The 278,810-nt window shown below is 38.8% G+C and overlaps 6 protein-coding genes across 19 annotated transcripts; 3 read left to right on the plus strand and 3 right to left on the minus strand.

Moving 5' to 3' along the window:
* Positions 1–2,121: 2,121 nt before the first annotated feature.
* Positions 2,122–32,072, minus strand: POLK (DNA polymerase kappa). Of its 5 annotated transcripts, XM_068177239.1 has the most exons (16): positions 31,921–32,070; positions 25,707–25,885; positions 23,180–23,299; positions 17,446–17,598; positions 16,943–17,074; positions 15,091–15,244; positions 12,870–13,085; positions 11,054–11,178; positions 10,708–10,874; positions 8,661–8,693; positions 6,769–6,865; positions 5,343–5,514; positions 4,325–4,525; positions 3,569–4,294; positions 2,392–2,443; positions 2,122–2,240 (listed from the first exon to the last, which is right to left on the minus strand). In XM_068177239.1, exons 2-16 carry the CDS (start codon positions 25,842–25,844, stop codon positions 2,156–2,158), a joined length of 2,571 nt encoding a protein of 856 aa, XP_068033340.1. In that variant the 5' UTR covers positions 25,845–25,885; positions 31,921–32,070; the 3' UTR covers positions 2,122–2,155. The 5 variants fall into 5 exon arrangements, with proteins under 5 accessions (XP_068033340.1, XP_068033336.1, XP_068033338.1 ...); XM_068177235.1 differs by having other exon boundaries at positions 3,569–4,525; positions 31,921–32,071; XM_068177237.1 differs by lacking the exon at positions 31,921–32,070 and adding an exon at positions 31,547–31,610 and having other exon boundaries at positions 3,569–4,525.
* Positions 32,073–32,224: 152 nt separating this feature from the next.
* Positions 32,225–116,724, plus strand: CERT1 (ceramide transporter 1). Of its 6 annotated transcripts, none has more exons than XM_068177241.1 (18): positions 32,225–32,620; positions 35,993–36,127; positions 58,411–58,527; positions 85,541–85,648; positions 86,445–86,583; positions 87,543–87,626; positions 93,011–93,168; positions 99,130–99,222; positions 101,927–102,013; positions 102,979–103,071; positions 103,652–103,729; positions 107,873–107,968; positions 108,653–108,785; positions 108,913–108,983; positions 110,270–110,398; positions 111,157–111,286; positions 112,527–112,663; positions 113,781–116,724. In XM_068177241.1, exons 1-17 carry the CDS (start codon positions 32,525–32,527, stop codon positions 112,652–112,654), a joined length of 1,875 nt encoding a protein of 624 aa, XP_068033342.1. In that variant the 5' UTR covers positions 32,225–32,524; the 3' UTR covers positions 112,655–112,663; positions 113,781–116,724. The 6 variants fall into 6 exon arrangements, with proteins under 6 accessions (XP_068033342.1, XP_068033344.1, XP_068033345.1 ...); XM_068177242.1 differs by lacking the exon at positions 32,225–32,620 and adding an exon at positions 33,546–33,596; XM_068177243.1 differs by lacking the exon at positions 103,652–103,729.
* A 2,547-nt stretch (positions 116,725–119,271) lies between these two features.
* Positions 119,272–120,246, minus strand: MED18 (mediator complex subunit 18). Its single transcript, XM_068177251.1, has 2 exons — positions 120,111–120,246; positions 119,272–119,949 (listed from the first exon to the last, which is right to left on the minus strand). Exons 1-2 carry the CDS (start codon positions 120,181–120,183, stop codon positions 119,396–119,398), a joined length of 627 nt encoding a protein of 208 aa, XP_068033352.1. The 5' UTR covers positions 120,184–120,246; the 3' UTR covers positions 119,272–119,395.
* An 11,079-nt stretch (positions 120,247–131,325) lies between these two features.
* On the minus strand, positions 131,326–148,914 carry HMGCR (3-hydroxy-3-methylglutaryl-CoA reductase). 2 transcript variants are annotated; one of them, XM_068176694.1, is made up of 20 exons: positions 148,817–148,914; positions 145,421–145,616; positions 144,966–145,077; positions 144,347–144,434; positions 144,176–144,260; positions 142,549–142,654; positions 141,465–141,571; positions 141,151–141,267; positions 140,530–140,681; positions 139,434–139,678; positions 139,118–139,290; positions 138,471–138,665; positions 137,274–137,432; positions 136,929–137,086; positions 135,679–135,784; positions 134,594–134,764; positions 132,350–132,490; positions 132,088–132,246; positions 131,630–131,784; positions 131,326–131,480 (listed from the first exon to the last, which is right to left on the minus strand). In XM_068176694.1, the coding sequence occupies exons 2-20, from the start codon at positions 145,583–145,585 to the stop codon at positions 131,426–131,428; spliced, it is 2,649 nt and encodes an 882-aa protein (XP_068032795.1). In that variant the 5' UTR covers positions 145,586–145,616; positions 148,817–148,914; the 3' UTR covers positions 131,326–131,425. The 2 variants fall into 2 exon arrangements, with proteins under 2 accessions (XP_068032795.1, XP_068032794.1); XM_068176693.1 differs by lacking the exon at positions 148,817–148,914 and adding an exon at positions 148,349–148,448.
* A 2,972-nt stretch (positions 148,915–151,886) lies between these two features.
* ANKRD31 (ankyrin repeat domain 31) lies at positions 151,887–215,889 on the plus strand. The gene is given in 27 exon segments (XM_068177173.1): positions 151,887–151,996; positions 152,680–152,735; positions 154,414–154,493; positions 157,806–157,852; positions 158,466–158,560; positions 159,574–159,614; positions 162,971–163,633; positions 166,805–166,944; positions 167,362–167,489; positions 170,504–170,683; positions 173,633–173,775; positions 176,209–176,353; positions 177,829–177,890; positions 180,574–180,736; positions 184,192–184,377; positions 185,039–185,181; positions 187,749–187,908; positions 188,334–188,416; positions 189,187–189,271; positions 191,354–191,450; positions 195,298–196,348; positions 199,639–199,779; positions 200,381–200,477; positions 203,597–203,633; positions 203,635–203,721; positions 203,723–203,766; positions 214,293–215,889. Coding segments are annotated over 27 exon segments (4,443 nt in total). The 3' UTR covers positions 214,472–215,889.
* A 16,708-nt stretch (positions 215,890–232,597) lies between these two features.
* Positions 232,598–246,450, plus strand: GCNT4 (glucosaminyl (N-acetyl) transferase 4). 4 transcript variants are annotated; one of them, XM_068177500.1, is made up of 3 exons: positions 232,634–232,845; positions 234,056–234,131; positions 242,822–246,450. In XM_068177500.1, exons 2-3 carry the CDS (start codon positions 234,124–234,126, stop codon positions 244,188–244,190), a joined length of 1,377 nt encoding a protein of 458 aa, XP_068033601.1. In that variant the 5' UTR covers positions 232,634–232,845; positions 234,056–234,123; the 3' UTR covers positions 244,191–246,450. The 4 variants fall into 4 exon arrangements, with proteins under 4 accessions (XP_068033600.1, XP_068033601.1, XP_068033599.1 ...); XM_068177499.1 differs by lacking the exon at positions 234,056–234,131 and having other exon boundaries at positions 232,598–232,845; XM_068177498.1 differs by lacking the exons at positions 232,634–232,845; positions 234,056–234,131 and adding an exon at positions 240,189–240,286.
* The last annotated feature ends 32,360 nt before the right edge of the window (positions 246,451–278,810 follow it).

Raw genomic sequence — 278,810 nt, forward strand, 5'->3', positions numbered from 1 at the left:
GACCTCCATTATGACTTTGGTCTTTGGTATTTCCTTTACACATAGACAATGATTTTTCCACAACAGGGCATGATCTTTTTAAGTGAGTACACTGACTTTTACTTAAAAAAAAACTTTTGATATTTCTATTTCAAAATAAATATAGGAAAAGTAGTTCCAAGAAAGCAGAACCACCAGTATTCAGCCTCACACAATTGTAGACACATTGGAATTCCTCCACTGTAATATTTTCTTAAATTAAATTCCATAATCACATTAATTTCCAAGATGACTAACACCATACCTGTCCATAACAAAATTAATCTAAAAGACTCAAGAGTTTGTAAATTTAACTAATTTGGATACAAAAACTATTTGCTCAGATTCTGCTTACCTTAGATAAAGAGATTTCACAGTTCTTATCTCCTTTCTGGTACAGAGAGGCTGTGATGTAAAAAAATCTTTAAAATTGATACACCAGTCTGATACGGCAATTTCACCAACTGTACTTCCAGTATGTGAATGTAACTCAGCTGAAAGAAAAAAAACAACCCTGGGAAATTAAGCTCAGTCCCATGCTGGAGCAGGTGGATGTCTGAGAGGGGCCTGTGACCTCATGGGAAGCCCACAGTGGAGGAAGGACCTGCAGACCTGTGGAGAGAGGAGCCCACGCTGCAGCAGCTTTCTTGGCAGGACTCGTGACACTGTAGGAGACCCACACTGGAGCAGCCTGTCTGTGGAGGACTGCACCCCATGGAAGAGTGACCCACGCTGCAGCACTTCACAGAGAGCGTTGCCCATGGGATGGACTCATGTTGGAGAAGTTAGAACTGTCTCCCATGGGAGGGACCCCATATGTTGGAGCAGAGGAAAGATTCCTCTCCATGAGCAGGAATAATGTGTGAGGAGCGGATCATAACCTCCATTCCCTGTCTCTGTGTGCCACTGGGGGAGGAGGTAGAGCTGGGAAGGAGAGACGGTTGTGGGAAAGGTGTTAAGGTCTTATTTTACTTCTCATCCTGCTCTAATTTTTTTTAGTGATAAATTCAATTCATATCTCTAATTAGAGCCTGCTTAGCCCATGATGGTATTTCATGAGTGATCTCTCGGGTTCCTTATCTCAACCCATGGACCCTTCATTATATTTTCTCTCCCCTGCCCAGCTGCAGAGGTGAGTGCAACAGCAGCTTTGGTGGCTGCCTGGCATCCAGTTAGGGTCAACACACAATAGAATTGTAGTAAGTAATTTACAATCACACTATGAGTTTTATTTTCACATTAATACTGACACATCCACAACCTTTTCATGACACTAGGATAACTCTCTGACACTCCCCTTTTAAACAAATGCCAAGGCAACTTTTGAGGCTAAGCCAACTAACTTTATTTTTTTCAAGCACCTAAGAGTAGCTTACTTTTTGCTATGCAATGCTTATGTAAAAATAGATGTTTTAAAGATATACACACAATGACGAGGTAATACTTAGATTCTACACGTTATTGAATCAAAGATACAAACTAAAAAAGGAAGAGGTGTTCACTTTCTAAACAGCAGTTGGCAGACTTATGCTCCCTCAGTTGCTTTTATGTCTTTCGTAATAAAAGTTCCCATGTCTGTCAACAGAACAGAACAATATTTGCACTTACATTCCTCTTTCCACATATGCACTCATAGTATACACTTTATTCAGAAATACAAAATAATTTAAAAGAGAAAGATAGCTAAACAATAAGAAGGTTCATTATCTTGTATTTGCACATAATTATTATTGTACCATGAAACCTTTTATTTAAAGTAAATAAAAAATTTTATTTTTACAATAGAGAAGATGGAAGTTCAGGTGTGGGAAGAGGGCCTTCAGCAAGTACAGTGGGGCACCCTAGCTAATGATTCCTGTGTATTCTAGGGAGCTAAATCAAAGTGCTAGCAAATTCTGATTCTTGGAAACAAGGGGAAAAAAGTATTATTCCCCAAAGAAAATAAAATAAAGGAAAAGAAAAGAAAAAACCACTTCATTTTACCTCTTCTTCTATCTCAAACATCATGTTGCTGTTACACAGATATGGAATGGTTCCAAAATGACAGGTACCTGAATCCAGTCTACTGCCAATGCTAAATTAACTTGCAGTAATAAAACTCTATGAAATGCTTCATATAGAACATGTTGCTACACAATCATTTAAAAAACATTTTGATTGTATGTTTGGAATTGCTTGACTTGGCTTTTTTTGATACTGGCAGTGAAGTTGTTAGTCCAGACCTAGGGTTAAAGAACAGGGGAGGGAAAAAAAAGCCAGTAAGAGGTTAAAATACACAATGCATACCAACACAGGTTTTACAACTCTGAATATTTTTCTAGACTTCATTATTTTAAAACAAGTTGCATACTCAAATTTCCAAAAAACACTTACCTTTTCGTTCCTTGTGATTGATTTGTGCATTGCTGTCCTTTGCTTAAACCTCCTTAAAAGTAATTGAAAACAACCAAAATTAGTTACTTCAATAAAGAATGCTTCAGAAATTACATACACGGAAGAACTTTTTTTAAAATTTAATCTATCTCAAGAAGCAGTTAACATTTTATTATCTGCAACTTGAATACTGTAGTTTATATTACCATTTTTAAAAAAGAAAACCAAAAAGCCTTTATATTATTGAATTATAAGGGATTACTTTGAATCTTGTAACAGTTTTCAGAAATATTTCAGCATAACGTAGTTGATTTTCAAGGTGGTAGTTAAAAATCATGGTTTTAATTTTTTTATCCTGCAGGGGGCAAAAAAGAAACTTCACCTAAAGTAAGTCTTCCGTTTAAATTAAAGCATGTTTGCACATGTAATAGCAATATCACTTAGAAAATTTTCTTGTGAAATATTCTTATTTTAAGTCTTAATTGTTTTCTGAAAATTCTAATGCACTAGCATTTTAATTTCCTTTTATAAGGTTCTCAAAATAGATTAGGGACTACTTTAAGCAGATACTTTACTACCTGCACATGCACTCTAATCTGGCCGAAGATGAACTCTTTGTCAAAAAGAGAAACTACTTCAGAAAACATGAATGATACTGCTGTGGCATGTTACAGGTGAAGTTACGTGACGTATTTTATTAGCTATAAAACAGAATTGGAAGTTTCTTCCTTTAGGCTCTAGTTCTCATCTCTGTTTCTGCCAGCACATGACATAATGAAGCCACTCTGTTAACTGAATCTGAAACAATAAAGGTTGAAGATGTTTTCATTGATCTTCACTTTAATCTCAGTGGCCTCACAAACACCTTTCTGAATATGGTTGGGTGTAACCAAAACACAATTTCCAGAAACGAGCAGTAATTCCTGTGTCACCTTTGTGGCAAATGGGAGGGCACTGACAAACTAACATCACATTCGTAAATCTAGTCTGTCATGAAAATCAATTTGATATTTTTTAAATAAAAATGTTCACTCCTATATAGGCCTTACTTTAATAAGCTTTTTGAGAAAAAAAAATTCAAAGTCCCAAAAAGTCCGAAGTGCACCATTGCCAAAGTATCTTAATTGCAAAAGCAGACAATTTGAATAATTAAACATATACTAATGCATATACTTACCAGAGAAAATGTTTGAGTTTTCCATATTGTAAGTCTTAGTAGGTAAATCCTCTTTTTCTGTCAGCTCCTGGATAAGGCCTTTATTTAAGCAGACATCAACATGTCTGTTAAATGACATAAGATTGGTGGTTTTCTGTTCTGAATTACAAACTGGACAAACAAGAACACTGTCTTCTTTGGCTTCAAAGAAACAGGATGAACTAGCTCCTTCTGTATCTTCAGTCTTGTCAAAACGGTCTTCATTGTCTTGTGATATTAGTTTGGGGAAGAAACGCTGTTTCATACATATGTTTCTAGCAATGTCACTGAGATTGCTAGGCTGTTGTTCTCTGGGAGATTTATCAGGTATTACCTGACCAAATCTTTCTGTGTTATTGTCAGTAGAGTTGTCAGATACACTTGCAGACAGGTCTGTTCCTGATAATTGACCTGTTTTATTTTTTTGACATTTATCAACCCACTCATTTTTAAATTGTTGAAAAAAGTTAGATGTATTTTCTCTTAAACTGTCATTCTTGGATATTTCCACAGTATCTTTAACACACATCCCACTGAGGCACTCATCAATGTGTCTGTTAAGTTCTTCCAAATTATTGTTGCTTTGCTTCTCAAAGCAAACAGGACAGGTGAAGATCTTACAAACGTTAGAATCCTGTAAATCTGCGACTTTCTTTGTTTCTTCCACAAAATTTGCTGATGATTTATCATCATGAAAGAGCTGCTTACCTCTACTTTCATTTGGAGAAATATTCTCACTGTTTAGTTGTCTTGCTGCTCGCTTTTGATCAAAGAAACTCCCTCTATGAGCTTCTGAATTTTTTGTGAAATACTCTTGGTTGGACTTCTCTGGCTGAAACCTAAGGAAACCAATTTCTTTTCCTGATTTTAAGAAACTTGTAATGCTTTTTTGTTGGTATTTCTTTTCTTCTTCAGTTAGAAATCCTGATACTCGTATACCTAATGATGAAAAAGAAACTTATAATAACAATTCTATGAAACTTGATACTAACTCCAAATTAACAACTTTTGAGGTATACATTCACTCAATAATGGCAAAATTTATCTCTAAAAAGATGCTAGACTACTTCCAAACGCATTACAATGTCAATACAATTTTATCAGACCCAAGCACTAGTCCAACAATATTGTTTAGTACTATGAAGTTTTAACTCATTGCATTATAACACAGAGTTATAAATACTGTTACAGAGAATTCAGTCTGAAAATTTTGCATGAACTTTACCCATCAAAACATATTTTTCTTCAGCACTTTCTAGTATCTTAGACAAGTAAACCTTTAATACTGCTCAATGCTTCAAGCAGAACGCAAAAGCTCCTGAAACACGTCTCAGGGTGAAAACACAGAGTTTACCGTCATCAGAAATGTTCGCGTCTCCTGCAGAACCCTGCACTTTCAGATCTGTAAGCATTTCTGTTGTTGTGGTGCAAAGCAGATTCAAAAGCTCATTTAAAGCAGCAGAATTAAGTGCTGCTATGACTCAAGTTTCTACTGTCATGATGATGTGATAGCTGTTGCATAAAAAAGTACCACCTCAATTAGTAAAACGTCCTAAGTCACCATTCAGCACTCATTAGTAAAACTTCCTAAATTACTCACTCAGCACAGATCTGTTCACTTTGCAAAAATTACTAGGGTAATAGAAAAAGGATTAATGCATTAACACCAGTTTTACTTAAAAGTATGGTGTGTTATTTCAAAACTCTATCAGATTTCCTAACTCTGAAAAGGAAGAATGAATTTGAAATATCTTACCCATAAGTCTTATCCGTAGAGGGTGAGGAGCAACACTATCAATTTCTGTTCCTAACAAATCTTTAGCAACAGTAAATATTTCCTCCTCAGTAGAAACGGAAGACAGCACAGTCAAAGCTCTTGTTTTAACTTCGAAGTTCACATTCTTAAGCTTCAATGTAACAGTTTTACCCTAGAAAAAAATACAATTAAAAAAAGGTTTAAAATGTCATCTATGGCACAGAAAAAAATATTTTGTAGCATCTATATAAGAGCTCCTAAGCCATAGTCAAGTGTGTTTATAGTTACTGTGTGCTTATCTGTGCACAGCAAGGGGTACTCCCAAGAATTTGTCTGCAAGATTCTGTACTTGCCCCTAAATTCTGTACTTGGCCTTAAACTTCTGCCGAAGTCAAATTCTCTGAACTGGGTCATTTGACTGCAGTTCTCAGCAGACCATCTGCCACTAGTGCATGGTCAGTTGAGTTCAAATTTTAGCTACAGATGCAACTTTTACCGCATCTAAAAAAATTATTTCCTCATATGGAAATTTTCAGTGCCAGATATCCTAACTATGAAGAACACAAAAGTGATACCCCATTATAGATTCATAGAAAAATTACTTCCTCCTGCACAGTACTATCACAGCCACAGACAGTATTTGTGTTTGGCACTGGTATTTCCCTGGCAGCACCTCCCAAACAATTTGTGTGATTTATAATGTCCATCCAAATATAAGTAACTAGCACTCTCTTAGGTGCTTTTGTAAGCTTATCCCTTCATCCTCCTTAGCTGATCACATCCCTTTCAACATGTCATCTTTTGAGACAATCTTTTATGGCTGAAGAAGATTAGCAACAATTATTTTAGGTCTTAAATATAATCCCTTGCATTACCATAAGACCTTCAAAGAAAATATTTATTCTTTCCAAGTAAAAAACAGGTATCTGGGAGAAGGAATAAAGGGATTGTTTCTACTATTGATACCATTGAATGGTCTGAATAACTTGTCAGCAAGTTCGGCACATGTCAAGTTCTTAAACTAAAAAATGGGCTATTGACTAGATCCTGTATGTATACAGGAGATAAACAGTGTTTTAAATACATTAGTATTCCACAATTGACCAAAGTATGGCTAATGGACAATCAGCTCTATTATTCCCTTAGAAACATTGCTTTTAGCATGAAATGTTTACAAGCCAAACAATTTCATTAATTTTTCATATTTCAATACTCCATTTAACTTTTATCCTACACATATTGCTAGATGGCCACTTGCACAACAAAATGCTGCCTAAGTCAGCCTAAACATCTGAAAATTAAAGAATGAAGACTTCTGAAGATAGATTACATGGTATGATGCTGCTGAAAGCATTTATTCTAAAGCTGCATAGAACTATTGGAGTGCAAAGCATCTTTTTGCAAGTAACCTGAATAACATAAATACCTTAAGTCCCTCTTTCTGTAACTCTTGAGCAAGGTCTCTGCAGAGCTCTCGACACAAACTGTACTGGTCTTCTGCTGTGTTTATTTCACTGAATGTTCTAAGACAAAAATATGATCTTTTTCAGTATGAATCCGATAGTATGTTCAGTGTCTGCAATCTGAAAGTATTTTTATACAGTTAAACAATACTATAATCAATCAATGTTCAGTGTCTGCAATCTGAAAGTATTTTTATACAGTTAAACAATACTATAATCAAAAGAATGTTATATAGATTAAAATTCTTACTTCAAGGCACAATGATTATTAATAGGAATATTTTGTTTGCAAAATGTTTGAAAGGCCCTTCAAATAATGAAATAATTTGGCTTCAATTTTTCATGCACTATTTGAAAATGATTCAAATTTAATGTCATTAATGCTTAAATATTTGCAAGACAGAATACTAATAGTAAGTGAATTGATAGAGCCAGCCAAGTTATTTGCATTTAATCTCATTTGTACACACTGTATAACATCAGAAGAAAGCCAGAAGCTGGAAGTAAACATCAGAGCCAAATATCAGAAATAAATAATGCAGATGCTAAGAAAAAGATGCCAACTAGGATAATTATGTCTAGTCTCAGAGGAGGAAAAGCTATCTTTTTGCCAAAAATGTTGCCAACTGCCTTTGCTAGAGCTTCTTGGGATGGAAATTACAGTGTTATCTTTTTGTTGTACATTTGCTTTTCAGCAATAACATCACAGGAAAAGCAACCTTCAGTTGTTTCAAGAGAAATGGAAAGCAAAACTTACAGACAGCACATGCTTTGGAAAAGTCTCACAGACAGATTGTTCCATGTCAAGCTTTACATTTATAAATGTAAGGTCAATAAAATTATAGTGGATTTTGCATCTCTAAGTTATAGTCAGCTTTACCTGATTGTACTGAAAAGATATCCTCTATTATGATTCACGTTCCCCTAAGAATGTTTGCATGCTGTCAAACTAATTGGATGAGTATTTCACTGTGGGTCCCATACCGCTATCCAAGGAGTAACTCATACTGTTTAGACAATACTGCAGTAATTGAGAAGTTGTACAAGTCCAAGGCTTGAAAGGGACAGGATAGAGAGAATGCTATTTCAGGCTTGTGTTTTCCCCCATATAAACTAGTTTCATGATCTCAGAAGCCTGTAGACATTTCTGGTCTAAAACTGTTCCCTTTGAGGAAAAAAAGAAAGGAAGAAAGCAATACAGAAAGATACCATAAATATGTCCAAAATATCTGATTGCAAGGCAGCACAACACTAAAGCCATAAATTTTTCAGCTGTAATGGTACCAAAATCATATTGGGCTTATTTAAGCTGCTCACAGCTATTAAGCCACAAAATGACAGGACTAAGCATTTTTTCTTACCACCTTTTCTAAGAAAACACATGATGATAGGGATATTTATTACAGTGCTTTATAGATTCTCCTGACAGAACTCATTTTTTAAAAATTAACTACCTTCTTAAGGAACTTTACTCTCGTAAAAACTTAAGTTAGGAAATTCATGTGACTGCAGACTACTACACTGATATTGACATTAAGCTTAAACAGATAAAAAAATGTTAAGCCCTTTTACATTTCCACCTTATCTTATGGTTTAAAGATCACTTTGAGGCATTAAAGGCACTAGCAGAATTGGATGATAAGAGACTACTCAAACTGACAAATATGCCTCCATGGAGTTCTGGAGACAAGGACAAAAAATAATGCAAGCTTGAATCTGATTTAGTGAGCTTGTTGTATATGTGCATGTTTAAATAAATACACAATAAAATTATATGACTAATAAAAATATACATTACTTGGTATTTAGTGTTTCCAATTGTTAATGTAATTTTTACAATATTAAAGAAGCATACCTTTCAGTGCTCATACTTTTTCTTTCTCCATCCCTTTAAAAAGAAAAAAGGTTATTATACTTTCTTGATGTAGAAATGTTATCTTTTCAATAAATTCAGAGTCAACCAATCATGCTCAAATAACTAACAGCAGTCTTTTCTATAAAGTCTGGATGTTAACTTTTTCTACAAATCTTGTACATCAAGTTTAAGCAAGTGTAAAAAGGACAATTAAAAATACTATAGATTAAGTAAAGACATAGATCAGACATAGATGTCTTTAAAAAAAAAAAAGTTTAAAAAACCAACCAAACAAAAAATTCCCTCAGAACTCACCTATTATATCAGAGGGAGTCTGATTCAGAAAGAAAACAAACTACAAATCCTATGCTGTATCAGCTATAACTGTGAAGCACAGTTAATAGAATCCCATACATACATGTATATTTGAGTATTTCCTTTATCTGAGGAAATAATTTGCTTTCAGTCTAAAAGATTGTTCAGTTTAAAGTTGATGTGTTAAAGCTTTTTTTTGTTTGTTGCTTTCTTTCTTCTCAGTTTTAATTGAGAATCCTTTAACAACTCTTCTGCATATAAGGAGATACCTCAGAGCAATTTGAGGTCATTCTTCTGTTTTTAAATATTGGAAATAACAAATTTGGTATTGCCAGATTTTCTTAAGAGAAGGTAGTCAGATACAATAACTATAAGATGAACTATTTCCTGAATACCCAGGTTTTGATATATTAAGTGCTTGCTTTCTCTACACTAAAATCACAGAAATCAAGTTGGTGCTGACCAAAAAAAGAAAAAAAATTCATAGACATTAAAACCATTAAAACTCCTAACCTTTGAAATGCTCATTTTTTTTTCAAAATTTACTGGGAGATATCTCAGGCTGCAAAACACTTAGCTAGGGTAAATAAGAAGAAAGAGTGTAATGATTATTAAAAGACTATCCAAGGTCTGTTTATATATTAACAGAAAAATATTTTGAAAACTGTGTTTTATCTTTTATCAAGTCACCTTCACTAAGTCAGTCTTACTGCATATTTTCAAAAATATTTTTATACTCTGAATAGAAAAAAAAACCAACACAAAAATTTGTGCTATCACATTACTGGGCTTCAAACTGCTAACTGCATCGATTATTTTGTAGGCAAATGAAGAAAAGGGAAGATTATTGTCAGAGAAGTTACAGATATAATACAGAATAGGTCTTTCGGAAGTGCATAAGACACTCTGGAACTTCTAATAAAATCAAATAATTATCAAGCTACTTTAAAATAGAATTTCACTGCTGTGGAAAGGAATATCTTTTAAAAAAGAATTAATACTTAATTAAGGCTCTTAATTAAAACAAACAGTAAAATGCTATGTTTTCTGTCTTTTTAAAGAACATGTTTGCCTCCAGGGCAGGCTTAGAAATGACAAATATTGTTGAAAAGATATGTGCTCTGCTAAGCCTGAATTCTCCCATCCTAAAAAGGAGGCTAAAAGCCATTAAAGCACAGTCAACCTTAAAAGAACATATATTAAGAAGGATATAATAATCTTCAGTTCTATTCCACCAAATTCACATGTTGATATTACAGATACATAATCCTGAAAAGAGACACAGAAACTTCCCTGACAATTCACCACCACAGAAGATCAAATACCTTTGTGATTTTCATTATCATCCAATAATCATAAACACCAATGAATGTTCATTGTTTTTGAAGAAAAAGGAGTGTACAACTCTTCTCAGGACATCTCAGTTATGTTCAACTATTTTGATAATTATAATTATACTTTGATTTCTTGACATACACTTATGTACAACTTTCCTGACAAGATTTTTTTGATTTCATATTTAGATATGGCTCTATAAACCTTTGTTTTCTCATGTTTGGCTACTACATCTTAGACATAAATATAATAACAGGCATCAGACATTTAAAAAAATATATTAAACAAGCGTATTTCCATAATATTTGCCAATTAAATAATATACTCAGTATGTAACATGCACAAGGAAACATTCAGAAAAATGTTAACACAGAAGGAAGAAACCCCCATGGCTTACTTTTCCAAATGTGTTGAGCCCAAACCAAGGGAAATATCCAAGAAATTACGCCAAGATACCTCCGAAAAAAGAAGAGAAAGCAGCGCCCTCTGCTTGTAAAGTTCTGAGCAAGTCACAATTCCAAGGGCTTTTAACATCTTCTCTGTTACTTTTCCAATACCTGGCACCTAGAAAAGAGTATGTAAATTATAGTGAAAAATTTCCACTTGTAGATCCGTTACTAAGAAAATTTGAATCACACACCACATGGAAGTTTACCTAGAAAATTCTATCTTTTCAGTAAAAATCTTGCTTCTAGAACATAAAAACATTACATGACAATAGTAAATGTCCTTGTGTCTCTTACCTTTCTAATGGGCAAATCTTCTAAGAAGCCTAGCACTGCTAGTCTCTCAGGAGAAATTCTGTATTGGCCGTTAGGTTTATTACGATCACTGCACATTTTTGCTAACATTGTATTTGGTGCTATTCCTTAAAAACAAACAAAAAACATGGTAATTTAAGAAAACATAAGATAAAGTTCAATTTCAACTATCCAATATTTATAAACCAAAGAGTAGCCTTTACACTTGGCAAAGACTAAAATGAGGAAAAGAATTATGATTACTGATAACCACATTTGATATAATTCTGCAAATAAATTCTGTGACCATCTTTAAAGAACATAACACATGCAATACATAAAATAAAATAAACTGTACTTCCTATTTTTGGATAGTCAGAGTAACACAACAAGCACTAGTAAGTCAAGAGGGGTTAAATACCAAGTCCTTAAAAATAACATCAGTTACATGAGTCAACATTTATAGGATGGTGATTATGGGAAGAAAGATAATGCTTACAATGGTAGTTACAGTGAACTCTTAAGTAAGGAGACCTTTCTTCCTTGTATTTCAGCAAAAAGACTTTTTGAGAGAATTTAACAAATTCTATTATTTTGTGGACTACCACTGGAATGTAGTCATTTATAAATTTATGTATATTTCACAGACACCAGAAGAATTAGGAGGGATGGCTCTATTCTATCAAAGTAACTGTTTCTACAAAGTAACTCTGGAATTTGTTTAGCAAAAGAAAGAATAACTTTGTCCTACAGCCCTAGAAGTCTAAGTTTACATTTGCCCACTGATATAACACATTATTCAAGATGACAGAAATAACTCTACTTATTATTCATTACCAGTATTTTTTCAGTTACCCTTCTAATTACTTTTAATTTTTGGGCTTAAGAGCCTGTTTGCACATGTAAAAGCTATGCCTGTTTTCTACACACTATCTTATCCTTAAGAAGACAAAACTTCAGTAAACAAAACTGTTATTCTGCTATTAATCATGAAATAACATACATGGGAGGGGGTTTCATCCTGCTTCTTCTTACTAGCTGTTTATCCACCTCTGTTCACATTCCACACTTTCCTGACCCTCTGCAGCTGCTCCATAAAGCTCACCATTGCCTGATGCCTCACTGACCTGGTTCATAAAGCAGTTTGGATGGCATCCAAACTAAGTGATTAGAGACATACACTGGTTTTAGTCAATCAAAATAGCTGAGATTTAAAAGTGAGTTGTCTGAAGTCAAGACAAAGAACTTGACTGATAAATATTAAAAAGCTATTGAATAGTTCATTAACTTCAACATATATTTACTTCTCTAGGACTAACATTTTAATGAATTTTGGTATTGTTTTAAGCAAGGAACAGTTTAAAGTTAGAAACACTCATCAGTACACATCTGCTATTCAAATTAAAAGCAGTACAGAAATCAGTGGTAGATTTCACTATGACACACTGTCTGACAAAAACAATTCGCGTGATGCACAGGATACAGAATAACCATCTGTGCTAAGATTAGCTCAAGTGCACTGGTCATTCTTCCTCACTGCTTACTCTTATTTCAAGTAGAAAGAAGCAAAAAGATGACATAACTGTTTCAATGATTTAAAAAAGAGCAAAATGAAAATAAACAGTAGTGATTTGGATATTCATGACATCTCAGAATAATTGGAAGTCACATTCTTTGCAGACCTTCAAAGACAGCATAATTTTTTGTTGCAGAAGAAGGGTGTGGCAAGGGTAAATTCTTAATTAATGCCCTCTGAGATGAAAATAGAAGACATTATGGAAATACAAAGATTAATTATTATTCCTATGTATCTGGATACCTGCACTAGCAGTCAGTTGAGTTTTCTGCTCAATCCTAAAGCGAATTTCCTTCACAACTTCCTCTGCAGAAGTTCCAAAGACAACTGAGTTTTCCACTGACAGACCTCTTTGTTCAAGGTTGACATCCATCAGAGATGTATTGTCTTCAAACAGTACTGGTGAAGAAGAGACTTCACCTTCGTTATATTTGGCAGACATATTTATGCAATCTTTATCTAAGACAGAAACACAAACAATTATTATGTTCATATAGACTGATTTCCTTCTTCAGTGGCTTCAGTGTTCATAAGCAGTTTTATTTCTTTCTATCTTTATTTACAGAAAGCAGTTGCATTGTTTTTTGTTTAAAGATTGGAGAGATGTAACTGCTTTGTTTTTGCTATGATTTGAGCTTGGCTGAGATTGAAGGAATTGGCTAGTAGACTGGACATAACTTCCAGAAAAACAAAAGGTTTAATGGCCTGTTGCTGTAGCAAAACCATTGAGATTTTATCATTATTTTTATTTTATATCAGATTGAAGGCCAGATGCTCTCTTCCACAGAATTTTTTTCAATATTCACCAAATAAAATTAGGGTTCTGGAATATCTAGTTCTAGAATGATCAGCATGGTGAGCTTCTCATTTTCAACTGCAGTTATAGTAGGACAAATAATGTCAGCAGCCCTTTATCTGACTCTGCAAACATTACTATTACAGTTTCACACTCTGAGCATTTGTTTGTGTTTCAGAGGAACAAAGGTATCACACAAGTGTGAAGAAGCACATGACTACATATCAGTGACATTGATTTTGTAAAGACTATACCAGTTTGTTGCTTTCTATTTTATTAATGCTTTTCTGTAGTAGTGTATGCTTGATTATCCTCTTAATGACTGTTACAAATTTTGAATACAGGTAGTATAAATATTCCAGTTTGTGCATCATTCAACCACTTGTATGACTGCTTCTTTTCTATTATTCCCAAGTGGATATACAAGTGAAATCCAGTAATATCTTGAACATTCCTAAAATCCTGTTGTGCTCCTGCTACTTATTTCCAAAATTATCAAGCTGAATTGTAATGCAGACCTCAACCACACCATCTCGTTTAGAAAATCTAGCATCACTTTTCCAACATTTTATTAATATTAAAATAAAATAAATTCTACAAGTCCAAGTCATTAGCAGTGTACATTTTGTTCACAAGTGAGCAGTAGAGAAAGTTAATCTGTAAACTAACTAAACTGGATGTAGAGAATATATGGGAAGACAAATTATGGAAGCACTGAAGTATCTACACTTTCAGTGGGTGCAGCTTATCTGAAGCTTATAAGCACATGACTGGCAACCCCTGCTCCCAACCCCCTGTAATGTGGTCAGCATGTCTTATGCCATTTCATAAGGCAAGCAGCCATTCTCTGCTGCCATGTTCACTCTGCTCCTTGCCCTCCTTGCATGTCCCAACCCCCAGCCAACCCCAGTGCTGTGGATGACCCTGTTGCAGCACTGGGAAGCTGCAGGTCCCAGAGCAGTGTCTGCCTGCACCTCCCAGAGCACTGCCTGCCTGCAGCTCCAGAGCACTGACTGCAGCCCCCAGCACTGCCTGCAGCCCCCCAGAGCACTGCCTGCTTACAGCCCCCCAGCACTGCCTGCCTGCAGCTCCAGAGCACTGACTGCAGCCCCCAGCACTGCCTGCAGCCCCCCAGAGCACTGCCTGCAGCCCCCCAGAGCACTGCCTGCTTACAGCCCCCCAGCACTGCCTGCCTGCAGCCCCAGAGCCATCTCTCTGTCACCTTTGACAGGTCCTGAGGAGGATCTGGGACCAGAGCTGTCAGTGGACAGTGAGACCTGGGACATGCCAATGGCCAGGGATACCTCTGCCTTCATCTGCTTCCACTGAGATTGAGGGAGTGACTCATGTTCTTTTATATGATTTTTGAGTCTAGATTATGATTGTTATATCAATACAGCAAACTGTGTGCTATTCACCCATTCCAGGTCATATTGTATCATAAATTCTTTATTTTGCTACCTATAGATTGCACTACACTGATTCTGCTTATAGAAGTCCTGTGCCATTCAAATGGTAAATTCTGTACTATTGTAACAGAGTAATCCTACTAAGGAAAATAAAGCTTAAATTCTAACTGTAATTTAATGCTTTCATGGTTCTCCTTAAGATCTCTAAAAGAAACACTCAGTGTCAGGTGACCTCATGAAAAGTGAGTACTTTGCTTACCTATTCCTGTAGTGCTTTCTGTATTAAAAAAGAACCTTCTTCTATCTTCAGGCCAGTTCAGCCTTTTCTCCAAGTGCTCTGTTATGTTCAAGTAGGCTTCATCTAGGCCCATAGGCATAAAATTGGGATCATATTCTGCCAGTATTTCTCTAACCTTGATAAACATATAGTAAAAGTTAAAAGTCATGTGCTGTAAGAGCAGATCTTGACACAAAACTGGGATGTGAACAAATGTACTCTGAAACTTCCAGATGATCAATAAATACTAAAGATGCTGACAATACAAATTATTTATTGATATCGTAAAATTACAGCAATTCTTCTCCAAGTAGTGAGATATTAATAGTAAGTGAGAACTAAACAGATTTTGAGCAGTGTATTTAACAGCAAAGGGCACTAAGATAAGTGTATAAGGACTGCACAGCCACAGGTTCACTGACACTGTAACAGTGACTGACAGTAACCATCTGAATACAACTCTGAGGACCTGGAAACTCAGCAAAGTGGATAAACTGATGCAGTTTCTCTGCTCAGCGTGTCAGATATCACATATACAAAGGTTAAAGAAACCCACCAGCAACAACAAAATTCTAAGTTTTAAATTACATTGAACTGAAGTTACGGAAAATATTTCAGAGCAGTGGTTAATGCCACAGGCAAAACCTGTTGGGAAAACCTTAGTTATAAATCCATTTTCCTAGAAGAAAACATAATAAAATAAAGAGTCAAAATAAAAGCTCTACCTTCTCTCCTCTCTCTTTTTTTTAAACCTGGAAGAAAATCTGACTGTGTTATGTTTTTTGCTATGTTTTTTTCCTATCAGTTTGAGTCAAGTTCTTAGGATTACAACATTTGTCCACATGCACTTCATCTTTCTGAAACTGAATGAAGATAGGATTCACTATGAACTTTAAAAGACAAAATGAAATAAATTTAAATATTTTCAATCCAAATCCCAAGAGAAAAACATAACTAAAAATCCAGACCAAGCCAAATCTCTAATACTTTAATACTTTACCCTATCAAACAAATGAAATATGCATTGTGAAATATACATCATGAAATCCAAGATCCTTAAGTTCAAGCCCATTCTGAAATATGGCATATTTATATATGCCTTTTTTCTTTTTTTCAGAAGTGAAAAAAAATCAACTAATATCTTACTTTATGTTTGTATATTTGTTGCTTCATAAAAATAAAGAAGGCCTGATACAATTTTTATAAAGTCAGGAGACTTGTGTCATGCACTAGTTTGATTTAAAATGTACAAAAGACCTCTTATCCTTTTCTTAAACAGGCTTTTATCTATCATAACTATTTCCTCTGGCACTAAGTGAAACTACTTCCATTAATGCAAAACATTATTTCTTTTCTCCATATTTCTTTTGCTCTATGAAGTCCCTTTTTCTTAAAAAAAAAAAATCAATCTGCATTTATAAGTCACTAATGCTCTTTTGCTTTTCTCTCCAGTAATTCATATTCAAAAGTATGATTATGCATTGCATGAAATTATCATCTCCATGTCTCCTATGTACTTGCAACTTCCTAGTAACTACATTCCATTCCATTCCATGATTTTTAACTTTTAAGAATAATAAAACTCAAATGGTTTTCAAAACTTCTATCAGCAACACTATTAACTTCAGCAGAATTGACTGATTGGGTAAGTGCAATCCTTTTTCATCTCCTTGTCCAAAAGTACCAATATTTTGTTAGACCTACGTTTAAAGCTGCATTACTGAAGAATTTAATATTTAAATTATCACTTTTCATACTATCTAGAACTGATGTTATTGACACAGTCTAAAAACAAGTACACTCACTTTTGGTTAGAGATCACTTTCAGACTTACCTCTTTACTCACTTTGCCGTATTTTTCAAAGTTTAGTGGTACTATGGTTAGATGGGGACATAGCCTTTTAGCAATAAATCCAGGCATGGCTGCACGCACCCCAAATCTCCTAGCATGGTAATTTGAGGTAGACTTAAGAGAGATTAAGTAAGTTTAGTGTTCAGTAATACAACTTTTCTTTAAGTTTAGAATTAAATAATAAAGTTCTAATCACTTATCTCCATACAGAAAAGACTGACAAAGCCAAGAGTTTATACACATTTTCACTCCCCCTCCTCCTGCCTTTCAATCTGCTTATATATTTTAAATTTTAATTAGTACACTTTTTACTGAAAAATCCAGCTTACACGGTCAAGTCTAAGAATTGCTGTTTCCTTTATTATTTTGGGGTTTTCCACACTTCATATGAAACAGTGTAATTATATTTCTGCTATTGTTTTATGGTTTATTAGGCTTAAGATTCATGCAATTGATTTCTGTATTAGTTTAACATTCAGCCTTACCAACATACTCATTGATCCCACTGCTATAGGTTTTTCTTTCAGCTCTGGATTGTCTCTCATTTCCACAGCTGCATAGAAGGCATCCATGTCAATGTGTACAATTGTACTGCTGAGGTCACGTTTCTGTTCCAGTTCTATGACAAGTTTGTCCACCTGAACAGAATAAACCAGTAACTGAAATACTACTAACCTGGCAGAAGTGCAACAGAATAGATGATCCTAAAACTCAGATGAATCTTGCATACAGTTAGAGAAAAAAACCTCAACAAATCCAATCCCCACCAAACCAGTACCAACAAAAAAAAACCCAACAAAGATTTGGGGGGAACTTGCTCTCAGAGAGAATGCTGCTGCAGCAATTGGTGCAAAAAAAACCCACCCCAAAACTCAGTGGAAAAAACCACAGCTGTTCTGGTTTAGCCCTAGCTAGCAATTAAGCTCCTGCAGCCACTCAATCATGGTGGAAGAGTCTGAAGAATAAAAGTGAGAAAACCCATGGGTTGAAACAAAGACAATTTATCGCAGAAAGCAAAAGCTGTGCATGCAAGCAAATCAAAATAAGGAATTCATTCACTGCTTCCCATGGGCAGGCAGATGTTCAGCCATTTCCAGGAAAAACAGCTTAATCATATGTAGGAGTTACTTGGGCAGACAAATGCCATAGCTTCAAAAGTCTGTCCTTCATTCATCTACACCCCACTTTAAAGGCTGAGCCGGATGCTACATGGTCTGGAATATCCCTATGGTCAGTTGGCGTCAGCTGTCCTGGCTGTGTCCCCTCACAGCCCTTGTGCACCCCCAGCCTCCTCACTGGTGGGGTGGTGAGAGGAGCAGAAAAGGCCTTGGCTCTGTGCAAGCGTTGCTCAGCAATGGCTAAGCATCAACACTGCTTTCAGCAGAAAACCAAAATACTGCCCCATAACAGCTGCTGTAAAGAAAATTAACTCTATCCCAGTCAAAATCAGAAGAAAACTCCATTCACCAGACAACAAAACTCCACATAACATGACAAAAAGATATATTTAATTAAAACAAACTTTGTAAGACCCTTGAGTATGAAGTTTTACTTAAAGCACTTAATTTTAGAAATGCAAGTTATTTAAAAAATGAAAACGTGTCATTAAAGAATTTCCAACATTCCTAAATAAAGCTATCACACTTCAAAAAATTGGCCTAGAATGGTGAAGAGAAGATCTGCAGCTGACAGGACACATCCATCTATTTTGTCTTGCCAGAAATAAGGTCTCAAACACCCATGTTCAACTACTACAAAGTAAGCTACTGTCAATCCCTCAATAAAATCCCTTAATTAAAGTCAATAAAAGTGCTCAATTTTTGTCACAGGAACCCATACCATATAAGGTTAGATTGCTAGGAAAAGTGCAAGTTATTTACAGAATAGCCTATACACGAAGTGTGTTTCACTCCAAATGTTAAAGACTTATGTCTGTGTGAGCAGTACTGCTTCATCAGCTCCAAGGTGTTTTGAGGCAGATTGCTCTACGAAGTACTTTGACTGTGCTTAAATTGCTTGTGTTTTTACCAAAACACAAGATTCATGTGCTTGCTCCAGAAATACTGTTGACCTATGAATGAGGTATGAGTGTGCTGTCATGAAAACTTCTGAAATATTTGACACGGGATTTTTATGATGGCTATGTTGGCATCAGCATCATGCATCATTCTAGAAGTAAGAGAAAATACAAGGAAAAAACCCCAAAAGAATGTGCTATCAAAATAAGATTACCTAACCATACTGATGGCTGGGCAACCTCAATCTACACAACAAAAGGCTGCTACTGCTAGCAAGAAGTCCAGATAGGCTTCACAACAAGATAACACAGCAAGAAATGCAATTAGCAAAAAGGAACCAAAGTTTCACTTTGCTTGCTGGCACAAGGACACACACACTCTTTTGACATCAGGGTACCAGTACAGAAATGTCTCTCGACTGACTATAATGCATTTATGGTCCTGGAGAGGAATGTTTACATGCAATTTGCATGGTTCTTCTATTTTTTACTTCCCTCAACAGAACTGCTTAATAAAAAAACATAAGAACCGTTTTTGAGCTCAAAACACTTGAACCAAGGCAAGTGAGCTTGGAATGCTCTATTTAAATTGCTGATTAATGATTTACAAAGCCTTTTCTTTGTTTTTTTCCAAGTTACCATGAGGGATGAAATTCTAGACCAGAGCTTTAAACTAGGCTACCCAAACAGAAGAGCACAGTATGTTCTCTGATGCTGAGAAAACTAGTTCAGACAAATTAAAAGCACAAGGGGGAAGCCATTCAAAGAAACAAACAAAAACCAACCAACCAAACAAAAGTGGGGTATTTATATTATTTCCATTATATTACTAATTAAAAAGGATTCATGTCACAATTCATCAAAAGCATTCTTATTTTAAATTCTACTTTACAGATAATTTTCAGGTTCATCTCAAATTTAAATTTTTTAATTAATACTATCAAGTGCTGCTCTAGGAGCATAATTTCTGTATTTCAGTTTATCACATTTATAACAAACTTCTGTTTTGCTTTTTCTCCCTAAATACATTGCTAACATCATACTTACTGATTAGTTAACATACAGATCTAATGAATGAAGCAAAATTACATTAAACTAGTAAGAAATAAAAAAAAAAAAAACTCTTCGAAAGAAACTGATACAAGTAATATGCCAAAATAAAACACAATCAAATCTACTCAGAATTCTTGGCACCTACAAAACCTCTCCTTAAAATTTGTGGAGTAATTCCTTACATGCAAGCCAGGCTGACAAGTTTTTAAAAGCTGTTTTCAATAAACTTTTGTACAGTAGAGGTACTTTATTATATATACTTCTAAGCTAGATTAAAAAAAAAAAAAAAAACAAAAACAAAAAACCACCAAACAACCAAAAAGTACAAATGATAATCAGAAGTTTAATTTTCCTTATAATCACTTACAGGTAATTTGAAGAGTAATTTCTCATTTTTTTCTTATCCCACAGTAGAATATATAAGTTTTCAAAGCAAGACAGAAAAGTCAATAAAAGCAAGACAATGGTAACTATTTACAGAATAAACATCTGGGATAAACCAAACAAAGATTAAAAAAAACAGCAAACATCAGTACAGCACTTTCCAAGTCTGGTAGCAGCCGCACACTTTTTATTTTATTACAAATTACTGTTGAACCTCAAGGAGTTCCCACATTCTAATGGCAAAAACAACAGTATTGTGTTGCAGACTTTACATTTTATTCATATTACTGTTCCCACCATGTAACCAGGATTTTGTCCAAAAGTCCAGGACGTGGAGACATTTTTGTTTGGTTTTACCTTAAATCAACTGCCAGCTTAGGAAACCATACCTGAGCCTCTAACCACCCTACAAACAAGACTTCATTTGCAGATGAGAACATGCAGTGTTCATAGAGGTAGATATACAGATACTTGTCTAATTCCAGAATACTTCCCACTTAAAATTTTAGCAGAACAGGTTCTCTTATCAGAAGGCAGTACTAAAAAGAAGAATTAAAAACTCAATAGATAAGAACAATAGGGAAGATGATAATAAGAACTGACTATATCCATACCTGTATGGAGCTGATTAAACAAGACACAGCAATTATTAAGAAAACAAAACAAGACAAAGATTTGCAAAGCAGAAGGTGGAGGCCTGGGGAGATGTAGCTGGCAGGTAAGAAACAGAAAAAGGACAAGGTATTTAGAATATCAAATAGAGAAGACTGGCTTCAAGTCCACAAATTTCAATGAGATCTCTGGGACAAGGACTGTTTTGTAAAGCGGACTGATGGTGATCTGTGGATGTGGGACAAGAAAGGAAAATTCAGGATATGACAAATTAAAAGAAAGCAGAGGAGAGAGGAAAATGGTCAGAATTTGTGCTGGGAGAATGAGGGCAAAAACAAACCAGAATTTATGTGCATACAGAGAACAGAACAAAAATCCAATGCTTCACGATGTTTTTACAGCATCAAAGATCTCAAACTAGCCAGCAAAAAAGTGTGCCTACTCTACTCCTCTAATGACATTTCTCATGCAGTATGACAGCTGACTTGACAGTTTATCTATTGGAAATAAAGATGACTGCTATTTCAGCAAGCAGCATAAAGATTTCAAGCACAGATTTTGAAACTCAGGTCCCAGTAAAACACATATGAAAGAATTTATCTTCTTAAGTTTCTTTTCTCCTGTATAGAAACCAGTTTTCATAAGAAACATTAAAAGATTATAAAATTATATTGCAATATCAAGGAATCAATTTCTGAAAAAGACAACATGAAGGTAGACAAAGCAACACATTTTTTTTGTTCCCACAAAGTGCGCTATATATTCTCTCATTACATAACTATATAATAATATTATTCATAAAATTTGTGCTATTCATGTAATTCATTCTTTAAGAAAGACTATTCTCTGTAAAATAAATAGTGCTCTGGTGAAGGTAGGATGGAAAAAGAAGCATTTTTTCTGTAATTATATTACTTAAAAGCTACCTTAGTTAACTGATAAAACTTGGACAAGTGGAGTCATAACTAATCCATGTTAAAGATTCATTAAAAACAATTGTGATAAAGAGGCTTACAACAAACTTTTCAAAGGTACTCAGAATGGCGAACTTTTCTTGGAACAAATTTGAAACACTGGCATCTAAAGTATGGAAGTGATTTGCAAACCTGAAATGAACAAAAAAGGTTGCACACCAAAAAGAGCTCAACCTCTAATCCTCACAATGGCACTGAAAATTAAAGGATGTGTTTAATCTTCATGTGCTTCAGCTCTCCATCTACGAACAAAAAAAATATCAGTCTACTTTTCTGGAATATTGCAAGAATTAAGAATTCACAGTATGTGGTGTCCAACATAAAAACACTGTTAGAGAATCAGTAATTTGGCATTCAAAGCTGGATTAGACTAGAGTTCAACAAATAAAGCTTGGGGCCACCCATCGAACATAAAGGACAACAGTAAATATTGAATAATTTGCCCCTCAGTGACCACAATCCGCTATGCGCAGAGAATAAAATAGGAATCCTGTCAAGGAAAACTAGCAAGCAATCATGTAAAGACTGAATCACAGCACAAATGAAAATGGAAAGGAATTCAGCTCCTACAAACAATTTTAATTCTGTTGTGCCTAGTAATGTTTGGTGTGCAACCTTGCTTTTAACATTTCATACACTGTAATGCTTTGAAGACTACTATCTACCATTAGCATTTGAAAAGAAAAATAGCCTCTTCATCTGTCTAGTTCAAAAAACTTGCATTTCTTGTGACTGCTTGCCATGATGATTTTCATTAATTAGCTTAAAAAAGGCATATTATTGACAACTCTGATCTTTCTCAATCCATTGCAGGCCACTGAACACAAATATACGTAAATTCTAAACTCAGTAGTGATATGATACTTATTAGCAAAGTATTTAAGAAACCTTTACATAAATCATAATGACATAACTTCAAACTCATGAGACTTCGAAACATATGAATTGTTTCATTTTACACATTTAGAGAACATTTCAAAGTAATTTTACAAACCATTCTTCTAGCAAGTTTATATTAAGATGACACCATCAAAATATTGTGTGCTTTTCCTTGTACATCTAACATCAAAGGATAGTTTAACATTGTACCTATCGGCAGAATTTAATGCAATAAGCCAGAACACACCAAAATGTTTATGATCCAACATTTACTCCCGTAAGTCTTTAGAAAATTAGTACCTGCATCTGTGCTTTCAAGAGCTGTTGTGCTGTAATCTTCTCTTTTAGCCGCATCATTTTTTCAATTCGTTGGTTAACTTGTTGATCTTTCTTAAGTTCATTTTCATAAAATTTAGAACCCTGAAAGAAAAAAAAAAAAAAAAATCACAGAAAACCTATGTTTTTCTTTTTGTCTTTACTTTGTCTTTAAGCAACCACATTTGATCTTTAAATACAGAAAACATAAAACACAGAGATGATTTCTAATGCATGCTTTGGATTTTCATATAAAAGTACACAAAAAAGACCGGTGGTTCTTTACATCTCTTCAAATGACACACATTTCTCTTGCACAAAGGAGTTTAAGGAGTTATTTATAGACTTTTGTATTTTATTTAGTCTAACACTTAACAATAAAAATTTTGAAAGAGTAGATAAAAGTCAAACTATTCTTTGCAACACCTCCAAGGTGTGGAGTACAAAACTCTAATAACAATTTATTTTAGCATATTTTCAGACTTCCACATAGCTTAATAAATATGGAAATATATAATGACGTTGTATAAGTCATTCACTCGTAATGTTGAGTATTTTGTTGGCCATTTAATCTTAAAGGACACTGCAGAATCAGCAGCTATTTAGAAGAGGATGATGAAAACCAAATGAGTATAAAAAAGCGCTGTTGCTCTCACATATGCAATTGTCCCTTCAAAAAAAGGCACGAATACAAGGAGATGTAATAAAAATACAATAATCATGTACAGAATGTATAATGTGACTTTCACTCCTGACTCAGAACAAAGAAAGGAGGGCATATAATGAAGTTGAAAAGATAAAAACTCAAAACTAGAAAATAAAATATTTTTCTTGCAACATGTCTTAGCTTATAAGTGAAATAATATCTGCAAAAAAAGCCTTTTGTTGAACTACTTGGTAAAATCAGCAAAAATGAACACATCTTTAGGTCAAAGTGTCTGACCACCAAAATGTCACTGATACCAAGAATTCAGCCATAGCCATGTCAGATTCAAGCATTTATATAAAAGCAAAAAATAACCACTTTCATAATAATTATAAAAAAGATGACGGCAGAGCTGTAGTATGCCATGTTTCATTAGAAGAAATATCTAATTAGAAAAAATTAGGGTGTGTTTTCTTTGAATGTCAGATATGCCTTTTATCTTTTCTCCCCTATGCCATCAAATATGACTTGCTGAGACTCACTGAAAGAAAGGAGTACCAAAATGTTGGTGTGGAAAGCAACACAATTCTTGAGATTATTAGTAAGTTTTAAATTTTTTTCCCATTTCTTGCAGTGTTTCACAGTTGAAATGCCATAAGCCTTCTTGCAGTACAGCTGTGGGTAGTGTCTGTAGGTGTCATTTTAAAGATTATAGAAAAGCTTAAGGAAAAGAATCAATGCTTCTTTCCAAATTTCTTGGTATGTATCTGGCAATTAGAAACTCTTGCACTTTTTTGACAGAAATAAATTCTAGTAGTTAGATGCCTATATGTCAGTTTTAAAAGCCTATTTTACAGTTTACTCTATTTCATACCAGGAAATGAAACAGTAATTGCTATAACAAAATAATTTATGTAAATATCATTATCTAGGATATGTCTGACAAAGCCCTGCTTTCAAGAAAGAGTGAACACAATATATAGAAGAAACAACTTATCAATAACAAGCTTGATAGCATATAAAGTAACATCAGTGTGAAACTGTAAGCAAAAAGAGGAAAAACCTTGCATAAGAACTGTTTGCAGCATGTTTTCTCTCTCTCTCTCCTCCTTTCTCCCTCTACCCCACCACTGCAGATCACTACAGAGCAATACCAGTCAATACAGAATGGATGAGGAAAACATCAAAACACATAATCTCAGGCCATGGTGACACCAAATAAAATACACACTTGTGCAAGGAAAAGTAAGAAAACCCTGAGTTTCTCAGATTGTTATCCCCATATTGTTCTATTGGAACTCTCCAATAACAACTAGGATGACAAATATTTCAATGGTTTGAAAGAATTGTGAGGGCCTCTGTGGATCTTTAGTATAATGCTGCACACTACTGGCCACTCTCTTGAATACTGAGAAGACAGTCACAAAGACAGGCAGTAAAAACCAGATTATAGAAAAACATGATTACATCAAATTCATCAGGTAAAGGAAGGTGACCAAAAGAAGTAAATCTGCATTGCTGATTAATGATGGGGTGGACAAAAGGAATGGAAAGGGGGAGAAAAAGAGGAAGCTGTAGCCTTCACAATTACATCTGGAAAATGCTGTAGTATTTATGTACTGCTTTGGACAAAAAGGGAGCAATTAAGCATATACTCAGTTGTCCTCTCCCATGTCCTTGTGGATGAATCCAACTATACTCTAAAGTACACTAAACTATTGCCCCTCTCCTTCCTCCCCACATATAAATTTCTTCTAAGATAAAACTATGTACACATGTGAGGGATAAAACTTTGAGAAGGGAGGTAGAGGGCCTTAAAATACTGGACCACAAATAAAGCATCAGGAAAAAAGTAACCAAACCAACCTTGGTAGCTTCCATGATGATTTTATTGATTTTCTCCTTATCCAAACCCTGCATTCCAGCTTTGTTATCATTAAGGCCCATTCTAAGTAGAACTCCATCATTGCAAGAGCTGTTAGAAACTTTTTTCATGTCATCCATTGTATTTCTTGAAAACCAGTACCTGTTTTATGACTTAATATCTGAAAAAAAGTAATCAAATATTTATGTTTCAACTGAACAATAATTAGATTTTGTAATTAGTTTTATTTATCATAAATATGAAGACTTATATTCCTACAAAGTGACTGACTTGTCACACATACCACATCAAACTACCTATAATTCTATCAGTGTTTGGAGACAGTAAGAATCTCTTATTATTAAATTAAAACCATTTTCCTTTAAAACGTACAGAAATTGAGCACAAACCAGCCTCAGGTAAAGGCTAGTACCTTTATATGAAGTGGATTATATACCTTCATATGAATGGACGTTCACTATACCTTACATAGGAACATGACATTTGTGCCTGAACATTATCCTGTCAGATGAAACATTACCACCTTAAACACAAAATACTGCTCACTATTACATTAAAAGAAAAAAAAAAATTGCAATATCTTTAAATGGAAGAAAACCACCACTCATTTTGTCATCATCCCTGCTTGAGTCAACCTGTAGAATCCTTTCCAGTAATTTCTAGCTCAAATTCAGAACCTTGTTTGCGTCAAAAGTCATATTTTAAAAACAGATGGCTTCAATTAAAAATTTTGAATAAAACCCTAATTCAGGATAAAATTGGTGTTTTTTTTGTTTTTGTTTTTTTTTTTTTTTTTTTTTTGCCATTAATGTGTTGAGCCATGGTATCCAACCAGTGGAACTTACCAAGCCCTTACTACTCAACTACAGTCATCTGTAATTTCTTACACATGCAGATACTTCTGGTATGTGATCTTCTGACATCTTCCCTTGTTCTTTATGAAAAAGAATTGCTGAATCCGCAAAAGGCTCTTATTATACAGTGAACTGTTTAGTTATTACTTGCCATCAGATGTTTCCAGCAATGGGGCATCCACCACTTCCCTGGGCAACCTGTCCCAGGGTTTCACCACCCTCACTTGTGGTAGTCTGTGTTTCTATGTTTCATGTGTTTTTACAATTGTTTAGTTAGTTATGTAATGCTAATCAGTTCAGGTGGTTCGTTCCATGCACGCCTATTCTTGTCCCTCACAGTTGGTTTCTCCCAAGTTGTTTCCCCCAAAGCTTCCCGCCTTTTGCCTGTCCCTCAACCTGCCAATCTCCCTGCTCCTCCCCAGTTATCCTTATATAGTTATGCCAATCTGAGTTGCACAACCCACCTCCTATGTGAATCTGTATTCCCCCCTCTCCCCAGTTTTTTCGAGAATGTTCTCTGTCAGTTACCTTTACCCTACAGGTGATTTGTCTCTGAAACCTTGTCCCTCCCTTGTTTATTCCCCATTGGCTATTATGAGCTCTACACTCCTCCCCAAATTTTCCCTCATTGGTTGTTCTTAGCGTACTCCCACGTATGCCCACACTCTTTATGTGTTACTGCCAAGGTTTGGTTAGCTGACACTTGTCCCTGGTCTCCATCAGGAGCAAAGTTTGCTTGGCACAACACACAAGTATCTTCTCCCTTGTTTTTTCGCTTTGGGATTCCTCATCGTTCCTACAGGCAGCTTAACCCACACAGCTTCCTGCACCACTACCAGCTGGTCTTGCCCAGGACTCTCCAGTGGCCACGCCTGTGGCTCTCCCCGGCCACCAAAGGAGATTTCCTAGCTGGTGTCATACCCTCTCTGTGGCAGCCACAGAGACTGTCCTTCTAACTATCTGCTCAACTCCTCTTAGCCACATGGGGTTTGATTTTTACTAGAGGCTTCGCTTCTGAATAGCCCTGACAAGATGCCTGTCAGCTCTAATCCTGTAGTGATTTACAAGAAAAGCAGTGGCAGAAGGAACTGCACAACAATGTTGCCAGCATTTAATACATATACACTTAACATACATGGTGTTAACTACATAGATTTCTAGCTAGTCTGTTCAAAACCACTGTTTTCTCTCTCTCAAGATATAACACAAACAAGTTCCTCAGAAAAAAGAATCTTCCAATAAAGATGTTGTAACTTTACAAATAAGCCAGAGCATATGATAAATTAATACTGAACAGAAAACTGGACCAAAATTCATGGAAGTAAAAATTGCAAGTGCTCAAGATGACACATATGAGACTACTTTTACAGCAGCAGATCACTCAGCATTTTACAAAAACTTAGATCCCGTACAAACACCCGGAATTAGCCCTGAAAAAGAAAGGTCCTAGAATTAAGTCTTCTGTATAGTCACTGACTTTAAGATGCAATAAATTACAGGCAAATCCATATTTTTAAACATTAAATAATTTACACTTAAACAGTTAATAGAGACTGCTTCTGACAATGTTCAAAAATAAATGTCAAAATATTTTATGCCAATCACCAAGCTCTCTGAATAATTCTTTGCTTACGTGAAGAGTGACACAAGTAAAACAACTGGAATACTCACACCCTATCAATTCTCTGTAGGCAAGATGCAAAGCAATTCTGTTCTAAAATCTGTTTTCAGTTTCTCTGTCAAAAAATCCTCATGTCTTTAGAACATCTAAGTTTATTTGAAGGGTAAAGAACCATGGTATCTTTTTCTGCCTCTGTTCAGTATTTTAAAGGACCTTTTCAATTCAAAGATTTATCTCAAGGCTTTAACTAAGTTTTCCTTGTGCCTCTAGACTACAGAAAACAACGGTTTTAGTAGTTTAATCCATAAAGAAAATAATGAAGGAACTGAACATTCATCAGTGAAAACTACACTACAGGTAGTGTAGTTATCTGCAACCTGGCTTCTATCGACATATTTAGTGCCAACAGATTCATATATGGTTTATTTTACTTTTTTTTTTTTTTTTTTACTTTGAAATAAAAGCCTAATACAGTTATTCACTGAGAGCAAAACTGTTTTAGGATAAAGTGTCTGAATCATTAATATTTCTGAGCCTATGCTATTAGGCAATATGCTGTGGCATAACGAAGCTCCTTTAAGTATCCTCCTAAGAAAAATAGTCTTAAATTTCACAACAAACATAATGGTAAGCATGAACACACTAGAAAGTGATGGAGATTCTGTTCTAAAAACATAAAATGAACACCCTAAAATAGAAGGTGTGGGAGTGTAAAAAAGACACATAAAAAGGGAGAAGAAAAAAATAAAGGTATTTATAAAGTTACCCACTTGATAGTGCTTATTATCATTGACATTCCAAGCAGCAAAACTCAATACCCCTGATTTTTGTACTACAAGTAGTATACACAACAGTACTACAGAACACTGTACTGCTGTTCTAAAAAAGGTGAGAATTATTTCCACTTAAAACAGTAGTTTGCAAACTTCTTGCAATCTCTAAGACTCAAGAAGGGGTACAGACTGAGTACAGGGACACTTGCTATTAAAGAACAAACACAGCAATAAATCCCAAAATACAGGTTAAGTAGAAAAGGTATAGAAGGAGCTAAAGAGAAGCGAGTGCATCTGGATACCAGTATGATTTTCTACATTTCCGATGCTTTGGTTTGCATCCTAGATTGGTCTTGGCACAGGCAAACCTGATTCTTTTCAAATGATTACATAACAGGAAGACTGCTCTTCCAGAGCACACCTGGTAAATCATAATCGTTAATGTAGTGCCGTCCAAGGGATCAAACTACTACAGTCTGAAAAAAACACCATTCAAAACGTGTATAAGAAGAACTTCAAGTCCTTAGTACTAAACATTTCCTTTACAAATCTACTCCCACTGCACCCATGGTTGCTGAAAAGGGTATGGCCTTATCTCAGTAACAGACAGTATGTTAAGCTTCTAAAAAACGGTCAGAATATTGTAAAGAAAGGGTAATTTACATAAGGTATTCACAATTGCAATACAGCTTTTGGAAGAACGTAAGCTGGTGACACTGTTGAAAAACAAGATACACTGGGAGCATGTGGCAGATGTAAACAAAAATCTATTACCTAGCACAGCCAATGCATTCTATGAAAAGCTGAAAATGCAAACCTTTAAGCATTCAGTATTTTTTCACTTAAAGTTTGTAAAATGCTAGCCACAATTAATAAACAAAACAAATACTCTCTAAAAAGAATGGGCATGTTTGTTGAACAACCTGAAGAATTATCTACCCAATGCATTTTTAGTATATAACACTTGATTGATTCAATGTTCTGGAGGGGGAAAAGAAAAAGCAAGCTTCCTCTGTAACTAAATGAATAGTTTCAGACCAAAAGCATGACAGTAAATGTCTGTGTACATGCTACTGCCACTGCTAAAAGGACTTCCTCAGATATGTCTCTTCAGCTCCTGAAAAGAAGTTCATTCATAATTTAACTGGGAAAACACAACTAGCTGTACAGGTAAAGCCAACTAATTTCAGCAACATATTGCAGAGAAGAAGTACAAGTTATTCTCATACATATCAATACTTACAAAGCCTGCTTGACAAATACAGTACATTGAAACCGACGCCAAGGATAAAAAAATGCACTTGGTTTCTTCCTAAACACGTAGTGAATCAAAAAACGTTGTTTTTTGGCAAATTGTCTAAAGTAGCACTCAGAGTAGACTTCTGTAAAAGTTTTTTCCTGTACATTGCAGTGATTACACAAATATTTAGATGTCTATGACCATTTTTTATTTCTAATAAATTAGGACAATGATGCTGCCTTTGGAATCATCCTCAGTTTTGCATTCATTATAAATATCTGTATCTGTGAAAAATGCATATTTTATGATTGGCTTTTTGCAAATATTAAATGGAATGCTGTATGCATTATGTTATATTGATTAGAAGTGCTGCATTAACATTTTAATAGTACGGTAAATGTAGTTTTGTAGTTAAAATAGAAACTATGTATGTGGGGTTGTTTTAAAAAGAATTAAATACTTGCTTCGAGATAACAGTCACAGAACAACTAAATCTTCCAGAGAAGAGAAATTTATGGTTTTCTTATCAGAAGAAGCTAATTTCTTCAGGCCTTGTTCAGGCTCGAAGACGCCATGGGGATTAAAAGGAGTTGACATATTCCAGACAGAGTTTCTTATTTTAAATAGAATGTATGCATAACCATGAAGTAGTATGAATATGCAACAGTATATGGTTTTTAAGGGTTATTCCTTTGTTCACCAAACATGCTTGTCAGGGCTTAAGTGCCCAGGAGCATCTGGACATCCGTAATTCTTTGCTTTTACTGTCTTGTAATTATCCCAACTCTCAATTTTTACTACTCTAATTGTATTACTATTTTTACAACCATTTTATTATTATTAAACTTCTAAAATTTTAAAAACCAAGTGATACTTTTAGCTGCTATATATTGAGAATGCATATAAGTAGATGTGTCAATGTTCTTTCAAAAAAAAAAAAAAAAAACCCTCAATGGAAACTTTCAAACAGCCTAATAAGGGAAAATTGCACAATGATTTGTCATAAGGAAGAAGTCAGAGAAAACAGAATTGTGCACCATTGCTCTTACAACAGTAATAGTGTATTTCCCAACCCAAAATTTCTTCAATCGACATTCTTTAACACAGTTTTCCCCCGCCCAAGAAATCAGGAGAAAGGAGATGAGTTAGTACAACCCTTAAGTCTTTCCCAAACCACTATATTCGCTGTTCGCAAGCCATGAAGTGACGGGTACAATAGGGTGGGGGTTTTTTTTTCCCCATTCTACAAATATATATCTCCACCCATAAACATCGACGAAAACACGTATTTCAGAATAAGTCTGAGGGGAAAAAAAAAAAATAAAAAAATCACTGTTTCTTTCCCTGAACTACGAAAGCAGTTCAATAAATGGAAGGCAGGGCACGCGTAGTACCGGGCAGCCGAGGCGGAACGCCGACCCATCCCTCTGCCCACCCCACGCCTTTGCGCGCCGCCGGGGAAGCAGAACCCGGACGGATCCGAACGGCTCACCGGCCCCTCTCGTTTCACTCAGAGCCGGCACCATCTCCCGCCCCTTCCCGCCGCCTCCACCATATTTGATGAGGGAAAAATTTGGCGCTCAACCCCCTCAACTGTCCTCCCGAGTCCCGCCGGTTTGAGGCGAGGAAGAGAGGCTACATCTCCTCGCCCTTGAAGGCAAGCAGAGCCGGAGAGACGCTTCGCCTCGCTAAAGATAAAACGTATACCTCTGCACAAAAGACAAAGCAAATATCGGCCCGGGCAGCACCGTCGCCCTCGGTACCGGAGTTCCCCTCAGCCGGGGGCACTGAGGCGATACCCGCCGGCGCCGGCACCGGCACAGGAACGACGAAACCAAGATGGCGGCCGCGCTTCGTCGGAGTAAGACTACATCTCCCAGCACATCCTGCGGCACGAGAGAGGGGTAAATGGCGCTCAGACTCACGGCCGTGCGGGGCAGGACTACAGCTCCCGCGGGGCGCCGTGCTTATCGATGGTGGCATTGAGCGCCCGCCTCCCCTAAGATGGCGGCGGCGGCGGGAGCGCGCTGAGCGGGTGCCCGGTAGGCGGACGCGCGCTCGCCCCTCCTCCCCTCGCTGTCCCGGTGTTGTGGCTCTGGCCGCGGGCGGGGTCTGAGGGGCCGCGGCGAGGGGATCCCGGGGCTCCGAGCCTGGTTGCCGCCCTGTCGCTGGCAGGGGCGGACAGCGCTCGGCAGCGGCACCCGCTCGAGCAGAGCCCGGCGCTCCGGTCCCTTCGGCAGAAGAAGGCTGCTGTGGGCGGGGGCCGCTCCGGCTCTTTTCCAGCTCGGCGGTGGCTGCGGCTCCGGTCTCCATGTCGGACAACCAGAGCTGGAATTCCTCCGGCTCCGAGGAGGACCCTGAGACCGAGCTCGGACTGCCTGTTGAGCTCTGCGGGGTGCTCAGCAAGGTAAGCCGCCTCTAGCCCATTCCTGCGCCCTGCCGCCCCCCATCCTCCTCGCTGTCAGGCCCGACCGCCCCGGGGGCTCGGGCCGAGGGGCCCGGTGGCGGGTGGGGCCGGGCGGCTCCACGGGCGGCGAAGGCACGGCCGGGGCACCGCCACCTGACGGCGGAGCCGCTGCCAGTAGAGCCGCGGCGGCGCAGGGCGCCCCCTCCGTCGGCCCCGCCGCCCCCTGCGGCCGGGGGGAGCCTTTCTTCGAGCAGAGTCGCGGTGCCCGCCGCCCCCCGAGCCCGCCGGCCGCACGCCTCGGGGCTCCGGCAGCCGCGCAGCGAGGGCGTCTCCCCCGCGCCTCGGGCTCCGGCCGGAGAGGCGCCGGGCCTGGGTGTCGCGGCTACCCGGGAGCTCCCGGAGACGCACGCAGCCAGCTGTGTCTCGTCGGGAGCAGGCACGGCTTTGAGTGCAAGTACCAAAACAGGGCATTGAAATACTCCTGCGGCAAGAGATAACGGGAGGAGCGGAAAAGGAAAATGGCTATACGGCTTATTTCCCTTTTTGAAAATAACCATAGTTATTTTCTCTTTTATCGCTGAAAAGAAGGTGGCTTCCGAGCATGTGTCGGTTTATACTGGAACATTTTATTTTTCAGAAGTACTTTAGAGTCGCATATTGAATTACTTAGTCTTCAAACGGATATTTTATTTTTTTATTACAGAAAGTATATTCAGAATAACGTTGAAATATCTGTAAGATTAAAGCACTATGTTTTGAATTTTTTTTCTTGTCCTACGCAATAAGGCCAGGCACAAGCCAACGTAGGAGGCACGGGATATAGAGATCTTAAACTGCCCTGAATTCGTAGAAAACAGCCATGACTGAGTTCGCACTTTTGCGAGGGACTTTGTAAACTCCTTCCAGCCTGGAAATATTTCTAACCCCAGAGATAAGAGGAATGGTTAGGAGAAGAGAAGGATCTCTGCTGTCATTTGTAGGCTCTTGCCTAATAGTGGATGGGGGAAGGAGGGTATGAGATGGATGTGACATAGTGTTAGAGCAGTTACAGTAAGAGATTTTTGTTTGGCATACTTTTGCTGTTTTGTTTATGTTTTTTTCACAGCAAAGTTTTTCTTGGGTAAGATGCTTCCGTCGTTAGAAGGGAAGTAATTTGTGGGATGTAATTAATTTTTATGTTAGCAAATTAAATACAAAGTCCAGGTGTTCTTTCTCAGTGGTGTAGCAGGTGAAGCCATAGCTTCAGACATTCTAGCTGAGGTATGTGCAAACTTTTTACTTTTCTGGATGATTATGCTGAGTGTTGCAGAGAGTGTCTTTCCCATGAGGACCTGGAATTTAATCTGAATAGTGAAGTATGGTGAAACCCATCTCATTGAATGTGTTTGAGGCGTAAGGTTACCTTTTGTTAGTTGATACCTCAGTAATTATTAAGGTAAACTAATTAAAATGGAATGGTAGCATACTGAACTTTCTACTAAGGAAATAGCTATTTTTAATAACTTACTGTGTATAATTAAGTTCTAAAATCGTAGAAGTAGGCTGCAGTTCACTGTGTGAGTAGTAGTTTTTGTAGTTCTTGCCTTCAGTAAAGGGAAAAGCTGTGAAGGTAATGGAGGAATCTGGTAAGAGAAACTTATTAGAAGTATATCCTGTTGGTCATTTGAAATGTTTTGCAACCATAGGCTTTTTTCCACTGTATTTCCTGCTAATGATTTTAAGGTGGATACAAAGAAAGAACTTCAGTGGAAGAGGCTTTCAGGAAGCATAAGAATCTAGATGCTTGGAAAAAAAACTGGTGTTTTCTCTGCCAAGACCTCGTGCCTACCTAAGTACACTTTAAGAAGTCTCTTAATTCATGGCACATTTGGATTGCAACAGCAGATGCAAGATTCACTGCTATATATGTTTCTGTTAACTTTTTCAGAGAAGGAAAGGTCATTTTCTTTGCTTTTTTTTTTCCCCAAGATAACTTTGGACTCTGCCTTGCACATCCTGGGAGGAGTTGGGAACATGAGAGATAGGAAAAGAGGAAGGCAGGAAATAATACACCTCTGACTGCTTGTGCTACCACTTCATGCGCTAAGCACACTTGAGGCTTTCTTTAAGTAGTGCTGTATTTAGCAATTAAATGTATTAAGAGAAGAAAAAGGCCTTTATATTTTAAGAGCAAATCAAGGTCTTGCCTACATTTGAAAATTGTTAAGAATTTCTTAGCTATAATTTTTTTTTCTTTAGACCTCATCATCTTATTGCTAAAGTTAATATGTAATTATGGAGTATGTGTTAATTAATGTATGTAGTATGAAGTGGGAACGAGACTGTTAGTTGACCTTTCCCCCTCATTGTTTAGACTACAAAATAATGAATGATGGATAGACTTAAATGTTAGCCAGAGTTTTTCATCAAAGAACATTTGTCAAAATCAAAAAAATGCTTTCATGATAAGATTTATTTCAATGCTTTTGTTTCTGTTTTTATCAAATGTATGATAAAAACATACATTTTTGCACCATGATTGATTAATAAATATTAGTGTACCATCAGAATTATAAGGTAGTCCTGATGTTCTATTAGTGTCAGATGATTCTGTGAATTTCATATGATTCTACATAGTGCAGTCAGAAAAAATGTTGCAAATGTAAGAATAGTAATCAGAACTTTTGGTCACTTCTTACTGGATGTCTCTAGAATTAATCTGGAATTTGTTCCCAGAATATTGTTTTTATTCAGTATGTGAATGTGGAGTCCCTAGAAAAATCTGAATAGCAAAAACATGATTGGATGTCTGCTGATAACCAAGTATCATCTTAGTGACAGTAGTTAGAATTAAAACCTAAAGCAGTGTCTATGGGCAATACTAAATCAATAAAGCACTGAGTCCCCTAGGCATTGCAATAGTTATTTACTGGGATAGTGGTATGTTTGTATTTATATAATTTTATATCATATTTTATATAAAATAAACTATTCCATGTTCCATCCACTTAAGTCTTTTGGCCTAGCTCCAGATTTTAAATCAAGTGCCTAAACTCACCTTAGTCATTAATGTTTGATTTCTTTCTCCCCCTCCCCTGTTTTCTTCAATTTGTGTCAGTATGTTTATTGCCTTTATTGTGACTGGCCTTGGCAGTGCAGTTGGAGTCCAGACATCTGTTGTCTTATTGATGCTTCAAAACTACTGCTTTTTGGTTGTTTTGGGAGTTTGTAAAATTATTCTAGGAGCTCTGAGGAGAAAAGTAGTTTTCATTTAGGAAGTACTTGTAAAGATAAGTTGCCTTTTTCTTCAGGTGCTCAAAAGCCTAGAAAATATCCATCATTCTTTTATTCTCGTCTTTCCATCGGCTGATCTCTGGAAAATTTTTTTTTCAGTGGACCAACTACATTCATGGATGGCAGGATCGATGGGTAGTTCTGAAAAGCAACACACTCAGTTATTACAAGTCTGAGGATGAAACGGAGTATGGCTGCAGAGGTTCAATCTGTCTGAGCAAGGCTGAGATTACAGTAAGTGCAGTTTTATTATTGGCATCATTCATGTTTTGAGGTGCTATATATTTGTGTCTGGTGAAAGCAAACATGGGTATGGCAAATTCTTTAAGATCATCTACTTATGACAGTGGCATCAGTTGAACACTGTGGAGCAGGGCAAAGAATTCCAAATGCTAAACCAAACTCTTTTAATTTGTGGCTTCGGCAAGCAACTTTTCATTCCTTACATTAGAGGGTTTTGTGGGTGGATAGACTGTCTGCCTGTGAAGGGTGCAAAGTTTTTTTCATGGGTCAATTTAAGACCCCAGACCATCTTCCCAGAGGAGGTACCATCCTTCACAGTCTTTACTCTACAAAGAGGGTAGTGTTTCTCTGACTGTAGTTCTTGACTTTCTGAACACAACTCTGTAGGTTTCTAAAAGCAAATGTTCTTCTCTGTGCTTCTTTCTCTGAACAAATTAGTGTGTGGCTGTTTCTGTCAAATGCTAAAAGAAGGTTTGGAATAGACTGGTAAGAATAAAGAGCCTATATATAAATGAGCATAAGTGTTATGAGGAGTGGGTGAGGGGGCTGAGGTTGCTTAGGCTGGAAAAGAGGAGGCTGAGGGGGGACCTTATGGCCCTCTTAAACTATCTGAAAGGAGGTTGTAGCAAGTTGTATGTCAGTCTCTTCTTCCAGGTAGGAAGTGGACAATTGAGAGTAAATGCTCTCAGGTTGTCTCAGGGGAAGTTTAGATTACACAGTAAAAATGCTTCACAGAAGATGCTGCAAAACATTGAAAGAGGATGACCAGGGTAGCGGTGGAGTTACCATCCCTGCAAGTGTCAAAAAAAAGTGTGGATATGCCACTTGATGGCATGGTTTAATGGTGAATATGGTGGTGCTGGGTTGATGGTTGGACTTGATAACATTAGAGGTTTTTCCCAACCTTTATGACTCCATGAAAAGTTAAAATAAATAATTGGCCTTAGAAAATAAAGAAAAAAAATCTGCTTTTTTGACTTTCAGAATTACGATACACACAATGACTAATGGTAGTCAAAAAACATGCTGTAGTCTTTCTGCAATACCGTTAAATAGTCTATCCAGTTATGTGATTTAGAGTATAAATAGCTGGACTTTCACATAGCACACAAATTCCTAAAGTAGCCGTGTTAAACCTTAGCATGTATGTTCACAAATTCCTAAAGTACTAGTGTTAAATATTAGCATGTAGGTTCTTATTCCACCAAATATGTGAAATTTTTTCAAGTTAAATTAAGAATGAAGAATGAGAAGTATTCTTCCTTATTGATAATCAGCTTACAAAGAGAATTTTATTTAACACCTCTTGGTTAAAAAAAAAGGACTGGATTGATTACATCAACCAGATGTATTTTGGAGAGAAGTTTGTGAAGTGAAGGAGGTTTTTACATTTAGATGTCTGGCAAGTATTGTAGTAGTCCAAAATTTTAAACAGATTGTGTAATGTGTTTTATTTTTTTGAACTGTTTGAGCTTCTAGAACTTCTTCAAGGTGTGGCTTAATCAGGAATTGATTGTACACGACAGTCTCTAGGAGTTCTCACTGAGGTGTATCTTTGGCAGTCTGTTGAGCCTATGATCAGAACTTGCAAAAATCTCTCAAGAGGCGAGAGCTTAGCATGCCAGCCAGGCAGAGACAGGAAGGTGCTGGCAAGGACGTAGTCAAACAGCATCTGCAGGCATGCTGTACAGCACATATCAGCAGCCTGAATTACAGCTGTGGTGGTGGAGCGAGAAGTTATTGGGATACCACCATTGCTGCTGGAATGTTTTGGTACATTGCAGTTTACGAAGGGAAGCTGGAAAGCATGTCTTCAGACTAGGATGTATTTAACACTGGAATTTCTTACAGGTACCTTTTTTCTTTCTGGCGCTTGTTAGATCTGGTAACTTGGAGTTGAATTGATGCATCTGTTTTTAAGTTCTTGAACTTCTTGAATACATGGAGAAAGAGTTAAAAACATCCACAATTCTAAAGGTTAATCGGATATTGTAGTTCCATTTTTGTTCAGGCTCGTGCTTTGTGAATGATATTTGACAGTTCAGTTGGTAGATGTATTCCTGAGAGCTAGTAAGTTCCAGTTAGTTATATCTAGCTGCAATTAAAGTTATTGTTGTGGAAATTGTAGAAGTTGAGGAATACTATTGGATCATTTCGTGTCTCTAGAATATAGAAATATACTTTTGAAACTGTCTTGTAATTTTTCTCTGTTTTTCAGAGCTTGTACTTTGAAGCCAGAGTTTTAGCATTGATGCTTCTGTTGCTTCTGCAACACTGATAATTGTTTAGTAGCAAATTGAATATTGTATTTTTTTAACTTAAGTTTTCAATTGAAAATTGATTATGCTCAAAGATAAATGTGTAAGATAGTCTTCCTGAGGTACATAGTTGATCTTTACTTCTGTATCCTCATAACATCTTCAGTACCTGTAAGCTTTCCAGCATGTATTTAAATGCATAGGAAAACACCAATAGCTGATAAAATAAGTGTTGAAATGATAATGTGTGGAAACTACCTTTGCTCTCAGTGGAACTTACTATTTACTGAATGATTGGTAATTAATTTGGTAAGGAGGGGATGTCAGGTTTCTTACTGTCTTAATTCAGTTGCACTGATTCGATATAGTTGAGATCTTAATCTTTAATATTTTTAAGCAGTCTTTCACTACACTCTAAGTTCAGTTTCCCTTGATCTTGCTGATCCAGAGTCAGATGCATTAACTACTTCTATCTTAACCTGTTGTATTTCAGTTAAGTTTTCTGTAGTATTAGATGGTGTTGATAACTGTAATGTTCCCTTCTAGGAAAGGGTAGCTGGATCTTCATAAAGCTTTCTTGTAGGCACTTGGATTAGATATGCATGCTTGAATCCAATGGGGAATGTAATGATTTTTTGTGCATAATTAATTCTACTCTTACTATAGAATGAGCACATTTTGTTAATATATAAGCATAAATTTGGAAGATTGCTGTCTCTGAGTGGTATTACTGTACTTCCAGCAATAAGGATGAGTCCAATTATAAGTCATAGTATTAATTCAGACATGATATTGTATGCTGAAGCCCACAGTTGCTTCTGCTCTTGTTATAGCATTTGTATTGCACTGGGTAGGGATTGATAGATAATTTTACAGGAATATTTTGTAAGACACTCATCTCTTCCCTTTATTTGATGAAAGAATGCTAGTTAAATTTATGCTTATTAGCACAGCTTTTTTTGTGTGTTTCAAGTACAGAATTATATTGTCATATGTCCAGAATAGGTATGGCCGTGTGACAGTAACCTTCCATTGAATGAAAACTATGGGATCTGGTTAGACTACTGGGACTGAAAAGAGCTGATTTCTCTGGAATAGAGGAATAAAGGACGAATATTTATTGTATACTCAATGGATTACATCAAGTAATGAACTGGCCATATGAATTAAGCTTAGGGAAGGATGATGAAAGTCAGTATATGATGCTAGGTGACTTGCTTTTATCCACATAAGATAAAACATCTCAAAGGTGTTTAATTGGTTTATAACAGGCTGGAGGCTGAAATTGAAGATGAAAGTTCTGCTGTGTGGTCGGTGGATGAAATTATGCATATTATAAAAAATTCATATATGGACAAACTTAAGCTTTGTTATATTAATCTATCCTGTGCATACTAAATTACTGCTGTAGATGGTTGTCAGTGCCAGTTGGTCTTTATTAAGAATTCCCTTCTTTATCTTAAAGCTATGTAGTTCATTCATTCGTGAAGTCAAACTTCCAGTGGGGAATTCTGTGTACAAGGTTAAGAATGGATGTTCATGGCAGTTGTGTATATGTGGATCCCTGGGGTGTGGTTTTGGAGTTGAAAGGTCTAGGGTCTGTTATTAAAAGAACAAAAAGAAAATGCCCTGTAGATCTGGAAGTCCAACTTTCAGGCAGCCTGGTCCTTAACCTTGTACTGTCTCTGCTTTGATTGCTGTGTCTGTTCTTACAGTGCCATCACCACCGTTGTACAGAGTGACTTGCACTAATTCATGTAGTCACAGCATGATAAATCAAGAATAACATTATATGCTCTACCCCCACTTCAGGCAATCTAAGACGTAGGCCAACGTTAATTTGATCATGATAAGAATTTATATTAATAGATTCTCAAATCTCTTTATACGGTTCTTAATATCAAAGTGTTTATCTGATGAATTCTAGAGGATTTTGCCTGGTCAGAGTAGCTCTTCTTCATGGATCTATATGGAGGATATTAAAAAATGTTTAGAGAAATGTAATGCTTGGTAAGATTTTAAGATGGCTTAAACTCAGCTATGTGTGAACTTTGTATTTTTTGTCCCAAGAGGTGACTACCTACACAGGAAGAGTTCCAGAAGCTTATGTTCCAACTTAAAACTTCAGTTTTTCTACTGATAGAATCTGTATTTGCCATGTTGCTTTAATCCAGTATTGATATTCATCTTCTTTCCTGTGTATATTATTTCTGTAGAAAAGCCTTTTGGTTTTAGTTGCTTAAACCAGATGCAACAATTGTGATGCAATGATTTTCCTTGGCTTTGGTTATACTGCAATGATGTATATGCATACCAAAACTTTTATGGAAACTTGCTATTGGTTTCTAGTTTGGGGTTTTTGAAGTACTTTGTGTTTTTATTGTGCTGTAAAGAGGTAAGTAGACAGCTCTGTGGAAATACCTGAACTAGAACTGCGCAATAAATTCAGTTTGCATAGTGGAGATAATTTCAAGTAAACACATTTGTTGGGGATTTTTTTCTTCCAGAAACAGCAATTGGAAAGCACAGTTGCTTAATGAAGGCAGTAATGACATTTTATATTAATATAAAATTACAAGCCAGCCATTTAGCTTTAGAATGAACTTCTAAAAGGTGTGGGGGTTGAGCATCTATTGTGATATCTGGAGCTCAGGAAAAGCAAGAAGATAGAAAATGGAAGTCTGTCTGAGGGACAGCTTAGTGAGTTGTCTTAGCTTTTTTCCTTCCTAAATAGTAGCAAATTGTTGTTGTAAAGAATTTCATAAATATTCATTTTATAAATTAGGACAGATGTAAATGTGTTACTTTCAGTTTACAAAATTAACAAGAACATTGTACATGAAAGAGCTAAACTGGCAGTTTTCAATTATAAATTTCTCATTTCCTTATATATAGTCTTAAGAGAGACTGACATGTTTGTATCCAGTAATCAACCACTAAAAATAAAAATCTTGCTCCACTTTTTAAAGATATGGTTAGTTGAAGAGCCACCTTTACTCAGTCTAGTAGTATTTCTGTTTTATTTATAGAGTGATACTGACCATTGTTAATGGGCACTTGTGAGAGGAAGTACAGACTGACATTTTTTAAAATAGATTGGCTGGTTAACAGAAAATGCTTCATGAGCTCATTAATTAAAACACATTTCCACAGAAACCTCAAACCCTACAAATCTCTAAGTTTTATAATAAAGATATGTATTTTTAACTGAAGGAGATGTCAGTGCTAGAGAAATGTTCTTAGTAGCATGAAGAGTCATGTCTTGCAAAACAGACTTTCAAAATGTGATCTTGACATTAATATATCAATGTGTTTCTTTTACACTTTTTACAATGTGAAATCTAACAGTATTTTTGACTTAGTTGATGTGATAGTGTATAGAAGTGGTATAGAGGAAGTAAAGTTTGGATTTACTTTTTTTTCTACCTACTACATCAAAATTTGATCTTGCTAAGGTACCTGCTTATGATAAAAGAATGCTGTAATTGCAGTTTGTATCTACTGTTAGGTTTGCTTAAGTTTGTTGCTAGTTAAGTTGAATGGGAACTGATAGGTTTTAGTTTGTGGAAGTTTTTATTAAAAAGGCTAAGCCATAAGCCCATGCCCTGGGCAGAAACACTAGCAGTAAATTTGTAGTAATTACTAATTGCTTGGGTAAATATTGTTTCCAACTGTCTGAGGCTGCAAAACAATCTCATGTAGCATGACATGATGGGCATTTAATTGAATAATTAATTTTCTGTAATTTGATAAAATGCCTTCTCAGCCTTAGTTGCTACTAAAAAAATGACCTGAGTAAACTAAGACTTATAATACAAGCCCTACCTAGGTCGGGGTTTATTTAGGTCTTTGGCTTTGGTGTGTGTCTCAATCAAGTAGTTAAATCAAGACTGGTGGGAGATTTTGGCTAAATGGGAAATGGACATTCTAAATAGTGGTGAATGTGTTTAGGAATACTTACTCGTATGTGAAAGGCCTAAGGTGATTTTGTTTTGGAGAGGAAAATGCCAAAGAGCAACAGGATAGGGAAGAAGGGAAAGGGAGTAAATGCCTAGGAGATAATGACACTGGGCTGCTGCTGGTGTGGTACGTGGAAATTCCTTGAAGTACAGGATTTTCCTGGACAATTAGTTTTGGCACTCACATCCTATGTACAAATTTGTGTATGTCTCTGGGTTATCTGAACCATACATTGATGAGTTGATGTGAAATGAAAATGTGTGTGTATATCAAACTTTTATAAAGGGCTAATATCCTGGTCCAGCAAAAAAGAATTATTTGGCATGGTGGAGAAATGAATGATTTCTTCTGTAGTGTGTATTGAAGAAATTAAGTCAGAAATGGAAAAATACACATCCAGATCAGCTCAGTGAGGCTGTTATTGGTACTATGATGCAGGTTCTAAAATTATTAATATGTTAAAAAAATCTACAATAATTATTGCTATACGTTACTTACTATACAGTAGCCATTATCATCTTGTATTCAAAGCAGTCACTTATATCTGACTTGCATCCTAAATTATCTGTAGCTATGCAGTACCATGGAGCCACTACCGTATTTCTAGCCTGATATCTTTGTTCTTGATGGTCCTAGTTGCTAAGGTGAAGGTAACCTAATTGGAGAACTCCTCAGTGAGGCATGGGGAGGGTTGGATGAAAGGACAGGTATAGAACTGAAGCATGCATCTTTTGCCAAAACACACACAGGTCCAAATTAGGATCTTTTGTAAGCATCTTTTAATATATGTTTGGGGCACTGCGATTCTGGAGAGATGGTCCTTCTCCAGGCTGCAGCCTGGTGGCTTCCTTGCCCTGTTGCTCAGCTGTTTGGGTTTTTTCCTTTTAAGTAGCCACTGCTATTGAGAACAAAAACAGCCTTCCCAGCTGTGGAGGTTGTATGTTTTCACTAAATGGTACTTGACGATTTAAGGAATTGTTTATGGTTCTGGGGCTGTGGCTTTTCATCTGTGTCCATAGTTTCAGGGTCTTTGATATCTCATGCTTAAATTTTGTATCATAATAAGAGACACCTGGTTCCAAGGTGTAGTTGATAAGAGCCAGTTTTCATAACAAGTTAATGAGATCAGCTCAGGACTGGGAATTGCATAGTTAGCATAAGTCCTGTTGCTAATAATGTTCATACTGCATTTATAGAAATGCTTATACAGTTGTACTATGTTAAGTTGCTTATGTTTGGATTCAAACCAAGCTAAACTTAAGTCTTAGTGTGGTGCTTCCACAGGTACATCAGGTACATCATTCTAGCTGGAATGCCACTGATTTCTTAGAACCAGAATTTCCATTCCCATCACCATGAATCTACGTCCAGAATGTTCTTCTCTATCTGTCAGCTCAATGCAGTGCAGTGAACCACTTAGGGTAGAGTACCTTCTCTGGATATTGACTCATTAATTTCTTGTGAAATTCATATTGTTCTCTTGCCACTGATGTATGTGAGAGTGCTCCTGTGCCACACTGCAGTACACTGTGTGAGGTACAACTAAATTAATCAATGTATTAATACTTAGGCATGCAGCAGTGTGAATGTGATTCCTGCTCCTACATTTGTCCAATAAAATTAGCCTTTAAAAAAAGTGGCTCAGACAGTGTTTTCTGCATTTTCTGAAGTTTATACAAAATTGCTTGGCTTCGTTCCTGATTAATAATTCTAGTTTCTTGCTGTATATTATGTGGTTCCTAAGAAGTTTAACATGGTAATCTGTAATCAATTCTACCTTGATGTTTTTCTATAGTATAATTCTCTTGGGGTTTTTTTCTGTGGCTGATGCATGTTGTTGGTGGATAATGCGAATATTTTGTTCCAACTGGAAACCTGAGGAGTATCATAGGAATTTGTTTGCAGGGGATTCACTTAGACTTGGTTCTCACCAAAGCAATAACATGTAAGTTTCCATTTCCATAATTTATAATTAGCTCTAAAGGTAAGTTTTATGAGTTAGACCAAGTTTAAAGTTCTTCAGACTATGTTTAAACAGGACAGGCCCATTAGTTATATCATGATTTCTCTGTGTGTGTCCCTAAATCTGTCAATACCAATTTGCTAATCCATGGAGCTTTTACATGTATCTGTAGTCACTAGTAGATCACTTAAGGTGACAGCTGCAAGCACACGCTGTTTACAAGTATTTCAGCCTTGCCCTCTTTCTTCTAGTAACACAGTGCCATTCCATGTCTTTGACTAATTTTTAGCTGACATTTCAAGTACATGTTTGTTATACTCTAGGTCTTGCTATTAAGTAATTGTTTTTTCAGTAGGCGCTTGAGAATAGCAGTTTCAGGGGTATGTTTACATATAAACCAAGACAGCATGACTACCTACTAATTCCAGTTCATTAACATAGAAATATTTTATAAAATACTAATCTAAAAAATCATATACTGTAAGATACTGTCCTGTAGGATAGATTAATTCCTCACAAATAAATATGAAAATTGTTTTTATATGATCACTTTCTGCATCTGAATCTATTCAGCAAGTGTGCAGAAAACCAGATTGACCAGGTTTACACCTGAGATCTGTAATTTCAAATTTTAAGTGTGGTTTCAGTGCTAAAGTAACATGCAATGTATACTTGATCCAGACTTAAAAGGACAGTTCTCCCATGAGGGAGCTTCTTTGCAACAGATCAAACCAAGCTAATTTTAAATTTGCATGCTATGCTAACAAGCTAATTTTAAATTCTGCTTACATGCTTCTGCTTTCACTGGCCTCTACTTTAGCTAGGTTTTGAAAAGATAAGATCATTATTTAAAAGAAAATTTAGTGTTTAAAGGCATTTTGAGAAGAAAATATCCTGGCTCAAGGCCTGAAGTGGAATATTTGGGTAGTAGCAAATAATGTAAAAACATTTAATAGGCTTTTGTATTTTTAAGCCTATTTTCTTTATTATGAGTTTTTTTTTCCTACATGTGCAAATATGCCATTATGAGAATGCTTTCTTTTTAATGTGCTAATGAGCAAGAAGTTAGATATCCCATATTTTTCCCCTAAAGGTTTATCACTTTCAATAGGCATAGAACTACCTTATTTACTTGCTTGTTTGTAGTAAGGTTTTCCTGTACTGTGGTAAAAAAAATGCAGTACAAATAAATGTAAAAAGAATACAGCTGGTCAATATAACTAAAACCTGGGTTCTTAGTGCTTAGCAACAAGGAAAGGCAAGACATTGTAGTCCAGTGTTTCTATGAGGTGTTGACTGGATTTTAGAACTAAGAAAGGGAAACCAGAAGTTCATGTTGTGACTCTTGGTAGACCTTAATTCGCCAGATTTGTGGATCTACTTGGCTTTTCTCAAGGGGCAAATATTGCAAATACAAAAAATTAGAACTTGTAATGTCTTCTGGGACTTCAGTACATTATTAATATAATGTATTATAAGCAATGAAGTATAATGCTTTTCCTTAAGTTGTTCCTTCCTGGGACTTAGATCCAGGATAGTTACTGATATTAAAAAAGTCCTTGCAAAATTAATTACTTCAATGTTTGTAGTTCTAAAGCCAAGTGTCTTCAAAAATAAGTCATAGTGACAGAAGGATCTTGATGAGCTTTTATGATTGCACTGAGTGGATCATAAAAGATGATCCACTTTTTTGGATGAGGTCCATCCATAAAAGTTATGGGGTTGGGGGCTGGGGTCTGCCATGCAGCCTCTGTGAGGAGACTTCTGGTTGTCCTGCACAGAACATGGTCAGCTTCAGTGGACACAGTGCAGGGTACAGCTGACCCTCACAGCCACTGTGTGACATCTCAAGGTAAACGGAGTTAAATAGCAAAAATGCTGCTCAGCAGTGGGTAAGAAAGAGAGGAGTGAGGAAAATGTGTGAGAAACAGCTGGCTGGGCAGGAAGACATGCTCCAGCCACAGAATGAGATCCCCTGCAGCCTGTAGAGGAGAGCGTTGTGCAGGCATTTTTGGTGTAACCTGTGCAGAGAATCACACCAGACCACATGACCACACTGCAACCTGTTTAGAACCCAACCGTGGCTGCGGGATATGTCTTAAGAGGGGGTGCAGCCTCCAGAGAGCCCATGCTGTAACAGGTTTGGCCTGAAGAATTGCAGTGATGGATACAATCCTTGCTGGAGCATGTGAAAGCATAAGGAAGGAGTGGCAGAATTAAAGTGTTAGACCATAGCCCTCATTCCCAATCCTCCTGTACTTCTCTTACTTCTCACCATCCAGCTCTACTTTGCAATAAATTAAGTCAGTTTTCCCTAAGGCAAATCTGTTAGACCATGCTGGCAGTAGGTAAGTGGTCTCTCTGTCTTTATCTTGACCCATGAGCTTTTCAGTGACTCTGGAGAGAAATACACTCACTTGAAAAATATTGCTATTTAGTATTTAACGAGGCACAAATGACAATATTTTGACTGATCTTGTCCAGTAAAATCCTAACCATGCATAATATTATTTGGTGAAACACATATTGTGATTCAGCTGATAGGATATTTCCATTGATGACTTGAAGTAATATTCACCATGTAGAATACAACTTTAAAATCATGTGAGTGGTACTTAATTTCTGTTGTAGATGTCAGTGAACCCAATGGGAAGAATGATGATGTCTGACTTATTTCAGAAGGCTGAATGAATTATTTTTTATAATGATGCTATGATACATTAATATACTATATAAAAGAGGATACTAAAAATTACATGCTACTCTCTCTAACTATCATATCTAACTACTCCCAACTCGTGACCCTGTTCTCCAGAGTCCAGACACAGGTGGATCCGATTGGCCATCAGGCCCAAACAATCCACCGTGATCCAACCAGGCATTCGCTCTAGGTAAACAATCTCCAAACACATTCCACAAGAGAAAAACAAGGAGCAGAAATAGAAACTGTTTTCTCTTTCACTTCTCTCTGTGCACCTTTATAAAAATCCTGAGAGAGAGAAATGTGCTTGCCACATATCACCGTTTTAGTATAAATTAAAAAAAAAATTAAAAATAAAAAAAAACTGCATCTGCAAGTCTTCTGCAGGACCCTGCAAAAGAGAGCAAACACATCTCAAGAGGTCCCCTTATCAATTTGCTAGCTATCAATCAAAAGCCAAATCAAATACTGATGTGGAATGTTCAGAGATCCTTTACCTGCAAATCATCTATCAAATCTCTAAAACAAACCTTACAATACAAAAACCCAAACAACAAGGAAAAGAATGCTCAAAGTTCAAAGTCCAAACAGCTGATTCTCAGGAGAAGGTGTCCATTGTCTGGAAACGTTTATCTTGACATCCTCAAAAGTCCTTCTCATTGCTGAAACAGAGAACTGCTGAATCCTGAAACAAAACAACTGAAGAAAGTCCAAATAACCATTAAAAAACCCATAAAGAAAAACCAAACGTGACATCATATAGTTATCAAACACCAAAACACTGAATGTCATCCCAGAGACTTCAACAACCGATAAAACCAACTCTGGGCTGATCATCAACCATGCAAACATACCTTTCTTGTGTAAAAACCCATCACCAAATAAAAAAGAAAAAAAAAACCTGAAAAATCTCTGAAATGCCATGGCCAAAACTCTTAAATCGACCACTTTTTTCTTGTTCTCTTGTCAACCACCTCTATTTAATTAATCTTAAATCTAACTTCACTGATTTTTTTTTTTGTCCGAACTCTTGGGATCAGAAGAATGCCCAGCAAGTAGCAGGCTTTAAGACCCTGCGCAGCTGGCGGCCCCGGTCCATGCGGGCGGAGCCAAGATCCCAAACCCGGCCGTGGGGGGCGCGGGGCCCTGCGGCCAGGGGGCTGGACCGATTGGCCCCAGCCCGGCCGGCGTGGCGGGATCTTCATCTTCACAGCCCGCCCCCACCACGCGGCCAGCATCACGGCAATTCCTGCAGCATTTTGTTCATCCCGCACCTCAAACGAGAGCAGGACACAAGAACTGCCCCAGGGCTCAGCAGAGAAGGTGCTTTCCCCAGAGAAATGTTGATTCTCAGGACTTGCGGCACGGCTGGGCCGGTACGCAGCTCCCTGACCCCTGGCAGCAGCACCCCCAACGCTCTCCGGGCACAAGACCAGCGGCAGCATTCCCAGAACTCATCCTCCCCGCCCCCCAAACGGGAGCGGGAGGGGCGAGGGGCCTCGAGCTCCCGCGGGAATCCCCCACCCAAGCAAGAACTGGACCAAGAAAAACTGTTCCCCAGAAAGGCACTAGACTTCATAACCTCCACTTTCGCGGCAGCTGCAAAGAGCTGCCGAGGAGCGCCAGCACCAGGGAACAGGCCGGGAGGGGACCCCGGGCTGATTGGAGGCGGCGGGGTCCGCTCCAGCGCGGCCCCAGGCTGCTGCTGCTCGCTGCTGCTGCTGGTGGCAGCGCCTGGGGACCCGGCGAAAGCCGCGGGAGGCGGCGGGGCAGCCGGGAGCGGCGGGGCCGGCGCGGGCGTCATGGCTGATGTCGGCGGCGGAGCCGGCGCGGGGAGGTTCTCGGCCTCGGCTGCCGATGGCTCCATCGCCGGCTGCGGCGCCGGGGGGCTGGCTTCCAGCGCGGGAGGACCGGCTGCCGGTGCGGGGAGCGCGGCCGCCGCCGCGGCAGCGATGACGGGCGGTGCCGGAGGCGCGGCCGCCGACTCCGAGGCAGGGGCGGGCGCGGCGAGCGGGGCCGGCGCGGGAGCCGGCGGGGGAGCCGGCGCGGGCGGTGTCTCCGCCCCTGCCGAAGTGGCTTCAGGCGGGCTCTCAGCGGCGGGTGAGTCTCCCAGCTCCGAATGGGCAGGAGGAGGAGGAGGAGGAGGAGGAGGCGGCACGGCTGCGGGCGGGCGGAGCGGCGAGGGAGGCGGTGTCTCCGCGTCCGCCGGGGTCGGGAGCGGGCCCGCCCCCTCCGATGGGACGAGAGGGGGCTCACACGCTGCAGGAGCAGGAGGTGGAGGAGGCGGTGAAAAAACCTCCCTCTGCGCAGAAGCAGAAGAAAACTTCTGAGCCACGGACAAAGGCTCTGCCCCCCTCCTTTCGCGGGGGGACACCTGCCGCAAAGACTGGACTATCGAAAAAGGGGTCCATTTCTGGACTGTCGGAAGAAGCTCGGAATAAACTCTCATGTATCGAAACGCTCGGAGATCTCACATGATGCTTTGCCTGATGAGGAAATACAGGGATCTCCAAGCTGCTGGATTCAGGGAAAAACCCAGATCCCTGAAAAAAACACATATTGCAGACACTATATGTAGACACATGTAGTGTCTACATATTCAAGAAACTCCAATAAATCATCCTCAGGGATATAAATTCCATAGACCTTAGCCAAATCTCTCCAGACGGCAAATATACGGCCATGTACACAATACAAACCAGTGTCTATATCTTCAGACATTTCTTCCCAAAGTTAAAGTCCACCCCAGGTCAGGGCAGTATTATAATCAAAAATCAGTACCTTTTCAAAGGCAGGCAGAGGTGTCCGGTTACGGCAACTGCTCGGGGCTGCACCTGGTCCTGTAGAGAGGGTTTCCACGGCGTCTTACTTCCCCTATCCCTCGCAGGGACGTCGGACATGCCTTTTCAAGAGGGTTCACCTCCTTTCCCGTGTAAAATCACGGTTGTGGACCGATGCAGGTCCTGGTACTTAATTCAATGTTCGGCGTCACCACTTGTTGTAGATGTCGGCAAACCCAGTGGGAAGAATGATGATGTCTGAGTTATTTCAGAAGGCTGAATGAATTATTTTTTATAATGATGCTATGATACATTAATATACTATATAAAAGAGGATACTAAAAACTACATGCTACTCTCTCTAACTATCATATCTAACTACTCCCAACTCGTGACCCTGTTCTCCAGAGTCCAGACACAGGTGGATCCGATTGGCCATCAGGCCCAAACAATCCACCGTGATCCAACCAGGCATTCGCTCTAGGTAAACAATCTCCAAACACATTCCACAAGAGAAAAACAAGGAGCAGAAATAGAAATTGTTTTCTCTTTCACTTCTCTTTTTGCACCTTTATAAAAATCCTGAGAGAGAGAGAAATGTGCTTGCCACAAATTTAAATACCTTTCTGTTCACAGTTTTTTCAAAAGTTACATGTTTTCAACCATTTTACATTTTGGAAGCAGGGGACAAGTTCTTCACATTTTGGCTCTCTCAAGAATTAAATACTTTAGAAAAATAGTTTTAAGATGTGCACTTTTTCAAACTTATCTGAGATTTTTCAAATGAAAAATCTTTTAATTTAAAGCTTTTTTCTAGTTAACTAATGGCAGCCTTTGCCAGTTCCAAACTGGTTTTACATGGGTGCTGAAATACAGTTTTCATGTCTGCTTTTAGAACTAATTTCTTCAGTCACACAGCACAGATCTTAAAGTAGACTTTTTGTTTTTAGGGTTTTGTTAGCATCTCAACATAGGTACATGTACCATGTGTTCATATAGCTTTTTTTTCCTGGTATCAAATAGGTTCATTTTTTCCTTTATTCTCATAGTCAAAGTATGTACTTCAGTGTTAGCCTGAATTCCCAGTAACTGCAATGTTTTTCTTGCTTTGATACATGCTGCTTAATGAGAATCATGGAATGATTTTTTAGTTTTCCTTATTTAATGTTGTTACCTGCTACATTGCACTGCTTTCCCTTTTTCTATTCTATCACGTTGACTAATTTTTAAGGTGCTCATTATCTTATTTCTATAGCTCATCATATCTTGTGCTGTCTCTTTTTTTAACATTGGATACTGGTGGTGTCCATTGCATCCTAAATTATCACATGCATATCTCTCCCTGTGACCAGTTTACCAATGTGAGTTTTCCTTGCTTATGGGTGAATACAGTGCTCTTTTGAACTTCTGGCTGTTTCAAAAGAAGTACCATGTTACAGGTACAATTTATTTTATTCTGATCATGGCTTGTGCCCCCTGTCCTTTCTTGTCCTATCCATATTATCCTGGAGTGATCTTCTGAATTTCCTGTTGAAAACTTGAGAGGATAGAGGTGGTTTTGGCATTTGAGTGAATACATCCACGTCCAGAACATATTGAATGATCTGTGAAAACAAATAAGCAAATCTATAGGTTGATGGTAACTGCTCTGAACATTTGGGTTTTTGGTGGAGGAAATGGTAGTTTGTTCAGGTACTTTGTAACTGGAGGATTTCAGGAAGTTGAAGAACAGTGCAAAAAGGATGCTTTTTCCTGATGTCGTGGGAATTGTAAAAAGCTAACCAGTAGATAAATTGTACCTTGCATGGTAGGACAGTGACGCTGTTTACATGGGAAAAGTTGTGTGTTCAGCTCTCTTGAGCTGGAAAAGTTGGTTATGAATAGTTATAGTCTGGCTTGTATCTCATTTTCCAGGGTATAACTTTTCATGTCTACTCTTATAAGAAATATTTAAGTTTAAACTGGTGAAGTTTGCGATCTTAAAAAAGATTTACAGGCCTATTAACATGAAGATGCTTGCAGATAGACGTCAGAGTTGCAGTGTGGTGTTTCAGGACTTCCTCAGCAGATGAAGCAAAGAGCAGAAGGCACCAAGCTGTATTCCAAGTGGAAAAGAAGTGATTAAGTGATTGCTGGGTGGTTTGTCCCAATGCATGTGCTACATAAAAAAAAAAAAAAAACCAAAAAAAAAAAACCCACAAAAAAACCAAACAAAAAAAAAAAAAACCTGCAGGCATGAGATACAGCATTTGCATCAGTGAAATATATGCAAAATACTTAACGTCAGTTTTACTTGATAAGGCTCTTTTTTTGTTTCTTAAAAGCTGAGTATTTGATTTTAATGGCTTCAGGTACTCTGATATAAGGCATATATCTGTAGGCTGTTTTTCAAAGAAAAAACCTGAAGTTTGATTACCAGAACTTGAATTTGTTTGCTCAGTTTTCAGTTAAGTATATTCTGATTGACACCACACTCAAACCCACTCAGAAGAAAGAATGTGAAGTTCTCTTAACTTGCTTTGAGTTACACTAAAAGAAGCAAAGGGGGAATATCAGGTTTCATGTTTTAGTTTAGGCTAGATGACAGCCTCTTTTGAATTTATGCTAGTGACATTCACGTCTGAGATCTAAGGAACTGTAGTTTTCATTTTCTGTAGGCCTCTGTTGTTTGTCTTGTGTCCTAATTCCCAGTTTGGGATTTTCTTAATAGGAAAAACCTTCAAAATTTTAAAATAATCTCATCTAAGGCAAGTTCTGGTTCAGCAATGAGAATAGTGGCAGAAGCACACTTTAGTAAGAGTAATATGCTGGCTTGAGTTGTATCTGCGATGAACTACCCTGGCTTTCCTCTGTAAGAAAAGGACAGAATGCCATTAACACCATTTGGAGTAATGAGAGAGGTTAAGCAAAAGACTTTTTTCAGTCGAGGTTTGAGTTTGGGATTTTTTTTCTGATATGGAGTACTCTTGAAGATTATAAAGTATATAAAAAGACTTAATCTTTCCTGTGTAATTTGCCTTAAGCACCTGAGCCAGTATTTTTCAAGCAGATACTGCTCTGAAGCTTGTTTTATGAATACCTCAGGCTTGACAGCTGTATAGCAGGAAGGATTTTGTGGCAGTGCAATCAGCTATGACTCATGAGGCCTGAGCTGGCTACCGACTTCCTCAGTAACTGTAGCCAAGTGAGTGTTTTTTCATGTAAACTCTACTTGCCCAAAAATGTTCAGAATTTATGAGCTAGTGTCCATTGGTATTGGGAAGATCTAGGTTGCTTGAATACTTGGAATTGCCTTTGTTTCTGCAGGATTCTCTGCAGCTGCCTTGGAAAAAAGCTTATGAGTCATACAGAAAGGGTGTTTGTGGATCCTGGAGGCCTATTTCTTGTAGCCTTTTCTTAAATGGAATTATGATATAGCTGTGGGGGCTTTTTGTTGGTTTTGTTTATTTTTTAATGTGGGCTCTTGAAGGCTCCCTTGGCATACACAGAGATTACCTCTGCCACAGACACTTAAAACTCAGCTTTGAAAACACTGTAAATGTTTTCAGGTGCCCCCATTCAGTGTCTTGATCTGAGCTTTACTCCCCAGTGCTCTCTCAATTTATGTTTGTTGCTTCAGACTGCTGTGGGTTGGGAAAAAGCAGCTGAAGTTCTCCAAGGTGCTTTAAATCCTGAGGATCCTGAATTCCTACTTGCTTCCTGTTCCCTGCATAACATTCCTCTTTCTTGCCCTATCTTTGTTGTGAAAGGTCATTAGGACATATCCTGGCCTCAGCTTATGTCCTTAGCTTGTTACAGATGAAAATCCCTGTTTATCCTTCAAGGTCCTGTCATGTGATGCTAAGAAGTGTACCATTTTAAAACAGCTTCTGAGTGTAAAAAAGGGAAAAGCAACATGAGACTAGAAACAGTGAACCTCAGACAGAAATGAGACCTAAATGAAATGAGTTGCAGTCTACAGGAAAAAAAGTGAAGAGAAATGGGAAAACTTCCAGGAAGCATAAAGGAATCAAACTAGTCTTATGAGAATGTTAGAAGAATAAAGGACAGACCTGGGAAGTTGTGAATAACACTTTGTGGTCTTTGCTAGATGCAGGTACAGAAAATAATACAAGCAGTTATAGCCAGAGGTAAACCAAGGAAGTTTATCTGTAGCTCGGAGGGAGGAGAATGTAACAGGTGCTGCCTATTACATACAGTTACATGCAGAGTATGTAAAGTAACATACAGAAGTCTGCCAAGTTATCAGTGAAAATGAAATAAGAACTCCTTACTGGTGGAGAAGGGGGTTAATCGACAACAACCTGATTTGCTCTATGTTAAGAAAAGAGCACATCACATGATTCAGGTGATTTGTCTTTTGTGTTCAGTTAATTCAGGGTTCTTCCAATGAAGCATGTTTTCCAAAAAACCAAAAAAAACCACAAAAAAAAAAATCAGAGGAGAAGGATGGTAAACAATTATTTCAGTTGCCAAAAATATGGAAAATAGGCAAATAATACATACTATTAAATTAGGTAAACAGCAGATCATGTATCACCTCCTAATTTCCTTTTGAAGCATATTTAACCTTGTTAGTGGTTATTTCTTTTCTTTAAGCAACTTGATCTAACAGGATCACCTGATCAGCTGTACTTTTTTATAGCATGGAACTGCACGGTGAGCTGAGTATAACCCTAAACCTGATTTACAGAATCACAGAATATGCTGAGTTGGAAGGGATACACTAGGATCATTGAGTCGAGCTGCTGGTCCTGTGCAGGACAGCTTCAAGAGTCCCACCTTGTGCCTGAGGGCATTGTCCAAACACTTCTTGAACTCTGTTAGGCTTGGTGTTGTGACCACTTCCCTGGGGAGCCTCTTCCAGTGCTCAGCGACTTTCTGGGTGAAAAACTTACTCTCCCTATCAAAACTAAACCTCCCCTCACTCAGCTTTGTGCCACCTCCTCAGGTCTTATCACTGGTCATGAGAGTGAAGAGATCAGTGCCTGCCCCACTACTTGTAAGGATGTCGAAGACCCACAGTGAATTCTCCCCTCAGTCTCCTCCAGGCTGAAATGACCAAGTGACCTCAGCCTTTCATAAGGCTTCCCTTTCAGACCCTTCACCATCTTTGTGGCCCTCCTTTGGATGCTGTCTAGCAGCTTTATGTCTTTCTTATATTTCTATGCCTGAACCTGTACACCGTGCTCAAGATGAGGTCACCTCAGTGCAGAGCACAGTGGAACAATCCCTTCCTTTGACTGAGTGGTAAATTATATATATATATATATATATATATATATGTATGTGTGTGTGTATATATACACACACACACACACATATATATATATAGATAACTTAGTCTTTTAACTACACATAATCCAGAATTATGTACACAGTAAATGGTGGAGAAAGGTGTTTAAAGTATTCTCTAGACCTCAGAAAAAACATCTTTCCTTGTCTTCACAACAAGGTATTAATTTTCAAACATATTAGAAGCTGTTTTGGAAAGAAGGGGAGTACAGAAACCTGTCTTTGAAAATAAGAGAGCTAATAGTCTTAAGTTGCATTAGAAGATGTTTGGGTTAGATAGGAGATTTGGGGGAAGGCAAGGGTGATGGTGAACTGAAGTAAGTGCACCATATGGAAGTGTGAGATTAGTAGCACTGCAGGCTTTTAAGATGAATTTTGGGAAGTCTTTCTATTCACATACAATATAATTGCCTGTAACTCTTCCCAAAAGACTTCAAGAACGAGAGATCAAGCTGAGGAGTGGTATCATGTCAGGAAAAAACCTTGATAGCTAATCTTTCTAGATTTTATGTTTGGGTGATTTTTTGGAATATCTTTGGTTGTTGTAGATCATCACATGACTAAATGAGGGTCTGTCAGAAGAGTGGCTGGGAACAGGCATATAAGCATGACACGTTGCCTTGACAAGTTTGTTGTTCTAAAGCAGATAAACTTCTTTCACATATATAATAATAATAATACTAGTAATAGAAGATTCAGCTTGAAGAAGAGGGATCTGGACTGGAAGACTTGTATTGTCCTGTGTTGGGTCTGTATGGCAAGTTTTGGTTGTGGCGGCTACAGATGTGGCTTCTCTGTGCAGATGCCGAAGTAGCCTCTATATCTCACAGACCCAGCTCTATCTGGATCCAAGATGGACCTACCAAAACTGAGTTCATCAGAGATGATGGTATATTGCGTCTGTGATAACATACCTAAGAAAGTGTAAAAACTGCTGTACAACATGTATTGAGAGAGAGGGCTGAGAGTATTTGAGAGCGACAGCTCTGCAGACACAGACATCCGTGAGGAAGGAAGGGGAGCACATGAACAAGTGCTGGAGTATAAATTTCCCTGCAGCCTGTAGGGGAGACCATGGTAAAGCAGATTGTCTCCCTGCACCCATGAGCATCCATGGGGTGTGGGAAACCCATGCTGGACCAGCCCTCTAGCAGGACCTGTGGCCTCATGGAGACAGGAGCCCATGTTGTAGCAGGTTTGCTGGCAGGACTTGTGGCCCCCTGGGAGACCCATGCTAGAGCAGACTGTGTCTGAAGGACTGTGCCCTGTGGAAAGGACCCACACTGGAGCACTTAAGGAAGAGCTGCAGCCCCTGGAAAGGACACATGTTGGAGAAGATCACAGAGGTCTCTGTGCCATGAGAAAGTTCTTACACTGAAAAGGGAAAGAACATGAGGAAGGAGTGACAGAAAATGTTTGAACTGACTGCAACTCCCATTTCCTGTTGCCCTGCAGTGCTTGGATGGATGAAGTAGAGGAAAAAGGTAGTGGAGTGGAGCCTGGTAAGGATGAGTGGGATGCCTTTAAAGTTTTTATTATCCTACTCTGATTTGACTGGTAATAAATTAAACTACTTTCCCTGAGTCAAGTCTGTTTCGCCTTTGGCAGTAACTGGTGAGTGATCTCCCTGTCCTTATCTCAATTCATGACTCTTTCATCATAATCTCTCTCCCCTATCTGGCTGAGGACGGTAGTGACTAAGACTTTGGTGGGCACCTGGCATCCAGCCAGGGTCAAACAACCTCTTATCACTTTTTACACCCTTTTGTCTGGTTCAGTGAAGGCAAGGGAGTGTATAGAACCAGTTTTGAAAGTTGGTTGAATTTAATTAACTTGAGATGGTCAGGTATTAGGTAATTTGTAGCTATTGTTGTTTGACTTGATTTTCAGTTCTTACAGTTACTGGAAATTTTTCCTATGGGAAGTTTAAATTTCTTTAACATTGAACACTCAGATGCCTGACAAAGTATATGAAGCTTTAAGCTTACACTTTGGTTTTTTTATGTACTTTTGTTAAACTCTTTCTAGTTCATTTTTTTATTTGTAATTTCTATTCTGTTACACTTTTCTTCTTCCTTAGTATATTAAAAAGAGAAAAAGAGAAAGGTGTTTGTTTGTTTATGTGTAAGTAGCTTCTGGTTTCCAAATTACTTGAAAAAAAAATCTCACTAACACTTGAATGGTGTGCATGACAACAAATGAGACTTACTTCTAGGTTTTCTTTTGTGGAGTGTATAGTCAGTGATTAACAGTTTTTTAGTTTGCAAGATAAATGTATTGGCAGTATGTTCCTTGTGTTCTAAAGAATATTCCTAACACTTGTCTTCAGCATCTGAAGCAATATTTGTGGTGCTTCAGACTGTGTCACTAGCCTTTATCCTGGAGCCTGTTAGCCTCCTGCAGTTATTTTCATATATATTTTTTCTTGGTATTCAATTTCAAAAAGGTGTTCAGCTACGTCTGTATTACATGTCTTTGAAAATGGCTTTCAAAGATGAAGGGTGTGAGGGAATATTGGGCTCAGTTGGATGTTTGCTGAGGAGTAACTTTGAATTGACAATGTCAGGGTACAAGGCAGATTAGATCATTGGTTTTTTTTCCCTGTACTTTCCTTAACAGCTTCATTGTTGCATTAGTAAAAGCTTACTAGTACTTAAGGCATGTGAACTGAAAGTTAGATACAGTTGAGTGGAGATGTGTGAAAGGATTGCATGTGGCTTCCAATTATCTGTGAAATATTCATGGTGAAAATAGTTGAGGCAGAACATGTTACAGCTTGTAAGTTCCAGCTCTGACTTGTTATTTAGATATAGTCTGCTTTTATGATTCTATCCTGGTATTTCTTTGCTACAATACTGGTAGCAGTAATGTTACAGAGTTCTTGTCCTGTTTTGAAATTAAAATATATATATATGTAGGAATATTTTCTGGTATGGTAGATATTTTGCTGAAGGATTTGAAATTAAAATATATATATATGTAGGAATGTTTTCCGGTATGGTAGATATTTTGCTGAAGGATTTGTTTCAAAGTATTTGAAAATATGGAACTTACTATGTATGGAATTTATTTATGAAAAAAATTTTTAATAAGAATATATTACACAAGCTTTCCTGTTTCAGAAGACCAGCATCTTTCCTTATGACAGTATATATTCATTATTTGAGAAAGCTACACAATACAGAATTTAGAATCTAGGATGAGTTGAAGACAATGTAGACGATTTTCTAATTAGTGTTTGAGTGTCAAAATAATCTGTGAGGTAATGTTGATCATGTTGCTAATTTTAGCTACTCTTACACTCTCTTCTGTCACAGCCCCATGACTTTGATGAATGCAGATTTGATATCAGCGTGAATGATAGTGTTTGGTACCTCCGGGCTCAGGATCCAGACCACAGACAACAATGGGTAGATGCAATAGAACAACATAAGGTATGTAATTATCTATTTTCTAATTTCCATTCTCATTCCCTCATTAGATCAAGCATAGTGCTTGCAGAGAGTTTAAGCTTCCCTGTTCAGTCATTAAAATACTCATGGTCTTTATGGCAGGTAAAAGCTCAAGATTGAAGCTCTGTGTTAAATATGTTTCAAAGGAATTTACTTGTTCTTCACAGATAAGACTTTACTGGGGGCTAACAACTGTGAGCCTTTCTTGAGCTCTCTAGCTTGAAACAAAAAAAGCTTTTATTATGTTTGAGTGATGTTTTCAAGGTTTTGTCCATCTTCTCACTGATTATTGAATTGCTTCTTATGTATGTTGTTAGTCTTAGAGTCAGTTCTCTAGGTTATCATTCTGGTTTTGGGCTCCTTTTTTCATCATTTGACCACTTTTATTGTATTTGACTTTTGTCTCTTTGTCTTTTAAGGCGTTATTCTTCGTATTTTGGTTCAGCTTTTTTGATCTGTTCTGTATATCTTCCAATGAACTCAATTAATTTCATTTAAAAAATACCAGACCTTCAAGCCCTTTAGGTCAGGTAGAAGGTACACAAAACGTGCATTATATTTTCAGGTACAAGATAGGTACTGTCCCAAGGTGTAGCATTAAACTACAATACCTAGCCCAATGCAGCCTTTCAATCTGGGTTACACAGGTATTGCAGGAATACAATTTGAAATAGATATCCAAGTAGGTATGAATTTTTACCTTGAGCTTCTTTAAGTGGTGTTTGTATAGGTACTGTGTATAATTAAGAGATTTTACCTTTTATTGGCCATTCCTTGCAATAAGCAGTACATATTCTTAAATTTAAAGTGCTGCCTTTGGATAATGCTTTTCTAGAAAAAAAATCATCTCAATTGGACTATTCATCCCTTCGTAGCTTGGCATTTTGCCTTCATTTTGATACAGAGGTAATATTAAAGCATAAGAAATTAAGTTGCAAAACCAGGATTCTTTCCTGTAGTCTAATGAAAAAATTTAAAATTAATAGTGGTGTGTCCTTGAGACAACAATACCGCGATTTATTCCTAGTGCAATACCTGAGAGAAATTTCTTGTGAGGATACACTGAAGTTACTGGACTGCACATCTGTAGAACTGGCATTTCAGAAACTGGTAGGCTTGGAGGGTCTTCAGATGTGGTTTAGTGTAGTCATGGAAATTGTTAGCCCTAGGCTAAAATTTAGACTAAGTTTCATGAATGATTTAGCTGGGGAAATGCAGAACTTTAACCTGAAGCTGGATAAGCCGAAATGCAGTCTGTGTCATTAAATGCTATCCTCTAGGAATGAGTGATGAAAAAACCCAGATCCTGTCTTAAACTCTGCCCATCACTACCTCAAACCTTTTTCATGCTATTTTTCTATTCCCTTTTGTAAGGCTCATCTTAACTGTTGCTGCGTTCTGAGCTGCAACTTTACGGTATCCCCAACTCATAATACAAGATTATTGAATGGTAAAAGTTTAGAGTTTGCCATTTGAAGTGTTGATTTGGCATTGTTTCTCTGTACTACTTAAAAAAAAATCTTGTGTTCTTCAACACTGATTTTTTTATCTGCATTAGTACTCAGCCCCTATCAGGAGGTATCTGTTTATTTTGCTTTGTCTGTCTGGTATTATTGATAAGCTTTTATTGGTAAGCTTAAATTGCCTTATTCAACCTCCTTTTTAGATCATGAATGAATATTGAGGGGTACAAATTCTAGCATTCCTAAAGTGATCTCTCTTTATAAGGAAGCCTGATTAATTGTACAGTTTTTCAGCTTTAAAAAATAACCCTTTAACATAATTTAAGTTTGGACAGTTCAGACTTCCATTCTTTGCAAGAATTTGGTAGTTATTTAAATAAATAAATTGTACCAGATCTCTGCCTTTATGTTTGAAGAACGAAGGGTTGATTATTTACACTACTCATTTTTTTCTAGTATTTAGAATTAGTATAGAAACAGGGATAAGAGAGTGTTTTTCATTATTTAATGAAGTTACTTTACAGTTTATTTTTTAAAGAATGAGGGTGTTCTGGAATATTGTAAAAACAGAAGAAAAGTATGTCTACAAGTAGGAAGTGGTGATCAGTCCTTCTGTATATGCTGAACTGACAAGAAAGAGTTCAGTTTGCATCTTGCTATCCTAAGGTAATAACACTGGACTTGACTGTTTTGAATCTTACAGCTTTTCCAGTATGTGTAGTTTGCAGTTTCATGGCTATTTGACATTTCTCGGTTTCTTTCATACTTCTTTTTACTCTCTAGTGTTAACAGTATTTAAGGCAAATAGCAGTTGTTTTCATTCTTAAATGGACTTGAAAATACTATGGCACATGACTTCTAAATAAGCTATTGAAACATTTAATATGTTAAAGTAATAAATTATTTTCCATACATATTTACAGTACATATTTTTATTTTAAAACATTTCTTTTGTATTATACAACTAAATATCAAGAATATCATTATCAAAACATAGCAAGGAAAAGAGCAGAAGTTACTGCAGTCTTGTAATAATAGCTTAGACTCAAGTTGAAAGTATATAATGAAATATCAGAGTTACTAACGTCTTCTTTCCAGTGCAATATTCTGTTGTCTTCATAAAAGAGTAGGAGTTTTGTGTGATAAACGTAGGTGTACAGGTGCATCTGTTGCTTCTAATGATTTTAGAAAAATAAACAGTAATCTAATGACCAGAAACCTTGGAAATCTTGACCAGCACTTGGAAATGTGCTGTGTTTACATAAATAGGTGTTTGGTAGAATTAAATACAACACAGAAGTGTCCAAATCCAGTCTTCAGTCTGATAATTATTAGTGCTTCTTAAAGAATATGTCTCCAAATGTCTTGTTTCTGTACTTTCATTGAGGGGTTAGTGCTATAACCTATAATTTTTAATACAGGTTTGTATGGAAAATATTTAAGAAACAGTACATTTATCCAATATAACTTTGATAGGATCTGAAAGAAAGTATTTTTATGGAATCTGGAAATCAATCCCATATTTCGTTCAAATTTGTATGAACAACACGTATGTGAACCTTGGAGTAACTCTTCATTCATCCTTTAATTCACTTCAGCTCATGGTTGACTGGGAGTAGGGGAAGATGGGCAGAATATCTCATTGCACTGAAAAGTTCAGATTTCTGTCAGCTTACTCTGACATTTTCTGAAGGAGCTTTCTGGTCAGGTTACCAGACCTCATGCAAAAGTTCCTTCTGGGTAAAAAACATTTTTGTTTGAGAAACAGGTTCTTCAAATGGCACGTAATAATTTGAGTAAAATCAGGAGAGGAAATTATTTCCTGTACTGAACAGTCATTTTTCTTAACATCAGTCTATCGCTGCATAAAGTACTTTTTTGTTTGTTTTTGAAGTTCTTAGTTGTTTACTGAGTGGGTAGGTAGTTCTGGTAGGCTGCTTAAGCTATTTGCTAACAAAAGTGTGTTTGTGAGACTTAATGGAGCATGTCACAAGGTTGTTGATCTTCAGAGTAAGAAAAATAGACAGAAATTTTGACTGTGTTTCATTGTGCTCCAAACAAAGAGAACACTGATTTAAAATTAACTTTATATTAAATAGGAGTATAAGCAGACATAGAAAAACTTCATGCTTAGCAAAACCAATGAGTAGCTGATGGCTGAGAAATGTAAAATAGCTTATGTTCAGGCATAAAAATCATTAGAATTTTCAGAGGGGTTTATAATTGTACTTTTCTTTTTATATTGAGGTTCCTGAATCCTTACCACAGTAAGTGTTTCAAGTATAGCTCAAAATGTTTATTCATTGTCCTGAACTGGAGGAGGGATAAATCTAAAACTACTATCAAGCCATCAGTGAGGCAAATGAGGAAGTAGTTCATGTGTAACCAGGAGTCCATCCTACTCAAATGTTTCATTAGATGTATTGATCAGGCATTTCTCTGGTGTCAAAACATTGATGGTACTTGAGCACCACAGTGCTGATCTGTTTGGAAAGTTACTCTTTTCTTAATAATAATTTGAAAGACTGCCTCCTCCATGTCTCTCCCATGGTTTCAAAATGGAATTTGGAATTTCTAACCTAATACTAGATAAACTGGCTTAAATGTTGTTAGTTCAGTGCTGTGAGAAAATGAGAGTGAATTGCTGTTTGTTGTGAAAAACATCTGTATAAGTAAACTTATTTTGAGCAAATTAACTCCTGAGATCAAGATAATGATTTCTTGTAATGTTAATCTACCACCCGAGTTGAGAACTTCATAAGAATTTATTTAGAAATTAATACATTATGAGAAATTTGCATCAGTTTAGGTTTGTCCCATTTTGTTCCATCATAGTTTTTATTTTCTGCCCATAGACTCTTAATGTCTTTATTATTGACTTCATGACTCTTCAGCAATATAAATGGATAGTTTTTTTTGGTCTTGTATTTGCAAAATATTTTGTTTGTCAAATTGAAATAAGTCTTCTTAAACTTCTTACAGTATCTGATTTTGCTGTTTCAGACTGGAAAATGTAATTTTTCAGAGGAGTACCTAGGTACCAAGCAAATTGCCATGTAGGGACTAGGTAGGCTTTCTTTTTAATTTTGAAGTGGTGATGTACAAGGTGTTTATATCTAGAGTAGGAGGCATGAATCTCAAAGTTTGACTGTGAAAGGCATCAGGTGTCTATTTTCCAAACCTAATTGACATGTCCTTTTTTTGGGGATGAAGGGACCTATCCCCCTTAAATGAAAGTGACCTGTCTCCCTCAGTAAAAATATTCTGTGAAGGAGTGGCTACTGCTTTGTTGTTTTCACTCTTGTTTAGAAACTGTGGAAGGAGTTAGCTGGTTAGAACAGGGTTATACAGAAATATCAAGAAGAGTAAAACTTATATCTCCTGTTTTTAGCGTTTTCTCCTTGAATGGGGAGAAGACATGGCAACCTGGGGGTCAGAGATAATTTAGCTTTTAAGTAATTCTAATTTGTACAATTTTTGTTTTGTATACTACAACTTGTCTCTTAAAATACCAGTTGTCAAACCAAGTAAGATGCTTTAGATACCATTTTTGCATTGTTTAAGTGCAGATCTAGTTTAAATGGTCGGAAAAGCTGAAAACACTGCATTTGACAATCAGATAAATTCAAATTTAAGAAAAAGTTAAGTAATTATTAAAGCAGTTGATTAATTTTGTTTCTTTAACACTGATACATTTTCAAACAAGTAACCTAGAACTGAGATATTTAGTTGTAAGTTGGTTATTTTCTGACTGTCAATCTAAGTTCATAAGTCAGTTTAGAAAACTGCAGAGCAAACTTTAAACAGCATAGTTTTGATTGCAGTCAATAAGGGCACTTTATGATATTGTTGTGGGAAAATTCAAAACCCAAAAACATCATCAGCCTGAAATTTTCAGAAAACTGTTATTAACTACATGAAATGGAGCTTCTTTCTTTTCAAGTAACCTAAAAAGCAGTTACCTTATCTATAAAGTGTTAAGAATCATTAATTTAATTTTTATGGTAATTTTCCTGTTTTGTTTTCCCTTGTCAATGTACTGTTCTAAAAGAATTACTGAATGTGCTGTTACACATGGAAAAATATTGCTAGAACAGAAATGGTGATGTTGAAGCAGAAGCCAGGTAAGAGGACAAGGGGTAGAAGTGGGCTTTTGCTATTCTAACATGACTGCAAAACCATTCAAAAGCAAAAGTCCCAATGGATGAAATCAGAGCACCAGAAGATTTTGCACTTGAGAAGCATCTTAGTAACAGAGTAACCTGCAGAGTACCTACCCAGAGCTAACAGATCCCCCCTCTGCCTGCTGTAATCGTTCCTGTTCTGAATGGTTGAGCTAGTTGCTTAAATTCCTTGGTAATACAAATCAGCTTCTGGACTGAGGTGAAGGACTTCAGGTAAAATATTGCAGTATTTATAAATTAAAATTGCTTTCTATCCTTGTGTTAGTTCTATTATGAACTTAAGTATAAGAGGTTATGCATGAGTAACTTTTATTAAACTCAGAGGAAGCCTTAAATTTCACTTCAGACTTGACTATAAGCATCCAGAGTTTCTCACTTCCTAGTTTTTGTTCTGTAACTGGAATGTGTCACCTTCAGACTGAGATCCAAGTACATCCAAGTTCCTTCAACCTACAATGCCTTAAGAAATTTCACATTAACCATACTTAAAGTCAAGCTTTTGTTTGAATACTGTATGTAAATATTGATCTATGAGATTATTTTTATTTAGCTATTATAGGATAACATTGAAAAATTCAAATAGAGGTAACTTTCTCGTAGTAATATTTTACTAGCAGTGGATGCCAGAGCAAAAAAATTAGTCAGGTCAGAAACCAGTATTAGAGTTTCAATTCATAAAATAATGAGCTCGGGTTATCAACAAGAAGGGGAGAGTACAGAAAAGGTAGCACATGTTTAACTTGTCCACAGGCTTTCAGCAATTTTAAGTGGAGCTGTAACATTCTGTGAAAACAGGGTAGTTTTCTCCTTTTTTGCACATCTCTAACCCTGCCCTAGAATGGGTTTAATATACGGATAATGGCAATAAAGACATGCCAATAAATCACTCCAAATCTGTTGCCAGTCTGGGCTGAAATTAGTAAGATAATTTAAAATGAATGGTATATGCAGAGAAATGATACAGAAATATTTTCACTCAGCATACTAATGGAAGAAACTTTTAAAATAGGTACTAAATGAGAAGTATACATTTCTGCCATCATTAAATGGTTTTGTGCATTAAATTTAATGTTCCTATTTTCTGGCAGACCATTGAGGAGCTACTAGACCAAGTAGTTTAGATGTTTGTGTAGACTGTATTTAAGTGCATATTGAAGTCCTGCAAATAGTCTTCAGAAGTCTATTTTGATATTGCAACCTTTATGAATACATTTCTTTCATCAGCTTACTATATTATTGACAACTAGTCACTGTCAATTTCTAGCAATGGTATATATTCTGATGAGTGAATGTTAATTATAAATGCAGTCTTGTTCATTATTTTAAAATAAAAACTTTGTAGTAGTGTGACTTCAGGTACATCATATAGCAGGGAGCAACAGGAAGAGTGTCTGTTGCCATTTCTCCTTCTACTTCCTCACCTGAAATTTGGCTGTTTCAATAATGTGTAGTGTTTAAAGTATGTGCTTCCTCAGCATTTATTGCTGAGGTCTGAAAAGAACTGTGGTTCCCTAATGTTTTAATTTTTTAGCATTTCATACTAATAAAAGTTCCTCTGGCCATACTTCTACCTGTACCCATTCACAAGTAAGACTGACATAAGTGGAAGCAACAGTGCAGATGAAGGAAAGCGTGGGATATATGGGAGTAGATATATATTGTTCAACTTTGGTTTTATTTATCAAGTTCATAAAGAGGATTGTAGGAGTGTGATGATTAGACCTCCTTTTGCCTATGTTGGTATCCATGTCCTTCACGTAGGAAAAAGTTTCTTAAGTAATCTTGATGTCAGCTATTGTTTCTTATTAAGCTGATTTGGATTTCCTTGTTCTTTTGTCTGGTGCTCTGCAGCATGCAACAAACTCTAAATATTTCTGTTTGACACTGATATGGATTATATAACACACACTCTTACTGGTTTTGTGGTAATGCATTTTGCTTCAGAAGCTAGTGACACACTCTCCCACTGTGGCATTGTGAGGCTCTGGCTTGCAGCAGTAGTGCAGTTTGCCTGAGGAGGCTGAGGACAGCATTCAGACACCTATATTATTAACCTGTAAAAAACTGTTTTAAAAGCCTGTTTACCTGTTAAAAAGACTGAAATGTTTAGGCAAGTCACTGATGAGTGGCAGAGGCATTCTTAAAGGTGTTAAAAAAGTACCCTGTACTATCTTGAAACTAAAAAGTTACGAGCTGTTGCTCAAGCTTATGCAGGAGCATAGATGTGGTTTTGTTGCTGTTTCTGTCAATGTTATGTGTTGATCTTAAATATGTAACTTAAGTTCTTGTGTATTCAAATTTGACATCTCCCAGCAAAGCTGAATTTTAAGTGTTTGCAAAACTACTCCTTGGTAACTAAATCACAAAATATGTTCAAGCAGAGGCTTCTGAACTTGACAGTTATAAGCTTACTTATTTTGGATTTTGACCAGAACCTTAGGTAGAGTGGGAAATACATAGGAGAAGGATGTAGCTGTCTCCAATCTGAGCACCCTGTTTTACTTTACAAATTCATTTGTCCTTCATTTGTGAATACTGTCTTTTTCTTTTTGGTCTTCAGTGACATCTGAGTGGTACAGAGATGAGCAAAGAAATAAACTGAAGTAGTGTCCTGAAGGAAGACTTAAAAAGTTAATTGTAATTTTTCCCCTAATGTGATCTAAAGTAATCCTTACTAGGTGCTATGTTTCACTATAGGTTAGATTGAGAAGTTTTATAACAATAAGGGTTTGTGGAATCATTTTAGTCTGTTTCTGCCATCAAAGGGATTTCTTGCCATTCTCATAAAATACGAGTTCTCCTTTATTAAGTAGTCTTACAGTAAATCTAGAGAGATTATTCCATTAATTTTTGAAACATTTAATGTTTCTTGTCTTTTTCTGCTAGAACAGTTCCCCATGCCTTAATTGTTGTTCACGTGGATGTCTTTTACAGGTTTCTGATACTTGCCATGGCTGTCTTCCAAACTCAGTCTTCATCTTTCTGTGAAGTATAGCACCAAAATAGAGCTCAGTATTCCCACTAGGATCCTGTATGTGTTGTATAGAATGTAGGATTATTTTGTGGATCTTGTATGCTACCATTTTACAACACCACGAGTTTAACTTACTCAGCTTGCAAACCACTAAATGTGATTCATCTCTAGAACTATCTGCAGATTGTTACCTGTCCTGTGTGTGTACAGTACAGTACAGTATTTCCCATAACCAAGTAGACTTTGAACTCCATTTTTCTCATGTGTACATAAGTGTTAAGTTTGTGTTGCTCTTCTGTCAACTTCAGTCTTTCCAGCTCAGCTACCTTGGGTAATAATTATTGTGCTGTGTGGGTTTGGTTCCCTTCCTTAAGTGATTGTGCTTCTTCTAGTACTTTGTAAAGTATGGGGACTGTCTACATGAAGAAACTGCTGATTAATCTAACCTATCTCAGTTCACAACTGAGCTTGCCTGTTACTCTGTTGGGAGCTGATTAGCTGAATCTGAAGCTGTACATATTATGCACTTAAGATAATTAAATTTTTTTTTATCCATGAAAGCTGTGATCACCTATACATTCCTCATTAAAAAGTGTTCTCTCCCATCTCTTCAGAGCATTAACAGATAGTCTTCACAGTCTTATTAGAGGTCTGGAGCTCTCCTCTCAAGCCTCTGCCCCCAAAAGGTAGTGAACTTACTTGAGATGGCTTACTCCTATCTTTCCCTTAAATTAGCTAAATATACTAATTGATTCAAGATTCAAATGCACAGAAAGGTTAAAATAAATTTTTGATCACTGCTTAGCCAGGCTGATGAACCAGGGTATTCTGAAATAGCTAATGAATGCCTGAAAATTACAGTTCAAATTGCAGATTAGCAGAGTGTTGCCTTTTGGGTGCAATACTGTGTGAAGAAAAATACTTGTAAAAGTGCTAACTCAGTATCAAATAATGTGAAAGGCTTGTGACACTACTGCTCCACTAAGCTGTTGAGTATGTCAGTCAACATTTTTGCAGTGCTGTTTAATGAAGAGTGATGTACATGGCTAAAGTATACTTGGTCTCAATACTAATGTTTGGTCTTGAGGTGACCAGAGCTCTAGAAGTGTCAACTTGCAGCTGGCTGTGCAGTAAATAATCAGTTTCATTGCTATAAACAAGTGGGATTCCAGTATTAAACTGAGAAGTGTTATTAATTCACTTTGTAAATCATTTGGATAGTGTATATTTTCATTTAATAGAAGTAAGGGGAATGTCAAGGTTTGTCACCAGCAGAATGACATGCAGTTATCTCTAGGAGTCTGAGTTCTCCATGGCAAACTGGTAGCATGTTTTACGAGTCTCCCTGAAAACAGTATTGTTCATTGAGAGAGACCTATGTCAAGCTTGACTTTGGTGATAAATGCCCCTTCAAATTCGGGTAAGCTCGTAGTATCAAGAACAGAAAGTGGAAAGCTGCATTGTAAATGTAGTGAGTGGTTAAACAGTTAAAAGTTGTCACTTGCCAATACTGTATGCTATTTACTCAGAATTACTACTCATCACCTCAAAAAATACTGTGCATCAACAGCTTAATAGAAAAATCTTGGGTACTCTGTATGTCTCAGCCTACCACAGGTGGTCTTTTTTAGCTTTCTCAAAGAACTTTTTAAGAGGTGGCTTTTCTTCAGTGAGCTTTCATTACAGTGAAACTCAATGAGGTGGTATTAATAGATGATAGTTGATCCCCTTGCTGTAGGGAAGAGCATTCGACCACGTGTGAGGTGCTCAAGTACCAATGAGACATGGTAACATTGAACATTTGGCTCTTTTGAGAGCCACACACACCACCACTATAGAGGGAAACTCCTGAAAAAGAGAGTAACTCCAGAACCTAACATGACTCAAAAGAGTTGGAGGAATTCTTTTGGAAACACATCATGGCTTGGGGCACCTGCTCTTTTAATTTGATGTCCTTGCCCTTTATCAGAACCTCTTAAGGTAATTCTTCCAGTATAATTTTCACTGTAGGTCAGCAAAAAGATCCTTTTTTTCCTCTCACAAGAGATCAAGCATGAAAATATGCATATGCTGTTTTTTTAATGTTGTCTATGTATAGACCGACTGCAGAGGAAAAAGTCATGCTCTTGAGCATATCTATTTCATATTTCAGATATGAGTATCTGAGAAAGAAGGGGTTTAATATGTAACTGCTACTGTTTAAATATTCCATATTGCTTGGTATGAACCTAGGCATCAGAAAACTGGGGGAATGGAGAGTCAAATAGAGAAAAGTGCCCATCTTTCTACAGGATTTGTGTATTACGGTAAAATTGCTCGTTTAAACAAACAGATACACGAGGATGCTCAGCTGATAAGAATTACTTGCCCTGATGTATGGTATGATGGTGGTACTGAAGTTTTGTATGAAGTTACGCTTTCAGGGAAAGATTAGGTGGGTTATTCAAGTTATTATTCCTTTGCTGTCAAGAACAGAGTTCTTTCTTTAAATTGAATTAAATATTCATTAAATTTCAATGAGGGAAACTAAGCTTGGGTATGTCTTGTACATTCCATTATTTTAGCACTGGTATCAGCAATAACTCTGATACATATGCTAGTGCATGTCATTTGATGTTGCTAAATTTGCTAAGTGCACTTCTTGCTGAAAACTGTGTATTTCCTGAAAGAAGACTAGGGGAATGCCAGTGAATCAGCAGTTTCAGTTGACTACACAAGCATGTTTGCTGCAGCAAACCTAAATGTTTTCACTTCCAAATTGTTGAAACTTCCCTTTCAGGACTGAAAACAATAGTTCTTTGTCTGTCTTGGCACCCTTTTGCTATTCTTAGGCCCAAGATTGAAGAGCAGCTGTTAAATTGCAGCTTTATTAATAAGTAGTTACAGTACTGTCTAAAGCTGGACTAAAGCTTTGTCCATTCCAGCCCAACACACTTGATTAATTATAAACAAAGCAAATTGTTTCACTTTGACCAACCCAGTCTTCTTTGCCTGTGTGTTTCAGTTACGTTTCATAACAATTGCTTTGGCTTTGAAAATAGATACTATAATTCTCTAAAGAATGCATCCTTGTGAGGTGTAGGCCTGAGTACGTAATTGGACATGCTCTGACCAGGAGGTGGTACTGGAGATCTTGCATCCTAGTCATTCTGATTCTATGGTAAAAAGGTTAACTGCTTCTTATATAGCAGTTAACTGTTCCTTTCTTGTGTTACAGTATTTTCTGCTTCCAGCAAAGTAATTCCTCTGTGTTGAAACAGTTCTTTTTTAACAAGATGAAGTTTTTTTGCCTCAGTTTGCTGGTTCTCAGACTTTTAGGTGTAAATAAAAGGTTTGGTTAAATTCTGTCTCCTTCAAGTTTTGCTTTATTCTTGTGCAGTTCAAAAAGTGCAGCATCTACTTATTTCAATTCTTGTTTCTACCTGTCTCCAAATATGCTAAGCAAAGTTAAGCAGAAAACGTATAATTCATGTGCTTAGTGATATTTAGTGGATTTGAGGAAATCTGTTAGGTAAACCTGCCAATTTTGCAAAGTACGAAGAAAGGGCAAAGATAATAGCTACTTAGACTATAGCTCCCATAATCTAATCAAACATTACACACAGAATCACTCGGTTGGAAGAGACTTCAAGATCACTGAGTCTAACCCATGCCCTAACATCTCAACTTGACCATGGCACTAAGTGCCATATCCAGTCTTTTTTTAACACATCCAGGGGTGGTGACTCCACCATCTCCCTGGGCAGACCATTGCAACACTTGATCACTCTTTCCATAAAGAATATCCAACCTGTATTTCCTTTGGCAAAGCTTGAGACTGTGTCCTCTTGTTATGTCAGTTGCTGCCTGGAGAAAGAGACCAACCCCTGCCTGGTTACAACCGCCTTCCAGGGAGTTGTAGGGAGTGATAAGGTCACATCTGAGTCTCCTTTTCTCCAGGCTAAACAAGATGGAGAAAAGGAGAGTCAGCTTCTCCCCAGCTCCCTCAGCAGTTCCTCACAGGGTTCGTGTTCCAAGCCCCTCACCAGCCTCGTTGCCTCTTCTGGACGCGCTCAAGCGTCTCAAAGTCCTTCCCAAACTGAGAGCCCAGAACTGGACACAGCACTCAAGGTGTGGCCTTACCAGTGCCAAGTACAGGAGAAGAATGACCTCCCTGATCCTGCTGACCACACCATTCCTGACACAGGCCCGGATGCCCTTGGCCTTCTTGGCCACCAGGGCACACTGCTGGCTCACGTCCAGTCGGCTGTCACCAGTACCCCCAGGTCCCTTTCCAGCCACACCGTCCCCAGCCTATAACATTGCAGGGGGTTATTGTGATCAAAATGCAGGACTCAGCACTTGGACTTATTAAATGTCATCTTATTGGACTCGGCCCATCCATCCAACCGTTCCAGGTCTCTCTGCAGAGCCCTCCTACCTTCCAACACAAGCTCCCAGCTTAGGGTCATCTGCAAATTTACTAATGAAAGACTCAATCCCCTCCTCCATGTTGTCAATAAAGATATTGAACAGAACTGGTCCCAGCACAGACCCCAGAGGGACACCACTGGTGACTGGCCCCAGCTGGATGCAGCACCGCTTACCACCACTCTCTGGGCCCAGCTATCCAGCCAGTTCCTGACCCAGCAAAGAGTGCTCCTGTCCAAGCCATGGGCTGCCAGCTTTTCCAGCAGTGTGCTGCGGGAGACAGTGCCAAAGGCCTTGCTGAAGCCCAGGTACACAACATCCACAGCCTTTCCTGCATCCACAAGGTGGGTCACCTGATCATAAAAGGAGATCAGGTTGATCAAACACGACCTTCCCCTCCTAAACCTGTGCTGGCTGGGTCTGATACCCTGGCCATCCTGTAAGTTCTGTGTGATGAGACTCAGTATCAACTGTTCCATAACCTTACCAGGTACTGAGGTCAGGATAACTAGCCTATACCTACCAGGGTCCTCCTTCCCACCCTTTTTGTGAATGGGTGTCACACTGGCCAGCTTCCAGTCCTCTGGAACCTCACCAGTGAGCCAGGACTGTTGGTAAATGATGGAGAGTGGCTTCAGAAGCTCATCTGCCAGCTCTTTCATCACCCTGGGATGGATCCCATCTGGTCCCATGGATTTATGAACATCCAAACGGCTCAGCAGTTCTCTGGCTTCCCTGGATAACAGGGGGACCATTCTGCTCCCTGATACCATCTACCAGCCCAGGAGAACAGTTGTCCTGGGGACAAGCCATCTTCTCACTAAAAACTGAGGCAAAGAAGACATTAAGCACTTCTGCCTTCTCCTCATCTGCAGTTCCCTCCCTCATCCAATAAAGAGCAAAGGTTGGTCTTACCCTTCCTTTTGCCATTAATATATTTATAAAAACATTTTTTATTATCCTTTTACAAAAGTTTCCAAATTAAGTTTGAACTGAGTTTTGGCTTGCCTAGTGTTTTTCCTACATGCCCTAGCAACTCCCTTGAATACTTCCTGAAAGATCTGATGTTCCTCCTGATTTCACCAAGTATCAAGAACTCTGTAATTGATACTTGATCACTATGCCCCAAGTGGCCTCCAACACCACATCTCCCACCAGCCCATCTCTATTGGAGAGCAACGGTATAACATAGTTCCTCCCCTGGTGGGCTCACTCACCAGCTGTGACAAAAAGTTGTCCTCCGCTTAACTCTAAAAGCTTCCTGAACTGCCTCTTTTCTGTGGTATTAAGTTCCCAGCAGATGTCTGGTAGGTTAAAGTCACCTACAAGAGCAAGGGCTGGTGATCCTGAAACATTCTCACTCTGCTTATAAAACAAGTTGTTCACCTCTTCTTCCTGGTTGGGTGGATGATAACAGACTCCCAGTAGGATGTCAGCCTTGTTTGCCTTCCCCTTAATTCTTACCCATAGGCATTCAACTTCATCTTCATTAGTTTCAATACCCATGGCATCAAAAGCCTCCCTAATATAAAGGGCTATCACCCCACCTCTTCTCCCTTTCCTGTCTCTCCTGAAGAGCCTGCAGCCATCCAGTGCAGCACTCCAGCTATGTGAGTTGTCCCACCACATTTCCATTATGATGACTACATCATAGCTTTGTTGTTGCACCATGGCTTCCAGCTCTTCTTGTTAGTTACCCATGCTGCGTCCATTAGTGCATGTGCACCTCAGCTGGGCTGCTGATTTCACCCCTAACTCAGGCTTACCACCCTTGGACCTGCTTCCAGAGAGCCCAGCTGCATCCCCTTCCCCCTTCAAACCTAGTTTAAAGCCTGCTTAATGAATTCTGCCAGTTAATGAGCTAAAATTCTTCTACCCTTAACAGAGAGATGCAGCCCATCCAGTCCCAGCAGGCCAGGTGCTGAAAAAGTTGGCCCATGATCAAAGAACCCAAAATTCTGTTGATGACACCAAACCTTGAGCCACCTCTTTAAAATGTGAGCTCTCTTATTCCTTTCATAATTTTTGTCTGCTGCCAAAGGGACTGAGCAGAACACTACCTGTGCTCCTGCCCTATCACCGCTTTACCCAGTGCTCTAAAGTCCCTTTTTATTGACCTGACACTCCTCTTTTCAGTCTCACTGCTGCCAGCCTAGAGTATCAGCAGTGGGCAATAATCAGAGGGCTGAATCAGCCCAGGAAGTCTCTCAGTGATATTTTGTACCTGGGCCCCAGGGAGGCAGCAGACCTCTGTGCTGGACGGGTCCAGTCCACATGTCGGGCTCTCTGTTCCCCTCAGAAGGGAGTCACCCACTACAACTACCCTTCTTTTATTTTTAATGTCAGAGGTGGTGATCCCTCTGATAGATGAAGTGTAATTGGGAGGCCCACTGGGCAGATAATTTTCTTCTGTATCATCTGTCTTACCCTCTGGGTTCAGGGCTTCATACCTATTCTGAAGTGGCACCTGGGTAGGTGATGGGGGTCGAGAGAAACTTCTCTTATCTCCCCGAGTAGGAACCCATTTCCATTCCCCTTCATCCACCAGGTGTCTTCCTATTGCCTGACAGTGGGATGCATGGGAATCCTCTGACTCCTGGTGGGCCTTCTTCAAGGATGGAAGGGCAGAACTCAGCCAGTCTGTTTCCCTTTCACTTTCCCTAATACTCATTAGTCTTTCAACTTCCTCTCTAAGCTCACCAACCAGCAAAAGGAGATAATTTACCAGTTCACACTGCAGGCAGGCTTCTTCTGCAATGCCCCCTGGTACCACTGATAAATTCAAATACTCCACACAGGAATGGGTCTGGACAGATGCATCCTTTTTGGAGGGTTCCATTTAATTACATACACTTGTAGTAACTGCAGGTTTTGACCGTGTAAAAACCATTACTAACAAAAACCCAAAACCAACTAACCAACAGAAACACAATAAACGCCAAACTAAAAACCCCACTAGAAAGAGGAAACCTGCAACCCTGCCTGCATGAACTGCCAGGTGAGCTGCTGCGCCACACCCCTGTTTGCCCACTCCTGTTCACCTCCCTCCCTAAACTTCTTTTAATCACCCCGCCTCTCGCCGGGAGGAAAACTCTGCCCTAAGCCTGTGTGGCTAACGAGAATGAGGAACCGACCTGCTCAGTGCTCTTTTAATCACCCAATACATAGGACTTAAGGTTTGTGCAAGTATATCTAATTGATCCTCAGAAGGTGACTGGACTGGTTTGTGTTTTAATTCTTGAAAAGAGGCCATCATGCTGACTGGACACATCTTCAACAGATGGATAGTGTTGAGCTGACAGTACTAGTCATATGTAGTCTCCCTCAGATACCTACCTGAGTAGACAGAACCTGGAGTAAAAAACATGCTCCATTTTGGGTTTGAACTAGGTTATATGGGAAGAAAGTCTGAAACATGTGGATCAGAGGCTGCATTTAGGATAAAGACTTGTGTTACACTTGACTGGAAAGGTTCTTTGCCCTCTTTATTGACTGATACTGTCTTGATATAAGAGCCTTGTGTTAAACATCAAATATGCTGTGCTGTTTTTCTTAACTGTTCTCAACTGTGAGGCAGATTTGAGTCGGGAGTGCTTTTGGATGTAGATGCAATAGCTTCACTTTCTTCATTTTTATGGCTGCTGCTTTTTCAGTGCCTGAATTGGAGTATACGCAGATCTGTCAGAATTGAAAATCTGGTGACAGAATTTGTATTTTGTCATTGCCACACAGAATGCTCAGGAAACACCTTACCTACCTTTAGGTGTGGGAGTTTCTCTCCCCTCACTTCACAAGGGGATAAAGTCAGCTTTTAGTATGTTGCAGTTCAAAGCAGTCAACAGCAAGAATACGGCCATTCTCCAGAAGTCTTAATGTCACCCATATGTACACTGGGATCTCTGCAGGCAATAGCGTCAGTTTCAGTTTGCCAGCTCTTAACACATGTGCAGCTTTCTCACAATGAATTATTCAGGGGTACACTTCTGTGAGAGAATCAACAATAGGATTGGACTTCAGCAGTATGTAGACAATATGAGTCTACAAAATAATTGATAATGTAGATGCTGAATGTGTTTCTGCAGTTGCCTGGGTTTTTATAGTACAATGGGCAATTAAGGCAGAAGTTCTTGCAGAAAGGGCTCTACAAAAGCCCTTTTTGTACAGCTTGTACAAAACAGACATGCTGTCATGAAATAAGATAATTTACTTACTATAGAAGACAAGTTAAAATAGGCACTAAACTGCTTTTTTTATTATACTATTCTCTAGCTAATGCTTATAGCAGGGAGGTTTTTGTGTTGGTACAAGCTCTGTTTTGGCACCCTTTATCTTGTTTATACTTTTTAGCCCTCTGGAAAGCAAAGACCAAAATGATGTCCCAAAACATAGTGGATAGCCGGATAAGGACCAACAGTGTTACAGTTCTGTGTAGAACTCATGATAACATTTATCTTCAAAGTCCTGAACATTTTAGGGCCTAGATCCTTTGATTTGCTTTCCTCTAATGTACTAGAAGCAGCCTTTTGTGAGCTGTTTTCCAAACAGTTTCCAGATTTTCCTTCAAGGGCAGGGTAGGTCAGCTTATTGTAGAGACCTGTGCTGTGTTTGAAGTTGTTTTTCCTATTACACAGAGGGTGTTTGATTTCAGCAAATAAAAGCAGTCTGTTTCTTTTTGCATCAGTGATAACGTGGAGGTTGTTTTTGTATTGGTAAGTGAGTTTAATATCTTTACTGATATGTTTGTTTATATTGTATGAAATATATTGTAACTTAAATATTAATATTTTAGTTTTCAAAGATGAGTTTTCTGAAAGTTGCATTTCATAAAAAGGTTTTACAAACTCCCAAATAAGCCTGTATAAAATTAAGTATTATGAATACAGTAAATAACTTATTTCAGATTAAATATGTCTGTATCATTACTTTATTACTTTAAATGGGTTTGGTAGGTTTTAACTAAAACTTTGTTTCTTCTAATGCTTCTCAAAGTGAGCATATGTACAGGGAAAACTAGTTTGGTGAGGGCCTACTTAATTTATAACCTGTATATGAAGAAATCCTGTGCCTATTCGTCTGGCTGGTAAATAAAAGTGATTTTAATGATGAACTGTGTGTTTGCAGACTAATGACAGAACAGCTGAATGTAAAGAAAAATCTTCTACTTGGGCATGATGTTTGAGACACGTGCCAAATTTTCTCTCAGTCGAGTATTAAACCTTTTTTAAAGCTAAATTATATTGAGCCTAACTGCTTCTTGTCAGATGAAGTTCTAAAAATCTGAGCCAGAACATCTGTCAGATTGATTTGGTACTATGTCTTTGGACAGTTTTAACTGAAAATGAATGTGTTCTTAGTTGGTTCACTGTTTTGAACTGGCTGAGAAGTCTGACTTCAGAATAATTTCTTTAATCTCTATTACTTTATCCTCTCTTAAGCAATGTGTTTCAAATGTAATAATAAAGGCTAAAGGTAAAACTGCTCTGGTTTTAATTGTCTACCAAGAAAAAGAGGTGTATGCCCAGGGAAGCAGAAACAGGGTAAGGGTTACTATTGGTGGAAGACCACTAGTAACCTCCAGCAGTGTCTGTTTCCTTTTCGCTATTTCCCTCAAGTGGTCACACACGATACTGACATGGGGAGATTAAACAGATGAACTGGTACTAACCCAAAAGTAATACGAGTGTGTGGCAATTTAATTTTCCCAGTCCTGAGCTGTTAGACCACAGAGTACTGTGAAACCCTGTGACAGAAGGACATACTCTCATGTTTTGGTGATTCACCAAGATTTTGGAAATTATCTGAATTTTTATCCTTTTAGATATCCAAACATGTCTTTTACATTAAACATACAAAGATTTTAAGTGAGATAAACTCATAATCAGAGTTTGCTTATAAAGTTTTTTGATATGACATCTGCTTTATATGTATATCTTTGCCCTTCTGTATCTGTGGCTAGGTCTTACATCTATACATTAGAAGTATTCAGATAATCTATGCCTTTAGCATTATGTTGGACTTGTTCTTAACTCATAAACTAAAATGAGATTTATAGAATCATGTGGTTTTATTCTTTAAAACAATATTATTTTTTTCTTGGTAAAACAATGTTTTCATGTAACTTTTTTAGGTCTTGGTAAGCCATTGTATATCAAGTATTTCATAGAATTGCTAAGATTGAAAAAGACCTTTAATATTTCCACATTCAGTTGTCAACCCAGCACCACCACCGTGTTCACCACTAAACCATGTTATCAAATGCCATATCCACACATTTTTTTAACACTTTCAGGTATGGTGACTCCACCACTTCTCTGAGCAGTATATTCCAGTGCCTTACAACCCTTTCCATGAAAAAATTTTCATAATGTCTAAACTAAACCTCCCTTGCTGCAACTTGAGGCCATTTCCACTTGTCCTGACACTTGCTACTTAGAATAAGAGACTGACACTCATCTCACTACAGCCTCCTTTCTCTAGAGAGTGATGAGGTCTCCTCTGAGCCTCCTTTTTTCCAGGCTAAGCTACCCCAACTCCCTCAGCCACTCCTCATCAGACTTGTGTTCCAGACCCTTCACCAGCTTCATTTGACTTAAGATCTTGCAAATGTTGCTTCCTGTGTAGGCTGCAGCAGGCACCTCAGGAAGAGTACAAGGATGTTGGTAAGACATGTAGAGAAAAAGTCAGGGGAAACCTTAGCTAGAACTCAGTCTGGTCACTGTTGTATAAGTTAAGATGTTTTTCCAAATGCATTAACAACAAAAGGAGGGCCAAGGAAAATATCCATCCTTCAGTGGGCATGTGGATGGGGAGCACTGTTACCGAGGATGAGGAAAAGACTGAGGTACTTAATACTTTCTTTGCCTTAGTCTTTAACAGAGAAATCAAATATCCTCAGGGCAAGCAGCCCCCCGAGCTGCTAAACAGGAATGGGGATCAGAATAGAATTCCTGTAACTCAGGAGAAGTGACCTCCCATGTCACTTAGCTACTCACAAGTCTATGGGGCCAAATGAGATTTACCCAAGAGGACTGAGGGAGCTGATGAAATACTTTCCAAGCCACTCTGCATCACTTACGATCAATCCTAGTTTAACCAGGGACACCCCAGATAACTGGACATTTGCATGTGTGGTACCCATCTACAAGAAGGGTCAGAAGCAGGATCTGGGGAACTACAGCCTGTCAGCCTGACTTTGGTGACCTCAGTGTTGGGGGAGGTTATGGAACAGAGTATCTTGAGTGTGATGACTGGCCCATACAGGACAGCCAGGGCATCAGACCCAGTCAGCATGGATTTGTGAAAGGCAGGTGCTGCCTGACCAACCTGATCTCCTTTTATGACAGGGTGACCTGCTTAGTGGATGAGGGAAAGGCTGCGGATGTTTTCTGTCTAGACTTCAATAAAGCCTTTGACACCATTTCTGATACCATTATCCTAGAGAAACTGTCAGCCCATGGCTTAGACAAGTGCACTGTTCATTGGGTAAAAAGCCAGCTGGACAGTCAAGACCAGAGAGCAGCAGTGGATGGAATTACATCCAGCTGGTGCCGGCCAGTCACCTGTGCTGTTCCCCAGAGCTCAGCATTGGGTCCAGTTCTGTGTTGTGTCCTCACAGACAATCTGGATCAGGGGATCAAGAGCACCCTCAGTTTGCAGGTGACAAGTTGGGTGGGAGTGTTGATCTCCCACACAGTGGAGAGTAGGAAGGCTCTGCAGGTTGGACATGGGGAAGAATTTTTTCACTGAAAGGGTGATCAGATATTGGAATGGGCTGCCCAGGAAAATAATGGAGCCTCTGGAGGTGTACAGTAAAAGTCTGTATGTGGCACTTAGTGTTGTGGTCTATTTGGCATGGTGGTGTTGGGTCAAAGGTTGGACTCAATGATTTAGGAAGTCTTTTCCAATTGTAATGATTCTGATTATTTTCTGCCTGTCATGCAGAATGGTAAAGTTTGTCCTTAGATAATTATGCCTTCAGAAATACAATACTTTATATCCAGTATGTTCATCTGTTGTTTGAAAGTAAAATTACCTTTGGACAGAATTATTACCTAGATAGTTTGAGCTTAATATATGGAATCTTTATGTTGTCAAGTTGATGTATGATTAGAAATGCATGTAAAGCTCCCACAGATGGCAAAGTGCTGTTGCTTAAAGAGCTTTTAAACCAGACTGGAATTTGTTTTTTAACAAATATGGTTTTGACTCAATAGTAGTACTGGTTTTTATGAATCTTCAACCCTGGACAACTTGAACAATCTGAAGCTGTATCAGGAATATGACAAAAAGTTGCATGTCTTGGAGTCCCTAATTTCATATACCTTTCTTGGTTCTGATGTGTAACACGTCTGAGCCTCTGTTGTTTTTGAAGGAAGTGGGTGTTGAGAGCTGACAAGGGCTACAGCAAGAAGGAAATAAAAGTAGGTAATAGGTTTTGAAAGTGAAGAAAATTGTGTTAGTTTTAATGCAAGACAAGAAATGTATTAAAAGTAAACCCTTTTTTCCCCCACTTTTTCCCAAATTACTGTTAGGAGATGGCAATTTAAACAGCATGTGTTTGCATGTATTTCCTTAGGGTGTGAGATAGTTTTCCTTGAATTCTTTGTCAAATATGTTACGGAATTGAACAATCCCAACTTTTTTATCCTCCAGTGCTTCCTATATATTACATTATGCCAGCCATTTGATAGAGATATATATTCTGATGGCTAAATGTTTAAAGATTAGAGGGAAAAACAATCCGTTTCTGAATTTAGCAATGCCAGGGTAACTGCTAATTGCACTAGATGAACAAGGGACTCTGTGGGTTTTGCATTTGTTTTGGCAGTTTTTTTCCTTATTGATAAGAAGCATAGATAGCTAAGACTGTATATCTGCTGATAGGTATGTTCTATGTGTCTGTAAAGCTAGAGCCTTGCCTGCACCTGTACTTTGAATCCTAGTGTTTCTTGTTAGGAAAATGTTTGTTCTGATTAAGCAAAGTGTAGGCCTCTCAAGTCCATATCCAAAACTGGCTCAGGCTTGCAGCAAGTACCTCTTCACAAAGGTGAATAAACCCCCATTTCTATTTAACTATGCTCTTTGGAAATTTCATTGTGGTCTTTAGCCCAAGATTCTTCACCGTAATACTGATGGTGGATACGTTTTTCTTATTTTACAGAGGTGATATCATTGTAATACTTAACTATCTTCAGTTAAAAATTAAACCAAATCAACAATTGGAGTACGATGCAGTCACTCCTTCCCTGCCGTTTTGAAGGATACGTAAGATTGCCTAAATGCCTGTTAACTTTGAATACGGTGTGTGCCTTAGTCTCCTTGCTCTGTCCCCCTGTTGAGACAGGCTGGGTTATCCCTACGTGCTCAGTCCCTGCAAGGCACGGGCTTTCCCTCCACCTAGTGGATGCTCCATGGGAGAGCTGGTTCTCAAACTCCTGCAGCAGCTTATCCTACTGCACATCTGCCTGGCTCATCTGCCTTAGTTAGCACTTAATCCTGGCAATACTCCCTTTTGAATTTTATACATTGTGATGATGTAATAACATTTAATATTTAATATAATTATTTTGCAATTTTGTATAACTGCTAAAAAGACCGATGTGACTACTGCTTTCACTTGGGATCATAACTGTTCTTTTTTTTAAAGGCACAGTTGCACAAGTGCTAGCCTTAAACCAAGATCAGACAATATGTAATGGAATTAATTCATTCTTTAAAACCCAGTAGCTTTCAGAGCATGACAACAAGTAACAGCACTTCCTTTAGTGCATTGGGAACTGATGCCAAAACATCAGTGCTTTTTCGGATGGTGTCTAATAGAATGTAATTTATTAATTCTTGTATTAAATACAGACCTTACCTGTCCCTTTCCTGACAGCCCAGATTCACAGAAGGGATAAATGTAGCCTCTCCCAGACTTGCTTATATTCCCATGACCCAGGAGTACAAGCTGCTTTAGTTTTATTACTAAGTACACTAAATGTTGCAGTTGTTGTCAGCTTGGGTTTTGGTACTTTCGCTCAGTGAAGAGTTTTATTTTTATATGTGTTTTTCAACTTGGAATTCCTGGGGATTCCTCCTGTGCACATAACCTGGGTGTTTACTTTGGAATTGCAATGTATGTCGCTGCTGGAGGAAAGTTAGGTCTACATGTCTTTCCTTGTTTTTGCAGTTGCAAAAAAAGGTCAGATTAGAAGCTCTTTCCTTTTAAACAGTCATCTGCACTTGGCTTGGGAGGGCTGTGGGTGGGGAATCACTATCACTAATCCAGCTGCTCTGACCTGGATTGTGGAATTTCTGTCTCTGCCTTCCTGCTAACTACCACCTTAGTTTTGCAACCTTAAGTTTCCATTGTCAGCAGCTTCAGAACAATTGAAAAATCAGACCTACAGTCACAAGATATTTATATATTTTTTTTTTTCAGTCCACAGGAATGCAATGAATCCTGTATTGCTCAAAGTGTAGTGTCTGTTGTATTCTTACTGTCTGCAGTAATTTCCTAGGGTAGCCCTGCCTTGGCTCATCCTTGCACTAACCCATCTTTCTGAAGCATTTGCAGCAAGTGTAAAAATTGCCTTTGGAACATAGTTGTTTTACAGAGCTTATCTGCATTTTCCACCAAGCCTTTCATAGTACCTTTCAGCTCTTTTGTGTTACTACCTTTTCTAGCTTCTGTTTTTTTTCATAAGATATTGTGGCTTGATCTCTTGGTTGTTTGAGTGGAATTTGAGTGTATTTTTACAAACACTGTAGAGAATGAGATTAGAATCACTGTGTCCTAATACCTGTTCCGTCATCTTCTGAGTGAGCTGTATGCCTTAGAGGGAGGAGCTGCCTGCTGGGTGTGTTATGTAAAATAATAAATGATTTATAATGCTAACTTAATATATCTGCTTGGTGAACAGACATACATTGAAGCACTTCACAGGTGCAAACTGAGACATAATCAAAAGAATTCCTTGAAGACATGTGAGAATAATTTGATTTTTTAAGTGGGAGAACTTTGCTGTGAATCTGTGCTTTATTCAAGGGTATTATTTACCACTTAAGTATCCGTGCGAGCAGCAAGAGAGATCTGCAATAGGATTCTGCAACTACTTAGCTTTTTTTATTGAAAGCAGCTTTTCTGACGTACTGCCTTGTTGCTGATACTAGCATCTGCTCCAGGATCACATGAAGCTTTGGATCATGTGGCTCTTTCCTCTTATCTGTTGTAACAAAAGGATTAATGGATTTTGTGCATTGGCTTAGAAAGCTGAAGGTGTTGCATTTACTATCAAATGCCAATTTTATTGAAGCTTTGAAGCTGTGATGTATGCATGGAATTTCAAAGAAGTGCATATTTTCACCAAGCATGGCAATTTGGCATTAGTGCTTGATAGTATGAATTGATACGACTTCTAGAAGTAATTTTGTTTTCAAGCAGAGACTGTTGATTTCTATCATATGAACTCTATTGGCTTTTCCACTTTTTATCTTGGGAAATTAAAATTCATATAAACAGAAGAAACTTTGTCTACATTCCTTTTCTCAATGTAAATTATTATTTCTGCAGTGATTAGATAACGATGATCTGCTTTGCAAGACATAAATGCGGCAGTGACCTGCTCTCGTTTAGATGTTGCGGTAGTGGAATGGTGGGGCTTTGCATGATTCATGCTTTCTTTGTTTGTGTTCATCTGCCTACATGTGTCTCCTGTGAGCAGGATGGCTTGTCTGTGCATCAGTTAAAAATGAGTACTTATTTTCTGGTTCATGTGAAAAATAAGTATTCTTAGTGTAATTTTATTTTTTTTCCTCTTGGCTATTTGAACACAATTGTCTGACACAGTTTTGTGAACGTGGTCTTTAAATGTACATGCTTTTGATTCATGATGTGTGCTGTTCTTGCTGAACTTGCCTGCTGAACTTGCTTCTTGATAACAAATAGTTAATAACGTTGCACCTTTTTATTGGTAGACTTTGCAAGCTGATAGCTGTATCCATATAATTGTGTATGCTGTTACATGTACGATTCTGTAGCGTGGATACATTATTTAGGGGAAATAATCACAAGCATAAATGAAAGGAACAAATATTCTGCTTAAAAGTTACCTTAAAAAAATCAAGCTTACATATTGATGTGGAAAGAAGGGTTGAGTTTTTTCTTTCACCTTCAGTTTTTATTTCTTGAGCTAAATTAGCTGAGCATTGACTGTATGCATAATATTGGAAGAGAAGGATTTAATTCAGATGTAGAATATAAGGTATCAGATTTTCTACTTAAAAGTTTACGAGTATTCTTGGAAGTTCTAAAGTAGGACTATATAGGTGTGGCTTTGACTAAATCTGAAGTAAAGAAATCCAGAAATGTCACTTCCTAAGTTTAAAGCAAGGTCTTGCATAGGTGTGTCTTTCTCACTTTAAGGACAAAATCAGAAAACACTTCCTATCCTTAGTTAAAATACTGTAACCTCAATGAAGTGGATATTTTGTCTACATTTTAAAATTGATATCCTATTAAAATGAAGTTTTATCATTTTTCTTAGTGTGTACAAGTTACAGAGAAAAATTGAATAAATTTTCACTGTCAAACTGACTATAATAAAAACATATTGTATCATCTTAAGATTTGTGGCATATGCTTAAATAAATATTGAAGGTACTGATTAAACAGTGAAGCCTTTTTCTATTTGTGTTTAAAGGAAATTCTAAAAGAAATGTTTCATAGTATTGGATGATTCTTCCTTTCAGGTTTATGCTTATTAAATGTTTTTGAAACAAAGCAGTCGTATGCCCAAAATCTTACTTGTAACTCAGACATACATTGTTCCACTTTGCCCAAATTCTTAATTGACGCTTCAAAGAGCTATTTACCTTTCCCTGCTTTTTAACTTATCCACACTCTCCTGCCTTCTCAAAGCCTATACAGCTCCTAATTTTTCCATAAAATGTACAATAACTGGAATTTCATAATTGCTTTTTGTTTGCTCTATACCATTCGTTTTGTCTCCCCTCTCCCTGCCCCACTGGAGTATTGGTGCTACTGCAGAATTTATTTCTGTCAAAAGTCCTTCACTGTTGTCTCTGTGTACTGGATCAAACTCATCTACTAACAGTATTTCATATATTATTCTGAATCATCTGTTTATTTCTTATATTCTCTATCAGGATTTTTTATCTCCTTTGCCATGCACATCGTTTACATTAACATTTAGAGAAATTTATTTTTCTTCAGTTCCTCAGTATCTCTTTCTGTTTGACTTCTAAGGAAATTTGTCAAACTTTATTTTTGATCTTATAAATGTTATTCTAATCAAGATGTTTTTCTTTTTTCATTGTTTAGTTAGTTATTATTATTGTATCCTCCCTCTTAGTGTCTTACCTTGTTTTATCTAGACTTTTGTTCTCATTAAATATTAATTTCAGTCTAATATAAATAATTTTGCTGAAGAAGCCTGAAACAGGAAAAAAACTTGATAGAAGTAATTGTCTGATTTTCTTTGATTTCTATTTTGTTGCTTTTAAAAAGAAAATGGTACTATTTGTATAATTGGATGGATTGACTGAAGCTGATTGTCTTGGGACTGAACCTGTTTAATCCCCCAGTTAATTGTAGAGTAATGTAAGTTTTTTTAATAAGCTGTGTGAAAGTTACTTCTTAGGAATTGCATAAACCAAAATAATGAAACACTGTTCCTTTTTTAAACCATTAAATACATATGTTGCTGTGTCCTTTTGGGGACACATAATTCATTTAGGTGACAAATTACTTTACAAATCGATTTGATACTAAAAAATAAGTTTATAGTAATTTCACAGATACTGCATCAATATCTTAGATGCAGGCACAGTTTGAGTTATTTAAACATCTGCAAAAAACCAAATGGGTGGGGTTCAGAGAAAATTACATTAGTCTTGTTTTGATTATTTCTGTTTAAGCAAAAGCCTCAGCACTCTAGTTTTTTGTGTGGTTTGATTTTTAGACTGAATCTGGCTATGGATCAGAGTCAAGTTTGCGTCGTCATGGCTCAATGGTGTCTCTTGTCTCTGGAGCAAGTGGATACTCTGCAACATCCACCTCTTCATTCAAGGTTGGTGCAAAAAGTTTTCCTAGTATTCATGCATAAATACCTTGCATCTGGAAAAGAAGTAACATATGAAGACTCATTCACATAATTATAGAAAAACCACAAAATGTTTAGTTTAAATGTCAGTAGTCCATCATACAGATGGTACGGGAAGCTCTCTTATGCCTCTCATGCAATCATCCCTTTTAAATTGTGGTGTCATCTTCTGTGGCAAGAAAATCAAACTTGTGAGTGTGTTCATTAACTTTTTCTAGTTTACTTACCAGAATATCCTGGGCTCCAACTGAAAACAAACACTATTTCTGTAGCTTAATAAGTGTGATATAGCCCTGCCTGACAAATTATGGCTTTCCTTATGTCATGCATATGAGTATTCAGTATATTAACTGAGTGTGCTGTACTTCTGGGAAAGCAGAAGAGGAACAACACAAGAAAAGGGAATAAGGATTGGAACGAAGATCTTAAGCTGGAGGTGACTGCTTTCAGGCAAATATGTATAAAGCTAGTAGCATGCAAGTTCACATTTTTAATAATGTTTTGTGGAGTGCTCTGAAGTAGCAGGTGCAGTCAAGAGAAAACATTGAGACGAGTAGCAAAAGAGTAAGGAATACTCGGATATGGTTTTTTCTGACATTAACAGTATTTCATAATTGCTGATACCTAAAATGCCCTTAGTGTACTTCAGTTTCTTCTTCATAGCTGCAGAAATATATTTTTTAAAATTAAATTATAGCTATACTGCATCAAGCTATTGTTGAGTATGTAGAAACATTTCAGGCTTTTTCGTTTGTGTTTTCAGAAGGGGCATAGCTTACGTGAGAAGCTTGCAGAAATGGAAACCTTCAGAGACATCTTATGTAGACAAGTTGATACTTTACAGAAATACTTTGATGCTTGTGCAGATGCAGTTTCCAAAGATGAACTCCAGAGGGATAAAGGTAACACTGTAGCTGAAAACTCTTGCCTCCATAGAATGTAGCTTGTTACCGAGTAAACCTGTTGATATTGTTATAATGCAATTTAATGTCTTGTGAATAAAATATGTATCCTAAATTTAGTTTAGTAAAGGTTCAATCATTTGCATAAATGCCTAAATATATTAATTATTTTTACTTTGAAATTCAGATTTGCTTTAAAATCTGCTTGATGTTAACCTGTAGCTGTCAACTGTACAAAAGCCATGCTCTTTTTTGTTTTGTTTTAGAATACCAATTGCTAACTCTCATGAATTCAATTTATTGCTGTCTCTTACCTGTTATTTTGAAAAAGAAATGGGATATTAGTTTTGATAGAAACAATACACTGTTTTTAAAAGTCAAAAGTGCTACATTAAGTAATGCTTCTAAGGGATATTGGCTGGAAATAGAGCACTGAATGCGCACTTGAGACCATGCTAGACTACAATGATATGTCTGCATATCTCTGAATTGCTTATACCAGAGCACAGCTTGTCACTATATCCTGCACTCTACTAAGGCATTTATATTCATCCCTGTGTTTGTTCTGGCAGTGTGAAACTTTCTGCAGCAATAAAACACCAGAGAAGTGCAATTCCACTTTTTTTTAAACTTTCCATTGTAGAAGATTAGACAGGTACTGAATCATGGCTCCTGCTTATCCACTTGTAACACCAAAGTATGTTGCACTCACCAGAGAATTGAATGCTAAACTTCAATGCTGAGCAATGTTAGATTCTGCTGTTAACTGACATTCACACTGGTAGTGGTCTTGGGTCAAAAAAATAAAACAAAACAAACTCAAAAGGGAGGGAGGAGTCATGACTGCTGTTATAGGAAAAAGTGCTGGCTGACCATGAAGACAGTCTTTATCCTTTCTTGCACACCAAAGAACTAGAAAAGCTTTTTCACTCCCATAATACATTCTCTCTCAAATCTAGTGGTAGAAGATGATGAAGACGATTTCCCTACAGTACGTCCTGATGGAGATTTTGTACATAGCAGTAACAGCAGTAAAGAAAAACGTAAGTGTGTCCCAATTTTGTCAGTGATGAAAATTAGAATGAATGGTATGGTGATATGTCTGATACAAGACAGGTGTATTATGCTCTTTCCTAAGCAGAAAATAGCAAGAATAGCTATTTAAGTGTATGTGAATGGAAGTTATTAGTCACGTTATAATTCTTTAGCAATTTCTAGTGATTCTCTGAGTTATTCTTAATTCACACAAATATTAATGCAAGTTTGTCAAGCTGGAATTTCCTATTCTGTGTCTAAAATAATTGTTGCTACAACATTCTGTTGAAACAGCTGCATTATTCAAATATTAAGAACTGAGATTTTTAACAGGTTATTGCAAGTGTTACCTGCTTTAGGAGTTTGGTGGAATTCAGTGCTTTTCCACTTAGGGATGTCCCCCTGTGGTTTCACAAGTACTATGGCTATCAAATGGTTAAGACAACACTGTTACTGATTCTCATTTATCATGATTTTAGAGCTTTTTTTCTGTCCTTTTCATTGTTATAATGAACAGAATACTGATTTTTATTGTTATCATAAATGAACTAGTTATTTTACTCGCTGTACCCATGCCACAGATGTGAAGAACTCATGCAAGTCTTGCTGTTCGAGAAATCTGATAGTTCTGGCCTGGAGGAAGTTGTGTATACATTTAAATTGTATTTGCATTTTTCTTAGACTTTCTCATGTTTTCTGACTGAAATATTCTAGTGTTTACATGCTCTACTTGTTGGCAATTCAGTTAGTCCTAAGGTATTTCTTAGAGTTGATTCACAAAGCTTTGAAGTTGCACCTCCAGTTTCAAGTGTGATGGAATCTCCCAAAGTACTTACCAGAAATATTTTTTGAAATGTAAATACTTTCATGGAGAACCTAGAAAATATATGGCAAAATAAGCCTTTTCTGTGTATTCTGTTTTCTTTTTAATTGGCTGTTGTTCCCATGTATCACATACTTCCTTCTTATATTTAAGTGGATATTCTTGAGTTTGGATATGCTTTTTCTAAAGCATATCCAAAACTGTTATGATGGAAGAGGAAAGGAGAGGGACTGGAAGGAGCTTTTCAGATTACTTCCAGAATTCATCATATAAGTAGATTTTTCTACTGAAGATTAATTGTAATGCTGATTTCAGAGGCTAAGTAGCATAACACAGAAGGTTTGAAGCAAATGTAAGCAGGTGTATTGTTCCACTAACCCTGATGTCTGTATGAAACTGTACTTTTTTTTCTTTTGGAGAACTGTTACGTTAGATTTCAGAAAACTGAAAAAGCCTTCTTTGACAAATGCTAAGAGTTTAATTTTACTGCATGATTCATTTCGGAATAGATGTGTTTGTCAAACTCAATTTTTGTACAGTCATGTAGGAGTTTCAGTCTAATTTACCTGTAGAAAATTTTTTCATATCTGTGTTGTTCTGGTGCATCTGCAATATATATGCATATACTGTGGGGAATGTCATTAGGAAAGTCTGCATTTTTAATGCAGCTGGTCATCAAGCTTTTGGGAACTTACATGCTAAGAAATTGATACTTGGTTTTATGGATACCTGTATAAACTCATTCACTATAGGTCACTACAGAAAATAATTCTGCAACCCCTTGCATTTTGCACAACTTCTAATTCCACTTGAGTCCTGTATTCCATTAAATTTACTTTCCATCAATTATTTCTATGAAAATACTTATTCCCATTTCAGTTTTTCTATGCCTCAGTCTGATTTCTAGTGGCTAAATTAATTAAATATTTAGTAGGTGAGTGCTGCAAAGCTTGATTAGAAATGAATAATTAGACTCTCTGTCTTAAAGTGGAATTATAAGTGATATGGTGGATGTAGTAGAGGTCTCAGGCAACCATGCTCATGTATTGGGCACAAAAAAAAAGGTCAGACATAACTGGCAATGAAAGATTTATCTTGAACTTCACCTTTTTAAAAGCTTAGCTTCAGAGCAGCTGTTAAGATTTGGTTTCTCAGATTTCAGGTTTTCTTGCAGTTTCTATCTTGTCCTGGAAGGACTCTAACAATCTTCTTAACTGTAGCTTACAAGTGGTTGCCTGTTCATTCTGAGATGGTTCTTCACTCAGTGGTTCAGGAAGTGAGGCATAGGTTCAACCTCTTAATTCAGCTTACGGTGATATGATGGAGTGTTTAAGCCTGCTGTTCAAACTACTAGTGCACCAATCTAAAGCTCAAATTGTTAGATTTAAGACTGACTTAAGGGGCCATATTCATACTGACCTATCTAAGTATGGACATTTGTGTACTGCTCTGAAGGTGATTTGGATAGGGAGGCTTTCTCTTTTCTGTGTTCTATGGGATCTTTAGGTGAAGAGGTAGGTAGAGGACTATGAAGTTTAAATATACTGGCCACTTTCCAATTACAATATCTAGTAAATGGAATTGTAATAATTTATATAAAACACCAAGATATGGTATCTGGCTGATGCATATTTGCCCATTGAGATCTTATATTCAGGAATAGAGTCTTGATTTCTAAGTGTTTCCATTCATCCCCTCAGGAAAGAGAATGTATTTATATTTAAATTTTCTAAGAATAGGAAGAAGTAACCTACTTAAGGAACCACCTTGAATATGGAAGATGTCTTTTGTACTGGAGCTATAAAGATGGAAATGGTACAAAGGCTGAAGGAGAGAAAATTGTAAATTACAGCAGAGATTTATGTTGGATTTTTGTGCTTTGAATGGAGGAAGAATATTTGCTAAAATACTGCTGAAAAACTGGGGTTGTTCTTAGAGGAAAACTAATCATGCTGATCCTGTTGCAATTCACAGAAGGTAACAGAATTAGGCCTCAAGAAATGGATCACGGACACAAATGTTTTTCACTTAGAATTACTTTAGTGATATAATATGTTAAGGGAGCATAAAATGGAAAAAAATGTAAGAACATCTTTCTACTTACTCTCTTTAGAATACTTTACTGTTTCTCTGGAAAACAGATTTGATCAAACAGTGGGAAGGTGTTATGAGCAGAATCTTGGGAATAAGAAGGGAAACACCTATCCTAACAGACACAGAGGTCAAGGAGAGAAAAGAGCTAAAGAGCTATTGAAAGTTAAAGAATGGTATGAAGAATTCCTTGTATGAAACAAAAGAGAAAGCAAGTCAGAAATAGAGCATAGATGGGATAATGAAAAAATGAACTGCTTGGAAGATGTTGAAATTGAAGTTAGAGTGGGAGACAAAATTATCTTGCTTTTTTCAGTTGACGGCATTCAGTTTAATAACCAGAGAGCAGTTGCAACAGTAAGAACCCTTTCCTATTAGTCTTTACCTTTAAACACACATCTCCAAATGCCTGATTTAATTTTGAAATAATCAATATGTAGCTGACATGAAAAAAAGTGTAGAAAAGGAATCAGAAATATGTTTGGTCTCTCCAAATAGAATATCTTCTCACAAGTACTTGTAAAATGCTGAAGCTCAGTGGTCCCTGAAGTGAGGGTTAAAATCATCTCCCAACATGCTTCAGAAAGACAGATATTTCCTGTGATTAGGAATTAATCAAAATACTTGGTATCCATCATAAGGAACCTGTTGAGTGACCATCTCTTTAAAGAACTAAGTTTTACATCCTTCTGCAAGATGTTAATTTTTACCCATAATGGTCATGACTGAAAAACTTTGGGCACTGACTTTAGGTCTGCATCTCTGCATCTGTCACACCTACTCTGAGACTAGTCATTAAGAAATGGCTTAGAACTGTATGGAAGTGTTAATGAGATGTGGCTGAGACCTAGAAAGGGACAAAAGTTCTCTCTTTTCCAGAAAATTAAGCTGTGTAGCTATATTTCCCTTAAATTCTACTGCAGATATTTCTGAAATTATTTATATAGTGTTGCAGCTAGTGGCAGTTTCTTCAGCATGTCTACATATTTCCTAAGTGAGAGAGAAAAATCACATCTGCGAGCATTATAGCTGTGCTGTTAAGCCTGCATGTGAACATAGCCTACACCAACAGGAGGAATTATTAGTGTGAAACCATCTTTTTCAGTTTTGAAGTATTATGTGCAAAGTTCTTGTATAATTTTAATTATTTTCAGTGGAAACAGTGCATCACCTCCTTGCCACTGTCAGTCTCAGCCCCCTCTGTGTTCCCTCTCCAGCTTTTGGGGAGGGAGAGCTGCTTTGCTCATTATCGTTTCTTAAACAGTTTTTTTTGTTCTCTTGCCTTTCTTTTTTTTTTTTTTTTCCCTTCAGCCTTCATCATTTTTACCTTTTAGGGAATGTTCCTGATTAAAAAAAAAAAAGACAAAAAAAAAAAAAGTTGTATTCTACCATAGTATGTGTGCTTCTTCAGGTATTTGAAGTTGTGTGTAATCTGTAATTACTTTTTTGAAAAAGAGTTTCATTCCTTCTGACAGGGGGGCATAAAAATCCTCTAGAGACTTAAACCACTGCCGAAGACTATGTGATGATTACTTTCTGTTCCCTAAGTGCAGACACTGTGCTCTGTCATTACAGAATGGAAGTGCTTGAAAGTTCTGCTTTGCTCTTGCAGACAAATAAACTTACTCAAAAATTAATTTTACTTTTTAAACTGTAAAAGTGATATGTTGACAAACTGAGACGGGAGAAAAGAAATTATGTCAGTCCAGGTGATAAGTCATGAGATTGCTCTTTGGCACTAGCAGGAGTTACTTGAACTTGATGGGTTCAGTCAGCTTCAACTTGAGTGTTACTTCTGCTTTGTAATATTTTCTGACATTCATGTGCAGAGCTTGATATGTTATTATGTCAACCTACGTACCAGTGTGACATATAATAGGTACTTTTTTGCACAAATTTTAAACTACTTGTTTAAATAGCCTGAGCAACAGATGGCCTGGTTGACGGAATGAGCAGTTCTTGGAACTGTAAAACTCACAGTACTTGGAAAATTCAGCACATTTTATGCTTTTATCTTACACCTTTTTACTTCTGTAAAATCTGTAATTATATGCTTAAAAGAACCTTGAATTAGACATTTTGGATTTGATGACATTTTTAAATTGTTCCTTTCTTAGTGCTGAGTCTGATAGGTTTTAAGGTTGCTCTGTGTTAATTAGGCCCCATTTCAAGCTGTCAAACTGCTATTGTTACAAACTATTACCACTCCCTCCACCCACATGATTTGCTGAGTGCAGAGTAATACAGCATTACAAGCAGGCTTGAAATACAGTGTAGCAAGATGAAGCTGCAAGGATCTGTTTTGCCTTTTGAATATTTTTCTTTATCCTGTGGGTAACTGTGGACATTATTATCACTTTAGATTTTTGTTTTTAATTAATTTTGTAGCCAGTCTGTTGTCTTCAAATATAACACATGCATGTGAAGTGCTTGTTTGATTAAGGGCAGCTATCAGTGATCTTATATATGTGTTTTTAGTGTTTCCATATGTGACACCCAAAGGCATTAATGGCATAGACTTTAAAGGAGAAGCTATAACATTCAAGGCAACTACTGCTGGAATCCTTGCTACACTCTCTCATTGCATTGAACTCATGGTAAAACGTGAAGAAAGCTGGCAAAAAAGGCTAGATAAGGTAAGATAATTTTCCTTTTACTTTTGTTGAAAAAAAACTTTCTTTAGCTTGAAATAGAAATTTCAAATAAGCTGTTACTAACTTCTGTACTCAAACAACTGGTTTTATTTTTATGTACAGCATTTATTAATTTCAGGTGCTTAAATTATTAACCCTATAAATCAGGTGCTTAAATTATTAACCCTATAAAATGTTAAGGAGCCTTGTTCTGAGTGGTGATACAGTAGCTGTTTGCATCATGGTCTTTTTTTCACAGCACTTATTCAGATAGTAGTCCTATATTCTTTATATCTGTAAAGAACCTGAAATTATCCCATAGTAGTAAGTGTATTGCTTACAGCCCTCTGACATAGACCTAATTGTCTGTGCATGCAAAATGATGTGTAAGTGTCTGAAATGTTTTAGTATGAGAAGAGGTGGTGACAGCATTGGAGAGAACAACCAGTTCTAACTTTATATGTCTCCTCAAGATAAAATTATTTCACTGTCCTCTAGGATATTGGTGAGATTAAGTTATACTTTATACTAATCAGTTAAATCTTCTGTGTCATGTGAGAATATATGTTATTCTAGGCAGTGATAGTTCATTCTGAACCTGCTCAACCAGTGTAACATCTCTAAAGGAGCAGTGTCTTCTTGTCTGAGATCTGGTGTTGGAGGTATGGCAGGTTGGACTTCAGGCTTTAATTTCTAGAATTTTGCCATTGCTGGCTGGTGTACACTGTAGCTTCCTGTTCTCCTTCCATGTTTAGATGTGGAATATACCATACATCAAATCTTACTCTAATTAGTGATAGACTATTCAAAGAATGAACATATCCAGACAAAATATATCCATATTTGAATCCTTGACTCTGTCTTCTGTATTTTTTGTGCATATGTCAAAGGCCTGACCCTGTGTCACTGTATTGTGACTTCCGTCAACAATTCTTTACTGGCTCAGCTGAGCATTGGAAGAATTATGGTAGGTCCAAGACTTGAAGCTTGTTTGTAGGATCATAGAGGAGTTCAGGTTGGATAGAGACTTCAAGAGCGTTCTCCTGCTCTAACCTTCATCTTAAAGTAAGGACAGTTTGAGTCAGACAGTTTGAGTCAGGGCATTATCAAGGCTGTAGACAGCCCAGCTCTTCTAAGCAGGTCTGCTCCTCACCTGTTGTTAGAGTGAAAGAGTTTTGCCTTATATACAGTTGGAGTAACTTTTATTTGAGTATCTGATGCTTATTTTTCAGCCTTCTCCTGTAAACTGTGAGGAGACTGGCTCAGTTTCTTTGTTAGTTTATTGAACATATTGGAAGGCTACTGTTAGATGCCACAGCAAAAGCCTTCCCTGTGCTGGACAAACACTCTTCATTTGTGTTGATGAGACTTTCCTCAGAGCATGTTTTCCTTGCCAGTAGTTCAGTATATTTTAATAAAGAATAATATGTTAAAATGTAATTTGAAAATATTTAGGTTTGGGTTTTGTCACTTTTTTTGTTGTCTTGTGACCTAGCTTTAAAGCACTTGTTGACGATGCAAGTGGTTAGCAAATTCAAGCCTAAATTTCACTTGGGGTCTCATGGAACTAATATCTCATACAACATGACTAAGTACCTTTTAAAGGGGCTCACAAACTTCTTTCAACTTCTTTTCCTGGGACTTAAAAGGAGCAAAAGCTCCTGAAACCTTAGCGTTTTCAACTTGCTCTGCTTTGGCAGACTTGAAACTTTCAAAATGGCCCATTTGTCAATGATATTTTCTGGGATTTAGAGGACAATCATGGTATTAAGTACCTTAATTAGTATATAAAGTAATTACTTTGTATCGCTGTCTTTGCTCACCTTGTGGAAGAGGAGATTTTTTCTTGAATGAAATAACTAGACTTGTGGTGGGATAGCCTTGGCAGAGAGTGAAATGCTCACCACCTCTTTAGCAGGATTAGAGGGAAAAGTAGAATGAGAAAGCTTGTGTGTCAAGAGAAAGACAGGAAGATTGCTCCCTGGATTTTATCACAGCAGAACATTCTTGACATGTGGAAAATCAACGTGTTGCTGACTTAAAACAATGGGAAGTTAATGGGAGACAGAAGAACAGCAGAATACATTTTCTTGCCCCTTTTCCCGAGGTCATCTTCATTCCTTCCCTGTAGGCTCCTCCACCTAGAATCGTAAAATCATTAAGGTTGGAAAAGACCTCAAATCTTATCAAGTCCAATGGTTAACCTAACCCTTCCAGGTCCACCAGTAAACCATGTTCCTGATTGCCACATCTACACCTTTTTTAACATTGCCAGGGTCAGTGATACCAGCACTTGCCAGAGCAGGGCAGTCTGTCCCAATGCTTCTCTGCCCTTTCAGTGGAGAACTTCCTCCTAATATCCAGTCTAGCCCTCCCCTGCTGCAGCTTGAGACTCTTTCCTCTTCTGCTCCTGCTTGTTACCTGGGAGAAAAGACCAAGCCCACCTGGCTACAGCCTCCTTTCAGGCAGTTGTAGAGAGCCATGACATTGTCCTTGAGCCTCCTTTTTTTCCAGACTAGACACCCCCAGCTCCCTCAGCCACTCCTCACAGGAGTTGTGCTTCAGACCCTTCATTAGCTCCATTGCTCTTCTTTTGACATCATCTTGACATCCTTGCTGAAGTGAGGGTCCCAAAACTCAGCACAGGATTTGAGGTGTGGCCTCATCCGTTCTGAATACAGGGGGACAATCCTTGCCCTGCTCCTGCTAGCCACACTACTGTTGATCCAGGCCAGGATGCCGTTGGCCTTCTTGGCCACCTGGGCACACCCTGGCTCACGTCCAGCCACTGTCACCAGCACCCCCAGGTCCTTTCCAGCCACTCTGCCCCAGCCTGTGGCGCTGCCTGGGGTTGTTGTGACCCAAGGGCAGGACCCAGCACTGGTCCTTGTTGAACCTCACACCACTGGCCTCGGCCCATGATCCAGCCTGTCCAGATCCCTCTGCAGAGCCTTCCTGCCCTCCAGCAGATCAGCACTCCCACCCAGCTTTGTGTCACTTGCAAACCGCCTGAGAGTGCACTCAATCCCCTTGTCCTGATCAGCTGTAAAGATATGAACCATGACTTGCCCAAATATTGAGCCGTGCCAACAGCACTGGTGACCAGCCACCAGCTGGATATAATCCATTCACCACCACTATTTGGGCCCAGCCATCCAGACAGATGTTTCTTAACTAGCGAAGAGTATACTCAGCCAAACCATGGGCTGCCATTTCCTCCAGGATAATGCTGTGGGAAATAGTGTCAAAGGCTTTACTGAAGTCTAGACAGATGACATTCACAGCCTTTCCCTCATCCACTAAGTAGGTCACCCTGTCATGGAAGCTCAGGTTGGTAAGGCAGGACCTGCCTTTCACAAACCCCTGCTGGCTGGGCTGATTGTCCAGTACGTGCTGTGTGCTCTCACTTGAGGTAGTATGTTCCATAACTTTACTGCCTGCTAGCAGCAGACAGTGCAGGGTGAGGAATGGAGCGTTTGTAATTAGTCCAAAACTTCATCTTTGCTATTTCTTCCACCTCATACTTTTTCCCAGCTCTAATTCGAGTAGCTCTAGTGCCTCCATTGGTGACAGCCCTATGGGAAAAAAAAAAATCTGTTGCTATGTGGATCCTTCATGGGATGTGGTTACTTCAGGAACACCCCTGCAGTTTGGACCTAATATATTCTCTGCCCTGGAGCTGCACCTCCTCATCTTCATGGTCTGGGCATCTCCTGTGTGATTTCTCACTTTTTCTTCCAATACTTCTCTCCACAGAGTGTTTTTTACTCCTTTTCTTTTACCCTTAGAGAAGTGTCACATACGTGGTGGATAGGCTAAGCCGTGTGTTGCAGTGAGTCTGTTTTGGAGCTGGCAAGAGCCACCTGTGTCTGCCACAAGGCAGCCCCCAGTCTCCTCCCGCAAATGCTACCCGTGTGAGCAGCACCTTGATGCCTACACCCTTAATTACAGCAATTGACTGTATTCAGACCTCTGCTACCATTATTCCACAGTGGTAGAGCTGCTTTTGGTTTAGTTTTTATCTTTTCATTTTAGTGCTTAAACATCACTTTTTAATAGTAACTTCTATAACTATGGGCCTGATCAAAAGACATTGCTTTTCATATGATAGATGATAGATGTGGGATAATAATGGTATAGATCTTTCTACTTTCAGTTTTCTTGAATCTGTCTGTAAATGTCTCTAAAAAGGAAATAAATATTGTGAGATGATAGAAGTATAGATTCTATGGTTAATTTTCTTTCACTACCAGAATAGTGAAATGTCCAGAATGAAATGGATGTGAAACATGTAGTATTATCTAAAGTTATTGTAGTTACAGCTTTTCTTTCCACCTTTTATACTTAGCTCTTAGGATCTTGAGCTTGACTTTTTGTTACCAGTGCAGTATATAATACATTGAATGTATTTTAAAACAGACTTTTCTTAAAATGTATACACATTATATACACAAAGGATTTTGTCATTAGTATCTGACCCACTGTTCTACTTGCGACAAAGTCTTTGTGATAATGTTTTTCTTGATGTCTTGACTGCTGCAGCATTTTTCTTTTCTTGTTTCTTCCTTCTCTAATATTATTGCCAAGGGAAGCTGGCAAATTTGGACAGTCATGTTTTGACACATGTGAATTGTAACTAATTTGCAGATTAAATTACAGAAAGTGTGGGGATTTGGGGTGAGTGGGAGGAGTTATATTTTAGGTGGGGTCTGTTTTGTTTTTCATTCCAAGTCTGGTAAAATTTCTGTACTTTTCTCAGTGACTTATACTCAAGTCATGCTTTATGTATCTTCAGGACTTTCCAGTTCCTTTCAAAAAGGATAAACATGCAAAATTTTGTGAAATCTGTTAGCAGGTACTGCCTCTTGATTGTTTCAGAAGGGGAAAGCCTTTAGTCACAGTTAAGGACAATATTGTCTCCATCAAAGTGCTTTTTTTTCTTTCTTCCATTCTTCCTTTCTTTCTTCCTTCCTTTCTTCCTTTCTTTCTTTCTTTCTTCCTTTCTTTTGTTAGTGTGTGTGGAAAGCTATACTACCTTGTTCTACATCAAAAGTATTGCCTAACTGGAAAATGTGTTCAAGGGAATGTTACCAGCAAATTCCCAGTTAGTAAACTCAGCTTTTCAGTATTGATTTAGGGTTTTCCACTGAATCTTTACATTTCGATTTGGGTTGCTGAATAATTATACCCATATCTGCAAGAAGTGTATGATGTCCACCTGTTAGACGTAACTTGTTTCATCTGAAGTGATTTTGAAAGGGGATAGAGAAACATCTTGCAAAAAAGCTGATTTTTGCAAGAATTTCAGAAGTGTTTATAGTTTTTTCATGGAAAATATTTGGCTGTATGCAGAATTTGTAAAGGCAATATTAGACTTAGTCTGATTTTGGCATTACAATTGTTTTATTCAAAATAGGCAATGATATAATCACTATCAGGTTTGTACTTAGACTGGCTCCTATTACAGTCACAACCTGTTACAGGAGAAGGCTATCAAATTGCACTCTGTATGGAGTCCACAAAATTATTCACATTGCCCTAATTATAGATACAAACTTGTTAGTGTATCACTACATTCAGCATGTTAGCTTTTTGCCAGTTTTAGTTTTTACCCTTTGTTATACCTGCCCAAGTATCTGTGCCAAGGAAGTTTATATGAAATGTCAGATACAAAGTATGACTCTGAATGAAGAGGGAACAACTGTGCTTAAACTAGAAACCAGTTTTTGCTTGCTGGTCTGGTTTCTTCCACATGACTTAGAAGGTATCCTCAAGGTAGCTAGTTCCCCAAACTTTTTATTATATATGCATGTATATTGGCACATAGAATGCATACATGCAAATAAATCAGAAACTCATCAGCTTTGCAGTTGCTGCTTGGAAAAAACACTACCCTGGCCATTCCATTTATTGGCATGTTGACAATTCATTTTTGCTGCATCAAATGGTCATGTAATTTTACAGGAGACAGAGAAAAGGAGAAGAATTGAAGACGCATACAAAAATGCTGTGACAGAACTGAAGAAAAAGTCCCACTTTGGGGGGCCAGACTATGAGGTATGAATTCTACTTTAGAAAATTTTTATAGCACTATGACTTTTTCTAGTGGGTTGACCCTGGTTACCAGATGCCCACTAAGCCACTCTACTACTCCCCTCAGGTGGACGGGGAGAGAGAATATATTGAAAGTCTTGTGGGCTGAGATACAGACAGGGAAAGGTTACTCACCAAATGCTGACAGAGGCAAAACAGACTCAGCTTGGGGAAATACCGCTTAATTACTAATCAGAACTTAAAACCACACTTCCCCTACCCCGCTCTTCTTCCTAGGTTTAACTTCACATCCAAATTTTCTGCCTTCTATCCCTCAGCTGTGCAGAGAGAAGAGGAACGGGGGTTGTGGTCAGTTCCTCTCACATTGTCTCTGCCCCTCTTACCTCATCATAGGGAGCACTCATTACACTCTTACCCTTCTCCAGTGTGGGATTCCATCCCACAGGAGACAGTTCTCCATGAACTCTTCCAACATGAGTCCTTCCCATGGACTGCAGTTCTTCATGAACTGCTCTGCATGAGTCTTCCCCACAGGATGCAGTCCTTCTAGGAACAAGCTGTTCCAGCATGGGTTCACAGTCCTGCCAGTAAACTTGCTCCAGCATGAGCTTCCCTCCATGGGGCCACAGGTCCTGCTGGAAGCCTATTCTTACGTGGGCTTCCCACAGGATCACATCATTCTTTGGACATCCACCTGCTCCAGTGTGGGCTCCTCAGTGGGCTACAGGTGGATCTCTGCTCCTCCATGGACCTTCCATGGGCTGCAGGGGAGCAGCTGCTTCACTGTAGTCTTCACCAGTGGCTGCAGGGAAATCTCAGCATGTGGAGCACCTCCTACCCCTCCTTCACCCCTCCTTGATCTGGTACCTACTGAGCTCTTTCTCTCACATACTCTAACTCCACTCTTCTCCAGCTGCAGTTTTTTTCCCCCTTGTTAAATACATTATCCCAGAGGTGCTACCATAGTCACTGTTGGGCATGGCCTTGGGCAGTGGCAACAGCAGGTCCATCCTAGAGCCAGCTCATACTGTCTCAGTTGGACGTGGGGGAAGCTTCTATCAGATTCCCACAGAAGCCACCCCTGTAGCCACTTCAGCTACCAAAACCTTACTACAGTAACACAATACACTTTTAAAATTGGGTTGTTTCCTAAAGAGGCAAAGTGAAGTTTCACAAGCCAGTGCAAGCGTAATTTACAAGTGTGTTCATGCCAAATTTACTTTTTCACCTTGGAAACTGAAACTGCATGAAGAATCTCAGTCCTTAATTTCTTGAGTGGAAGTATATCCTAACCTTTGATATTTTGCTTTTGTCTGAAGTATGTCTCTTACAGATATTTCTGTTGGTTTTTTCTTACTTTCTCGTACATTTGATACCACTTATATGTAATTGTAATTTACCTTTTTATTTGTTCAGCTGTAGAGATAAGTAAAAAAAAAAAAAAAAAAAAAAAAAACAAAACAACTCTGACAGCAGAGACTGTCCTAGAAGATGACATTTAATTTTAACTGATTTTTAATCTGTCACTGCCACTTGAAATACTATGTTTTCAAATTCATATTTTAAGTTCCTTGCTTCTGTTAAATTGCATTTCATCAGCATTCTCCTCAGTGATATATTTAGTTCTATCCTAAGATGCATAAACCGACCTTTGAAAAGTAATAATGGTTTAGGTTGGAAGGGACATTAAAGATTATCTAGTTCCAATATTCCTGCCATGGGCAGGGACTCATCCCAGTAGACCAGGTTGCTTAATGCCCCATCCAGCCTGGCCTTGAACACTTCCACAGATGAGGCATCCACACTTACGTAAGCTAGTTCACCTGTAATACAGTAAGCTTGACCCTTTCATGTACATTAATGAAACATGTTTCTACTTTCAAGTCATAGCCTGAGAAATAGCAGTAGTACTGCACAGATCTTTAAGATACTTGACATTAGATTAATTATTGTCACTGAGACATTCACTGTAAAAGAATTAAATAAATAGGAAGTTGAACTTTGTCTACTTGGTTATTAACCCAGCTGCTTCTTCCAGGTGTCACTGCTGATACACAATTTTGGGTTGTTTTTTTTTTTTTTTTAATTTGCAGGACTAGGTTGTTTTACAATACAGTAAAAGCAGTAAACCTGATTTTATTAAATTACCATTTTTAATTAGTAGACTAGAGTTTTCAGTCCTTGACTTACCTGTACCTGCTGTTTAGTGTAAAACTGTTGTTTCCAAGAATGTTCTATAGAGATCCCCAAAATTCGGTCTTCCCTTGTTCTATTTTTGAACACAGGTGAATATCCGTGCCTTTAGGCACTGAAATACTTGTAAGGAGTCTAACTACATGGTTATGTTAATAGATGTATTTTACTGACACTGTAAACATTTTCAAGAGAAGACATTTATTAATTAAGTCCTAAATTTGGAGTCAAAGCATACTGACACTATTACTCACTTTCCTGGGGTTTTTTCTTCTTTAGGTAACTATCATTAAATTGTTGTCAGAGGAAGACACTTCCTTTAACAAGTAAAGATTTTCAGAGAACTTGTAATCTCAGAATATTGGTGAAAATATTTGAGATCTGTAGAAGAAATTTGCTCCCATCAGTTACATATAAAATATAAATATGTATTTCTAATGTTAAATTGAAGCGGAACTTTTATGTCTCCAGGATTTTTAACTAGTTTTTTTTTTTTTTTTTTTCTTATGCTAAGGAGGGTCCTAATAGTCTGATTAATGAAGAAGAATTCTTTGATGCTGTTGAAGCTGCTCTTGACAGACAGGATAAAATGGAAGAACAGGTACTAAAACTTGAAAAATGTGTTAATGATGAGCACTTCCTGAGAGACTTCTGTGTTTTACAGTCTGTCCTGAGGTGTATCTCTTGAAGCTCCAGTTAGTTTATTCTGACACTGATCAGGAAATTCCCCTTACTATTTTTACATTAAAATATTGTTGCTTAATGCTAATTTTGAGAAAGTAACTTCATAGCTTGTCTAGAAAAAAATAGTATAAATGCTAAGTTTATTGAATGTCTCTAGTTTCTAATTCCTAAATAAATGTCTTGTATGAAAATTATATATATGTGATTATAGATAATCACATATAAGAATGTTAAGATAAAATATCAAATACCACTGTCTCTCAAAATATCAGCTGTCTCTCAAAATCTAATAATTGAGCCTAAGTTTCTTTTTACTTCAGTGATACGTGGAATAGGAAAGACATTGTTCTGCCTGGCTACTTCACTAACTCATTTTTTTAATACAATTCAGTGACAAGTATCAAAAAGGGATAAGGTGCATTCTAGAAAATAGAGTATGAGAAAGTATAGTAGCATATAAAACGAGAGGGAATAACAAAGTCTTGCATCCTTTGTCATAAAAGACTTTATGCTTAGGAATGTAGTGAATAACAATGACTTGAGAATGAAATTACTTTCTAGTGGACCTGTATTTTCCAACAGAGTTTACCCTATGTTGGGATCTCTTAGCAAAGAATAAAGGTTTTGAATGACTATAATAGTACTACATGGATCTTTAATGCTGCCAGTGTGTTTTCCTTAGCTTAGAAATACACCTTGAAGTTTAGATTAATTCAGTCTTCAGGCCCACTCACTGAGAATTCCAGTGGGATGACAGCTTCATGCCTGTCATGGACAGCATTCGTTGTTGTAGTGACTATATAGATTGAGCATGACTCACTTTTGTTTCACAGTCCACCCTGTAGCAGCTGACTAATAATAATTAAACCTATGTTGTTGCAGTCCCAAAGCGAAAAGGTTAGATTACACTGGCCAACATCCTTACCTTCTGGAGATGCATATTCTGCTGTGGGGACTCATCGATTTGTGCAAACGGTAAGATATTTATCCTGATCTTCTCAGAATAATGGGCTGGTCTGTGCTGTTTCTATGTAATATTTTGTATGGGTAGCTGAGATTTTTTTCTGTGTTTCTAGTAACTTCCAGTGGCCTACTCATTTTTGAAAAAAAAGTAGCTGGAGCTGAAGAAGGACTGCTTTTGTCTTGGCTCAAAAATACTGATTTAAGAACCTGTTTAGAATATTCTTTATTTGTATCAGGCTTGTCAGGCAGAAAAAAATTAAATATCCCAATTGGCTAACTTCAGTATTTTCAAGATACCTTCACCCAGATTCATTGAATTTATTTTATTTTTAAAAAATAATAATCCAGTTGGTTGTATCAGGATTGGTTGACTTGTTTTTGAATGTTACTGGAAACACTATGCTCCTGTCAGGGCTACACTGGGAGCATAATATATAACAGGTGCATGAAATCAGCATTTGCTGCTGTGCTTGCTGCTTATGGTGCTTTTGTTTTCCTTTTCTTCATTATCTTGTGCTTGCAAGTTGGTACTGAACGCTCTGTTGTGCCTTTGTTCTGATTACTTGGTTTTTTCTTTGTCTGTCTCTGGTAGCCCTATAGTCGCTCTTCCTCCATGTCTTCCATTGATCTAGTCAGTGCCTCTGATGATGTTCACAGATTCAGCGCCCAGGTACTGTATTGATGTGTCAAGTGGGGGTTGCATATCTTTGCTTTATATCATCCTTTTCTCTAGAACCTGGGTTTTTTTCGTTTTTTGGTTTTTTGTTATGTCAATCACTGCTTGCTTTAAACTAGTACATTGAGACAAACAAAGGAGTTCTCTATTCCTGTACTAAATGGTTGTCTTTCTTTACATCCAGCTTGCATGCATACCACTTGTGCAGAGGCCCAAATCTTGTGAAACTATTTGGTTTACTTCAATAGCTTTAATAAAAAGGTCTATATTTTGAAAATTTTGTATCTCTAGTTGTAATGAAAGTAGAATAACGTGCTTTACAGAGGCTAGAGATGGTCTTTGCTTCAGATTGAATAGTTTTCTTGCTTTTAAATCAAAGGTTTGATTTTTGTCTGAAGTGTTAATTTGTAATGATATTAATACATTGAGTCTTATGGTTCACTATTGCCATTTTTTACCTCTATGACTAGTTTGATTACCAGAAGGCTATTAAACATGTTGACCAACAAGACTGGGTATGAGAAATCAAATTGAAGTGTTCATGTATATTCACTTGTCCTTCAAAAATTAAGTCTGACATCCTGAATATGTCAGTGTTGCCATAATGATATATTCCAGTAAGGTACAAAATTACTTCAGGTACTGACTAGGAAGGTGATAGTTTAGAGTAGAATTAGATGAGCATTTGCTTTTTAATCTCCGAAACAGTAGTTCAGATATGTTATTCATGCTATTTCTTTCCTTCTGTGGTCTGTATGTGATGGTGAATATGGAGCTTCCTTCTGGGATCAGCTCTTTGACAGGTTTTTTAAAAGCTCCAACCAATCTTTTTTTTTTTTTTTTTCCCAAACAAATGGAATTTATTTTTGTTTTTAACAGAGCCTGGAATTTTATTACCTGCAGACCTTACTACCAGCTCCATGAGCAGAACCACCACTTAAGGACTTGACTAGTGGACTAAAATTCCAAGACCTTTTGCAGTCAGTTTATTTCTGAAATCTGAACATACTGCAAGGGAAAAAGTATGCAATGACTATTGCACAACAGTGATAGGCTCATCGCTGGTACTCCAGTAGCTGAGTTAGTTTTCTAAGTTGTTTTTTCTTTGGGAAGAGGGGTAATAAAGTGAGGGGATAATAAAGTAAGGGAGTAATAAGTAATAGAAAGCAAGTTTGATTGCCAAGACAGGAACTAGTACTCTGTCAGGTTGTGGGTGCAGGGATCATTCAGAATAAGGGGAACTCATATTTTCCAAGATATGCAGGTGTCCCCATTTTCACCTGTTTTATGCCTGTGATAATATTTCTGTATTCATATGATAAGCCTGAGTTGTAGAGCACCACTGTGACTGCAGAACTGATCACTTACAAACACACCTGAGGTGGACCAGATCCTTATCACAATAATGCAAATTGTGGTTAAGTATCAGGATCAAATGGACTGGAGTAAAGTTGCTCTTTTTTCCTGCTGCACAGTTTATACTATGTGAAAGTTACTATGGAGTGCCTCCTAATTCAGTTTCAAGCTAATGGACTCACTACAGAAAGTATGAATATCCCCACATGCAGTTCCAGCCTCCAAGTATTTTCCCTAAAACAAATTTTTGCCAGACTAACAAGTCACTCCACCTACTGTACTCTGGAGTTTCAGTTCTACTGAACAAGACAACAGAGAGTATGATGAGAATAGCAGACCTTTTCATTCTACCTGCTATGGACTTTATTAAAAATCTATTAAAAATTGGCCTTTGTTCCCAGGCTGACAGTTTGCTTTAGGAAGGCAAATTAGTATCCTGGTTCTTAATAATTGTGATTTTTTTTCCTACACTTCCTGTGAATGAAGGGAATGTTGGTATTAGTAAAAGGTCAAGTAGTTATTTGCAGCCCTGTTTTTAAGACTGAGAAGTGTAAACATGTATTCTGATGGGAGCTGTTTCTTCGGTGTGTCTCTAGAAAGGCATTGTTGTCTCTACAAGCTGAGTGGGAGTTCAGATCACTTTTAAAGATCTGTCAGCTTTATAATAGGTTCTGAGTTGTTCTTAGGCCATTTAAAGGGAAAAATTTGCCACTCAAAGTTCAGGTGAAGGCTGTGTGGCATACAGGTTGCAAATATTTTTGCAGACCGTTCTTGTAGCCAGCTAGGAACTCAGAGGTAAGAGGGAGCCTTTCAGGTGGGAGAGAATCTTTGGATCTTGACTGTGCCTCTGAAATTGGTGCAAGTTTGTCAGATGGTGACCAGTTGCATAGACTAAATACAGTTTGTACAGACAATGTGCACAAGCAGGATGTATAAATACTGCATTTCCTGGTGAAACAGGAGTCTGTTTAGATTGCATTCCTGTGGATACCTCCTTCTCTTCTTTCCTTGATAGTTCCTTCATCCCTTTGCATCTAGCACGTAAAGCAAAAAGAATCAAAAGACAAAAGTAAATGTATAAAGTGTAGCTTTTTCCTTAATAAATTAAGAGATGGGATAGAAGATACGTAAGGGCCTGAAGGTATGGGAAGTAGGTGCTGACAGCATAGCAAGAATTCCTTTCTTAAAGCAGTGTGACCTAGTACTAAATAATTGAATATTTAAATAGCCCACATTCTTACCTGGTTTGTATTGTACTGTCATCTTTTCACTTTTGTAGGAAGCCTGCTAGTAACTGGCAGCAAATTTGGCTTATCTAGAAGCTGAAACATAAGTTTTGGTGGTGCTTTTTGTTCACTGAAGTTCAGAACCAAAGCACCCAAAAACTGGATTGATAACTTTGCCTTGTCTAGAGAAATCTATGCTTAGTTAAACTAAGAAAAGTTAGGATTTCCATTCTAGAGTTTTATTTGATTCAGAGTACCCTTTTTCTTTCTGGCCTTAATTGTATTGCCTGTTGAGTACATAGCACAAACAAAATTACTGCCTTAAATTAAAAGTAAATAACATGTTTCAATTCTGTATCATATAAAAAAAGATGATTAATATTATTTTTGCTTTTTACTTGTTTTCATACTTCCTGAAATATGTTTTCCCTATTTTACTGCACACTAGGCTTCATATTTTTGTAAGATGTGCAAAAGCACCTTGGGGTTCAGACTGTTAATTTTGTGATTGTGCACTTCTTCAGCTAATCTTTGTGTTGGTCACATAACTAATTTTATTTGTAGCGCTTTTCCTTTTGGAGAAAAAAAAAAGTTATTTCTAGTAGTTCAGGAAAATGCTGTGAATCATGTGGACTTGCTTTCTGTGACAGGTTTTAGCAGTTGTCTATCTTTTGGGTGGAAAAAAGTTATTAAAGTGTTTCAAATATTTGAAACATTACACAGCAATGGATACCCTATGATTTTGCTTCTGGTTTTATTTGGGGCATTAGGAAAAGGGTGGGGAACCAAAGAAACAGAATAACATATTAGATCTAAAATAAACATCATCTTCCTGTCCCAGTACCCATTTTCATGCAAAATGTATGGAATAAAAAATGAGATATTCACATAGCTTGATAAAAATATAGCAAATATTTGGCTGTAAAAAACGGCACAGCTTCTAGCAAAATAAGTTTTAAATGAGCATTTTGTATTTATAGAATCTCTGTACCATCATAATCCTTTGAGTGTAGGCATTTCTGTTTTTTTCCCTAGCTGTCAACTGTGCGAAGATGCCTCTGAAACAGAGGAGGCAGGCTTTGCTTGTGATTCTTTTCTTCACTGCTCTTCCAATATGACTTTTGATGTGCATTTGCTTTTTAGAGCTTGTCAGTTTTCCTCCCTAATCCCCTGCCTTTGTTGAGCTTTTAAATGCTCTTCAGTGAATATCTTACAGTCTATTGCAATTCCATTTAGAGATACTTGCAGTTCCTATCTGCTGAAATAAAGAAATGTTTTAGGTAGAAGTGATGAGGTTTGACAGTTTAAAGGCATAAAGGCAGGCTAGGAAGTAGCCACAAAGGGGGAAGTTGGAATTTGAATCAAGATTTTGGCTTTTGTTTCTGAAGGCCAGCGTTATTTGTTTGTTCCTGATCTAACAGAGAACTCTCTCATTCAAATTCAGCTCCTGCACAGGAATTGAAGTATTAACTTGTGACTTCCAGTGCTGTACAGTATCTCCCCAAAAACATGGAAGGAATGAGTTAAAAATTACTGTTTTTTTTTTCTTTTACAGGTGGAAGAGATGGTACAAAATCACATGACATATTCCTTGCAAGATGTAGGAGGAGATGCCAATTGGCAGCTAGTGGTAGAAGAAGGAGAAATGAAGGTAAATGTTTCAGGTTTGGTTAATTCATATAAGATGATACACTGTGAAGACAGATACTTCCAATGTACATTTGGCAGTGTTATCTTTACTGCTGGACTCAATGATTTTAAGGGTCTTTGCCAATCTAAATCATTCTATGATTTTTGAAAATATTATCAATCAGCAAGTTATGCTGTTGTAACTTCTCTCTGGGAATAGCACTGTTTAGTTTGGGACTAGGGTCCATGAGAACTGTGTCTTCTAATCTATTTATTCATACAAAATACTGTGTAACTCTTGCAATAGATTCATCTTTACAAATTCCTTTCTCATTCTCTCCTACTTAAAGCTTGGTATCAAAATAATGTGTAAATTCTATGTACAAAAATAACAAGAGTAACAAGCTACAGTGTTGGCTGCTCCCCCATGATTATAAATCCATGTCAATAGTAATAAATAAGCTAGCTTAATCATTTTTGGAGTAGAAACCTTAAAGTACTGGTATTTTAATGTGAATTACCACATAAGAATGTCTTCAATGGATGTTACCAGAGAACACTTTCATGGCAGATTATTCGCATGATAAGCTTCTAGGTAAGTGGTTTGTTAGTTCAGGTTTTTTTAGACTGATTAAATGTAAACAATAAAACATTAACAGTTTCAACAGCTTCTGCTCTACATATCTTTCTTTGTGTTTGGCTCTAGGTATACAGACGAGAAGTAGAAGAGAATGGAATAGTTCTAGATCCTTTGAAAGCAACCCATGCTGTTAAAGGGGTAACAGGACATGAAGTTTGCCACTACTTCTGGAATGTTGATGTCCGTAATGACTGGGAAAGTAAGGCATTGGTTCTTCAGCTTTGAAGGTTTATCAGCAAGAATAGTATTTATAGCATTGTTATATTTTCTGTGACTGTTCACTGATGTATTTCTTTTCCTTCCCCCCCGCCCCCCTCCCCTTTTAGCAACAATTGAAAATTTCCATGTCGTGGAAAATTTAGCTGATAATGCAATCATCATTTACCAGACACATAAGGTAATAATACTTCATTTGCATACCTTACCAAGACATCTGAAGCATGCATGTTCCAGTATTCTGAATACTTGGTCTAACAACTTAAAATACTGTTCTGGACAATATTCCAGAACAAGTTCTCTATTAAACTGCAACTTCCGTTAATTTTTCAAACTTTCCTTGAGACCATAATTGGTTATGCGTGTGTCTGATAGAGCCTGCTTTTAATGTCATGATTATATCACTGCCAGCAAGGCCAGAGTCATCCAAAGCAAACAGAAGCAATAAATCACCACTGACTACAAGGAAGAAACCTACACCACTGTAACACATGTGGTTTTTTTTTTCAAAAATGCAGGTTACTGTTCACCACAATTAGTTGACATACCACCTCATAATGCAAGTCTTTTTAATCATTGGTACAACATTTTTTCTTGTACCTTAATTGTTTTTTCCCCCAAAATGGTTTTGATGTCAATTTATAAAAATGATAATTTGAATTACAACTGAAATGTAAAGATCTGAAAAATTTATAGGAATAAAATTTACCTACTCATCCTTAGTCTTGTATGTTTCCAAACATTAGTATATTCAAATGTTAAAACAAAGGTTTTTCTCTGACAGTTTTACCAGTAGTGCAGTTACATTAAAACTTCTTTAATAGAGGACTCACCATTTTGAGTAAGACATTTGTGTCATCTGTATTGGTTGTGGTAAAAGCCAGAACTTTTTTCTCCTACTGAATGTAAGGAAAATAAGTTCTGTATATTTTCTTATTTTGTCACACATTTAATTTCTGAAACTTTCTCTTGGATAGTATCAGTTTGCTATATCTGTCTTACTGAAGTAGTAGCTTTTTGAGGTAATAATTTTTTTTAAATACATCCCTCCTCTCTCTTCTCTGGAGACATAAGTAAATACAGATGCATCCCTATACACCTAACCATTAGTTCAGTTTGTAGCTTGCAAGTATTAACTAAAACACAAATTTGAGTATCAGGATACAAGAGGGTAACTTCTTATTCCTACTTTTTTAATGGAAAAATTCATTGCAGTTTAGTGCTCTGCATTTCAAAGGCCTTAAAGTTTTGCCTTAATTTTTTTCATATGAAGTGTAGCCAACCTGAAATTTCTGTTCCCTATTTACAACAGCTATGTTCTCTTTCAGTTTTCAGAATGAAATTACTAATTTGAAGATACTTCAACTTAATAATATAACTGCCCTGATTTGCCTTGCTTGGTTTTTAATTTTACCTAAGGCTAGTAGTTAAACCTGGAAAAGCTTATGTTCAGGTATTTCTCTGCAGAGAGTGTGGCCAGCGTCTCAAAGGGATGTGCTGTATTTGTCTGCCATCAGAAAGATACCAGCATTCAGTGAAAATGATCCGGAAACATGGATTGTGTGCAATTTCTCTGTAGAACATGACAGTGCTCCTGTAAGTATTATTTTGATTCCGTGAAGTTCTGTAGTTTTTCTGTTCTGTGGTAATGCATTTGCAGTGCTAGTGTGAGGGAGATGGAGGGTTTTTACAAAAAATACAGTTTATTTAAACCAGGTGGTGAAATGACTTGATGAAGGCATTCCTAGCCAAAAGCTTTCTTGCCTTATCTCTCATTTGCATGATCTAAGGTGTTAACAGCAGAATGGAAGCAAAATTTCTGGAGATGTGAAAACGTTTTAAAGAATTGAGGTCATTTTGTATGGAATCAAATCAATATCTCTTCAGCATTGTCAAATATAAGAGTAGATTTGTATAATTACAGATAGGGTTAAGTCTCCACTTTACACAGTTTTGCCTTGGTTCTACGAGATAATAGCAATTATTTTTATGTTTTCCTTTGATTGCTATTCCATACCATGCTTTCAAGGGAAAAGCTAACTGATATTTGTAAGTGCTGATACATTATTCTTGAAATGTTTCTATACTGAGTTGTCACAACAGTTGAAGTAATTAACTTATAATTTGTTAAGCAAGCAGAAAATTAAGATTCAGACATTTTAGATCCTTTCCCTAACCACCACGTATCTTTAATTTTACACACTTTCATATTACATCCATGTAAGTGCTAGAAAGCAGACTTTCAGAAATACAGCTTCTAGAGTGTCTTAGACTTCATGATGAAAAGATGTTCATGCTCAACTATGCTGAAACAAATTTAGTTTAAAGCTTACAATGTTTCATATTTTTGGCAGCTGAACAATCGCTGTGTCCGTGCCAAAATAAATATTGCAATGATTTGTCAGACTTTAGTAAGCCCACCAGAGGGCAACAAGGAAATAAGCAGGGACAACATTCTGTGCAAGATTACATATGTAGCTAATGGTAAGTATAAAATTTTTCAGTATGACATTCATGATAGATTTTAATTTTGGGGAGTTGAATACTGGCACAAAATTTAAAAAAAAGGCTTGATGCCTCTTCCCTTTTCTATTATTTCTATCTATAGCATCACCTTTGTGTTCATCATGTTCAAAAGATGTCAGATTAAGGTGCTACATGAACCGGTGAATGGGATCATTCATTATGTGGTACTCTGGGAAGAATAAATGGAAAAGCTGTGTAGCTCAGTCCTAAGTATATAACCTTGGGGTGGAGGAAGGTGGGCAGAAATGTCTGCAACTGGAATGAGCTGGCATAGCTTTTAGTTTCAGTAATGGTATGTTGGGTCTTTTCATATGCTACTGTAATTTTTTTTTCTCCCAATTCATCTCATTAGGCTGAAAAGCTGCCGATACTAAAGATAGAGCTCTTATCCCCTGACGCCAAGAAGGAGTAAATTCATTTTGTATGAAGATGCTTACAAGCTGTATAATTTAGTCTACATTTCTTAACTTTTTTTTAGCTGATAGATCATTGGTATTGACTGAAAAATTGTCAAAGCTAAATTGTATTGTTGCTGTACCCAGTATTTAGATATGTATTGTAGCATTGGAGATACATGCTTGCTATCTTCTCTTCCAGACCTACAAAACACTTCAAGGGTAGCTCACACTGCTTTTTAATTTTTTTTAAAGTTTCTGAATTATTTAAAAAGTATATTTTCACTGCTAAATTCTGTACTGTGACTATATGGGAAGTGATAAGTTTTTTCAGCAACATCCTGTGAATGAAAATGTAATTAAAAATAATTTCAAATTTTGTTTAAATGCTTTATAATCATTTGCAGGGTGTTGCCTTTGTGGCAGTTCTGCAGGCAAATGCAGAATTATTGAAAAGTTAAGACTGACTCTATTTTCTTTGAAATAGGAAGTCGCTCAAGTCTCTTTCTCTTTGTTTCTTGGAAGCCCATAGAGACTATTCTCTGCTATTCAGGCATTTTCCCAAGACTTACCATACAGAATATTTAATGTTTTCTAAATAATGGCATCATAGATCTGGACTGAGCTTGAGTATTACAAATAGAAAGTGCTACAACACAAGCCTAGGGACATAAAATATATGTTGATGGTTATTCTTTCTTGTTACTTCAGGAAGAGTTGCAGGAGTAATTAACTAAAATTTACTTTTTCAACATTTAGTGGAGTTGCTTTATTTCAATGTCCTTCTTCCTGTTTACTTCTAGTGAACCCGGGAGGATGGGCACCAGCATCAGTGTTACGGGCAGTGGCTAAACGAGAATATCCAAAGTTCTTAAAGCGTTTTACATCGTACGTGCAGGAGAAAACAGCAGGAAAGCCTATTCTATTCTAGTACTAGCAGGTATACATACTTTTTAAATTTTTGATTCACCATTTTAAAGGCCAAATGGAAGTATGCAATCTAGGAATGTCTTACATTATTAGCATGGCTTCAGTGCTTGCTTTAGCATGCAATACACTTTTTTAAAACCATCACATAATTCGTGTGTACAGGCTACACAAGATAGCCAGCATTAGTTTTCATAGACTTTTATTGGCTCATCTTGCAAGTTTCTGCATACATGTCCAATTTATATAGAAGTAAAACAGGATGAAGTACTGGTTTTCTCATAGGCATTTTACACTTGTTCTGAAAAATACATGCCGAACTTACTCTAGAGCCTCATGAGGTTTTTATAACTTAAATTCTGCTTAAAATTGCATATTTCATAGAGTATGAGTACATTTCAGTTTTCTTTTATATTAACAGAATAATTTTGACCAAGGATGTTTTTTAATGGAACTTCACTGACAGACCAACATGAATTACTAGAGTATTTAGAAGACTGTGACTTAAGTTTTTAGCCTTTCTGATGAACCTAGGAAAGAAAAGGGGTTTCCAGGTGCTTTCTGAAGTCGATGGATATATTCTTAATGGTGTATGTTATTGGCTAATCTAAAGTTGTTTGAACAGTTAGATGATGATATGATATTAAAAGAGGATTTCTTGATCACTTTGAGGATATCTGAGCCGCTTAGTGTTAAATAAGGCTTAACTCATTTTTGCTAGTTTCGAATCCTCCTATATATTTTATTTTCTATAACTGTCATGTCAAACCACAGAATTCTGTTTAGTTGTGCTAGTGTTACAGCATCATTCACTCACATCTGAAGATGAGTCCCTATCACTTTTTCTATGTGTGACATGGGTTACTTCCATTTTTGGGTTCTATTTACTGTGTCAGACTCCAAAAGTCTTAATTGTTTCATTCTTCTGTGACAGCTATCCCTGTAATTCACAATTTTAAATGTGAATTGTTAGAGAAGTAGTGTAAGTAAAGCATTGAGAACACGGCATCACAAGCCAACAGTTAACACATGATCATAGTGGTCCTGATGATATTTAAGGTGTTTAACAAGTTCATTTTGCTAGCAGTATACAAACTTTTCAGTGCTGTATTTTTTTTGCTTACCTGCAGCAATCAGAACAAGACTGGGTGAGCATTCCACACTGGAGAAGTGACCATGCATAGAGTACTCCATGCTGGAACGAAGGATCTACAGTCTTTTTATGGCCCAGGTTCTAGGCTTTGTATACTGACGTGAAGAAGTGTTGCAACACCATGGGGCTGAATATTTAACAATAGCTCTCTCCTGCTAACTTTCTTGCTGAATGAGTGTGTAATTATAAATACATGTATTGATAACATGTATATGGCTCTATTTTTATTTGCTTGCTTTAGAAGAAGAAAAGCGCATACAACTTGGAATCACCAACATGGGCTACTGTGTTAATTTTAGACAAGTTGAAGAATTTAATTGTCAACCTTCCTAAGATACTTGTGCAGTTTTTGTGCATGTGTAAAAAGCACAAGAGACAAATGCACATATAGCATACTGTATGTGCTTTATATGCACAAAAATGTGTGTGGTATTTTGGGGGTGTTGAAAGGAGTGGCTTCAGTAAAACCTAGGTAACTAGTTGGCAGGTTTTGTTTTGCTTTGTATAATCACAGTTCATTGCTGCTGGTTACTATAATGAATCATCTTGTTACATAAAATGCCGGTTAATATCTGAGGGCTGTCAATATCCTTATGACTTTGCCTTTTCTATTATCTTACTCTTATGACGATCTTTAGTTCTGAAGGAGTAAGAGTGTGAAAAGCTTTATTTTTTCCAGATATCTTTATATTTCTATTGTATTTTTTAGTTATGTAATATGTGCTGCAGAATTTTTGTCTTTAAACATGATCCAGAAATACCTAGAAAGATTCTGTATGAGAGGGCAAGAGACTGCCTAAAACCTAGGAGACATCTGTCCATGCTTTCTGTGGACTGCTTTCTTGGATGATTTCCCAAAGCTGTGAGAAGGTACACTATAATATTTATTGAAAAAAATTGGATTACATAAAACAACATTCCCAGTCTAGACTGAGGATGAGTACATTATTTTCAGATCCTGCATGTGTTTTCCTCATCTCAATAAAGCTGTGCTATGAGGTTCACGTTGAAAAATTATTTGCCTCTTGATCAAAAACCCATCAGAGCTATAAGAATGCATAGTTCTTACTGGAAAGTTCCCTTTAGCTGCTGTGAAAATTTAAATGTCAGATGTTTGCCTACCTTTGATTCTGGAGATACTTGTTAGGAGAGGACTGTGTTGGGCTAGTACTGACTGTGAGGTCTGTTATCCATGTCTTATAGTTGGAAACTCTTCAGAGACGGCTTGGTGTTTCACTAAACTGTGTATCTTGAGGAAAGAAGTTGCAGATATATTTTCTTTAAAAGAAAGCTGAAAGTCAGATTTATTTGATAAAGTGTGCTAGGTGCCTGAAAAGAGATATAATACAGTAACTTAGTGAAGATACGGTAAATGAGTAAATGTGATCTGCACAGTGTTGGAAAACTTTTCTGTTCATCTTCTCTGTAGAGACGAAACCATACCTAACATATGATTACACAAGCATGCAGATTTCATGCTCCATAACTCCTCCCTTTTTATTTGCCTTTCTCTTAATGGTGTGCATGGAATATGCCTTATTACAGACTTATTCTGTTCATTTGAATATGTAGAAAAGTGCCTATATGGTAATATTAGCAAGGCAAATAAGATGAAAATTTGTACATCTTTACTGTATCACCAGTGAGCATTTTATATACCAACGTTAAAAAACAAAATCTTATACCTCAAATGTACTTCATCTTTTTGTAATCAGCCAAGCAGTGGTACATTCCACCATAGCCACTGATCAAAACTTAACAAAAAAGTCTCAAATATAAAGAGTTTAACTCCTTATTTGCCGTTTCTGGTAATTGTTGGAACACGGGCAAGTTTATTAATTTAATAGGATAGCTTTATTTTACAAAGGTATGGAAAGTTTACAAAGCAGTATATAAACTTATATCATTAGTTGCATTTGCACTAAATGTGATGTACTTTTGCGATTTATTCTGTAAATAAAATGACACTACAGATACTATTTGTAAAGAGTATGTTTTACTTTTAGATAAAGGCACTAGTACTTCACTGTAGCTAGCCCTGCCCAATCTGATTTGTAAGAGGCTTTTTAAAGACTACGGAAGGAGTTACATGACTGAGAAATCATTATTAATGGACCTCTGAAAAAGTAACCTCAAAAGGCAGTAGGCCTCTCATATTGTCCTTGTGTGAGTAGCCATTAGATCCTTTTTTCTGGAGGGGATGTTGCTTTTATGGTTTTACACAATTTACCTTGTCTCTTGAGCCCATCCCTCTTGTCAGTCACTGCCAGGTCTGTGTGCTCTGAGTTCATTTCCTCCTGTTAACAGATCAGGAGTGTTAACACAGCTGTGGTGGTCTTTGCAGAAGCAGCTTCTGACTCTAGAATGGTTGTTTTGTAAGCTGAACCAGTTCAAAAGGCTGAAAATGCAGCAATCATCAGATACTGTTCTCTGGATATCTGCATCTGTTTGGAGAATTTGGATGTTGCCAAACTAGATCTGAAGGACATGACTTGATAGAGCTTGTACTGGGAATGAAGATGAGATGGTCATTGTTACTCTGTCTGAGAACCTCAAAATCTTTGATAAATTTATCTGTGAAAAATGTGATGCACTTTGAAAAAAACTTACCTTTTACTTAATTGGGCTGAGCTGGCTTATCTGAAGTTGTGCAGATTCTCTTTAATCAGATTGTCCACCTGTATTTTTGTCAAGTTGTACAGATAATGCTGTATTTGAATTGCCGCTGTTCATTTACAGACTTAAAACATGAATCATATTTTTGAGTACCTTGAGTGTGTAGAGTTGTAACTGTTCTATAATAGCTTTATGATCCTAATGATAAGTTTTAAAAATTAAAAGAAGTTGGCTCTTACATGTTACAATCACAAATTTAAAACCAGTATTTAAAATTTAAAAGTATTAAAAATTATGAAGAAAAATCTTGGCTTCTCGTTGTTTTTAACATTCCAATGTTTGGAGAAATCTTACCTTTTAACCAACTTTTAAATAATGAATGAAGTTATATACAATATTCTAGTGCATGGAAAACATTTAACAGGAAAGCAGTTTACTTGTGTTACTGACATCACTTCCAGAGTATGTCAGCTCTTCATTTGTATGGAATAACAAGATTCTGGGAGCTTCCACGGGAAGAACAGCAGCCCAGGACTAAGATGTGCCAAAGCATACAGCTTTTCCAAGGTAAGAATAGTTTTTAGTAACTGAGATAAGCTTCCATGAGAAACTTTTTAATAGTAGAAATAGGGGGTGCCTAATAGATCGATAACAATCCTACCTTTATTTGTTACGCAGTGATTTCTGCTTCTTTATATAGCAATCAGGAAAACTGTAGCAACCTTACAGCTATGTGGGACTGGAGGAACAGTTTGAAGTACGCATTACTTGAACAGAAACAAAACTTAAAGCTCAGCTGTTTCAGGCCTCTTGTAATAGATTGCAAAAAATAAAGAGTCCTAAAGTAATCTCTGACCTTGGAGAAGGCAGCTATTTTACCTTGCAAAACGAAATCTCCCCCCACAAAAAAAAGTCACATTTCACATTCATGGTACCATAACTTATGTGCATAATTTAAAAATTACATACTTTCCAGTAAAGGGAGCTTGAGCATTTCTGTGTAACTACAGTATCATTTGACCCTGGATGATGATGAATAATTAGGGCTGTGACACGCAATTTACTGGTGTGTATTACTAACACTAATTATCTTCTGTCTCCGCCTTTGACAAGCTAAGTTTTGTAGGAGGAGAGACATACATTTTGTTAGAAGAAAGGTAGAAGAAAGGAACACACTTTGAGCTTTAGCAACGTGAAAGTGTCCTCAGCTGTAGCACACCTGCCTCTTCTATGCATGGACTACAGCCAGCATAAGGAAGCCTGGTACTGAGGATTGCCGCAATTTTCAGGGTATAATCTCATTCTCCTTAAAAATAAAAACTTTTTTATTATTTATTAATTTGGATCAATCAATAGTTAGACCTATTGTCATGCACAAGACTTCCTAAACTTTTGTGTGCCAAGAGATAAGCCACAGATTGTACAAGTCTGTAGTCAGTGATTTTTAACCAGTGCTAAGAGTGGCAAAATATGACAGCAGCCCTGACAATTCCCATTTGCTGGGATAAGACTGCCACTCAACCGTGGAGCAGCCTGGCACATGCAGCTCCTAGGAAGTTACGCCCTGTATATGAAGGAATTCCAGCTCAGAGACCCAGGACAGTGGGCTGTCTTGGTGAGGGCGAGTCATGCCCAAGTATGAACAGAATTGCAGGTGTGTTTGAACCCTCCCGGAAATACTCGTCATCAAGGAAACGAGCTGTCATGCTGGTGACGCCTCACTGCTGCCCTGCTGGAAATCTCTGCTCTGTCTTCAGCCTGAGGGTGCTCAAGTACCACCTCTGTACTCAAGGCTTCTCCACGCCCCAGACTGGAGCCTGCAGTACTGATCCAGTTGAAAATGTAGCTGTTTTAAACCTTTCGAAGCTTCTGAGAGTGGCCCCTGCCTTTAGTTGTTTCATAAAGCATTTGGGGTGGCAATATTTCTGACAGAGGTTGGAACACTTTAGCAGTGAGTAAAATGGTTGTCCTCTGTAAAGAACCTGAGAAATTTAAATGAGCTCCTTGATCTTTCCTGACCTTTATTTGACTGAACTGTATTTGAAAACTCTCAAATTCAATTCAAATAACACTGAATTATCATGGCAATACTGGGGTAACTAACCATCCTACTTTCAAGAAAGGTGCTAAGCAAAATCATCACTAATTCAACTAGCAGCTGCTAATTTGCTTGTAATACATTTTTAATGAAAAATTGTGAATATTTATTTTTTAATAAAAAATACTTAACATTTTAATATTTAATACAGCTGTCAGCTGTGAGAAATCCAGTAATAAAAAGTACCTGGTAATTTACTTTCTTATTAACTAAGACTACCCTAACCAATTTCAGTGAAAATAATGGAACACCATTAAAAGATGGGAAAACCACTTGCAAATGTTAATATTACTAGATTTTCTTCTACTTCTAACTTTGGTTACATCAGAAGAAACAGCCTCCCTAACAAGCACCTGTTCCTGTCACATAAGCTTTGGTCAAGAGGTGTACAGTTAGCTGCTCTTTTATACAGCAGTTTCTGTGTTTATGCTTGTGTGAGACAGCACCTCCTGCATTAAACTGTGTTAACTTCATCTGTTACTGAAAAGAAGAGTTTTGTATGGCTAGGTAGGATACGCAAATTGTGCTTTCAAAATCTTAAAGACAGCAGTGGGATCTGGGTACACAGAGGAATGAATTCCAGTAAGTCTGACATTTTTAGAGTGTTGGACAATAGGCTTTTTATCTCCCATGCAAGAGAAAGAACACTATGGGTATTAACATTTACTGATTTTTTAACAGTGCTGATTTAAAGTGTCCACTTTTGTTCATATTCACAAGTGAAAGAAAAAAACACTCAGGAATTGCAACTGCCAAAACTGATATATAGTACTTTATTCCCTTCTCCCTGTTTTGATTTGCCCACAAAAAAAAAGCTTTTTAGAAAAACATCCTTTTCTAAAACACAAAACCGGTGCCTTAATGACCCAAATTTTCAATCACATTAGTCTTTTGGGGTCAATTTTCTCCAGGTGTACTAGAGGCTTCAGCTGCTCAGCAAAGTTCCTCATGTCATCAGAAACAATGTCCTGCCCGGCTGGCGCAACTACATTGAGCTCTACCAAGTAGGAGAGGGAGAGCGGCTCAATGCTCTCCGTGTTTCCTGGCATCAGTATGCGGAAGATCTTGTACACCACGATCTTCATGATGCCCTTGCGGAATACGTGCCCTTTGGCCACGAACTCGTGGTCCATGCGGAAGCCCATCTCCACCAGGAAGTCCGTCAGGTTGTCAGACGTGGCGATGTCCACGCAGTTGCGCACCAGCGCGTGGCGGTTCTTGTCGCCTATTTCGGGCTGTCCCAGATAGCGCAGGTGCCAGGGCATCCCGCTCTTGTCCATGGAGCGCCGGGCGCGCAGCACGAAGGGGCTGGCCTGTTGCCCCTTCAGCAGGAACACCATCTCGTGGTCCAGGAAGGTCTCGGGCTCCATGTTGTCGCACAACCCGCGCAGGCGGTGCAGGAGGCTCTCCAGGCTCTGGTCCAGCACGCTCCCTGCGGAGACAGCGCCACGACCATCGCCTCCCGCACAGGCCGAGCTGGGCTCCCTGCGCAGCGCGCCCGCCCCCGCGCCCCCCGGCCCGCCCGTGCGCGGCGCCAGCCTCACCCGCCGCTGCCCGCGGCTGCCCGCGCTGCTCGGTACCGCGGCCGCCTACCTTGGAGCAGGTATTCCATCATGTTGATGGTGCCGCCCGTGACGGGCATCATGGTCACCGGCGGCGCCTCCATCGCGCGCTCCGCACCGGCCCCGCGGCTTCGGTGGCAGCGGCGGGCACAGCGGCAGCAGCGCCCCCTAGCGCCCCGGCGGGGCCGGGGGGGCTGCGGATGCGGCTCCGGGCGGGGCGGGGCCGGCACCGGGGGCGGGGCCTGGGGACGCCCCGCCCCCGCCCCTCACACGCCCTGGGCGGGTTTCGCAGGCGGAGCGCGGCTTCTGGGACCTCGGTTTGGCGTAGCGGACGAGTTCCTCATGCTGAGGGTGGCCTCCCTGGAGCAGGCTGCCAGGGAGGTTGTGGAGTACCCCTCTCCGGAGCCATTCAAAACCCACCCGGATGTGTTCCTGTGTCACCTGCTCTGGGTGACCCTGCCTCAGCAGGGGTGCTGGACTCGATGATCTCCAAAAGTCCCTTCCAGCCGTAACGATTCTGTGATGCCGTCTTTCTGTCTTTTATTCTACTTTGCTCAAAGCCGGGAACCAGGAGGTAACCCACGAAAGGCTGGCTCTGTGATCATCAAACCTCTACACTATTTATACCTTTTAACAAACCTTTTAACATCAGCATTTGTTGGCTGTAAGTTGTACAGCTTTTCTCCTAATTAGTGCTCAAACCCTATTTTCTAGTTGTATCTCTTGCTTCTCCAAGAGAAGAGCCCTTTTAGTCTGCAGGCTGCTGGAATTACCTTCCCTCAGTTACTGCCCAGTCTTGCTGACTTCACTCCTGGCAGCTCCCACCCAGAGTCCATTCATCTTGGGATTGTCTTCTCTTTTCCTCAAAACAAAAGATGAGCCAAGTATGCAACATTCACAGTTCAATTGCTTAATCATAACTGTTCAGCTACAGCTTCTAATTAACAACTGAAAAAAAAAATTGCCAAGTTTGGTTCAAATCTTGAGACCTCAAATCTTGAAGGGCCCGAATCTCAAAGGCCTTGCTGCCAGCCTCACCTCAGCGCAGGGGGCACAGTGGAGGGCAGTGGGAGGCAAGCAGGCAAGACCAGCCATCAGGGGTCATGGTGGCTGCACCCACATCATTTTACAGGGACAGGTGGCACATGCAAATAATTCTGTGGAAAATCTCCACCAAAAATGGTCCAGTCTGTCTCACAGCAACAGCAAAGGGGCTGGTGCTCTGGGATGTTGCGGGTCAGGCTTCAGCTGCTGCAGCAGAAGGCAGAAATATCATCTAGGCCTGGTAGGATGTGCGCCATTTCTAGGCAGAAAAGCCTGTTTTCAAAAAGTGATGGAAATGCCCAGTATGTACCAGCTGAATTTGCTCCTGTCAATACCCAAAATAGACTCATAAATGTGACATTTCTTTTAGCAGTTTTTTGTGTAAAAAACCTTTGTGTCACACAGCATGTGAACAGTATGTCCATTTTTCCTTTATCAGTATCTACACAGCGGTTGTATCCCCTGACACCCCCCATAAAAATGATATAAATACTGGTACAAGCCAAAGACCTGCAAATGAGAAATGGCATAACCGTGCCCTCCCAGGGCAGTAATGGTTTGTATAACCCCTGAGGTACCAGAGGTAGTTTGGAATACTGACAAGCAGGGGTGACCTGAGGGGTGCAATGCAATCCATGAGGGGAATATATATATTGCCATAGGAGGGAACCACACCCTAGGGAGCTGCCACAGTGGACACACATTGTACATACTCCCCAGATTGCAGATAAGAGGCCTGTGTTGAAATAAAGTAAGAAAGTAGTCAACAAAAGGTTTGAGTAATGGTTTTAAAAGCATTCCTAAGCTTCAAGGAGCAAAAAAAATAGGTTTTCTCTTATATATGGATCAGCTTTAGTTAGTGTGGTCATCATACAGTTAGCATGGAAATAATATTGAGAAAGATAGCTAAGAAAAGTAAAAAATTAGTAATAGAGTGTTTTAAGCATTTCAAGAGAGTTTTTTTCTGAGATTCATTTCTCTCTGTGGTGATACCAATTTTCTGTCCAGCTGAGGTGCATAACAGTGGTACTGCAGATGCCTCATAAAACCTAAGAGGATGTCAATTTTCTGTCTTGAAGTAAAAATTCTTTCAAATTCCACAGCTGTAGCTACTCTGAGTAGTTTTGCACCACCGTCTGACAAGGTATGCAGTAGTGCAATCTGGAAAATAAATGTTGTCCCAAAGTGGTCATCCCCCTGTAGTTCTAGAAAAAATAGGTGATCAAATGTGGCCCCACAGCCACAGCATCTCCAAGTACCTTCACTGGCAGAGTAAAAGACAGCATAGTCCTGCAGCTGCTGAGCTACTGAGCTGCTTGTCACTGTGGGCTTGGAAGATCTGTGGTACACCTACATACCTTAAAGGTATCCTAAAGAAACTTTTTCTGCAGCTGTTGAAGGTAAGATGCAGCAGATGCCAACAACAGGTGGTCAGACAGATGGAGGAGATGGAGAGAAACAAAAATAGAAATGAGGGATAAACATGTTATTCCCAGCCCCCCACCTACATTCTGTTCAGCTGCTTTGAAAATCCATCTCACTCACCTGTCTTTGTCAGGGAAATGGGACGCCCGTGTGGGACCAGGCTTTTATCTCAGCTCTGTGTCATGTGTTAAGTGCTCAGAGCAGAGCTCTGCAGGGAAACCTCAGGTGAAATGAGTGATCCAGCCATGATCACATTGAAATAACACCAGCAGAAGGGAGGGTCAGCTAGACATAAACTGGATGAAAGGTTACTAAAACTCAGAATTTTTTCTCACTCATGTCACAGACTTGAGGTCCAAATCCAATTTTGTTACATCTATCAATCAAAAATGTTTTCAGATTAAGCATACAGCACTCTACATTCACTCATAGTAAATTAACAGCAAAAAATCTTCCACCCCACAAATCTGTGTGTTAGCTTCTTGAAATTAATGCAATGAACCACACAATTATTTAGGCTGGAAAACATCTCAAAGTCATCAAGTCCAGCCTATGACTGAACATCACCTTGTCAATTGCACCATGGCAGTGAGTGCTGCGCCCATTTTTTCCTTAAACGCCTCCATTGATGATGACTCTACCACGGCAGCCTATTCCAATGCTTGATAACCCTTTCAGTGAAGAAATTCTTCCCAATGTCCAGTCTGACTCTCCCCAGGTGCAGGCTGAGGCCATTTCCTCTTGTCCTGTCATGTGTCACCTGTCAGAAGAGACGGATCAGTACCTTTCTATAAACGCCTTTCAGGCAGTTGTAGAGAGTGATAAGGTCTCTCCCAAGCCTGTGAACTAACTTTAAAGCCCTGTTTAAGATGCAAGTGCTTAACAAAATCAAATCTAAATTTGACTTGAGTCTCATGGGACTAATATCTCATACAACATGATTAAGTACATTTTAAAGGGGCTCACAAACTTCTTTCAACTTCTTTTCCTGGGACATAAAAGAAGCAAAAGCTCCTGAAACCTTAGCGTTTTCAACTTGCTCTGCTTTGGCAGACTTGAAACTTTCAAAATGGCCCATTTGTCAATGATATTTTCTGGGATTTAGAGGACAATCATGGTATTAAGTACCTTAATTAGTATATAAAGTCATTACTTTGTATCGCTGTCTTTGCTCACCTTGTGGAAGAGGAGATTTTTTCTTGAATGAAATAACTAGACTTGTGGTGGGATAGCCTTGGCAGAGAGTGAAATGCTCACCACCTCTTTAGCAGGATTAGAGAGAAAAGTAGAATGAGAAAGCTTGTGGGTCAAAGAGAAAGACAGGAAGATTGCTCCCTGGATTTTATCACAGCAGAACATTCTTGACATGTGGAAAATCAACGTGTTGCTGACTTAAAACAATGGGAAGTTAATGGGAGACAGAAGAACAGCAGAATACATTTTCTTTCCCCTTTTCCCGAGGTCATCTTCATTCCTTCCCTGTAGGTTCCTCCACCTGGAATCGTAAAATCATTAAGGTTGGAAAAGACCTCAAATCTTATCAAGTCCAATGGTTAACCTAACCCTTCCAGGTCCACCAGTAAACCATGTTCCTGATTGCCACATCTACACCTTTTTTAACATTGCCAGGGTCAGTGATACCAGCACTTGCCAGAGCAGGGCAGTCTGTCCCAATGCTTCTCTGCCCTTTCAGTGGAGAACTTCCTCCTAATATCCAGTCTAGCCCTCCCCTGCTGCAGCTTGAGACTCTTTCCTCTTCTGCTCCTGCTTGTTACCTGGGAGAAAAGACCAAGCCCACCTGGCTACAGCCTCCTTTCAGGCAGTTGTAGAGAGCCATGACATTGTCCTTGAGCCTCCTTTTTTTCCAGACTAGACACCCCCAGCTCCCTCAGCCACTCCTCACAGGAGTTGTGCTTCAGACCCTTCATCAGCTCCATTGCTCTTCTCTGTACATACTCCAGTACCTCATTGTCTTTCTCATGGCGAGGGACAATTACTCTGCCCAGATATGTAGTAAGCAATTTACATCATTATTTCATTGCATAATTTGTATTTTGAAAAGTTGTTGAGAGAATTTCAAGGTTGGAACTACTCATTATGTGGTTCTGTGTGTTAACAGATAATTCAGGGGCTGAGTTGTATGTCAGTATTTGAGCGATCATCACAATTAAAGGGACTACATTAAGTTACAGCGCAGAGAGAGAAATCCATAATAAGCATCAGGTAATTGATGACCTAGCATAAGACTCAGTGTAATGCACATTATGATTTATTCCTCCCCACTTCACAAAGCAAGAACAGTTTCCAAGTGAGATATTTCAGTGAACTGGCCAGCCTCCTGGCTTGAGACTTTGACCCATTCCTAAGCTTGTATCGCCAAAGCAAAAACTAAAGTTGCATGTAATTTTCTATGCTATGTGCCTGTGTTCCCTGGATTTTAAATGCCAAATGTAGAGTGCATTTTTAGATATTAAAAGAAACTGCTATGAGGAGTTAACTTAGTGTAGATATTCTCAGTTCAGTCAGAGAGAAAAAGAGAAGGTTTTCTAACCAGGCGAGAGCCTGGGAGACAGTTGGGAAGGAATGTAAATAACTCTCTAAACTCTCTTGTTGTTCACATTGTTTATAGATATGTTGTGCCACCCTGCGTCATTCACTGCACACCAATGGTGTGAGATGTTTTTACTCTAAGACCAATGAAATTAGTCCGCACGATGTTCTCTATTTATGGAGCAGTGCATTTGAAATAAATCAGAATTCATTCTCTTTGCCTTTGACTTGGAGTCTTCTCGTTACCATCCTGCTCTACAGCGACAACTTAGAATTCTCTGTTCTTCAGACTTACTTACCCAGGAACAATTTTCATAAGGGAAAACCAAGATTATCCTACAAAGAGTATAGCTGTTTATCCAGAAACCCTGGCAGCAGTGGTGTCACTCCTTTCGCCTTATAGACCTGTGTATTCTTTTTTCACTAAAGCATCTTTCAATAAAGCATCTTTTAGAGCCAGTATTCCCAAAACTTGAACTAATTTTAAATGTCTGGTGTTGTTAAACGGGACCAGCTCACACAAAGCTATGCCAGCTCTCACATAGAAATATGGCGAGTGAGATGGACTCCTCTGTGTACCATTACATTTGTATGTGGCCTGTTTCCAGTACCTTTTTAAAAAACATTTTTACCCTTAGCAGCATCATTATACTTGTGCATAAACCTGTGCATTTAGTGGGTGTGGCCTGTGGGTGAAAAACTGATTTTTCAGCACTTTTGCCCAGCAATAAGTGCTGGGCAAAAGAAGGTAGCAACATTGCCCAGTTATTTTGAAGATGTGGGAACATTTTTAGGGCAGCTTTACACAGTGACTGCCTCCATGGAAGACCACGTTTCTGAGACTGTGGATGGAGTATGATGCAGCCTCTGACATACATGTACTGTAGTATTGCCTTCCATTTGCTCTTGGAGCCCAGTGGTTCATTAAGGGGACATAGGAAGAAATTCGGCAAACCGTGCTGTGGTACTAGGTGCAGAGCTAGAAGCTAGACTTCAGTGTCTTGTCTTGTGCTGAACATGATAGACTTGCCTAATTTTGGTCCTTCACTCAATGGTCCTGGGAGAGATTGGTAATTGACATAATTTTTATGGCATAGTTAATTTCATCCTGATGTTCCAGCTTGTGAAAGTGTGGACTGACCTTGTAGAATTCTCCTCCAGAAGGATAAACTGGGTAAGGAAGAAATTATTTCTTGTGAGGGTGTTGGGGAAGATGAAATAGGAAAACCTTATAAATATGATTGCCTGGCAAAAGATTTGGAAAATACAGACATTGAGATGAGAACTAGATTTGAGATAACAAACCTTGACTACTGAATAACTAGAAAACAATAGTATAGCCAGGCTGAAAGCAATCCCCCTTCTGATTAAACAATGCCCTTTACCTGCAGATAGGTCCAAAGGTCAAATGGAATGCTCTGTCTCACCCCCAATGTATGGTTCATCCCACACCTGTGACCCTCCCCTGAAGTATCAGGTATCTGGGACCCCACTGGCCCAGGTCCTGTTCCAGCCCACCTTGAAACCCCCTGATAAGGTGTGCCCGAGGGACCGGACGCTCTCTTGGACCTTCCCCTGGGACCCTCACCTGGAACCCTCGCTCCCTCTCTCTCCCTCTCCCTCTCTCCCTGGGCCTGCCACGAGTTGCACCTGGCAACTTCAAGCAGGGCCTTTCACCCCTTTTAATAAACCACATCTTCTAAGACATGATTTCAGAGATCTCTCATCCATCCAAACTGTCCTGGAGATCTGCGCTCTCTACAGAGGGTGCTGAGATGCTGGAACCTGGAAGTTATGGCTGGACCATGACTGGAAGTATTCAAGGTCAGGTTGGATGGGGCTTTGAGCAACCTGACCTTATGTTTCTGGTGAAGGATAAAGAAAGAGGTGATTTTTTCCATTCTGCAACTGCTGCCTGGTATGAGCTGGAGGAGAAAGGAAAGAAAAGCCACAAGGAGGAGAAAGGAAACATGACTGGCTCCTCTTGACACTCAGGTTCTGTCTGGTGCACTGTGTCCATGGGAGAGGCCTCCAGGAGGATCCAGGGAGCAGAAGAGAACTGCATCATGTCTGTTTCACTGTGTCATCAGACCACACAACAGGAAGGAAGAATGTCAGGAGGAACATGTCAGGTGCATCAGGCTGATGCCTTTATAGCCTTTGGGCTTAGTAATGTTAGGTTTAGAATTGGACTCAATGATTCTAAATTCTGTTCCAACCTAAACAATTCTGCGATTCTCTTGTCTAGTGAAGGTGTGCCTGCCAACAGCAGGGGGGTTGGAAATTAATGCTCTTGTGAGTCCCTTCCAACCCATACTCTTCTGTGATGCTAAGAGCTGGTCTTGGCTGTTGTGGATCTCACTTGTTGTGGGTATTGGTGCCAAGATCCAGATTTTCTATTTTTATATAGGCTGTGGCTGGGATGAAATTAGTTGTCTCCATAGCAGCCTGTATGAGACTGTGTTCTGGATTTGTGAGTAAGAACATTGGTTACACAGCAGTGTTTTGGCTGTTGCTGAGCAGGGGTTGCATCAAGGTTTTATTTTTGTCCTTCTTTTTCTCCTGCATTCGCTGCCAGTGAGTAGGCTAGAGATGAGTAAGAGGCTCTGAAGGAACATAGGGAGTCACATCTGATCCCAACTGACCACAGCAATATTCCATACCAGATGGCATTGTGCCCAGCATCAAAAGGTCTGGGAAAAATATGAGAAAGTGGGGACATCCATGGTTATGGCATTTGTTTTCCCAAGTAACTGTTAGTGTGCTAAAGCTCTGCTTCCTGCTAGGAAATCGTGAATAAATTCTTTATTTTGCTTTCTGTGTGTACCTTCACTTTACCTCCTAAGCAGTCTCTATCTGAATCTATGTCTTCTCATTTTTGCCTTTACAATTTCTCTTTCCTGTCCTACGTGAGTGGGGGCGAACAACAGACCAGATTCTTCTAGAAGGCCTGAATCCTATTGGGAATGGAATGGGAGTAACCTGTGAAAGCTTCGGCTAAAGCTCTTGGAGTCCCGAGAACAAGCTGAAGTAAAACAGGTGGTTAAGATAGGATGCTAAGTAGTTTTGTATTATGTAATAGACTTCAAAAGCTTTGGAGCATTGAGGTGAGGTCAGCTTTGGAAGCAGGCCTCCCTCCTTCCACAGGCTGGTAAGCAAGGTGAGCCTGGGGCAGCAGTCATCCCCAGGCAGGAGGACAAGGTATAGCATTGTCAGTGCTAGGGGTGTCCCTGGATGCACACCAGTGTCACTACTCTGTCTGCAGGACAAGGTGGACCTGACAGGAATATAAACTTGCCCTGAGGCAAGTCAGGATCCCAAACCATCATCTTGTCTCAGCAGGTATCACTCTGCAATATAAACCTTCCCTACCCAAAGGCAAAGGAGAAAGAGGATATGACCTTGAAAATGGTAAGCCATGTCTTAAAGGAGATGGAGAGGATCACGTATCTGAAAAACACTCTGAGTAGTAGCCAGAGCTCTCACTGCACCCCAAAAGGCAGCTGGAAGGAGTAAGACAGGCCCTCTACTACAGCTTTTCCCAGGGCTGTATTCACCATATGAGCAAGGTTCACATCAAGGATGAAAATTGTCCTGGAACTGTGCACTGACACACCCAGTGTACTTTACACTCTGAGAAAGCAAGTGGTCTCCCAGCTGCACTCTTTTCCAGCAGTCAGTGTGCCTGCCTAGGAATGCCTGTGCTGGAGCCTGGCAGAGCCATATCCCCCTAGGTCAGCACCTGATTTCCTGGGCTTCTGGTGTCACAGCTGTGCTCAGGGTGCATGTTGTGTGTATCCCTGTGCTGGAGCTACTCCCTCCATCAGGAATGTTCAATAATGCGCAGTTCACTGACAGCACCTTGCAGCAGCTGGGGAAATCAAAGTGGGCAACAACTGTGTGGTTAGAGGCAGCTGGGGCTGCAGTGCTTGCAAGCCTCACAGTGCTGAAACTTCCACACCAGGCAGCAGAAGGGGACTGGTGTGTTACAGGATAAAATAGACTCAGCACACAGAGGAGAAAGGAGGTGAAGAGAGAAGCAAGGTGGTAGCAGAGTCAAACACATGATTTTAAATGTTTTTTTTTTATTATTCTAGGGTTTTAAAATATTTGGGAAACCATTATTAATGGTAAAAGTACAGCACCAAAGTAACGGCAATTCTAGAAATTCGATTCTAGACAGGTGGTTTGATTTTTCCAAACAAGCCCCAGCAGAAGGTATCTCCAATGCTGCAATGAGTTAGTTCTACTCCTTGGGCAAACTGCCTAATTAAGCTTTGAGGAGAATAAATGAGTGCCAACAGGCTTCTGCAAACAAGGGGAGAAGTTCTGGTGTCACAGCCCTGGCTGTGTTTAGCACTGCTTGCTGGTGTCTCTTCATTAACTCTCTTAATTTAGACTCTACAAATATGTTACTAAGTCATAAAGTAAGCTTCAAATATCACAATTAAGCCAATGTGTTTTCCATGGTTTTACTGAAACTGAAAAAGTAGTTCTGTACCAAAATGTACACAGTTTAGTAATAATACAAAAAGGTAATTCTGCCAGACAGAATGTCAGTAAAATCCACCAAAATGAACATTGAACCACCATTTATTGCCAGACCAGTGTAAAAAAAAAATCATTGAATGAACATAGAAACAAAGTAATTCCAAATTTCCTTAAGTAAAAATAGTAGCAATTAGCAACAATATTGCAGGAAGATAAACATTCATGGTATTTGCTATTTACATGGCATCATAACATGTCTAGCATGTAGTATGTCTTCATGCTTGCACATTACATTTATGAGCTCATTACAATGGATATTAATGTGTAAATGTACTACAAAGCAACCCACCATGATGTATATCAAATCTGCACGTTAGAAGAACACCTCTACTAGTCAACCCTTTAGGAATGATGCTGCAGGAAACCCAGCCCAATCCACTGATTCCCTCCACAAAAAGTCAAACAAGAAAAGCCAACACCAACCAAACAAAAAAATCATCAAGAATATTAATAATTTTCCTCCTCTGATTAACTAGGCAGGGCTATGCATTTAGCAGTATTCCCAAAGGTTAATCAAACCAGAATAAACCTGGGGTTTCTTTATTACAGTAAGAACACCTGAGACTGCTTCACTGGTCCAAGTACAGTATTTTATTACAAAAACTGCTTCTTACATTAACATGTCATTTCATTGAATCCCCTTAATTAGTACTTTTCATTGACAAAAAAGCTAAGATTTCTTCTTAAAATAAATACTCCCCACCTCAAAAAGAAAGTTCAAAAGGAAATTAAAAGAAAAAAATCCCCTCCTTTTTTTTAAGAACAGTGTGGTTTTCTGGCTTAGTTTTATCTCAGCTGAAACAGTGGATAAACACCTATTCTTGGAGAATATGTGTTAAACACCTTATAAAAATCCCCAATGTAAGGTACACAATGTATATGTATATTCCTAAAGAGACTTCTTGTTAAATAAGTGTAAACATCTGTTCTTGACTCCTGTTTGTTTGAATGCACTCCTATCAAATAATGTTTGAGAAACTACATTTATTTAAAATACCTGTCTGACACATAACTGTTTTGAAGTTACCATTTCATTTTTTCTACAGATTACCAAAACAGTTGAAGACACTGTTCTTCCCTACTTCAGTACAGATTATATTTAACAGTTCAGAACTTTACAGATCACAGGTTTTACACAAAGGAATAATGTAAATTGTGGAGTTAAACACTGAACACTGCTTAGCTGAACCAGCAGCAAATTAAGTACTATATATAGAGAGGGATTTCTATTAAACTAGAACCATTCAATTAAACTGTCTGATAATCTAAGACCTGTTTTACATGTGAAGAAATTAAAACTGGGAGTTCATACAAAGTAATTAGGCTTGCCATCACTTTAAAAAACATGCTTGTTTGACCAGAAAATAAAGATGGCAAGGACCAGTGCATTCAATCCAAGTTTACACCAACTTCTTTTGTTTTGTTACTTTAAATGTACAAAGTACATTACATTACTTTTCAGTTTAGTAGTTACCAGGACCTTATTAGGCAAAATAATCTCAACCTGTAAAAACGTTAAGACTGACTCTTCAGAAAATGATGTGTAAGAGTAAGAATTTGAAAGCCATGTTCAAGACATCTGACAGGACTTCTTTCACAGTCTCTAACCAGTGAAGAAGGTCAAGCATAGCTAGTCTCAAATCTTGATTTCTTAGTTTCTCTTACACAGACATCACTGAGTTGAAGACAATCTTTATTCTAAACTTTTGGGTTTTTTTTCCGTGTTCACCTGGTCAGTTACTAGAGCAATTCTTCATTTCAAAGCCATTTTCGTATTCAAGCTGCCTTTTTAGTGCAAGTTCCTTGAAGATCCTGTAGATTTATCTTTGACCTAATAAAACAGCAAGATAACTACATTAGATAGTTAAAATGTTACATTGTTTTTATGTGTTGCAATTCATCACATTATCATTATTGACTCTCCTGTACTTGTTAGAGGATCAAAACAGCAGAGAAATACACAAATTTTTCCTTTTTTACCTGTTGTGGATCATGTGGCTTTTGACTAGATGCCCTGCTGCAAGAGCAGCCATTAGTGACAATTCCCCTGCCATCACTGTAGCACAAACAATTTTAGCAAGCTGACGGGCATTTTCACCAGGGTTCTCTTGGCTTGCACCTTGAACCCCTAACATCTGGAAAAAAATACAAGGCAGTATTATGCTATGAAATCTAAGTCAATTTATGATATAGTTGGTATTAAAGTAAGTATTTCTGCATTATAGCCAATGAGTCTCTTTAATATTATTAAGACATTGGTAAATGTCTTAAGCTTTAGAAACTGGATATATGAAAATAATTCATTAGACATTTCTAATATTTTCATATAAAATACACCAAGTTTCAAGCAGCCCCATTCCCACAATTTTGCTTGCACACCACGTGAAAGCATCCTTTGATTTAAGAAGTTAAGTTGCTTTCAACTTTCAGAACTATACCTGCAAACAGGCCTGCTGTGGGAGCAGGTTGGTGCCTCCGCCAACAGTCCCTATTTCTATAGAAGGCATCGTGCAGCTGATGTACAGGTCTTCGTTGGTGGAACCAGTTGTCTCCATCAAAGTGATGCAGTTGGAGCTGCCCACATTCTGTGCAGCATCCTTCAGATCAAACAGGAGAAACAACAATCCAGACACTTAAATCAGTGTTTAATTAAGAATTACTGAACTAAAGAAAATGTGAACTGGTGTAAAACAAACCTACCTGACCACAGGCAATGTAGATCGCTGTCACAATGTTTGCTGCATGTGCATTGTAGCCACCTATGCTACCAGCCATCGCAGAACCCACCAAATTTTTGTTTATATTAACTTCAACTAGATCTTCCGTAGTTGTTTTCAACACCTGGACAAAGTGACAGATACACTTTTACTACCCTCTTCCTCAGGCAGGAACAGAAATACTCTACTTATGATTATTCATGGCCCTCACCCCTTGTTTGCTTCTGTATGGAATTTGACTCAATCATTGTCCTGGATACCTTTTATTTTTATTCCAAAGGAGATTTTCAAATGTAGTATGTCCAAGTAACAATGGAAAAATCAGTACAAAGTGTTTGGACTTGCACAGGCCTTTGAGAAAAGCTCACAACTGGGAACTCCATTTCAAAGTCTCCCTTATATTTAGAATGGAACAAGCAAAATCATCTTGGCAGAAATATTCCATTAATTTATCTTGACATGATTGTTAACATTCAAGTTGTTCCAGACACTTAACTCTTCCCAAATTTGTTTTGCATATGAATAAGGAGCCAAACTGAAAAGTTCCAACACAAACCACTATTCTACATAGGTAATTAATACTATGAACAGTAATATTAAAGTAAGTGGCACATTTATACTATAGTGACTGTATTTTAAAACTTTTAAGTAAGAGATTTATACTGAATTTAATATAAAAATGATCAAAGATGGTCAAAAGAGATACTGTTGTTGAGCAAAATTTAAGATGTTCCTGCACAGTAGGAATAGTATTTACAGAAATCTGCACTAAGTCTGCAGCACTGACAAAAATGTAACATTTATGTATTAAGAGTTCAATATAAGTAAATGTGGTGACATACAGGGCTGGGGTTTGAGGAAAACCTTCCCAAATGTACCTAAAAATTATCAATGCCCATTATGAAAGGACTACCTCCCTGTTACTACCCTGGAATGAAATCCTGATGTTATAATAGATATGGTCAGTGACAACAATTTGAAAAACAGTAAACAACCCCAGAAGACATGAACTATGTCAATGTATAAATCCATTCTGCACACAGTTAGAATCCTGGAGAGAATTCTACAGAGTGTCCAACTCTGTACTCAGAATTTTAGACATGGTAGAACTGTAAAAGATGCAGAAGGATGCATGTTCAAAGACATACCAGAAGTCTGTTTCCTCATTGCTGATAGAGAAACTAGTACTTTTCAATCTAAAAATGAGAATAGCTGGGAAGGTGGACAGGCTGTGTCAGAGCTGTAAAGTCTTGAGCAGTTGAGTGAAGATAACAAGTCTTAAGCATCTCTTCCAGTACTAAACTGGGGCATCATCAAATGGAATCAACATGAAGGTATACTAGTTCTAGAAGTTTATGTCATTTCCCAAAAACAACTGGACAAATCACTAGGGAAAAGTAAGAAAAAACCAACCAACCAAAAAAACAAACAAACAAAAAGCAAAACCAAAAACAAAAAACCAACCACCACAAAACCAAAAAAAACCAAAACCCAAAAAACCCAAAAAAACCACCACCACAAAACAAAACCCCTATCCAATATGCAAACACCCACTTATAAGATCTTAAACAAGTGTTACAATGTAGTGAATTCTTCCCTGGATATTGCTTCCCATGGCCAGTGCTGACAACCACATAACAGGCAATGGATTTTATCTGACAAAGAAGCCATCTTCTGAACTCAGGTGGAAGAGAATCTAAGACACTGTTGTAAGGGAGGACAAACTGGCCAGGGAATACAACTGGCATTGCTTATGAAGCAATATCCTTGGTCATGCAAGATGCCTAGACAGCTTTGGGGTAAGTAAACCACCTGATCATCTGTTTCCATTGTAGTAGGAAGCATTATAAATACTGAAGAGAAAGCCAGGTGCATGTGAGACAAAATATGAGTGAAAGGGTTAAAAGACTGGGTTTAATGGCAGACAAAACACTACATGTAAACAATCTGTCAAAATGTGGCATAATTTTTCAAAGGTTAACCATGAAAATCCTAATGCTTTCAACTAGATATGCATCACACATACACACTATTTCACACTATCCACAATGAAAAAAGAAAGTATCTACTGACTCAGAGAAATGGCTTATCCAACAGAAGTACCTGAAGAGGGGTGTAAGAACTATCCTTACCTGGAAAACAACTTTCAGTTCATATTTACAATGTAAAGTAAGCATCAGTTTTGCAAAATGTATGTATTTTTATAAACAAAAGAGCAGACACTTACTTCTCTAACAACCTTAGCTGGAATGATTGCTTCACAGACAACAGACTTTCCTCTTCCTTCTATCCAGTTTATAGCAGCAGGTTTTTTGTCTGTACAGTAGTTACCACTGATAGCTATAACCTGAAGGTCAGGAAACTCTTCATTCAGCCTCACCAGTGCTTTTTCAGTACCCTGTTAGAGAGAAACATGTTTATCATTATGGGTGTAAAGCAAGCTATTCAAGGACAGTGGAACAGCATTCTAATCAGATCATCAGTTACAGTTGAAGAAAATAACACAATATAATGAAGAAACAAGAAACAGGAGGGGGAAAACCACAAACAATTATGACTATCTTTTTTCTAATCACTTTGAGAATTATATTAGGGAATAACTGATTTTTCCCAGTACATACAGAATCCCTGGATACATTCTAGGTACATGGACATACAGTTATCATACTGAAGATACAACAGGAACCAAGTGAAACATTACAGGCATGCAATGAATTAATTTTGGATGCAGTGGAAAGAGCTTCTCTACATCAGGAAATCAGACTAGAAAATCTGCTATATTAGGACTTGTCTATGATCAGATCCACTTTAATAATGGTTCTGACTGCCTATTCTATATGAAGTTTAAGTCTAAGACTATTCATTTCCTATAGCATAAGGCATCCCAGCAATCCAAGGATCACATCTCAAGTTCTTCCCCATGTTTGCACAAAAACAAACAAGCAAAACTAGAGAACACCTCTCTGCTGCCACTCCTAATTCTTTATTAACTAGGAAGTGAAAAACACAGTAACAGAATAATTATTGCTGGATAAAATCTTTGGCTCAAAGCAACAGTGCAACCAGCTTAGCTTCTCCTATTACCAAAAATACTTTCTTTAAATAATTATTAAAAATATAAAATAAAAAAATACTTTTTCTTTCATCATTCTCTTCCTCGTTTTGTCTACACTTGACAAAATCAAATCATTATTATTTTGTGCAAAGACCACTGTGTCTTGTCTTTCTGTCTTTCAGATGTCACAGGTTGTTAGGCTATTTTTAAAAAGGAATACCCATTTAGAAAAAATACTTAAGGGGACTGGTCCTTACTTTTGAAATCATATTCATTCCCATTGCATCCCCTGTTCCAGACTGAAAACGGATATAAAGGTTACGACCAGCCAAACTGATGAGAAGTTTTTGTAGGCGGGCAAACCTGCAAGAAAATTTAATTATTACTTACAATCCTCATGGGAATGTTAGCTTTAAGTGGCAAAATGACAGTAAATCTTTGCAAATTGTGCTGCTAAATACAGAATCACAGATTTCTTTACGGATTATTTGGAAAAGAGCTGTAAAACCAACAAGTCCGGTTTTTGACAGACAATCATCTTTTCAACAGGATCACAGCACCAAGTGCTATGTCCAGTCATTTCTTGACCTCTTCCAGGGATGGTGATTTCTTGAGTAACTACTACGAAAATATTCACTGTAGAAGTGTTCACTGCCTTTTTATCTTTTCTACCCCTGAACTTCAAGAAATAAAATATCCTGAACTGCTAACATAATTTTTATTAATTTGTGTTCCTTAAAACATCTCACTACCAGATATAAAGTAATAATGAGGCCTTTGAAAATTCTGATGTAAGTTTTACAGCAAGGAAAAGCATGCTATCTTCAACAGTGCAAGCTGCACAAGTCACTCAAAACACAGAAAATACTGCATTTTAAAAGCAGCATGGGTGGATTCTGGCCAAAACACGGATGTATCTTTGGCTGACACTTGTTAAGAAATACAACAGGTAAGAAAATCTCTCTCTGAATCTTCCTAAAGCAAGAAGAGAAAGAAGAAAACTCTAGGGCTTGAAATGGACTTATTCTTACCACTGTTTTACATTTCTTTAGCATTTCAGTTCTAGCATTAGTTTACCTTGCATCCTCTGAAACCTCACAGATTAATTAATATTAATAATATCATCTGAAAGGCTTAAGACCAAACTTTGAGAGTTTTTTCTGCATAGTAACTAGTTACAGTTACTCTGCCTAGTAAAAATCAAAATAAGTTTATATGATTTAAAAAAATGCTTAGACAAATTAGTATTCTATTAATTATTACGTAATGTATATCTATTTGTTGTTAATACATGGTAGTTTACCATTATCAGTGAAAAATGTTTATTGCTAGCCTTGGCACACAGCCAGAGTGACTTCTGTTCTCTTAGATACTCACAACATTGGGATAGCCAAAACAGAGATGCAATATTCCCTATTGCAGTACTCCAAAAAAACAACTGAGATCTTTCTACCATCCATAGAAGTCTCATATCTGGAAATGAAGCTGGAACAGCCATCGAACTAACCTACTTGTGCTGTCAAAAGCTTCCTTCATTATTTTAAAACCTTCGGGGCTTTCAAGCCAGACTTTCACCTCTGCAGCCTGGCAAGCAGTGGGCAACCTTACAACAGGTCCTCGAGTCATCCCATCTGCCAGAATGCGGCTAGTTGCTCCTCCACCAAGCTAAAAACCAAAGCAGAAGGGGGATAAAGTAAGATTACTGAAATTTTAGTTTTCAAGAAATCAAAAATATGCATTATATAAACCTGAATATGTTTAGGTTTATATAATGCATATTTTTATGCATTATATTTATGTATGTTTGTAACACAGGAAGTTTTCTAAGCTTTTTAAGTCACACAATACTTACACATATTGCTCTACATCCTCTGTTTGTGCTTGCTACAAGACATCCTTCTGTTGTTGCCATTGGCACCTGAAACTCTTTGTTATCCAAAACCAGTGGTCCTGCTACGCCTACAGGAATAGGCATATATCCAATCACGTTTTCACAGCAAGCTCCCATCACCTTACAGAAATAATACAAAACAATCACTCAGGTTACACTCCAATGGTACAGTACAGCATGCTACATACAATGCCTATGACTACAACAAGGCATCTTTGTAAAACACCCACAAATTTACCCATAAAGCAACTCATTGCCACCTCAAAAAGTTAACAGCTACAGCTATCAACAGCTAACGCTTTTCAGCAGTAGGCAGATGTATTGAATTCTGTACAGTACTAAATGTTCCTTAAATAACCCTAAAGTTTTAAAATTAATTTAAAATAATTTTCAGTTTTAACTGGTGCTCAAGGTAGTATTATCATTCAGTTGAACTGTGGCTCAGTAGAACTCTGCATTTCTTAGATAAGTCACTGCATACTTTGATAGGATATATTTTTTAATAACTTACAAAACCTGCGCACCACCCTAGGTTTAAAAACATCAAGAGCAATTAAAGGTGGTGCCTCATGTTTGCCTTTTATTTTTTTCCTTCTACATCAGTTTTGACCATGCTTAGTGTTAACTCACATAGTTGACTATTTATTTCATAGAACCATAGACTTGTTTGGGTTGGAAGGGACCATAAAGACCATCTAGTTCCAATGCCCCTGCCAAAGACAGGGACACCTTTCACTAGACCAGGTTGCTCAGAGCCCCATCCAGCCTGGCCTTGAACACTGCCAGGATTGGGCCATCCACACCTTCTCTGGGCAAACCGTTCCAGTGTTTCACCACACTCACAGTGAAGAATTTTTTTCCTAACATCTAAATCTGCCCTTCTTCAGCTTAAGGTTGTTTCCCCTTGTCCTTTCATTACACATCCTTGTACAAAGTCCCTCTTCCACTCTCTTGTAAGCCCCCATAGGGTCTTTCCAAAGCTTCCTCTTCCAGGATGAAAAACTCAAACTCTATTAAGCTGTCTTCACAGGCGAGGTATTCCAACCTCCTGATCAACTTAGTGGCCTCCTCTGGACTTGTTCCAACAGGTTCATATTTTTCTTCATGTGTTTGGAAAATAGTTTTGCAGTGAGTTCTGCTTGTCTACTTTGTACTTACCAAAGAATAATTATAATTCCTATAAGGAAGATACTGCAAAGATGAAGGTTCAGGAAGTTTCTTAGATAACATCTGTCTGCGAATCGATACACCTCGCTCCTGGGTTTCCATCAGGGTTTCCAGTTTGTATGCAGGAATATGCTTAGCATTAACTAAGCTGATAACCTCAGCATCAGTAAGAAATTTTGCTCCTTCCTGGAAACATAAAAGGTGGAGAGAGAGAATAGAGACTCTCCTGGTGAAAATTCTTTTAATTGTTTCTAAAAGAAAAATAGTAACAACTTTACTTTGCTAAAGGGGTCAACTGCCAATATCAGGTTTTATAGCAGGCCAACTTATGATCAAAAAACTTTCATAATCAGACACCCATTTGTACATGTACATGATGAAGCTCCAAAGACTTGGCATGTTATGAATGATGAAGACAATCCCTTCTCCCACCCTTCTCAACTGACTTGAGAAGTAACTTATTAAAGGGTTTTGTTTTAGTCGTGACCTCCACACCCACCATGTTATTAAAGGCACGTAATTTCCTGAAGAATGGTATTACAACCAATGGGATTATCTAAAAGCTGGGAAAAGAACTCTAAAAATTCTTAAAAGAGATGTTGCAGTAGAGGTTAAATAAAAAAGTTATTTTTTCATACCTGTGCATTTCCAAGTATACGAACACATTCCTCAATAGAACGTGGTTCTTTAGGTAACTCAATCTCTTCCTCTTTTCCACTGAGATATGAAGAAGGTTCCACAGGACTGGAACTGCCAACCACAAATGTAGCCTTGGTTGATGACTCTACTAATACAGGTTTTATGACTTCAGCTGCACAAAGATAATAAAAATTAACTCCTGAAATCAAAATCCTGAAGCTTTGATACCAAATATAATATGCTACCAAAGATTGCACAATTTGTTCCAAATACTCATTAATGGGTCCAGACTTTAGAATTATAAAAATTACCTACCACTTTCATCTTTGGGAATGAAGACTTCTTCCCCTGTGTTAGATTTCTGATTGTTTTTCAGTAGTCCAGTCTGCTTCCTGCAACAATTTTCAGGGACCTTTTTCTGTACCATCACAGGAGACGTTATGGGATTCTTCAGTGAGAGGGTAGATTCAGTCTCGGCTTGCTCAAAGAAAATATATTTGACAGCAAGGAGAAAGGCTAATCCAAGCGTGATTACTTGCTCAATATCCATACTGGCCATTCTAAAAATGATCAAAAAGTAATTGTAGACTATATACAATTTGTTGCTTATAACAGCATTCTGACATTTTTTGCTTCAGAAAGGGTAATAATTTCATCATCACATAGTTACAGAAATTCCAGTCAGAAGATATTTTCTACCAGGACATTGAAGTATGCTAGGGTGGAAAAATCATTCTTCATACTACTGTCAACATGAAAATCTTCAGATGTCATTAAAGAGTTACATAAATCTGGCTAAACAGCAGCCCTAGTAGGAAAAATGACTGTAAAAGATTCACGGATAGCTACATCAAATTGATTTGACACCTGCCCCCCAATAACAAGACAAAGTTTCATTTATCATTCTCTACCAATTAGGACTACTATGATGCAAGATGAACTACTAAGAAGGGACAAAAACCCCATGCCTATACCAGAAAGTTCTGAGTTCTCAGAAAAAACATGAAACGACAGGTGACACTAACTTCAACTGAGCAGAAAGAAAAGCCATAGTATAAAATGTGTTTTGCACCTTTTGCACTTAGGTGTGAATGGTCATAAACTCTGTGTAAGCAATTACTCTAGTGCAGTCTTAAAATTATTTTCCAGTATGCTGTGAAAGATGCTAGTGGGAAAAGACAACGTTTTGATGCATACAGGACAGCTAGCTCTCGATCATGTTCTTGACTACTTCAAGGGTTTGGACAAATGGCGTAATATTGACATTCCTTCTGAAATGTCACCTCTGGTTCCAAGAAGTCCTACAGTGGTCAGACCTGTAAGTCTGCAAGTCTTGTGATCTAGGACAAAAAGCTTCTAGCTTGGCAGCAGTAGAAATACAGCACAATCACACTTCTGTGAAGCCACCCACCGAGAAAGGTAGAACTGCCACAATGAAACATTAGGCTCAATTCTCTTTGGTGCATTCTCATCCAATCCCACTGAGTTTTCAACAGTACTGTTTTGAGCAGCGGGTTCCGCTATCCAACGACTGTGGGCGTGAACAAGAACCAAACCCAGTGACTGTATCAAAAACACAAAACAAGTATTAATTTTTCAAACGAAACTTGGTATATAACCTACTAAGAGTAAATATTGCCCCCTTTTTGTTTGGGGTTTTTTGCTGTTCTTCCCTCCCCATACTTCCCATGCCTCTAAATCCAAAAGATGATTTTCCACATCTAATTAACACCCTTTTTGGCCAAATGTAACACTGTTACATAATAGCTTTGGATGTGTCCCACCCACATTTTTTTTCTCGCTCAAGAAATAAGCAAAGGAAGCTGAGGGTACTGTAGAGGTTAGAGAGAGTACACGTAAAAGAGCCCTGAGTGCTTGGTACAGAAATGGCATAGGAAAGAAAATGACAGTGTAGACAAAGTTAATTAAAAACTATGACTGCAGAATACAGGTCTATAGCAAATAAAAGCTTGATTTTTTGCATCACGACACCTCACTGACTGCATAACCACAGGCGAAAAGAGCCACAAACCATAATCATTTTGACCCTCTGTGTCACAGGATTTGGTTTATTCTCTTCTTCTTCCAGAACACGAGCAAAATGACTAAGCTGCCATATAGGGCGCCCTTCACGACTCTCTCTTGAAAGCTGCCAGCAAATAACAAAAATAGTTCATATATAGTATAAGAAGAACAAACAAATAAGATTTCACGTTACATTTTTGTCACCAGTTTATTTTGAAAGGAAGATTAACATGCTGGCATGTAACTTCATGATGAAAGGTATAGCCTACAGAAGCAAAGGGCTGAATACTAAACTTGAGGGTGCCTTGAAGTTGGTCTTACCTCTAATACCAATGACACACAAGCTGGAAAGAAGGTCATGAAGACGAAGTAGTTGGCAAGAACAGACATACAGCCAAAGCAGCACATAATTTCAAGCTGCCGTACACCTAAATAAAAAGACAGTTTTTACATTTGAATATACAATTAGGTATAGTTGAAGAAGTGCTGCTGGACTAAGAAAGAGATCATTAAACTGACATTGCAGATTACAGAAAGAACTATCGAGATTAATTAAAAACAAGCATCTTAAGCCCTATTCATTGTGCATTGGCTTATTCTAAGCACAATATGTATTTATGTATTGACAGAAAAGTATTTTAAGGTGTAATTCTAAATGAATACAAATGAAGTTCACCAAGATTTTAAACTTCATAATGAAAGCCTGAAACACCTTACTTATTTGAGCAAAAAAAAAATCAGCCAACATTACGTACTGAACTCTCTTTTCAAATATGGGCCGTTCAGGCAAGAAGTAACAGTATAAACCCCATCTACTTCTTCACGAGTATCCAGAAAAGGCCATGCTAGCCATGTTGCACATGCATTACACAACTGCCTTAGTAAGGAGGAAAGAGCTAACAATATAAATTGTTTTAAAAAAAACTATATACGACACCAAAATGAGTTTTTGACCCTAAGATATAAAGAAGAAAACAGCTTATTAATACACAATACCCTGAAAGAACCAAAATTATTTGAAGAGCAAGTGCTCTTCAAGAAGATGCTGTTAAGGTACGCAATGTAGCTGGAAAAAAACCCAAACCAAATCTTAGAAAAGCACCTGCACAGTAGTTAATTCCTACTACACAATGCTCAAGGAAAGCCATTACTAGTATTTCAAACTTTGGTTCAACATGTATATATTATTCATGTATTCAACATGTATATATTCATATTATTCTACATGTATATATTATTATTTGCAAGAAACCAGTAAAATAAGCTAATTAGGAGATAGATAAGTAGATTAAGTCACTCCATTCTCACGGATAACACCTATTATTTTAAACTCTCCATATCCTAATGTCCCTTAAAAAGCCTTTTTTAACTGGAAATATTTAAACCCTTAGACTGTATGGCTCACCTGACATGGTACCAACACCAATTACAAGACACTCCACAAGTGCATCCAGGGTAAACGTAGGGCCTAATATTGCCATCCCACGTGAAATATTTTCTCTTACTTCATCCTAGAAAAAAAAAATTTCTGTCCATTAACATGAAGACAAAAATCAAATGAAGTTAGACATAACATGACTAGTAAACAGAGTAGTATTATGGTGGTAAGACCTCGTAAAACATTTATTGAAAATGAATTATTATGAGAAAGCATACAGAGAATGCATTCTCTTTCCTCAAAGGTATTATACTTTCACAGTTTATTGACAAAAAATTATTTCATTTTGATTAATTTCTCTACCTTCGCCTCGTCAGTATTCTAAGCTTCTACAACACTGATGGGCAGAGAGAGATATTAATTACAGTAAATTCAATAGAACACCACTTCTAAATCTGAAGACATGAAAGAGAAGGCACTTGTGTCATGGTATTTAAAAATTTCCCACAATCACATATCTGTACTCCAATTACTATTACTTTAGTATTTTATATTTCACTCTGTAGGCTCAGCTGATAGAAAAGAGGTCACAAACGGCACTAAAGCTTTCTGCTGGGGAAAAAAGAATTTCGTCCAGAAAGCAGGCATGATAAACTCTAGAGACTTTGCTACTGTTTTCCTGGTGATGGTATTTTTGGGGCAGCAGAGGGAAAAAAACTGTAGAAAAAACCAATTTGTAAAATAGTCTCTTAAAAAACAGTAAAAAATTCTGTACCTGCAGTAATCATAAAATAATACAGAACACATTGTATTGCATATACAGAAACTGTACGTTGTAATATACACCAAATTAAAATATAACACAATGTTTTGTCACAATTAGTATGTGCAAATGCCATGTACAGTATTTTGTAAGCACAAAGTAATCCCACTTAATATACGTTTATTTCAGAATTTGGACTATTAGGAAACAAACATTACCAGGTATGACAAGCAAGATGTCCTGTCAACCTCTCCTACTGTGTTGTGTTAAATGTATTAGAGCATGGATGCTCTTGTTTGCACATATGCTACATTCGTTCTGCTAACATTTGGCCTAAAAATATGCTTTTTTTTGTAGTAACAAAGAAACATTGGATATGTCTTTAGATAATGTTCCCAAGTCATAGAAATTAACTTATTTTCTGCCAGTAAACATTTTAAGGAAGACTTTGTCTGAGAACTCTAGCCTTCTTGGAAGAGCTGTAAGCATTGCTGTTTTAAAGTTCAAATTTAATGAAGTCATGCTCATACATATAATTAACAATTCACATGGCCATGCATACTAGTTTTACCATATTACTATTCACTTGAACACTGATCTGGCTTGAAGCAAGAGAACATAGAATCTGGATAGAATCCAATTCTTTTGTTATTTATGTATCCCCAAGACATTATTTGCCTGTATGTCTCTCCACTTGAATTACTCATACAATTATAAAATGGCTTGTCTTGAAAGGGGCCTTAAAGCTCACCTAGGTGCTAATCACCTGCCATGGGACAATGTTCTATTCTGAACATTAAAATAAAAATCTCCATTGCATGATAAGCAAACAAAAATTGCAAAGTAAAGCGCCAACCAACCAAAATATCCTCAAAAAATAACTCCTCTGACCTGTGAGTTGGAACTGAGCGCAAATTTGGCTAATGCACTTGCCCTTGACAAATCAATCAGAAGAAGGAAGAATGGTAAAGCTTCGCTGAAAAAAAAGAGGCATATGTTAAAGGTTTATGATACAGGAAAAAAACGTAAGCATGAAATCCAGAATAACAATCCATTACTTACTTTAAACCTGTCAGTTCTTTATCCAAGAAGTGAATTACCACTGTACTAAAAACAAAACTTGAGAAGATTGTGAAAAGGCCAGCAATACCTTAAAAACAAGAAAATGGAAAATTTTTCACTATATATATTGGAAGAGGAAAAGAAAAAAAACCCAAAATACTCCCACTTTTAGATCAATTGTGACGAACAATAATTCCTGTCTCACTGCATTAACAGCAGCTATCTACAATAGCTGAAGTAGATGCTATTTTTATAGATATTAAAATCTAAAATTTATAATGCAATCAAAATAAGACTCAGAAATAAAAGCCATAAATCTTAATTTATTTTAAGTAAAATTAAAACTGGCTTAAACAGCTCTACAATTTTAAGTATTTCACATAATAAACAGTTATTACAAGAATGATATTTTCAGTATTTATATAATATTACACAACATTTCACTAAAAAAAATAGTACTTTGATACATGCAAAACATTTTTTCTCTATCTAAAAAATAATTGAAATAATGCTGTTGTGAACATAAGGATAAACAGGTTAGTATTTGTTACCAGTTTAGGTAAACCACTTCCCCCATAATTAAAATGCATACAACAAATACAAAAATCAGATACAATACCTAAAATGTATTTTGATCCAAGCTGCCTTAGGTTCTGAAACTGGAAATATATATAAAGAATTGCAATGCAGCGTGTGATTGTCAGGATGATGATGTCACTGCTCAGAACATCCTGTATGAAATACAAAGCGATTTAGTTAGATTTCACATTAATGAAAGCCCATTGTAAAATGTTAAGTCCATTGTGAAGCTGCATTAAAAGTGAAGTTCCAAAATAAAATAAACATCACTGCTAGTCTTGTCTTAATAACACTAAAATACTAAAATGCTTGGTCATTAGTGCATCACTACATACAGCTTAGCTTTAATATCCAAAATAATAAGATGAGGTAGCCATGAAGAAGCTTCCACATGGCTACTTTACTCCTAATACATCACAGCTTGATCATACTCTGTAGAAAACCCTGTATCTACTGATGAACACCAAATACTATAAAATTATTTTAAATCCTTACTTCTTCAAGTTTGGGGCACTCATAATTCCAGCCACAGATCTTATCATTCCCAGTGAACATCTTCATAGACATCATGCAGATAGTGAGAGTCACTGTTCCCACAATGACTTCCCATGGATGAGAAGCTACGAAAAGGCCATGCATTCGGAAGAGTCTGGACAGCATTTTCAAGGCTGTTTTTCTATACTTAGCAAACCTGCAGCAAAGAAATACTTCATATAAGTACAAGACTTAGAGAAAAAAGAGACATCTTTCAGGAAATAAAAGCAAAATCACTTAAGGCAGACATGAGTAAGGAAACTAATCTTTACCTTTCCTTCAATCCTCTGTGTAAAACACATCTACTTCTAATATTCCAAAATACAGTATGATCTGCTACTGTCTTCTCAATCTTTTTTTTTTACTACACATCGTCCTGGTTTCTTCATGGTCTTTGCCACTGGGATTAGGTCATCCATTAGAGTATGGCACTAATAATGCCAAGGTTGAGGGTTCAATCCCAATACAGGGCACTCATTTAACAGCTGAACTCAATGACTTGTGTGGTCCCTTCAAATCTGAAGATTCTGTGATTCTAACAGTAAGGCATCACTACTCTCACAAGATCTCTCAAAACCTTCCTATCATACAATTTTGATACTGCTTTGACTCAAAATTCTTGTTTTTAACGTCTATGTAAGCACTCACCAAATTCTGTTATTTCTCTGTACTCATTCTTCCTATCAAAAATACTGATAAGCGATAAAAAATATCCATTACCCATTACTGGTAATCCTCAAGAGCAGGAACTGCAATGTTATATTTCTGACTAAGTCTTCTCCACTTTCTGTTCAATATTATTCTGTGATACAAATTAATTACATTCAAAAATATTCCCTCTTCATCTAAAGCATGCAAGTCCTCACATAATAGTATTGTGGCAGTTCTCTTCTACCTTTTGCTATTCCTTGGTTACTCGTACATTTCATCATCTCTTTGCTTCCAACAGATACCAAACATTCACCACAAATTTTCACAGCTGTCTTTCACATAACTAGCAACATGAATGTCCAACACATCCGTCAGACCACATCCCGGTCTCATCTGCTCTGTGTTGTTTCTTTATGCAAGTCTGTCAAAATCTTTACTTATGTTTTATGGCATAGAAACAAATTGCCATAACATTCTCACATACATTAGTAACTGGACTTTCCTTTCCTCACTGCACAAAACCAACAGCTTACAAAACTGTACTGTAAAGTTCAAAAAATGCTTAATAGCCTGGCTAACAGGGACAATCTGTAATTTACATTTACCAATCTAATACCGCAAGATTTCCATGGAGGCCTGAGGGCTCTACATACCACCACCTCAAAGTGGATAAAAAAAATCCATTTGTGCTGTCCTAAATGCAACAATCCATCCATAGGGCTTTTGGTATTACTTCTTTTGCTTTGACATCAAAAATGAAGCTGACATTCAATGGAGAAAATAATAGGCAAATTTATCTGCCTAAGCACTCCTGAAGATATCAAAATCATCTTGGTTTCCTACCAATACCAATCTAAATCACATGAGCAGCAACAGCAATTGTTTATTTTTCTTTATCCTTCCACAGTGAAGGTGTGGCAGATGTTTGTAGATCATGGAGCCAAAATGGGAAAATAATTGAGAAGACTGCCTACTTTAAGAACAAATTATTTCATTTCCTGACTGAACGCTTTTTTAAAATAAAATTAAAAACTAACCTACTCCTTTTAAAGCTGATATTATCCCTTCTTTTTCCCTGTATCATGTACTCTTCAATCCGTTCTGTAAATTTATGTTCTTGCAAAGCTGTTCCACCCTGGTAATATGATTTCTCCTCAGCACAATGGAAGGTATGTTTTAATTAGGAAAACAAAAATAAAACCCAGACAGAAGGATACGTGTGCTGAAGATTTTTGAAACAACACAAAAATAGAAAAGGCATCACAACATCCTCTGAAAACACAATTTTGAGTATTTTTTCTATTTTTGAATAGAAATATTTTCTATTTTAGGAAAATCATAATTAGCCGTTACAACTTGACTTTACAGAGTTCTATCAGTCCTAAACCTAGTAATACTGCTAATACAATTATTTCAGCAAGTTGGAATGATTATCTGACAATCAAAAAAAACCAATTAAAATGGCTAGAAAGATTTCAGAATCTTTTACAGGCAATTTGTTTTTCCCATTTCTAAGCAAAAATGGTAAAAGAAAAATGGCTTCACATAATTAATTGAGGGGGGAAATGCATTAATTAATTTGTTAAAATAATGATCCATACTATCTTACTTGTATTATTAACTGCTGCTATGCTGAAATACAGGATGCATCCTCACTCATCTTGGGGCTGACTGATACTAAGTCCTAACATACAAGGATTCTTTAAAGTTTTTGTGTTTATTAAACCTGCCCAACACACAGGATGCTTTCTACTGTGCAGTTGACTCTTCTAGAAAATATTCATGATTTCACACACTGATTCTGCATTACAGTGTTGTAAAAAAAAATTCAGTGCATAACATGAGCTGATATTTCTGTTTAAAATATTTATGCACACACACTGACTTGTAGCTTGGAATTAGCAAGACATAACATTAAAGATAAAGCTAAAATTTAACATCTACGTAATTCTATTGAGTTTCAAAATGGTGGTTCAAAAGGGATGCTTTATAAATCCTGTTTGCCTTTGTTTTCAATAAAAAATTTCTGTGAGACTAGAAAATAAAGCAATGCATTTTGGGAATAAAAACAGAATACAAAATACGAACAAACCCCAAATGTGACCCTCTCAAAAATTAACCAGAGTGTAAAAAGCAAACTGGACCACTCGTATATAATCGTTTAGAGCACTTACCACCCACATAACATTACTACTTGCCTCTTAAATTCTTCAGGTTTGTTACACAGCTCTCACTAACCTCAGAGCAATCCTCTGCAACACCATCTATTCGACCAGCACTGATTTCTCATCTCCTGCTATCTGACTCAGCAGTACCTACAGGAATCAGGCGGCAACAACAGCCGGGAGAAAACCTGTGCGGAGCTCACCCGGAAGGCACACGACAGCACTGAGACCCGGACACACTGCCGGAGAGGCTTATTTTCTTCCGAAGAGGGGGAAGCCACCGCCTCGCAGGCCCATCGCTGCATCCCGTGCGCGAAACGCGGGCAGCCCGACGGCGCCAGGAAGGTAACGGGGCAGGACACGGGCATCCCCCGCACGACACCCAGGGCGGCAGTGGAGCGCAGCAGCCGCCACTCCCGACGCGCGGCGATAGCGACGCCACCTTTCCCAACAGGCATTCGGGGCCCGGAGCCGGGGCCCGCCGCACCCATACTGCCAGCCCCGCGCCCCCCTGCCCGCAGCCCCGCCGGTCCCCGCTCACCGCCGCGCTCCAGCCGCGCTCCCGGCTCCGTCCCGCCGCGCCTCGGACTGCGCCGCCTCGGACTCCCGGCTCCGTCCCGCCGCGCCTCGGACTGCGCCGCCGGCCCCGCTCCAGCCGCGCTCCAGCCGCGCTCCCGGCTCCGCCGCGCCTCGGACTGCGCCGCCGGCCCCGCTCCAGCCGCGCTCCAGCCGCGCTCCCGGCTCCGCCGCGCCTCGGACTGCGCCGCCGGCCCCGCTCCAGCCGCGCTCCAGCCGCGCTCCCGGCTCCGCCGCGCCTCGGACTGCGCCGCCGGCCCCGCTCCAGCCGCGCTCCAGCCGCGCTCCCGGCTCCGCCCCGCCGCGCAAGGACACGCCGGCGGCGCCATCGCCCGATCGCGCGGCCAATGGCGAGCGCGCGGCACGCCCCTCCCGCGCGCGTCACCCGCCGAGTCGCCGCGGCAACGGCCCGGCGAGCGCCGCGCGGCCCCACGCGCCATCAGGAGCGGCGAACACGCCATCGCGCCATGGGCCGCCCGCCAATGGGGAGCCGCGCTCCCCGCCCCGCGCCCCCTGATTGGGCGGCTTGGGGAACGCTGCCACCACCTCCCGGGCCCGCCCCGGGCTGCGCTGAGGGAGCGCCCCGCCGCCGCGCTCGGGCTGGGGCTGGAGATACAGAGATAGGGCTAGGGCTCTAAATAAGAGATAGAGATAGAGATAGATAGAGATAGGGCTGGGGCTGGGGCTAGGGCTAGGGCTAGAGATAGATAGAGATAGGGCTAGGGCTCGAAATAAGAGATAGAGCTAGAGATAGATAGAGATAGGGCTGGGGCTGGAGCTGGGGCTAGGGCTAGGGCTAGGGCTAGAGATAGGGCTAGAGATAGAGATAGGGCTAGAGATAGAGATAGGGCTGGGGCTCGAAATAGAGATAGAGATAGAGATAGAGATAGAGAGAGCCAGGGCTAGGGCTGGAGCTTGGGCTAGGGCTGGAGCTTAGGCTAGGGCTAGGGCTGAGGCTAGAGCCAGGGCTAGGGCTACAGCTGGAGCTTGGGCCAGGGCTTGGTATAGGACTGTTGCTGGGGCCGGGGCCTGCGCTTGGGCTTGGGCTTGGGCTAAGGCTTGGGCTGCGGCTAGCGCCAGGGCCAGCTGCCCTGCATGCCTCCGATACCGCCCAATGATCCTACGCTTTGCCAAGGCATTAAAAGTGTGGACATTCCCACCTTCTGATTGTGGGAAGCAGCGGTGCCCCTGACACCCAGGGGGAGTGTTGGGGGGAAGGCAAAGGCAGAGTAATATATGCATTTGTGGCTTTCGGCCAGGGAGGACGTGCAGGTTTTTTTCATGGAGCATAGGAAGCCCTGAGAGAACCTCCAGGACGCATTCATGTGTAACCTGTGCTAGGTGATCTTCAGATGATCTCCAGAGGTCTCTTCCATCCCTAGCGACTGTGTGGTTCTCCTGGGCACAGAGTCACATGGCTGCAAGACAGCACTGCAGCGGGGCATGGGCCGTTCACGTTCCAGGGGCTGAGCACGCTCAACTGCGATACCTGCAAGGTTTTTGCAGTGGATGATCCGTGGCCCAGCTTTTCACAGACTGCATCTTACGTGTGCCACCTCGCTTAGAAATATTTCTAGCAGCTCCACATGACACTGTGCCGTGAAACATTAATGCAAACCCCAAAAAAGGAAGTGCTGATGAAAAGGTTTCTGAGGAACTCCACCCAAAGTAGTTGTTGGGAGTGATGAAATCGTGCCAGATCTTTTAACCTGTTAATATACTTTTCTTTCTCGTCTTTTATATGTTTCTAAATCTTAATAATTTACTGCTGCATATCCATCTCCCCTGATAGCTTCTTTAGTGGTTTTTTTTTCAGTATCTGACTTTCATTAGCTGAAAAGTGTAAAGTATTAGCAGTGAGATTTCTGGACTCTGTTAATATGTGCAGCAATTGCTGTAACTGCATATACATATGACTAAAACAAAGCAAAACAGCAATTCATAGTTTCAACAATTATATGTAATTCACATATTGTTTAAGATGGCCTTTAGTATTTTTGCTCTGTTTTCCACTTTTTCCATAAACATGATATCTCAAATACTAACAATTCTAATTTACCAAAGTCAGTGGGAGCAGGCGTCACTGTGGTGGTTTGTGGTCTTTGGTTTCCGCAAGCGCACGCCACCACGTGCGATGACACCGAGTTCTCGTATCTGCCTGCAGCCTGGTCGTGTGCTGGGGGTGGCCTCAGGGGCACTGCTGCCCCTCTGCCCAGGAGATGGTAGGCAAAGCTGAGCCAGAACCCGGAGGAAAACGTTGTTGTAATTGACAGACGACCACTGCAAGACTTCAGAGCTTGTGAATTGGCACCGATCCATTGCATACAAACAGCGCCTGTGGCTCCAGCCAGGTGACAAGAGGCACAGCAGTAGCCAACAACTCAACAAGAACTTTTTGTCAGGACCTGTAGTGATAGGACAAGAAGCAACGGGTACAAATTAACGGAGGGAGAATTTAGGTTAGATATTAGGAAGAAAGAGTTAATGTGAAGGTGGTGAGACATTGGAGCAGGTTGCTTAGGGAGGCTGTGGATGCTCTAACCCTGGCTGTGTTCAAAGCCAGGTTGGTAAAGGCCCTGAGCAACCTGCTCTAGTCGGAAGTGTCCCTTCCCATGGCAGAGGGGGTTGAACCTAGATGAATTTTAAGGTCCCTTCAAACCCTTTAACAGCCTATGATTCTAAGACCCCAGTCAAAGCCCAAGTAATCCTTTATTCAGGGTGCCCCCTTTGAGGCCGTCTGGCCTTTTTCCCTGATAAGACACTAATTCACAACCCCCTTCCCACTCTGTGACTCTCTGGACAGATGCCCGTTTCTGACTCTCGAGACGCCGGCGTCGGAAGCGCACACACTCAGAGAAGCGATCCCCATTTGATCACACGCAGCACCGCGCTTGCCGGCACTCCGTGATTCTGGCGGGCGCTGCGAGCCCGGCGCCGCCCGAGGGGCAGCGGGGCCCCGCCACAAGATGGCGGCCGCCGCTGACGAGGGCGAGCGGCTGCCCGAGGAGGCACCTGGGGAGCAGGGCGGCAGCACCATGGAGCGCCGCGGGAGCGGCGGCGACAGCGACACGGACAGCGACGAGACTGTCGTGGAGTGCTCTGTGACGGAGAGTGATGTGGAGGAAGAGGAGTTCCGGAGCAGGAGGTGGTAATAACGCGGTGTGGCTGCGAGCGGCACCTGCCCACCTGCCGGTGTGAGGGAGGCGGCGGCTGAGAGGGCCGCTCCCGAGCTGAGTCGAGTCTCGTCTCCTCTCCCCTCCCCTCCCCTTTATTGTTTTCTCCGCTCTGTTCAGAGCCGTTTTATATGCTCCTGGACCTAGCATTTCTTAGCTCTGCAAATAGCTCTATTTTCACAAACCTTGTGTGCCTCGGAGCTTATGTCCCTGCACCCACCTTGTTAGTAACATTTTAGTCAGCAGAAGTGAAATGGCCCAGAAAACAACACGGAGAAAATAAACACTATAATATACAGTTCGTGCTAATTCTATTTCCCTGCAACTTTGCCTTGATGTAATTTTCGTGATATTATCTCTTGTATCCTTTAAGATACAACAAGGATTTGAAACCACACTCCGATCTTTATGATGGCTTTGTTGCACTGTAGTTCTTGGAAATACTTAAAGCAGCGAGGTGCCTCCCTAGTTACAGTTTTCTATGCAGAAAATCGCATACATCCTTGGAGTCTGGGGTTTTTTTACTGTTTCTGTCAGCGTTTGCCCAGGCGTGTCCCCACGGCAGAGGCTGGGATGGATGCTTTCAGATGCCCTTTGAATTCATAGGCTTGTAGTGCTTACAGCTCCTTAACGACTTTTTATTTGTTTTGCAAAGGTTGGCTTTTCTTAACAAGGACACTGCTTTAACAACTGAGATAAGTATTAATAAAGGTAGGTCAGATTCTTTTTTTCAGTCTGTGTTGCTTTTTTTTTCCTTAAACTGTTGCTTTGGATTTTGCTTGAGTCCATATTTAAACTTGGGTGTTGTGTGAAGTTGTTTAGGAACTATGTGCTCTTTGATTATATTTCTAATTGTAGCTCATATTTTAAAAGATTCTTCAGCATATTTTTAATATTTGGTCAGGTTTGCTCTTGAGTTCTCTCTCTTCTTCCTGTGCACTGGGACTGAGAATCCCTAGTTTGGGAAGTATTAGAGCTATATATAGGGATATCAGTTTTATTTACATGTATGTATTTTTGTGTATGTGTTTATGCAGAATAAAATAAATGGATTCTATGTGCATAACAGTTGAATGTAGCTCTAACTGCTTATGCTATTTTTAAAACCCCATTAATATTGTTAGTATATCCTTCTCTTTAACATAAAAAGTTTGAGTAGGGCTATTTCAGTGCATTACGTTTAGTGTATCATTAAATACTTTCAGCATGAATGAATGCACACTCATTTAAGGTATTAAAATATTCCCTAATAACTCCTGTAGAGCAGGCTGCATGAGCAAGCATGTTTTAGTTACATAATAGTTTCATATTACTTTCTTGACATTTTTATATGTTCCATTTTACTTGCATACTATAGGTTTTATTTCAGTGATATTTCAGACTGGGAATACTTTAAGTGACACATGGTGTTCTTCCAGATTTGGTTGTGTTTATCTTTTTGCTAGTTTGAAGATCTGAGTGAACCATAATTTTTTTTATCAGCCTACTCTGAGTTAATACAAATCTTATCTTCAGCCCACTGAAATATGCAGAAACTCCAGTGGCTGTGGTTTCCTAATGCTGAACCTTTTATAGTTGCTTAATAGTCTTAAGTGAGGAGAGGAACATCATCCCATTTTGAACTTCCCTGTGGTTGTCCACTGGAACTAAGTCCTTGCAATGTTCAACATACATGGGGCATGTCTGTTTGACTGTGTTCAGTTTGTAGAGTGGGCATTTGTCTGACAGTTGAGTGGTGAGTTTTTGTCTCTGCAGCTGTAATAGATGGTGATATTTTTAGCATTCTGCATATATCATAGTTAGGAAGCTGGAATTAGAATTTCATCATTCACAGTTTTGTGTATACTTGTATAGAAGTAATTTGGTGATGAGATATATAGTATAAATATTAATTTGATTAGTATTTTATTAGTGTCAGTAGCAACATCTTAGTTTTCAAGCATAGGGTCCAAACTTAAGGGTTTCTCTCTTTTTAAATTTTTTTCAAGAGAAGGTCTTCATTTGTATAGTCATTAAAGAAGTGATGCCATCTAGAAGTACAAATATATTTTAGTCATATGGATCAGGCAGGTTACCAAAATTGCAGTTATTAGTTTAAAAAATAATAGGAAAGACATAATCTCCAATGCAAAATCAGAGATGGTCCTGGATCACTAAGTGAAATAAATTTCCACTGCTGGTTTGTTTTATTAATTTCTATTTCATTCATGTAGATTCAAAATCTAGTGTGATAGACTATATAGCCTGCTGAATCCATTGCATATCAGAAGTTTTGATGCATGTAGCTCAGTTACTGAGTTATAAAAAGCTATGGAATTATGGAAAATTACATAGAACTTAAGACAATCAAAATTTTAGTTACTGAGGATTTATTTTTTTTTTTCCCTAGGAACTCTTTCTCCAGAAATCTGTTTTATACAGGATTTTGGTGACCACACATATTATCATAAGGCAGAACAGATAAACCCAGTAAGTCCACCGATGGTAATGTCTTCTCTAAGCATATCTAATGATTAATTGTTGATAAACCCACTGGGCATGCCCTTGAGGAGGTCTAGTGGCTTACAGCTGAATTGAATTTCTTCTTGTCACCTATGTAGCGCATAGTCTACTGGAATGTATCAAAGTGCCTTCTGTGGTATTTCAAGATTATAACCTTTTAAATTTGATGAACAAGCCCAGGACAAAGATGAAGAAATTTTGGAGCACAGACTTTTTAATTTGTTCCTTTCAGGAGCTGAAGGGTAATCATTTGGGTTGACTGTACTAAAATACACCCTGGGTTACTCATTATGAGATTAGCCGTGATCCAATGATTGATCAATTGCTTCTTTCAAAAAGAAATAGCTAATAATCCAAAAAGCAGAATAAAATGTCTGCTTGTATGATGATGGGGTAATTATTTTACTCTATGGATAATTCTGCATTCCCTAATTTGCTAATTAGCCTACCTTTTAATGTATTTACCATGCTTGGTGGCTAGCCCATAAACTGCTATTCAGTTGAGCAATTAGTTTTCCACCTGCATATGGCAGGGTCATGAAACAATTAGAGACAAACAGGTTTTCTGCTTTTAACTGTGACTGTTACACTGTCTTTAGCCTGGATTCACCAGTCCAAAGCCTACAGTCTGTGTATCCTTATGCTGGTAAAAGAGAGTTTTTCTAAAAAGAGCTAGACTGCTTCCTAAATGACAAAAGGTACATTGCAAAAAGATGTGCTTTCTACTGGAGTGAATGTTTTACAGCTCATTTTAGAATTACAAATAAATTTGTCTCAAGTGACAGTGTGAGAAACAGTGAAAATCCAAAAGATGCTGTTACTTTAAAGATTGTTCTCCATCACTTTATTTTGCTCCTTGCATGTCTGAGGGTTGTCTTGACTGAAGTTCATAATGATTTTCTAAGGATGAAGGGAATGAGAGAAGTGCACATTTGGTCTTTCCCTTTCCCCTCTGGGTGATGATCTGATTAGCTGCTTCTTAACCTTAGCCTTTGGCTCCCTGGTTCTTATCAGATTAGCCATTCCCAAATCTAAGGACAAATGCCCAGTCCACTAAAGAAAAAGTCAGAAAAGCAAAGAAACCTAGGACTTTTCACCAAATAGTTTGGCTAATTCTTAGTATTTTTTGTTTTGGTGAAACCTGTATAGCAAGACACTGGAACTTGGTCATGCACAGCTTAGGGACATTTTAAAATTTTAAGGTTTTTCTGAATACTGTAAGGAGTGGTCTTGGCCTGTTGTCTTTGATACCTACATGTGTACATTGCACCAATGTGGCTCTTCAATCACTTCAAGAGCCAACATGGAATGTGCTATCATAGAAGCTTTCCTTCTAGTTTGTCCTCAGAAATTATGTATGAATACAACATATATGATCACAGCATGTGATGTGATTTGGGGTTCGTGCAGAGTAAATGGCTATGAATGTTTTTAGGAAAAGTAACATCTGTTCCAGTTGTTCCAGAGAGTTTTAGCTTTCTTTGTACTTCAGATGGGTTATGGGAGACTTAGGACATGCAGTCCTGTCTTTGATTCCATCATGTAAAAAATTGTAATTAAGAATTTTCATCTACCAGAGATGCAGTAGACATATATACAGATTTTGTAGAATCCAGGTTCTTTTCAACAAGTCATTTTCGTTATCTGTTAACATGGTATTCTATAGCTTGTTCCAACAGGTGTAATGATTGTAAGTTTGTGCTTTACACTTTTTTATGGTTTTTTTTTCTTACATTGTTTGGTGAAGTGCACCAAATGGTGTTAGGTAACACCTAACAGCTTTTAAGCATTAGTCCTTTTTTTTTGGAAATAATCCAGAGTTCCCTCATATAGTTGTCTGTATAAATAAGTGTTCAAGTGAGAAAAATTATGAGATTTTGCAGGAATTTCTTCACCAGCAATGAGGGCAGGATGAAAGGCTGTTCCCAGTACTTCAGTCAGTGGCCAGAAATACAGTTTGTGTAATGCATATGGTTTGAGAAGATCTCTCAACCAGTGACCAATATGCTGATTTCACTTAGAACCTAATTTTTTAGCAGACAAAACAGCATCTTCATCTGAGTTGTAGTGGTAGTTTGCTGATGTTTTAAAGCACCTCTCTGAGCAATGTTAGCCAATTAGAGAGGCTTAGTTGTTGCTCTGTTATTCTCCTGACCTTGCTTGATCTCTGGATAATATTCTGTATAAATATTCAGGCTGACTCGCCTGGAGGGTCCTATTTAAGCAAAACAAATAACTTCCTGCGAACTATCTCATTGCCATGTTTTGGAATTACATCAGTCAATAATTGTTGCACAACCTAAAGAATCTGTTCTGTTCCAGGGAACCTTTTAGCAGTCCTTGCTACTGAGAAATTTCTGTGTCCTGCTCTTGAAGCAGTTGTTAAGGTGTTTGTTATTACTGTGTGGCTAGTAGCTTGTGTAAGCCAGAGAAGTTGTCACTTAGTGTCCGCACCAAGGTGTTCTTAGAGTCCTCTAGTGCTGTAAGTGCTGTAATGTTGTCCACTGTAAGTCCATGATTTGTTTAAAATTGCAGCCAGAGTGTGCATAGTCTACTATTAATACTCAGTCATAGCTCATCGGTGGAAGATCCGTTCTGCAGTTCACTTGACTATCTTAATCATTCCTAGTTTGCCTTAGACTATGTATAAAGGCTCCTTTTTCCGTACTGAGGGAGATCTCTGCATTATTGGTCAAGGTACAAAAAACAGATCCGAGGTCTTTGTAATAAGGATTTGGAATTTGGCTCCTGCTGTGACATCAGTGCTCTCCTTACGCACCTGCTCTTTCTGTGTTGGCTTGTGGCAGCCCTGCCACTCAGAACTGGCTGATGTGCAAATCTTGAAGTTCCTTAAATACGGTATTTGTAGGGATATTGCGAGCAGAATAGTAAACATCACAGTCTTTGGAACAGCACCGTGTCTTATTTAATGAAAAAAAAGTTTTCAAAAAAAGATTGAAGCTGTGAGTTAAAATTAAAATACCTTGTGTTTTGGACCTTTGATGTATAAAACATCTTAAGTTTGAAGCAATCATATCTTTCTTGCAACAGTGGGTGAATGTTTTCTTCTATAGTCTTGATTTATTTTTCAACATTTTTGTCGAATAGTACAAATTAAAAAAATGTTTAAGCTTTTAGTAGTAGTAATATATGTAATAATTGGATCTAAGAATTCCATTTCCCAACTAAATTACAGAAGGAAGATGATAAGCCTGCAATAAAACTGAGAAAATAAGTGATTAAGTACTTACTTACTTGTGAAGTTTTTTCTTCTTTCAGGTACTTCAAGAGACATACACATCTGACCAGTCTCAGTCCCTACTGAAGTGAGTATAGTATATCACATAGGAATTCCAGTCAGACATAATATAATTAAATAGTCCTGTTATACTTCCATTTGTATGTTGTTTTATTCCCAGTGTTCTATTAAGAAACAGTTTTCTTGTTTGCTTAGTGAAGGATCTGTATTTATGTCGGCAGTAGTTCAGTGTCCAATATGGATCAAGCTGTACTTGGATTTATTTTTGTTGATGATACTACCTTAAATGGATTAAGAACATAACCAACAAGAATAACAGAACTTGGGGAAAACCATTTGATAAATAAAAACTTGTAATAAATAATATTAGGCTTTTTGTTCCTGGAAACTTTGGGAAGTTTTCAGTAGAAGATAAATTTATAACAGAAATATAGACAGAAGTAATAATGAATAGAAAAGGCCATTTTTTTCACTTAGAGAACAAATGTGTAAACATTACTAGCTCCACATAGGAAATCCAGAAGTCTTGTTTATTGCATGTCCTTGAAAAGTATACCTCTAAAATAACTGCAGCAGTTTCCACAGACAGCAGCCAACTCAAAGTACTGTAAAAATGTTCCTAAGATGAGCAGATTACAATTCTTTGAGATTTTTAAAATTGTATTATTATTTAATCCTAGGGGTTGGATAAACCATTCATCACCTACTGAAAATATTTCTAAGCCTTGTTTTTCATTAAACTGTGCAGCAGAAGAACAGCAAAATAATTCTGTAGGTACGTTGTATTTATACAAAACTAGGGAGTTGATCCAGCTTTGGCAAAATCATTTGAGAAAATAGTTTGGTAAGCTGAAGATGAGTATCCATGTAAGTTTGTACAGAATCTGACTATACGTGTTTTTTACAACAGTTGTTCAGTTTTTATAGTCATGGACTGCAAGTTCTGTTTTTGTAAGTATTGTGTTAGGATTGTTTCAAGAAATAACTGTTTTCTCAAGCCAGGAGTATATAGCCAGTTTAAAATTATTTCATTGCTGTGGAATTTTCTGACAAGGGTTACAGGGCTACATGGTATTTAAATACCTTATAGATGTGTAAGGTAAAAAGGTCATGGAGGGTTCCTACTTGCTTCTTTCTAATATATCCAAGAATCAGAGGCATCTGTAAGAAGAGAGAAACAAAAATGCTACTGTTCCTCAGGTCTGCATGGCATGTGCTGCTACTTAAGTTGTACTTCCATTCCTCAGTGTTCCCAAAAGTGCAGGACTAATCCATCTGTTTAGCTGTCTTCCACTTGAGTTTATTTTTGGTAATCCAACAGAAAAACATTCACTGTATTTCTGATTAGAAAATTGCCAGGGAGTCACATGAATGTTGAAACAAGGTGATGAGATCAGGGGGTTTGGGATCATCGCTATCCAGAGCCAGTAAGTTATTGGATTGTTTTAGGAGTATTGTCTAACTGCACGGTAATTAGAGAGGGCAGAGGCTAGGTCTTGTCATATGAAATGGGTGGCAATTCCATCTGCTGGTAGTCTTTGGAAACACAGGACTCTAAACTACAGTGAAGAAATGTGACAAAATAGCTCTGGCATATTATTTGGTGACTAACAGATCCTAAGCAGAGATTTTATTGTCAGTTCTCCTTAGGGGAACATGACTATAGTAATTTTTAAGGTTTGAAATTTAAACCTAAACTAGGAAATTATATCATTTTTTAAAGAGACTATAAGAACTTTCAGAAGTGGAAAGTAAAACTGAAATATTTTTCTATTCTCCTAAATTTAGATATCAAATTGAATGGATTTCAGAGGGATTCAGAAGAAAAGGTAATCAAGCACATAGCTATTTACACTGACATTGAGCGCATTGAAAACAACTTTAAAGCTAAGCTTTATTTTCTGTTTTTTCCATAAGAACTGTAGTTGCTAAGCTTGCAGTACACAAGGGTAGAAGCATGTCCGTGAAAGTGAAGTGGGAAGGACATCATCATGAGACAGAATCTATAAGGGCTGTTACTTAAGCTAAAGTAATGAAGACACTTAGTAGCTTAAAATGTTCCCCACCAATGGAAGCTATGAAACAAGCAGTGCATTTGGAAGGTCTCTGAGGAGAAAGAAGTTTTCTGTTACTGTCCTTTTGTTTGTGAGATTCTCACCTGTGGTCAGAAATAGGTAGTAGCAGAGTTTCTGCTGTGAAAGACTCTGCTTAATGCAGATGCCATATCATTATTACTGTACCATCTACCCCCATTGATTTGTACCTGCAAATAAAAAGTTAGGGTTCTATATAAATCAGTTTTACTTGGCATTTTTCAAAGATCCTTATTGAGGTTTATGTCAGGGGAAAAGCAGTTCTTGGTAGAATTCACCAAAGACAGATTTGAGACCAGTATTGATACCAAAACTGGCCGGATAGTAACTTTCTACCTCAGTTTGGAGTATTTGAGCGCAGTCAGTCTTCACTGCAGCAGTGGTCACTTGGAGAATCCTTCACTGAGTGCTCTGAACTTTCAGTGAACAATGTTTATGATACACACCAATTCCTCATTTATTAGCTATCCCCCCTTACTTGGTGTATATCTATAATCTCGTTTACATTATTGCAGCCCTTATCAGAAGTCCTTGTATGTTTCTTTATGGTCTTCTTTGGGTGTTTTCAATGTCCCATGTCCTTTTTAGGTGCCTGTTCCTTGACCCCTACTTTTGACTAAACACATTATCATTGTTTCGCATAACTTCTGCTTTGTCAGCCTTGCAGAACTGAGCTGGCATCCTGCTTGCGTTTTGTATGGCTTCTGTTTGCCTAAGTTACCCCCTTTATCTATTTATCCAAGGCTACGCTGTTGTACTCTATTGTCCTTATCAGACTAAAATGCTGTTCTTTCCTACTGTCCTTATTGCTCATATCTTCCAGCAAATACAAGTGATGACAGGGCAAAATATTCCATCTCAGAACAAAGGGAAAAGAATGAAGTCTCTAAGGATATTCTTTTCTGAAAAATACACAGCTATTAATATAAAACTATATGTTTATTAAATGAAACATTCTCATTGTACAGGGTTAGTCTCATAGAACCAGCTCTAAATGCCTTGAAACAGAGATTGCCTATTATTAATAGCCTCTGTAGAAGAGGCAGATTGAATGCACTGGGAGTATCTCCAGAGAAGATATTTTAGGACCCTGGAGTAACAAGGCTGGAAATAGTCACTACGGTGGATTTTTACTTTTTGGATATTGGCTGATGTTGGCACTAGCAAGGTCTGAGTCCTGCAGAAGGATCTTTAGTGAGATAAACCAATGACCATCACCGGCTTCCATGTGTTGATTTGAAGCAAGGTCAGGACAGACACCTTGACAACCACCCGTGAGTCATTGAATAGCTTAGTTTTGTGTATCCCTGAAAATACAAAGTAAATCTGTATTATCATCTGTTCATAGAATTCTGACACCTCACAATTAGTCTTGCTGAGTTTTCTTGGTTTTGATGATGTAGCAGCACTGATTTCTGTTGTGGTTGGTCTGTCAGTAGTGGGGCCAGAACTGTTCAATGTCTTTGTTAGTGGCCTGGAAAATGGAACACACAGTACCCTCAGCAAGTTCAGAGGAGGTACTGGGAGAAATGACTGATGGACTAGACAGTTGTATTGCCATTCATAGGGACCTGAACAGATAGGAAAACTGGGAGGAGAGAAATCTCTTGAAATTCATCAAGGGGAAATGCGAAGTTCTGCATCTGGGGAGAAATAACCTCAGGCATCAGTACAGCTGTGGACTAGCTGACAGAAAAATAGCTCAGTCAGATAAGGACTTTGGAATCCTGGTGGACCCTCTACTCTGCTCTTGTGAGACTGCACCTGGACTGCTGTGTCTGGAGTCTTGAGAACATCTCACATTTAAGGGTTGAATTTCAGTTGACTTTGGGGATTTTAGAATCTTGCAAAATTTCATGCCCTCTTCAACAAATGCATTGAACCTTTTTCTTGGGAAATTTGTAATACATATACATGCTGTTTATACCATAGTTCTTCAAGTAGAGAAAGTTATCACCAGTGAAGTTTTTATTTTAACCCAGATGTTTAAAGTCTGGATGAATTAGAGAAGTGGTGTAAAACTAAAGTGTAATTCAATAAAGCAAAGTAAGAAGTAATCAGTACTTAGAAACAATATGATGTACATGAAAAAGATAGGAAACATCTGGCGGGGGAATAATTTTTCAAGAAAGAAACAAGGATTTATACTAGCTTGCAAACTTAACCTGAGTGTATGCAGTCAGATTTATGCCCTTACTACTTTATTGTGTGTAAGCTTTATTTAAATCATATCGCCAGTGGTTAAAGGTTTCCTGCATTGCCTTGTGTTGCCACTTGATGGCAGCAAGACTCCAAAAACGCATTGAAAGAGATTTTTCTTAGATCTAGTATTACTAACCACGAGCACTATTATATACAAGTGTTATATAGAAAAAAACATGGTTTAGGTCTCTGGAGGCATCACTTTTTTTTTTTTCCTGCGGAGCATTTAAAACGGGGATAGGGGGAAAATGAGAAAAGCAATTTCTTCATGTAAGAATGGGTGCTTCTGTTGAATGTAGCTTAAAGTGATTAGAAAAGCAGCAGTATTACTTTTCCAAGAACAGTTATGATTTTGTGCTATGTACTCAGTGTGGAAACCACACCATGCAAACTTCTCAAAATCCTAAGGTTTTGAACTGAAGTGTGTGAGTCACAAATCCTCCATATCTGTATTGGATCCACATAAACACATAATCAAAATGTTATTGTGAATATGTTTACTTTCATTATTTCTGTGACAGAAATTTTTTATGACTTTCTTTTAAAGCCTTATAACACCCTCAGGTTATTTGCCATTGCCATTGGTAATGACATAATATCTTTACTAAATAGACTAAAACAGATTTAGTCTCTTTTGCCCTGGATTTTCACTGCTATAGAAGTCAACAGCTGAAGTTGAAACTTCTTTTGAAACTGAGATCTCAGTATAACTCTTGTTAGTATATTGTATGAAGGAAAGCTTTGAGTCTTCTAGATTTTGCAAAAGTTCATAATAAAATGTACACACATATATAGAAAGAGAGGTGACTTCTAAAGTGAATTTTAATTAAATGCTTTTTAGAAATAGTTGCTCCATTCTTTTTTGTAAACTTTTTAAATTTCATTTTTAGATATCACGAAAATTAAGTGATAAAGATTGCTGTCCAGAAATAAGCCTCTGTATACATGATCCTGTGGAAGACATAGTAACAGTTCAAGAGAAACAGCCACCAGAAGATATATTTCCACATGCTTTAGATAATTGCCACAGAACCTGCATGACCATTATTGACACGGATACTGCAGTAAAAGAGCATTGCCTTAATAATGATACAGATCTTTCACTGTCATCCCCAGGGAAGATTTTCATGGATGTATTCACTGAACAGAATATAGAGACTAGTGAAGTTGACATCAGTGATTTGTTGAGATACCCTAGTGATTCTGAGAGTCCTAAAGTTAAAAACCCATTGCCTGACAAGTTAGAGTGTCAGGGTCATGCCTGTTCCATCGATCCATCAGCAGCTGGGAGCAATGATGCCCTGCCAGTAGAGCTTGTGGCACCTCTGAATGCCTTGTCAGGATCAATGGTACAAGCTGCCACTCCTGTAGTGCCAAATGAGAGACAGCTTAACGCCAAGGAAGAGCAGCTAAATTCAGAAATCAGTGTTCTGCAGGTAGATGATGACTATACTCAAATAACAAACGTGATGGAGCCTCAACTTGCTACAATTCAGGTGGAAGAAATAAATGCCTTCACAGGATCTATCTTGCAGAGGACAACAAATGAGCAAGTATAACCACAGTTTAATTCATATTTGAAATTTTATGTTTATCATAAAGTATTATATATAGTAGCCAAATTACTTGAGGATGGGAATCTTAGTAAAGAATAAACTAGCATCATTAATTTGCATGTTTAAGTAATTTCAGTTGTTTTTGTTTTAAAAGTTCAGTACTGTATTTCCTGTTGGATGTATCCATGTTATGAAAATAGGTAAGCTTACTGGGATGGAAAATCCTAGTAAAGTTAATTTATTGACTGATGTGGAAACCTAGAATCAGCCTGGGATTTTCAAAAACTCCTAGACTGCCTGTACATCTTCTGTGTCTCATGTTCTCTCCAAAACACTAATCTTTTATTTCATTGTAGCATACCAGTATATACCAGCCAATTTCATCTCCAGTTTCCTACTGCATCCAGGCAATAGTGTGCTGTTTTCTTTTGTCATAGTTCTCACTGCTGCAAATGCAAATGCTTTGCAAGTATTACAAAATAAATTACACATATGTCTTTCCTACAGACTAAGAAGATTATTCAGTGGGGATTTTTTACACATGTATTTAGAAGTGTATTTATTGTGTTTAGTTCTACCTATGCAAGACATACTGAAGAAACTGAGGCATATGTTTACATTCCTGTCTTTCCCTGAAGAAACCAGTATATATGGATACAACATGTGATCCTTCTTGTTGCTTCTTGTGCTGTGAAGGTGTTCTGTAACATGTCATTTCTATTCAGTAATACCAATACAAAAATATGGGTTGGAGCATGAAAGGAAAGCTGTGTTTAGATCATAAACAGGGAGAGAGGAGAAGGACAGATAGGAGACATAGATTTATGCTGCAGAGTATATTAAGCATTTCTTGTAAACCTACAGCCTGATTCTCTTCTCTGTATTGTATTTGAATAATAACCTGGAGCTGAAAAATCAATGATCAGTCATATAAAGCTGGCTATTTAAGGAAGTTATACAACCCACAATGGCATAAAGCATCCAAAAATTCTTGAGTTAATTCTGTTTTTTCCTAGTAGTATTAACAGAATGTATTAGCGTGTAAATGTGGCACATTAAATGTGCCACAAAGATGGCTAATTTTAAGGTGCTGAAAGGTCTGTAGGCCAATTGTCTCAGTTTTGTCTTTACAAAGCTCTTTCAGTGACATATTGATTTCTGAAATTTGTAGCACAGCTGTGTGAAGATTAATGTATAGATTTACTCAAAATTGCAGTTAAAATTGAGAAGCAGAGTCTTGTGAAAATGGAGATCTCTACTCTTCTGTCAAACAACAATCAGCTTTATCTTTTCTTTGTGCCTTTTTCTGGTGTTCTTAAAGGCAGAAGGTAAGGAGGCAAATTACTAAGAAAAACCCAGTTAATTTGTTAGTAACTGTTGAATTGTAACAGTATACTGTTTAACACGGTCTTTTCTCACCCTTCTTTCTTCAGAGTATTCTTGTGGTGAAACAAGTATCCAAAAGAGGAGAGTCTGTACTGACTTGTAGATGCAATCAGGATGCTGGATATGCCAGATATTTTAGTATATGGTCTCTTATAAAGCAAGCGTGGGGTTTTCTTTCTTTGAAATGTTTCCTCTCCTTCTCTAACCCTGCTCCCATCGCAGATGTGGATCCATGGAAAGTACAGCTATTACAGTTTTCTAAGCTAATATATTTGATTTTCCCCAGCTGCCATACAACCATTAAGGTTGGGAAAGACCTTTGGGATCATCAAGTCCAGTTGTCCAACCGTGAACCACTGTGTTTGCCACTAAGCCGTGTCCCCAAGTGCCACATCCACCTGTCTTTTGAACATTTCCAGGGATAGTGATTGCACCACTTCCCTAATCAGCCTGTTCCGTGCCTGGCCACACTTATAGTGAAAAAAGTTTTCCTCATACTCAATCTAAGCCTTCTCTGGCACAAGTACAAGCCACTTTCCCTTGTCCTATTGCTTTTTACCTTGAAGAAGAGACTAGCCCTCACCTCACTATAAACTCTTTTCAGGTAGTTGTAGAGGGTAATAAAGGCACTACTGAGACTCCTTTTCCTCAGGCTAAACAACCCCAGATCCCATGTTAACATGCATTGCCTCTAGAAGTGTTCTCCCCAGAGGGACCATTTCTAAGAAGGCAGTTCCCCTCTTTAGAACCCTGTCTGCTAAATATATGGATGAAAAAAATAAATCGGTGCATTCTTCATTTGTGTTTGTATCGCAAGAAAGGATTAACCAGTTCTCCCGCATCATTGTGAAAGAATTTCTATGCATGTGTGCTGAGGGTGTGTCCTAAAAGCTTTCAGCATTACTCAAGTGTGTGATAAACTAATGAGTACCTAGGTTTCAGGAGCTGGAGTGATAGATACATAGCAGCCTGTCACAGTCACATAGCTAAAACAGTGAATAAACTCAAGCAACTCCAATTAACTACCATGTGGCGACCTGTCTTTAGGGTGGGATTAGAACTAAGTCTCTGGTATACATGAATCATTTAGGTTCCCCTTTGCACAATTTGGGATGAGGTGAACCTCTGTCATCTCAGAGCAGCTCTTCCTCTTTACAAGTGGTGGGATAATGAGAATGCCTAGTGTCATCTACATGACTGGCTTTTAAAAGGTTGGAGGTAAGTGAAGTGAATCTCACCTGTAGTGGCTATAGCTCAGGGATGGTATATCTTTCGAAATAGCTGCTAAGCTGGAAGTTACTGAACTTCAGTACTTCTCACCTAATGTAAATTTTTAGGCTTCTGCAGCAGTGAGAGATAGTATGGGCTATCTTAAGACATCTCAAGCATCATCTTATTTTTTAGGACAGGAACTCATGTAATAGGAAACTGAAATTAATCTGTTGTCATTTCAAATGTCCAATCAGATAACTTTCAGGTAGAACAGATTTTGTTTGCTGTCATCCAGCCTAGATTTATATTTTTAAGTTGTGATTCTGAGTAGCCTAATTCTCTTGTTTAACTCTGCCAGGAACATATTGCATGGCATACTACTTCAGGATTGCCTCTCTTGTGGCAGCCTCTGTCTTTCATACCTGTAGAATTCCAGTTACTCACTTAAGCAATCCCTCAATTCTCTGTGGGCATACAATTTAAGAAAGAGTGTTCTTGGAGCTCTTTTATATACGGCCTTTGTTTTAACTTCATGCCTACCAGTTCCTTCTAATATTTTTTTTGTCACAGCCTGTGGGTGGTCAGCAGAGAGAGGAAGAAGTAATGTCAGATTACTTGGATGCCACCTTTAGTGAAAAACAAACTGGTGAGGGACATTCATATTCAGTGGAGCCTGCAGCATGTGCAGAAACAGCCCAAGCAACATCAAGGTGAGACCTCCTCAGGAAAGTACAGAGATTGTTTCCTCTCATCACCAAATACTAGAAGAAACAGCAGGAATGGCTCACAGTGGCAGTATAAAAAGAAACAAAGCGAAGCATTTTGAGTATGAGAAATTTATGCATAATAATTCTTACATTATTTTATATATTAATGTAATAGATACAATGCATGTGGAGTACTCATTTGTCATGTGAATGACTGTAAATGATCGAAGATTTCTACCCTTTATTTAAAGACCTAGGAGTTAATTTCTCTCCTGATTTATTCTTTATTCAGTACTACCTAAGTTAGCCTGCTTTTAGAGTTCCTTTTTGAAATCAAATGTATTCATATTCTTATCTCTACTGTAAACATTGATTTATATAGAGAATATTTTTTTTGATTCTAAGCAAATCTCTTGTCAGTAAAATCCATAAATCTACTTGTGAAGACAAGCAGGATCTAGAAACCATCCTATGGCAAGAAATAATTCTGAATGAGTATGCAGAAGCTAATCAGAGGAGAAGGAGCAAGAGAATTGACAACAAACGGAGTAAGATACTCTATATCTTTATCATATAGATTATTATTTGAACAACTATACTGAATCAAATATAATTCATAATTTTTCCAATATATTGTGGCATGGTTTTCTTTTAAAAATATGGTATAAATATTCATTTTAATAATTCAAGTTATTGATAATTTCCTTTCTTCTGTAAACTGTTGTATTAGTAACCTAACAGTTAACTTTTTTGCATAAGAATCATGAGATGTTTTTCAGAATGCCATTTTATTAGTATTTTATATGAAAAAAATATGGTGTGTCTGAAAAGGAGAAGAGAATTGGTTTTTTGCAGAGTGAAAAGGTAGATCTTGCGCTGCATTTGTTTATCCTTCTGCCATTTAGTGTTCTGTGTGTAAAATCGTAGTCAGAGCAGTGCCATCCTCAAGAATTGACCTATACAAAACAATTTATTCTATTTTGAATGCCTGCTGTTTTTACCCTGTCTACAGGAATATAGGGCCTTTACTACCACAGAGCACTCTTTTGAAGTATTTTTATTTGCAATAAACTTTGTGAGAGAGACAGATTGCTATTTTTCATCCTTTGAAGGTACATGCAGAGAAGTTCTTGACCTTGCAAGGAATTTTGTGGGAGAATAAAGAATCTCCTCACTCAAGTGTTCACTCCAGCACCTTTAAGATTAGGTCTTATCTGTTGGATTTTTTTTTCCCATTTACCTACAATCATTTAAACATCTTACAAAGTTTGTAATTATTTGAATTGCAACAGCTATGTAATAGATCTTAAAAACATGAAGTCTACCTCCAGTTAACAGGATTTAATTCTCTTTTGCAGGATTTTAATTTATCACAGTGGAAACACCATTTTGATGAGATTTAAAGCTGAATAACTAACTGCTCATCTATTTCAAATCAACTTACTAGTTTCCATTGAATAACCAAGTTACTGATTCTTTGGCATGGTTCCTGCAGAAAGAGTTGCACTACCTATAGAGGTAGCTTTGTGATAAACCAATGTAGCAAGCTTACCTCCCTTTCACATCAGACTTTTCAAGAGCCCATGAGTCATCTTAGTTTGGTAATTCACTCTAAAAACCGCCCCATAATAAGTTTTAGTTTGGGTCTGCAAGTGTCACTTGTTCTGCACAAAGTCAGCCACACAGAAAGCTCTAGGGAAGGCAAGTGGAAGTAATGGGAAATAGATCCCTTCAAGGAAGATTTTAATGAGGTAAAGTGTAGCATAAAACTGCACATGATTCTGTTTATGTCTGTGCAGTTTAATCCCTCCTGAACTGCTTGACTGGTTTAGACCACCTTTGACTAGTGACTGTCTTAAATGATTAACATCTTACAAGGCTGGACAGCGGAGAGGGACTTTGTGCACAGCTGAGGGAAACCCCTATATATTAGATTCTAAAAAATCTACTCAGAGTCAAGAATTTAAGAATGTTTGGAATTAGTCCAAACTGACAATGTATTGCAATGCACAAAACATCAGGCTGTGTAACAGCTCTAGAAGAACTATGGGTTTTAAGGTCTATTTCTGGTGATGCCAAATTGATTTTTGCCTTTTTTTTCTTTTATGTATTCTCTTTATTCTTTACACATAAATTTGTAACTCCGTAGTCCATTATTGTATTGTAGTTAGCCCCACTACTTTTGCCTGCCTTTTCTATACTGTGATAGGCAGAAAGACTAAACACAGTCCAAAGGCTCCAAGCTGGGGGTCTAAGGTCCCTGTCCTGTCTTGGTTCTTCTTGGCAGCCAAGGTTGAAACCAGCTCTTTGAGAAACATTTTTGTAAACAAAGTTTAGGTCCTATCTGAGGTGGAAAGATTCAGCAAAGGATTGAACTGGGGGGGGGATTACCTCACCATTTATGTCTCTAATTGAGGATTTTTGTCAGTTATGTTGATTTGCTAAAAGTTATAAAACTTTATTCACCCTGTGCGAGGATGTGCATTTTCCTTATCTGCCCTCAGAGGCCTCCAATAAAGACCAGCCTTTATATTATCTCCTATAATAATATTGCCTCGAAAATGTCTTTTTTCATTTCTAGGTTCTTTAAGGCATCACTTGCACCTGGATGGAAATTTAGGACCTATGAGGGCACACCTGCTACAGTTTGTGGAGAGGAGCAATGTATATCATCCTAGGAGTTTTTATAAGTAGATTAATTAATGACCTAGGCCTAGGCACTGTGTATATCTTCAAACAATTCTCCTGTTCTTCCCTTCTTTCTTCCCTCCTTGTTTTTCATCAGAGGTAGTAGCCAGGATGCTGTTCCCCATGGTTCCAAGGGATGTTGAAATGGCAGTGCTGGTGAAGTACAGAACAGCTCATCTGTGTATTGGAAATAATTTAAGCCAAGCTGAAAACTGTCATGACTGCATAATGGGAGATAGTGTTTGTTTTGTTAAATACTAAATTAGCATTAAAATCAGTCTTTTTAATTTTAGTTTTTACATTTAGACCTCATATTCCCCTTTCACTCATTGCAGAAATGACTGAGCTGGTTGTGAAGTAATGAAAAAAGATAACCTAAGGGAGCTAATCTCAATCCTAGTGTAAATACTTGCTCACAAAACAGAGGTTTTAAAATACAGATGAGTAAAAAAATGGTGGATAAAGTTGACTTTTAAGAAAAGTTAAATTATTGAGTAACTTACTAGTTATTGAAATGGTCACCTTATTATGATTTGAATGCAGAATAGTGATTTTATTATCCATTGGGAAACAATGCACCTTGCAAAAATGTCATTAGAAAAGAAAAAGTCTGAAGTCAAAGCACTTCTACATACTGTTATTTCTGTGTGTTTAATTTCAGTTGGAGTTTTATTATTTAATTCACTATGACATCTTTTATTAAATGGTATTATTATTCAATTAGTGATTTTTTTTTGAGATTTTCATTTTTGCTAGATTGATTGAACATTTGTTTCTTCAGGAAGCTTATTTACTAACTTTGATATAAAGTGAAGCCAAGATAAGAGAGAAAAGATACTTCTCTGTGCAACAGATCTTTTACATTATTTTTCAGGACGAGAAGCCTTTGGTAAGAATTCCGTAAATCCAAGTCGCCCCCTTTCACTTTCAACAATCCACAGGAGGAATGTGTATGGTGAGAACTTACTACATAGAGCTGTTTCTCACCAAGACATAAACCTTGTACGTAGAATAATAAAAGCCGGTGGAAATATAAATGCTCAGGATTATGCTGGTAAGTTGCAATTGTACTAAAATACTATTTTCAGTACAAGTACCTGTCTATAATTAATAAAAACATGTATTATGAGTTTGTGCAGTGGACAAGACTGTAAGTTTGTGACTGGTCAACTGATTATTAAATTTTTATTGGTTTAGCTTAGTACTTGTTCATGGGAAAACATGTAGATCTAGTTATAAAAGTATACAACAAAATAATTTTTTGAGGGAGAAGTTAAGCACTTGAAAAAGTTACAACTTGATGCAATTAGGTTTACGTGCCTTAGTTCAAAGATTCCATGCATGCTTATCGCAAAACAGTCATTAAATACAGTTGATTAAATAATGAACTTCATAGGTCTTAAAGTTGGGGGGTATTTTTTGTCCATTTCAGGGGCCAACTTGAGACGTCAAGATATACAATTTCCAGTTAAATTTTTCAGGAACTTTGATTTCACCCTTTACATCTTGAGAGAAGTTGAGCACGGTTTTGAATTTTTAAAGTTGTGATTACTTGGTGTTTTCCATTTTTTCTTTGTCTTGGGCAGGGAAAAAAAAATCTTGACTAAGAGCACCCATCTGTTAAAGTTTTGATTCAAGCAATTTGCCTTATCCAGTTTTGTGGGTGTTATTCTGTGTCAAAGACTTCACTACACCTTAATTATTACTTGGTTGTTTCAAATATAAGACTGTTCCTAATCTGCACTTCCTTCCCTGTCTCATCCATTAGTCTCTGAAAAACGTCTGTAACAGAAAAAGAAAATGGTTTCAGACAGCTGGCTGTTCTGCTAGAAAACTTATTTCTTACAGTCTTTCCATACTGTGCTAACAGCTAGGATTTCACAACTGTCCTGTGGAGGAAAAAAAACCAAACCAACACACCCTGCAGTTATAGGCTGTTGCATAACACAGACATATAACAGATCAGAATTAAGGCTGAAATTCTCTTTCTTCTAGAATATATTGAGATATAGATTGGGTCAGCAGCAAATCTCAGACTTCTACAGCAGAGGCATTTGAGCTAACAGAGTGACTTGTAATATGTACTAACGTAATATGTGCTGGAGGCAGAGGAGAAAACATTTTGTTGATGGGGTTCAAAGCCCTGTGTTGACAGCTGAGAAGTGCTGATAGTGTGGGTTCAGCTGTAGCCACAGTAGGGAAGTATACTAAAGTGCAGGGGTTCTAGATTGTGGGGTCACAGCTGCTTTCTTTTTCTGCCTTTGCATATTTTGCTAGGCCACCATTTTTTCATCCCCCAGACTCTGGCTGTCGTTTTTTTTTTGGTACGAAAGGAGCGGAACTGCACAAAATATCTTTTAGTTATACTCCTTGAAGAGATAAGAGGTTGACCTGGCCCTGCTTCTTTTATTTTCAGTGAGGCAGGTGTAATCAGAAAGAGATGGACTTAACAGACTTCTGTCATTTTGGCACACACTTTCATCTTGGTTCCTTTGGGTCATTGTTCTGAATATTATATTCTGCCTCTATGTCTGTTCACCTCCTTTAAAGCTTCCCCACAGTGAAGCATAGCGTAGGAATAAGGGAAAAATAGTAGGCTAAGATATGGATATCTTAGCCTAGTATTTTTTCCTTATTCCTATGCTATAGTACTCTGCTTCAGTACCTTACTGAGTTTTTGGGATCTTCTGTTGTTTGTTTCGTTTGGGTTTTCTTTTTTCTCCTTTTTATTTCCTGGACATCAGCATGTAGGATATAGCCAGCATATTAATGATACTTTCATATGCTCTGATTTTGAGTCTTGACTCACAGTGTCATGAAGGATCTGAGAAGCAGTTACACTGAAACTTGTGTTTCTCCATTCTCCAAATCAGGAGCATGCATAGTGTCCTTGCAGACTCATGTTGCTAATCTCTAGTGATTATTAATTGAATGTGTTGCTAGTGCAGTTTTTCCCGGTCTTATTATTAGATCAGGAAGAGGATACTTTTTACTGAGGGAGAAATTAGTACATTCCCCTAAATGAAATTTTTTATTATCTCTTTAACAGATTTCATAACAAACCTGGTTACTAGGAATATACAATATTCAGGGTTGGGTTGTATCTAAAAGAGCCTCAAGAGTTTCTCTCTAGTGAAATTAAGATAATTTTGCTTAATGGGACTGAAAATATCTTACTAAGCCTGATTAATTCACGTATTTAGTATGTGAATTAGGTTGTGACAAATTTCTAATAATGGCAAATTGTTGAAGAGCAAGTCTGTCCATCAAAGTGATCTTCTGGAGGGCATGTTAGTTTCAGACCTGGAAGTTAGGAAGTGGAAAATCTGTGTTTTTCCCTTGCATCTCTCACCATGCATATTTAAGGACCTGATGCATGGTTATGCTAAACCCAGTTCAAAGACTTACATTCCATATTTTTCCTAAAAAGCTCCTTCATAGAGTAGAATTCATGTGATATCTTGGGTTTTTTCCATATACCTGGGTGTGAATATCGAATTTCACTCAGGATTTTTCATTTATTTGAACACTCAAACAATTCTTGGATGGTCTTATAAACATTTTTGCTTGGTAGTAAATAATTCATGTCTTTATTTTGTCACTTCTTTCTTACTTGCCCTCTTCAGCATAGCCGTGTAAATAAAAGAGTGAAGTGAAAGATAACCTTGTCCTTAAAATAGCATATATGTTTTATTCCAGGAGAAATTACTAAAATATGGGATGAATAATTTTTATTCTCTCCTTTCATAACAGAACTATCAAATCTTAAAACTAATGTTGTTACAGCAGCATCTACTTCCTCAGTAGGTGCCAATTTTGTCAAAAGCATGAGATCTCCCAACCCTTGTGACGTTCTCATAAACATTTCTTCATACATCCTACTGGAATGCATCCATTTTTACCATTTCGATATACTCTGTCTTCATCAGAGACACAACCTAAAAGTGACATAAATTTCTAGAATTTTTTTCACCCAAATGTGAAATACATGTTTTTTTTGTAGGCTTGACTGCACTACATATAGCAAGTGTGGAAGGCTTTTATGGGATAGCAAATCTGCTTTTGAAAGCAGGAGCTGATGTTAATGCTACACAAAAGGAACAAATAACACCCTTGCAAGATGCAGTTAAGGAAGGCCATTATGAGGTATACTGAATTGAACCCAAAGTATGATTTAAGAATAGAAATTATTGTTGTTGAGTCCAGAAGTAACATAATGTTTTGACTTTTTAGATTATAGGTAAATTGAGGAGCTTGCAAGTTCTCTCTGCCTGATTTCTATTCAAACCACTACATGCTTAACAAGATTTGTCCAAAAGGAGAAATTTTTTCTCACTGTTTCAGACAATGGTTGTACTACTCAGGAGTAGATTGCTGCTGTTTAATACTACTTCATTCACTGATTTTGTTATCACCCTGCAAAGTGACTTCTAATTTGAGTAGTCTTCTGGACTGTTAATGACTTTTTTTCATGATTTAGGAGTCATGGATATATGGCAGGCCATCACAGTCATGCATGTACACCCATGCGTTGACACAGAACATGGAGGATTATGAAGACACCCTTATATTTTGTAGTGTCTTAGACTGAATGCTAACTGAATAGTCAGTTTGATTAAATGGTAAAATTTCTTGCCAAATGCAGTGGTTTCATAAGCCTGTGTCAGAATTGCAGGTCCTCTTTCAGTCTGGTAGTGGTCACCTCCACCTGTCTGTGCATGTTCCTAGGGTGGCCCAAATTTGTGTAGGAGTTCTGTGTGTCCCTTTTATTTGTTGGCAGTTTTTTCCTAAAAAAATGCATATCTGAAAGAAAAAACTGCATAAAGACCTGCATATATGCTGCCTAATTCTTACTGATTTCTGAGATTTTAAACGTTTTTTTTGGGGGGTGGCTAATAAGTTTTATTCCTGAACATTTGGTCTTTTTCACAACTGAGATGAGTTTTTTTCTCCTGGAAAAGTCTCTCTGGAGCAAAGATAAAAGGTGGACTTCTGGTTAATAACTTTTTCTGAGACTTTGAGAGCCCCAATAATTTTTTCTGAGACTTGAGAACCCCAAGAATAAATTGCAGCTTGTGCATCGCAGACTGTTGCAAGTTCATGAAATATTTCTGAGTTTTTTGACTCTATCCAAGATACCCGTGGTTGTGGGTGAAGGACTCTGCATCTCTGCAGGTAATACTTAGGGGCCAGCAACTCGAGTGATATTGGAAGAACACTGATCTCAACTATGTCACTTGAGGCACACAAGATCATTCAGCACAGAGCTGAGTTAAAGTTATGCAAGCTGGTATATCCAGAGAGAATGATACTACATGGTGGTGCTGTATTTACTCATTGCTCTGTTTACTCAGTAGCAGTAAAATTGTCTTACTTACAAAATAGTGGTCTGTTGCATTCTATTTTGTTGTTTTTTTGACTAGCAACAAAATAGTGATAGTGATTTAGTAATATGACTTTCAGTAACATGGTATTTATAACTGTGTTTTTCAAATCTACCTTCTCTGTATGAAGTTATTACTGTGGATTGGAAACACAACTTTTGACTACTTTATCATTTTCTGTACTTGTGATATGCAAAATCAATTTATTTTAGAAAAAATGGTAAGCGTAGGAAAGATTTTCTAGTGGTCTAGTTAAAGTGGAGTGCATACATGTGGCGATGCTGTCAATGATCCTGTTTTGGAACAAGTATTCTCAGTGTTAGAGGTTGAAAAAATCTTAAGTCTTGGGACAGCTTGTGAAATCAAAAAGGGCTTTTGCTGCTAGCTGAACCCTTTTTATTTTACTCTGCTGTTAGGCGACTGTATGAGTTAGGAAAACTTCATTGACACTTTTCTCATTAGCAATCTGATTAGAAGTAATGAGCGACTTGAGCACGCAGGTGAAGGATGTGAATCAAATTCAGTCTGAAATGATAACTGATGCTGAAGAAATAAATGCAGAAGTAAAAGTAAAATCACACTAATGCTGGAAAAGGATTGCAGAGTTACCCACAGAAATGAAATAATCAGACTGTAAATTTCCCATGTCTTAAAAAAGTACTTTGCAAAGGTTGATGGAACATTTTGCTAAAGTGGTAATTTCTTGAGTAACAACAGATTCAGGCTTTATATTTGTACAAAAATCGTAGTGTTAGCAAGACCATCTGAATGTGTTTTGTTTGAGCAGATATATGTTGTACATCAGAAATGGCTGTCAAAACTTCCCTTGCAATCACAGGAATCACAACAGACACATCTAGAGCACAATTTATTTTCTCCTAAAGTAGATATCCTAGATGGATAAGCTGACTCGAACCTGTTGTTTTCTGCCAATTAAGAGCTATGGGAGGATGAATCCTACCCTGTATTTTGAGAGACCTTGTTTTAATGGTATCAGGTTAATAACTGAAACAATTTATAAAAATAATAGGACTATAGGATAATGATGCATCTAGGTGAATGCTTGGTGTGTATGAACTAAAGAGAGATTTGATTTTAGTTGCTCATGTTGTCAAGTACAAGAGAGAGAAGCCTGTATAATGATTCTGAAAAATACTATCAGAAGAGAAATTATCTGAAGAACTTATTTTTCTAGGTGGCGAACTTATTACTTTGGTATGGAGCTGATCCCTTACTAAAAAATCAGATGGGAAAGTGTGCATTAGAAGAAGCTTCTGACCCATCTATGATGAAACTTATTAAAAGTTATGTGGCAAAATCCAGAAGATACTCAGTACCAGGTAAGAAAAAATTACTCTGACATCACCACTCAATGGAGAAATTTAGAACATCTGTTGAATTATATTTCCTTAATTACTGCTAGTACCTCTATGGCCTTCATTGTCTGATGCCTTGAGTTACCAGTGAGCACTCCTTACCCTCCCCAGTTGCTGTACATTGACAACGTGTAAATGTCCAGCTCTTTCTTGGGCTGGAGTTACCTTTAAATTTGAAATGAGGATGTGGAGCACAATAGTTATCTATCTAAATGGAAGATGCAGCATTGCTTGACTTCCTGATGGACGTGATGTGGTGTAGAGGTAGAGATAAAATCTGGTTTTAAAGCGGCACAAAGTCTGAGTTTTGAAGGATCCATAAGAGAAAAAAATGGGAGACTGTGATTAGATTTAGAACTTGGGGGTTGCCAAGCCTTAAGTGCTGTTATGGCTGGGTACAGGAAAATATTGTTGTAGGTAACAGCTAGTGAGTTTGTAAGGAAAAAGTTGGATTAGAGCTAGCGATCGACTAAGGAGAGAGTTGCGTCTTGTACATTCTTGGGAACTTGTGAAGTTGTGAAGAAAGTTTGGAGGAGGCTGTTTGGTGAGAAGCAGGTACAAGGTAAGCCTTGATTACAGCTAGGATTAACACCATGGACACCCATGGGCCAGTGTGGGCTGTAATATGTGTAAGTCAGAAGGAGTCCCAGTCCTTCAAACTATTATCCATTACTGTTTTTCCACATGGGTGACAATAAAGCTGTAACATGTAATCCAGGGATAATCAACATACTTCAGACTGGTAATTTTTTCCTCTCTTCTGCCATTTGTGAGCAGGGACATTGGAAGAAGCAGACAAACCCAGTCTGTTAATGCATGACTCTGTAGCTAATGTCACTGCCACAATTCTGGGTTTTTCAGTAAAGGGATGGTCTGGATATCCCCAGGCCTTCTGGCGTCAGATGGCATTCACCTTTCTCAGAGAAGGAAGAGGGTCTTTGCTCATAAGTTAGCAGGGCTCATTGATAGAGCTCAAAACTAGACTAGAAAGGAGACTGAGATAATATCAGACTTGCCCATGAGAAGCTGTCAGGTGACATGAAGATTGGATAGATGGGGTGCTAGTGAGGGCTCTCAGCCTGCTGCTCTGAAGTTTTTGGGTCTCCTAAAGCACACTTGAAGTCTTACAGACAGGAGCTAGGGGTTATGCTAAGTTTCAAAAGAATTGCTCAGGACATTAACCATCAAGAAAATTTGAAACATGGTTTGAACAAAATGCTGTTTGCAACAAAGATTAGACTCCAAAATTTGATAACTATTTTATATCTTGATATGTTTTAGATTCCAACAAAACCCTTATGGTCTTGATAAACTTTCTTGATAGCTAAATATTGTAAGTAATGTTATGTGCCATATTGTAGACATAAGATAGTATATATGTAAAGTAAATTATGATCTCTTCAATTCTGGTTTCTTTCTGTCTTTCATTTTCATTTCAGGTGGAGACAATTCAAAGAACATGTTAAATACTCAGTGTGTAGAAGATACAAACCAGCACCAGGTACATCTTTACAAAGAAATCTGATTTGATCATAAATTGTTAAGAGTTTACTAACAGTCTTCAGTAAACTAAAGCAGGTGACTGTTTCTGAAGTATGTTTCAATTCTAGCACACAATGTACTAGATATGTCCAGCAGGGACTGAGAGTGGTAGTCAATGTTAGGCTCGTCCTTACTAGTACTTGGGATAAGGTACAGCCTCATGAGGATGCAAAACAGAGGCAGGTGTCTCATGGATGGTGGTTCTTGCTGTTTTTACAAGTGCTGCAGAGCTAATTACAGGAAGCATGGAACATCAGTGCCTGTTTGTACTTGCAGAAACCTTACTGAAAGTGACATTTTTTGCCTGGCTTGTAGCAGTAGGATAATTATGTCTTGCCTCTGTGTAGAGTAACTTGTGCTAGGTCTTGAGAGGAGAGGGTTGGGAAGACACTGTCTTGTGTAGGGGTTGCACAGTTATGCTGTGAGGTGTCACCAAGATGAGGGAGCTGGTGCCTCATGAGAAGACAAGACACTGTGATCAGTCACTTGTGTCAGTGTTTGCATAATAGTGCAGCAGCTTTTAGCATTAAGAGCTGCATTTTCTCTCTCTCTTTTTTCCTTTTGACAATGATAACAGATAATATCTGAAATTTAGAATGTTTTGTGCATAGATGCATCTTTTGGAGATTTTGAAGTTTTATGTGGTGATGGTAACTGTCCTTGTTGCTCACAGTTATGCAGTCTATGCATCCTTTGAAATTATGTGTTACGGTGTAACAGCATCCATGGTGTATAGCCTTAGATAATAATTTAAGACATTAAATGATTGATAAAGATGGTGCTGTAAACATTTAATTATGTAAACCTATTACCTATTACTGTAGATTTGTAACTGATAATTTCAGTAGTTGTCAGATGTTGTAGTGTGTGTTCTGGTTCTGTTTCCAGATATAAAGGAATCAGAAGGATAATGCTAGATAGTCACTGGCCTTTGGATCAGCTGTGTTTTGAGATTCTCATGAGTTAATTCTGTGACGTTTTGATGTGTTATTTACCCTTCTTTATAATTTCTTGGAATAATTGCTGACAGGCTTGTCAGAAATGTGAAACTAGAGCTCTGGTTTATGACCACAGAAGCAAGGCAGTTTTAAAGGCAGATCATTAATTCAAACTCATTGAATTTTCAAAAATAAAGACGAGTTTAAAGCACTTCAGTAATATTTATTGTTGTATTTTGCCCAAGAGTTTTTACATTATTAAACACATGTTTCTTAGTTCCTCAATTTCTTGGTACCTCAAAAAAGCAGCACAGAGGAAACCAGTTAATTTAATAGCAGCACAGTTTTCTTTTAGTATATAATAAAGGACTTTATCAGAAAATGAAGTTAATTATATGGCCTGTTTTGGAGACAGAATCAAATCCAAGTGTACTTCAACATGATAATACTGGAGCATCAAAGGGAATTTTGCTAAACATGAACAAAGCAGAAAAATAAATTTGGTGAAAATTACCATAATAAAACTGCCTTTCTCTGAAAGCAGAAAAATTATAAAATAAAACAATATCAAAAAAGGCTATTCTTACCGTAGAGGCTACAACGACTATTCAGAAATAATAGCTCATGTCATATGGACCTCAAGTAGAGATCCCCTTACAATCCAAGGAGCTTTACAGGAAGTGTATTTTCCTCATGATGGACCTAATGAAATGGGCCAGACTATTGGTGTATCTGTTCATAATTGTCGCATCCCACTTATTGTTGTGGGGAAACTGAGCTGTCAGGTGGTATTGTAACAGGAATGTAATTCAGCAATGGTACAGTGAAAATTCATTTGCAGAATAAAGGGCAGCACTAGTAGAAGATCAGCAACTTCTTTGTGAAATGGAGGTCACCAATTTGTGTTATCTCACATCCATGGTTTCTGGAGACAAAGTGTGTGCATAACATTCTCAGACTGTTGGAAAATCCCAGCTCTACAGGGACGGAGAGGAGTTTTGAAATATTTAATTCCATTATCAGTCTCATAGAAGGGTGACACAAGAGATTTAAGACTCTATGCCATTCTGTTAGAAGCTAACCTATTTTCTGGTTACAGTACCTTATAAATGCTTTTCAGCATATTAGCTTTTGCCACACAATGCTGCTAATACTTCTAACACCAATCATTTATTATTTTGCCCCACCTATTCTTGCTACAATGCATCTTTCACAGTTCCGTTTCTCCAAAATATCTGGTCTTTTTGCAAGGCTATCATTTGAAACTTGTTTCTATTTCAATCTCTCTCCCAACAATGTCATCTCTATTCCATGGCCTTTCTAAGTCAGCACACCTTATCTTAGAGTTTGCATACAGATGTACAAGACTGTGTGAGCTTTCAGTCAGGTTTTGAGAATCCTTTACAAATCCATTTCTCACAACTGTCTATTTAAGAGCACTTGATTCTCAGTCAATACTGATTTGCTTTGGCTTCCTCTCACAATGTATCTGTTTTAAAGTTACAACAGGATGTGACAGGGATCAACAAGTCTCATGCAGAGTAACAGTAGTAGTTTGAGTGACAGGAGTCTAAATACCAATATGAGAACAACTTCAGAATGATTTTTTGCAAAACTTGACAAATCAAGTGTGATCTGATGTTAATGGAAATAAAACTAATGGATCAGCCCTGAGTTTAAAACTCTTTTTGCCTTTGTTTTTAGACTGCCTTGCAGACCAGGGAGTCAGAACCAGCATGTGGAAATCCTCAGGAGACAAGCCAAAAAGCAAAGGCAGCCTCATATTCCAGTAGCAGCAATAAGAAGCTGTCATCTAATCAATCACAATTGAGTCAAGCATCAGAACAGCAAACATCTAAGAAATCAGGTGAAAAGTTAATACTTTATAGACCAGTGGAGTTTTTTTTTTCCAAATGTACTTGAGGAAGGCTTTTTGAAATGCATGAGGGAAAGTTTAACAGCAAATATATAGCATGTTGAGCAAATACTTTACTGAATACCTAAATAGTTCCAGAAATATCTGTGCTCCATTTTACAGAAAGCACATTTTGTTTATGTTACATTCATCAGTCTTTCAGCATTGTGTTTGAGGGGATGCAGGATCATAAGTGAGAACTTCAAGCTTGTCCTTACTTAAGTATGTTACATAAACAGCAGTTTAAAATAACATTTGATTGGTCTTCAGTTAACTGTTTTACGTGCCACAGATCAAAGAACAGGGCTCTCCATATATTTGGCACACAAAGATCAACTTATATTTTATAGAATATGATAATATATAGAATATAGCCTCATCAGGCACAAATCAGCATAGACTCTGTACTGGTACCTTTGGGTTAGCTGTAGTATAGATACTTCCATGAGAATAAGGATCTAGCATCCTCCATTAGCTGTGTTCTCTTCTGCCTGCACATGCAGTTTTTTGTTTAGCATTTTCATCCCATTTCTAAGATTTGCATTTATCTTGTAGCCTGACGATCATGATAGAGCCCTGCTCCAACTCATCTTAACCTCTGAATATTTTTACTTATGGATTTTTTTATAAAGCTGGCACTCATAATGTGTACTTTGGTTCTTTCTGCAGCCAGAGAACCATGACTCAAGACTTGCTAAAACCAGAACCTGTAGTTCTGGTAGGATCCCTTCCCTCTTAAAACCTTTTTTGCCTCCTCTTTGTGCCATTATGATTTTAAAAAGCTTTGTTTCAAACATTTGTCTTTCCCAGGTAACTTTTTTCTTCATAAGAGATTCTTCAGGTAATATTTTATTTGATAAAATCAATTATTCCCTTCATACCAGGAGAGTGTTGCAATTTCAGAGGTGGTGCAAGAAAGTATAGCCCTTCATGCAGTTAAAGCCCATAATAAATTTGGAGTCCAGGACAATGACATTCAGATTGCTGTAGAAATAAAGTGAAAAATGGGATGATGTTTTCTGACTTGTGGGATTTTCAGATTTTTTGCTGTCCTACACTTTTTTGTCATTAACTGGCCTTTTTATTCCATCTGATTGTTTCTATGTCCCACTGGTCTTCCTTATATTATTCTATTATTGAATAAAAATATTTTCTTCACAAGTGACACAGTGTCGCTTTCATCTACAGTCAGTCACTTACTAGGCTGCCAACATTTCCATCCTGCTTATACAGAAGGAAGGTACAAACAGCTTACTTCTTTACTTATAGTTCAAACTGTGGAAATAATTGCTCATAGACCCATGCGGAGGTATTGGAGGACAATGTCCTTGAAGTTGTTGAGGTATGTCAGCCTAATCCAACCTGATTGCTAGTTATGGTAATCTCTTAATTTTATCTTTGTACTGTGCTGACTGGACTTTGTATTTGCCAAGATCTCGATCTTTCCTTCTCGTGACCCACCTGGCAATGCATCCCACAGAGAACCAGTATTTTGCAATTCACAAATCAATGTCCCATCATGCTTTTGCAGATGTTTCCTAACAGCCATGAAGCAAACTGTTGTGCATGACAATTTAACTGGAAAACTTTGCAATTATTTCTGTTCACTTGCAGCCAATATTGCTAAGGTTCATTAGCTTAATGGCCTGTTGTGTGCCCTTTTTTTTCTTCAACGTCTCTAAAAAATCCCTAGGACATTCTCCCATGAATCAAAAGGGAAGAAAAGGAAGAATCAGAAAGTGGATGATTGCTTTGGGAGTTCAGAAGCTTTTAGACAAAAGACAATACATTATCTTATGGTAAAGTAGGTCATAGATTGGATGAGTATTTTAATAATGTGATGCCTTTGTGTGCCCTAGAATCTCAAGTTTTCATTTAAAAAAAGGAGCTCTTGAGTTTTTCTTGGTGCCAATACAGTGTAGGCCAAGCAGTGTCAGTGCAAAGAGGGTTGCCTGAGTGCTTTCTCACAGGTTTGAACAACTACAGTAAGCTCATATAAAACCAAGATGCGTATATCCTCACTGTATGTCTGTCTCTACTATCACGTCAGTCTGTCTTTCATGTTCTTCCAAATAGTCTTGTATGACAAGCTCAGTAGTTTACTTTGAATGAAACACTGAAAAGCCAATTTTCCAGAAGGCAGGACGTGCCTGAAGAAAGGCAGCTCTCAAGTACAGAAGATGTTTGATACTAATGTATGATGCTGACTGAAAATATTTGAGAAAAGAGCTTGTTTAATGAGACAAGGAAGATGCAGCAACTAGTTGTCCATAGGAAAAAAAGGAAAAAAAAATCCCATGGATAAGAGTTGCGGAATGCTTATTGAAAACCTTACGCTTCTGTGTTCTTTGAATAAATTACATATTTTCAAGAAATCAGAGAAAGAACATAGTAAACTTTAAAAAAATATCTGGTTTGTGTGATATTGTAATAAAAGGAACAGGAGTTTAAAAAAATTTAGCATGGATGATGATAGAGCTTTAGAAGATTTATATATCCTTTCTCTTTGATACCAGTTTGAAGAGGGGGTTGTCCTTACTCTATACACATAATAAGTACTTTGTTAATCTCTTTTTTCTGTTGTATCTCTTAAAATTTAGTAGATTTGTTACCTGAAGCTTTGGAATTAGAACCTCTCTGCTTTGTGAACCAATAAGGAATAAAACAAGTTTATTTGCAATTATGGGTCCAGTTGTGCACAGGTTTAAGTGACAGATTATCTGTGCCACTAAACATTACTCAGACTTGTAATCTACTGAAGTTTTTCACATCATAGTTGTAAAAACAAACTTGTATATATATATATATATATATATTCATCAAATTGTATATGTCTATACATATACATACATACACACACACAAATATATATATATACATATACATATATATATATATATATACATATACATATATATATATATATATCACACACCTTTTTCCTGATACAGAATTAGGAACTGATAAGGAGTGGTGCAATAAAAAGTCTCCACTTTTAAAAATAGTTTTTTACATATCTTTATGTGTGTAGTTTATATATTTAGCAGCCTGGTAACTTGAAAGCAGTCCATGGAGAAACCTAACATATTCTCTACCTCTATACAGTATAAAATTTCAACTTTGTTACCTTTCTTGTGGCTTCCTAATTTGTTGTACCCTTGTTGAATCATCTAGATTTTAACTGGAAATTCTTAAGTATAAGATGTGTTGTCATCTGACCTGTTGCACAGGACCTACCACAGTACCTTTTAACTCTTTCCTATGGTCAGTTAATGTTATTGAATAATTAAAGCAACAGTATTACACACATTTACAGAATTCAAATGAATTATGAAGTTTAATTTTCTGTTTATACTTAAGCATTCTTTGTGAAAAAAAATCCTAATGAACACCCAATATCTGTTTAGAACCTACCAGGGAAGAAGCTGCAATTGTATATGGTACCTGTAAGAAAAGAGCTGGGAGAAAGACGAAAATTAGGAGAAATGCAAAAGGGGAAACTCAGCTGCATATTGCTGCTAAGAGAGGAGATGTGTCTTTGGTGAAGACTCTAATATCATCTGGAATTTCTGTCAATGAACAGGACTATGCAGGTTTGAAAATTACTCTCTTATGAGCTTGTTTTATACTACAATATTTTAATAATCTGTAGTATAGACATGTTTATATAGTTTGCATCATTTTAATAAAATTATGGATTCTTGGCTTAAAATTTTGAAGAGGAAAGGAAGTCATTAAACAAGTGCAAGCACACTGAATGAATATATGGCTTTCATGTCAGTATGGAGGTAATGCAGACTGTTTCTTAGAAGAGTCTTTTTACTCTGGTGGAGAGCATGTTTTCAGAGATGTGTACAGAAGTGAACTTGAAAGTTTGGTGGAGCTTATGTGCATCAGTATATGCATCAGTATATGCATATATATGCTTACATGCATCAGTATATACATCAGTATATGCATATGTACGTATATGATATGTACATCTGTATATGCACTGATGCACATAAACAATGTTTTGTTTCTTCTATTATTTTTCTCTCCAGTAGAAAAGAAAGCAATGTTTTTCTGCTTAATACTGGATAAGTTTTTCTTTGAAGTAAACTGAATTACACACAAAATCATTTACCTTGGCCTTTCCTGATGATTATTTGTGTAAGATTTTTCTTAAATGCAGCAAAATGTAGAGTTAGGAAATTGTGATCTTTTTGGATCTTTCCAAATCAGATGCATACTGTGTTATCTTGCTTTTATTAGGTTGGACAGCAATTCATGAAGCCTCTAATGGAGGATTTACTGATGTGATCTTAGAATTACTGAAAGCAGGTGCTGATGTTAACAGCAGAAGTCTCTGTGGTGTTTTTCCAATACACGATGCTGTTTCTGGCAATTATTTGGAGGTATATTTTTCTTCTATGTAAGATTTGCTAACACCAATTTCCAGCAGAGGGTCAGCAAAGCAAAATCCCCATTTCAATAAAGTTACAAACACAATTTTAGTGTAGGTTTTCATTTAGGAAATAAACCAGTATTCTTTAAAGTGGTTAAAATTACAGAAAAATATTCTTCAATAGTGACAGTTGAAATTATACAGTTAGTTGACTTCTTTAATACAACAGACAAATCATAAAAATTCAGAAACTCCCTGTGGTTCTTTGCCATGTTTGGGCTTCTGAAAAACAATGTTAAAGTTGAACATTCTCGATTTATTGATAGTTCAGTGCTGCCGCAGATGGGAGTGATCCACTTCACACTTAAGAGAGAAGAAATAATAAGCTTTACTGATATAAAACACTGAGTTAACAAAGTTCACTGATAAATGTGACAGTTGTTTAACACAACTCTACTGTTTACTGCATGGAGAACAGGGTCCCAATTGTTATGAGGGATCTCCTGTTGAGTCATAATGTTCAGAAAGTACCCCCTTGCTTTCTAAACTCCTTCTCAGATGGCTAGATCCAGACTTCATTCCAGACTCAGTCAGCAGTTTATGTCTAAAGGACTGTATGTTCACAATCAATCCTTTCTATCACTTAGCTAAGATTTCAAAATTTAGCATCAATTATGGATAATCTGTTGTGACAGAAATTTCTCTGCCTCGAGGAGTAATGCTGAGATGTGTCCCTGCTCAAAGGAAGGTCCTGGTGTGCAGCCCATGGCTGTGTGAGAGAGCTCAAGCCCTGGGCTGTGCACTATTTATGAAGTAAGGTGACTGACTTATGGTCATATTTGCATACCAATGAGATACCTGGGTCTCTGTTGACAGTGCTCTTTGTCCTCCCCAAAATCTGGAGTAGGCGGGATGCATCTATCACCACTGCCCCTGGTGGTTGTGGCTTAAGCAGGAGAGGAGAGTAGCACATAGCTTTAAAGGCCCCTGTCATCAATAGGACATTTTTTCACTAGCTTAGCTTGCCCAAAGCCCTGACCTACTGAACTTCAAACATTTCTTGAGATGGAGTAACTTCTGTGGGCAATCTGTTTCAGTGTCTCACTATCTTCATTGTAAAAACAAAAAAAAAATGTAAAGAAAAGATTCTGGTCTTGTTGTTTAAAAAAAAATAATTTTTTATTAACTGGTCCGTTCCAACCCAAACCACTCTGTGGTTCTAGAAAACAGACTGTTTTGGTTAGAATGAACCTACAGTGATCATCTAGTCCAACTGCCTGATCCCTTCAGAGCCAACCAGAAGTTAAATCATATTAACATTGTGCAAATGTTCCTTAAACATTGGCAGGCTTGGGACATTGACCGTCTCTCTAGCAAACTCCTCTAGCACAGCTTAGACCCATTCCCACTCATCTGTCGCTGGATCCCAAGGGGAGAAGATGGGTATCTTCCTCCCCACTTCCATGCTCGGGAAGCTGTAGAGAGCAGTCACTCAGTCACTCAGTCTCCTTTTGTCCAAACTAAAAAAGCCCAAAGTCCTTAGTAGCTCCTCACAGAACACATCTCTCAGCACTTTCACCAGCTTTTTTGCCCTCCTTTGGACATATTCAAGTACCTTCACATTCTTCTTAACTTGTGGTGCCCAGCACTGCACAGAAATAAATAAAATGTTCTTTTGACAGAGTGAGTTCTGGGGAACTGAAGTGTAAAGGTGATGCCAAATTGACTCAAACATACTTATTCTGTTTCTGTCAGGACAATTCATGTTTCATCACATTTATCTTTTTCTGTGAGCAAGGGTAAAACAAAGGGGATGATTTCACAGGCTTGGAGCCAAGCTATCAGTCAGGTTCTTGCAAAGGTATACATGTATTATTCAGTCTTTTGGGGGAAAGTCAGCATTCTTGTTCTGATGCATTTTCCTACTTAACTGCACTCTGAGGGTAAGAAATAAGAAGAAATGCTAAAACTGAGAAGTCATACATAAGAAAATTCTTTTAACATCCAAGGTCTGACCTCATCAGTACTTTCATATGATCTGAACTTAGGGGGTAGATGATTCCACTGATGCCATTAGTCTGATTTCCACATTTTGTGATTAACCAAACTTGCAAGTTTTTTGAAATTAGGAAAAAAATTATCAGCCCATGAAACTGAAACCAATATTAAAGAAAGAAATGCACTTCTATTCTGCAGTTTGGTCTTAATGCAATTGACCAGCTCCTTTTAATTTAGATACATGGCATTTTATAATTGTTCTGTATAACCATAAAATCATAGAAATTAATACTGTAAAAATGGCATGCTTTGTGAAAATTTGTGAGTTATTTGTGTATTTTAGTGGAAAAATATAAGAAATGTAAGATAGAAATCTGTGTTAATAATAGCCAATTATTTGTTTTGTTTAATTTGGATTGCAAATATAATGATTGTAGAGTATCTTATTTACATATATAGTCTCTAGAGTATCTAGACAACCTGTATTATTTGTAATGTGTGTTAGATATAACACATGTAGTTGTATAACAAATCCACAACAAGAATTACCACAGTACAAATAACAAAAATGCATAATAGGCAGCCAGGATTCTGCTGCAGTATGGAGCAAATCCGAATGAGAGGGATGGTTCAGGAGAAAGTGCTTTGAGTCAAGCTTGTGATGAAGAAATGAAAGACCTGTTGAAGTTGTATGGTGCTGTGGACTCTGTACTTCCTGTTCAAACTGTTGAAGTTACTGGTATGTTAGTTTTGTAATATAAATCGTAGAATTAATGTGTAGTCATAAGAAAAATCATTCAAGTGGTTTGACACTGATATTTTTAATTCTGTTAACTACTGAATGCTATTTATTTATTTATTTATTTACAGAAAATAGCATGCATGGATGGGTTTTGTTTTCTGAGAGAATGAGGTAAAAGAACATATCTATTCAGATTTTTGTTATCATCCATATTTTCCTTCACAGGAAGGGAAATGAGTAGTTTTGAAAGCAGTAGCTTTCATTTCTTTATGCTACCTAAATTTGATCTGTTTTGCATATACAAGACACTTTTCATTAGTTGATCTGCCATTGCATTTTTGTAACCTATATTAGCTATTCCAGCCTATGATGCTCCTGCAAATAAATTTTAAATTTTATTTATTTTTTTCTTAATTGTGGAGAGGGGAAATCAAAACGTCATTGTTACGAGTGCTATAAAAATGATGATGCAGATTTGGAGACACAACATGAGAAATACAGTGTGGTAAGTATAGATAACAGTTTTGTTAAACTGCTCTGTGATGTACAACTGCATAGTGACATTTGCTGACTAAAATATATATAAGTATAATTTAAATAATTAATCCATTGATATGTATGTAAAACAGCATCATGCAGAGAGTTATAGTAGATAAATTGTGGTTGACATATATGAGTATGTTTATTATCACCTCTCTCTGTTCATAATTCCTGTGCATTTAAATTTATTGTGGAAATGGTAGGCAATACTGACACACATTTCTTATTGCTTATAAAAAGAGGAAAAAAGGTCATGAGATCTGAAGCTTTAAATCACATTTCCAGAGTGGTTCTTTTTGAAACAGTAATGAATTGCCATCATGATGATGAAGATATTTAGATATTGTTTATCTTAACATAAAAAAACAAGGAATATTTTTGCACAAATTGTTGGCTTTTCCTGGTGTCTGTAACCTATGTCTACATTGTCTAGATGATGCTGTCATGGTGAAATTCACTGTCCAGTCTTTGCTGTACACTCAGAGGTTTCTGGAGGACTCTGAGCATGCACTGGTTTGAATGCCACAGCAAACCCAGGCTGTGACAGCCCCTTGCAGAGCATGTTCTTGGCACTAAGTACCTTTGTCCTACCAATGCCCCATTGCCTTTACACAGTAATCCCGAACCTGGAATTACTTGAGTCCACCAATACCTAAACTGCAGGTGACGTATCATGGCCTTTTTTGTATGGTGCACATGGCTCTACTTGTTAATGGTAATTTCTGTGTTTGTTAACAGGAGTCTGTTGCTGCCATACAGGATTTAGAAAAGAAGCAGGAAGAACTCTTCCTATTTGAGTTGAGAACTTTGAAAAATGCAGGTAGACATAAATTTAAGTGTTTCACCTATTTTTAGTGAGTAAATATCTTTGGCAATATAACTGTATTTAAAACATTATTGCATATAATATATTTTAATCTCCTCTGGAAAATACAGTTTTAGAGAATAAGATTTTAATAACACTTCTCAGATGTGGGCACTTCCCAAAGTACTTTCTGTTGCACAGGAATGAATATTATGACAGAAAAGGAAGGTGTGTCATTTGGAGGCATGTGTCTCAAGTCAACCTAATTATATAAAAAGGGATCACTAGATAAAAATGCATAATTCTGGCAGTATTATTCAATTATGAGCACATGAGCACCTGCATGATCAAGAACAGCTATGTCTGTAGGTAAAGTAGCAGATACAACATTTTCATTCTGGTGTGGCTAGACTTCCAGGAGCCTAAAATAATTAATGAGAGGAAAAAAGAGAATTCTTTACAGCAGACAATGTGAATGATGGGCAGTTTCATAGATGGTGATGCCCAGAGGTGTAATTTGTCTTAGGCTATCAAATCTCAGTTCAGATTAATCTCAAGAATTTACTAAGTGACAGTGACTTCCTAGGCAATCATGATGCTGCTGCTGTGTAGCTGTTGAAGTCTATTGTATCCATGCCATGATGCTTCAAGAGGCATAGCTTGCTGCCAGAATGCCTTTGACCAAGGTCTCTCTCCCCAGCTGCCCTCACCCATCTAGGCAGGGCTGTTTAATTGGAGCATCTCATACTCATGGAACAGTTTTGCTTCCTGACAGAAAGAAAGGGTTTGTTTTTAAATATATATTCCTAAATACAGGCTGGAGCTTTCAAATGGTATCTGCAAGTAAATTTATCCCTTTAAAAATAAATGTGAAATATGGAATTATATAGATAGTTTCCAACTCAAATTTATAGCGTATGGACTTGTAATTAAAATAGGTGTTTTCTTGAAAAATGTGTGACAGATAAGTAGATGATAAAACAGACAGGCGATATCAGTACAATTTCATGAATGAGCAAAAAGAACTATCAGACTTCTCCTTTTCAGGGGTAATCAGACTTCTCTTGTTCAGGGGTATGAGAGAAATTAACATGGTAATCTGTTACCACTACTGACAAAAGCATTAGTAATGTAGCACAACTTAAACTAAGTCTTAGTCATTACTATGGATGAGGCACAAGACTGAACTAAGATAAAAGAAAGTCGACTAAAAATCTCAAGGTATTTCTATGCAGTGAAATCTACTGTAAATAACAAATGCAAAATTTCTATTAAACTGCCTTAATAAGAGCAATATTTACATATTACTGAGTAGGCAAATATTGGTAGGTACTGTGAAGAAGGTTTGGGGAAACATTTTACAAATTCCAAATTAATATTTCTCAGTTTTCCTGATTATGTAAAGCTTGCATTGACTTTTAGAGTTTCAGGAATTAGGTTATAATTTTAGCAAATTATCCCAGTGGTATCCACTGGTTGTGACTTCTAACCCTCATGTTCTATGTCTAAGAGATAGAGTGTACAAAGAAGAATTTATAATTGCTCTTCTTTATCATTTAACTTTATAATATGAGTTAGAAAGTATGTAAAACTGGGACAGATATGCTTTTACCATTGTATGCAACTTGAAACAGTCTAGGTTCATTAAGCTATTTTGTAATACTTAAAATGAAAGTTTTAGGCGCCTTGTTAAGATTGTGTAACTTCTGCAGGTAGCCTCAGTATAATTGTCATGTTATGTAGCTACTTGCAACACAGAGAGCTCGAAAATTTTCAGGGCTTATCATCCACAGGGCAGTTCTTTAATTTATTCTTTTTTCTCTTAATAATTTTCTAAACAAGGTACTTGCACTTCAGAATTTTCCAGTACTTCAGCTAATTTTTTAAAGTTAAACTTGTATTTAATTCTTTCTATAAGAATTTCATTAAAAGTGCTCCAATTGTAAAGAGCTACCAGCACGCATTACAGTATAAGGTACTCTAGCAGTGTCTGTATACTTTTGGCTGTGTATTTGCTACACAGAAAATGCTATTAATGAAATTATTTCCTATTTCTTATCACCATCATAATTTTGATTATTTCAAAATATTGAACAGATGTGTATATCCAAAGGTTGTGTCAGATACAAGATACTTTGAATGAAATACTTGCAAACCAGAAAACAGAGAGGGATACCCTTGCTAAAAAATACAGGTAAGTAGAATACAAGGATTGTATTCATAGAAAGCTATTCTTTGCAGCAATAGTGATAGAAGTTGTTAGAAGCATATAGTGGCATAAAAGTAAATCTATGTGGCTTTCATTCAGATTTTTTGGCAGCATGATCAATATTGGCTTCAGTTGCCTTAGTCACATGAAAGAACTACTTCAGGATTTAGGTAATGCATACTAATCAGTTGCTGTGCTCACAGTGAGCATTGAAATTAGGTAGTGAACAATACAAAATGTGTGAAAAAACACAGAATCACAGAATTTGCTGAGTTGGAAGTGACTTCAAGGATCATCGAGTCTAGCTCCTACCCTGCACAGCACTACCCCACCATGTGCCTGAGAGCCATATCCAAGCACTTCTGTCAGGCTTGGCACTGTGACTACTGCCCTGGAGAGCCTGTTCCAGTGCCCAGCCACTTCTTGTGTAAAGAACATTTTCCTGATACCCAACCTAAAACTCCCCTGACACAACCTCAGGCGATTTCTTCGGGTCCTGTCACTGATCACCACAGAGAAGAGATCAGTGCCTGTCCTTCCTCTTCCCCTCACAAGAAGAAGATGTAGACTGCAATGAGGTCTCTCCTCAGTGCCCTCCAGGCTGAACAGACCAGGTGACCTCAGCTGCTCCTCATACAGCTTCCCCTCACAGCCTTTCACCATCCTCATGGCCCTCCTTTGGACACTCTCTAGCCTTACATTAGGCTATTGTGGCACCCAGAAAAGCCCCAGCACTCGAGGTGAGGCTGCCTCAGAGCACAGCACAGCAGGACAATCCCCTCCCTTGCCTGGATGGCCATGCTGTGCCTGATGTCCCCAGGACATGGGTGGTCCTCCTGGCTGCCAGGGCACTGCTGACCATGTTCAACTTGGCATCAACCAGGACCCCAAGTCCATTTCCATGTTGCTACTTTCCAGCCTCTCATTCTGTCTGTCCATACATCCAGGCTTGCCCCATCCCAGGTGCAGAATCCATCACTTTTCCTTATTGAACTTCACATGGTTGGTGATTGCCTAGTCCTCTGATTTGTTGAGGTCCCTCTGCAGGGACCTCTGTGCTCTCAGTGGAGTCAACAACTCCTCCCAGTTTTGTGTTGTTAGTGAACTTGCCTAGTATCCCTTCCAGTTCTGCATGCAAGTTATTAGTGGAGATGAAGTGAAGATGTTGAAGAGCACAGAGCCCTGTGGCAGGTCACCAGCCTGATGTCTCCCCATTCACTAGAAGCCTCTGAGCCTGACCTGTGAGTCAGTTGCTCACCCATCATGTGATGTGTTTATCTGGACATTTTGTCCAGAAGGATCCTGTGAGAGACGGTATCAAAAGCTTTACTGAAATCCAAGAAGATTACATCACCTGGCTTCCCTTGATCAGCTAGGTGAGTTACCTTGTTTTCAAAGGAAGTCAGGTTTGATAAGCAGGATTTTCCCTTCATGGAGCCATGATACCTAAGCAGAAATTAGGAAATGGGGGTGCTGAGCAATTACATTAATTTTGCAGTATCATGGGGGAAAGTAATAGCAACTCAAGACACTACTTGGAGTGTCCCTGACTCTGATTTGTCACTTCAGCACTCCTAGGTTGGGAGTGTTCAGCCAATGGCCAAAAAGAGCCATTTAAAGAAATGGCTTGAAGCATGCTTGCAGACATTCAATTTTTGTGAGAACAATTAAAACGTCAGCTAGTATTGCTCATCTTAGTGTGAGCATGGACTGTGTGAATTAGCAGCTTCATGATGCTAGCTCTCACAAGGCCTCTTTTTACTTCCTTATGAGAAGGACTCAAGGTTGGTCATGTAGTGAGTGCTCACCTAACAATGTAGCATCCTATTCTACAGATGCTTCTAGGCCAGCTGATGAGGATGTTTCCATTCTTGCTTTTGTGGGCGGGATTTGGTTGGTCATGTAAAAGCAGCAGCATAAAGCTTTCAGGCAGTCCCATGGCAAAATATAAAGGCTGGTTGAGCAAAGAGACTGAAATATTTCTGTTACAAGCCATTTTGCCAGCAATAAAATGTAAGATACACATACTACACAGATATTTTTTTTAAATGATTTTATGAGGAGTTAGAGTTCCAAATCATCCTTGTGGGCAAAATACTGACTGAGTTAAGAATCAAGGACAGCAAAATTAATAGCTATACAAATTTACCTGTTTTCTAGTATTGAGATTGAGACTGTGTTCCAGAGTGAAGTGATAAATATTTCTGGGTATTGCAGATATCCTATTGCAGATATCCTATCCATATTGCAGCTAATGTAACAGCCATCTGTCAATAGTAATGAGATATATTCCAAATCACATTATATTTACTTTTTATTATTTATATAGTCAACATCTTATTTTTAATTAATTGGCTTATAACTTTTGTCCCACAAGCCATAGAAGATCAGGAGGCATCATCACATTTTCCATCTTCCTGTTGTTCAGTTAGTTGGCCCAGAGAGAGGTACTACTTAAATTGTTCCTTTTCTGTACTTGGATACAGGCAGTAGCATCTTCTGTACTAGGGTACTAAGATACATCTTCTACTTGAGAAAAATGAACAAAAAAGAAGTATTATATTTGTTAGTGGCTGTAAGTTATTTTGTCATTTTAGTCACACTGTCTTTGCCTCTTCAGTTGCATCTTCTTCTGTACCTGTATATCAATAAAGTAACAAAACTTCGCAGAGCAAAAACTGCTAGAAAAGTGTGTGGAAGCCTCACTGGCCTGTGTAAAAGTCCATAGTTGTCATGGATTACTCAGTGATTGACTGTATGCTGATATGTTGATGGTACATGTATTCCAAACACATGAGATACCAAGCAGTATCACAGTACAGACAACAATACTGTCAAGATGTGTTTGTTCTGTCCTTGTTCTGAGCCATCTAGTCTTAGTGTGCCTTTGTAATACCCTCAACAGTCTCTTTTGAGACTGATGTGGTATTACCTGGCATGGCATCTCTGCAGTGGGTGGCCTTAAAAGCAAACCATACTGCAGTTCCATTTCCCACAACTTGTGTTACTTCTCTATCTTCCCAAAATGATGCTAGAGTCGTAGTAATGCCACTTATCCCATGAAGGGTAATTAGGAGAAAATAGTGTTATGCTGAGTTGATGGCTCTTGTACCAAAGAAAGTGGGGAAAATAAAGAATTCCCTTCTAGCAGAAAGGACGTAAAGTCCCCCGGGGAAGGGGTCTCACAGGAAGGAGGCTCAGTCTGGGAGCAGGGTCTGATGAAGGTACAGCATTCCCAGATTACACAGGCAACATCCTAAACTGTTCTGTCCTCTTTACTTAAAGGTCATGTGGCACTGTTACAATAGTAGCTTTATGAAAACTTTTGTTGTGTACACCATAAAATAATCCTTATAGTATGATCCTTCAGCAGCTCATCCTGAACTCATTTTAAAAGGCTCCAAAGTAGACTTTTGAGACATGGGATTCAATGTACTACTATGATTTGTGGTAATAAAAGAGCAGTTGGTGATACTACAGGCACAGTTTTGATTCTTTGAATTAAAGGTGGTATAGGAGTATAAATCCTGTGAATTAAGGAGTGGTATAGGCAAGGCTATTTCTGAAGTTTTGATGATTAACATTCTAATTCTAAGGGATTCCCACCTGCATCTTTATTCCGTATCCTGTTATGGGATTCTGCACTTTGTTGTTCATAAACCTGGGATTTGAACATTAAACTTCATACACAATAAAAATATTGCTCAAATTTTAAATGTTGGCAGATTTTAAATGTTGAAACATATTCTTGTTCTGTGTGAGTTATGTCTATTAATTGTTTTAATTTTGTATTTACAGTAACTTCAATGTCTTTATTTTTTATTTTCTATAGGGCTTCAGTGGAATCATTTAAAAAAGGTGCGCTAAGGAAACAATTAGTTAACCTTGCTTCTAGGCAAAAGAGCCTGTTGACTGTTGCCCAAAACCAAGAAAAATTACTGCAGAAAATAAAAAATTACAGAAAAACAAGGCAAATGGTCAGTTCATCATCAGATAAGCAAGTCTCAAACTTAGTTACTTTTCATGGAAGTGATACAAGACAAAGTTTAACTGCTAATGAAATAATGTGTCCTAACACAGTAACATTTAGCATGGGGCTTGGTGCCAGCCCACCTAATGGAAACAGAGTAGAAGCACATGTCTCTTTAGAAAATAGATTTTCAGCTCAGGAATGCATCCAGCATCCACACACCTGCTTGCATGAAAAAGGAGCAAATAAAAAAGCAAGCAAGGAGGCTTCTGATCATGCGTTGTCATCTGAAAACAGTGTAAGAGAATATGCCTTTGATATGTCAAAGCTGACAAATGTTGCAGAAGTTATGACATTGCCTTCAGAACCTACTACTTCCACAGCTAAAACAAAGTGCTCACAGCAAAAAGACATTGATTGTGTCGCAATTGTAGGACAAAGAAACCAGTCTTTAAATCCCACTACAATGACCAATACATTAAATATTGTAGAAGCCCAAAGCACTGTTGTCAGTAAGAATGTCTATCAGACAACCAATGACTGCAAGCAGGTTCTTTTACATGAGGATCTGCACAGATATGTGTATACGAAAGAAGCTTTCCAGCAGCAACAGCAGCCACAGCAAGAATTTTTATTAGCATCTACAAAGAACTTCTCTGATACTTTGCAGCAAATGGTCTTTCAGAGTAGTCAGAATTCATTTAATGCCAACCTGATGCTTACTAATCTTTCCTCAAATACAGACTCTCCAGCAAATATCAGTGAGAAATCTTCACAGAGTTATGTTAATCAGGAATGGGAACCAAAACAAGTGAGATGTGGATGGAAGAGTAAGAAAAAGCATCAGTTGATAGATCTGCTTGAATTGGGAAGAATAAAGCCTGGAGAAAATGTTTTAGAATTCAAACTGCAGGTAATTGTTGAGAAATAATAATAGTAATAATATTAATATTAGTGGATAATGAAAATACCCCACACACTAAAACAGGAAACAGTACTTCTCATCGTTTAGTGTGCATCTTCAGCACTTACTAGTGAATATTTTTATTCATTGGTTATAGATAACTGTTCATGAGTTTAAAAGGAAAATGATATTGATGAAGTCTTCTGTCAGCCCATAATTTAAAAACCCAGAATATTGCATAAGTAAAATTTGTGTTTAACTTTGCATTACCAGTTTGCTAATATTTCTTATTCATATAACCAGAGTAGAATCTTTGGCGGATCTACATTTTGTAATATCTCGTTTTCATACTGGAAGGAGCAGGAATGTAATCATCGTGATGACTTAATGTCATTCTTGAAAACAACTGTCAAGACCCAGATAAAAAAAGTGACATCAAGAATTTTGTAGTGCTGTAATAGGCACAAATACATGCAAAATTTCATGCTTACATGCTTGCTGATTTTCTAAGCATACAGTATGGTATGAACCATATTTGGAAAAAAGAGAAAATCCTCTTTTTTAATACAAAAGCATTTCCCTGTCCCTCCAAATAAAGAGTAGATTTTCACAGCAGCTGCTAGGGGCCTGGCTTAGTATTGAGCATATGAAGGAATCATTGACTGAATTCCCAGATGTTAACTAGTGTCATGGTTTGACACTGGCCAAATGCCAGACACCCACAAAAGTCACTCGCCCTACCCTGCCACAGCTGGGCAGAGGAGAGAGAAAAATTTAATGAAAGCTTTACAAATTTAAATAAGGACCAAGAGAAAACACTTCAAGGGCAAAACAGGCTCAACTTAGATACTCAAAGTGAACTTATTGCTAACAAAATCAGAGGAGGATAATGAGAAGTAAAAATAAGCCCTTAAAAACACCTTTTTACCCCAACCCCTCCTTCCTTCCCACTGACAGCACAGAGAGACAGGGTGTGAGGATTTTGGTTCATCACCCGAGGTTTTCTTCTGCTGCTCAGGGAGAGGAATCCTTCCCCTGTGAGGCCGTGGGGTCCCTCCCACAGAACACAGTTCTCTGTGAACTTCCCCAGAATGGTTCCAATCTCACAAGCAGCAGTCCTCCCAAAATTGCTGCAACCTGAGTCCCTCCCACGGGCAGCCAGTCCTCCCAAAACTGCTGTGGTGTGGTCACTCTTCCACGGGGTGCAGTCCTCCAAGGACAGGCTGCTCCAGCCTGGAAGCAAGGCCTCCCTCTCTCCATAGAGTCTCCCAGTGGACCACAGCCTCCTCCAGGCATCCACCTGCTCCAACATGGGCACCTCCCCCATGGGCTGCGGGTGGATCTCTGCATCCCCCATGGATCCCCATGGGCTGCAGGGGCACAGCTGCTTCACCATGGTCTGCACCACAGCCTGCAGAGGAATCTCCGTTCCAGTGCCTGGAGCACCTCCTCCCCTCCTTCTCCACTGACGTTGGTACTGCCATGTCTTTTCCCTCATACTTTCTCACCACCTCCTCTTCTCTGACAAGGAAAAACTGTGTCCACTTTGTTTTGATTTTCTTCTTATATATGTTATCACATATATAAGAAGAAAATCATTAGAGACATTACTAACATCTCTAACTGGTCCAGGTGTGGCCAGTAGCATGTCCATCCTCAGAGCCACCAAGCTCTGCCAGACATGGTGGAAGCTTCTGGCAGCTTCTTACAGAAGGCACCTCTGTGGCCCCCCCCCGCTACCAAAATCAGGCTGTGCAAAACCAACACAGGTGGTTAATTTCCAGGGCAGTGTATTGATAAAAATATGAGAAGTTCTTTTCAGCCAACTCACCAGTTTAGTTAATGTAGAAAGAACTCCTTTTCCTACACCTATAATCTCAGGAATGCTTTTCTGCTGAGAGCTACCATTTCGTGTGTCTTGTGTTCTGGAACACAGGGTAGTGTAAGTCACAAGGCTGTACATCAGGCCATGTGATAGGTATGGAGGCATGCTTCTTTTTTTTGAAGAACATGTAATATTTCTTTGAACTGTAAGATGACTAAGTGGAAGGATGAAAAATTCAGTATTCCTACTGTAATTTTTCAAGACAGTTTTCTGTGATAGCAGCTTGATGCACATAGATCCTAAGGACTTACAACCCAACACTACAATTACTAGTGTTCAGCATGTACAGAAGTCAGTGATCTTTACTAGGATGAAAATGACACTCATTTATGTCTTGGAAGACAGTGCTATGGAAATTGAAATTGAGAAGCCAGTGTCTGTTGCATTGCAAAGAGATGATCAGTAAATTTCCCTTCTTTACCATTATAGAGATATATTTGATAACAATCTACTGTTGGTACATAGTCCTTACTTAAGGTTAGCTCTGGGCAGGCAGAATGCAATTGTTGAATGCTGTAGACCTAGGTTGTGAAACTGTGAACTTATGAACTCGATTGAGTGCTCATTGAAATATTTGGGTTAATTGTCTTAATTTAATTCTTAAAGCAACCCCAAGCCAGTGGATATGGTAGGAGATGGTTCAGTATTTTCTGGTGCATCATTCTTTTACTTGGATTGTTTAACCTTATGAATGATATGTGACCTTACTAGTTCTAACAGAGTTGATCAAGAACTAATTGTTGCATTATTTAGCTGTGTTAGTCAACTGAGGCCAATATGACAAAACCATGACTTACTCAACTATAAACAGCTATAACTTGTGCTTCTGGAGAGGTGTAAATGTTTGCAGAACTGGGCTTTATCAACATTATGAAAGAGGCATTAACAATAAGTTAATTCATCCTTAATTTTGCCTAAGGTTAGGTTAGGTTGTTAGGTTCCTTCTAAAACATGTAAGTGTTATCCCTTGATATAAGCAAAATTTTTGTGCAAATATGTTTCATGTTTGACTGGTTGCTGAAACTGCACTCTGACATACATGTACCTCGCATAGCAGTTTCTTGTTGCACAGATTTGCCTCATGTAAGTGCCTGAGTTAACTGTTGCACATTAATTTATTCAAAGCCTTGTTATGTGTAAGAGAAACTAAGATAAAAATACAGTTCTGACAAACACACATAGGGAGATTTGTCCCCTGATTGGCTAAAGCATCTTATTCTGGTGGAATAAATCATCTTATTTTATACAGTTTTTGACAGTTGCATTAGATTACTTAACATTTTTTCAGAGAAAAACAGAATTAGCTGCAACTTTTCAGCTATATTGTTCTTTGGCATTTTTCATGTTTCAAAGATCTTATATTTGTTAATTTATGAATTGAAATTATTTCTTTTTTTTTTTTTTTTTTTTTTAGGAACTTAGTCATAAAGCTACACTCTTGAAGAATGGCAAGATCAGAACCAGTAAAGGACAAATACTACAGAATCCAGTTCAGTGGGTTAAAGATCTACTAGGAAGTGATATTTCTGTGACATGGAAGTATGTGTGGAATAAGGTAAGCCTGCTATGATTCCTGAAGTTAGCAATAATGAATGGCTGTAACAAGTTTGACTAATCTAGATCTCCTTACTGTTATTAAAGCAAAAAAGGGTACAAATCTGAATTTTAAATATCTTCTCACTTTTAATAAATGAGCAGCAAAGAGAGTGCTGTAGCTACATAGCTGTATAGTGATGAACTTGCCATGAATGTTGAAAGAGTGTGGAATGCTCACACTGTACGCTAAAAAGGATTTGAAAGAATAGCTTTAAAGATGATTGACTGATAGAGTAAGCTGAAAGGTAGTTTGAATAAAAAGGAGCAAACTTACTGAAATATCAGGGTGTCATGCATGACTGTTGCAAATACACTGGCAGAGTTTAAAGGGCATAACAGATGGGCTGTATTATGCTTGGGTTAGAATTCAAATTAGCGTAATTTCTCCTTGATCTTGACAGATGCAGATTAGGCTTACAAGTGCATAAACTCAGTTTTTAAAAGAAAAGTGAAGTTTCTACACCTAGCAAAAAAAAAAAAAACCCAAAAAAATAAAAACCAAAACCACCAAAAAATACTAATTTAAACAATCAGTTATCCATCTAGATTTCTTTTTACAGGTTACATATCTTGGGACAGAACTGTCAAAATTTAGTGTTGGTGAAATGTCAGTTTCCAGTTACCTGGAGTTACCAACACAGAAAGGAAACCCTTTGGGTACGTACCACTTAAAATCTAATATTCTTCATAACTGAAAGCAGCAGAAAGTGATTTCTAAAGAACTTAAAGCTCAAAATTCCTCTATTGCTTTCTGATTTTTTTCTGGGGTATATGGTTATCACCGATCTTGATCTTGAAATGTAAATAGTGCCTGAACTTGCACATGAAGTCTAAAAAAGTACGCTTCTTCCATACATTTGTTGTGGAAAGAGAATAGTTACTAATGATTTGGTTGCTATGTAAAAAAAAAAATGTAACACTTTATATTAGAATATTTATTATTAAGTGAAATTTTGAGTAAGCTGTTTCAATATTTTTTTTATTCTATTGCCCAACCAATACGAATAACTAGGAGGATACTTAATTCTCTAGAAATAAATAGACAAAAGAAACAAAGTGTGTTGATACTGAACAAAATGACACTGAACAATTTTTTCAGAACTGCTTAGCAAACTTAAGAACTTCAGTCTAATTTTGATAAGCAGTGTATTCTCAGGGAAACACAAGTCACTTTGACAGACAGTTGTACTTGGAGGCCATAAAGCTTTTGGGCTTTTGGGATTGGTTCTGATAATTTGATCAGACACTGCACTTCATGTGAACTGGGATACCAGGGTTCATCTGTTTTTAATATACTGAAAGTAAATTTAAAGATAATAGTTCAATAGAACTAACTTGATATTCAAATTACTGTGTTCTACTGGTATTTGCTTCAGGCTAAGAGCTTCCAAATGAGTTTATTTTTCCTTGCTTCAGTAACTTCAGTTTATACCAGGTGCAAGTGACTCAGATCTGGATTTAGTTTCCAAACTTTTTGATAGGCCCTTGAAGATTTCACTAGTTCTTCTGAATTATTTGTCTTGTGAAAAATTTATGATGAATGTTGTAACTTCCAGAACAGAGAAATCGATTTATTAAAAAACTATTCTTGACAAACAAAAGTCAGTCTGAAGATCAGCAAGCGTTTTTCCCAAGTAGTCCAGGGTCATCTGGAAAAGAGTATTTAAGGAATTTTTTTTGTGATGTGTGATTTAAGATGACAGTAACCACTGGCTAACTATTAGTCTTAGGTGAGAAGTTGAGGGAGGGAAAATCAAAGTGTTCTCAGTTTCAGTTCCATTTCAGATACTACATGGCCAGATATGTAGGACATTAAACAGTGCCTTAAATTGTTTCAGAAGAGGATTAATCTGCACTGTTGTTTTGTGAATACAGTTCTGGTCATTGGACTACCCTCAAATGGTTTCCAAGCTCAGTTCATGAGTTAGCTTGTTCCAAGTGCTTTTTCCAACAGTTACTTTGCCTGCAGCCAACCTGCTCAAAAGCAGAAGAAAGTTTGCTGGTGTGGATGTGAGCTATTCTGTACCGCTTACCTGGAGACATTCCCAGGCACTTTTTTATCTTTCTAATATACTTAGAGCCTGTGTGTATTATATAGTAGAAGTTTTTTCCGCTTTTCAGAGAACCAAAATTCTTTTTTTTCTTTCTGTATTAATGATTTTTTTTTATTGTGCGTCCCAGAGCATTATTAAAAAAGAAGACTGGGGCCTGGGAATGTGAGCAATTTTGGAGGAGAATGCTGTTATTTTTAATACCCCTCCCTCACTCTTCTTGTAGCTTCCCATACCTTGGCCCAGTGTTCATTGACCTACTGTGAGAAGAGCATGGAGAAGTGAGAAGAAAATGAAATATGCAGTGGCTACACCTAGCCATCTTGTAATAGAAAGAAGCAGCTACCAATGAACTTTTTGTACAGCCCAGTTTAGGAAGCGTGTCCTAGGAATCTCTACCAAATCAAGATCCCTTGGCAAGAAGAGAAGGAGATGCTGTTCTGTAGTGGCTAACATAAGAAATTATTGAGTTTTTCATCTTAGTTGAGATTTATAAGGTGCTTCAACATTTATATAGAATCAGACTTCTAGTACCTTAGGGGTATTAGTACAAAAAACTTGAAGAGCCCATGAAGTATAAGCAGTCCCAGACCAATGCAGGTATTTAATAGAAGCATTAGAGATTGCAATTTTGGAATTGGTCATCTAAATCCTAACTACATTTCATTGTTATGTATCTTCCTTGAGTCTGAGTCTTCAGTCTCTCCTAGGATCATACTAGCAGAAAGCAAGAATTACTGTATTCAAGCCTGAGTGAAATGTAAACATTAAGCAAATAAGCAGTACTTTTAGACTATCTGTATACAGGAAAACAGAAGAAACAATTACTATATGGCTTAGAATTTCTCTGTACTTTCTGATACTTGTCATAATGTTTGTTAAAAATGACCAAGAATAACAAGGATTCAGAAGCAGATGTCAGCTGAAGAACAAATTTAAGTTGTAGAGCAAATGTTGGTGTTAGGTATTTCACATTGCAATTCCAGCAAAATGGCTTAAAAGAAAAGCTTATTCAGTTGTTACAGTAAATGTGATAAGCACATTCATTTTGCAGATTGCTATTTCAGGAAGACAGTCTTTGGAAAACAGCATTACTAGTCTAATTCTTGTGCTCAGGCAATCCTTTACTGCCTTTAATAGCCATTAGCCACTTGTAAAGATCAAAACAGCTCTTGTTCCCTTTAGTTCGTGAAAGGTCCCAAAGTTGTAAGGAAGAAGAATGTTTTCAAGGGAATACAAATGATTTCTTAATGGCTGAACTATAAGCTATTTTGAAAGGTTTATGTTATTTCAGGATGGAGTATTAAATTTTAAACTGAACTCACAAGGAGTGCTTGAAAGTAAGTGAGAAAGTTGTACTATGATCCTACGTGATATGGTATGTTTCTGTTTTCCTTGAGGCAAGCAATGAAACACATAGTAGCCATTTAGTAGGCTACTTTTCAAGTTAGAATTTTGCAGTGTCTGTTGTAATTTTGCCAAGGAAGATTTAGATTTTAAAAAAAAAACCCAAAAAAGGCCAAATCATCTTAAAGCAGCAACCACTGGGTTGGCAAAGGAGCAAAGGAAAGTTTGCCCTTACATGTGTTAGGAGATATAAGGCTAAGTGAAAATACAGAGAAACAAATTTAAAAAAATAAAAAGCATAACTTCTCTGTGCATTAAACCATCAGTGTTAAGTGATACTTCTTGTCCTTAGAACAAAAGTATCTTTCATGCTCCCAGGAAAGAATTTTATCAAAAGGAACCTCCAGCATTATCAGTGTCTCCATTGCACAGCCTCTTGGGAGCTTTGACCAGGGTAATAGGCAGCCAAACACCACATCCCTGCCACAAACACAAGTTGTGAGAGCTGTGTGCTGAAGGAGAAGCAGCTGTTGCCAGGGAATTTATGAGTGTTTTTTTAGCAGTCTAGAAAACCTAATGGTGGATGCAAGGGCTATGCAAGAGATATGAAAAAAGAAAGAAAAGTGGGTGGCATGGAATTGATTTGTGTGTGGGAGGGAAGGAGTGCTGGGGAAAATGATGATGCTCCTGAGGGTTTAGATTGATATAAATGACCCAATAGCACCATTTTTCAGAGCTCAATATGGTTGACTCTCCTGTGTCCAAATTAGAAACATTTTGCTATTTTGGTGTAGTTAACAATATAACTCCATATCATTTTGAGTACTCAGTTAAATGTCTCAAAAGGAAATAATAGCATGGAGGAATGTCTTCTGGATTTAGATGGAGAAATACGATACATCACTAAATGTACAGCACTTGATGCTATAGTCTAGTTGAGGTGTTAGGGCATAGGTTGGACTTGATGATCTTAGAGGTCTCTTCCAACCTCATTATTCTGTGATTCTGTGATTCTGTAAATAATCTTGAGTAATTTAAAGGGTGGTGTGGAAATGCTTCTGAAAATGCTCTGACCTTTGTGTAGCTGACCAAGCTTGTAACTTTGTGTTTTCAGTATTGCATTTTTACAGTGATTGCACATTAAACCCTATCTGTAATATGTGTATGATTTGAACAGTGCCTATTGCACTTAATTTGGTATTTTTGCCTCTACTGCCTGTGATTACACTACAGAGGGATGACCCTGACTCACCACAGTGCAAAGTTAGAGTGATCAGCTCAAACCCCAGTGCCAGATAACAGTGCCAAGTCAGGTCTGCTGTGAGAGGCAGTAAGACAGAAAACAGAAGTGAATTTAGTCTTTGTCGGTCATTGTAAACTAAAAGTGCATCCTCGTTTTAAAGCAATTCTTAATGCTTCTGTACATAGGACCTACAGCTACCTTGCAAAGAATTAAGCTGAGAAACCTATGCAGAAAATGCTTTATTATCTTTTTTTTGTTTAGTATCTTAAATGCCAGGGCAGAATATTTGGAGGAAGGTGGTCTTTAAAGTTACAAAAAATAGATTGTATAATACATTTATTTATATCAAAAAACCCATATTGAACTGCTTTTTGATATTAATTGAAAAGTAACAAAGACAATGGTTTATAGAAGTTATGTATCTCTGCTGAATAAACAAACAGCCACATTGACATTTTCTCAAATATGCCTACTATTTGTATTCTGCTTGCCAAAATATTGGTCTTGTAGCATATATGGTCATTGTCACCCTACCATCTAGGTGCTCAGTCCTGAATCAAAACAGTTACAGCAAGAGTGTAGAGTAATACTGTAGCAAAAGTAACCATTAACAGACAGTGGAGATAATTCAAAATTAAAGATACATGTTATAATAAAACTTGATAAACTGTAAATTTACAGGAATGTTGATACATATCTAATTTTTTGTTCATTCCTACTATAATTACTCTATCAATTGAAGAAAAAAAGCTGCTGAACATGCAGTATAATTTGTAAAAATTTATCCACCATCTCAGTTTTGACTTCTCTGCCTCATGGATCTCAGATCTTTTGTGTAGAGGTCTGAATAGAAGCTTCTCAAGTTTCACAGTCTGACCAAATTTTTTAAAATAAACTGTAAAAAGCAAATTCGATTTTAGAGGGAAATTCCTTTGCAAGCATCTCAGGATGAGTGCTTCAATAAGTCTCTTAAATGAAATTTTGTAAGTGCTACAAGAAGGCCCATAACCCATAGATGGATTTACTGCATTGGCTTGCCCTCTAGTTCTGTTTCCAAAGAACTAGGCACATACACAATGCCAGCGCTGTTTTACTTTATGCTAAATAAAATTCGAATATAAAGCTCAGCTGTGTAAGTTTGCTTTAAACTAGTTTACTTTGTGGCATTACTAATCCTGGAAAATGATAGAAGGGTAATTAATTTCTGTTTTCTTGATAGTCAGTCATCCTGTCTTGTACACCAGTACAAAGTTGTGATGCTGAAATGGCTGACTTAACTGGACAGTATTTAAATCCATGTGAATCATTCCAGTTAAACAAAACTTAGCTATTATATCAGTATCAGCTTAGGTATCAGTATATATATTGAAAATATATATATATATATATACTGAAAATATATAATCAGTTTAGGTATCAGTACCTAAACAAGTGTAAAATCAAGCTACTGGAAAACATTGCATGTGCATATTTGCAACAGTCTTCCATTATACTTTAAATTGTAAACTTTTCAGGATAGGGATCTCATATGCATATTTGAACTGCTGAAGATACTTTGTAACATAATCCAAACAACAATTCTAGCCCGTTGTAAAATAATATATTTTGTGCTGTACTGTACTCCACATCAGAACCCTGGGTTCTGGTTAGGCTCAAACAGTTACATCAGAAACTACTTTCGCTAGAAAACCTTACTATTATCTTCTTCATATTTTTGAAGGAAAGCAGGAAAAGATGATGAATAACATTAGTGGTTGAAAAGTCAAGATGTAAACTGAGAACCCCAACTTTATTATCTCTAACAAAAATATAAGCATGGCTTAAAGAACTTGACTCTATATATCTGAATTTTTGGGACTGGGTATTGTTGAAATAGTAGCTTATCATACTATTAATAATGGCAACAGTGATGTGAAAGAGAAGTACTTGAAATATTTAATAACCCCCAGCAAACAAGCCTTATACAAATAAAAAACAAAAACCTGACATCTCATAGATATATTTTCTTCCTTATCTATAGTAGAATATTCTTCAACTAGACTATGTCCCCTTTTATATGACTCTAAAAGACAGGGAGATTAACTATATATTCTTTGAATTTTGAACTTGGGGAGAAAAGTAAGATTGCAGACAAAAATGTCTATCCATAATATTTTTCAGTCTTGGGATATTTCAAGGTGCACTGTTCTCTCTTCTTTATGGCTTACAGACAAAATACTTGAAAGTACTTTTCAGTACTGTAAAGTTCCAGGCATTTGCTTTATGTGCTTACATGCTTTACAAAGAAGTGCACAGTTCTGTCTGCAGAATTTACGAAGCAGTATTTCCAGTAACTGCATACCTTGGCTGAGGCTTAGCCTTCCTTCCTCTTGCTTTCAGAATCCTCTACCTGCTGTTATTTGACTGTCAGCAGGGTAGAAGGTAAAATGTCACATGATTGATTCAGACTTAAGCTATGTGGCCAGCAAGAGCCAAACAAAAATCACTTTTCAGAGAGCCAAAAATTATGGGTAGGCAGAGGGGGGTGGCAGAAGAAACAACTATCAGGGACTGCGTGACATGGAAACCAATTCTAATGTCTGTATTTGTTATCTGTAAACCAGATTTTTCTGAAATTGGAAAATTATTTCAGAAGAAACCAGATGATACTGTGATTGCACAGAATCATAGGCTAACATAGGTTCAATGGGATCTTTGGAGGTCTTCAGTCCAACCTTCTGTTCAAAGTAGGACCAATTTCCAAATTAAACTGGTTTCTCGATGCCTTGTCGAAGCAAATTCTGCATATTTTCAGGGGTGGGTATTCCTATACTTAACCATGCTCAGGATGAATTTTTCCCCAATATCTAGTTGGAAACTTACTTGTTAAAACTTTTGCCTCTTTTTGATACAGAAACTATGTTCCCTTAAGAAGTCCAGCTAAAAGTACTTAAAACTGACTCCTAGTTGAGTGCATTGAACATTGGCTTTCTGACCTTTTTACTTTGTGATACAAGTGGTAAAAGAATCCTTTAATAACAAATCCATCTTCTCAATCAGGTGCACTATAGCATTTTCATCTGCTTTGGTGGTCCTGTGGAGACTGAGAGAAGACCGAGATAAACAGAACTGTTGTAGATTATCTTTGTGGAATAAGTCTTTTCTTGTCTTTCTTATGAAAGCAATAAATGCAAGGCAATGTGAGACACATCAGTCTTCAAGAGGCACTGGCTTCTGCCTGCTGCTTTGCTTTAGACAGACAAGAGAGTATTTTGACATCACATTGGTAATATGAGGTGAAAATTTTTAGGAGATTACCTGATGATTTTATCTTGGGAAGTGTTCAAATTTTATCACTTTTTTATCTGGTTGGTGTTTTTTTCAGGCATCACTTTTAACAAAGTTACAACAAAGCTTTTAAACAAAACAATTCAGTCTTTCAATCCCCATGTTATAATAGTGTAGGGGAAGGCTCTAGAAGTTGTTCTGAGGTTGTAAATAAAACTCAAAAAACAGCCGCTGCAGATTTTGCCAGTGCATGAAAAACAGGAGCTGTTAGTTTTTCAAAGGGCTGTTCTGACCTGAAAATGAAACTAGATTTATAACTTGTCTTCTGTTTGTTCCAACCTACATTTCAGTCTGCTGGGTTTTCATTACCCAAGTTTGGAGCTGGAACTTTTTATGCACCATCTTGGCACATTAATTTCAGGTTTTCTAAAACAGTTAGAAATTATTTTAAAGACCCATTTTCCTTTCAAGTCAGTATACAAGTGAATCATTATATAATTAAGTCTACAACAATACCATAAGAGGTTTAAAAGAAAGAAATGTATGTTGGGAACCTACACCCTCCTAGTAAGCCAAGAAATAGTCTCCTACCATTATTTTCAAAGCAATCTTTGAGACTTTTAAGAACAGATACTAGTATATGCTTTTGTTGATGTTGAGCTCAAAATCATTAATATTGATATTTAAATACAGTGATGGACTTAATTGAGAAACTGAAAGGACATCTGGACAGCTGTGTAAAAATATTTTTGATAGAAAATATTTTTTTAATAATAAAAATTGAACCAGCCATTCTGTTTTATTTTAGAAGTACTTATTTTATTTTATTTATTTATAAATTCAGTCTTGAAGATAGATTCTGTTATGGGAGGATGTGCACAGTTCTCAGTTACTATTGGCTTGTATGTCAATTATACTTCTCTCACCTTTTGGGGATAAAATCATTTTACATCTATAGCAAAAAAGAGCTACTAAGAATTAAATTGTCATTTGTTTCTCTGAGGGACTATTGAAACATTGGTGGATTTCTACAGTACATTGGCGGACTTAACTGTGCCACGTTGTTAAATGAAGTAACAATATCTTGATGCACCAATCCAAGGTACCAGAAAAATAATAATTCAGAATATGTCACATAATAAGTATTTGTTACTGTGTAACAGCCATACACCCCAGGATATGTAGGAGAAAAAACAGGTACTATATAAAATCATGATGTAGGCAGAAGGTTAATGGAAAATAATATATTCGTATCACTTATATAGGTAATGCTCTAAAAAAGCTGTAAAGCAATATTTCTATTGTACATTTTTCAGACAGTTAGAAACAGATGAACTATTAACTGTGTGTCTTGAAAAAGCATAACATGTTTGGGTGCATTTGTGGGAATAATACTTTCAACAATATGAAACATAAATTTAAGAATTCAGTGTAAGCCTTGAAACTGATGCTTTAGAATAAAAGGCATGAATACTTGGTCTCTAATCATACCTGCAAGTCCTTTTACTATGCAGACACAGTGCAACAAGAAAGACCACTGTTACAGAGTAGTTCGAAAGAAGAATGATTCTAAACACCTAATATTTTTTCCTGCTTTAGGACATTGCTTTTACCAATGTCACTGGATACATAAAGAGACCTTGAACTTCTGAGGAACTTCCTTTATTGAGTGGAGAAAGAAATGTTTCTTTCTCAAATGTACAATTTCATCTAGATGGAATGGAATAAAATTATGAATTGTGAAAGTATAAATTAATTTCCACATTACTGCTATACAGATTTCAGTTATAGGCAGATGATGGACTGAACCTATAGATCATGCATGATGAGTCATGCCTGATATGTGAAGAAAGAAACCATAGGCTAAGGTACTATCAGGAGGTGCTTTATGTCCTTCTGGCACTGTTATAGCTGTTCTATGAATTATCTGGTCATTATAGTCCATTAAGAAGCTTCCAAACTGAAATTATTTATTTATTATTGTGATGGTATAAATAAACCTTGATTTTTCTTTTTCAAAGGTCCATAATTACCAATGCAAAAAATGCAGTGTGCATGATTTAGGTCACTTGATAGATTAATTCTTGGGGAAAAGGTATTTTCAGCATTGGGATGGAGATGAACACAAAGGATCATAATGCAGTTAGTCAAAATTTCTGCTAGCATGTATCTTGTCCTGGGTGCACACCACCTTAACTTTAGGTGTCTGACTGATATGATTGATCTGTTCATTAGAAGAAGAAGTCTCCTTACTGATTGGTTTGTAAGGACAGAGTCTGTGGACTCCAGCATTTACAAGATAAAAAAAGAATTGACATTTATATCATGTAAAGTGAATCAATAACTGTGGGGAGACCTGAAAAAAGTGAATGCATTTAGAGGGAAAAAGCTATTAAATTACTGGGAAAACACTATGTTTTGTCAGATAAAGTTCTGGTCTTACAATGGCAATCTATCCGCACACATATCTTTTTCCAAAATACCAGGTCTCAACCAGATTTTCTTTCCATTTGATAAATCATGAATACAAATTTTTAAAAACCTGAAGAACACAAAAGGCAGTTACTTGCTTTCACTCAAGCCTCAGGAAAATAATAAGTAAAATAAGTTCTTAATGTGTCTGTAATAGAAACCATTGATATACTCTAATCTTAGGAAAGAAAAAGAGCTATATGTACCAGGCCATGTGTCCAGGTTAAAGGAAAATAAGGCACAGGAAATCTTTAGTTTCAGGCTAAACTGGTCAAAAGCTCATATTCCTCTAACTGGGATTTCTTCTTCTTCCTTAATAATTGTAGAATATAATGAACCAGTACCATGTTGAACTGCCCTGATGAACTTCTCAGCTTAGTTATTAAATTTCAGGTGTTAATCCTGGTTCTAGTATCCAGGTTCAGTGTAGTAGGTAATAGGAACACTTAATCTGAAAGAAAAAAAAAGTTATTTTCAAAATTATCACTAGAATGGGCAGAATTATTGTGCCTCAACCCAGTAGCAGCCTTTTTTTAAAGATTCAGAAGGCCCAGAAATGTTGTTTATATGAAGTACTGGCTGTCATTTCTGAGGCCTTACTTGGTCTGAATAGACAATGCCTGTTGGAACCCCTGGGTTGTGACTGATCTTTTCTAAGTTCTTGAGGGCAGTGTGGATAAGGCCCAAGAAACTTGAAAGCACTTAAGACAGATTTTTGTTCTATTAATATTCCACTATGGCAGTTTAGATCAAATGCTGTCACCTTTAAATGTGTTGTTCTTAGATCTTCTCTTTGCTTACACATTTATAGCCTGTATCTAGGCTAGCTGTGCTGAACCAGATCCTTTTGAATCAGAAGAATAAAATCTCCTATGGCTTTGCCAGATACTGCAAATCAGTTCATCTTTCCCTCAGATCTGATAATCATCATTACCTATTTTATAGAAGCATTTAAACTGGATTTACTAATGCTTGTAAATTTACTCAAATATGTTGCCTAAACTACAAGAGCATTTAAATTCTTTAACAGATAATATACATCAGTAAGACAATTGTAAAATACATAACCCAGTTTTTGGATAGTCCCTGTACTCCTTGCTTGGGAAAAATAAAGTAGATACTGGTGGGATTTTTACGGCCTGATCTTCAGGAGCTATTTTAGTGATCAGAAAATGGTGACTCTGCACTGAAGTGACAATCTTCTCTTCACTGACTAACGTTTATGCAGCTGGAGATTACATTCTGACATTCATGTAGTTGCACCATTAATGGAAATTCTCCTTAAGTACAATTTTCAGATTCTTAGCAGCCACAGCAGACAAGGACTGGTAGAGATGCAACAAAATGGAAATACAAGTTGAAAATATTTAGAGTGGTTTCAAAAGTATAAAACTAAAATAGACGCCTTGAAAGACAGAAGGAATGTTGATAAGCAGGATGGAAAAGCTATCAAGAGACAAGATGTGTTTTCCCCGTATTTGTGGGAAAAAAACCCTCATTCTGATATTGATACCTTATCTTACTGTTCATGAAGATGACAGAAGACTGACAGAATAGGACAGCAAGCTTGGAAAAGCAGAGAAAGGCCCTGCTTGTGTGTCTGAACTTACTAAGTTTGCTTCTGTACCTGAGGCACTGAGTTTTGGATGACAGTATAGGAATCCTTCTTGGCTTACAGCCTCCAAACTGACAGTCTTTTTTAAGGGGATTAGAGTTAACAGTCAGGAAAGTACAGGAAGAAAGCATCAAAGTGTGTATCAGAAGATTAAGTATAGTAGCAAAGGGAGAGAGAAAGGGGAGAAAGATTTGAGAAAGAAAAATACAAAGGAAAAGAAATCATTGTTGTCAAAGGAAAAAACACAGGGACCAAAATACTGATTCATACCTACTGGGGAAAATTACGGTCTGTGGATATAGAAACTTTTTAATCAAACACTGCTGTCAGAACTGAGAAAGGCGTCTTTAGGATGTATAAATTACTGTGGTTTTGCTAGATGTTGACTGTTATCTAAAATTACTGAGAAGTGGAGAATATAGAAATTAGATATGTTAATTATTCACTTAGGTAAAGTACTTATGGTGGAATAGTGATGTTTAATTGACTCCCTTATACTTCACATTTGAGTTGAGAATTTTTAGTCAGTAAGTTAAATCATTACATTCCTTTCCAAAGGAAGAAAATTTCATCTCTCCTCCAATTATGATCTATCAATATAGGATGTTAAATTAGTTCTGGCCTTTGCTAGGAATTTTACTTCTACTTGCATACAAAATGTGGACATTTCAGAACAAAAAAAAGCATTTTTTCAACAAACTAGAGCAGGTTGAAGTCATACCTATCATGCCATTGTATACTCAGCATTAATGAAAATGTTTCATCTCAGTTTCTGCCAGTTTATTTTCTTTTAAAAAAATCCCAGGCATACTTTAAGATAATTTTTACCTGATGTTGTCTTTAAAACTATTTTGTGATTTTTTTTATCCAAGCATACCTTGTACCCTTTAAAACATCACTTCTAAATGAGTGTATAAGTTGCCTTCTTCTGGTGTGACTGACTGCTGCTTCGTAAGTATGAGGAGTGTTGTGATGTAACTTTCCATGTGGGTCTTGTGTGCAGCCTGCCTGTCTTTGTTGCAGTCAGTGATACTTAAATATATTCCAGACATCAGATCATACATTTTGTTCCATTATGTACTGTGTTATGTGTGGTGAACATGCAACAAGCTTGGGAGACACACAAGACTCTATTTGCACCTCTGAACACCAACCTCTCTCTTCTAGTAGCAATCTGCTACTTTGCTGGCTTTGGGTGGTATGCTCCTGGAACTCAGGAAGTGGCAGGGAAATCATCACAGAGACATGGAATTAAAGGGTCTAGCATCTGCATCATAGCACTGTTTGTTTTAGCACTGGCACCATTCAAGTTGTCCATTCAATGAGTATATTTTGCTTCTTAGAATCGGTGTAGGTGATAGAAATTAAAAGTGGTGGTAACAAAGAAAGACTCTTGGGATGGCATATGATAGCCCAGTAATAAGTACAACCTAAATAGCCAACTGATGTCACTTCAGACATGTTTTCTCTGCATTTTGACAAGGATTTATCTTGACTGATCTAATAATCCTGAAATATGTATCCTGATTTGCTTCTTGAGGACACTTGAATGTTTGGACACAATATTTTGTTGTTTTGGTTTTGTTGTTGGTTTTTGTTGTTTTTTTTTAAACAGAAAGCATCTCCAGTTTCATGAGAGTTCCCTCTTTTGACACCATCTGCTATGCATGACAATTCTGCCCTCACTGGCAGTTTTCTTTGTTGGGCTGGTTGTGGAAGCTCAGTAGCTGTGTTACTTTGTGCAAGGATACCGAAGGGAGAAAGTGGGGATGAAAGATGTATGAAAACAAGTAAATGAAATCTGAAGTTCCAAGTGCCTTTTGGAATCTATGCTGTTATGGATCAACATCTTCCAGTATTTCTTACTGGTGGATCTTTACCATGTTACTTTTTTATTGATTTTTAACAGTGACAAAAGTTCAGCTTCTCCTGTACTGACAAAAGTGCTTTAAATTTATGCATTGCAATAGTTAATTCAGTCCAGCAGATATTCAAATATTAAAAATACCTATAGTTCAATCCTGCAATTTCTTCTGTACAGGTCTACACTTTCATTTTTATAAAGTTGTTTATAAAGGATGGGCTTTCTCTGTGAGTGAGATTCCTTATTTTGGGAAAGTACATTGAACATGCCTCTTTGTAGACATAATACATGAAATTCAAGCAGTACCGAAGAACAACTGCATTTTCCCATTATATAATTGGAAATGTCTGGGATGGCTAGCTTCTTAGGCTGGGTACCAGGATGTGTAGTGTGGCCCTTGTCTCATTGAAGACTGGGTCTGAATGAGACATACTGGTAAGATGTTGCAAGTCTTGCCCCACAAGATTCCTAGGGCACATTACAGATTCTTAGGGATCACTGAGGTTTGCAAGGTTCTGACAAACTACAAACACCTTTTTAGGTAATAGTGCCAGTGATTGCTTTCCATTAATCTCATTTACACTCTGTAATCATTTGCATTAATTTTCAACAGGCTCTTCTGTCCAGTTCAACTCAGTTCCAGTTCTGTCCAGTTCCAACTCAGTGGAAAGTCTGACACATTTTCTTCAATTCCATGAGATAGTAATGGCACATAAAGAGGAGTTTCTACCATGCTCTGCAATGGAAAAGCACTGGAGTTTCTACAAAGAATGCAAAGATTTTGGATTCTAAAGACTTCTTGAGTGCTAATACGTTTTTTTTTGCCATCACTTAAAAGTAAACATTTCAGCTTTTAGAACTAAGTACTTTGCTGCTGTCATTTTGATAAATCATTTGTCCAGCACTTGGGATAATGGAAAGTTTGTTTGGGTAAGTGAGGAACAGGGAAGTACTTAGTAGCAGTCAAAGATAACCATCAATATTTTCTCTTGTGCTGCAAGATTAAGAAATGGGGAAGTAGATAGGACTTACACACTGATGCTCATTGTGAATTATATTCCAGGTTGATTACTTGGTACAAACTTTTAAGTTTTAATTTAAGGTTAAAGTAACTGCCTATCTTGATGGGGCAGGACAGAAACAGAGAGGCATCAACATTCACAGTCACTTACACCTAAACCTGGAACTGCTGTGGCTGAGCATGTGCTATCAAAAATGGCAATGCATGTTTGTGTAGTAACATAAACTGTTAGGTTATGCAAAAAATCAAGATGAGCAGCCTTGAAAATCATCATCAGCTTTGCTTTATGTGGCATATATATATGTGTATGTACATATACATATACATATACATTCGAGAAGGGCGGTAGGTGCTTAGCGAGGTTAAAAGAGGAATCTCAGCTATTGGAAGTGCTCCGGAAAATTCCATTCATGTTCCAGCCAAATCTCTCTGATAGGCAGAAAATGTGCTGGCATCTGATAGGAAATGCAATTAGGCTGTTTGTGGAACACAAATTTTTTCATGTAACAGCCTCTTAGGCATTCATCCCTACCTCTGGGCGATTTCTATTTGTGTCAATTTTACAATGTTTGAATCTGCTTTAGTAGCATATTTGTAACAGATTTGACTGTTAAGAGAGTTACCTGCATTCAAGTGATATTTTTGCTCTTTCATTATTTGGATTGTAAGAAGAGATAGAATAATAGTACCTGCTACTCCTAACGCCAGTGAATAGTATGGGAAGTATCTCCTGTTAATACATAATGTCAGCAAGCTATTTGGAGTGTGAAGAACTTTTCTGCAAAGATCTGATTAGTGTCTTAAACAGAAGTTGGTTTAGGGAAGTGAGAGGGGTCTGATGTGCAGACAGCCAGTACTATGCCCTAGGATGCATGAGCAATCATAGCCTGATGGGCTGCAAGAATAAAGAAATACCAATGGCCTGGAAGTCAGAAAAGGTAAAAGCTGCTGAGTGACAGATATTTTGTAAAGTCAGTTTCACAAAGAAAGAAAATGGAGTGTTCTCACAACTGCAGGAGCAAAACAAACCTGAAGGCATATTGTTTCAAAGGAAGCGCTCACTCAAATACTGTGCTTTCACAGAAAAGTAAAAGGTATTTGACTGTTAAAATGACCTCTGAATTACATGTTTGTTTGAAATCTTTTCTTTGTTGCAAGATGTCTAATAAAATTAATGTACAAAACCTGGGGGAATTTGACAGTACTATTTGGTCTATTATATTAATGTGATTACATGACCTAAGGCAATCCTAAGATATAGTGTCAGAAAATTGAATGAGCTATCTGAGCAAAGAGGTTAAAATGCAAAGTGCTACCTGAAGACCACTGTCTCTTACAGATGTTGTATGTAAGCATACGTAGAAAGAAAAGAAAAAAGCCACTGAGGCTTTTTTCAGTTTTTCAGTTGTATAGAAGCATTTTGAGAAAGGCATTAGCTTGACAACATATGGCTTAATATGACTTAACAAATGTAGGATTCTGGTCGCCAAATCTTAAAACTGTTAATATTCTCTAGTCTCCCTGCTGGAATCCTTTGATCTTAATGTAAAGATCCATTAAGAGAGAGAAACCTTAAACCATTTAAGTTTAGATTTCTCAGTTTTCTCCGTTTAAATTTATGATTTTAAGTGTACTTTTGCATAAAAATATAAGTGGTTGTCACTGGTGTCCCAGGTTGAAATGCAAGATGTTATTAATTTCCCATCTGTGAGCAGTTTCTTCTTACCTTTTCTACCTCCTCCTTATCTCTTATCTTCTTATCTTTCCCCCTGGGAAGATATCTGTTGTTAATGGCCCATTCAGTGTCACCGCATGACTGTTGAAATTACATCATCCCATTGTGGGATGCTTCGCCCAGAGGGAGGAGACAAGCATTTCCTGACTGAATATAATCTGGGTCCCTGAGACCCAAGGCAGCTTCCCACTGGGAACAGCTGGGGTTTCTCCACTGCACCATCAGAGGAAGATTACACCCTTCTACAAGATCTGACAGAACCATATCTGCCACTTTAGGAAGACTGAGGCCATTCAAGTCTGGACTCCCACCACCACCCAAGTGTCAGGTTGTATTCTGACTCTGTCAGCCGTTGTTTTCTTTCCTTTTGTATTATTGCATGCATATAGTTTTGGTTTTTTTTTCTTTTCCTAATAAATTGTATTTCTGACTTGAAGTCTCTCACTGGTTTTGCTTTTCAAACCAGAACAACTGGTCAAAGATGGGCAGCTGTTAGTGATGCTAACTGCAGAAGAGTAACAAAGCTTCTACTCACAAATGGCAGGTCACCCTCCCAGCCCTTTCTGCTGCTTTCACAATTCAGTTCTTTTATTTAGTAGAGCTCTTATCCACTCCTAGGCTGTGAATTAGCACTTACTTCATGTGGTGCAGGCTAAAGTAAAAAAGGATATAAAATGCAAATAGTAAGACAAAACTCCTGGCATTCTGACTGCTGTTAATATTCACATGGGGAATAAAAGGAGAAAAATGTGATGCAAAAAGCCACAAATTCAGATTAATATTTCCACAGATTTATTTATTTATTTATTGCTGACGTGGATTTAAAAAAAAAATCAGTGGGGAGATTAATACCAGTAAGGAAGAATGCAAGATTCAAAACAAAAGAATGAGTGAGGAGGAAGATAAGCAGCTGGGAGACAATACAACACAAGATCCCTAGATTTTAAGGCCAGCAGGAACCAGTGCGACCTTTCGAGTAACACAGGTCAGAGGTCATGAAGCTCTGTAAGCAAGGGAAACACATGGAGAAGAGGAAAAAGTAAAGGCAGGTGCAGAGAGAGCTAAAGTCATTCTAAGCAGAGGATCAACACAAAACATTGCACCTTCTTGCCAGGCAAAGCAGAGCAGGTCAGGGAAGAGAATAATGGAAATGAAAGACAGCTTGGGAAGGGTATTTACAATACTCTTAAGGCAATACTGCTTGGGTTTTTGATGGTGGAAATGCAGCTAAGGAGGAGGGAGAGGGATGTATAATGTTGCCCTAGGAGTTTGGATAAATTCTTGAAACAGCTGCAGTTGGCAAGTGTTTTGTTGTGATGACACAAAGACCTTTTTCCTGGTCTTCAAACCTTAATACTAATCTGGAGGAAAACACTCTTTAAATCAATAGAATGAACAACTGCCTATATGAGACTTGGCCCCTTTATTCTTAACACCAGTAGTTAGTTAACTAGTTGGGTAGGAAATGATATAGGTGATCTGACATTTGAAATGCTAAGTTACTGGCCATATCAATAAAAACATGACACAGGAAGGGAGTAAAACATTTCTAACAAATGGGAATTTGGAACAGGATTGAAGTAACTTTTTATGTGATTTTGGTATCTCTATGTTTTTCAGAGTTATGGATGTGAGGTTTTTTGTTGGGATGTTTGACTGTTTTTATTAAAACAAAGATTTGGCTTTGTCTGTGGCAGGAGGTTTTACCACTTACATGAATACTGGTGTTGGAGTAACCCACAAGTGAGTTTTCCAGCATCTGTGGCCTTTTGCATTTCTGTGGTGAGAGCTCAAACACCCAGTTACATATAACTTGGTCACAGTGGCTTATGCAATTACCAGCCTTAAGCCAAGATGTCACAGCGGTGCCCAGCTGCAGGATCAGCGCTACAGCAGCGGACAGATGCTCTCCGGTGCTGTGGCGTCTTCCACATTTCTCACCCAGCCGGTGCACCAGGGCCCGAGGCTCTCTGCGAGCAGAGCCAACGGCTCGGCCTGACCTTAAAACACTGGCCTTAGCCTGGAAGTGGTTGGGGAGTTGCAGTATTCCAGTGCAGCGGCAGGTTATTTCACTGCTAAATAAAAATAATAAAACGTTCCCAACCAACCTGCTATAAAGCAGAGGCTTAATGCCAGGGTGCAGCTTGTTAGTTCAGAGCTGCAGCTATCGCCGTGCCTCGTGCCCACCCGCCCCGGGAGCGCAGCAGCCCATCCCTCTTTCACGGCCGAGCGCTCCCGGGGCAGCCGAGAAGAGGACAAGGAGCCGGTGCTGCGGGCTCGTCCCCAGCTCAGCCCCAGCCCCGTCTTACCGCCCGGTCGAGCTGGCTGTAGTGTTTGGGAAGCTCCTCGGCCGCTCCGCCCCCGAAGGGCAGCCGTGGTGAAGGGTCGGTGCCGCGTTTGCCGGAGGGGCTGCGTGGAGGCGGCGGGTTCCTCCCGCTCCCAGGTGCTGGCGGAGACCTCACCGTCACTTCCCACTCGTTCTCCTCCTCCTGCCCGACAGGTTTCGGGGCGGGTGGCTGCCCTTCTTTTTTCCTCCACGTCATGGAGGAAAATGCTGTGCCGCACACACATCACACGCCCCGTGCGCACAGGAGCGCCCTTCGAGCCGAGCAGCGCGCCGGCCCGGGACGGCCGCGACCCACGCGGGTGAGTGCGCGGCCGGCGGGCACGTCCCGGCCCGCGAAGCTAAGCCCAAACTTCGCGGAGCGGCGCGCTGCGGAGGCAGCAGCTCCCGCCCTCCTCCCGGCGGCTTCGCTGTCGGCACAAATTTGGGTGAACGGTCGTGGCGGCGGAGTTTGGGAGAAGGTGGAAAGGGCAGCACTGTGTTACTCCGCGGGAGCGCAGCGGGGCGGAGCTGCGCGGGGGAGAGAGGGCCGGGCCTGGCGCGGCGCTGGAGGCGGCCGGAGAAGGAGGAGGAGGGTCAGTACCGGTGCTGCGGGAGAGCTCCGGTAAGAAGGTGCTGTTTGTCTTAAAAGTTAATTACGGGGGGATTTTGCGTCTCAGTAACAGGGTGCGGGTGTCCGGAACCGGGGCACACACCTGCCTGCAGCCCGGCTGGTAGGCAGTGTACCCAGATGTCGTAGCCTCGTAACCTTCTCTCCAGAATCAAGTTACACCAACTTAGAGCAAGGTTGGTAAGAGGAATCGGGGTTGCTGTGATATTGGCATTTTTTCTTTTCTTAGTAAATTGTTCAAAACGTTCGTGTAGCTGTGTTCAAATTTGCCAAGTGCACTTAGTCATTTCTTTAGTATGGAAAGAGGTTCTTTTTCCTTGTGGAGAAACAGAAAGTAACAATAGCAAGAACCTGTCAGAACTTCTTTTTTCCTCGAAGAGAGACAGTAGCATATTGTCATTATTGGGTGAACAGATTTACTAATGCCAGAGTAAGGCTTAGAAAAAGAAGACCTTATGGGGGACTTGCACTGTGTCCCACCTGAGGATCTGCTCCCCTGAACATCCTCTGACTCATTCCAAATATCTAATCCATAAAACAACCTGTTTAATTTTGAGATATGCATGTTTCCTTAATAGTAGCCTTTTATGCTTTACTACATTTCCTTAGTAGTAATCCTTTTGCATTTGCTTGCTTGTTAGAGAAACAGCTGTGGGGTAGAGGTGGTAGATAAACTTGCTACTGAAGTGGAGGTGATTAACAAGAAAGAGCTGCTTGCTTCTTTCAGCCAGGGAATTACAACAGTCAAGTGATGCTGGGAGGCAAAAGATTGAAAACAAGTACAAAAAAGTGGATTTTTACACTATGCTCAAGTGAGTTGTAGTGTGTTGCCCCCTACCTCCACACTCCCTCGTCTCTGCTTGTCATAAAGCTTATGTAGGTCCAAAAATGACTGGATGAAAGAACTCAAAATTCCATAAGAAACAAACATTTATAGCCTGTCTTTGAAAACTTCTAAGCAGTAAGGAAATGGATCTGGAAAGGACATGTGGAGAAGATGTTAAAGAGTATTTGTTCTTTCTCCTGTTTCCAAGCATCAGCTTTTGACTACTATGGGACAACATCTTGGGCTGGATGTGTTAGCGTCAGGATCCACACACAATCAGAATTGATTGTATATGAAGGTGTTTTATTGAAGCGCGCAGATGCCCGGGGGTGAGACCCCAGATCTGGGCTTCAACGATACACCCGAATCGGTAGCTTATAACTCCTTCTACTTCCCCCCCCCCCCCCGCACATTAATTATTAAACTTATATTGTTCTATTCTAGTTCCCATTCCCACACAGGTACAGTTTCGCTTGATCTACTGAAGACCATGCTTGATTTGCTGAAGACCATGCTTGATTTGGTTAGGACAATCACTGTAACAGGGCTATCATTCACTCCCAAGGCCTGGCTGTCCTGCAGGTCCAGGCCTGTTCCTTCTACCTGCCTGCTCTAGCCACCACCAACCCTCCCCCCCAATACAGTGTAGAAATCATTCCTATGATTTCAATTCTAAGATACTAAATTTAACCCTTACTCTATCATTTCCCCCATTTGAAATAATTTTTCACTATAATATGTGTAAAATGCTTTCACTAGATTCAGTCCATTCAGCTTCCGACAGTCTATTCATTTTCTGACTTTATACTTGATCTTCATCGAGTCCATGGTTGTCGTAGCCACCATTATGGGTGTTGTCACGAACCGGGGGACCAGAAGGTGATGGGCGTGGATCTTTGTCTCGTGTCAGTGCCTTTATTATCTTCCGGTTCCAAGATGTCTTCTTCTGTATTTCTCTCTTCAGGATGCTGTAAATCAACGAAACTACTAAAACTATGATTAGTATCATAATTAAATTCTCAATGATAGACTTAATCCATGAGCTCACATTCCATCCTAATCCTTTGAAGATTTTGTCTAACCAGCTTGTAGTTAGTTCTTTCCCTTCTTCTTGTCCCTCATGCTCTACTTGTTTCAACTGACTAATATCATGTTCTACATCAGCCGTAACATTTGGGATGTGGATGCAACAGTGATCAACCCGCCCTTTTAGGAGTCCGCACACTCCATGTTCTTTCAGAAGTATCATATCTAAGGCTAATCGATTTTGTAAAGTCATTTTTGTGGTGGCTTGTAATTGAAGATTTAATTCTTTGAAGCCTTCCTGTGTAACTCTAGCTAGCCTGTTTACCTGGCCTGTGAGTCTGTACAGCATCTCTCTATTCCGGTAATTTGCTACTGGACCAAACAAGGACTCTATGGCCCACCCAATTTTGACTCCGCTAGAGGGTTCTTGCCAAGTGTCATCTTGATCCTTATTGTCTGGGGCATCTCGTTTTGTTCTTATCTCTAGGAGCTCATGGCTTCCATTAAATGGGGACCTCTTCCAGATTGGACATAAGGTGGGAATACCCGGAGTAATTTCTTTCACTTTCCCATCTACAGACAAATGTGTTGTCCATGTGCCATCACTTGTTGTCCATACAAATTGCCCTGGACTCTGGATTGTACTTTTACTACATCTCACTACAACCCTGGAATCTATTCTGCCTTGTTTGTGTTTAATTTTCCTACACGCACAACCAATTCGTAAGGCTACTGCCAATGGTGACCATTGCTTTATTTCTAAATCATCAGAGGTGCAATTATAAATTCTATTGCATGCCCACCAATCTACCTTATTTGCTTGCTTTCTACTACTAGTATCAGTATTCATCACTGTTGGGTCATTCTCAGGGCCTTCCCATTTAATGCACCAAGGAGTGCCGGCCATATATTGAAATTTTTGAAGTATACTCACAGACCATGCACTGTCCCAGGGTTCCAATCCTTTCCAGTCTTTCTTTTCACACTTCCATATCACCGTGGTTTCAGTGACATTCTCTCTTTCTTCCAGTGTGGCAAATAGCATTCTCACTTTGCAAGATTTTTATCTTCTACCCACCACTCTGTGATTTGTCCTAACTTTCCTTGATTGGCAATACAGTCTTGCTTCCTCATATGCCTCATCCGTTCATATGCTGTGATTTTCCAGCTCTCTTTGACTACTTGCCTCGACTCTGGTACTTGTTTACATTTGACTGTTTTGTTCCCCTTTATATCAGGTAATGCTGATGTTATAATTCCCCAGCTTATTGGATCTCCTGCTGCCTTTGGCATCGCAGACAGGCTGTTATTCTACTGGTATTTTGCATTGTGGCAAAATCTTTGACCAACCCAATCATCACATTTTCAGTCTGAATTGCCCTAGAGACTTTTATTACCTGTGTCTGTGGTTGTACCTCTCTCTTCATCCTTGAATGAAGAGTGGTTGGCTGACCCTTTTGCATTCCACATCCCAGAGCAATGGTAACTTTTACTGGTGACATCAATATCCACAAGAGTATTAGTGACCACAAGAGAGGCATGAGCACAGTTACCGAGGCCATTTGGAACAATTAAATACGTCTTATCCGCAATTTCGTTGGTCCTACAGCTTGCACAACCCATGGTCCTGCTTTCTTAACTCGAGTGTAGTGGACCCAGGAGTCTATTCCAGCCACCTTGACTGCTGTAAATGTTGTCAAGAGCACCTGATGTGGCCCACACCATTTCTCTTTCAGTGGTTCCTCGTTCCAGGTCGTGATGTACACGTCATCTCCTGGATTAATGTCGTGAACTTGATTCTTGAGAGTCAGGGGCCTATTCCACACAAGAGCGCTCCGGAGCCGTGCTAGAGTTTTCCCAAGAGATAAAACATATTTATACACTTCTTGTTTCCCAGTAATATGTACATTTGGGTTGGGATCAGGAGATTCATATGGTTTCCCATTCAATATCTCATACGGGCTGACTGACATCCCACTCCGGGGCTTTGTTCGCACCCTTAACAGTGCTATGGGTAAAGCCTGTGGCCACTGCAGCTTGGCTTCCTGGCATATTTTACTGATTTGCTTTTTCAAGGTTTGATTCATCCTTTCTACTTGACCACTAGACTGGGGTCTCCATGGTGTGTGGAGGTCTCAGTCTATTCCCAGTAACTTACTGACTTCCTTTACCACCGTGGCTACAAAATGTGGACCCCTATCCGATGAAATCCCTATAGGCATCCCAAATCTGGGGATGATTTCTTGTAATAGCCATTTAACTGTTTCCTTGGCTTGATTTGTATGACAGGGAAGGGCTTCTGGCCATCCTGAAAATGTGTCAACCCCTACTAACAGATATTTGTATCCCCAAGTTCTTGGTAATTCTACAAAATCCACCTGCCAATAATCTCCTGGTTCTATCCCTACTTGTATTCTTCCTAAATGAGTTTGCCGTCTAGCTACGGGGTTGTTTCTCAAGCAAATCTCACATTTTGTCATCACAGACTTAGCCATGGTTAACATCCGTACTGAGACTAGATATCGTTTTAGCAATTTAACCAATGCCTCTGCACCCCAATGACATTCATTATGTTTAACTTGTAGGATCTCTCTCATTATTACAGGAGGTACCACTATTTGCCCTTGTGCAGTTACATACCACCCTTCTGAATTCTTTTGTGCATTCAGTGAACGTCCCAATTTGTCGTCCTTTGTTGAATATTTGGGTTTCGGAGGCAAATTGAATTGGGACACATGGTGCTTTAAAGGTATCAATGCCAGTGCTGTTTGTACTCCTCGAGCAGCTTGTTGGTCTGCCCAGTCTGCCTTCCGATTTCCCTCATAGATTTTGGAGGTTCCTGATTGGTGTGCTTTACAGTGCATAATTGTTACTTGTTCAGGTCCTTGCACTGCTTTTATTAATTGCAGGACTGCATCTTGGTGTTTATTGTGTGTACCTTGAGAAGACAGTAGTCCTCTTTCTTTCCACAGTGCCCCGTGTACATGCACTACTCCAAAGGCATATTTCAAGTCAGTCCATATATTTACCTTTTTCTCTTCACTCAGTTCTAATGCTCTGATCAGGGCAACCAGTTCTGCTCGTTGAGCAGATGTGTTTGCTGGTAAGGCTTTTGCTTCTACTACTGCATCTATTGTTGTTACCGCATATCCGGCGTATCTGGTCCCGTCCTCCATGAAACTGCTTCCGTCTGTAAACAATTCCCAGTCTGGCTCTTCTAGTGGGACGTCTTTCAGATCTGCTCTGGCTGAATAAGTGTGCTCTATTACTTCTACACAGTCGTGCTCCAGTGGGCTTTCTTTGACTGTTGTTCCTAAAAACAAAGCTGGATTCAAAAGGTTAGTTGTTTTTAATGTTACATCATCTTGTTCTGTTAGGATTACCTGGAATTTCATCATTTGACTTGGGGATAGCCAGTGGCCCCCGTTTTGTTCTAGGACAGTGGTTACCATATGTGGCACATAGACATCCATGTGTCTGCCCATCGTGAGTTTTCTGGCTTCTTGTATCAGCATCACAGTGGCTGCGACGGCACACAGACATGAGGGCCATCCAGCACTGACGTTGTCAAGTTGTTTGAAAAAGTAACCTACCGGCCTTTTCCAGCTTCCCAGACATTGGGTCAGCACTCCCAGTGCCAGGTGTTGCCTCTCATGGACAAACAGCTGAAAATCTTTGGACAGGTCAGGCAGTCCCAGCGCCGGGGCAGTTGTCAATGCTTCCTTTAGTTTGAGGAAGGCTTCCTTCTGTTGTTTGCCCCAGGTGAACGGCTGTGTCTTCTGGGCCTCATACAGGGGTTTTGCAATTAGTCCATAGTCCATGATCCACAGGCGGCACCATCCTGTCATCCCAAGGAAGATTCGCAGCTCATGTAGGTTTTGGGGTTTTGGAATAGCACAAATAGCTTGAATACGGTTAGTACCCAGTTTTCTTTGCCCTTGTGAGATTTCACATCCCAGGTAAATCACAGTCTGCTGGGCAGTTTGTGCCTTTTCTTTGGATACTTTATATCCTCCCATTCCCAGGTGATTTAAGATTTCAATTGTTACCTTTATACAGGTGTCCTTCTCCTCTGTAGCTAGCAGTATATCATCAACATACTGTAGCAGCAGGTACTGTTCTCGTGGCACTTGCCCGTTCTTGGTCCAGATCTCCAGCTTCTTCGCTAGTTGACTCCCAGATAGGGTGGGGCTGTTCTTGAACCCCATCGGTAGCCGGGACCAGGTGAGTTGCGTCTTCCTTCTCTTTCCGGGATGTTCCCACTCAAAGGCAAATAGTTTCCTACTTTCTTTGTCAAGGGGTATGCAGAAAAAGGCATCCTTTAAATCAATCACAGTAAACCATTTATAGATCTCTTTTACGGATGCTAACAATGTATAAGGATTAGCAACCACTGGGTGAATATCTTTGGTTATTTCATTTATTGCCCTCAAGTCCTGTACTAGCCTGTAATCCCCATTTGGTTTCTTTACTGGGAATATGGGTGTATTGTATTCTGATTCACATTTGTCTAGAACTTGGTATTTCAAAAATTTATCTATAATCTTTACTATTCCTTGGCGTGCTTCAGGTTTTATGTGATATTGCTTAATTCGCACAGCCTTTGCTCCTTCTTTTATTTCCACATGTACTGGTTGTGCTAGCTTTGACCTCCCCGGAATATCTGTCTCCCATACTGAAGGAATTACTGCATCCTCTACCTCTTTAGGAACACTAGAAACCGGTTTCTCCTTAAGCATTAAAATTTTCCCAGTATTTGATTCAGGTATCCGCAAAAATAATTCCCCGTTTTCAAAGGCAATTACCGCATCAAGCTTTGCTAATAAATCTCGTCCTAAAAGTGGCATTGGGCAATCAGGCATATACAGAAATTCATGTGTTAAGACTTTGTTCCCAAATGCTAGATCAAGGGGTTGCATGAATGGCCGACTTTCCTCCTTCCCAGTGACTCCGACAACTGTCGCAATTTTATCTCCAATTGGCCCTTCTAAATCATTTAATACAGAGTACGTAGCCCCTGTGTCTACTAAAAATTTAACATCTTTTTCCCCAAGTTGAATTACCACTACCGGCCCTTCATTTGCTTTTGTTCCCTGAGCCATCATCAATCTTTTTACCTCACCGTCTTGACTGGGTTGGTTGCTCTGGTAAAACCGGTTCGGATACTCATTCTTCCAGTGTCCCCCTTGTTTACAATAGGCACATTGGTTTAACCCTAACCTAGAAACCCTCCACATCCTCTGTTACCCCTACCTAAACCACGAGCACCCCTGCCGCGGCCCCTAATATCTGGATTCCCTTTTCCTTGTATTACTGCCAAGAGATTTTGCTGCTGCCGCTTACTCGCTTCCAGTTCCCTGTTATTATAAACCTTCCAAGCAACATCCAATAATTTATCTTAATTTCTTAATTCTTCTCCCTCTAGCTTCTGTAACTTTCTCCTTATGTCTTCCTGTGACTGGCCAAGGAAAATAAAGGCAAGCTGAATTTTTGCTAGTTCTGTGTCTACTTGGAGATCTGTATATTTTCTTGCTGCTTCTTTGAGCCTTTCTAAAAATGCTGTGGGGGACTCCTGCTTTTCTTGTCTTACCTGATATAACTTAGACCAATTTATACTTTTAGGCATTGCTTTCTGAACAGCTATAACAATCCACTCCTGGTACTGTTTTAGCCTTAGCATATCTATCCCGGATGGATCGTTAGGGTCCCACCCAGGGTCCTCAGTGGGGAAATGGTTATCCAAGAGCCCTGTCACCAAACCATTCCGTATGTCTTCCCTAACCCTTTCTCTCGCTGCTCGGAGTACCATATCCTTTTCTGTATCATCTAACAAAGTATCTAAAATCACTTGGATATCTCCCCAATCTGGATTCTGAGTTTTCATTATCATTTTAACCACACGTGCTACTTTATCTGGATTTTCTCTGTATGACTCAGCTGACTGTTTCCATATGACTAGATCAGCAGGTGAAAAGGGCACTTTTACAAAGACCGGTCCCTCAGCTCCCACCCCTTGCCTCAGTGGAGCAATTACTGTTCTTTTTGCTTGCTTTGATGTATCCTTTCCTGTCTTGGGCCACGCTGGGGCTAACCTCCCTCGTGTATGGTGGGCTACTGGGGTATCTAACCTATCTTCCTCACTGTCACTACTTTCTGCTCTGTCTGTTCTGTTTACCCGCCCTGCCCGTCTCCCTCTCACAGCCAAATCCTGATTGCTACCCTGGGGGAAAGCAGCAGATGAATTTGGCAAGGGAGGGTACAGGGGAGCAGAGTGGACAGGAGCCGGCGAAGGAGGTGTGGGTGGAAGAGGAGGATACCCCTGAGCAGGGGTCGGTGGAGGGATAAACCATTGCGCAGGTGTTGGAGGGAGAGGGGGATACCTTTGAGCAGGAGAAGGGGGATTTCCCTGGGCAGCACAGAAAGCAGGGGGGCATGTCGAGTAGGCACAGGAGGGGGATTGGTTTGAGCAGGCAAAGCAGGCATAAGTGAGGGAGAGGTGAGAGAATCTGGTGGGGTGAGATCTGGCGGAATGAAATTCGAATACCGGGAGGACCCCGCTGGAGCAGTGGGTCCCACTAATAAATCAGTTTCCAAAGCATCTCCCGCCTTCCCCACCCATTCAGCCAAATGTTCTATGCAACATTTCTCTTTTACACAAGCCTCACACTTATCATTTACAAATGCCCTAATTACCATCAGACCACACTCAGTCTGCCATTCTGGCTTATCTCGCAAAGAGAAAAACAAGTCAACATACAGGACCTCATCCAACTTCCCCTCTCGCTTACAAAACAACATCAACTGTAAAATGGTATTATATTGCAAAAATCCATTTTGCAGCCACTGTTCCCCACCTTCCAGAACATATTTTGGCCATGATGTGTTACAATAATTAATCAATTTACCCATGTGTAATTCTTGCCCAAAATTACCTTTTTTTCAATGTGCTAATAAGCACCCCAAAGGAGAATTGCTCGGTATGGGGGCATTGCCACCCAAAACCCCTTTAAGCTTCTTCATGTTACAGCTACAAAAGACCACAGATTGCAGCTCCTGCAGCGCTTTCACACTGACTAACGGACAGCGCCTAGGCAATACCAGGAATTCCTTTAGCCCAACCGAGCATGGCTTTTGCCGTGTCTGACCGGCAGGCACCAGACCAAAGAGAAAACACCTTACCTTTTCCCAGGGGACGTTGTGAGACGGCGGAGACGGTCGCGGCTGATGGGCTCCCTGAGAATCCCTTGGTGCCGGCTGGAGCGTGAGCGAATCGCGCCTCCTCAGCTTCATTCACAGTGTTCCATCTGGGTCACCAAAATGTTAGCGTCAGGATCCACACACAATCAGAATTGATTGTATATGAAGGTGTTTTATTGAAGCGCGTGGAAGCCCGGGGGTGAGACCCCAGATCTGGGCTTCAACGATACACCCGAATCGGTAGCTTATAACCCCTTCTACTCCCCCCCCCACCCCACATTAATTATTAAACTTATATTGTTCCATTCTAGTTCCCATTCCCACACAGGTACAGTTTCGCTTGATCTACTGAAGACCATGCTTGATTTGCTGAAGACCATGCTTGATTTGGTTAGGACAATCACTGTAACAGGGCTATCATTCACTCCCAAGGCCTGGCTGTCCTGCAGGTCCAGGCCTGTTCCTTCTACCTGCCTGCTCTAGCCACCACCACCCCCCCCGATACAGTTTAGAAATCATTCCTATGATTTCAATTCTAAGATACTAAATTTAACCCTTACTCTATCAGATGGGCTCCCTGGATATGATGTGATTCTTCTTTCATGCACATAGTTTTTCTGAGATGGTCACAGAAAGGGAAGTGAAATGCTACTACATTTGTACAACTATGGTTTCTGGTTTTATACATCTGATAGTGGTTGGTTTTGGCCCAGTTCCCATATATTTTTGTGTATGCTGCCCAGCTGTAAAGGCATTTAAAGATTACCAACAAACCTGGCTAATGCACTTTGACATATGTGTAGTATAAATTAGTAATGCCTAAGGATTATAACTTTCTGAAAAGCAGTAATGGTGATAAGGAGTACATTTGAGTTTCAGTTGCTTGGGTTGGCACCGCCTCTGTGTGATATCACACTGGGCATTCAGACCCCCAAGAAAGGGGTCCATACACTGAAAACTGCATGTGTACCAGGTTCTATAGGTTTTGTGGTTCATAACCTATACTGTGCATGCTATTTTATGGCCTAATATGTGCTAATTATTCTAGTCAGTCCACAGGCTGGCTGTGACCATCCTATAAATGCCTTGCTGAGAGGCATGAGACTGTATCTGAAATAAGTAGTCCAGGTAAGTTCAGGGTAATTAAGCTTAAAGCATTTAGGTAGCAGTTACAGCTACGGAGTCATCAGGAGTCATATGGTGGCTCCAGCTTTTGAGGTCTTCCAAGAAATATTGATAAAGGAACTAAAAAATTTACCAGATGAGTAATAAAAAGCTCATTTCTGCAACATAAACAGTGGGGTGCTGGATCCAGCAAGGGAGTACACTTTGCGTAATTGTCAACAAGTCAAGCCTCATCCGACGTCTGCCTGAAACACTCAAAGAAGGCTTTGCCAGGGTTTGCAATGTGACCAAGTGCGAGGCAGAGGTCACTCTCTTTTAGTACAAGAGAGACAGCTGTGAAGAAAGAGGAGGTCTTAAATTGCACCACACCCAGGTAAAGGCAATGGGGTAGCTACTAGCCTGTCAGACACCCATCCATCCTCCTGCAACAGGCCCTGTTGTATTATCTAACTGCTGCGTGGCTTGTCTGGTGGGTCAAGTAGCTAGCCCATGGCCTGTGCAGGATTCCCTGGTGCCAATCAAAGACCTTTTCCTTTTGCATTGACTATGGAGTGCAGTTGGCCTGTGTGTGTTTTTGTGGTGCATTGTTTGCTGAGGGACATCTTTCTGCATGCTTGATTTCCAGGCAGGGACAAGTCAATATCCTAAATCTTACTCAAAAGATGCATAGATGTCAGCAGACCTTTTAGAGTTTTGCATGTGCTGGGAGCTTTTGTCTCACAGAAAATGTCCCATTTTTAAAAATCAATTTATAACACATTATATAATTGGCCACGGTACCCTCCTATCATACAGAAGAGAGGTGAAGTTGACCCAGCTACTGTCTTGCCTCATTGCATTTTATACAAACAGAGAGTGCCAATATTAAGTATTAATATTCCATATTAAGGAATCTGGATACTGTTATTTCTGTATAATTTTGCAATGCTGGGGACAATGAGCTAAGGCAGGACTGCAGGAGCCCTTGAATCTGTGACACCCAGAGTGCTGTTTGGAGCTTATGACACACTTCACCCTACTTCAGTCACAAAAGTACTGTTTATAATTCTGTATCATCTGGGAGATGGGTGATGAAGAGGAGGCTGGCATGTGTATTTTGGTCAAAATATAAATGGAGAGGAGGACAATGCTACATGTGCCTTAGGAATACTGCAGCAGTGCCTCCCTCAAGGGAAAATACCATAATAGTTGTTTGTGGTGTACACAAATAGTATAGTGTTTAGTTATTCAAATTTCTTTGTAAGCGTCACACAGAGAAAAGTTAGGTATAATAGCCCAGAAATTTATTTCTTGCCATGGAGACTTTGTATACTATACAAAGTACTTATGTATGGGTGAACTTGCAATACAAGTTGTCATATCTAAAGAGAATTTCGGGAAGTATCATAAGGACTGTAGGTCTCGTAACAGTAGCCCAAACTTCTGGCCTTAGCTTAGTGTCAGAGCTATTTTATTTGTGGAGGGAGCAAGGCGTCTGACACCTGGAGCCTTGGTACCTGAAGTATTATATGCATCTTCAACTTGGTGAGGCTTTTGACAGACTCCTCATGTCCCAGTGCTTTCCTGCCTCTCCCCAAGTCCTCCTTACTCTGCTGGAGAAGAAAATTAGGTTGCTTTGATGTGATCTGCTCTTTTTATGGTGTTCCTTTCTCCCTGCCTTCTTGGTGTTTAGAGATGCTGTGTGAGTAAAGAAAAATATATGCTTCTTATACAGATAATGCCTTCCACAGCTTAATAAAAATAAAACCTTCCCAACCAGCCTGCTAAAAAGTAGAGGCTTATTAGTTCAGAACTGCAGCCATAGCCACCCCTGGGACTTACCATACCAAGCCTTCATCTTTATTCTTTTTCAGCTAACATTTTTAATGTTTAATTTTCTTTTTTAATTTATGCAAGAAATAATGGCATGCCTGCTACTTCTGTATGTCCGACTTCATATGCATGTGAAGCACTGATGCTGGTGGAGGCTGCGGGCAGTGGCAGGATGGAGCAGATACTAGGACTTGGTTTGCCCACCGAGCTGGCTGTACCCGTATTGATCTACTGGGACAGAGCATCCTAAAGAGGAGAAGAGACCACAGCAAGGTCCAGGAGGTAGGTCTGCAGCTCTCTTTGATGTGATCTTACTGATGTGACAAGCTGTGACTTTGCGGGGGGAAATGACTTAAAGAGGGTGATTTACAGCGGGGGTTTGCAGACAAGAGTCTGCAGGCAGCTTGGTGGTGGGGTGAAGGAAATGGAGAAATATTTTGAGCTGTTAATGGGAGTTTTCCTTCTGTGCCATGCAGTTTCTCCTGCTGCCCTGTCTAACAGGAAATTTCCTCCTTCTTTTACAGTGCTTCTCCTTGCCAATGAACACAAATTCTGTCCCTTTTGGTCTAATTTTTATATTATTGTATAGATTAAAGGTTAACCCTCTCTCCACTGTAGTATTATTGCTTTAAACTCCCATATGAGGTGGAAAAAAGCTGTTAAACTCTAGATTGCTACAAATTAGAAGGGACTAAACTTTGTTTGTTGGAATAAACTTTGTAAACTTTGTAAACTTTATTTGTATTTATTTATTTATATGTGTTTGTAAGTGGGATTTTGTTTGTTTTCTTGACTCCTGCCTTTATAGTACACTATGTGCTTGGCAAGCATGGATACCCCCATGTCACAAGGTCAGAGAATTGAAATTCTCGATTTATAAGCATCTGGTTTGGGAATTTTGATGACTGACTATCTCTGGGCCTTCTTAACACTTTCTTGATTTAAGAGGGCTGCAAATCCTCTGACTGTCATGACACAGTAGAGTATGGTATGTACCAAGGGATTTGCTGAGAGACTTTTCAGGCCTCCAGCAAAAGAGCTTTTGTGAAAAGTTTCTGTAAAGCAGTTCAGATTAGTTGGGGTTGCAGAGGAATTATGTTCTCTCTTATGCTGCTTGCATGACCCTGCAGAAGTTGCTTGCTCTTTTCCTGGCCAAAAAGCTGAGACATTGACTTTCCTTACCTTGACATATCTCTGGGACATGAACATGCTGAAATTGATGTAAGATATTTTACTGAAACTGTGGGGATTGCCACTGGTGGCAACTGGAAAGGAGAATCCAGCCTTTTCTAAAGAGCATACAGAGAGCTGGAGCTGAGTGGCAAACAGACAAGCAAAGCAACTTACTGTCTGCACAGGAAGTTCTTCTAGGAAATACAGATCCTGTGCAAGAAACAGTCCTCGTGATTAGTACTGGGACAAAGTCGTGTGTGATATCCATAACTGCCAGATCTTTGCTGTGTTTCCCAGGTATGTGGCAAGAACCTGTCTTTCTGCTTTCAGAAGCAAAAACCACACTGTGCTAAACTGTAGTAATTTCTTGCTGTTTTTCATTGGGACACCCTGCTGTTTTAAGTCTTCATGGTCTTAAAATTGGCAGGTTTATAATCTAATTACTTCTAAAAGTAATGACATATTTTTCCATGTCTTGCAATTAAGTGTTTAAGTAATTGAAGTTACTTAACTCTTTAGTTGCCCATCATTCAGAGGAAATATAAGTGAAAAGTAAGTAATCTAACTTACTCAGGCAGGCAAGCCAAAACAAGGGGATGAGATGTGCAGAATGAGGCTGGTGCTAAGTGTAACTGTATTGGAGGGGCACAGGCTGAGGCTCCAGTGCAGAGCAAGTGGGTGGAAACTCAGACAAACTTAATAGAATCAACTGATTGAGATTTAATGACAATAAAATTTACTTCTACAGAAATCCCATGATCCCTATCAATAGATAATTTTGCAATGGGAATAACAAGCTAGCAGCAGTAAAAAAATTGCACATTAATAAATTAACTTTTCTGGTTAGCAACATTGAATAGTTAAGTAGTGTTAAAAGTTTAATTCAGACAGATATTTTACAAATAATTAAAATAAATAGCTTAGGAAAGCACACAATTAGTTTTCCTCTTCCCTAGTTTCCCAGGAACATCATCCCCTCTTGTCTTTCCCACAGACCTATCAAGGCCCAGACTTGATTTGTATAGACCACAGGGAAAACCAGGAGGAGCTAACTAAATTTTTGCACAGGGTTGGTCATGCAAACCACCAAGTTTGCATTGCTGTGTGACCAGGTGTGTTTTAAACAAATAGAGGTATTTTATCAGGGGGAACTTTCCTGGAGTGTTTTTACTTTGAGGAGAGGGAATTGTTCCCTCTTTAAGTTCTTGCTTTATGTAGTAATGGTGCTGGCTGCTAAAATACACTGTGACCTGGTTTCCAAGGAAAGGTGTAGACACTGGTTTTGTTTCAGATGCCTTTGAGTGATGGGGGTGTAACAGGTTAGAGAAAGGACTTGTTCTGATACTCTGATTTTTGTTGTTGTTAATGCTGCCCACGTGTAAGTAGTACTTACCCTTATCAATCCCTCTCTCCATTCTCTTTTTTTGTAATTTCCTAGCCTCTATTCTGCTGCTCCTGCTCTTCTCAGCACCCATTCCCTTTTTTTTTTTTTTTTTTTTAAACCTAGGTGACAGCAAGGAGCTTGATTCATACTGTCCATATGCAGAAGGGTTTCTTCACCCAGGAAAGAATCACATGTTGGGGTAAAAGCACTCCTATTCCCCTCCAACTGTTCTCCCTCTTTTGTCTCCTTCCACAGACTTGCACTCAAACTTGACCTTTTCACTTAACTCTTGCTCTGTGGCAAGCAGAGAAGAGGCTGCCTCACAACGCTTTCATAGCGAGCACCATGTATTTCACATCCACTGAGAGCACTGCCTGCTTGCAGCCTGAAGTCTCCAAGGATCCCTATTCTAGTAGCAGTCAATGTGTCTTATTAGTCTGTGCTCTGGGTAAACCAGTTCCAAGCAGATGTGACAAAAGACAAGAGATGGTTCCCACCAGCTGGCACTTGCATGGCACACTTGCATGGCACCAAAAGCAATTTATGGCATCTGTAGAAAGTCACAGACCTCTTTGATTCGTATTGCTTAAGTAGAAAAGAAGTATTATAAATGTGATAATGCTATGCATTAGGAGAGACCCTGGATTTTGTTTTCTGTAGCTCAGTGTAGCTGGGAGTTGAGATTGGATTTTTGCTTGCCTATTGAGCAGGTCCTTCATGAAGGACTGGCAGAGGGCAGAGCAGAGGGGCCTGTGGACATTGATACATACCTTGTTTTCCTCAGGAAAGTTGTGATGCATTGGTTATTGCAGGCAGACAGGTTACAGACTTCCTCTGGTAATCCTGCCTGCTTGCCTGCTGCTAAGCCAATTGCTTCGTACACCAAAGGAATGTCTTTCCCTCTCTGTGGTGTCAGCTCTCTTTGAGCAGAGATCCCTTCTTTTTTCCTGAACAAAACCCAACCTTCAAAGCAGGAGTTTTATCCTTCTACCTGGAGATACGTCTGATATCTTAGCTCCACAAGGGTCTGTGCTTCCTGTGATGGAGCTGGATGATTCATAATGGCCCCAACCTACAGGCAACATCCAGGGAGCTTGTGGGCATTGTAGGTTCACCCGGAAGTTCCTACTTTTAATCACTGAAGCACTTGAATTTAATGCAGCACAGTCTGTATGAAAAAAGATAATGAGGAAAGGGAATAGAATGCTGAGGAGTTGAAAAATTCAAATAAGGTAGTTCAGAAGCTGCTAATTCAGTGTGGTCTGAATACAAACTGTACAAACTGGGCATGCCTCTGCACTGTGTGGACAGCAGGTGAGACTTGCCATACAGAGCAAGAGGAATGTGAGAGTTGGTAATTTGTTCCTTCTCAGGGTCAAGGGAGCAGTAGACTCCTCCTCTGCAAGAATGAGGTTGGCATCACAAAGTTGCACAGACTGGGAGTCTGGATACATTGAGGTTGTGGAAAAAGCAAACATAATATTGTGAGGAGCTGCAGTAATGCCCTGGTCTCTCACAGGAACCAGATGTCCATAATATTATTAGAGACTTACCAAAGTGAAAACTTGTCTTCAGAGACACGGTGTGAGCCCAAAGCCTGCCAGTTTCTTTGTGCTGATGAAGGGAACCTGTCCATTCCTCTGAGCTCTCAAATACCTCCTTAAACATTTACAGAGGGGTATCCTTAAAGGGGGCTGAAGCTGCTCTAGCACTGGTGTATATGAGCCATTGGAGATCAGCCAGAGGCAGATGTTGGCTCTCTGAGCTAACTCAGATTTGTGCTGGCCAGAACAGCTTCCTGGCTTTTCTCCTTTGCATCTAAGTACTATTCTTGGATGGAGGAGCTGCTGGGGTATTCCTGGCAGAGGATCAGGGTTGTGTGCGATACTGCTACTCCTAGAATTCCTCACATTAGAGGTGCAACAAGGCTGTGCCATTGCAAGCAGGGTTGGCAGAGATGGCAGTTGTGGTGCAAAAGCTGGGCTTTTTCCTGACTTCTGTTTGTTGTGACCATGACTTTTCCAGGGATGCTTTGTCCAGGTACTTAGTTTGCCAAGGTGTGTCTCATGCGCATAGTAGAGCAACTAGAATGCAGAACAGGTTGTCTGCTGTTTTTTTTCAAGGCCAAATCTAGAAGTACTCTGGGTAGTTTCACCACATTAAGTTCTACTTCCTAACATTAAATATGACTAGATGTTATGTGACAACCTCAAGCAGTCTAGTGGAAATGTTGCTACCCATGGTGGGGGTGTTGGACTAGATGACAATTAAAAGTCCCCTTCCAAGCCATGTTTTTCCATGTTTCTATAATTCTATGAAACAACATATGATGGCATACAGTTTCTCAGTAGGAGTGATAGTTTAAACATTATTTTACCCTGAAGGAATGGAGATATATTTTGTAAAAAAGGTTATTCCAAATGAATTGATATATGTGCTCACAGGTGGTTCTTCAATTTCGACCACCACATCTCATAATGTGCAGTTTTACCTGACTGCTGTGTTCTTCTTCCAATTAAAAACAACAGCAGTTCCTATTTTTTTTTCCTGTGTGTTTAGAGGGAGGTGGATAAGGCTTCTCTCCTTTCAGTATGTATGGTCTGCTTCCCTCCAGGGAAGAGATGCTAGACTGGTATGAGGTATCCAATGCTACCTGGGTATTCAGTTCCCCAGCGGGCCCACAAGAATTTCTTTGTATAGCACTGAGAAGATGAAAAGTTAAAAAGGTTCACTTTTCACTGATTTAGTAAATACAGAGAAAATTCTGGTGGGCACACTCAAAACCAATTTAAACCTTGCCTACACTGGTTGGTATTGTTTCCACAGCACTTTAGATATTCAGTGTTATGGAACTATTAATAATAAAAATTAAATAATATGGGAATCATAAGCTTTAATTTTGCAATAATCTTGATGCCCGATATGTGACAGTGCACAGTGGCCTTAGCCAGAGTATTTAGATCAGAATGCAGAAAAAATTACAGAGCACTCAGGTGAACAGCAGAATAGTTTTTCAGGTAGGCAGATCATCACTTCCTCTTAAGGTCTGCCTTGGAGGCCAGAAGTCCCACTGATGCTTTTACAAATTTTTACAGAAAATACATTTTTTTTTTTAGTTTTTAAAAGATACAAATGAAGAAGCAAACATTGTTCTAATCTACCCTAATTTTGATGAAAATACCCTAATCTGTAAAACAAGCCAAAAGGTGGATTGTTGCCCTCTGTTATACTTTGTTCTTATTCAAAACTGAATTTCTTTTAGAACTCAGTTCAGTTGAAACAGAAAGTATTTCTATTGAGTTTGTAAGACATACATTGACTTGAGGCAATGTGCATGTGTTTTGGGGGGGTGCTGGTGAAATGCGAAATCATTCAGTTGATCGCATGGTTCAGAGAGCAGCATGTTCTGGGTTTTCCAACCAGGTTGCATCTGATGTTAGCAACACACCTTACCCTTGCCTAACATTTTTAAACTTCAGTATCACAGAAGACACACTTAGAGCCTTGCTGTCAATCAGAATGGTTACAATTAATGCCTGAGGTTCTTGACTGGAGGCTTTTAGCTGCGTCACTTCCCATCTATCACACTCCAGAAGTTGGAGTCCTCCCACGTGAAGCCTGAGGACCTGGGGAGAGGATTTCCTCTCTTTCCTGACAACTTCACCCATTTTCATTTTGGGATTGAATCCTGAGCAGTGGGCATGGTTTTATGAATTCAGAAACATTTGATACAGTAGTCCTTGCAGTTGAGGTCATGATCTTTGTGAGGCTGAACTGTAGTTGGTCTTGAGGGATAGATGCTTTACCTTCATCCATGTTCTCTGAATGTGGGCAGCAGTTGTGAAGGGAGAGACAATTCCTAGACTTCAATAAAATTATTTTTTGATTTTGCATTACAGTGCTAGTGATAAGGGAAATGCAGATTTTTGACATAATAAACTGATAATGGATCTGTTAATCAGATACAAGTGCATGTGTTTGTTTTTGGCCAACATGGAGAGGGTAAAATCTGGGAGGTTTATTAATAGGATGGTGCAGAGGCAGGAGAAGAGGATTTCCCTGGGAGCCCAGGTTCATGAAAGGGCTGTGTAACCTGGGGAGGATCTGGGTAGAAGTCTTACGCTGGGTGAAGACCTGGGGCTCCTGCTCTTCTCAAGTCCTGGGACAAGCAAACGTACCTCAGGAATCTTCTCACATATAGAAAAGACAAGTAACACATTTTACAGAACAAAGCAAGATGTCAATGCCAAGCTCATAATATAAAATCATAATATAAAATCTTGATACAAAAGATGGAACCTTGCCTGCGATGCCATAGCATCACCTGAGGAAAAAGTTTTTGTGGGCAAGATAACCAGAGTTAGCACCTGGTCAAAGCTACCCAAGATAGGTGTTTTGGGCAGCAATGGGTTGCTGTTCTTGTCTGCAATGTTCATTCATTCTGTGCTCCTCTGGAGAGGACGGTGTGTACAGTACACCTCTATGTCTGAGTAGGGCTTTGAGTGTGCATTTGGTAAAAAATAAAGTTTTTCAGATGAGTCAAAACCTGATGAAGTGTGTGATGGCCCTTCTATCCCAAGAGATTTAATCCCCCAGTCTCCCACTGTTCATCAAGAAATCCCAGTTTTTGCTGAAATTAACTTTATACTGATAAATGATTTAGAAGGGATGTGATGAACATGTGATGAACAAAGCTAATGAAGGGTCTAGAAAGCAATTCATATGAGGAGCAACAGAGGGAGCTGGAGTTTTTAGCCTGGAGAAGAGGAGGCTCAGGGGAGACCTTACACTACAACCACCTGAAAGAACCTTGTAGCAAGGTGGGGATCAGTCTCTTCTCCCAGGCAACCAGCAACAGGATAAGAAATGGCCTCAAGCTGCACTAGGGAAGGTTCAGGTTGGATATAAGGAAGAATTCCTTCATGGCAAGAGGAAGGACCCTGGTAACTACAGTATTGTCAGTCTCACTCTAGTGCCTGGTTAAATTATGGGGAAGATTTTTCTGGGAGTTATTGAAAAACCCCTGAAAGAAAATGCAATAATTGGTCATAGCCAGCATGGCTACACAAGGGGAGGGTCCTGCTTGACAAACTAATTCCCTTTTATGACAAGGTAGCTCACCTTGTTGATGATGTGATCTTTTTGGATTTCAGTAAAGCTTCTGATGCTGTCTCTCACAGGATCCTTCTGGGTATGTCATGTGGTAGGTGAACAGCTGGCTGGCGGGTCAGACACAAAGGGTTGCAGTGAATGGGGTGGCATCAGGCTGGTGACCTGTCACCAGTGGGGTTCCACAGCACTCCATCTTAGGGCCAGTGCTCTTCAACATCTTCACTAATGACTTGGATACAGAACTCAAAGATATAAACTGGGACACTAAATTGGGAGGAGCTGTTGAAGGCAGAGAGGCCCTGCAGAGAGATCTCAACTAGTTAGAGGGCTGGGACATCACCAATCATAGGAAGTTTGACAAAAGCAGGTGCTGGATTCTGCATCTGGGACAGGGCAAGCTGGATGTATGGACAGACCAGGATGCAAAAGTTTGAGAGACCAGCCCTGTGGAAGCAGACCAGTGGGTCCTGGTCAATGGCAAGTTGAACATGGTCAGCAGCCAGGAGGGCCAGCCGTGTTCTGGGGGACATCAGGCACAGCATGGCCAGCTGGGCAAGGGAGGGGCTTGTCCTGCTGTGCTCTGCACTGGGGCAGCCTCACCTTGAGTGCTGGGTGCCACAATGTAAGAGAAACATAAAACTATTGGAGAGGAGGAGGGGTCACAAGGATGGTGAAGGATCTGGAGGGGAAGCTGTATGAGCAGCAGCTGAGGTCACTTGGTCTGTTCAGCCCAGAGGCAACTGTGGGGAGGTCTCATAGTGACCAGCAACTTCCTTGTGAAGGAAAGCAGATGGACAGGCACTGATTTCTTCTCTCTAGTGAACAGTTGCAGGACCTGAGAGAGCAGTCTGATGTTTTGCTGGGGGAGGTTTAAGTTAAATATAAGGAAAATGGTCTTCACCCAGAGTGTGGCTGAGCACTGGAAGAATCCCCCCAGAGAAGGGGTCACAGCCCCAGCCTGACAGTGCTCAGTACTCTCCTGGTCCAGAAGTGAACAGTGTTCTCAGGCACATGGTGTGACTATTGGCGTATCATGTGCTGGGCCAAGAGTTGTAGTTCAGTGGTTCTTGTGGGCCCCTCCCAACTCAGGACATTCTAAGATTCTATGGCTTTGTTTGGTTTCATAGCAACAGAATGTTTAGCACTGGGCTGACACAGATGGAGGGGCTTGGAAGAAGTTTGGAATTTGTTGGATTTTGCCCCTCTTTTTCTTTGTCAAGACTCACCTTTTTGAAGGAGAGAGTAAGATTCACTCCTTGATGTAGGCAATCCCTGTTCAGCCAAGGGTGATAGGTGTTGTCCTTGGTAGCCAGGGAGACAGTGAGCAGAGGCATGGAGTGGTCTTTACAGAAAGGCCACACCACATAGGTCTTCTCCCTCCAAAGAAAAAAAACAGGGAAAGTTACCTCCACAGGGCTTTTTCCATATGACTGAAAACCAGTCTTTGGTTAGGAGCAGTTTTTAAAAGTGATTTTTCTCCAGCAACACAGATACATAAAGGAAGTAGGTAAGGGGAAGCCCAGATTAGACATTGGACTGGGATTAATTTGAAGAAGAGATGAAGGAAAGCACCTGCTTGCTGTGGGAGAACACGGGATTTTTGGCTTCATAGGGATATGAATGTCTCACTTCATTTTGAGGATGATGAGGCACTGCAACAGGTTGGCCTGGAAAAGTTGTGGATTCCCCATCCCTGGAATTATTCAAGGCCTAGTAGAAGGTTCCCTGCTCATGGCAGGGATTTTTGAATGAGATTTTTTTTAAGGTCCCTTCCAACTCAAACTATTCAATGATTCTATGAGAGCTGTTTTTTTCTCTTTCTTTGTTAGCATACCTGGAGACTGTTTCTAAAACCTGCAGAGAGTTGCTGAGCTTTGGTTTCTATGAAATAGGTATGTATTGGCTTACCCTGGTCTGTATCTGGCAATTCCCAGGAGAGAACATTTCCTTTTTCTGTTGCCCTAGAATAAAAATATTAAGGACAAAGTTTTACAGGGAAAGGCAAAGTCAAGGGAGAACAGACAAATGAAAAAGCTCTGCCTTGACAAGCTGCAGTTTAAATGTAGCTACAGCTTGCAAGACCTGACATTATAGGGAATGCTAAAGATGCCTAAGTTTGTCTTGCAATGTATTTGAATGCACATCTCAGTATTTCATTTTACATACATATGTGAGATGTCCAGGCATCTGAGCCACATCTGCTGGCCCCACCATTTTATTGGCTCTGGAAGCACTCTGAAACAGCTTCTATTCAAAAGAAAGTACTGGGAGCTGTTCAATTTAAAAACAAAGTAGAGCTTCGTTTAAGCTAAGTAGAGCTAAGTTTACTGCTGCACTTGTTACGTGGTTCTGGTCTAATTTTAATTCAGGGATAGTAACAATGCTGATTACACTCAGACAGTAAAGCAAAACTGTGTGGAAGAGTATGTCTGTATTTAGCTTTTATTCTGGTAATACCTCAGTTGTTAATGTGCTACACAGGAATTTTATTAAATAACATGCTGTATAAAAAGGGGCCACATGTGTTTTTGTGGTCACATCCAATGTTGTGTCACATGGCAGAGAGCAGGACAGATGCACTATTGCTTATTACTACTACCCTTTTGCCTCAGAAGGTATGTTCATACCAGTGGATAAAAGTGCTGTCTTTATCCACCTCTGTCTTCAGGGCAAGTCAGAAATATTTTCCAGAAGGAATCTGAAGAGAGAAAGGAGATTTTGGGCTTGTCAGATCCTGTTGACAACAGGACAAGAAGGAAATTGGTTTCCCCTTGGATATCTTTATGAGCCAGCACCAGTGTTAGTGATAATGAGAATGCAGTGTTGTTGATTTCTAAAGCTTTCAGTTTCACGCTTTTTTAAAAAATGGTACTACTATCCACCATTAGGCACACATTCTTTGCAGACTTACGAGACATCCCTGTGCTTCTTCTGTTGAATGCCTTGTAGTTACTCAGGAAAATAAACAATCCTTCCTACTCACATGGATGACAGTAATGTCTTTGCCAGTCCAGGGGTTGCTGTACTTCAGTTTGTGGCTCCTTAAAAATTTTAACAAGGTTTGGTGCCATTATGATAAGCCTTCGTGGGGTCCTCTGGCTAGGTCTGGACCCCAGCTTTGCTGACAAGAACAAAGGTAAAAGACGTGAGGAGCTCTTCTTCTCGGGACTAATGTCCCACAGCTTTATTGTGGAACACCTCCAGGGAGTAAAGAGGTGTCCCAGAGGAAAAAGAGAGGTCGAGGGTCTTGTGGCAGGGGATTTTAAATCCAGGGGGAGGAGAGGGGCCACAGCCAATGGGATACAACTGATGGGAGGGGCGAGGGGAGAGAGTGATCCAGGGTAAGAACACCACTACAGGACCTTGGAGGAGGAGGGGTGTGCGGAACAAACCATGTGATACAAACAAACCACTTAGTGCAATATAAAAGCTACTCAGTGCAAAATTCCAACCACCCAGTGCAAAATAACAACTAAATAAACTACTCAGTGCAAGACAACAGTTTGGGAAAAAAACAGTGGGAGTCTTGTTCTGGTACTCTTATTTGACTGGAAATCATCTGGTTTATTGCCTTCGCTTAGCTAATTCAGGGGAATGAAATTTTAAAATTATGATTAGGAAGAAACTAGACATTACCAGTGGCCTTCCTAATAAGGTGGTGTTTATGCTGTAGGCAGATTGGTGTGCACATATCTTTCTTAGGAATTAGAATGGTCTCTGATGATTTCAGAGATGATTTCTCATTTAAAGTAATACTGTGTCTTTTTTTTCTTGCAGAATGAAGAGACACAAATGGTCCTACAAATGTCCCTCACGAAGGAAGATCTTGATTCTGTGTGCTACTGGGTGGCTGATTGCACTGTTGAAGCTCCTCCATGTCGAAAGACACTTTTTTCCCTCTAAAGGCATTTACTTAGTTGAGCACTTCTTGAGCACTTCTTCTTATGTTAGAAACAGATATTCATACCCTAGAAATGAGTTCCAGTATGAAATTAATTGTTCATCTATATATGAACAAGATCCTCGTGAAATTGGCAAGAGTTTAGAGATAAGAAGAAAAGAAATTGTTGATTTAGCAGATGAAGATGTTGTAGCAATGGCAAGTGACTGTCACGTGTATCGTTCCCTTAGGAAATATCAGCTAAAACCTGTTTCTCCAGAGGAGGAGAGTTTTCCAATTGCCTATTCTTTGGTTGTTCACAAAGATGCAGCCATGGTAGAAAGGCTCATACATTCATTGTACAGTCATCAAAATATTTTCTGCATCCATTATGATCAAAAAGCAGCAAAAAGTTTCAAATCTGCTTTGAACAATCTAGCTAAATGTTTCCCAAATATTTTCATTGCATCAAAATTGGAGACAGTGGAGTACGCACATATTTCACGTCTGCAAGCAGATTTCAATTGTTTGTCTGATTTGATGGACTCTCCAGTTCCTTGGAAGTATGTTATCAATTTGTGTGGCCAAGATTTCCCTTTGAGATCAAATTTTGAGTTGGTCGCTGAACTGAAGAAACTTGGTGGAAGAAACATGCTGGAAACTTCAAAGCCAAGCAGTAGCAAAAGAGAACGATTTACTTATCACTATGAACTTATGAAAGTGCCTTATGAATACATGCAGATCCCTGTAAAAACCAACATTTCCAAGAATCCGCCACCTCATGATATTGAGATATTTGTAGGCAGTGCCTATTTTGTTTTAAGCCGAGAATTTGTTCAATATACCCTTGAAAGCTCACTTGCAAAAGATTTTTTTGAGTGGTCAAGGGACACGTACTCTCCAGATGAACATTTCTGGGCCACTCTGGTACGTGTCCCTGGGGTCCCTGGGGAAGTTCCAAGGTCATCCCAGGATGTAACAGACTTACAAAGCAAAACTCGTTTGGTGAAATGGAATTATCTTGAAGACTATTTGTATCCTCCATGCACTGGTACCCACCTTCGCAGTGTCTGCATCTATGGGGCTGGAGAATTAAGATGGCTTCTGAATTATGGACACTGGTTTGCCAACAAGATTGACTCCAAAGTAGATCCTGTCCTGGTAAAATGTTTGGCAGAAAAGGTGGCAGAACAACAGAAGGAGTGGGTACATTTGTCCTCTGATGAGCACTTTCTGCACTTAAATTCTACGAATGCCTTGACATAGCAGTGCTGTGTTCTCTGCTGTCTGTGCTGTGTGCACAGCACCAGCAGTTCTGCCGCCTTGACCTGCTGCAGGATGACAGTGAGGAAAAGGTCCATTCTATATAACGTCCAGGGCTCTGCAGAGCCAGGTGCCTGCAGGCTATTTATTTATGTAAAGCGATTTCTTTCTGATTAACTGTTTTGCCACATTAAACCTGTAATTGTCTTCAGGATGATTCTGAGATGGTGAAGTTTGCTTTTGGAGGCTCTTGTGCTCTCTGTCCCAGTGGAGTATTTCAGAAATGTATTTTACTTCAAGTGTGTTTGTATCTTTTATGAGAAACTTCAGCACTTCTGTCTGCCTGTCCTCTTTTCCTTTACTTTTGCTTTTTTTTTAAAGCAATAAAGGGAAGACCTTTGTATCTGCTACAAAGGATATCTCAGGAAAACTGTAAGTGCCCATGTCACAGAAAAAAACAAGAGATCAGCATGAACACCAAATGAGCCATGTGACCTCAGCTGAAGTTCCACACTTCTCATCTGTGGCTGCTGCATAGATCTTTGCAATGTGAATATGACTGGATGATATAAGGGAAAGAAGATCCCTATATACTTCATTGTGTGTACCCATTGTTCTCTTCTCCCAGCTAACCTAGACATTGCTTTTCCTTCTACAAAGCATATGACCAGGTGCTGTGCCAACACTGTTGGTTTCACAGTCATTGAAAGTTGGTTGAAACAGTTGTGCACTGTTAAGTGCACACAGTTGTGTGTTCTCCAAAGGCAGAATACATGCGTGCCCTAGGGGCAGTCTCTGCAGCCGCTTGGGGAGGTACTCATGCCAAAAGAGGTCAATCTTCGTGTCTATCTCTGCCTCTAGGAATATCTTTATGTGAAATCCCAGTCCTCTTGAGACAGTATCCCTACACACAGCGCTATTTCCAGTTGGTGTTCAGCAGTGTGGTCCTTTGTTGAAGTGTTGAACACACAAAGTTGAGTAGTGATCATAAGAATAGCCATATTACAGAAATTAAGACCCTGCATGAAGTGTGTTTCTGTGCAAGTCCTGTGGCTGTGCACTACCATGATCCCAGGCTGACAGGTGCCTGAATGGACCCTGGCTCAGCTGTGGAGCAAGAGTTCTCTTACAGCCCCTGCTTGCCATGGCCCTGACAGGCCTCCTAGTAGTGAAATGGCTCAGGAGCCTTATTGCAGCTGGGCTTCCCACACTCCAGCATGAGGGAAGTGTTTGCAAGTGCAAACACAAAAGGGTCTCTGCAGAAACTCCTGCAACTCAGAAATGCTGCTGGTATTTTTGGGGGTTTCCCTGGAGTGCTGCTCTGCCACAAGTTCAGTTTTGGTGGTTCCAGTGGATCCCGGGGTTTAGCTTTCTCCATGCCACTGTCTTCTTTCTAGCCATCTGTCTTTTATTGTGGGACATTTCCCCATGAGTGACTGGGATATCTGTATCTGGTCTTACTGATCTACAGATTGCTGTAGTAATGATTATATCTCATATCAATGAGAAATATTTGTTCCTTATTTGAGCTGAAAGAATCAAGTTGCTTTTTGGTCTCAGTTTTTTTTTATAAATTTAGTCACAGGGAAGTCATTCGTAGCTCAAGACTGATTAAAGAGTCAGGATTCTCAGGCATTTTTCCACATTTGTGACACAGATTTTCAGTAAGACCTCAGACAAGCCTCCTGAGTTTTCTGTTTCAGCTGCTCCCATTGTAAAATGGGAACCATAATCTTCTACTGTCTTGCTAAGCACTTTGAAACCTGTGGGTGTTGTGGGTATGGTTGCACTTTATATTGTGCAACCATAATTATTTTGTATTAACTTATTTTGTGGATAATTTATTATCCACAAAACTATTTATGGAGTCTGGCTGCACAGGTCAAGTATTTCTTAAATGTACTGTTTCTGAAATAGATGGGGATTATTTTTAAAGTCTGTGTTGCGTATTTCAGTGACATGCCCTGTCTATCCAAGGCTGTCCTGACTTGATGTAATTTATAAATACTCTGTAGAAAATTAAATATTGATAGTATTTTCAGATTCATATATTAGTGCTTGCATATAAAATAGAGTCCTCATGTGATAAAAAAGTTAATAAAAGAGAATGTTAGGATCCCAGAGGGCCAAGCTACAGCCTTCTGTACATATAAATTGATGCTTAATGATATATTTGAAATTTTGTATTTATTTAAACTGGCTTTATATATGTATAAAATTAATCGACCAACACATTAAACTTCATTGAAGTGTGTAATTTTAATCAACATGCAACTTGGTGCTATTTTAATTGAGTTGGGTTGAATGATGCCTGTCATTTAACTAGTTTGAAAGAAGGCACCTCGTTCTTCCGAGGTGGTGAAGAAGTGGATGCGGATGTGGTGTGGTGTGAGGCACATGAGGAAGTGGACAGTGTACAGACATAGCTGCAACTTTATGAAGAGCTGATTTTCCAATGAATTCCAGATGCTTCTGTTGTTCTGAAAGCAAGTTTAAAGGCTATTCAAGGTTGTAGAAAGGCAGTTCACAAAAAATCAGTCATTGGATTGGTGAGGCTGGAAGATCCTCTAGTCCAGCCTCTTGCTCACAACAGGATCAGCACTGAATTTGAACTGGGTTTTTTGGGTTTTCCCAGGACTCTTGCAGATCTCTAAGGAAGGAGGAATATTTTCCATTGTTTCCAAAGAAAAGAACAGTCAAAATATCTGTCTTAACTTTTGAATAGTTTTTTCTCTGTTTTTTGGCTTTGCATTTAGCAGTGTTGCCATACTGATGCCTGGAACACAGTTAAGGGATTGGACTACAGGGGTGGGTAACATTCTCATCATCACTGCTCTTTACATGGCTAGGTCTGCCATTGCTGGATACACAAACTTTCTGTGAGGAAAGTGGCTGAACCTAGTTTATGGCAAAACAAAAAGTTTTATTTTGGCTGAAACTTAGATTATCCTTAGTAAACCTTAGATTTCCTTTTTCGTTTTTCCTCTTCATTCTTTTCCACACTTCTGAGAGATTCCCCTTGTAACTTATTTTACAAATTTGAAGTACACATACTGGTTTCTTCTGTTTTTGTTCTGCTGAAGAAGCACTATGCTGGCCTTCTTCCACCCACCCTGCCCTGTGCTGGTCACATGGAGAATCTGGACTATGGGAAGGAGTTAGATGGTATTTTTAAGGGGGGCAAGGACAGTAAGTTTTATTGCTAGTGAGCCTCCATTTATATGTCTTAGCAGAGAACTTGTTTAAGTGGGAATGCTTACATATAGCGTGGTTGCTGCTGCCATCTCTGATCAAGGTAAGTGAGACTTGAGTTAGTATATTTTAAAAACAAAGATGATTTAGCAAAGAAATTCCTGTAGCCTGTATCAGTATCTTGTCTTGTAAAAAAAGAGGTGCTTAAAAATTTACTGGAATTTGACTAGGGGATTACAAAAAGACTCAGGGGAATGTGCTGGTTGCATCAGAGAGGGCAGAAGAAGGAACATCTGATTTTTCTGCTCATGGCAGGTGAATGGTTTTTAATGATTCTTTCTGTGTTATATATAGTAACAAATTTTTAATATGAGCTAGTTTGAAAAACTTTTGACTGACATTCCATTTGCATCTTAAGCATTTGATTCTAATGCATGTGGACTTACTTAAAAGACTCTTCCCTGGGCTACAATTAGAGACTTCATTGTGATTCAGATTAAACAACAACAGCTTTTTTATTGCTGAGCCTCTTTTCTCTGCCTGAATTTGTGCTCTGAGAAGAAAGGATGGCAAGTCTAAGCTTTACCTGGGGCAATGAGGAGATGAGAGAGTATACAGAGATGCTGCAGATTACATTATTACCACCCAACCAGCTGTTATGCTACTATATTTATAGCCATTATGTTATTAATGTTGTGGCATAACAGCTGGAAAATAAGAATAACTACATCTTATACTGTAGAGGTTCAGATCACCATTTATTAATAACTGTGACAGGAATTGGAAATCACACTTGAAAATAACTACACACAAATATTTCAGTACTAAATTGCTAGGGACCATAGGAAGTAGGATGAAAAATACAGGTGGTATACACATTTTTATCTGATGCATGGAATAATAAGCTGTAGATCTATTTCAAGACTTTTCAGATAGCAGAAAGCAGAAGTACTCTTGCTACAGAGGTTTGATATAGCAGAACTGAAGGTCCCAATTTACTTTCTCCAAGCAATATTTTACTTGCTTTTTTTTCCCCTACTGTTGTTTCTTACCTTTTAATGCAGCAGTCCCAGCTTCTTTATGGTTGTTAGACACCCATATCAATTAAATTTTATTACTTAGTCCTCATTTACTCCAAGCTGCTTTGGAGTCCAAAACTTCCTTTGTGCCCCTGAAGTAGTTTTAAGGATTCTTAGTGCAATTAGCATGTGCCATAGGTGGTTTTCTATTTAATTTACTTTAGTGGGATATGTGCATATGCTCAGCTATCCTGGGCCTGGACTGATACATTTATGTGATTGAATCATTGGGAAATTAACTGTATTTTACTCCACTTGTATTTGAAGGGAAAATTAACAAAAATATCCTTTGTTCCTGTGCCAAACTGAACTACTTCTTTTTTTGTAGAATTCTGTGTGGTACTGGAAATATATAGATTTAGATGTAGATATTGTAGTAATTGAATAAACAGATGATGCTCTGACTTGAATAGGGATAGCATAGAGCTGTTATTGTAAGAAGTTGGAGTCACTTTTCTGACTTTGGTATTACTCACAATATTCTTTAAAATGCTGCCTTAGTTCCAAGCTGTTGCTCAACTGGGATGTGGATGCATCCCTCTCTGCAGAACAAAGATGTACTCTTTGAAACCATTAACAGGCTTTGGTGGTTTATTTCTTTTCTAGGTCTCAGATTCCAGAATTGTGTACAGTAGAGCAGAACCAGAAAAGCATGTGTCTGTTGGCATGCAAGTGACGGGACAAGTCAGCCTCTTGAAGATGGAGCTGCTTCCATGAACCAAGCTGGAGCAGGAATCAGGCCACTCAGCCGGCAGAGCAAGCATTGTCTCTGTTTCTTTTCATTAGAGCACATCAGCATTATAATTTTCCAGACCAGCCAGCTAATTGTATTATCTGCGTTGTTTTTACTGGTTGAAGAATCATGGCATTCTGTCTTATGGCTTTCTTAAATAAAGATTTATTTAAAATATCTGTACATAGATCTTTGCAGCAGACACAGTATGTCTTCAATTACTGTATGTCTTGTCCTCATTTGAAACCAAGGCAGCCAAATCAGGTTCTATAGTAATAAAACCATAAAGCTGAAGACATGGAAAACTGAGTCATCCTAAAATTGAGTAGCTATAGCATTTTACTTCTCTGCAGTCATTAAGGGGATAGTTTTGCATTCAGTTTCAGAAATCTGAGACATTTAATAAAGGAGAATACCAAGAAGAATAGACGTTAAAGAAAGATTTACCTGGAGCACTTACCTGAAAGGTTTTTTTCAGTCTATGTGAAGCAATATGCTTCCATTTCAGTTGTTGGACAGAGTGCACTGTGTGGACAAACATGGATGGCACTGTGGCACCATCACCAGTTTCCCCAGTGCCTCAGAGGCTGTGCTGTCCCCTGCTGAGGCACTGCTCACTGCAGTCACTAGGCAAGAGGGCAGAAGAGGTGGCCTCTGTCCCACCATTCAAGAAATAACCCTTTGGGCAGTGATCCTACCTAGCAGTTTTTCAAGGTCATTGGAGTGGACAAACATGACAGAAAACTCCAGTGTTGCAGCCTGGGGAAAGAGGAGAGACAAGGTCTGGGCTGCATGGCTCCCAAAAAGAAAAAACACTCAAGCATGCAGACATGTTCCCTTCAGATGACCAGATATAGGAAGTGAAGGTTTGGGTTGTGATTAAGTGATAAGTGCACTTTGAAAGTCAGTTTAACCCATAGCAAGAAATCATTTGCTTAGCCCAAGAGTATTTGGCCACCACTTCAACAAAAGAGTTTCTTCTGCTGTCATATTTCTATTATTTGTGTTTGCTTGGGGTTTTTGACAGATTTATTTTTCAAATATGTTTCAAAATTTTCAACAACTAAACTCTTGAGTTCTGCATGATACTCAAGTCCAGCTGAGGGGTAGAGCAACATGATTTGACAATGTCTTCAGCTGCCTTTCCACAGACTTTCCATATTTTCCAGGTTAGCTGATGGTAGCATGAAGTTTGGGTATAGTTCACAGAAAGTTTAAAATTAAATTGAAATGTTTTCTGCTAAACAAGCGGCCCTCTGCATAGTGTCTGAGAAAGATGGCTCTGAATATCCATTCTCCTGATGGCTAGTGCCTTCTCCTTCTGCAGAGGCGTGATGAGCCTTTGCACTCCAGTAAAACTGCAGTGACTGCTGGGCTGTAAAGAGAAAATACCTGCATTCTCTTTTGGGTGCTGTTAACTGAACTCAGTGTCCAAGACTCGGTTAGCTGGCAACACTGGTGGTAAGATCATGTTTGTCCGCCCAGTCAAGTCATAGGGATGTGAGAGTCGCCTGCTCAGACAGTTCAGTTGATATTTGGCTGTTTTTGCATGGAGTCAAATAGTGATGCCATCCTGCAGTAGTGTCAAGACTGTCAGCCTAGGTGTCCCAAAGGGTGGGGCACCTAGGAGCTTCTTGTCTCCAAGGTTGGGATGGGGTTATGTCTGAAGACTGGAATGCCAAACCAGGGTGAGTTGCATAGCTGCTGGGTCTTTCTCTGCTAGGTTACTTTGCTTCACAGCAAACTAGTGCAGCAGTCTTTCTAACAGTGGATTAATTCCCTTTCCTTTGGCTGCTGGGTAAATACTGCTGCTATATCCTTTTATTTCTGTTTTCTTTTGAGTCTATTGATGTGAGCAACCATTTGTCCTTTTGTGTGATGTGTACAAAAAAGCAATTCCGTTGGCATCTCCTTGCTGAGAAGTCCTGGAAGGCGCAATTGGGCCATTGTTCAGCTCTGCAGTTGACCCTGCTGATGTGAACAAACCATGTGCTGAATGTTTAATGGAAACTGAGTTATGGATGAGTGACTTGACCAGATAAAAGTAAAATAACACACAGAGGGAAGGGAAAGCAGCCAAAAAGAAATTATGTCAGTGCTTCTGATAAATGGAAATGCCGGTCTTTTTTAACCCCAAGCAACTTGATCTTGAACCATAAATGAAGAAAATGAAAACACATCAGCTACTACATACTGCTTAATCTAGCAGGCAGGAATATAATGGAGGTCTAGTGGTTGGAACATGGTGCCAGATATTCAAAATAAATTTAAAATTACAACTATTTTTCAGCAAAGGAATTTGCCTTTAGAACAAATTGTCGAGGAGTATGTTTGATTCTTTGTCATGTGAAGATATTAGCAGTTTAGCAGTAATTGCAAGGCTTGAAATGGGAATGACTCTGATTTTTCATGGTCTATACTATGCAAAAGGCAGGCTATGTTTGCCCAAGGCTGCAGATTCAACCATAGAACCAGCTTAGAAAAAAATATAAAGCTAAACTCAAGTGGGGGTAGGAGATGCTCATATTGAGCATTATGAATTTAAAGGGCCCTTGCATTAATTAGCACCAGTGATGGTGGTCTACACTTAAAAGTGGTTAGCTTTATTTTTTCTACTCTTGTTCAATCATCTGAAAGCATACTAGTAGGAAAAGTTCCACCTGTTTAGCAGCGTAGTTTATCCTTATGTCGGTTAATCTTTTTGAGACAGAGAATAAACAGTAAAAAGGATGATCATCTGTACAGCATATACAAAAGCAGCTACATCAGTAACAAGTCATAAACCTAATCAAGAATATTAGACCAATACAAACACTTCAATGAAAAGGTCAGAAGACCTGAAATCCAGTAATCCAACTGGTAACTGTGGCCCTGGGAGTCTTAAGGGCTGTCAGTCACAGCTAATGGTATCCCTGGGTTGGGGATGGGGCAAAAGCCTGCAACTGGCACCTGTGATTGCTGCTCCTGCAGCAGTAGAATGCTGCTTGTGAAATTTTATGCTACAGCCGTCCAGGAGTATACTAGTATACAGCCTTCCAGTGTATAGTAATACTCGTACTCAGAGTGCCAGCCTACAGGCTAAAGGAAAGTCACCAGCTGGTGATGCAAACTCAGTCTAAAAGCCAAGCTGAAGTTTTTGAAGTCATATGCTACTGTAAAGCTCTTACTGAAGTTAATGGAGGGGTACTGTTGCTGCACAGTCACACCTTGATTCCTTCTTGATGTAAGGTAATCACTGTCTCTCCCAGCACAATCCCATTTCAGACTTCAAAATGCTGCTCTTGGCTGTTTGTTGCCTCCACAGGGATCCCCTTCCTGCCACCAAATTGCCTTAACATTATAAATGAGGCTTACTCAAAGGCTTCTCAGGAAGCCTTGAGAGTCACCAAGCAATTTTTCTGGTTCTAGAAATTTTTCTTCCATTTCCTGAAGCAGAGTTTTAGACTTCAGTTTTCCAGACTCTGTGGGGGCCCCCTCAGAGAAAGATTACAGTTTAACTAAATATTAGGAAGAAAGAGAAATGGTGTAAAGGAGTCACAGAAGTAAAATGTAATTTCTGCCTGTAATTCAGGCTGCTGTTTTAGGGCCGTGCTCCAAGGGACTGATCCCTTCCTACAGTGGCTGCAGGAACTCACCCTAGTTTTTTATTTGTTTTCCAGTGTTGGAAACCACTTCCATACCAAATCAGTTTTACACGTCTGTTGCAAAATATCTTCAATTTAATAACTCTGAAATGAACGTTGATGTGAAGGGCAATTGGAGTGTTCATAAGTGGACAATGATCCTGCAGCTGCATTGGACCAATCAACTGGCTTTTCCCCATGGGCAATCTGCATTATCCTACATTTATAAAATGTTTATTTCACAGTCAAATTGGTTAAAAGAAGATTCTGTTTGTAGATATTACTCTGAGAGCAGGACTTCTGTATGAAGACATCAGTTTCTCCTGGGGCTGGTGGCGCAGCTGAAGGACTTGCTGCTGGCAGGAGGCAGGCAGGGAGGGAGGGATGATCCCCCAGGCATGGCTGTGCCATACCCAAGGAAAGAGAACTCTGCAACCCTCCATCCCTGCTGGGAGGGGAGGGAACTCTATGAGGCCAGGCAAGGAGACTGGGAGCTGCAAGGGATGCTGTGGGAGAAAGATGAAGGCTGGGGAGAGGATAGAAAGATGTATCTGTGTAAAGACAGTATGTTTACTCTCCTTGTGTAGTGTAAGATGCAGATGGTATTAAGGCTCCTTTTCCCTGACCCCAATGTGCATTTTGTTGTTTTAGCTTTTGTTAGTATTTTTCCATAATTACTTTTATTGCTTTGGAAAATGCAGGTTATCTAAGTTGATCTCCAGTTTAAGTCAGTGGTCAATATCTTAATCACATACCTGGGTTCTTACCTTCTTCCTGGATCTATATGTAAAGAAATAGCAATTTTAAAATTCTGAATATAGCCAAAATAGGGCTAACGTCTATATGCCGGTTTTATTGTGCTCAAGTGAGCCACCATTTAAGTGACATTTGTTTTTTCTAGGTCCCTTCCCATGTCTGTACAAAGGTATAAATACAGGCAGTCCCTGAATTTCGTAGTCTTGATATTGCAAGTAACCAGATATGACAGCGAAGCATGACAAAGAGTCAAGACATCACAGGTGCAGAATATCTCTGAAAAGAGAGCGTTTAAAAGTAAAAGAAGTTAATTTGCTTGGCTTCTGCTATGACAAAGCCATTTAAATAACATCAGTTGGGTGATATTTACAGTTAGATTTGAAGCAAAAATCTGAGCTTGATATTAAATTATATAAGATTTCAAGGAAGTTACCAGTCAACTTGTCAGAAAACATCTGCTGAAATTGCTGTTCTACAGAATTCTGGACTTTTGACAAAACTATTTCCTCTGCAACCATTTTGACTTCCTTTTGGAAAAAAAAGTTACATTTTAAAATTTACCCCGGGCTTTATTTTTCCTTGAATGTGAAAAACTCAGGTTTCCAAATGAAACATTTTCCATTTCTCAGGGAAAATATTACTAGGTACTGTTGCATTGTAATAGGTATTGTGCTATTGGAAGTGAATCTGTCTGCAAAATGTGTTGAGGAACAGAAATGTTAATGAAAGATATGCAAAGAAATCTCAAGAAACATTTGACCAAATATTAATATTAATAACTTCATTGCATGTATATGCTCTGAAAATTGTCTCCAAAATATATTTATTCTTCTCCTGGCCCCTTTTCCACTTCCTTCCCTCCTGATTTGTCCTATATGGGACTTCTTTCTGCATTTGTGGCTGAGTAAATTCTGCTCTGCAGCCTGTCTGTGATACCATTTGTCCAGATAAACTCAAGAAGAATGAGTTATGAAGGTGTAGATTGCCTTTGGCCAGGGGAGAGGAAAACTTATTTTTCATATGTTTCACGGGTGGCCTAAAATAAGCAAGCAAGCAGTATGAACAGGAGCTAGGATGTTGGACTTGGACCCCAAAGAGCATTCACAGAACTGGAATGTTTAGAATACACACTGAATAGGGATGTCACCATTTAAAGTGCAAAGGAATCTTGCAAAGCAAGCCAGCAGTAAATAATAAATATGTGGTATCTCTATTGGGATGTGAAACTCTGAAAAAATCCTGTGGCTCTGTGTATAGGTGTACATGTCCTTGCTGCCATGAATAAACATTTGACTCACTATTTGGCAAACAGGTTTACAATCAGGCCATGTATGGTGAATAATGCAACAGTTATCAATGTGATACGTATTTCTAGATGCTGAAAGTTGTTTTTGGTTCAATAATTTATGAAAATTAATCATGCTGTCTCCATCAGCTTTGGGAATTTCTGTAGCATACATCATCCTAGAAGGTCACTCTGAGGATAATTTATTTATTGCTTCATATTGGCTTCCTCCCACAGTACTAAAGAAAAAACTCTGCTCAGTATATTCTGCCAGTTAATATGGATGGGTATAAATAGATGTACATGTATATGTTTTCACTGCGATCTCATAGATGCTGATTAGAGGCTTCATGACCTTATTTGACCTGTTAATTGTTTAATTTATGTTTCTTTCCTTTCTAACCTACATAATTGTCTTGCAGCCACCTAGAAACCCACAGAGTTTCTTGTGCTGCTTGTGGGGACAGACCTGCTGAGCAGCAAGCTTCAATAAGGCTCAGCTTGTCTAAAATAAATATGATTTTAGACTTCAAAATCTGGGGCCAGCAGAAGTCAGGAACATGAGGCCCATCAGGAAATGCACGTAAGAAAATGCAATACATCCTGCTGCAACTGCATTGCCCAGGCAGACCCTAGAGGCTGCCTTTGGAGAACTAACAAAGTTATGGCCAAAGCAGTCTCCTAATAGCAATTTGCTTATTATCTGTCCATATTAGCTTACATTCACCTTACTCATGTGCCTTGCTTAAAGTTATGTAAGGTTTTATAGGCTAGAAAGCACTACTGCTTCTCTTGTCGCAAAGGATATGGCTGTTGTTTGAGGAGCCCATTCAGCTCTCCTGCAGACGTGTGCTGTAATGAGAAGGGAGTGTCGCCCTTCTGCCTGTAAGCCAGGTTGCCATGTATGCCCTTAAACAGCCATGTAGCTCAAGTAATGACAGTAGTTGCTGGGCTGGAGAACAGTGTAACTGAGCTGAAAACTAATCTTGGAAAAATTACTGCATCAAAAGCAGGCAAAATGACAAACAGTAAGGAGAAGTGAAACATACCAAAAAGTTTTAATTCCTGAAAATACTGCTCTGGGTATTGTGTATGATGCTCCTGTGAATTTCTTGAGAGAGGCCAGGTGTGGCACACAGCATTGGAGGCAGTTTCCCTAACCACAGGCTGCAAACAGTAGAGTTTGCAGGAAGGGGGAGAAAAAACCCAATTCAGTTAGTTTGCCACCTTACCTAAGACAAATGCGTTATGTAGCAGGTTACTGACTTACCGGGCCTAATACTTCACTTCTCTTTTCATCTTAGACAGCCCTGATAGGAAAAGCTATTAAGGAAACTCACTGGAAAACAATGTGTCACATTTTGTACTGAACCACTTTAGGAAAAGGTACTTACTGTACCTTCCTGAAGTACATGGTAATGATCTGAAAGAGTCCCTGAAAGATTGGTTTAGGCTTGGCCTTATCTCAAAGAAGACAAATAAGGAAGGTAATTTATACACTCTGTGTCACAGGGATGATTTTACTCTTTGATAGCTCATGAGAGCGCTCATGAACAATCTAGAAGGAGCTTTAATACATAAATCTCATCTAGTCATCTCTCGAAAACAGTGACTTTCAAAACAGTGAGTCAGCCAGTGATGGAAGCAATGAAGAAACACATTTAACAAATTTTCTGCCTTTGCTTTTGTGAGTTTCAGTGCTTCAAGAGGATGAAAAGCAACAGTGGTCACCCAAGACACCACTTCCAAGTAGCAAATGTGATTTGTAAAATACATCCACGTGTTTTTCAAGTGCAAAACTTGGGACAGCTTTCCCACAAGATGGGGAAATGTGTATCTGTGTGTCTGTGTATGTTTAAAGATGGCCATGTGCATGCCAGTCACCTTGGTGCTTTGTATTGAGTTGTCCTTTTCTGTTTTTTTTAACAAAATTAACATTCTGCCATGTGGGCTGTGGTTTTCTTGTGCTGTATGTGACTGAAGTTGGTCATCAGGGCTGCCTTGAGGAAAATTTTAAGGCTCACCTGAGATATTTGTGTATGTATCAATGAATAATAATGTAATCCACTACTAGTCCAGCTACTCAGACCTGCACTTAATGAGTGCTGTCAAATAGAGGAAAGGGATGTTAAATAGAGGAAAGGGATGTCTCTGCTTGGCCAGACTTCTCAGATTTGAAGAGATCATTGTGCCAGGCCATGTGCCATACTGCCATGAGTCTGACTCACTGTGGGTTTGTGCTGGCTGGGCCAGTCCCTCAGAGAGCTCAGTCTGATGCCATGCTGGTCTCCTTCTCCTTTCTCCAGGTGGGAAGTCTCTTCTGTGCTGTCTCCATGGATTTGGACCTTTGCACTTTCACTTCCTACAGAAGCTCAGCCCACAGCAGACTTCCTCAGCCACAAGAAGAATGTGCCATCCTCTAAGCAAAGCATAAAAATTACCACAGGGACAAGAGTGTAATTCATATTAAGTTAATTTTCTCCTTTTCTGCCACAGTTAAAGCATTTATCTCAACTTTCCTTAATTTTCTGTTCTCTGGAGCTTACATGTGCTCCCACATGAAAAATAAATTAGATCCTCCAATATTCTCACCTGAACAGGTTTGATGCATCTTCTTTGATGCATTGTCTCGTGGGAAAGAGGTGTGACCTACTGAGGTTCCAGGCATGAGTGTGGCATTTAGTTATTCCTAGGAGAAATTTGGATCAAATAGTGATATGGTATAAGACTTACTCTTCAGGGTGCAATGGTTCACGAGGAACTTGTGCAGTCTGCCTTAGTCAGTAGGAAAAATCACTGATAGCAGATGTTTTGTGTAGGCAGCACAAGCTGGGAGCAAGATCTGATGCCATTTGCACTAGCCATTGCACAAACATTAATCTCCAGCTTTTAATACCAATTTATTTTATGCAAAAGCTGTTAAGATATTGTGTAGTGTTTTCAGGACACTTATTTGCAGAGATTACTAGTGACCTAGGCAAACCCTCCCATTCTGTGCAATATAACCCCTGGTGATTAGGACTTCAAAAAATGAACAAGAAATTATGATTAATATAATGAAAAATTACATTAAAATTAGAACAGGTTGCTCTAAAATGGGTCAGCTAGTCATACACATTTATAATCACTAAGAGGATTTACGTTAAATGATGTGAGGATTTAATTCTGTACATTTGCAACAATTCCTTTCCTCTTTCCCAAAACAGAAACCCGTTCTCTAGTCAAAGATGAATGATGCTACATATTTTTTACAAAGATGGCTCTTAAAAGCAATCTGAGGTCCTGTCTCCAGCGATTGTGTGGTAGTGAGGTTAAGTGACATGATGTGTGACCCACTAAATGGAAACTGTGATGACTAGTGACAGACAAAAGGCCAGAAAAGTGCTGCCTGGATAAGCTAACCATAACCCATTAACACAGGCCAATTAAAAGCCATCCAAATGATGGGAAATAAGGCTGAGTTTAACTAGTAACCAGAGAAATATGAAGAAGAATTTGTAGGTGGGAGACAGGAGTAAGATTCAAGCAAGTCCCTATCTCCAAAGAAATGAAGGAAGTTCAGAACACAGAAGCTGGAAGCTGGAAGGACAGTCAAAAGTAGCAAAAGATAGGGAAACTGGCAAAAAGAATGTGTAGAGGTAGGATGAAGCTGAAGAAAGAGGCGGTGCTGCTCTGGGTTGCATGCACATGAGGAAATTGTCAGGGAATGATTGATGACTCTGTAGAAATTGAGGAGGTCCAATTTTCCACTATACAGTTGACTTAATTTGGATTTTTCAAAATGAATCGGTACCCAGCAGCCTGTGGTTTTGTGTCTTGCAAGCCTGAGTAACCAGTCATATTTGTTGCTACCCAGGAACCTGAGGGTTTTGTTGGTAAGGATTTCCTCCTTTGTACTGAAGACAATTGTGTTTGCTTCTGAAAAGTGGAAGAGAAAATCATGTTTTAGTGGGCACTTATTCATTGTTACCTGGTGAAAGGCTCTCAGTCTCTGCAAGTTGCCAGAGAACATCATGAGACCAGAACTTCCACAGGCAAATCCTTGAGGGTTTGGCAGAAAGCCATCTTTCTCATGGGTGGCTGAAAAAATCCTATATTTCATGTAGCAGACTACTCCACTGTCCAAACTTACAGGCAGGTTTTCTCTAATATTCACAGAAAGGTACCATTGTCTGGACCAGGAGATTGACTCTGGGAAAAAAATGGAGCTCAGTGTGTTTTTCTCGATGATCAAAGTGTTTCCTTTTTTTGATGTATTTTATAACACTTTCATCTGACAAATTTGGCTCTAAACAGAGATGATGATCTGTAGGAGCCATAGCATGGAAGATAGGCAGAGTGATGTTGACAGTAAGGATGCTTTCCTCTGAAAGGGGTGTGTCTACTTCTCATAATGGCTCCTGGAGCAAGTACCACTGTGGTGCTGCTCATCTGAGGACAATGGGAGGTGGCTTAGACACTGTAAGCCTGCAGAGTGACAGGGCTGCTTCTGCATACAATCCTATGAGACTTCAGGTTGTTCAGCTCTTCATTGTGTTGCTGATTTCTCACAGTTTTAAATATTGGACTCTCATTTCTTTAAATAGGTGAAGGGGCTCAGAAGCTCAGCAGAAGCAGCTGCAGTATTACAGGATGTGGCTCCTTGTGCTTGGCTGTTGTGTGTCCTGGTAGATGGGTGTGGGCTTTGCTTGAAGCTCACAGTTGAACTGTGTTTTACAGTGTGAAGAATGCTTTTTAAGACAGTAAAAAATATTGGAAGAGGCCATAAAAGGGTTTTGATTTGAACTTGGTGTGTTAATTTTACTGCAGACATTTAAGTGGTACGTACATGAGAAGGCGACAAAAAAAACTTAGAGCTTGGGCAGTTAAATCAGCAAAGATCCTGAGCCTGTGTAGCTAGGACTGCCCACTCCTCTCAGCTGTGCATAGCGCCACAGAGACTTTAGGATGGTGAAGAGATGCTGTGTTTGTTTTGGAACCATGTTCAGGTGGGTGCATGTGACTGAAAACTGTATCCTTTGGGCTGTGAAGTCAATGGGGTTGCTCCTGACCTGTGAGTGACAGGGTCATAGACTGCATACTGAGAAGTGAAAGGCTGCTTGTGTCTCTGGAGAAACCCCAAGGATGCTGCAAGCTTAAAGGCTAAAATCTAAAGAGAGAGACGAGGACAGGGCCTTGTGATGCAGTCTGAGGAGGAATAATTAATATAAAAGTAAGGTATGTTTCCAAAGAAATTCCAAAATGGAAAAGTCCCTTGCATTTTGAGAATTAATGTCCTCCAGAAAAAAAAAAAAAAAAAGTTTGAAAAAGATGGCTTTTTGCAGTGTCAATTAAATGGAAGATCCATCTGATAAGCTCTGTGTGGAGAATAGTAGGGAAGCTGCAGGAATTGTGACAAGCTGCCTCTCCTATTTCCTTCTAGTGATAATTTAAAACAGTATTGCTTCTGTGCTACTGAGAAAGCTCTTTGAGGAAGCCTACTAGGAAGGCAGCTTAAGAGTTTTGGGAAAAACAAGAAACTCTCTCTTAGTGAGCGAGCTCTTTCACACGGCAGAAAATTCTGCTACTTCCCGTGGTCTGATGGGCTCTGTCACTTGGCAAGTTGTCACCAGCGTGCGGTGAGCAGGGCAGCAGAGGCTCCTCTGTGCCAGCTACTGTAAGGAGATACTTGGGTTTCTGCACCAGCTGACAAAGGGTTCAATGCAAGTTATTTTTCTGAAGGGAGACTTTTTGCACCCGTTCACTCACTGGAGGCAGAATGTACAGTTCATATCTTTCTCTTTGACCTCTGCTTAAGGACTTTCCTGCTGCTCTCTGTACTTAGGTAGGTGCTTTCATGAGTACAAAATGCATATTAATGACTTCTGGTCAATTTCTTCCCACTTTATTGGCATGGTTATTAGACCATTTTATGCTATTTTATTCAGATAAGAATGAACTCAACTTTTCAAACTTTTCCTTACATCAATTGGCTTTATTGTGACATTGCTTTAATTTTTGGAATCTCCCTTTGACATTTCCCATGGCCCTCCCTGGGAATTTTTCAAATCATATTTCGAAAAGAAAGAGTGAAGTCTTTTGATTCAGTCACATTACCCTGACTGTAACAGCAGCATTTGGCCCAGTCATTAAGCAGAGCATACAATTCCATGTCCTTTTGAGTTGTCATGGTCCAGAACAGCCTGGTCCAGCAGGGAGAGCACAGGACTGTAGTGACGCGTTTCGGGGGGTGGGAACCCCCCAAGGGTGTCCCCAGAGGGGCCCCCCTAGGCTGTGAGTTCGCCGGTAGCAGCAGGCAGGCAAGGAGACTGCACACGGCTTCTGAGGGTGCTCATTAGATGAGGGTTTATTGGGGGTCCTACCCTGGGAGGCAGCATGGTTTCTGAGGGAGAGGGGGAAAGGGGAGTGAGGGGGGAAAGGGGAGTGAGGGGGGAAAGGGGAGGGGGAGAGAGCACCGGCCAGGAGAGCCGTCGAAGAGAGAGCGAGCACCATCCCCCCGGCACACTGAACAGGGAGATTCAAAGTGGGCGCGGAACAGATTGGGCCAATGAGGATTGGGATTACAGACACAGGATACTGCAGGGGAGGATCACAGACTTGGAGTATACCATGCATTTTCAAGGGGTGAGACAGAGCATACCATTCAACTAAAATATAACACCACACAGGATTTTTGCTGCTCTGCCATTCATTCTTTCAGGATTCAAAAATGTCTCCATGCAGGTCTAGCACATGGACATAACATAGGCTGGATAAGATATGGGGAGATTTTCTGGCAGCTTGGAGATCAGCATTATGGATCTGCTCCTTTGTGCTTTTGATAGTCCTGCATGATCTGTATCCAGAGTGCTTTGCTTCTGTTTGGTTTTGCTTTGCACTGCTCTAGGATGTCAAAACATATAATCATTTTTTCCCCTTCTTTTTTCACACCAGCTTTCACTGTGTCCCACATAACAGAGACCTCTTTCCTCGTGTCTTGAAAAGAAAATTTTCTTTCCTGATGTCCTTATCTTCTCTTCTGATGATAAAAGTAAATCTCCCACCACCTTCAAAAGGTTGTCATTACCTGGCATAATATCTGTAAGCTGTTGTTGCTGACTATATCCTCTATTCCTAGCAAGTGCTTTCCTGACACAGTGTTTGTTCCTGCCACTCATGCAATGATAGTTTAATGCAAAGTCTAGTAGGTTTTGCAGACATGAGCAGGCTTTATGTGTGAATTAGCTGACGAGAAATTAATGATTTAGAATGTAAATTACAGCAAAAAATCTACAATGGCTTTTTCCACACTGTCGGATCTGCTGGTTTCATAGCACTGGAGATAAGAGCCAAAGGAGTCAATTATTCTGAAAATGTTCAGAGAAGCATAAAGTGTGATCATTGATTTTAAATCCATTGGTGCATAAATACCTAAAAAATACCTTGGAAAATTCAACATCTCTTTATGAGTACCAGTAAGTGAAAAATCACAAAGCATCTTTTTCGGTGCTTTGAACAGATTTGTTGTTAGGAGTCTCTGTATGTGTGCATAAGGGTAGTATTAATACTATGAACTAAGCAGAATCAAGAACTATCTAGTCATAATGATACTACATATGAGCAAATGAAGAAGGGTAAAATCAATATATTAGATTATCACTATTAGATTATCTACACTGCATTTGTAGATCATGTCCTGTTAAAAGCCCAGGCCATTTGACAGAACATGAAACTTAAGCCTCAGTATGAAGGTGAGCAGTTCTGCCTGTAGAGATGTAACTACAGGTTGCAATTGGTCTGCTGTGAATAGAGAGGATAAACGATTTTCCAGGCAAATGTTTCACAGACCTGTGTGTGAATGCTGCATGGAAAAAAATTTCCATAGTTGTCCTTGTTTTCCTACAAAATAGAATTATCAGTAATATCAAGGGTTTGGAGCCCTAATTTTGGAGCAGTCTTTGCTGTTATAATTTATGCCAACTGTTTTCAAGGCCCAAGAAAGTACTGGAACAAAGCATGGAAATAAAAAATTAGGATTTATAAATTTTCAGCCTCCAGAACATGCATATCTGTCTGATTGCAGAGTCATAAACTTCTAAAATGTATTTTGACTCTTTACAGGAAAAAAGTTCACTATCATCTCATTCTCAGACAACTTCCAATGGGGAAAATACTAATTACTTGCAATACTTGAATATACTGAGTTTTTATTAAGGGCTGCAGTTGCAGCAACCTCCATGCTCAAATGAGTTCTGCATTTAGCAGCCTCCCTGAGGTGCTGTCTGACCTCTCCTGAAAGCTGTCATACTGACATTAATTAGTGAAAGAACAAGTACAACAAAATTTTCCTCATTCAATGACTATTCAGTGAGAGGCCATTAAACTGAGCTGCATGTGCCCCTTTGCTGGCTGACCTCTTGAGTTAGTATCACCTTGATTCATATTTATCATGATTTTGTAGTGATCACACAGGAGGTGGAAGTCAGACAGAGAGAGGAGAAAGGATTTCCCACACCTCAGCTTGTGGCTTAGGGCACACACAGGGATCGAAGCAGCGCTACAACTCTGGATCATGACAGGGTACAGCAACACCTGCATTGCCAGGCCAGGCCTAGAAGAAAACACGGCGAGCTGTAGCCAAGTCAGAGAATGAAAGGAATCAGGCCAGAAAAATGGCATGGCCTCTTTTTAGTCTGTTCCAGATAACTGGGAAGCTCAGCTGGGCTGGGGGGCAGAATTGTACCCAGAAAAGAGCTGTGCAGAGCTTGCGCTATGCAAGTGGCAACACATCTCTTCTCAAAATCTCTCACAGCTGATGGTAAATGAACATGAAGACTAACTCTCCACAATCCCTTCTTACTACTTCTTCCTTTCCAGGGTTCTCAACAACATGACCTCAGTCCAGCCCTGGCCCTTGTTTCTGATGCTGCCAGAGAACCTTCAAGGCAGCTCTGCAGCAAAAATGCACAGCTGAACCTGCAGCACTGGTTCTCCCAGGCGTGGCATGGGAAACATTTCTGCTCTCTGAAAGGAAAAAAAGTGTGAAATACATCTCTTGTGTTCAGACATAAGATGTAGTAATTTTGAGACTCTCTTCTCTATTCACGTAACTGAATAGAGAACTGGTCAGAGGAGATGTGTTGGAGTCCAGGACATCCCTCTGGCTGCCCTGGCTGTCTTGAGATCCTGGCAGGGGGCTCAGAGACCTTGGCAAGAAGTCAAAACACTTCGGGCTTCGATTTTAGCCTGCAGGAGAGGTTGCCAACTCTATATGAGGAATTACATGCCAAAAGCATTTGAGTAGCGTAATAGGTGAATTGACATAGGGTGAAAAAGTAGAATTTTGGGATTTTTAGGATGGGGTTCAGTGGGTACAAAATGGAGGAATTTGGGCATGTCCTAGCCTTCTTCTCCTTTGTCTTGTCCTCCATGTCTTGGTGTGATGGTGACACTTTTCTATTGGTTTAAGGTAGAGACTCACTGCCTAACATAGATGATAGGTATTGGCATGAAATTGTAAACATACCACACATAGTTTTAAGTATATAATGTGGGAGTCTGCCACACAAGGCAGAGGCAGACTGCTATGGCTTCTTTACTAGACGGACATCAGAAGGTCAGAGAAAGAATGTTATAGATAAGGAAAAATAAACAACCTTGAAAACTCGATCTTACGCATTCCAGACCTCTTCTTCGGCTGCACGGACTAGGGAACAAGGACATTTATGATCTTGGGGTCAGCCCAGCATTAAGACCCCGAGAGAGACAGAGGTATCTTCACAGTTCCTAGGCCATTTAGTTAAAGAGAAAGCTTAAATCTGCCTATTATTATAAGTATTTTGTTTTGCTGGAGTTTTTATATTGCCCTATCTTCTGCAATTTGGCCCCAATGGCATTAGGACAGCAGGTTCAATCAAAGTCTGTAGCTGAAGAGATGGCTGCATCCAGGAGAGCTGAGCTCTATTTCCTTCCAAATGTTTTGGAGATACCCTGTCTTGCACTGTGGTGTGAAACAGGGCAGTGAGCTCTGCCACTGCCAACAAATACAACCCACTCGCTAAATTGGGATAAAAATAAGCCAAATCAAAACAGCACTAAATAAGCTAAATCAGAACACTGGATCCTATTTAGGCAGCTAGTCTCAGGCAGGCAGGTTTGTTCCTCTTCTCACTCTTGTGAACATAATGCAGTAATTTTAGGAAGATGGCTTTCCAACTTACCTAGACTTGAGGTGTGACTTCATTGTTTCTGTCAAACAGAGTAAAGCCTTCCCTGGAATCCAACAAAAAGTTGGTTCCTTCTGGCCAGGAGCCGGATTAAAGTGTATTTGATGGAGCTTCTGTCCTGACTTGCAGATAAGATAATGCTCACTAATAACCAAGAAGAACAGGAAATGAGAAAGAGACTGTAGTCTGGGATGTTTGCTTTTTTTGACAGAAATGTCCTGGATACAAATTAGGTTCCTTCTTAAATAATTTACAAGTAACTTTCTTTTACTTGCCCTTGGGTGAGAATTGCATGCTCTGCGACACACTGTGGACTGCTATCATCACAACTTGCTTTGTCATCTGCAAATATGTGTGGTCCCTTTTCATCAGATTATGTCCAAGCCTAATGTTCAGTAAGTCTCAGGAGGGTTTCTCTCCCTCTTATGCTTTACCATCCTCTTTATTTTCTACTTTTTTTTTCAGTAGTTCAAGATACAGAAATATCTGCCTTGGTCTGATTCTCAGTAGTTTCTGCACTGGTACCAGTGAAACAATATCGTTATATGACATATATATAAAAATATATATAATATATATGATATATGTATATATGTATATATGAGATATATATAGCTATGTAGATATATAAATATATAGGGATATAGATATATAGGTACATTGATATATAGATATATGGTGGTCTCCAGCAGCATCTCCTCTCGTGAGAATTATATTATGGTGATACTTCATTGCTTTTTTTTTTTTTTTTTTTTTTTAATTTCCTGCTCACTGCTGAGCAGGATATGGTAACGTATAACTAGGGTGTGGGCAAAGTGATTCAGAAGAGGTGGGAAGAGAAAGCAGATAGAACATCTGCAGGGCAGAAATTGCTGTTGTTAATTTTGAGGTTTTTTGGTAATCAGGGCATTACATTTCTTTGACTCTGGCTACGAAAGCCACAAAGTTAGATTGCATTAAAAGGTTTCACACCATGTGAAAAGCTGAAACTCAGAATTTTTCTGGGCATCAGGTCAACCATATGGCCACATGCTGGGGGAGAACAAAATGCTGTACAGCTTTCCTACTTTACTCCTGAGTCTATGGGCAAACATTAGGCAACATGTAATTTGACTAGGGAAACAAGCTTCATGTTTCTGCAGCACACAGACAAAACCATACCAAATCAAACCACTACCCATTTTCACACTCAGTTTTTGCCTCCTGAAAAAGCCAGCTGTGTATCCCTGAGGGCAGCAATGTTAAAAGAAAGGAATTTTCATCATTCATCAGGTTTCATCTCTTCAGAAACTAGTTGATCAGGTCTCTTTTTCCTCCAGGTCTTTCCCAGCCCTGGAGGAGAGGCTGCCCTATGAATGTGTGGGGTTTATATGGTGTGCTTTGGGATTGACAAACAAAGCTCATTAACCCTGTTATAATCTATATATCCCATGCAGCTCAGCAGAAAATAACAAAGCTGGTGACTCTCTTGGACTGATGTCTTTGGCAGACAGGCAGGGCAGTCAACACCAAGCCTGTTTGGGATTTTTGTCTCTTACTGTTGTCTCTAACAATCCAATCAGGCAAACATTCTCATTAACTACTGCTAAAAGAAAAAACAGGAGTCAATCCTGATATGGCGAGCAGCCAATGTAGTTTGTAAAGAAGCAGCTATTTGGAAGATGAAAACTTTTCCAGTAGTATTTTTTTCCTAAGGGGGGGAATACTTGAAGACATTCACACTTAACTGATGCTCGCTTTTTCTAAAAAGACAGCAGGACAAGATAAAACCATGTTTTATTAGTTCTTTTCTTTTTCTCTCTAGTGTCTGTGTTCCTCATCATCAGGAGACTGGCGCAGAGGTTTCTGGGGCTGAGTATCTGTCTAAGTCTTTCTTTTTTTTCCTCTTCACTCTGGGCAGTGATCTGGGAAATTGGTGTTGAACTTAAATTATTGTTATTTTATATATGTCACTTGGTCTCTGTGTGCATCTAGTCTAACTACTTCTATGACTAAGTTAAATGAAAAATAATTTTTCTCATAAAATACAACTCCTCACTTGTTTTTCTAACTAACTCCTTGCCTGCAGTAAAGTGCAGAAGCTGGGAAATAATCAGCTTCAAAAGGCAGACAGCTATCACTTGTACTAAAAAGGGGACCCATTAGCTGTGAGCAGCAGGGTGGTATAGCTGTGGAGATCAGGCAAGACAGAGACACAAGATCAAACACAAAGCTGGAATACAGCACTCTGCAATCAGAAATGTGGTCATGCTTGAGAGATTTGTGAAGCAGACCTGTTGAGTTCAGTGAAGAGGCCTTCCCTGAACTTGATGGAAACAAGATCTAGACAACATGAGCAAGAAGCAAGCACTAGTAGTACAATGGTTAAAATCAGCTTTAAAATGTGTGTGAAACTGATAAAATCAAATTTTCCTTTGAAATATGAATCAGGGACTCGATAAAAAGAGGGTGAGCTGGACAGGAACCAAACGCAGATTTGAACCAATGTGGTTAATCATATGTTCTCCGTTTATCGTTTATACGATGGCAGTTTATATACACTTCCAGATAGTTTACAATCATGAGCACACTCTCATTGACAAGCAAACATTGTTTGTCTTTGTCTTAAGGTGGCCAAAGTTTCACACTGCAGACCTATACTAACTCACCCCTAGATAGCCCAGTATACTGTGGTACACCTTAACATAATTTCTGACTGCACCACAAACTAATTTCTAACTGCGCCATAGGCTCCAAGGCCTCACCGAGGCCCATATCTGAGGCCTAGGCTGGGGTAGCTCAACCTTCACTCTAAACATACAAATCGTGACCTCTTTTCTCTCAGAAATTCTTCTACAGAAATATTTGCTCCTTGATGACCGGACGGTGAGGTTTGGTGGCCTCACCATGGCAGAGAGGAGCAGCTGTGTGCTCTGCAGCAGCACCATCAGCCCTGCTCCTGCGCAGGCAGCAGCCGTGGATGCCTTGCCCTGGGGTATGGGCAGCACAGGCAGCCACAGGGCTGGCACTGCATGACTGGCTGCACCACAGCCCCAGACTGAAAGGCACTCCAGACCCCTGGCTGCACAGCTCCTCTACCCCTACCTCATTTCAAGTACCAATATTTATGAGGAGCAGATGGAGACAGAACTACATCCATGGAGAAATTGTCTCTGAGTATGGATACAGACTCATCCCTCAGTTCATCACTGCAGGAATTTGGGAAGGGGGTGTGTCACGATCCGCTTATTGCGGGGTGTCGTGATGGTTCTTTTCAATGATCCCAAAAGTGCAAAAAAGGCAAGCAACAAGGGACTATCAGTTAATCACAACAAATGCACCTTTATTAGGGGTCAAGACAGTAAATGCAATAGTGGGGATCAGAAAGGAGATCAAAGGATAGAGAGAGAGAGAGAGAGAAGAGGGGTATGGGAATAGCTACCAACACAGGCGAGATCCTCAGTGGTCCGGACGATGGGGATCCATCTGTCGTGTCGGGGGAGTCTCCAAAGTTCTGGTCGACTCGACGGTCCAGTTATAGTCCACAGAGGAAAGAGGGGGGGAACAAGTGTAACAATGAAAGTCCATTGTAATCGCCATGAGGGAACAGGTGAGTCCACAGAAACCACCAAAGCAAGACGAATACAATGAAGAATAAGTCCATTGGAATTACTGAAGGGAAACAGGTCATGTCATTAGTGGTCAGACCACCAAATTCCCCTCCTCCCTATAGTAGGGGTCTTAGTCTCAGTCCTTGGGAGGAGGGTTCTCATTCTTTGTTTGTCACAGTGGTAATGAGGCAGATGAGGGGTCTTCAATGAAGGACCATGGGAGTCACTCCAAAAGTTCATTCGGTTTAAGAACGGAGATTAGAAGCAGGCCGCGCATCAGGCCGTCCCGTGCTGGGTCCATGTCAGGTCTTTGCCAAGTCCTTGCCAACTCCTTGCCAAGTTCTTGTCAGGCCTTGTTCGGAACAGCTAGCATGATGGTTCAGTGGTTCCACCTGCACTGTGTCCTGTTCTAAGCTGGAACTGCAGTGGGGGAAGGGATTCTTTCTCGTGGCAATCGGAAGGCAGAATGGAGAACAAGGGGCTTCAGACGGGCTCTTACAGGGTGGTGCTGATGCCAGGCAAACCAGGGCTTGAGGCAGAATGATAGGCTAAGCCTATGCTTCTTGTAGGGTGCTGTGCACAGTACAGGTGCACAAAGCCATAGACATTTATTGTTTGTGTATAAGGACTTGCATCTGAATTGAAGAAATGATCCTCTGATTTCAATAGGATATTGTCAATGTTGCCCTTCCAAGGAATGTTTATGTTCTACTGGGACTTTGCCAAGGCATGCTTTAAGCTCCATTCCAGACTTCTGCTTTGTTAAGTTGGTGTCTATATGCACAAGTTATTTTAGTATTAGAACTTAAATGTACTTATCTTTGAAAGGCATATATGTACTGAGGTGCTGCAGCTCATCACTGTTGGTTGGAAAATTCTCTCTAGTCTAGATGAAACACCTTTCTGCTTCTTTTCATTCATCTGATATTCACTTGGTGTTTCTCAACTCCAGGCTGGGAATTTTTTTGTTTCAAATTCCAAATATGAAACCTCAAATTCGCAGTTAGAAGGTAAAAATTCAACCACCTGGATAGTTTAACATTTAGTTTTCTTGGTGAAAGAGTAGTTGCTGGATAGCCCTCTGGGATGGATTGGATATAGAGAAAGGTGAAACCAGTGTCTGGAAGATGGTATTAATGATAGGAAGTGCCTAGCAAAGGAAACTGGAGAAAGGCTGGTACGAAGTCATAATGGGAGATATGGACGAAACTTTGTGGTCTGTATAAAATGTCTTTTGCTCTTAGACACATGGATGGGAAATGTCATAATGCCTGGTTTGGAATGCAAATGACAGTAGACAAAGATAGTGCTTATGAATCTGTAATTGCCTTACCTTATGGCTGTTAGGTTTTAATAAAACTCTAACCTTGCAGTTGTTGTGGTTTAACCCCAGCCAAAATTCTCTTACTGTGAAAGACATTAACCTTACTCCAGCCAAAACCAGTACAAGTGCACTGTGCTTCATATTACCAGACCTTACTTTTGTTACTCCAGCTATGATCCTTTCAGTCTAGGACTTACTATTTTTCTATTTGCTGCAATGCCATTTTTCTTATTCACAAAATATGTGAATATTTTCTATGCTTTCTATGTTTTCTTTGCTCACATATTCTGGGTTCCTCTGAAATGAAGAAAAGCTTGACATGCTTGAAAACTACTCCTGCTGCAGATGGCCATACAGACTAAGCACATAGTTGTGGTGCTTTCTGCTCCATGTCTCTTATTTCACACAGGTCTCCTCCATCCCAAAGCACACATGAGGCATTTGTCAGTGCTATTGGAACCTGTTGTGTTCTACCCCAGAGCTGACTGCTTATGACTGCCATTTTTCCTATAGGGGCAAAATTATGTGAGTTAAGTTTATTCGACTGGATATTTTTTTCCTGCATTCATTTCTATTTCCTGTGCCATGTGCCTGATGTGACTAGAAGTAGATGAGAGGAATTACTTTACAATTATACAGCATGTTGTGAAAGAAATGCATATCATACTTTTGAGGGGCTTGCTCTCTTACGTTATGCTGTGCTATGTATTGTAAATACATAACTTGGTTTTGACCTTATTAGTAGCTTAGTTTTGGGTTCAGACACATCAATTTCTTCTTAAAACAAAATCAAATCCTTATCTGCAAAAACAATGCATAAATTGTTAAATATTTGGGTTTCCAAGTGTCTTTCTAAATGTACTGAGTATTTCAACTGTCTTGTCACATTATTACAATTGCCTTTTGTTGGACTCAGCAGAATGTAGCTGGTCCAAACTTACAGCAGCCTAATGTTAAAACATCTTTGTGCCAACACTGTGATTTGCTGACTTTATGAATTATTAAGGCAGCTGGGTGCAGGAATATATTTCAGAGATGGCTTTGCAAACCTTTGCCATTAGCAATATTATGACAAAATAATCTGGGAGCTTTGGTACTTTGAGGAACACAGCCTGCTTGGAGAACCCAAATGTGTCCATTAGCTGAACTGCAGTGAAGCCCTGAATGACATACAGGAATGGGGTATGGAAATGATGTGAGATTTCCAGATTTGTGCACCAATACTTGCAGTGTGTTAATGGTGGGTAGTTCATGAGACCTTTAGGAGAGAGTTGCTTCCAGCCCCTTGGCCCCTGGAGGTGACAGGTTCATCCAAACCTTCTTCTCTGCCCAGCTGCTCCCCAGGACTAAGGGGAGCTGAGAGCCTCCAGACCCTGACAAGATGAGAGGGTGCTCCCAAAGTGTGGAGATATGCAAGATAAGGAAGGAGACAAGCAGCATCCAGGGAAAGGGACACAGAAGGTGTCTCCCCAGTTGGGGGTCATAGGGCTTCCAGCACTTCTGAGGTGGTACAAGGTCTTCTGATATTTAAACTGTGGTTTGCAGCAGGATGTGTGTGCAAGAACACATCATTGGCTGCATCCAAGCAGGATAAATATTTCTCAACAGAGCACAGCTGTTCTGAGGAGATTTGGATTTAAATCAGCACAGAGCAGCTCATGCCAGGCAGCGACCTGCTGCTGGCTTGGCAGCAGTTTTGCTTTGCAGTGTCTCCCAAGCCAATTTTCAGCCACTGGGGGCCTGTGCCAGATGTTGTAAATGCCAAAAGAGACCCAGCAGCACATCTTCATCTGGGCTGTGGCCAAGCCTTCCTGTAGACTAAAACTGTTTTGTCTGTGAAGATGTATGAAGGGAATTACAAGCACCTAAGCAAAAACTGATGCAGATCCTAAAAGAAAGACTCTGAGGTGGAAAATATTAAATGCTCTATTTTCTGTTTCATATTTTGAAACATGGTTCCATTAGTATACTGATTAAATGCTATATTAGATATTCAACTCCAATATTAAAATATTCATTTTAGCTAGATTAGCTATGGAAGCTCTTTAATTTCTATATTTAGTATCTCTTCCCTGTCACACAACCCAGAAGGCATTGTAGATGTGATGTGCAAGCTGAATTTCCATCTTGCTCTCTTACAATGGGCTATGTTTTGGAATGGTGCGTGTAGTCAAGAAATAAATGAAATACAAAGGAAATAGATTTTTCCCTTTTATATTTTAAAAATAATGCAGCTAGATGAGATTTGAATAGAAGAGGCTGAATACCAGAAGGCTTGGAAAAGGATATGACAGTGAGAGTGTCTGTTCACTGCAGGGCTAGGAAAATGGAGGAGGGAGTGCAATTGAGAGATGATATGCATTCAGATAAAAAAGTCCCCCAGAAAACAGGAAGCCAGTCAGATCCAGAGACCATATTTTGTACTTTGGAGAGAAACATCTCAATTTAAGTACTAGCCAGAGAGTTATGAAAATGCCTCTGAATTTGTAGTGTAGCAGGTTTGCTCTTTGTGGTAAGAGATACTTGTGCCTTTTTGTAATAAGATTATTTAGTATATTCTTATTGTTTCTGTTTTCTTCAGAGGTGATACTGGAAGACACTTCACTACTCAGCTATCCAAGCAAATGCTCTACTTGTCCTGTGTCCAGAAGACAACTACTGGCTCAGTGTAGATCACCACTAATGTTAAGAGGTATATTTGGTGGCTAACAGTAATAGGTAAAGTTTCTGGGTCAATTATCATTTTCTTTATGACTTAAACTAAAGCCTGTTGAAGTCACTGAGGTCCTATGATATCAGTAGAAGTAAAAACTACAGGTTGGTTAACCTCCCAGGTTGATTCCTGGGATGGTGATAGAAAAGTAGCTGTGGAAACCATTTTCAAGCACATGAAGAACAAGAAAATCATCAGGAGTGCTCAGAATGGATTCACCAAGGGAGTATTTACAAATTGAAACACAGGATTCACTATTCTTTCTGAATCTATCTGAATAGGAAACACATTTTTCCTGTGAAAGTGCCAGAGCACTGCCAGAGGTTGCTCAGAAAGGTTGTGGAGTTTCTATTCTTGGAGATACTAGAGAGCCAACTGAATGTGATCCTGAGGTCCTGGCTACAGGTTGCCCTGTTTGAGCAGAGGCTCTGGGTAAGATGACCTCAAAAGGCCCCTCTCAGTCCTAACCATGCTGTCATTCTGTAAACCATGGTACAATCCATCATAGGCAAAAGCCAGCATGTCAGCATCTCAATGTATTTATTTTTAAAATAAACACGTTACCCACTTTGTGAGTTGTTGTGAGATTAGGAGTACCAAAATGCTGATAATCTATTATGTGAGCTATTAGCATCAAACCAAGATGTCAGTGTGAGATTAAGCCCTGTTGACTTTTACATGATTATGCTTCTGTTCCTTTCAGGTCATCTTTGACAAGTGTTAGGCAGTGTCTAGAACTTTCTGGGAATGGACATAGTGGTTGTCTGATAGGTGTAGTTCTTCTGAGTGAATTGCCTCATAAATGTGCTCACGTGTGGCTGGCTCTGACAGTCTCCTCTGATCTTACACTCTTCTGTGATCTCCCTGAAGAGGGAGGAAGGCTCTTGTACCATTCTTTCCCAATACATTCATATATCAGGTCAACATCCTCTACTGAAAAAGGTGACATGCCCCTTCTAGGAAACACATCCACAGATGTGATGGCCAGACAGAATGACCTAGGGAACAGATATCTTTGAGAATCCAGTATTTCGGCATTATTCCATGAGATAGGAGGAAGTGGTAGGTAGTCAGCCTTCAAAAATGAGTCTCAGATAAGGAACTGGATATCAGGAACTGGACACTACATACTACACTACATACTACAATATGTCTGGGGACTCACTGCTGACCTGACATTTGCTGATGCTCTGATTCACTGGCCCATTATTTCAGACAAGGAGAAGCTGCATGCATGGAGACATCAGAAGCATTTGAGGGATTTATGGTCAGAACATAAGGTTTTCTGTAAGTCAGTAGGGTTTCTGTCTCTAAATCTTTCATCTGGCTTTAAAATTCAATCATGAAAGCTGTAAATGACCAGGGTAAAAGGAATTAGACTCTTGGCAATTGTATTAGAAGAGTTCAACTGTGCCACTAAGAGGGGAAAACTACGTAGATTGTCCGGATGTTTCTCTTCTGTTTATTCTTCAATTATTTTCATTAATTCAATTTCTCTTCAACCAAAGTATGTGCAGAAGTTGTTCTTGAACACAGATAACACAAATGTGTTTTGTGAGCGTGGATACATCCAGTGTGATTGCAATGACCTTTTAATCACAACTTAATTGAATAAGCTTCATAAAAAGATAAGTAATAATAAAACTTTAAGTCCATTTGAAATATAGATAATACTCAATTATTGCAAAATGTTTAACAGAAGCCTTCCTTTTGTAGTCCTTGGAAATCAACAATTTTCACTATATTGCAAGAACTATTATTTAGACACTGGGACAGACTGACCTCTATTGAATAATCACTCAAATCTTGAGTACATTAAAAATAATTTTGAAACTGCCGAGAGGCAGGAAATGAGTCACAAACCTTTAAAGATTCTATGTCGGGTTTCTAGGGAAATGAACTCTCTTCATAAGGAGGTTTCATATGTTGTTTAATAAAAAATGCAGTAAAGACCTGCAATGCAAGTCATGTGATAGAAAATAGATTGGCATTATCAAACTTATCTAACAACTGGAGCAGGGTAAGGGTTTAACAGCCAACTTGTGACAAAGGCTGAAAGTGACTGTCAAAGACATTCTAGGAAGCAGGGGAGGAAAGAGCAGGGAGGACTGATGGCTTACACTTTAGTACAATTAACTGTTAAATGGACCTAATGTAATCCTTTTCTCTCCCCATGGAATTTTTTATGCCCATCTGTGAGCTTCAAACTGAGATAGGAAATTATATGAAAAATAAGCTATAATTTAGTGAGGAATTTTTGTGTTGTTAGCAATTTGTGGAACCTTGTATTGTAGAAGAGATCATAAAATAATTTTTGAATCTGTGCTTTTGATTGAGGTTTAGGATAAGAGTTTTAAAAATATAAATAAAGTCTACTTTTTCTTGGATCTTGCAGAAATGTTTCTCTGGTATGATCACCTTACATAAATTTTGCCATGAAGGTAAAAGACAAAGATGAATTTTTTAAAAGAACTTTTCTACTGGGAGTTTGAATGGCTTTCAGACATTAGATGAGAAGGCAGGAAATTTCAAGTAAAATTTTGGAAGCTGATACAGAGGAAAATACAGAAAAAGGAATGCATGAACCATTGTGATATGCCTCACTGTATCTCATATGTTAATGGGAGAGATCTTCTTTCAATTTTCTTCTGTATAAGAAAATCAAAGCCTAAAGGAAAGCATTTCTGGGCTTTACCCTCTCTTTATAGGCTAAAATGTCTTGAGATATTCCACTTAAAAATTTAAGCATTTTCTGACACTTCAAGACTTTTCTAGTACCATTCATACTATATTTACTACAAAGAAAAAGTTGATAAATGAAATAGGTAACCCCAAAGTTAACTTGAAAGAATGTTGAGTTAAGATGAATTTTGCTTGTAGGATCATTATATTTAGAATTGAGTCTTTTACCACAATGATGGTCATTCTCTTTATTGATTTTTTAAGAGCAAGGCTTAGTGGTTGACTCATATGTACAGTAAAATCCTCAGCACCATAACAAAGAAATGATGCTTCATTGATCAAATGAGACTGGTTGCTAGGAACTTCTTAGAGCATCTTAACTATAGATCATGATGTTCACAGTGAAGGTAAATTAATCCTGAGCAGTTCAAAATTCAGTAGTGGTCGCATGTGGAAAATTATTCAGGCATTAGAGGTTTACTCTAGAGTCTGTCTTCCAGGAATTTGCTTAAGAGGAAAAGCTCTCAGAATAAATATATTGAAAAAACAGGAAGAATGCTGCCAATGTCCCAGCATGTTCATCATTGCAGGAGAGCTTGAGGTCTTGTGTTCAGCAGGAGGAGCATAGCCAGAGTTTTCTAATGCCCTTGGTTTCATTTTCAAACCACAGACTCTATTACACCTCCCACATATATGCTCCTTGCCTCCCAATACATCATTCCATATACAATCCCCTCAGTTCCTATAGATGTCTCTCACACCCTCCTTGTATCCTTCTCCCATGGTTATGGTGTATCCAGTTGCTGACTGTGTCTGTAGGGTTAGATTTTGTAGATCAAGAACTTCTTGGTGTTCATGTTGCAGCCTTCACATCTGAACTCCCATTGCCTCTTCCAAATATAGTGAATTAGAGCTGCCTAATATCCTTGGAGCTAGGAAATCTTCCTATGCCTATTTTCTGTATGATGTAGAGGTTTTCAAAAGCACAAGGGAATTTAGCAAGTTGTCTCTTTGTGGAAAACTATACACAGAAAGTCCAAATTTTATGAGATTGAAATATTGGTTAGGAGGATTACTTTATTTCATCTTTATGCATGTTTATTGCACTGAAAGCAAGTTGTATGGATGCAATTAGATCAATAAAAATATTGCCCATACAACTTCTTTGAATGAGAAACAGTACTGACCCAAGGAATTTTTGGCAATAGTTTGCCATATACTTTTTATTCAGTTTGAGAGCTTACCTATCTCTAAACTTGCAATGGTTACTTGCTTTCAGTATTTCTAGATAAATCTTTGTCCCTGTTTTTAGTGTCACTATGTGCCTGTGAAAACATCAAAGATTAATTGCTGTGGCATCTATGTTTCATCAAACATTTCACTGAGATAAGCCTTATAAGTAATGATAAGTTTGCAGCAGCAGCACCTCTCACACAGGTGTGGGGGATTTATAAGTAACAAATTACTGGGGAGCTGCTGGGGCAGGAGCAAGGGAGATGGCCACAAAAATCACAGTCATAGAATGGTTTGGATTGGAAGACACCTTAAAGCTTATTTAATTCCAACCCCCCTGCTGTGGGCAGGGACACCTTTCACTTCACTGGGTTGCTTAGAGCTCCATCCAACCAAAACACTGCCAGGGACTGGGCCATCCACAGCTTCTCTGGGTAACCTGTGCCAGGGCCTCAGCACCCTTAGAGTGAATAATTTCTTTCCTAATATCTAATCTAAACCTTCTTCTCTTCAGTTTGAAGCCATTTTCCCTTATCCAGAGCACTGGTTTCAGGTGGCTGGGGTTAAACCACACCATGCTGTCACTGCATGCTCTTGTAAAAAGTTCTGCTCCATCTTGCTTGTAAGTCACCCCTTCAGGTACTGGAAGGCAGCAATTAAGTCCCTCCAAACCATTCTCTTCTCCAGGCTGAATAATCCCAATGAGCCTTTTCTCATGGGAGAGATGGTCCATCACTCTAATCAGATTGATGGCCTCCTCTGGACTCACTCCATCAGGCTGATGTCAAAATAGACAAGCTGCAGTTCTTGTATCTGTCAATTCCCTGCTTTCAAAAATGTCTTTAATATCAGCATCTTATCAAGATTTTGGCAGAGATTCCCTACTCATTACCATCTGTCTTGTAAGGTTAAGTTCATGCGGTACAACTATGATTATAAGAAAAAGTGATCTTTTTTTAAGAACTTCCATGAAAAACTTAAGATTTCATTTAGATTACGTATAAGTATGCACTCTGTATAAAAATTTTTAAAGAATTTTTGCAGTGTCAATAATTTGAACTGATAGCAAAAGTGGTTATTCACTGCTGTCCTGATTAAAGCCTCAGAGGTGTGGAACCTCCTCCCTTTTGTGGGAGGACTTGAAATACCAAAGGTCAAGGGCCCCCTAAATCAGAAAGCAGGCCTAAATATTGCTTTTCTTTTTTTCTATCACAATTTATTTAAGACATTCTTCTTGTGACTAAGAGGAACCAGGTATGCTTTTATTCTTGAACCTGGTGGTGGGCAAAAAAGCCTTGTGTTTATTTACTCTCTTTGCTGACATGTTTGAACAATGCCTGGTGGGTGTCCTCCACTTCACTGTTCATCAAGAGCTGCCTGCTCGACTGGGCAGCTAAATTTCCTTGAAAAAAGAGAAATTGCCCAGACCAGACCATCCCTCTTCCTCCATTTTGTACAGTACCTCTTCACAGGGACTAAATGAATGGCTAAGAAGTTTAATGGAAAACTGCAAAAGCTATTAGATTGCAAGCCAATATCTGATAACAAGAGCAGCAATAGATTATTTATCATCTGTCAGTTTCAGACTATGTTTGTGGAATTGTCTTGGCACTGATCTTAGCATGTAGTTGCAAAATGCATTAGCAAAACCCCCACTGTTTAAACATTCATTACAAGGAAATGAAACATTTCATCAATTAATGTGAACCTTGGCCACTGCATAACTTTGGAAAGAGCCTTGAACAGCCCCAGACCAACTCCTTTCTGGAGGAAGGGGCCTGGACAGTAGCAGGCAAACAGATTTGCATTAGCTGGAGAGTGAGAGTTCAGAGTATAACACGATCCTCTGACTGCACTTGTGCCATGTCTCTTGGACCTGTGTCCTTTTCAGGTTTTCTGCTCTGATGGATAAAAACACATCTCAGTTCTGAATATAGAATCAGGTAATCTGCTGAAAATTTTTATCAGGAGATTATGACATCTTATGTATTCCTATAAAAAGAGCATGAGACAACTAAATAGTTTAGAGGAATGATTCTTCTAAAAACTCTTCAGTCCACAAACATTTTCTGATTATTCTATTTAAAGCCACTAAAAATTCTCACTCTCTCTGGATAATGTTGATTTATTTTCAGCAAATCCAACTCTAGCTCCCATGTCTGAGAATTTACACACTAATTTAATTTCCACTTATTAGTTTACACTAAT

The sequence above is a fragment of the Anomalospiza imberbis genome, chromosome Z (genome assembly GCF_031753505.1).
Source record: "Anomalospiza imberbis isolate Cuckoo-Finch-1a 21T00152 chromosome Z, ASM3175350v1, whole genome shotgun sequence".
Taxonomy (NCBI): Eukaryota; Metazoa; Chordata; class Aves; order Passeriformes; family Viduidae; genus Anomalospiza; species Anomalospiza imberbis.

Bases quoted from the DNA above. Each gene is read 5' to 3' on its own strand.
- POLK (XM_068177235.1), bottom strand. From the start codon at position 25,844: ATGGATGACATGAAAAAAGTTTCTAACAGCTCTTGCAATGATGGAGTT. The intron at 17,599-23,179 runs GTACTAATTTTC...TATTCTGTTCAG, and splicing joins TCTTGAAAGCACAGATGCAG to GTGGACAAACTTGTCATAGA. The intron at 5,515-6,768 runs GTATTTATGTTA...ATTTTTTTCTAG, and splicing joins TACAGAAAGAGGGACTTAAG to GGTAAAACTGTTACATTGAA.
- CERT1 (XM_068177241.1), top strand. From the start codon at position 32,525: ATGTCGGACAACCAGAGCTGGAATTCCTCCGGCTCCGAGGAGGACCCT. The intron at 85,649-86,444 runs GTTGGTGCAAAA...TTGTGTTTTCAG, and splicing joins CATCCACCTCTTCATTCAAG to AAGGGGCATAGCTTACGTGA. The intron at 111,287-112,526 runs GTAAGTATAAAA...GTTTACTTCTAG, and splicing joins GATTACATATGTAGCTAATG to TGAACCCGGGAGGATGGGCA.
- MED18 (XM_068177251.1), bottom strand. From the start codon at position 120,183: ATGGAGGCGCCGCCGGTGACCATGATGCCCGTCACGGGCGGCACCATC. The intron at 119,950-120,110 runs GTAGGCGGCCGC...CTGTCTCCGCAG, and splicing joins GATGGAATACCTGCTCCAAG to GGAGCGTGCTGGACCAGAGC.
- HMGCR (XM_068176693.1), bottom strand. From the start codon at position 148,374: ATGGTGTTGCAGAGGATTGCTCTGAG. The intron at 140,682-141,150 runs GTTTGTGGCTCT...TTTTTGATACAG, and splicing joins AGAGGGTCAAAATGATTATG to TCACTGGGTTTGGTTCTTGT. The intron at 132,247-132,349 runs GTAGGTTTGTTT...TTTGATCTGAAG, and splicing joins TCTACATTGCCTGTGGTCAG to GATGCTGCACAGAATGTGGG.